Below are 277,629 nucleotides of genomic sequence, written 5' to 3' on the forward strand. Positions count from 1 at the left end.
GACGTCACTCCTTACTTCCAGCGATTTGAACCTGGAACCTGCGGACCTAACAGTCCCTGTAAACCCGGGGTGGTGGTGGAGGGGTGGGGGTTGGGGGGGCAGTAGGGATCCCCGCTCTTTCCAGGCTTCTCAAAGGGACCCTCGCTTTGGAAAAGTAGTACCTCCCCTTTCAGCCCGCCCACCCCCGGGGGAGCACTCGGAGGCTCCCTTTGGTCGGTGCGGCTGGTGGCTGGGGGCTCTGCCCACGTGGGGCGTGCGGGGCGGGAGGAGTGTCCCCGGCAGCTCACCCCGCAAGCACGACAACCACCACCGCCTGGGGCCGGGAAGCCGGGGCGTGGCCTGGAAGCCGGGGCGGGGCCGGGAAGCCGGGGGCGGGGCTGGGAGGGTGGCGTCACGGCCCCGCCCCCGGCCGGCTCCCTCCTTCCTGCGAGGCGCCGCCGCCGAGTCCTCACCTGGAGGGACAGGTGTGCTCATCTCGCGTCTCGGGAGGCCGGCCAGCGAGTGTCAGGTGAGCGTTAGCAGGAGCCCCGGCTGGGGGCTGGGAGGAGGGTCCGGGGCGGGGGGTCCTCACCGGACGCAGAGGAGAGCCTGGTCAAAGCAGGCTGGTCAGAGAGACGGAGCTGTGCGTGGGTCTGGGGAGGCGCCGGTTGCCCCCAAACTCCTGCGATGCCTCTTGGCTAGAGTCACGTTGTACTGAACATGTAGGCTTTGGAGGGATTGGAAGGAGAGGAAGTTGAAGTGGAAAACAGCAGGTTTCCAAGTATTTCAGCCACAAAGCTATCATTTTTTTGGACCTGGTATCTTTTCTTCGTTTGAAAAGTAATGCGCATGGATTGACTGTTGGGCAAATGGAGCAAAGTAGGAAAGAAATCAGCCGTGGTCCTAACACACGCACGAAACGACTGTGGATATTGCGGTGTATTTTCTTCCAGCGTCTTGTTTGTGTGCACGATCGTGTGACTATAATTTTATCATACTGTATTTACAATTTTTGTGTCTTGCTTTTCTCCTCTTTACATTGTGTCATGAGCATTTTCTCGTGTTGTTATTAGTCATCTGTGTGTGTGTAATCATTATTTTTAATGGCTGCATAATGTTACATTTGAGGGAGGGGCCGTGGCTGGGTGCTCCTCTGAACCCTTGCAGGAAGGATTTGAGGGGGAGACGGGGAAGTGTCAGAGGAAAACACAGGCTCTGGGTCAGGCCAACCTCCACCTCCAACACTGGGATCTCGAGAATGATCTTTGCATCAGTTTCCACATCAGGGAACTGGATCCATAAAGCTACTTCCCCAGAATGTTGTAAGGATTAAGTGAGCTAATTTATGTAGAAAGCCTCCCACATCATCCCCATGGTTCTGGAAGAAAAAGGGTCCACATGTTTGTGAGTTTGGAGGAGGGATTCGGGCCAGCCAGAGCTGCTGAGGGAGTAGACGAAGAGCTGAGGACAGGCTCCCCAGAATGGAGATGTCTCTGGGTCTGGGGCCGATGGGCTCATATCCGCTGTGTGGGGTCCAGGCACAGACAGGACCCTAAGGCAGGACTGTGACCTCCAGGCTCCTGGAAGGGTTCAACCCCTTGGGATAAGCTTCCGGAAGGGCTTTGAAGTGAGAGGACTGGAAGAAAAGTAGGAGGGGAGGGTGAAGGTGGAGCTTAGGAATCAACCCCTTGTACAGATAAAGGAACTGAGGTTCAGAGAACAGGGGATCTGTTCAGGATGCACACAGGAAGCAGTAACAGAGTAGGTGTAGACCCAGGGCTCCTAACCCCCACCCTCACCCCCCCACCACCCCCCACCCCCCACCCCCCCGCCCTAGGGATCTCTGCAACAGAGACTGCGGGATGCTGGGGGAAGGAGGAGGTCAGGGTTGAGTCATCACTGCACTTCGACTAGGCTAAGGTATGCCTAGAGAAAACAGAAGTCTGTTCTTTGGCCTCCGTTTCCTCATCTGTGAAATGGGATGATAACTCCCCCCCACCCCCCACCCCCTTCCTAGTACCCACTGCCAAGCTTGTCCATTGACGGGTAGCCAGGGCCTCCTTCCATTTTTAGGGCCTGTTCAATCTCTGGTCATACACCACCCCCCCATGACCCCCTCATCTTCATGGCCCCCTGGCCATCTTCAGAGAGGGATCTGGGTACCTGTCAGCTGAATCTGGTGAGTACCTGTGGCCCCATCTTGGTTAGGATGAGAAATTCCGTACCTCATCTGTTTCTAGGCCCGAGAGATTTTGCTCTGTGTTTCTAATTTGGCCTTCCTGGAATGTCCCCCTACAGCATGCGACTGCATGGTGGGAGTTTCCCAAGTGCTAAAAAAATCTTGTAGTGAGGGTCCCCGACCCTCTGAAGCCACCTCTTTCTGCCCAGCCTGTCACTCTAGGACAGTAATAAGGCTGTCAGCCTCCCCTAGCAATTTTAGCAGTCTCCGTCTTAACCCTGGTCACACTGATTTCTAATGACTTCTTCTGCGTTCTGGGTCTCCTACAATAGATGCACTTCCCTAGGGCACAGCCCACCCCAAGGCCCAGGCCAGTCCCAGCTCTGTTCCCTGTGACTGCATCAGTAATAACTGTATCTGTCATTCAGGTGCCAGACTCCGGGCTGCAGGCTTTATGTGCATCAACTCTCGTAATCCAATGGACATTCCATATCTTTCTTTTCTTTCTTTTTTTTTTTAAGTTTATTTATTTTTGAGAGACCGACGGAGCAAGTGGGGGAGGGGCAGAGAGAGAGGGAGACACAGAATCCGAAGCAGAATCCAGGCTCCGAGCCGTCAGCACGGAGCCCAAGGCGGGCCAAGCTCAAGAACTGTGAGATCATGACCTGAGCCGAAGTCAGCCGCTTAACCGACTGAGCCACTCAGGTGCCCCTCATGTGCGCATTGTAAAACACATGAAAATAGAGTATTTGGAAAGCTAAGATTGGAAACTTAAATAAGAATACAAATTCTGATCTTTCTTCCCACACCCCAGTAGATTGCCTAGGGAACTTCCTGGGCGCTGGCATCTACTTTGGAGACAGCTCCGTTAGTGGTCACCAGAATCCCCTGGATGCTTTTCAGCGTAGGTGAGCAGACTCACGGTGTCCTGAAGAGGAAGGGGACCCGTTCATCAGGGCCTCAGATCCATGCAGGTTCCTGTTGGCGTGCCCCGTGGGGAACGAAGGCTGAGTGGGGTACAGTCCCTAAGGCAGGGTGAGGCCCCGGGGTGGGTCTGAAGGGTAAATTGGAGTCCTTCCTAACCTTTGTGAATGTTAAATCATGTTCTGGTACACTCTCTCAGTCTCAGGTTTCTACCTGTAAAACAGGTGGGGTGATCTCCCGCTCATAGGCTGGCTGTGGAATTAAGCACGAGCCAATGAAAAGTGCCTGTTGTGGTGCCTCATGGTCCAGCAAATTCGAGTTCCCTCACTCTCTCCCTCTTCTTCCTTTCTGTGTGCAGAACTCCAAGCTGTTCTGAGCAAAACCGGTGGATAAATCCCATATTTAGCTGCTTGCGATTAAAGACCCTTCGTGCCTCCATCTCCCTCATCAACCTTCTCCCCCCAGGGAGGGGGATCCTGGGTGCCATTTGACTGGTCTCCCTACGGTGGGCCCCCCCAGCTTCAAATGTCTGAGATTCCTACCGTAGCGTTGGGTTGGCTCGGGCTGTTCCTCTCCACCCTCCAAATCTCCCCACCTTCGAGCCCCTCCTCCTTCTCCCTTCCCCAGGGGCAACTCCCCAATTTCTCCAGGGAAGGGGCTTGGTGGGCAATCTGGTTAGAAGAGGCCTCAGGGACTTATCTGGATGCTCATCCATGTAGCACTTCGCATAAAGTTAGAAACTCCCCCGTTGTGCATTTCACAGGATGCCCTCCCCGGGTGCAGGGTGAGAGGGGCGGCCGGCCACCCCGTGGTGCCACTCCCCCCCACTGACCCCAGGCCACGTGGACGTGACCTGTGGCGCTCACTATTTAGCAGGTCCTCTCCGGGATCCTTCATCCATCTTTTCTCCTGTGTATACCCAGCTGCCCCAGGATTGTCAATTGGAGGCGAGCAGGACTCGGTGTGGATCTCTCAGGCCCCGTGAGGAGTAGGCATCAGGAAATGTTTGTGGACAGACGTGTGACATGGTGAGATGATGAGTCGCCCCAGCTATGCTGAGTCGAGAAGTGTTGCTGTGGGAATTGGGATCATTAGCCGTGGCAATCATCGTAATTCCCGCGGCCCAGTTAATGAGTGGTTGTGCGTCCCAGAGATGGGATTCCTTGGATTCCCAGAGGATGGAAGGAACACGTTTTGGAGAGAACCGGCCGCAGTGCGAACGGGGAGGTCGCGTTGAGCCGAGGGGCAGCGAGGTGACAGACCGAGTTGAAGGAAGGATATAGACAGAGGTGGGAGAGCGGGGATGGGGAGAGGTGAAGCCGGTGGCCCTTTGGTGATGCTGGGGTGCCTGTGCCTATAGCGACCGGCGTTCCCAGCTCCTCTGGGAGTTGATTCCCCCGACAAAGACCAGCAGCACAGGGAACACTGAGAGAGGCTTTGCCCCGGCGGAGGGGGGCGGGAACAAGAGCCCACCCCCAAGAAGGGGTGGACGGGGTGGGGAGGAACCACAGGATAAGTAAGGCCTGTCCCTAAGGGAAGGCTGTCAGGCATCGGCTGGCCCAGGGATGGAAAGTGCCAGGCCCTCGCCTCCACTCCTACAATCACACACCCACAGCAGAATTTGCTCATTGTACAAGTATTTATGGGGCACCCATTACCAATTGGACACCCACAGGAGCATATAAGAGGATTTCTCTCTCCTGGAGCTTATGTGTAAGGGCATTCAAAATAAACAAGTTAATGTTTTCAGCCTGTGGTAAGTGCCATAAAGAAAATAAGATGGGGACGCCTGGGTGGCTCAGGCGGTTGAGAGTACGACTTGGGCTCAGGTCATGATCTCGCAGTTAATGAGTTCGAGGCCCGCATTGGGCTCCGAGCTGACAGCTCGGAGCCCTGGAGCCCGCTTCGGATTCTGTGTCTCCCTCTCTCCCTGCCCTCCCCCGCTCACACTCTGTGTCTGTCTCTCAAAATAAATAAATAAATAAACATAAAAAATTAATAAACAAAAAAAGAAAAGAAAGCAGGATGATCCAGTAGGAGGAGGCAGAGGGGAAGGAGGCCTGCTTAAGATTGTGTGGTCAGGGCACCTGGCTGGCTCACCCGGTAGAGCATGTGAGTCTTGATCTCGGGTTGTGAGTTCGAGCCCCTTGTTGGGTGTGGAACCTACTAAAAGACTGTGTAGTCAAAGAAGGCCCCTCCGAGGAGGTAACTTTTGAGTTGTGACTTGAACACCAGTCATTGTGTTCAAGCCATTGAAGATCTGGGGGGAGATAATTCTAGGCAGGAGGAATGGCAAATGCAAAGGCCTTGAGGCCTTTGAAATGCAAGAAGAAACGAAAAAAGATAGTTTGAGATGAGGTCCGAGAGGCAGGCCGGGGCCAGATCATAGCAGGCCTGGGAAAGAACATGGATCGCACGCTAAGGACAGAAAATACTGGTGTATTTTCGGTAGCCGAGGGGTGTGATCTCCCAGGTAACAGACCACTGTAGTATCCAAGTGAAGGATGTAGACAGTGAGAGGTGACTGGGTTCAGAGTACAGTTGGGAGGTGTTGCTGATGGGATGTGTACAATGTTTTCAATATGGGAGTGGTGGGGGGAGAAAACCCTTTCCCTCTGAGCCCACATGTGTGTGACCTCGGGATCTTTCTCAACAGCGTGCCCCAGATGTGGAATGTGTAGACCTTCCCCATCCAGTCCAGCCCTTAGTTTATAGATGGGGAGACTGAAGAAAGGGCCTTAGAGCCCTCCTTGTCCAGCCCCTCAGAGAGGGGCTGCGAATTCTCCAAATTCCTGCTGAAATCCGGTGGCTGAGCTGGGACTCAAATGTGGGCTTCCTGGCCCCTGGGCCAGGCCTCTTGCTACCGTACCCGGCTGCCTCACCACCGAAGCTGGAGGAGGAGGAGGAGGGAGGAACCACTGCCGGAGAAAGACCAGGCATGGCGATGTGGTGAGATCACCAGGAGAAGCATCTAGAGCCAGTGGAGTCTGGAGAGGCCCGGGCCAAGTCCCTTGCAGCTGCCCTGAGAGCAGTCAGAGGTGGGTGGAACATCATGGAAGAGTCTGGGGGCAAGCTGCCAAGGCCTCGCTGGCCGAGAAGAATGCACCAGGGCAGCATTTTCAGGCTGGCAAGCTGGAGGAGGACCCCTTGGAGCCTGTGGTGGGTCATCGACCCTCGAGGGTCTTGGGAGAGGCACAAGTAGCAGCTAAGAAGAGGAAGACTCAGAAAACGCCCTGCAGGGGCATCTGAGAGCCAAGGCCATAGGTGAAGACGCGGGGTGGGCAAGGCCAGTGGCTCACCTGGGCCCCCCTGCATGTGCATACCTCCGGCCCACCTCCACTCAAGGGGACGGGGAGGGCAAGGGAAGAAGAAGCCGGAGGTGATGCAGCCTGTGTGCTAGAAGTCCGAGTCAGGTGGCCTGGATTTCCCTCCCTGCCCGCTCTTCACAACATTATCAACATCTTCCTCTCCCTCAGGGCCTCTTCTGGGCTAACTTGCCTGTGCATCATCATCTGTATTATCCCCATTTTACAAACGAGACTCAGAGGTTAAGGAACTTTCCTAGGGTCACACGGTTCAAAAGGAGCGAAGTCAGCATTCGAGGCCAGCTTCTTAACCACAGTGGGCTTCCGTCTTGGGCTACCTTTGTGACTTTGAGTGAGCCTCCCCGGGGCTCATTTTCCGCCTGTAGAATGATCGAGCTGGAATCAAGGAGCCCCCTCGGGCTCCTGTGGCTCTTGGTGGGGCCCAGAATTGCTTTTCTAGGAGAGGGGCTCAAGAGTCTGATGGAGGGGCCGGGGACTCGTCTCCGCCCTGTGTTCTCCACCAGCTTGGGAGAAGTGGTTAGGGGCGCAGATTCTGTTGGTCTACTTCCTCTGCAGAGGATGGACGTGTAGGTTGGATGACTCAATGCGGGTAATGTGTCCTATAGAGTGCCTGGCACACAGTAGGTGCTCAATATGTGTAGCTCTTGTTTTGTCAGAGAGAGTGAAGGCTGTCTCTTCACGGACTATTCATTCGCTCATTCAGCAAATATTCATTCACACCTCCTGTGTGCCAGACGCTATTCTTTTTTTTTTTTAATTTTTTTTAACGTTTTATTTTATTTTTGAAAGAGACAGAGCGTGAGCCGGGGAGGGGCAGAGAGCGAGGGAGACACAGAATCGGAAGCAAGCTCCAGGCTCTGAACTGTCAGCATAGAGCCTGATGCGGGGCTTGAACTCACAAACTATCAGATCATGACCTGAGCTGAAGTCGGCCGCTTAACCGACTGAGCCACCCAGGCGCCCCACCAGAGACACTATTCTTGATACTGGTGACCAGTGGTGTCCCCAAAATAGCAATAATGCCCTGCCTTCATGTAGCTTTTATTCTAGAAGGAGACTCAGACCAAAAAAAAAAAAAAAAAAAAAAAAAAAATTCAAGTATCATGTAGAATACGTTATAGAGAGATATGTTATATAGAGAATATGTTAGAGAGAGAAATGATACATAGAGAATATATTATAGAGAGATAAGTGCCAGGAAAAAATGAAGCAGAGAAAGGGGGAAGCAAGTGCCCTAGTGGGGTCAGGATCTTCAGTTAGGAGGACTGGAAGATCTCTCTGTGAAGGGGGTGAAAGCCAAGACCTCAGGGAGGTGAGGGAATGAGCCATGTGGGTGTCTGAGGGAAAAGCATCCCAGGCAGCAGGAACAGCCAGGGCTAAGGCCTCAGCACAGATTGCATAGGGCCATTTGAAGGACCTTCCCTGATGTTTAGTAAACCCCAGGGTGCCCACAGTCAAGACTCAGATTACAGATCCCTTTGGTAAGACTGAAAACTTCCCCCCCATCTCTGGTTTCTTCTGCAATATTGTTTTGTGGTCTGGCAGTTCCAGGGCATTCCTTGAGATCCCCAGCCCGGTGCTCCAGGGTGCCAAGGAAACAGTAGGGTCAGATTGGGAGAGTGTTGGGGAGTCTCTCCTCCTGACCCCAGTGCAGAGCAGCCAGACTCCAGGGTGGGGCCCATGTGAGCTGGGACCTATTGTTCAAGGTTGATTGCATCTTCTGGGTGAGTGAGTGGGTGTGCAGGGAGCGGACTGGGGTGAACTCGAGCGGGCCACACCTTGGGTGTTACGTCCCAGGAGGAATCATGGAGAACCTAGTATGAAGACAGAAGTCAGGCCCAGAGGCTGCTAGAACTCCGTAAGCTTTCTCCCCCCCTTGGAACTGCCTCCATTCCTCCACTCAGTTTTGTGTCACATCTCAGTTTCTCCTTAGAGCTGAGCTGCAAAGCTCTTTAGAAGGACCCTGGGGGGCTAGTCTTCTAGGAGTTTAGGAAAGAGGAGAACTGGGGCCCACACACAGGTAATCAGAGTCTGGGTGTGGGCGGTGGGTGGAGACAGCAGGAGAAAGCCTTGGAGCAGGCCTTAGGGGACAAGTAGATCTTAAGACTGGGTGGCCCAGGAAACTGACCAGGATCCTTCCGTGGGGGGTGGGGATGTGACAAGATTGGACAGGGAAACTGGGACTTTGTGGTTAATGCGTGCCCTTAGGCAAGCACTGTTAAGAGCCTCAGATGCGGGCTCTGTGCTCTGTGCTGTGTAAACTCAGGGAAAGAATAGAGTAGGATTTAATCTGTTGTTGTCTGAGAGGTTAACCACCTCCCCCAGGGCCAGGTGCTTCGCGGATGCTAAAGCCGGACCAGTGCCTTCCTGGAGAGGAAGGCCATAATTGGGAAGCAGAGCCCAGGTCGGAGGGGTGGGCGGTGACACAGGGGTGCATTCCACCCTTGCTCAGTACTTCCAAGGGCCCTCTGCCTGGCGCCCCAGGCCTGGGCACCTTGTGTCACTTTAGGAGAACATGCAGCCCCATGGAGGGCTGGCATCCTTGGACACTGGAAACAGAGCCTCTGGATTCAGGGTTGGCGAGATTGAGATGAGAACAGATGACAAAGGGCATTGGTATGTATCACAGGGTGGTGGCTGGCCTCTAGGACAGGGTCACACTTGGGGACTTCTAGGGGATGAAGGAAATCATAAAAATGGATACAACAGACTCACGTGAGGAAGCGAGATGGGGGGCTGCTGCCTCGGCCAGCTGAGTGTGGTCACAGCCCGGTGTGAGTTTGGACCCAGAGTTGTCCGTTTTCCCAGGGCTTCAAGAGAAATAGGGAATATGGATCTGTAACATGAAATCGGCCTATTGACAATACTGGTTATCAATGAACAAAACAGTATAAATAACAAAGAAACACCGTGCAAGTCCAGCAAAGCCCACCACCTTCCCTGGTGACCCCCTGCTCTGGCAAAGGGTGCGTTGAGGTCAGGTCCCCAGCTGACTGCTGATCTCCCCTGGGAGAAGGTTTGTTGTCACTTTCCTGCTCTTGGAAATGACCTCATGATAGACTCAGTCTTCCAGGGACATCGGGAGAACAGAGCTATCTCTTTGGCTGTGCTGTGTGGTCCTGAGCAAACCCCTCCCCTCTCTGGGTCCCATTTCCTGCTGTGTGATAGAGAAGAACCTGGTCTGCCGGGCTCCCACCAGTTTGGACAGTGTGTGACTAAGTCCCTCAGGCTTGAGGGAAGATGCAGTTATTATAGAAGTGACTCTTCCCAGGAACCATGCTTCCGGGATTGGATACAGTGCACTCTGGCATTTTGTGTGTCCGCAATCACAGTTGTGCCTGTGAATGGATGTGTGTCATAATTTGGAGCTGTGCATGGCGCAGTGTCAATATCGTCTTAATAACTTTGCCCTAGAACCTTTCATTGGCTACCCTGGAAGCTGGTGAGAAGCCTTAATTAATTCTCCCAGTGACCCGGGGAGCAGGGTCTTCTTCCTGATTTGCAGATATGGAACCCCAAGCCCAGAGTTGGGAGGTGCCTTAGCTAACCTTGCACCACTGGCGCCCCTGACTCAAGTGTTAGTTCCGTGGCAGTGTGTGGGGTTCCTCATGAAACCAGTGAGACCAGGATTAGGGTTTGGGGGTCTGTTTTGTACCCATCACAGTTTGAGCTGCTGGAAAAGCAGGGAGGGAGACGGAAAAGGTCTTTGCCTTTGATCTTTCCATGGGTGGTGGTGGTGGTGGTGAGGATAGCTGAGCCCTGGCTACCTCCCTGGGTCTTTTGTCAACATCCCTATCTCTTGCTGTCCTGCCAAATCATTGACCCCTGAATTAACCCGGACTGTGTCCTCTGCAGTCCTCAGAGCCCCCGAAACATTCTCCTCTGGTTTGAGAGGAGAGAGAACCGAGCAGGTGGAAGAGGAGGCTCTGGGTCTAGAAAACCCCAGCTTTTCGTGCGCCCGCCTCCTCCCCACCCCCACCCAGCGTTTCCCACCTGTGCCCCAGACTGGATCAGGGTGTCGGTGTCTGTGTGTTCCCCGGCCCCACACGTAAGACCGCCTTCCCGCAACGCGCTACTCGCCAGGCTGGGGGACTGTGTTTCCCTGCCGCGCCCCCCCTCCCCCCACCAGCGTCCCCGGGAGCCGAGGGCGCGGGCCCTTTAAATCCTCCGGGGCGGCGGCGGCGGGCCGGGGATGACATCAGCGGTCGGGCCCGGGGCTCAATGGGAGCCGGCGGGCGCGCGCCGGGCGGGAGCGCGCGAGCCGGCGGCGGGGGCGGGCGGGCAGGAGGGCCCGGAGGAGGGAGGTGGCGGCGGCGGCGGCGGCGGCGAGAACCTAGAGCCAGAGCCCGGCCGGGGCCGAGCGGAGCGGAGCGCGGCGGCGGCGGCGGCGGCGGCGGCGGCTGGGCCGGGAGAGGCTGGCGCGCCGGGCGGCTCCGCGAATCCTCCGGCATCCGCCCCGGCGGGCCGCCCCCGCCCGCGGCAGCCCCCAGAGCAGCGGCCCGGTACCGGCGCCTTCCCGGCGGGGTAAATATTGGGGGGCCGCGGGCCCGCGGAGGGGCGCAAACCCGGGGGGAAACGGGGCTCCCTCCGCCTCTTTGTTTTTGCGCGAGAGGGAGGGGAGGGGAGGGCGGACACACGCGCGTTCGCACTCCGGTACGGGGAGGGGGGGGCAGCCCGGGCGCCGCCCGCTCGGCCCGGCGAGGACAAAGGCGCGGCTGGGGACGAGGAGGAGGAGGGTGACTATTATTTTGCAGGCTTAACCGGGGGAGGCCCCCCCAGTCTGGCCCGCCTCCCCCTCCCCCAGCTGGACTCTTCAAGGCCCCAGCCGGCCGAGAGGCCACCCCGGGCTGGGATTGGGGGGGACGCTGCGGGGGGGGGGGGGGGAGGGGAGGTCCGGGACTAGGGTGCTGGGGCCACCCTAGACTGTTGATACTGTTGATTCGGGCTTCTCGGCCAAACCCTGGGCTTCTGTGTGTTTCACTGGACAATCAGCAGCGCCTCCCCCCTTCTCTCCCGGCTTGGGGCTCCGGACCTGGGGGTCAGCGAGGCTGCTCCCGTGTGTTGGATGGGGGTGCTCGGGGGGCGCCTGGGGGCCCTGAGGTGATGGGGTGTGTGGTCACTCAGCCACAGATTCTGTTTTCCTTTGTGGAGAGAAAGAAAGGGGTGGGGGTTATTTATCAGATCGCATTCTCCCGTTTCTGCTGGGAGAAATCCATGTTTTGCGAGTCTCCGTGGACACAAACTATGTTTTGTCCGGGTCTCTCTAGAGAGAGGATTCCCAAGCTCCTCTTCACGCCCAAACTCAAAGCGGGGTGAGCCCCCTCCCCAACTTTTCCCTTAGTTCTCTTGCTTGTGTTCTCAGCACAACCTTCCTGGGCACAGCCTTCCGCAGGGAGAAGGATTTGGGGAGAAGGGGATCCAGAGTGTCTGAAGTTACGCCCAGCGGATGCCTGTTTGGGGGCTCCTTTGCCTTACTGTCTAGAGCGTCCCTCCAATTTTTATTTTAATGGTCCAGTGATAAGGGCTCTGGCTGGGGGTGAGGGGGTATCAGAGAGTAAGAAAACTGTCCATGTGCTCTGCTGCTTGGTAGTTTGTGTAATTTTTTTTTAACCAGCTGAAACTCCGGATTTGCGTCTGCCTTTTTTTTTTTTCTTTTTCACTTCGTTTTTTCCACCCCCATCCCACCCCCCACCCCCCCTCCCCCCCATGGGAGAATCGGCAAAGAGCTGGAAAGCTTCTCCTTTTCCTGACTCTATCCTTTCTCCTTTCCTCTGGGCGGCTTTTTAGGGGACAGTGCTGGGACAGTCTAGGCTCTCTCTGGGGCCCTGCCCCCCGCCCCGGGTCTGGGTGGCTAGCGCCCAGCCGTGGTTTCCTGCAGGGCTGTTGTTTGCACCCTCTCTTCTTCCCTTCTCTGCCCACAGCCCGGTGAGTGGGGAGGGGCTGGGGGGTCATGTGCAGTGTATTTATGTAATTTATGTAAGACACCCAGACGGAGGGCGCGGGTATTTATATAACCTGGCGTGGGTATTTATGTAATATAGGATGCGGGTATATTTATGTTTCTCTCCTAACCTGCGGCTTTCCTGGCTGCCATGTGTGGTCTCTGAATTGGCGTTGGCAGAAAACGGACTGGGGGGGCAGTGTTTGTGTATGTACACACCCGTGACCCCCCCCCCCAGTCCCCTCCCCCTCTGTGCGGCTCACGGTGTGCGTCTGCTTTTCTTTCTTCCTTTGGTGGGTACACACAGGTCGGTGTGTATGTGAAATGTGAGTTTTCTGCAAATGTGGAGAGTGTTCCCGCTGGCAGCCGCGGCACCTCAGCCGGGACTGGCCAGGCGTGTGGGCAGAGGCCCTTGGTTGAGAGCCCAGAGTTTGGCTGGCATGGGGTGGAGGCTACTTCCTTGTGGCCACCGGGGGCAGGGCCAGTGGCGGCTCCCTGGGAGTTAGGTGCCAGGGCTGGATGTGTGTCCTGGGCAGGAGCTGTTGGCTTCTGGCCTCTGCGGGGCCAGAGAGCTCCAGCCTGGCCATCTGTGAACTAGATCTCGCCCATCTCCCCTCCCAGGTGGGTCTGGCTTTGGGGATAGCGTTTGGCATAGGAAAGAGGCAGGGCTGCTGTGCCTGTCACAGCTGCTTTTCCGTCTTCCTGCTTTGCTTCCCAGGCCTGGCAGGAAATCAGTCCTGATTGTGTCAGGTGGGGCAGCGGGAACCCCGTCTGGGTCCGAGGTGAGGAGACTGCCACCAAGTTGCTGCTGGGGAGTGTGGGGCAGGTGATGTGGCCTCCCTAGTTCCCTGTCTGCAAAGGGAGACCCCCCCCCATATGAACACTCTGAGACGTTAGGGATCCCCCGTCTTTCTCCCCATTTGATAGTTCACCATCCCCACTCCCCTAACTGTAGAAACCATCTCCTGGCCTTTGAGTTTCTTCTTCTGCAGGCCAGGATCCTGGAGGGCACAGGGATCCCCACCAGGGTGGCCCCTGATGTCTCATGGGCTTGGGCACAGGATGGGGCACAGGACGGAGGGGAACTGCTCACATCAGCATCCTTCCCTCAGACCTCTCCTCCCACCCCAGAGGCCAGTGGCTAAAAACCTGGCTTTGGTTGCCTCAGTTGCTCTGTGGGGCCCTCTGGGGAGACCCTCCTTCTAGTCTTGAAGGAAGCCAACCCCAAACTGTCCATCCCCAAAAATACGTGCAGCGAGACCTGTGTGAGGTGCTTGGTGTTGTGGGAGAGGGAGGTGACTGGGTGTTCTGGCGGCCCCCTTTCCTGGCTGCCCCCTAAGTTGGGGAGGAGGCCCCTCTCCAGCAGGGCACACTGCACACTGGCAAGTTCTGGCCTCTGGAAAGACCAGGCCAGGCCGTGGAGGCCTCGTGTCCGGTTCCTGGCACTAGAAGCAGAGAAGGTTAGGGGTGGGGGCCGGGGTTAGGGTTCACCTTGTCCTTCCGTCCCTGGAGGTTGGAACCTGCCGGTGGTTGCCATGGTAGCACCCCCAGAACGAGCAGCTCCTGTGTCCCCCCTCCCCCATCACCCCCTTTGTCTTTGATTTTCCTTTCAGGGTCTTGGCCCTTTGTGACTGGCCCGCACCTGAGAGGCTCTTATTGGAGGGTCCCCAGATGCGTGTCCCCCGAGGAGATGCTTGCTTGGCTCTTTCCTCCCGGGCCTTATCTCCAATTCCGCCTTCTGCCTGGCCACCCTGACATGTGTTCTCAGCCCGCCTCCGCTATTGCTCACACGTGGAGGCCATCAGGCCACCTGACACCTGGATGCCCTCGGGCAAAGCCAGGCCAACTCTCTTCCTGTACAGTGGGAGGGAGAATGTTGGTCTCCCGAGTTCCTTGGGTCTTTCCCTGGCCTTTGGTGGGGGATGTGGTGGGGTCTAGCGGCCTAGGCTCCCTTCCCGGCTCCCCGCTTCCCTGACCCGTGTGTCTCTGCTTCCCTCTGCAGCGAGAGTGAGTCATGGAGCTGCGTGTGGGAAACAAGTACCGCCTGGGACGGAAGATCGGGAGTGGGTCCTTTGGAGACATCTACCTGGGTAAGTGTCTCTGGTTCCGGCCTAGTGGTTTTGGGGCCCTGGGGACAGCGCCGGGGACAAGCAGGAGGGAATGTGGCAGGTCTTCAGGCTCTGAAGCCAGAACTTGGCTTCAGGCCTCCCGTGGCATGTTTGGGCCATTTTGTCCCCAGGGCCATCCCAGGTAAGGAGGGAAGCAGCAGGTTGTGGGGGAGGCAGGCCAGGGGGCTCCTCACGCAGTCAGGGTGGGGTGGGGTGCCCACCTGCTGCAGGCTGGGCAGAAGAGGGTATTTTTAGCCCTGGTTTCCAGCTGCAGGTGACCTGGGTCTCCAGCTGGGCGTGGGAAAGGCCAGGCTGGGATAGCACCCCGTTTGTTGCCTCCTGGGAGAAGGATGCTAATAGGCAGAGGAGGCCTGGGCCCCCTCCCTCTGCTTGGGGGGCCCCCTGGAATTCAGCCCAGGCGGGCTTCGGAATGACAATGACGCAGGCTCTCCCAGTAACCTCTGGGTGGGGGTGGGGGGTAGGGGTCTGGCCATAGCGTTCTGGATCTTTCTCTCCGGATGTGCTTCCTGTTGAAAGTCTGAGTTTGTTCCCGTGTTGTCATTTGAAACGAATCGCTCACCCCGTTCCCTGACCTGGCAGAAAAGGGTCTGGAGGGGAGATACTGTGTGGGTAACCTTGAATGGGAGTTGTTAGAGCAGGGTGGCCAGCCCCTGGGGTTTATCCTCATTCCTGTCCCTCTTTTCCTCCTTGGAAAAGCAAGGTAAATAATTTCTGTCCCGGGCAGAGAAAAGAAAGCATCAAGGCAGTGTGCTGTGCTCATTGGTTCTGAACTTGGGGAGGAGGGGGTTTCTCTCACCCAGTGGTCTGGGTCTCTGCCCTCTTGGGGTACGGACTCCTTCTTGGTGAGCTGCTGCCTCCCGCATCGGAGGGGACAGGGAGGGGACGTTCTCTGAGCGTGTAGTTGGTTCTGGGCAGGGTCCTAGTTGAATATGGTCGCCCCGCACAGCAGCAGCCTCTAGAGCCGTGCTGTCCCTTCCACACACATCAAGAAGCAGGTGCAGTACCATCAAATTGGCCACCCAGGGTTTCTCTTGAACACTAGAAAAGGCAGTCTTTATACCCCACATGAGCGAGAGGGTGTGACAGAACATGAGGGGAAGACGTCAGACAGACCCGAGTTCCAGACCTGGCTTTGTGCAGCTGCAGGAAAGTCGTGTGGCTGCTCTGTGCCTCAGTGTCCCCATACGGGAAGTTTGTGTGATGTTGAGGCCTGGCTGACCAAGAGCAAAAGGCACGGGGAGTAGTTTTTGGCACACGTGCACATCTGCTTCTAGGAAGCATCCAATCCAGGGCCTTCTCTTTGCAGAAGGGAACGGAATGGGGAGAGGCAGGCCAAGGTCATTTCAGAAAGCTAGTGTCCCTGGTCCATGTGGTGGGACCTCCCTGGGGGCAGAACTTCCTGTTTATCTAGTTTATTTTAAAAACCAGACCCAGGTTTGCTTCTCTTTGGACAGGCCCTGATGTAAATTCTACCAGGGTGCTTCTCGTATGCCCTTGAACAGGTGATGACCTCTGCCAGCCTTGGCTCCCCTGTCAGTAAAACGGGGTCGGTCATGAGGCCCGCAGGGTGGTGAGAAGTCACGAGATCAGAGCGTGCACAACGCCCGCACGTGTCGGCCCAGCGGTAGTGTTTTTATGTTGCCCCCCCCTCCCCCCACCAGCCCTCCGTCTTTTTTGGGATTTGCTACTGTCCAAAGGATTTGGGTCCCCTTCGGCCTGAGTGGAGGTGGGGAGCCCGTTCTGCCCTGAGCAGCTGCCCTGTCCAGCCTTTGCTGGGTGCTCAGGCCGAGGGGGTCCTGGCATGACGCCGCGTCCTGCTCATTCCTGGGCTCCTGCTAGTGTGGGGACAGTGGCGATTGTAGGGCCTCCCCGGCTGGCCTCGCTGGCTCCCTTTGTTCAGAGCTCTGGCTGCATTCTTGTCGCTGGTGCCTGTGCCAGGGCCTGACTCCAGATGGCCTCTGCAGGTGGGGTTGGGTGCGGCCTCCAGGTCCTGCTTTCCAGGATCACCCGAAGGCGAGTGCTTTGTGGATATGGCTTCGAGGCCTGCAGCTTCTCTTCCGGTCCCGCCTCCAAGTATCATAAGGGGACAACCAGGAGAGTGGGACCAGCTTTGTCAGGGCCTCAGGTCAGCTACACGGGGTCCAGAAGTGGCCGAGACTGTGCCCACTCTACCACCACTGGTTGTGCGCCCTTGAGAACTCCCTATGCCTCTTAGTCTCTGCTCCTCGGTTCTCAATGGCGAGGGGACGGTGCTCCCCAACAGGTGGTTGTGGGGGTGCTTTCTTCTGCACTTCCAGTCCAGCCAGGTCCCTGATTATACATGTGAGTCTGTGCTGGGGAGAATGAGCCCCCACGTGAGGTTGGTCACCCCCTCTCCCCACCCAGGACTTCCCCAGGCCCCAGATCCTAGGGCTGGCCGGCTCCAAGCCCTTCTCCGTGTCCCAAGTTTGTTTTCCAGACTGGCCCATCCCCCAGCAGGGCCCCTGTATCCAACTGCTGGGTCACCTCCACCACCCCTGCTCTGGCACTCTTCACTTAGAATTGCCTCCACAGAAGGTGAGCGGTGTTCATCCAGGGCAGGGCTGCCTCAGTAGTCCAGGGTTCACTGTGTATGTGTCTGTCGATTGAACGACTGAGCTGCTAGACAGTTGGAGTAGAGGAAAAAAAAAAAGTCTTTGGGGACTAACATTTAAATCCTGGCTCTGCCCCCAGCTAGACCTATGACCTCGGGCCAGTTACGTCACCTTACTGAGCCTCAGTAGCAGAACGAAGGGAGCTCAGAGACAAGGCTTGCAGCTTCCTGATAGAACCCAGAGGCAGCAAAAGGGGCCTTGTGGTGGTGGGAGCCTTTGGGGGCAGGCAGCTGTGGTGGCTTTCCAGCACTCTGCAGGGACACGAAGCCTTGGCCTAGGAGCGAGGTCCGTGTCCTGGGGAAGCGAGCGTGGCATTTAGTCTTTGACCTTTGGTGTTTTAGTTTCTGTGGATGTCAAGGAGAGATACAAACAGTAGTCCTTGCGGGAGTGCAGGAGAGTTCAAAGGAATAAAGGGCTCCTTCCCCTCCCCCCCTCTCCCTGCTGCACACATCTGCTGAATCATAAGAGGCCCCACTTCCAAAGTGTCAAGGTCTCTGCCTCCTGCCTGGCTGGGACCACAGTCAGCTCTTGCCTGGACAGGTAGTCGGAGCGGCTCCTTCTGGGGCTCCCTCGCCCCTCACATGCCCTTCCAGTCCTTTCTAATATGACGGTGGGTCCGAACGAGGCCGGGAGGAGTACAGATTTATTTGTCCCACAGGAGACATTTGGCAAGATCTGGGGACATTTTTGATCATTTCAACTCGGGGAAGAGGAGGGTACCGCTGGCAGCTGGTGGGTGGAGGTCAGAGATGCTGCTGACGGCGCAGCAATGCACAGGACAGTCCCCACAGCAAAGAACTGCTGGGCCTCAGGTGTCAGTGGGAAGGCCGAGAAAGCCTGTAATAAAGGCATTCATACCTGGCCTGCAGAGTCTCAGGCTCATGGCCAGGATCTTGGCCTGGCATTTGAGACCCTTCTGATCTCTCCCTTGCTCACCTCTTCCCGTGTCTTCTTCAGCTACCTCAAGCTCTGGCTGCACCAAAAGACTCAGAGTTCGCTGCACCCCACTCCCGTCTGGTCTGGCCTTCGCAGGTGCTGTGACCTCCCTCTGGCACAGTCCCGCTCATGCATCGGGAGCCCTTGAGGCCTTTCCTCCCACTGGCCTGCGCGTGGTTAGGACCTATGTGGGCTCACCTCTGAAGCCCGGGGGCCGGTGCTTACCAAACCCAACTTTTGTTGAGCACTTACTGCGTGCCAGGCACTCAAAACACCCTCTCCCATGCCACATCCTTACTGTCCCCCAGACACGTGTGTGGCTGTCCCCAGCGATGACTGTTGCTATGCCAGAAGTGCTTTACAGTTTGCAAAGTACTTTTTCTCCCGTGGCTCCCTGGATTTGGTCCTCTGTGTTCTTTTTAATGTTAATTTCATTTTACGGGGTTCAAAAATGAAACGACACAAAACCAAAAACCAAAACACAAAAGCATGCTAAGTGAAAGAAGCCAGTCACAAAAGATCGCACGTCGTGTGATTTCACTTACACGAAACGTCCAGAATAGGCACATCCATAGACACAAAGGAGATGAGTGGTTTTGCCCAGAGCTGGGGTTTGGGGGAGATGTGGAGCGAGTACTGAGGGGCACTGGTGTTCGGGGTGAACTTGTGAATATGCTAAAAAACCACTGCATTGTATACTTCAGAAGTGATTGGAAGTGTGTGAATTCTGTTCCAGGTGTTGGGAAAAAGTGACCACGAGGAACCTGGTGTCCAGTGCGGTGTCCTTCACCCTTCCGGGGCTAGGGGTCGGCGTAGCCCTGTAGCCCTCCCGGGTCCTTACTGGTTTCTCACGCAGAATTCTTTGCAGTGTTTTCTTACGTAGATACAACCAAACACAGATAGGGACGATTTCCCCACCTTTCTTTGTTTGTTTGTTTTTAAGCTGGAAAGAGCAGAGAATACATACTATTCTGTACTTTGCTTTTTCACTTCCTGTATCTTTGAGATCTGTTGGCTTGGGCACAGAGAGAGCTTCCTCATTCTTTTTCCATTGTATTCTAGGTTATTGGTGGGCCCTTCTTTCTTTAACCCGTGGCCAGAATGATGGCCATCTGGGCTGTGTCCACGTTTTGTTGTTGGAAACAGCTCACCACGGACAGCCTCGTCCCGGGCCTCTTTTGCACTCGCCAGGGTGTGGAGTGTACTCCCGAAGCGGGAGCGGGGATGCACCTGGGGCACAGTGCCCACCGCCCCACAGCTCTGCCGGGACAGGGCACGCGTCTTACTGTGGCATTGCCACCAGTCAGAGGTGGGAGTGCTTTTTCAGGACCATGTGCATTTCTCTTATAAGGGGGCTGAGCATCTTTTCTTAAGAGTACGCCATTTTTATATGAATGGTTTCCTCTTCTCCAAGTGTGTGTTCAGATTCTTTACACTATTTCCTTTGAGCCTTGAGTCTTTTTCCTACTGATACGTAGGAGCTCGTTAACGTAGTAGGGCCACCAGCTCTTTGCCGCTGCGAAGAGTTACAAGTATGTATTTCTTAGGACTTTGTTGCTGGTATTTTTGCCACAGAAGGGATTCCCTTTCTGGATGGGACAGAGCCCCCCCCCCCTTTTTTTTAATGGCCTTCGGATTTTAAATCAGGGATTAAAAGGCTTGCCTACCCCAAAGTTAGAAGGCAGTTCTCTCTTCTATTCCTCTAACGTCTCATTGTTTTCTTTTTTTTTTTTAACTTTTTAATATTTTTTTTTGTTTTTAAGTAATCTCTACACCCGAAGTGGGGCTTGAACTTACAACCCTGAGATCAAGAGTCACATGCTCCACTGACTGAGCCAGCCAGGCGCCCCTCGATGTTTTCTTTTTATTAAGTGTCGAGTAGGCACAAAGGAATACGTACAACAGATATGCATAGTATTGGGCACCCTTCCCCTCGGGGGAGGACGCGCCTGTCATCTTGCAGGCCCCTGGCGGCCCACTGTATCCCCTCCTCTGCTTTCCCCTCACAGAGCGAACCACTGACAATTGAAATCGTTCCCTCTTGCTAAAGAGTTCTATCACGTTTGTATCCCTAGACCTGACAGTGCTCAGCGCTGCACGTTTTGAACTGTGCCTGCCTTGTTCTGTCTTCCTCTTTTTTCAGTTGAGGTGAAATGCACATAAGAAAATTAACCGTTTTTATTAAATTTTTTTTTTCAACGTTTTTTATTTATTTTTGGGACAGAGAGAGACAGAGCATGAACGGGGGAGGGGCAGAGAGAGAGGGAGACACAGAATCGGAAACAGGCTCCAGGCTCCGAGCCATCAGCCCAGAGCCTGACGCGGGGCTCGAACCCACGGACCGCGAGATCGTGACCTGGCTGAAGTCGGACGCTTAACCGACTGCGCCACCCAGGTGCCCCGAAAATTAACCGTTTTTAAAGTACACAGTTAAGTGGCCGGTGGGACGTTCCCAGTGTCGTGCCGCAACCACCATTCCCACCTAGTCCCGAAACATTTTCATCACCCCAAAAGAAAACCCTGTACCCATTAAGTAGGTACTCCCTCTTTCCCCCTCCCCCGACCCCTGGCAGGCACCAATCTACTTCCTGTCTCCGCAGATTGACCTACTCTGGACATTTCCGATAACGGAATCATGCAGTATTTACGCTTTTGCGTCTGGCCTCTTCACGTAGCGTGTTTGTAAAGTTCATTAGCGTTGCAGCATGAGTCCGTCCTTCGTCCCCTTTTGGGCGGGATAACATCCCACCGCGTGGAGAGATGCATTCAGTGTGTCCACGGGTTCGGTGCTGGGCACTGGGTTGTGTTCACGTTGGGTTCCTGTGAATGGTGCCGCCCCTTGTTCTCTTGTACTGAGTGTGAAGATGCCGGGAGCCGCCCGCCAGCCTCTCCTCTGCACTGCCCTGCGGCATTCCTCTCTCTGACTGCGTCCTGACTTGGCCGTTCTGAGGCTGGTTTGGTGGTGTGCACATTCTTGTCCTCCTGGGGGCTCACATGTTTCTGGAGGGCACACACTCAGGAGTGGGCTTGCTTGGGCGAGGGTTTGTGTGTGTTCAGCTTTACTAGATGAAGAAATGTCAACCTGGTTTTCAAAGTGGCTATGCTTGGGTGCCTGGCTGGTTGAGTCAGTAGAGCATACAGCTCTCGATCTCAGGGTCGTGAGTTCAAGCCCCACATTGGGTGTAGAGATTACTTTAAAAAAAAATGGGGGGGGGCCGCCTGGGTGGCTCAGTTGGTTAAGCGTCCGACTTTGGCTCAGGTCATGATCTCATGGTTTGTGGGTTCCAGCCCCACGTGGGCTCTGTGCTGATAGCTCAGAGCCTGGAGCCTGCTTCGGATTCTGTGTTTCCCTCTCTCTCTCTACCCCTCCCCTGCTCATGCTCTGTCTCTATCTCTCAAAAATAAATTAAAATGTTTTAAAAAATTAAAAAAAAAAAAAAGGCTGGGGCACCCTGGTGGCTCAGTCACTTGAGCATCTGGCTCTTGATTTCAGTTCAGACGGTGATCTCATGATTTGTGAGTTCAAGCCCCACTTCAGGCTCTACGCTGACAGCCAGGAGCCTGCTTGGGATTCTCTCGTTCCTCCCCTCTCAAAATAAACTTGAAAACAAAGTGGGGGGGGGGCAAAGTGGCTATGCTCACCTACAACCCCCACCTTTTTCTTTTTTCTACACACTTGCTTCACTTGGGCTTTCTCCTGGTGTGCGGTGTGAACTATGGTGACTTTTCTCAGACGGCCAGCCGGCTATTCCAAGGACGCTTATCACAGAGCCTCCTCCTTTCCCCTGACTTGAGACTCAGACCTTCCCTCACCCTAAATTCTTCTCGTGGTAGTGTTCTCCTCTGGACTTTCCGCTCTGTTTGTGTGTTAAGACTACACTGTTTCAGTGGTTGCAGCTACAGTTACAGCTGGCCCATCTCTCAAGTCTAGCCCCCAGACCTCTAGCTCAGTCCACTCAGTATTGGAGCTGGGGAAACTGAGGCAAGGCACAATTTGGATTTGGGTCTTTGTTGAGACAGAGCCTTGCCCTGCCCCCTTCTCTCCTTCCCACACTGACATCCCACTGACCTCACTCCTCTCCGGCTCAGTGGCTCCCACTCACCAGGATAAAATTCCTTTTACGTGACACGTCACCCTTTACATCTGGCCTTCCCGCTGCGCCGGCCTGTGGCTCTGTGACATGTCTGTAGTTCTTCCCATCCCTCCCCTCACACATGCTGCCTTTCTTGCTCTCTGCAGTCGCCTAAGCTGGGCTGGTTCCTGCCCCTGTGCCCACAGCCCCTCCACTTCCCTTGGATGCGGTGCTGGGCCCTTTGCCACCATTCCGGCCTCCCCCGAGGGGTGCTGAACTGCTCCGGGGCAAACACGAGTTAGCCCTGGCCCGGGGCCACCTGCCTGGCCCAGCGTCAGTGACCCGGGTCCCTTGTGCTCCTCCCCCGCCCCTGGCAGGTGCCAACATCGCCTCTGGTGAAGAAGTTGCCATCAAGCTAGAGTGTGTGAAAACGAAGCACCCGCAGCTGCACATCGAGAGCAAGTTCTACAAGATGATGCAGGGGGGAGGTGAGAGCTGGTGGGGCCTGGGGGCGGAGCGTGAGGAACTGTGCATGAATATGCGCGTGCGTTCACAGGAGGGCCTACCCTGACGCCCCCCCCCCCCCCCCCTGGCCCTCAGTGGGAATCCCGTCCATCAAGTGGTGCGGAGCCGAAGGTGACTACAACGTGATGGTCATGGAGCTGCTGGGGCCCAGCCTGGAGGACCTCTTCAACTTCTGCTCCCGCAAGTTCAGCCTCAAGACGGTGCTGCTCCTGGCCGACCAGATGGTGAGCCCCCACCTCCCCTCCCAAGCCAGGGACCGTGGGCTCTGCTGGGCTTGCAGCTGCCCTCCCAACCGCTGCGTCCCCACCGTGCCACTGGGCACAGGGTGCCGGCTCTGCCTGCTGCCTCTGGAGGCTGCCACAGCGGGAGGCAGTGACAGGGCCATAGGACAGGCTTGGTTCCTGGACCGGGACCAGGGGTCCTTGGCCATTGGCTATAGAATGGAGGAGGGGGTTAAATGTAGATTCCCGGTCCCACTCCAGAAATCCTGGGTTGGGCTCTTGGGGTAGGACTCTGCTCTCGGGTGATTCTAAAACTAGTGATCATACAGACCTGGGTCCCGCCCCGCTGTGGTGACTGTAGGAGACCGCTAAGCCTCTCGGAGCCTCAGTCGTCTCAGATGAGAGTCTCCCCTTGGCTGGGTTGTTCGTTGTGGGGTCACATGGGACTCCACACAGTGCCTGGACCAGAGCAGATGCCTACTGATGAGCTGTCCTTGGGTCCTGACGCCCTGTTAAACTCAGGGGAGGAAAACTCTTTAAAAATCTAAAAGCACAGAATTTTGGACTCTTATTTTATTTTTAAATTAGCTCTGCGCCCAACGTGGGGCTCAAACTCACGACGCTGAGATCAAGAGTCGCACACTCTGCTGAGTAAGCCAGCCAGGTGCCTCAAAAGCGTAGAATGTTGGACCCGGAATGATACACAGACCTCTTATTAGGCAGGGGTCAGGGTCTGCGGCTGACCTACAGAAAGTCTGCAGGCACCTGCAATTTTGGTCTAAATGTGTGTGTGCAGAGGAGAGTCGTCAGGTTCTCACGGGGTGTGACACTCAATAAAGGCTTAGGAAATACTCAGCCATGCCAAGGGAAGCTGTGGATTTTCAGAAGCCTGAGGTCCAGAAAGGGGACTGACTAGCCAGAGGGTGTATCGTACGCGTATAAGTCAACTTACTTTTCTGACCTGATGTTTAAAGGAAGAGAAGAGTCTGTGTGTCCGCCTGACTTGGGTGTCCTTTTTAAGTTAGGGGACAAATCCTGTCTTTTAGAATCCATCTCTGTCACCATTGTCGAGGCTTCATTGGCTCTTCTCCCTCTCCCCCCTTCCCCCGTCATTTGGTTGCCAGAACACCCTTCGAAATGCTTCTCTGACTCTGGCTTCAGGCAGCAAAGGCTTCCATGGGGGCCCAGATGCCTTTCCAGGTTTCGTTTCCTATCTTGCTGTCTTTCCCCATCTCACAACAACCTCGGTGAACTCCTCTTTCAGAATTTCTGTATCACTTCCTCCAGGAAGCCTTCTCTGACTTGCCCCTGGAAATCGTCTTACATAGTTGCAGACAGATCTTTCTCCCCTACCCGGGGCAGGGACCATGGATGTGTTTTCTGTCCCTGCCACCCCAGCCCTCCGCCCCCAATCCAGGGCCTGGCGCAGAGTGCTTGGTGAAGGCCCTTCCGTGGACCGCTTGCTGAATGATTTGCTGTCCCCTCCCCAGATCAGCCGCATCGAGTACATCCACTCCAAGAACTTCATACACCGCGACGTCAAGCCCGACAACTTCCTCATGGGGTTGGGGAAGAAGGGCAACCTGGTGTACATCATCGACTTTGGCCTGGCCAAGAAATACCGGGACGCCCGCACCCACCAGCATATCCCCTACCGGGAAAACAAGAACTTGACTGGCACTGCCCGCTATGCCTCCATCAACACCCATCTGGGCATCGGTGAGTGTCCGAGGCCCAAGAGCAGTGTGCACCCATGGGCTGCTGGCCGGGACCCTGGCTTTCTGTGGCCTGGATTTACCCCTCACCACCATCCCCTACCCACCACCCCCCCCCCCCCCGGCCTTTTTTTAAGTTTATTTATTTTGAGAGAGAAATTGAGTCCCAACTAGGCTCCGTGCCATCAGCGCAGAGCCAGATGCAGGGCTCGAACTCACAGACTGCGGGATCATGACCTGAGCTGAAATAAGAGTTGGACGCTTAACCAACTGAGCCACCCAGGCACCCAGTTCCCCCAGTTTTTGCCCCAAAGTCAGATCTTCCCCTTAAGAAGAAGAACTGTGGCGTAGCGAGCGCCCGAACGTGCCTTTTTCATCCCCACGGCAGCCTTGGAGAACGGGTGGGGACGGTCCCCTTTTACAGTGTGGGGAACGCGGGCTCACAGGTGCAGCACAGGTTGCTTTAGGCTGTGCAGCTTGGTACGAAAGCTGGATTTGACCTCAGCCCTGGGTGATGCCACGCTTGTGCCCTGCCCACAGAGTGGGCTGGCGGGGAGGTACCAGGGTACCTGTTACACATAGTTACTGATTGAATAAGTACCTGAGCTGGAGAAACTGCCCTTTTCTTTCCTTTTTTTTTTTTTTAATGTTTATTTGGGTTGGGGGGCAATGTGCATGAGTTGGGGAGGGACAGAGAGAGAGAGGGAGACAAAGGATCTGAAGCAGGCTGCGTGCCAACAGCAGAGAGCTCAGACCATGAACCGCGAGATCATGGCCCGAGCCGAAGCCAGATGCGCCCCCAAACTGCCCTTTTCTGCAGAAGCGTTAATAACCTGCACCTGTTTGTGTTGGGGTTGCAGCAAGTGCGCGTGAGGGGGTGCAGGGGCGGTGCCCCCCCGTTGAGGAGGGTGTCCTGGAGGGGAGGGGATCCCGGCCCAGGCGGACCCTGCCCCTCACCCCGTCCTCGATTCCATGCAGAGCAAAGCCGTCGAGACGACCTGGAGAGTCTGGGCTACGTGCTCATGTACTTCAACCTGGGCTCCCTGCCCTGGCAGGGCCTCAAAGCGGCCACCAAGCGCCAGAAGTACGAGCGCATCAGCGAGAAGAAGATGTCGACGCCCATCGAGGTCCTCTGCAAAGGCTACCCCTGTGAGTAGCCCAGGTGGGGAGGCGGCCAGCCTGGGGACCCCCGAAGGCTTCTCGGAGGGGAAGACAAGGCCACGCAGCCCACACCGGACCGCTGCTGCCCCCCCGCGCCAGAACCGTTAATCGCATGCGCTCTGTCGCTGCTCGGGCCTCCTCCCCGGCCTCTTCTCGCAAGGGCTGCGTGTTAGGAAAAGCTAGTTCGGCCTTACCCCGGGAGCCTCCTTGGCTACCCGCATAGAACATGTCCCTTCTGACGCTTCTCCCCAAACGTGTGGGGTGTTACCCGCCCCTCGAGCAGTTCTGTGCGACACCAGCTGGGTGTCCTCTAGTGTAGCTCCATTCGGCCGCCGTCCGCCTGGAGGTTCAGGGCTTGATCCCACGGGCTGTCCTCCTCCTCCCACCTCAGATGCCACTGACAAGTCCAGGTTGCCACCTGCGCCGTGTGTCTGAGGTTCCCACGCCCTGCTCTTCGGCTGGGATTAATTTGCTAGGGCGGCTCGTAGGAGCCCGGGAAACTTACCTCGTCTCCCACTTTATTAAAGGCTGTGCTGAAAGGTGTGGACGAACAGTCAGAGGAAGGGGTTCATAGGACGAGGTGTGGGAGGGGCCCGAGCACAGGGGCTTCTGTCCCCAGGGAGTCAACGTGTGTCACCCTCCTGTATGTGGATGCGTCCAACTGGAAGCTGCCCAGACCCCACACCGTTGGGGTTTTTACGGAGGCTTCCTCACGTAGGCATAAACAGTCCCTGACTCCGTTTCCAGCCCCCTCCCTTCTAGAGAAGCGTTTGGGGAGATGGGGCGTGAAAATTCTAAGCTTTCTAATCGTGGCTTGGTCTTCCTGGTGACCAGCTCCCATCCATCCAGGAGCCGCCGGGAGCCCGCCCAGAGTCGCCTCATCCGGAACAGAAGATTCTCCTAGTGCTCTTAGCGTTTAGGGCTTCCCCGGGGTTTTAGGAATTCTGTGCCAGGAACCGGGGGCAGAGCCCAGTGTACGTTATGTTTTCTGTTCTCTCACGAGGGGCTCTCCCCACCCCTGCTGTGGGCAGGAGGAGATGGAAGTTTTCCCCCTGTGGCTTAGCGCACGTTGGGAGTTCCCATTGATTGGGCTCTTGGCTGTCCGTTGGGCTTGACAGCTCTTGATCTGCTATCTGCAAGGCTCCCAGAATGGTCGGCAGGAGCAGGTAGAACGGTGACATAAGGCGCTGTGGGGCCTGCTCACCGCGGGGGGACGCTCGCCCCTAACACACGCCTCCTCGGTCTTCGGAGGCTCTGCCCGCGGGCAGGGACGGGTCTTAGTGCCACCCGGACGCCCGGAGTTCTGCTCTGGCGCCATCTTGTCCCCCCCCCCCCCCCCCCCCGCCTTAGGTTGAAAGTATTTGTGGGGACGGGGGGTGGGTGGGATGACACAGGCTGCTGGGCCGCCCGGGAGCCCGGGCCTCACCGTTTCTGTGCCTTGTGACCCCCGCCAGCCGAGTTCTCAACATACCTCAACTTCTGCCGCTCGCTGCGGTTCGACGACAAGCCCGACTACTCCTACCTGCGCCAGCTCTTCCGCAACCTCTTCCACAGGCAGGGCTTCTCCTACGACTACGTCTTCGACTGGAACATGCTCAAATTCGTGAGTCACGTGGAGGCCAAGGCGGGCTTGGGGGACTGGACGGGGAAGGCCCTGACTCACGAGGCCAAAGTGACCCAGTGGCGGGCGGGGCTCCCGAAAAACGGGAGCTATGAGCTGGACAGCGCAAGCGACCTCGCTGGGGTCCTGGAGTCCCCGCGGCCCCCCCGCTCCGGCCTCATCTGTGCTGACAGCACGTGCCGCTGTGGTCAGCAGGGCCCGGGCAGGGCTCCACCTCCCACCAGACCCAAGAGGACCTGGCTGGGCCTCGAGTCCCTCCTGGGTGCTCTCGGTGGGGCGTGGGTGGCGCTGGCGGGCCCCCCCGCTGTCCTCATTGTCGCCTACACCACCCTGCTCTTGTTCTGCACGTCCCAGGCGGCTGCCTTCACCGTGGCCCCTCTGGCCAGCCTGGACCCATTCATTGTGGTTTCTTTCTTCCTGGTCATGGGACCCTGGGTGTTGCTAGGCGGTTGCTCTGTCTCCCTCTCTTAAGGGTCTTGGGGGTAGGGTGGGGAGAAGCGTGCGCCAGCCATGCCCCGGAGCTCCGGAATCTGTGAAATTGTGTGTCTTGTTTCACATCTCTTCTGGAAAAGGGGGCTTCCTCGAGCCAGGCTCAGCCCCGTGACAGCGAAGCTATTGCACTGCCCTGCCCCCGCCCCTGTCCCTGTGCCGGGCCCACGTACCCACCCTCTTACTGGTAAGGACCCTCTGAGGCCTGGCCTTTCCAAGATTTACCGCTTGGCTGGGCAAGCACAAGAGGTTGAGCCTCTGCTGTGCTCTCTGTCCCTTCCAGGTGCCCGGCGCCCCTGGGCACCCAGGGCCCTCCAGATAGGCCCGTGGAGGAGGTGGAGGAGCTGCCCCCCCAAAACTACTGGCCCGTGGTCTGGACTCCGGGGCCCCAGTTCTGACGTCACCAGGTGTGTCTGAGCCCATCGGGGCCAGGCCTGAGGAGGTGTCCCTTGGCGTGGTGGGGTGCGGTGGAGAGGGGGTGGTGGAGAAGGCCCTGCCGGGAGCTTCTTGGGGATGAATCAGCAGCTGCCTGACGAACAGAGCCTGAAGGAGGGATGATGTTCACCCGCCCCGGAGGGCCTGGTGGGAACGGGCGCCGGGAGCGGCTTCAGCAAGACCCTGACGGTGGCCTCTGTATCGAACCTGAACTCATTAAACGCCCCCCACCTGTACTGCGCTCCATCCTGGTGTGCCTGTCCTTTCGTGGCGGATCCCCTCGGCTCGCTCTGCCAGACGCTCAGGACGCGAGGCCTTATTCTCTTGGACGCTGGGGTCGGCACTGGGTCTCGCGCCCCTCTTCTCTCTGGGTCTCAGGCAGTGGCCTGGCACCGTTCCCTGAGGAGTTCGACAGAGGTCGGGCAGAGAACAGCGGTCTCACAGGCCAAGGGACCCGAGGGGTAGGGGTGGGAGATGGGCAGTGGGGCACCTTACAACCCAGACCTCGCAGCCGGGAGTGTGGCCGAGGGCCGGCTCTTCTCGCCGGAGGGCGTTGCTCAAGGCATCTGGCCGCTGGGCGCTCACTCATCTTTGTGGAAAGTCATTCCTGGGTCTGGTTCGGGGATGGGCTCGGCCCTTCCTCTCCGTGCAGCTCCAAGAACGGGTTTTACGTTGTCTAGGCTTGTGCCAGGCAGTATGGTAGCCCCTGGCTCCGTGTGGCTGATTTTTAATGAATTAAAACGAAAGCTGAAAATGTAGTCCCTCAGTTGCATTTGCTACATTTCAAGCCCTCAGGAGCCACAAGCGGCTGGTCAGTGGCTACCATATCCAGCAAGGTAGACGTGAACCTTTCCGTCATCCCAGAAAGCTCTGCTCTAGATGGCTCCTCGCAGAACCTCTCGTGGGACCATCTGGCTGGCAACATCTCACGTCAAGCCAGGCCAAGAGCACCCTCCCCGCTCACTGCTGCCACTCTGAGCCCTTCCTGGGGTCCCTTTAGAGGCAAGCTCTCGAGTCGGAAGCTGAGCAGAGGTGCCAGCAGCCTTACTCTGCACCGATCTCTGACTTGGCCTGGGCTGGATCAGCGGGCGCCTTTGACCCCGTCACCGTGACCGTCTTCACCTGCCCTTTGGCGGAAGCATCTGCAGACCTGTGACGGGGACCTTCCATGCCTTCGCCTCAAGGCCAGGCCCCCCGGTGCCGTTACCAGCACCTACCTGCAGACTGGACACCGTGCTGGGCACAGAGGGCCACGGGAAGGATCTTACCCTTGACTGAGAGCTTCTCTCCCTGAAGTGGCCGCCCCGTTCAGCATCAGGGCCCTGGAGTCCCTGGATACCTGGAGCCTGGGACATTGCTCTCAGCACACAGAGCCGCTGTGTTCCAAGGTCCAACCAGCAGGCCAGGAGGATACTCCATATAGCCAAGGACAGGGGTCCACACGACAGGGCTGGATGCTTGTGTGACTTTGATGTTGACCTTTTGTGTTTTCTGTGGGCAAATAAAAGCCAAGAAACCTCCCCGGTGTGCATTTCTTGAGGCATCACTGGTTAGGTGGAAACGTGGAGAATAGCTCCTCCTGCTTCGGGCCTGGCCTTGACCCGAGACTGCTGGGGTCACAAAGGGCAGGGTCTCCAGCCCTCTGCTCAGTCGGTCGCCCCAAGGCTGTGCCCCTCTGAAGGGACCACTTGACTTCATCAGCCTCAGTTCCCCCAGGCAGGGGATGAACACATCCCTGGCCTGCCCTCAGGAGGTTTCCTGAGCGGAGCTGCGGCTCTTCTCACAGGCTTGCTCTCGTTCTGGCTGAGTTGCTCTCAGCCAGCTTGTCACTGAGTGGGCAGGAGCCCGGGAGTGGAGAGGGGGTGGAGACTGGGAGTCAGGAGGTTGAACCCTGGTGGTTCCAGGCCTGCCTGCACCGGCCTGTGGGCGGGCGGGCTGGGCATGCGCATCCCCAAAATGTCCTACAAAGTCCTCTGGGGTGCAGAGCGCAGAGCAGAGCCGGGTGGCAGAGGCCTGGATTCAGATCCCGGCTCTACCCTGAGCTGTGACCCCACGTAGGTCATGAGGACTCCTTGGGCCTCAGTTCCTCACTGGGATTCAGGGATCATTCTGATCCCTAGTCCCTACCTCTTGGAGTTGCTTCAAGGCCGCGGCCATCCCCAGCCGTCATTTCCCAAGGACAGCAGGGCCTTCTCGGCCGTTTCCCTGGGAGAGACACAGGGTTGCAGGAGCCTGCACCCCGTGGCCTGTGAGCAGGCCCCCCCACTCAGCCTGCAGCTCTCTTCTCCACAGATGCGGCCCCCCTCCTGCCAGCCCCCTGCCCTTCCCTGTGGACGACCCCAGGACCAACTAGGTAACGCGGCCGGGTGCCGCTCCCATGCCGGGCTCCTTTCTCTGGGCCTTTCTCCTTTCCTCCTGCACTGGGCGGGGGCAGCAGCTGGAGGGCAGGCCCTGGGGGCTCATGTTCCCCCTTCTGCCCCAGCCTGCCTGTTGGGCCTCTATTTCTTCTATGGGGCATCTAGCCCGTTCTTTCTCGAGCTCCCCCTGAGCTCTTGTCTTGTCCCAGGGCCGGCAGCATCTGAGTCCCTGGGCCTCCCCCACAGCACCTGCCAAAAGTCACTGCCAGGTCCAGGGACAGGGGAAGAAGAGCCTTTGACAAGATCCCCTGGCTGGCGCCCTGGTCCAAGTGCTGGCCCTGCCTTTAGCTAGCCTGTTACTCCTCCTCTGGGTCTCTGAACACCTGCTCTGCTCTGTTTGGAAACCTGGAGGGGCCAAGGGCTTCTGAACACAGTAGGGGCCCAGGTTGGGAGGGCCAAGGAGTACCCTTGGTCTTTGTGGGGCATTAGCCCTCTCGGCTCTGCTTCGGCCCCATGAGACCAGGGCAGAGTGACCTCCCTCTGCTTCTGAGACCCAGCTTCCTCCTCCTTCCGGGCGGTCGTGTGGCTTCGTTTCTCTGTACTGTGTGATCGCGGGTCATTCCCAGGCTTCTCGGGCTTCCTGCCTGGTGGGGAGGAGGTTGGACCAGAGGGTTTCTGAGCTGCGTCTCCCCCAGGTGCCCGCCTGGCCTCCTTCCCTGTGCTCTGCCCTGCGTGAGTGCCGGATCTCAGAGCACCCTGAGCTCACAGGGGCTGACCAAGTCTCATCTCCTCCCCACAGGGCGCAGCCCGGAACCCCGAGGACGTGGACCGGGAGCGGCGAGAACACGAGCGCGAGGAGAGGATGGGGCAGCTCCGGGGGTCCGCCACCCGGGCCCTGCCCCCTGGCCCGCCCACGGGGGCCACCGCCAACCGGCTCCGCCCTGCTGCCGAGCCTGTGGCTTCCACCCCAGCCTCCCGCATCCAGCAAGCTGGTGAGCGGGGACCTTGTGTGGTGGGCCGGACCCGGGGGGTGCCGGGGGCACCCAGGGACCCGGACACTGAGGGTGGCTTCTCCCCGCCTCACCCTCTAGGCAATACTTCTCCCAGAGCGATCTCACGAGTCGACCGAGAGAGGAAGGTGAGCATGAGGCTACACAGGGGTGCGCCCGCCAACGTCTCCTCCTCCGACCTCACTGGGCGGCAAGAGGTCTCCCGGATTTCAGCCTCACAGGTGAGCCGCCCTCTCTGCAGTCCTCCTGCACCTCACCACTGCGCCACAGGGCCTTGGCCTGGAGGGAGTCCGGGCTCGGGCTTCTGTTCTCCCCCCTCCGATAAACTTGGAGCAGCCCCTTTTGTTGAGCAGGGACTTGGCTTCCTTTAATCACTCTGAGGTCAGCTTAGCCCCACTGACCAAAGTAGACTGAGGCTCAGAGAAGTAGGTCGCCCCAGCAGGTGGTGGAGCTGGGATCCTGCCTTCACTACCGGGGCCCGGCCTGGGTGGGCAGCAGGGGAGCTCACAGAGCAGGGGCTCGTGGTCCCTGCCATCAGGAAGCCTCCCTCGGGTCAGGGTCAGCACAAGAGTGAGAGATGGGCAGATCCCGTCTGGTGGCCTCACTCAGGACCATGTTTGGACTGGGAAGGTTAGGAAGGGGCAGTCCGCGGTGGCCCAGGGAAGGTGTCTTGGCAGAGTGGGGCAGGATACCTGCTCTGGTCCTTTTGTCTGCCGTGGGAGAGGCTCGGTGCGCCACGAGCTGGGAGTCTGGTGCCTTGCCTCTCTAGGCAATGTTCTTGGCTACAGAGCAGCTACATCCTAAGGTTGTTGAGATCACACAGCCCTGCCCTTGGCTCCAGGGGCAGGGGCCGGGGCCGGGGGTGCATGGAACTCCACAATGGGAAGAGATTTGCCAGGTTACCATTACTAGCAGCTGATCTCCTCCCCCCGCTGTGCCTCTCCTCCCAAAGACAAGCGTGCCATTTGACCATCTCGGGAAGTGAGGAGGAACCGCCATCCGACCAGTATTTGCTTAGGTGAGTCCATATCTGCTGTGGATGCAGCCCAGCCAGGTCTAGAAACGCCCCTGGCCCCAGGAGGAGACGAGTCTATGTTGTGGGGTACGGCGGGGAGTGGCAGGGACCCCTAAAACCAAGAGCTCTCAAGAGAATTTAACACCTCGAAGCCACTTGATTCAGGCTTTCAGTAGGCCCGGCCCACACCAGCTAATTTCTGCCAGAAAACTCTTTGCCGTTAGGCCGGTCATCCATCTGCCCACCCTGCCTCCCCTGCCCGCCTCTTTGCCCTAAAGTTGTCCGGAAAGTCAGTTCCTAGCAGAGAGAGTCTCCGGATCCAAACCCTGACCTCCCCTGGGGCTTTAGTCCTGCCTGTCCCAGCCCTCGGGCTGTTTTTAAACACAAAGCACTAGAATAGGGACTTAGGAGTACTTAGGAGTCTACGTGCTGGAATAGAAGGCGCTTGGTGGCCTCCACAAGCCCTCTGGCCAGCGTGAACCTCGATGGGAGTTTATGACCATGTGTGATCTTCAGGTGGTGGACAGCAGGCCTCTGCTCTGGGGCCTGGCTTGGGGAAGGGGAGGTGGAGATTCTTTGGGGGCATGTGAGGGGAAGGTCCCAGCTCCCCGGGGAGTATGTACTTTTCAGGGGGCTCCGCCAGCTTGGCCTCACACCAGGACGCCCTGGGCACGATTTGCTTTGCGGAAATTCGTTCCAGAGACCGAGCTGGGACCTAAAACAGGGCTTACCTTCGTCGGATCTCAGGTCCAGGGACCAGTCCTTCCGTGGCAGGGTGGGGCAGATGTGTGGCCACTCAGCAAGAGAACAGAGGAGGGAGAGAGATTGTGTTCTTCCTGTGAAAATGGAGCACCCGCTGTGTGCCCCAAAGAGGGTCCCGTTCAAAGCCTCAGGTCAAGAGCGTAGAAACTGCAGGTGGTCTGGCGGATGGGTGGCCAGAGGCAGACATGCGCCTGATCTGTCTTTTCTCCTTCTTCTAGTGTCTTCACTGTATTTTCTTTTAAAAAACAACAACAACAAAAAGATGGGGGAAAAAACCACTCAAAAGAACAAAAAGGAAAAAAAAAAACTCAGCATAAAACCGACGATGGATTTTGTTCCTTTGATTTTTTTTTCTTTTCTTTTCTTTTTTCTTTTTTTTTTTTTTTTTTCCTGCCAACGGCAAGAAGATGGGAAACCTTCAGCACAGCGGATTCTTGTCCCTCCGCATTTGCCACTGTCCACAACCTTCAGGCTCCCAAATGCTCCCCCAGACACTGGGCTCCACGTGCCAGACGCCAAGGCCCCGCCCCAGCCAACACAGACACCAGCCGGGAGGGGAGATCTCTGTGTTGGAGATGCAGACGGTCCTCCGGTGCCATCAAGAGATGGCCTGAGGAGCTGGGGGAACGGTTTGGCTGGTCGGAGGCAGATCCCACTGGGTGCTCTTGAACCTCAGGACCCCAGGAGACATGCACAGCCCCTCCCGCCCTGCAATGACCGTGGCCGAGTTTCTGCGTTGGGCTTTTACCAGCGTCCCCTGAGCGTTTGGGTCCCTTCTTTGTCTCTCCAAGAAGACTTTGAGGAATGGGTCTCAAGGTGGTGGGGGCCGAGATTCCTTGTGTGCGTGTGTGTCTGTGTCTGTAGCTCCCAGGACAGCAGGTGCCCCGCCCCACCTGCCGGGCCAACGTTTTGTTCTCCTCCTAACAAGGACACAGCGACCTCCACGTCCCTCAAGAAGGCCAGCGGGTCCTTGCCACCGCCGACCCCTGAGACTGTCATCAGCCTGGGGCAGCCCCCTCCCACTTTCCTGGTCTTAGGGCAGAATCCGTGGAGACTGCTTCCAGAAAGCATCTGGCTCCTGGGTTATAAATGAATTCTCCGGTCCTGACACCCGCTGGGGTCCCACCGTCCCTGGGTCCTGCCTCTCTTGAGGAGGAGCCTGGGGTCAGGGCTGGGCGCTGGATTTATCCACTCCTGGTTAACACCTGTTTTTACTTTCTTTTTGTTTGTTTTCTCCATGTGTGTATTTCCTAATTTATTTACCTCTTTTTCCCCTTTTTTCTTTTTCTTTTTTTTTTTTAATTAAAGAGCAAAGCTTTTTATTACTTTGTAATTTAAAAAACTGAAAAAAAAATACTGAAGAACTTTGGGGGGAATTTTGTACTTTTTTCTTGTGTAAATATTGGACTTTTTTGAGCTTTATTGTGGTTGTTAATTTGAAGTAATAAAGTAGAAAAGGATAAAGTGACATGGGCAGCCCTCGGTCCACCTCTTTGCTGGGGCGGGGCGAAGGGGAGTGTGTCCCCCCGCCCTTCGGCATTCAGCAGCAGACCTGGGAGCGGGTGTGGCTGGCAGTCATAGGTGCCTCCCTGGGGATCTTTTAAATCAATCTGAAAAACCGCAGACACCCGCCAGCCTGCCAGCCTGCCCGGGGCCTCATTCAAGTGCAGATTCTGACTCCAGAGGGTTGGTGTGTGGGGACTGAGTGTCTGCCCCTCACAAGGTCCAGATGATGCCTCTGGCCCAGGACCACAACTGCAGAGGAAGGTTGAAAGCTGTCTTCACAACCTGATCTTAACCTACACTAGAATTCTGAGTGAGGTCCTATTAATCTCCCTGCCTTCAGATGGAAAAACAGAGCACAAGTAAAATAACTTGCCCAAGATCACACAGCTAGCTCTCCAGCAGCAGAAGCAGGGTTTGAACTCCACCATCCACCAGGGAGCCCTGGCAGTGGGGATCCTGGGGTCGGGTTCCAGGGCCAACGGTCGCCAGTGACCGTGGGAGGCCTGCCTGGGAGAGTCAGTGGCCCCCCAGCTCTCTGTGTGCTCCCTTCAGGACCTCTCAGGCTGCATATCTGACCTCAAACAGTAAGTGTGGTGTTCCCAACTACAGGCCCTGAGGGAAAATCTGAGGAGCTAATATTTTTTTTATAAAAAACCTATATCCTGGGGCGCCTGGGTGGCTCAGTCGGTTGAGCGTCTGGCTTCGGCTCAGGTCATGACCTCGCGGTTCGTGGGTTCAAACCCCACATCGGCCTCTGTGCTGACAGCTCGGAGCCTAGAGCCTGCTTTGGATTCTATGTCTCCCTCTCTCTGCCCCTTCCCTGGCTCACAATCTCAAAAAAAAAAAAAAAAAAAAAAAAAAAAGTTAAAAAAAAAAGAAAATATGTATCTTTTGCAGCAAAAATCCCAATACTTAGTAACACTAATGTGTTGTTGAATCCTACGATATACGTGAGTTTCAAAATTATAATGAAAATTCTTTTAGGTTTACTTACTTAGAGAGAGGGTGAGAGTGTGCACGGCAGGCAGATGGGGGGTGGGCAGAGAGAGAGAGGGAGAGAGAGAGAATCTAAGCAGTCCGCTCTGCCAGCACAGAGCCCAACATGGGACTTGAACCCATGAACCGCGAGATCATGACCAGAGCCGAAATCAAGAGTCGAACACTTAACCATCTGAGCCACCCAGGCGCCCCTCAAAATTACAATTTTAATATTACTATCAAATATATACCTGTGGAGTAAAGAGGTGTGTTTACAGTTTTCGGGGGGATTTTATTGTCCTTGGAATGCATTTCACTAAGGATGTATTGTAAGACACAGTGCGCAGAAGTAACTTGAAATTATCCTTTTCTCTGTGGTTATTGTATTGATTTAGAAAAAAAAAAAATTTATTTTTTTAAATTTGCATCCAAATTAGCATCTAGTGCAACAATGATTTCAGGAGTGGATTCCTTAGTGCCCCTTCCCCATGTAGCCCCTCCCCCCTCCCACAACCCCTCCAGGACCCCTCAGTTCTCCATATTTATGAGTCTCTTCTGTGTGGTCCCCCTCCCTGCTTTTATATATTTTTTGTTTCCCTTCCCTTATGTTCATCTGTTTTGCCTCTTAAAGTCCTCTTATGAGTGAAGTCATACGATATTTGTCTTTCTCTGACTAATTTCACTTAGCATAATATCCTCCATTTCCATCCACGTAGTCGCAAATGGCAAGATTTCATTCCTCTTGATTGCCGAGCAATACTCCATTGTATATATATATACCACATCTTCTTTATCCATTCATCCATCGATGGACATTTGGGCTCTTTCCATACTTTGGCTATTGTCGATAGTGCTGCTATAAACATGGGGGTGCATGTGTCCCTTCGAAACAGCACCCCTGTATCCCGTGGATAAATGCCTAGTAGCGTGATTGCTGGGTCATAGGGTAGTTCTATTTTTAGTTTTTTGAGGAACCTTCATACTGTTTTCCAGAGCGGCTGCACCAGCTTGCATTCCCATAGAAAAAAAAATTTTGATGTTTATCTACTTTTGAGAGAGAGAGGGAGAGGGAGACACGGAATCCAAAGCAGACTCCAGGCTCTGAGCTGTCAGCACAGAGCCCAACGCGGGGCTTGAACCCACAAACCGCGAGATCATGACCTGAGCCAAAGTCGGATGCTCAGCCAACTGAGCCACCCAGGCACCCCTGTATTGATTTTAACAATGAGTTAGCGCTCTTCCCCCATCCTCGTGTTTTCATTTTATTTTGGAGTTGTTACATAGATGAAAGTCAAGCTATATAAAAAGTGAGAATCGCTCCTGTTCCTTTCCCCTCACCCTGTTCCTACCCATGATCCTCGCTGGTTTCTGGCTCATCCTTCCCGTTTCTTATTCTGTGAGCTAATGTAAAAGGGAGCAGGTGGTGCCTGACAGTCTCTGAGGGACTGACATTTAACTGAGACCAGAGGTGACCAGGATGCGTCAACCATGCACACGGTTTATTTTTATTAAGTTCGCCAGATAATCACCCGGAAATTTTGCCCAGACTGGAGGGGGCAAACATGCCACTTGGTGAATCATTTTCATTCATGCAACAAACAAACATTGACTGGGCTTGTGTGGGAGGGAGCCAGGGAAGCCAGGTGCTGAGCTGAAGCAGAGTAGAGTGCTGGGGTGAGGGGTAGGGAGCACAGGGCTGGAGTCCCGAAGGCCAGCTTGGCCCCTCTGTGACCTTGGGCATTGTCTGGGTCCTGGTTTTTCTGTAAAATGGGGGTGATGATACCTGCTTCAGAGGGTGATAGGATTAGGTGAGATGACAGAACAACGTACGGGTTCTCCATGCCACGCCATGTTCCCAACCCTTTGCTCCTAACGATCCTATGAGGTTGGTGGGTAAGGATGCCCGTTTTGTAGATGAGGACATTGAGGCTCAGAGAAACCTGCCTGCCTCCGTAGCCCATGCCTTTAGCCTTCACTACAGCCAGGCACTTTATATGTGCTCAGTAATGGTGACTATACATCTCAAACGTGAGGTGTGACCTTGGCTTCCAGGGACTCACAGCTTAGGGGAAAGACTCAGACAGACCTAGCAAATGGTTCATCCCAATCCAGAATCCGGTGTGAGATGTTCAGTGTGAACTAGAGACAAAGGAGGGAGGGGAATGTGTCTGGTGTCCTCAAGGAAGGAGTTTCAAAGATACTTGACCTGAGCCTTGAAATGTAACAGTTTGTTGAGGGCAAGTCATTCCTGGCCGAAGAAATAGCATGTGCAAAGGCCCAGAGGTATGAACTAGCTTGATATTCTAATTCCAAGCACAGGGAGGGGCGCCTGGGTGGCTCAGTCGGTTAAGCATCCAACTCTTGTTTTAGCTCCGGTCGTGATCTCACCTTTCATGGGATCGGGTCCCAAGTTGAGCTCTGCACTTGACAGTGTAGAGCTTGCTTGGGTTTCTCTCTCTCTCTCTCTCTCTCTCTCTCTCTCTCTCTCTCTCTCCCTCGCTCTCTGCCCCTCCCCCACTCATGCTCTGCCTCTCAGTCTCTCAAAAATAAATAAATGTTAAAAAATTAAAAAAAAAAAAAAAAAGAATTCCAAGCACAGAGAGGAAGGAGAAGATCCAAAGATCCACTCCACAGCAGCTGATGCTGGAGGACACAGAGGTGATTCTGTAAAAACTTGGGGTGCAGAAAGCTGTTCTTACTTGCAAGCAACTCATTATTCTTGAGCCTTGGTTTTCTTATCTGTAAAATGGGAATGATCATGCCATACAGAAGCTGTAATTCCCCACAGGCCCGACCAATTCAGTGCTTATCTCCTGCCTGACTTTATCTGCCAGCACCTACAATGTGAGACACGCCTGATTAGGGGAGAGGATCCCCATGGATGTGAACTTGAGGGATGTGAATCTGGCAACAGTAGACAGGGAGAAGGGTTAGGGAGCCATGCCAACAACCCAGGCAGGAGGCATCCAGAAGGCAAGGATGACTGAACCGTTTCAGAACACGGTCTGTTTTTAGCTCGCTGAGAGAGACAGAGGAGTCAGGAGGCTGCGAGGTTGCCTGCTTGGACGCCTGAGAGCACAGCAGGAACACCGACAGAAAGCTTGAAAGCAGGTGGAGCTGGAGACGTGCGTTCTGAGAGTTCCAAACCCGGGGCGGGGAGGCGGCCCGCGAGGTGGGGGGAGCAGAGCTGGGGGCGGGGCATCAGAAAGGAGGGCGTGGCCAGCAGCCAGCCGCGAAAGAGCAGTTGAATGGGTGAGGCTGCCGGAAAAAGAGAACTTCTGGCTGACCATTTTGGGTTCCTTAAAAAAGGAATATAATTTAGAAAAAAAATGCACGTATCTTAAGTTTACAGCTCCATTGTTCTTCACCTGTCTCTACACACCTGTGAGATCACCACCTGATGAATTGTAGGCGACTGTCAGTACTGCAGCGGGCTCCCTCCAGCCCCTTCCCATTCCGTGTCCCCCACTCCCGTACAGACACAGGACGCCACCCTTCCGGATTCCATCAACAGGTGATCTTCTGACTCCAGGAGGTGGGAGGAGGCAGTGCGCGCGCAGGAGACCCCACGGGAGGAGGAAGGCCTGGGCCCGGCACCTCCTCCGGTGCGTTTTGAGGGTCAGAGACTTGTGCACCTGTTTGGAGGCCGAAGAACCCTTGGGCGGGGGGCGGGGGGGGGCGGTGACGGGCTGCAGAAGGTTTAGAGGAGCGGGGAGAGGAGGGGACAGAGGGAGAACCTGGTCTGGGACAAAAGGGCGGGCAGGGCCTCTACGGGACTCGGTTCGGTCACTTCCCCTGTGTGGCTGGTCACCCGCAAAAAGCACAAGCCCCTGGTGTCACTGCGCTGCTCCCTCCTAGACGGTGGCCTCCCGTCTGCATTCCTACCTACAACCCAGGGCCTCCCACGGGGAGTGGACCCGGCGGACCCCTGTGGCCAGCTCCAGGGTGGGGGGCGACTCCGGCAGGGCTTTAGCGACGGGAAGAGCCTTCTACTCCAAGATCCTCTCGCCCTCTGCCTCTCCCCCCAGCCATGCCCTAGCTGAGAAACAGATGTGGGCAGGGTTGGAGCTAAGAATGCCGAGCCCTGCGTCACATCCTCCCTCCCAGAGCGCACCACACAAGCGCCCGCAGAAACGCGCCAGTCAGTCCGAGGGATGAACACCTTCCGAGCTCCCGCCTCGCCCGGCCCGATCCCCAGCCTGTACGACTCTCTTACTCACGCCACACTTCTCTGGGGCCGTGACCCTGCCGTGGGGGAGAAGGGGTCTGGTGCGCACGATCGATGTTGCCGTGGTGACACCTGTCCCCTCCTCCTCTCCCTCCGGCCCCTCCCCTCCTCCTCTTCTTTCAGCCTCTCTCCAGCAGCTTCTGTGCCCTCCCAACTGCGTGAGGCCGCAGCCCCCACGGCCTCCTGAGATTCAGGAAGCTGCCCTTCGGGGCCTGGCTTCACCCAGGCTGTGCTGCCCCTACAGGAGAGGCTGTCGGGACAGGGGAGCAGCCCAGCCAGCTTCCCCGGGGTGAGCAGAGTGGAGGGCCCAGCCCTGGGGCACAAGGAGGCTCCCCGGGGTCCCCTGGGGGCTGTAACCTGGCCTCCTGCAGGTCCCCGGGGGAGAATAGCACCGGAGGTAATTTACACCTCCCAGCTTTTCATCTCAGCATCTTCAAAGCACCCATGATGAAGGGGCGGCCCCTTTGAAGTTGTACCCAGTCACTGTAGCTCCGAGGCTGGCACAGCCCAGCCTCTTGCTTTCTCCTCTCCTCCCTCTCATTAAAGCCTCTCTGAGGAAACCCTGGACCCTGCCTCCCTAGCTCCCCACCTGCAGTGAACCTCTCTTTCCCAATGGCAGCCCTCCAGGGTAGCTGGCCGCAGCCTGGGATTTTGTAGAGAATCTGACCCATGTTCCTAGGAACTCCAAGGAAACTGGCAGTAAATCCTTCTCTCTGGCCTGCTTTCATTTGCTTGTTTGTTCGTTCCAGCTAGGTAAATTAGAAGTGGGACTCGGCCTCACGTACATGGGAGGGACAGGTGTGTGTGTGTGTGTGTGTGTGTGTGTGCACGTATGTGTCTCCACTCAGGCTCTTTTCGCGGCAACCTGTAAATCATCACCAGCCACATCCCTGATTTATACACACACACCCCAGATGGCATCCGAGAAACGGCCTTGCTGATGGCCACTGATGCCCTGAATGTCACCACCCCTACAAGAGAGGCTGTGCGAAGTCGGAAGCATTTTCTCTTGCTGCCCGATTTTCCTAGTCCCCTTTGGGCTGGCATGGGTCCCGGGTTCATGTCACAAACATCCTGTGTGCCAGGCTGCTCTGGTGTGACCTTGGCCTCTCTGTGCCTCAGTTTCCTCATGGCAGTCACTGCTGCTTGCTGAGATGACAAAGAGGTTAGTGCATTGCTGGCTCCGAGTAAATGCTCAATAAATAGCAGTTGTGATAAAGGTGATGGAGAGCACACCCCCGTGTGTCAGGTGCTGGGAATGCAAAGATGATTACGATCCGGTCCTTTTTTGCGCTCCATTTATGGGAGCACTATTCTCCTGACTTCCAGAAATTTTCTGTGCATTTTAAATCATACACACACGCACGCATACGCCCCCCCAATACATATGCCCATATGTATTTGCATTAAATGTGACATCCAGTACTCACTGTCCTTTGTGATATTTTCTTTTTTCCACTTGATGACATAGCCAGGGGAACTGATATTTTATCAAGGACCGGAGAGGAGGGGCAGAAGGAAACGGGGCGGAGATAGGAGTCAGGAACATGTTCCCGGTGATGACAACAGCAGCCTCGAGGCCCTGACGCTGCTAGAAATAGAATCACTGATGGCAGATCAGAATCGGCCCCGTAGAGCCTGTTTTTGTTTTCAGTTCCAGACAGGAGTTTCAGGAAGGGCCTTCTTACTGTTTCTATTTGTAGCTACTAAAAACAGCACACACTGAGTGCCCGTAACATGCCAGGTCCTGTGCCAACAGCCTGACTTGTGTTATCTCATTTAATCCTCACATCAGCCCTGCAGGGATGGATGGTACGGTTAGTCGACCCATTTTACAGAGGAAGAAACTGAGGCTCGGAGAAGCTAAGTTATTTGCTCAAAGTCTCGCAACCTATCAGCGGTGGAGCTGGGATTTGAACCCAGTAGTCTGGCCACTGCACAGACCAAAGGCCTCAGAAAGAGCCACCCCCTCCCGCTGGCTCTGTCCTAGTTCCCTCCTGATGGCTCTGTCTTAGTGCCTTCGGTGTCTGCTGTTGAAGTCACACGTCCGCCCTTGTCCTTTCTGGGTGACGCTGGGAGAGCCACTTAAACGTTCTGAGCTGCTGAACATCTGAGGGTTTTCCTCCCCAGACATCCCCTTTTCCTTAACAGACCCTCCCTTCCCTCTCAGTACTTTGGGTTCCTTAGCGGCTGACTCCACCCCCTGGCTCTGGGGGAGGGCCATGATCTAGGCCTGGCCAATTGGAGCACTGCATCTCCTGGCTACAATCATTGGCTCAGAGAATGGAACATGACTCAAGATGGGCCAATCAGAGGCAGTCCTGGGATAAAACTTTTTGAGACTTCTTGAGAAAGAGGTACTCTGCCATCGTCGCTGTGGGGGGTAAGAATGCCCGAGAACGAGGTCAGCGCGTGCGCGCGAACGTACACACACAGAGACGCACACGCGACAGAGATATAGTGTCCCAATGACCCTGCGGGAAGCCTCCGGTCCGGCTCTGCCTTGCACTTCCTAATTGAGCCCATAAATTCACGTTCTTTGTGTAACTTGTTCTGGGTTTCAATCTCTTGGCAAACAAAAGGGTCTGATTCAGATAAAAAGTTAGCTGGGTCTTCAGTGTGGACGGCAGCGCGACCATCAGCGGTGCGCACAGTACTGGGCTGACATTTTCACATATATTTATCAGGACAATTCTGCCAGATGGGCTGTTCTTACATTCCACCTACTTACTGATGGGGAAACTGAGGCTCCAAGAGGCAAAGCCACATGCCTAAGGTGCTTTGCCTGCCACACCATGCTGCCTTTCCAGGGCACCAGGCCAGGTCCCCCACAGCATCCGTGGGGACAAGTTGGAGACACAGAGGCTGCAGGTAACCTGAGTGCTCTGGGCTCTGGGCCGCTCATCAGCTTGCCCTGCTGAGGCCTTCGCTCTTCCCGAATCTGCACTCCCCTGCCAAATGCTAGGAGTGGGTTTTGGATGTGGAGATAATCCAACCAGGTCCCTACCATCGAGAGGTTCTCAGCTGCACAGTGAGAAGAAAACAGAAGGAAACAGTAGATCATTTATGTAAATAACCTTTGTTCTTATTTCGGAAATATTACGTGCTTTTGCCAACAAATTTTGGAAAATACAGGGAAACAAGGTGGCTGGGGAGGGGGAAGGTAACCAAACCAATATTTATAACCCTGCCACTTAGAAGGACCCACTGTTGCCCTGCATCCAGCTCTCTGCTGCCAGCATAGAGCCTGCTTCAGATTTCAGATCATCTGTCTCCCCCCCCCCACCCCGCTCTCTCTGCACCTCCCCGCCTCGCGTTCTCTCTCTCAAAAATAAATATTTAATAAAAGGACCCACTGTTGACATTTTGTCATATTGCCTTCCAATCTTTCTTCTAATCTTTTTTTTTTTTTTTTTTTACAGAGTTCAGACCAGGTTGTCATGCAAATGTATTACTTCCTTTTTACTCATTATGATTCCTAATCATTTCCCCACGTTATTAGAAATGTGTCAAGAGGCTATTTTAATACCTACACAATATGCCAATTGTATGGATAGGCCGGAATTTACTTCACGATTCTTTGATGACTTTCAGGTTGTTTCCAAACTTTCTGTTGTGGAGAAACGAATTCAGACATGGGGGAAATAGGGGAGGGATCGAGAAGGAACCAAAAGATGACCTCTGGTACGGTCTTTGAGGGAAGAGTAGCTGTTTGCTGGAGGTGGAAAAAGGCATTCTGCCTTCAGTACCCACTGGGCAGGTATAAAGATGACTGGTGGGCAGGGAACTGTTATAATTGTCCAGAGATAAGGGGACCGGAACCAGGGCAGTGACCCCAAGCGTGGAGGGGAGAAGGGACCGACATGAGCAGCATCTTTGAGCCTCCGTGGATGGGCAATTGCATGGACTGGGGAGGAGGCAGAGGGGGTGAACACTGATCTTCATTTTGGAAAGCCTGGGAGAGAGAAGGAGGAAAAGCAGAGAGCAAACAACCAGGGTTCCCACTTCCTCCTGCGAACCTGCCGTGTTACCCAGGCCAGGTGACTTTCTGTCTTCAAGCCTAAAAATACCCATGACTTGTCTCTGACCCCACCAGCCTAGGGCCTCCGTAAGTTGAGACCCAAAAGTTAAGTAAGTACCCTTGACGAGCAGGGGCTGAGAACCCGAATTTGGGTGCGGTTTGGCCCAAACACTCTGAAGGGGTTGGCGGAGGTCGGAATGTGTCTGTTTTGCAAGGTTTCTACGCTAAGCATGAGAAATAGTGAAACCGGGACCAGAACTTTGCCCTGGAGAGCTGGAAAGTCATACACAGATGATTGTAACGCAACCAATAAGGCTTGTTCTGTGTGCTGGGATAGCCGCGAGGAACTTCTTACCTGAGGCTGGGGAAGAATTTTTTTATAGGACTCTTTCTAGAAGGTATTCATTAGTGCTACAGATACCTTTTGAGTGTGTTCTCTATGCCAACCCCAGTATTAAGTACTGGGATTAGATCAGGAAATAAAAAGAATGTATATCTTTGTCCTCATGGAGCTTTTGTGCTACTGATGGAAGACAGAGAAACAGGCAAACTATCTATTAAGATAGAAATTAAGTGATAAGGGGAAAAATAGAGCATAGTAAGAGGGAAATCAGGAGTGCATGTGAGGGACTTGGCAATTTTATTGGTGTGGTCAGGGAAGGCCTCAATGAGTGAGGAACATTTGAACAAATCCTTGAAGAAGATGAGGGAGGGACCATTTGGATATCTGAGGGAACAGTGATCCTAGCAACTGGAACAGCCAGTGCAAAGGATTTGAGGCAGAGTGTGCTTGGCTTGTCCTAGGAACAGAAAGTGGTCAGTGTGGAGAGAAAGAAGAGGTGGCAATGAGGTCGGACAAACCTTGGTGGATAGAATGTCAAATCAAGGGGCGCCTGGGTGGCGCAGTCGGTTAAGCATCCGACTTCAGCCAGGTCACGATCTCGCGGTCCGTGAGTTCGAGCCCCGCGTCGGGCTCTGGGCTGATGGCTCAGAGCCTGGAGCCTGTTTCCAGTTCTGTGTGTCTCCCTCTCTCTCTGCCCCTCGCCCGCTCATGCTCTGTCTCTCTTTGTCCCAAAAATGAATAAACGTTGAAAAAAAAAAAAAATTAGAATGTCAAATCAAGCAAGGCTTTGTGAGGATTTGTAAGGACTTTTGCTTTTACTCAGAGTACAATGGGGGAACAACGGGGGTTTTTTGAGCAAAGAACTCCCATGTTCTGACTTAGGTTTTAAAGGAATCCCTCTAGGGGTGCCTGGCTGGCTCAGTCAGTGAAAAGTGTGACTTTTTGAGTTGATTTATTTATTTTGAGAGAGAGAGTGTGTGTGCAAGACCACGTGTGTGGGGGAAGGGCAGAGAGAGGAAGAGAGAGAATCCCAAGCAGGTTCTGCTCTGTCAGTACAGAGCCCCATTTGGGGCTTGATCCCATGACCCATGAGATCATGACCTGAGCCAAAATCAAGAGTCCGACGCTGAAATGACTGAGCCACCCAAGCATCCCTAAAAATAAAATCTTAAAAAATAATAATAAAACAAAAGAATCCATCTTGCTCCTATACTGATAGAGACAGGGATGAGGTTGGAATAAGAAAACAGGTTAGGAGAACATTGTGATAATCTTGGTCAGTTTGGGCTGCTGTAACAAATTACCATAGACTGGGTGGCTTATCAACAACAGAAATTTATTTCTCATAGTTCTGGAGGCTGTAAGTCTGAGATCAGGGTGCCTGCCAGCACGATTGGGTTCTGATGAGAAGCCTCTTCTGGGCTATAGATTGCCAACCTTTCTATTCTCACGTGGCAGAAAGGCTAGAGGACTCCCTGGGATCCTTTTTATAAGGGCACTAATCCAACTCATTAGGGCTCCACCCTCGTGACCTAATGACTTCCCAAAGTCCCCACCTCCAATACCATCATACTGGGAGTTAGGATTTCAGCATATGAATTTGCGGGAGACACATTCAGTCTATAACAAGAATATTGCTGTGATCCTTGGCAGAAACTGGATGAGGGTGTTAGCAGTGGAGATGGGGTGGAAGAGATTAGAGTCTAGATATATTTTGCAGGTAGAGCCAAGAGGATTTCCCGCTCCAGTGGGTAACGGAGTAGAAGGAGGGATTCGGAGATGACTCCAGGAGTTCTGCCCTGAGCACTGGAAAGACAGAGTTGCCAACAGAGGCTGCGAGGGTGTGGGTTTGTATGTGTTTGGAAGGCACGCTTTGAGATGTCTACTGGACCTCAAGTATGAGTTTTTTTGTTTACTTATTTATTTACTTATTTTGAGAGAGAGAGAGGCAGTGTGAGTAGGGGAGGAACAGAATGGGGGGGGGGGGGAGGAGAGAGAGAATCCCAAGCAGTCTCCTCACTGCCAGGGGAAAGCCTGCGGGGGTGGGGGTTGGTGAAACTGAGCCACCCAGGCGCCCTATCAAGCATGGAAGTGTTGAGTAGACAGCTCAGGAGAGGAGTCTGGGCAGGGGATATAAATACATTTGGGGATCTGAGCACACCAACGCCAGAACTTGATTGGATTTTTTTCAGTTAAGTGGGTAAGGTGTAGACCCGGCAAACAGCAATGGGATAGGCGGCTTGAATGACCTCTGAAAAATTTTGCTGGTTAGGCTGCCTAGAGACAGGCGGGGCAAGAATGAAGCGCCTCTGTGAATTGGCACGGGAAGAAAAAGTCTCGTTCTCTGCTCTGCAATTTCATCTCGCGTGATTGCATATAGGACTTCAGTACACGTTAATTCCGCATTTCCACAAGCATCCTCCCTCGACAAATAGCCATTATATATTGTTCCATCTTCAAAACAGGCCCAAATGGAGGTAATTAGGGTTAAGAAAAGTGAAGCGCCAGACAGCCTGCGAGGGTCGGGGACAGACCTCGGAGCCCACGGCTCTGTCTGTGCACCCTAAGAAGCTCTGTGGTGGGCAGGGTTGGGGGGTCGAATTGAGGTGGGGGAGACGACTCTTGAGGGTTTGTTTGCGAGCGCCGGGAGAACCTAGGTCTGCCGCACCACCCCGCGGAGAGCTGGGGGTTCCGGGCGCGGCCCCTTTAAGGCCGGGCGGGTGATCTCAGCGGCGAGTTCGCCGCCCCGCCCTCCCCGGAGGCGTGCTCAGCGCGCAGGCGCGCCGCGGCGGCACTCCGCTGGGCCCGGGACCCGCCGGCGGCGGCGAGACACCGGGGCTGCGGCGCCGCCCGCCCGTCCCGCCAGGAGAGTCCGGCTGCCGCGCGCCGTCCGCACACGCCACCGCCACCGCAGCCATGGGCTCCTGAGGTACCCAGCCTGGCCGGCCTCGCGCCGAGGCCCCGAGGGGGGTGGCTGCGGACTCCCGGGGGCGGGGGCTGCTCGGTCTTGGAGAGGCCCGCGCGGGGAGCGCCCCACGGGTCGCCTTGGTCGCAGGTCCCGGGGGGGGGGGCGGGGAAGGCACGAAGGTGGCCGGCCCGGCCGACGAGGGAGGGGGCGTCCGCCGCCCAGCCCGTCCCGCCCTGCGCCCCCTCCCCGCCCTGCAGGGTCGCCGGGCTGCCCGTGGGTGTGCCTTGGCCCCCTCCTCGCCAACGTGGCAGGCCCTCGCCTGGAGTGTAATCGGACCTGCCTGTGGGGGTGGCGGGGGGAGAGGGAAGGCCGATGGACAGGCCCTTTGCAAGTGGGGTTTGTGTGTGCCCGGTGGGTGTGCTGGCGCCTGGCACCACCGAGCGGGGGAGGCATCCGTGCCCTGTGAGGGTGGCTGTGATCTGGGAGTATGGTTGGCCTGGCCAGGCCTTCGGGGATGCTTGCATGGAGGGTGTACACGCCTTGCATACGAGCCAGCTGCTTGGAGGGGCACCGAGGCTAACCTAGGGCTCAAAGGATATTTGTTTGGAAAGGGACGGTAGAGGCTGCTTTAGGGTGTATGTATCCATCCCATGGGTTGTACATTTCCTCTCTGGGCACACTGCTCAGGTCTAGTGCTAATTGACTCCAGGCCATGGCAAGGCAAGAGGGTTGAGGGAGGGACATGGGTATCTGTTCCCAATTCACGTTCTCCCTGGGGTTGTGCCAGGCCAGATAGCATATACACGTATGCATGGGTGTGCCCGCACGCCCAGGGCACCATGGCGCAAAGCAGGCGTTTGCACGCCTGATACCTGTGTGTGAGGTGAAGCCCATGTATTATTTATCTGACTGCCGGGTGTTTCGTGTAAGGAAAGAAGCAGCAATCTGTGCCCTGGAGGCCTGTGCGCTGCGGAGCCAGCCAGGCAAACAAGTTCACTTGCACCTGCAGAGGAGATGCAGGTCTCAGAGGTGTGACTTCCTTCACGGGAACCATGGGGTGGGAGGGTCCCAGCAGCCCGAGCCGTGTGCCCATCTGGTCAGCCCTTGGACCCAAACTATTGATGCCCTGGCCTTTCGGGAGCTCTCAGGTTGGTGGAGGGAATCAAACTTCGAAACGAGTAATCACAATGAAGTGAAAAATAGAAAACAATAGAGGGAGTGCAGTGTGGGTTCACTGCTGGAAGAGGGGGAACATGGCCAGCAGCAAAGATCCAGCACATGCGGACGGCTGAGCTGAAGCTTGAAGGATGACAAGCATGCGTCTGATGCTTTGGTGTTTACCACATATGTTTTCCCAGTTAATTTTCTCAGTGGCTGTGTGAGCACAGAGCCGTCGTCATCCCTGTGTGCACTTGAGGAAACTGAGACCCAGGGACAGCACATGACTCACTTGTCTGTGGTGCATGGCAGACCTGTGTGGAGTTGTCCTTGAGCCAGGACCTCTCTTGCTGCCAGAATTGGCTGCCTGGTAGCTGATTGAACATCTACGTGCTGGGCACCGTGCTAGGGGCGCAGGTGTCTGAACATGAATGGGGCCTGGGGCCTGGCCTCAGTCCTCCCGGTCTGCTGGGGAGATGGGCATAGACAGTGACCCCCATTCAGACACCAGGGCCCAGTAGCCCATTCGGGTGGAGAAGGCACCGAATTCCCACCCCACTGAGGACCACAGACAACCTGGGGTACCTTCGTGCACCCTTTGGGGTTCTGGGTGTGTTGTAAGTTGCTCCCACATGGTGGTGGGCTATACAGAGAGCCCCTTCTAAAGCTCTCCAAGTGGGCGGGAAGGAGACCTTGAAGGCCGAATGGGTGCGAGTGAGCTCCTTGTCCCACTTCACTCGTGTCGGCCGACTCCTGTGGAGTTTGCTCCCCGTCTGCCTTTGAGGTTTTGCTCCTGGTTTCTGGCGGGCCAGCCCAGCTCTCGCCCCAAGAGGGGCTCAGTGCTATTTCCAGTCCCTGCTGTGCTCATTTCTCCCCGTACATTCCCTGGAGTGGAAACAGCCTCAGTCGGGCAGAGTACAGCCCTTCATTGTTTTGAAACTGAGTTAACAGCGAATGCCCTTCTCGCTCCGTGGGGCATTTAGGCTGGGAAATTGGTGCGCGAGTTGTGGAAGGCCCGCAGCTGGGCCCTGGGAGAGCTCTGTGTGAGGCCTGCCGTGGGCCTTCACCGTGGCGGTGGTGGTCAGCACTTGCTGAAGTCCTACTGTGTGCGGGGCTCCTTGCTAGGCCTCAGGGGACAGAGGCCTGAATGGTGCCTTCTGAAAGGCTGTGGTTGGCTGAAGGAGTCCAATGTGTAACAAATATGCAAGACAGTGCTCTACTTGTGGTTGAAACAGAGGCCCTAAAGGGGTGCAGAGGACAATAGGAACAACAGCTTGTTTATTAAGCACTTACTGTGTGCCAGGCACAGTTCAGAGTGCTTTGATGAATTACTGTGTTTCATCCCCCCACCACCTGGTGAGGTGGGATCAGTTACCTTCCCGCTCTGCAGAGTCAGCCTAGCGGGTTCAAGCGGTGGTAACCCCACGGTGTGGGTGTGCCAGAAGTCTTCTAGAAGCCAGAAGGTTGAGGAGCCCCTGGGCAGAGTGTGGAGGCCTGGGATACCTCGCTTCCCAGACCACAGTGGCCACAGTGGGCCTGGGCATGAAGGTCTTTGGAGGCCTCCCGCTAAGGAGTTTGAATTTGACCCCCCCCCCCGTGTGGTCAGCAGGGAGCCCCCAGAGGTTGCAAAAATGAATTGAGGTCCCCAGCCGTGGGTTACACACGTGAGGGACATCTTTTCTCCTTCCCTTATTCCTGCAGAGAACTCCGAGAACACCTGACCTCCCTGTCTCCTTTTTTGCTTTTCCTCCGGACGCTTTTCCCACAGGCATCCTTTTTATTTTAGGCCCAGCTGCCTTCTCCTTTTCTTCCAGCAGCTTCTGGTTTTGACGACCCCGTGTGACCCCGGACAGGCTCTGGAGCCCACTGTTGTCTTGGTGTCTGCCCTCCAACTGGCTTCTGGGACCGGCTGTGAAGTGGCTCCACTGGACCAGAACCCGAGTTCTCCCTGGCTGTCCCGGGTCTTGTGGGTCCCCACTGACTTCTCAAGCCGTAGATCTGGAATGTGCGTGGGCAGCTCCCTTTCCCTGTGGAGAGCTATGGTGGGTGTGCCTCCTCCACAGGCCCCCACGCTCGGCAGCGCCATAAATACAAGCGGAGGGGAGTGGGGACGGAGCAGGAGCCGGAAAGCTGGGCTTAACTACGGGTCCCATGCGTGAGTTCACTGGGGAGATGCCTGCTCTCCCTGCCTGCTGTGCAGGATGTCCAGGGGCCAGCATTCACGCAGCTTCTCTAGACCCCAGGCCCCGGGGCCGAAAGATGAGGACCCATGGCGGAGGCACGCGCATCGCATCGGGCGTGGGAGCTTGGGGTATAGGACATGAAGGGAGGAGTCAGAAGATTTCTGAACTGGGTGCCTTGGGAGAGGAGGCTGAGAATTCAGTAAGGGGACCAATGGGCACTGACAGCACAGGGGAAAGAAATGCCCCTTTGGGCACAGGGGTGGGGGGTGGGGCACGGCTGAGCAGTCCTCGTGGCCTGGGAGACCTTCAAATCGGGAGACGTTCAAATCCTCACTCTGTTGTTAGCCCTGCGGGGCCTTGGGCAAGTCGCTTACCAGGTTCTAATTTCTGTCCTTTAAAAGTGGGGGGAAATGACGCAGTTTCCTACATCTGTAACGCGGGAGTAAAAATAGTGCAGCCGTCACGCAGCTGTCGTGACCTCATGTCTGCACGGAGCTCAGCACGCATGTGGCACATAGTACATGCTCAGTGAACACTGGCTTTTATTGTTACGTTACAGGCTGCTCAATTTATTTACGCAAGAAGTGTTGCTGGGGCGCCTGGCTGGTTCAGCGAGGAGGGCGTACGCCTCTTGATCTCAAGGTCCTGAGTTCAAGCCCCACCTTTGGTGTGGAGCCTATTTAAGAAAAAAAAAAAGTATCTAAAAAAACCAAAGAACTGTGTGTCAGTGTGTCAGTGCAGGGAGCTGAGTCCTGCTGGGGAGAGAGACGGCAAACAGGAGCCATGACAGTTGTCGTGAGCACTCTGAGGGAACATCAGGGCACACCTGCCTGGGCAGGCACTTTTCTGATGAGGTGCCATTTAAGCTGCTGTCTTGGGTAAGGAGAGGAGGCGGGTTCCAGGCAGAGGGAACAGCATGTGCACAGCAGAGGTCTGAGTTCCTGTCTGTAAAGTTATTTGGCATTGGGTCTTAGCACCTGGTGGACCTTCAATCAATGATCATCGAATGTGATCTTCTCAGCCTCAAAGAGGACAGGAAGGAGAAGAAGTAAAGCGGGAGGGCGCTGCGGAGAGAATTGGACGGTCTTGAAGTTTTGGGGTTACTCCTGTTCCCTCCCCTCTGCTTCCACCGGTACCTGAGTGCAGTGCCACTAAGCTACCAGCACCCTCTACGGGGACCCGTTCTCGGACCCTGCTTTGTCTCAGGCTGGGCAGGGGAGGGTGGTGGGGAAGACCTCAGGCAGAGGGAGTTGAGATGCCAGAATTAGGTTGCACACCCAGGCAGTGTTTGTTCACATTTCTGTTGCTCCTGGGCTCGGGCAGAACTTGGAAGGATGATGTGTGGCCTCGGTTGGTCGTTTCCAGTCTCGGGTGAACGATGGCTCAGTGTCTGCACAACGCCTTGCACAGAGTAGGTGCTGAATAAGTTTTCGGCTGCCCAAATGAACGACTGCGTGGGTTAATGTCATTGCCACTCAGGATAAAGCTGGAATTATTCTCGAGAGGTGACGGACACTGAGGCCAGGATTAATCAGAACAGGATTGTTGATTAGAGCCAAGCTTCCATCAGGAGCCGATGGGGCACATGGGAGGTCTCGGATCCGGGAGGTCTGGGGCCTGTGCTGAGAGGCAGGAAGCCCCGCAGTCACCTCCTTTTCCTTCTTCGCCGGGGCGGAAACCAGAGCGGGAAGATCCCACCCAGAAAACCTTTGTGCCTAACCTGCCTCACTTCCGCCTCTACTATGTTTTACAAAGTCACACGCGAGTCGTTGAGTATTTAACAGAAAGTTTGCAGGGGTGATCTCTGTCTTTCAGCCTTTGAAAACAATAGGCTTCTCTTGGTTTGGACAACAGTATACTTGTTGATTGTAGTGAACTTGGAACACAGAAGATTAGTGGGTAAGAATAAACATCACTGCCAGTTTCATAACCAAGAAATAGTCACTGTTGACATGGGGGCATATTTTCTTTCTAGGTATAATCCGGAATTATCTCGTTGTTCACATAATGCCAGCTCATAAGCATTTACCCATGAAATTAATAAGTTAGCCATAGATATAAAAAAAAGTTAGAGAAGTTAAAAAACAGAACCCCTGGGGTGCCTGGGTGACTCAGTCAGGTAAGTGTCCAACTTCGGCTCAGGTCATGATCTCAAGGTTTCGTGGGTTCGAGCCCCGCGTCGGGCTCTGGGCTGACAGCTCGGAGCCTGGAGCCTGCTTTGGATTCTGTGTCTTCCCCTCTCTCTGCCCCTCCCCCGCTCATGCTCTGTGTCTTTGTCTCTCAAAGGTAAATAAATGTTAAAAGAAAACAAAACAGAACCCCTGCTGCTGTATCTAGTATCTGTGGGAAAGATGATGTCCCCACCCTTTTTGCACTAGGATGGCACTGTGACTCTAAGTGGCAAGCAGAAAACTGCATGGAAGTCAGAGAACTGTTGACCTTGGGCAAGTCCCTTGCCCTCTGTGGGGGCTATTTGTACCTGCTCTACTCACCTGCCATGTGCCGCAAGGCTCGGGTGAGGTCTGTGGTTACAAAGCCTTGAGCTCCCCAAGGGGAGGGAGGGCCTGATTTAGAGTAAGAGCAGGTCACGTGAAGACGGGTGTGTGTGTGTGTGTGTGTGTGTGTGTGTGTGTGTGTGTGTGTGTGTGTTGTGGCTTCTTTTCCAACCTGCAGTTTGCTTGGTGATCCTTCTGAAGACTTCGGTCTCCTCGCTGGTGACCTGTGATCTGTGGAGTCTTGTGCCTGTGTCCGTGGGCGGTCCCTGGATAGCAGGGACAGCCACCCCCACCTCAGGGTGGGTGGGGTGAAACCTCTACAAGTTACTGCATCTGTCACCGCGAAGGGATTTTCAGATCAGACAGCCTCCCTGCTCTGGAGGTCATGGTGGAGTTCGGTACTTTGGTACTTGATATTTTTCTCCTGCTACAGCTTCTGTGGACGGCCTGCCCCCGGGGAGGCCCTGCCCCGCTGGCAGGTGGCCGAGAACCTGCACTCTGCTGGGCCGTGCTGTTCCCCAAAGCCCTCTGGGTCACCATTTACAGGAAGGCTCTGAGGGAAAAATAGCTAACTCCATGGCTGCTGCTGCTATAGCCACTGGCAGAGCCTCCTGGTCTTTGCCTGTAGCGCTTGGGTTTTTCATTCTAGAACAAACAGAATCTGGGATCCCATCAACAGTCATTTTGGGAGCCTGCAAAGCACAACAGTGGGTATTGGTGAAGGGATGTGTGTGAGGGTATTAAGATTAATCAATATTAACCTCCTTTAGAAAGGTTTCCTTATTTCTGAGAGCGAGAAAGAGAGAGCGTGAGCTGGGGAGGGGCAGAGAGGGAGGGAGACAGAGAATCTGAAGCAGGCTCTGTCTGGGCTGTCAGTGCAGAGCCCGACATGGGGCTCAGACTCACGAACCGTGAGATCACGACCCGAGCTGAAGTCGGACGCTTAACCAACTGAGAGCCACCTGGGAGCCCCAGCATCTTAATACCAATGTTACTAATCCTCACCAGAATTTGTGTAGGGCTTTGCAGTTTGCAAATCACATTCCACATAAATTATTTCTTTTAATCCTCCCGGTGGTCCTGGAGCCTTGGAATTATTGTGCCTATTTTGGAGCTGGATAGACTGAGGCTCAGAAGGGTGAATTTGCCTGAGATCCTGTGGAGGGAAGCTCACAGGTTTTCGATTTTAATCCTGCACCCTTGCCGCTCTGAGTGGCCCCCCAGCACAGCTGTGCTGTGAGACCCTAGATTTACCAAAACAGTACCTGTTGGCCCTACAAAGAAAGGTTGATGCGCTGTGCATTTGTTAGAAGAATTTTAGCGGCAGTAACCTCAGTGCATTTGATTTATAGGAGTTCCTGGCCCTCCGGTCCACTGGAGCGGAGCACGGGCCGGAAACAGGAAGGTTGGTGAGGGTTCTTCCTCTCGAATGCTGTCTTTGGTTTGCCAAGAGGTATCTCCTCCCGTGTTGGGGGTAAGAGACCATTTCCTTCCCACTTCTCCGTAGTTGAGCTGGATTTGTGCAGGGGGGAGGAAACCCTGCCCTGCCCGCTGTGTTTACCCAGCTGTCCTCACAGGGAGGGCACTAAGCATCCAGAGGCCGGCCTCCATCCTCCGCCGGCTGCCCACTTGAAAAGGAGGGTTTAGGCGGCCATTTTGGTCAGACACATGTCATGTCACAGGCCCGTGGTAGACACAGCAGTGAATGTCGTAGAGCATGAGCGTGTCTTGTGTGGCTGTGCCGTCCCTGCGGCCTGAACAAGGGGAGCACCAGGCGCTCGTCCCTCGTTTGGGATGGCCGGGCTGGAGACGCTTGATCCTCTCGGGCTCTCCACTCCCACCCCTTCCCACCAGGCCTGCTCTGTGGCCTGCTTCTCCCCTGGGCCCTGGCACCTATGCCCAGGCGGACCACTTAAGTCTGGGTGTTCGTGGTGACTCCGGTCGCCGTCCACCCTTCCACCTGTCCTGGGGCCAGGGCATCAGAGCCTGTCTGCGCTGGGAAGGGCCGAGGGGCTGAGCAGCTCTGGCCCTTCAACCACAGGTGAAGAAATACACAGGGAGGAGGGCGCTGGGCGAGCAGAGGCCTATGCGCTCTGTCTGCCGAATGGGGCTTTGCTCAACCGTTTCTTCGTCTGGGCACTCTTAACAACTACACGTCGTCAGTGTTTTTCCTAACAATTAGGCTTATTTCTTGATGAGGATTTAAACGGATCCCGTCTCTCTGGCAACATTTTCAAAGTCACTTGTACGCGTTCACCCAGCCGTTTGGACTTCCAGGAATTCACCCTACAGGTGTTCTAATATGGGGGCGAAGTGATCTATTGGAAGATTAGTCATTGCTGCCTATTTGCACTAGCAAAAGACTAGAAGGAGCCTAGCGTCCATCCACTGAGGGCCGGGAACAAGTTATGCTGCGTCTAAACCATGGAATACTGTGCGGCTGTGGAAGATAAGGTTGAGACTCCCTGCGTGGGTACGGAACCGTGGCCGGCATAGTCTGCTGTGAAAGAAACGGGTGCAGGGCAGCATGTCTGGTGTGCCTCCATTTGTGTAAGTAAAGTGCACTTGCTTATGTGCGTACATGAGGTCTCGGGGGGTCTGCACCGAGTCGGTGGTTATGGTGCCTCTGGGTTCGGGCTGGTGCTGGGAGGCTGTTCGCTAGAGAACCTTTGAAGCATTTGCATGCCGAATCATGGCGATAGACGATTTTTTTTCAAAAAATAAATTAAGGAAACAAGAACCGTAAGAAACGTATCCTTACATCTCGCCCGGTGCGGGAGGGTCAAGGGTCTGGCCACTCCCTCAAGGACCTGCCAGCCTCACTCAGGCTCCTACCACCATCTAATCAAAAATGCACGCTTGGAGCCCCGGGGCTGGCTCGGTCTGTAGAGCATGCGACTCTTGATCTCAGGGTCATGAGTTTGAGCCCCGTGTTCGACACAGAGTTTACTTAAAAAACAGACAGGGGCGCCTGGGTGGCTCAGTCGGTTAAGCATCTGACTTCGGCTCGGGTCTTGATCTCGTGGTTGGTGAGTTCAAGCCCCATGTCGGGCTCTGTGCGGACAGCTCAGAGCCTGGAGCCTGCTTCGGATTCTGTGTTTCCCTCTCTGACCCTCCCCCGCTCACGCTCCGTCTCTCTCTCTCTCAAGAATAAATAAACATTAAACAAACAACAACAAAACAGACAAACAAAAATGCATGCTTGGGTCTCACAGAGGGGACCAGCTGTGAAGGTTTGGATGTTTCTTGGTAAATATGACCCCAGCCCCAGCCCTGGAGAAACTAGTCACCCCCTTCCTCTGAAACACTGCTATTGTCTGGCTTCTCATTTTATTATTATTTTTTTATTTTTAATTAAAAAAAAAATGTTTATTTATTTTGGGGGGTGAGGAGCGGAGAGAGAGAGAGAATTCCAAGCAGGCTTCACGCTATCAGTGCGGAGCCCAACGTGGGGCTCGATCTCACAAACCACCAGATCACGACCTGAGCTGAAATCCAGAGTCAGATGCTTAACTAAGCCACTGGGGAACCCCTGTCTTGTCAGTTTAAATCCTTGCTCCGATAGGGTCGCTTCTTAACCTCTGAAACTGGCAGGGGCTTCCCCACTGACAGCAAAATAAAGTTGAACTCAGCCCTGGGCCTTCTAGGCCCTCTTTCCTGGGCCCCTTCTTGAGCCACACTTGACTGGTTACTTTTTCCTCTGTGCGCCTCCCTGACTTCCCACCTCCACGCCTCTGCCCATGTAGGTCCCTCTCCTTTCCTGCCCTTCCCTCCCTAGCAGTCTCCGTGTGCCCGAATCCTGTCTGCCTTTCAAGGCCTGGCTGCATTTCCACCCCTGTGGGGCCCTCTGACCTCTGTGGCTTCTTTATCTGTTCCTCTCGGCTGGCAGGTAAGCCTCTTGACATTGTGTCGTAGGTATCTGATTCCCTGCCCGGCTGTGGGCTCCTTTAAGGCGAAATCCAGGTGAGATTGGAAGCTGTTTGGGGCAGGGCCTGGTTCACCCCTGCGAACCTCAGTGCAGCCAGGCTGAGCAAAGCAGGGACATCGGTCTCATCTCGGGCCGGAGTGCCTGCATGCGAGCTTTCCTTGCATCCTCACGAGAACCCCTGGGGTGCAGCTGCCATCATGCCCCCTTACAGATGAGGAAGCAGGGCAAGCAGCAAGAAGCTGGATTTGGGCACCCATCTGGCCGCCTCCAAGTCCTACATTGCATCAAGTTTTTCTGTCTCCTCCCCCAAATCATGAGGAATACTGATACCCTGGGCTGACTCACAACCTGTCGCCCTGGCCACAGACAGCCTTGTATTATTTGACTATATTTTCTTCCCCACCAGACTATGAGCTCTTAAAGGATTACAGTCTCATCTGAGATACCCTTTGGACTTAGCATACAGAAGGTGCTCAAAGATAAATATTTTTGTACTTAAAACATTTTTTTTAATGTTTTTATTTATTTTTGAGAAAGCACAAGCAGGAGAGGGGCAGAGAGAGGGGGAAGGAGGATCTGAAGCGGGCTCTGCGCTGACAGCAGTGAGCCCGATGTGGGGCTGGAACTCACGAACCGTGAGATCATGACCTGAGTTGAAGTCAGATGCCCAACCGACTGAGCCACCCAGGTGCCCAAGTATTTTTCTACTTTTAAAGTTTTTAAGGAGGTTAACTTACTACATATAGTAAAATACATTAGTCTGGGCACCTGGGTGGCTCAGTCCGTTAAGCGACTGACTTTGGCTCAGGTCATGATCTCATGGTTTGTGAGTTCGAGCCCCACATCGGGCTCTGTGCTGACAGCATGGAGCCTGCTTTGGATCCTCTGTCTCCCTCTCTCTGCCCTTCCCCACCCCCTCTCTCAAAAATAAATAAACGTTTAAAATAAATAAAGAAAATACACTAGTCTTAGACCTGTAGCACAATGGGTTTTTACATCTGTAAGTACCCAAATAAACCATGTGCAGATCAAAGTTGCAGAACATTCCCAGAGCCCAGAAGCCTCCCAGGGCTTCCTCCCAAGGTAACCACTACTCACACCTCATCGCTAGTGACTCCCTTTGCCTGGCTTTGACCTTTCCAGAAATGGAATCTCATAGAAATACTCTGAGATTCGTCCAGATTGTGACCAGCAGTCCTTTGTTCTTTTTGCCTGCTGTGTGGGGGCCCACCGTTTGAAATTATCACCATTTAGTTATGCACTCCCCTGACGATGGGCACTGGGCTTGTGTCCCACCTCTTGCTGTGAGCACAGGGCTGCAGTGAAGGTTCTTGTTCTTGTCTGCGGGACACGTGCACTGGTCGGGTGAACCCCCGGGAGCAACGCTGGCTCCCCCAACTTGGCACGAATTTGCAGGAGTGAAATTCAGGTTGGGATTTCTCACGGAGACACCTGGGGCAGGAGCCGGGTTCCTTGCTCAAGGCACCTCCTGGGTCGGGGCAGGTTCAGGGGTCTTGCTTGGACAAGCCTGCTCACACGGGGCAGTAGGACAGTTGAGGTTCGTGTGTATGTGTGTGTGTGTGTGCGCGCGCGCGCGCGGTGCTGAATGGGGTTTAGCTGGCTGGAAAGGTGGTCACACTTAAGGGGACATAGAGTCAGGCTAAAGAGGCAGAGCTCTGGCCCATCTGTTCGCTGTTTGGGAGAAAACTAGAGTGATCCAGATCTGACCTGGTATGTATTAAACAACAATAACAACAACTTAATTACAAGGCTGAATGAAGTCAGCCCTTGCTGACGAATTTTGGATGGCCCTGTTCGCTTATATTTCTGCTCCACATGAAGGATAGCTACAGGATTGGAGGATTTTTCTCTCGTGGTTGGGGGGTTCGTGGGAGCTTGGCCCCGGGAGAAGGGGGAGAGACGAGGAGCCATTGGAGTGGCCTCGCTTGTGGGTGTTGATGAAAGGGAGTGGGGCTGAGAGGGGACCCTGCCCCCTCGTGAGGGCACGTGACCCTCTTCCCAAAGCCTGCCCAGACAGAATTGGCCAGCTCCGGCGCTCCGTTCCTCTAATCCCCTCTGGTGAAGGGCCAGGCTGCGGGCTGCTGACCTGCTCTGATGTGGGTCAGCCTCCCCCCCAGAAGGCAGCCTCCCCAACCCCCCGGAAGTTCACAGAGCCAAACAGCCCCAGGAGGCAGGAGGGCTGTTGTCACTGGCAGGTGTTAGAGTGGGGGCAGAGTGGCCAGTTCAGATTAGCAATTCCTAAGTTCTACTAGTGAGCTATGCTAAGATGGAATGTTTTATATATATATATATATGATATATGATATATATATGATTATATATACATATGATTATACATACGTTTATAAATATATAGGGGCGCTTGGGTAGCTCAGTCGGTTGAGCGTCCGACTTCAGCTCAGGTCATGATCTCACACTCCGTGAGTTCGAGCCCCACATCAGGCTCTGTGCTGACGGCTCAGAGTCTGGAGCCTGCTTCCGATTCTGTGTCTCCCCCTCTCTCTGCCCCTCCCCCGTTCATGCTCTGTCTCTCTCTGTCTCAAAAATAAATAAAAATATTTAAAAAATTAAAAAATATATATGTATTTTGTTTTTTTGTTTTTAATTTGAGAGAGGGAGACGGGCAGATGGAGAGAGAGAATCTTAAGCAGGCTCCATGCTGAGCTTCCAACATGGGGCTCAACCCCACAACCCTGGGATCATGACCTGAGCCTAAATCAAGAGTCAGACTGAGCAATGCAGGTTCCCCTACATACATACATACATACATATACATACATATACATACATACATATATATGTGTGTGTGTGTGTATAATATATATAAACATAATATATATAAACTTTATATATATATATAATATATATATATATATATATATAAAGTTTATTCTGAGCGAGAGCAAGTGTGTGCAAGGAGTGGGGAAGGAGGGACAGGGAGAGAGAGAGAGAGAGAGAGAGAGAGAGAGAGAGAGAGAGAGAAAATACCAAGCAGGCTCCGAGCCCGATGTGGGGCTCCACCTCATGAACCACGAGATCATGACCTGAGCCGAGCCAGATGCGTAACTGACTGACCCACCCAGGTGCCCCTCCATATATATTTTTTAATTTTATTTGTTTATTAAAATAATTTCTTTAATGTTTATTTTTGAGGGAGAGAGAGCAAGACAATGTGAACAGGGGAGGGGCAGAGAGAGAGGGAGACATGAATCCAAAGCAGGCTCCAGGCTCTGAGTTGTCAGTGCAGAGGCCCACACGTGGGGGCTCGAACCCACGAACCGTGAGATCACGGTGTGAGCCGAGGTCGGACGCTTAACCGACTGAGCCAGCCAGGAGCCCCACCCCTATATATTTTTAAAAATGAAATATAATCGGCAAAAATCCCTCTCCCAGGCTGTGTTAACATCCTGGGGACGAGCGTGTGGACAGGTTGCCAGCTTAGCTTGGCCTGTGGGTGTGTGTGGCAACTGCCCGGATGAGCACTTCACGGCTGCAGCTCAGAAGGGCTTGGGTCTGAACCTAACGAACGAAAATACGATCTCAGGAGGTTTAAAACAGAGCACACAATCAGAGACAGGAGGACAAGCCTGGGCGTCAGAGACTGCCGGGCATGTGAACCCCCAGCCTGACCGCAGGATAAAGCAGCTCTAAAATAGGAGAGTCGTTGTAAGAGACAACATGATACAGGGCCAGACCCAGCGCTGAGGGCTTTCCTGTATTAACCCGTTTGCTCCTCACGGCTCTCTCTGAGGCGGGGGTGACTGCAAGCCCATTTCACAGCTGAGGAAGCTGAAGCAAGGACGCAGAGCTAGTAAGTGGCAGGGCTGGGGCTCAAGTCCAAGTGGCCTGAGTGCAGAGCCCGCAGCTCACTGATGGCACTTGGAAATCTGTGGATCTGATGGTGCGGCAAGGGCAGTGTCTGCAGCCCTTTAGCCGGAAGCTGTGGGCAAACCGCCTTGCCCCACTCCCCCCACCCCACCCCGAGCCTTTGTTTCCTCATCTGTAAACCGGGTGCATTACTTTCCTAAGGCTTCTGCAAGAGAATGCCAGAAACTTAGTGACTTAAGATACGAATTTATCATCCTGCAGTTTGGAGGTCAGAAGTCCAAAATGTATTTCACTGAGCCCACATCAAGGTGCCGGCACAGCCACGTTCCTTCGGGAGACTCTGTTTCCTGCCTTCTCAAGCTTCTAGAGGTCACTTGCGTTCTTTGGCTCATGGCCCCTTCCTCCATCCTCAAAGCCAGTAGCCTGGCACCTCCCAGTCTGTCCGCTCTGCGTCCACTGTCACACTGTGTCCTTCACACCCTCAGCCTCCTGCCTCCTTCTTGTAAGGGCCCTCGTGATTATATCCCGCCTCCGCAGATAATCCAGGAGAATCTCAGTGTCCTTAATTTAGTCACACCTGCTGAGTCCCTTTTGCTGCGTGAGGCAACATATCCCCAGGCTCAGGGGTTTGAGATGTGACATCTCGGGGCGGGGACCGGGGGGGGGGGCATTATTCGGTCTTCGGCACAGGAAGTCTGGGGGTGGGGGAATAACAGCAAGGTGTCCCCTCCAACATGAAGTGAAATACTCCGAGATGGTGAGGTCTTCTCTGAAATCCCTAACTCCCAAGGCAGGTGACTGATCTCACACACAGCTTTGTAGCTTTTCTGGAAGAGGTGGGTATCTTCAGGAGGGAGTTAGCCAGAAGATGTCTTGCTCAGAGAAGGATGGGGGTAGGGGCTGTATCAGGGGAAGTGAGCATCTGTAGCACTCTGGGTGGTTTCCTAAGCAGGCTCCACGCTCAGCTCCGGGGTGGGGGTGGGGGGCTCGATCCCATGACACTGGGATCATGACCTGAGTTGAAATCAAGAGTCGGGGGACTCGGGGCACCTGGGTGGCTCAGTCGGTTAAGCCTCCGACTTCGGCTCGGGTCACGATCTCACGGTTTGTGAGTTCGAGCCCCGCGTCGGGCTCTGTGCTGACAGCTCGGAGCCTGGAGCCTGCTTCGGATTCTGTGTCTCCCTCTCTCTCTGCCCCTCCCCTGCTCACACTCTGTCTCTCTCTGTCTCTCAATAAATAAACGTTAAAAAAAAAATAAAAAGAAAAGAGTCAGGGGGCTCGATCCCATGACCCTGGGGTCACGACCTGAGTCGAAATCAAGAGTCGGACGCTTAACTAACGCCCCGAAGCCTGGCTTTCTGACCCACAAGGTGAGTTCCGTCCAGCCCTGTGTCTTGGTGACCCCCCCTCTGCGGGGCTCTGCTTTCTAGAGCCCCCTGTGGCCTCCCGGGGAACTGTACCCCCCGCCTGGATGCTCCAACTACACCTCACGCAGCTGTCAGGAAGGCCTTGTCAATCTGGAGAGCCACAGGTGGTCAGTCAGACACTGCCTGTCCCCCACCTCGCCCCCCCCTCCCATCTGTAACAGGGGCTGGATGCAGAGATTCTGCCCCGGGCGTGTTCCTGACCGAGTGCCTGCCCACAAACTGTTCCATGCCTCTGTTCATGTTGTTTCCTCTGCCCCCTAAGCAATCGGTCAGTAAGTACTCTGCCAGCATGGCACACGGTCCCTGCCCTCATGGAGCCCAACTCACAGGATGTTAAGGGAACAGATTAGAGCAAACTCTAATAGGTTGTAGAAGGCGATACCTGTCGAGGCTGGCGGGGACAAAGATCCGTGGGTGGGAGCAAGAGAATGCTCCACGCCCCAGGGCTGGGCATGGTGGTGATGGAGGGCATCACAGAGGTTCAGAGCTGGAACGAGCTGGGAAGGGCAAACACCCATTCAGCTGTTCCCTTATCCATCCCAAGCGTGGGAAGTGTGAACTACGTCCAGGCCCTGAGACCGGTGCCAGGTCACGATTACACGTAAGACATGACCTCTGAGCTCCTGGAGGTTGCAGGCCAGCTGGGGAGAAGACAGGTAAGAGTGAACCACCCAACAGAGGCTCCTCGGTCAGTATTCCTGCCCCAGGGGACTTCTAGCCTCATTTGATTGGGAGCTTCCTTTTTCTAGAAGCAACCGGAACATCGCTAGATTGTTCCAGTTGTAAAAACATCTCCATCTCAGCAGACCCATCTTTTGCTGCTGCCACCAGGTGGACTGGGGGTGTCTCCTGTTGGACCTCATCGAACACGTCCCTTTGCCCTGGTTGGCGGGGCCTCTCCACTTTGGAAGATGGGTTTGGGACAGCGTGATGTAGCCTTCATCCTCTGCCCTCACCCGGCCCCGTTCCTCTCTCCAGCCAAAGGTCCAGGTCCTTCAGCCAATGTCTGGAGAGTGTCCAAGGTGGGGAGGGGACCAAGTGATGGAAAGCCTGTGTGGTGTGCAGCAGTCAGCTGATTCATGGATTCTTGTCTTCCACATCCCTACAATGGTGTCTGACACAATGCCAGGCTAGAGACCGATGACCCAGGCGTGGGGAGACAAGAAGTGTCCCCGCTGACCTTTTAGTGCCACGGAGCGAGCGCAGTATGGCTCAGCAGGCATGGGCTGGCCCTCGGGTGAGGCCGTGATGCTTAGGATGGCTTGTGAGTGAAGAGGCAACTCTCCTTAAGAGGACCAGGGCAGAGTGGAAGGCAAGTTGGCACAGAGGCTCAGGCCATGTGTGTGCGGGGACCCTAAGGGGGGGGTGGGGGCGAGGCTGGGACTCGGCTGCCAGGGGCCCCGGGCTTCTCTGCAAAGGAGTCGGAGCTGCAGCCCGCCCACGTCACATCCCGACTCGTTCTCAAAGGACCTCAGGTCAGGAGGAGGGACACGGTCACGTTTGAAAATAAGGGAAGAAGTAGACCACGCTGATTCCTGCTTCGTCGAACGTCAGCCTCCCTGCAGCTCTGGAGGGCAGCCCAGGCCCCCACCTTTCTGGAATCCAGAACACTCAAAATCCCAAAGGTTCTTCCAAGTCTGCAGCAAACTAATTTTGTGGCAAAAATCTGACCTGAATTGATGTGAGACTAATTATGGTCTTTAAAAATATCTCCTGTTTCTCTGTGGAAATACTATGTGTTTGATTTTTGGGTGCTGCCCACACCCCTCTGGGGTGCCATTCTATGCACACCATATCCAGCACTGTAATCCTTTCTAAATCTGAAAAAACTCTGAATTCCTAAACTCTTTGGGCCCAGGGGCCCCGGCCACAGCATGGTGCACCCAGGAGACAGGTTCAGAGACACCCAGGCACTTGCCCAGTCACAGCTGGGTGGTGGCTCCGGGATTCCAGCTGTTTCCCTGACTCAGAGCCTAGGACAAAGTACAGACCGTGGCCTGGCTTCTTCACAGCCTGGGGGTTGCATGTCGGTGCGAGGACACAGGCGTGGAGCGACCTGGCCGGCAGGTGGCTGCTGGGAGAGAGGCGGCCCAAGCCTCGACTTTGCTTTGTGTCTGACTCAGCCTGGGATGGAGGGAACAGGTGCGACCCCAGGAGAGGCCTGAGGACAGGGAAGCAGAGGCATCGGGGAGGAGAGGGAGCCCTGTCGGCGACTGGCTACACTTTTCAGATTCACGCATCCCTGTCGGTAGAAAACTTTCTGGTTCTGGGTATGCACCCCCAGCGTATGCATATTGCTACGTACATGTATTGCCTCGCTGTGAGACCATGTACATCCTAAGACCTCCACCAAAAAATAAGAACCAAAGCAGGAGCTAAAGATGGGATACTTAAAAAAAAAAAAATTTTTTTTTTTTTTTGGTGGTACAAAAACCTTCTGGCTTCATGTGCTTGATTATTTCTGGAAAGTGTGCTTTAATGCTACAGTTGGAAGGTCTGGCTCTGTGTTCAGTTTGTTTAGATGTTTGGTTTTAATGGCTGCCCTCTCTGAAAAAGATCCCTGCCTGAGACGTGTAGCTGTGCACAGAGGAAACGCATCACTGGCTCTCTTTCTAAATTGGGTTACTCATTTCTCCACCCTGTCCACTGCGTATGCGGAGGATTTGTTGAGATTTGGCTGGTACATTTCCATCCTGCCTGATGCCAATCAGATGTTTTTGTAAACTAAATGGAAGGTATTTTATTTTAAAGTTCTTCATACATGAGTCCAAAACCCACTCCAGTGCTTTGGAAATTTTTAAACAGATTAGAAAATTCTGTTACGTAGGTTTTTAGGAGTTCAGGTCTGAGAGTTTTCTAAGTTACAGACTTGCATTGTTTTCAGTAACAAATCTCTATGGCAGTGGGAACATTCCCAACATCTCCGAATATCCTTTTCCAGAAGGCTCCGCCAGCCTAGGTTGCTTCCGAAAGAGTAGTTCTTCTCCCATTTGTTGTGATAACACGCCTTTCCCACAAAGGGACGTGTTAGGGGCGCCTGGGTGGCGCAGTCGGTTAAGCGTCCGACTTCATCCAGGTCACGATCTCGCGGTCCGTGAGTTCGAGCCCCGCGTCCGGCTCTGGGCTGATGGCTCGGAGCCTGGAGCCTGTTTCCGATTCTGTGTCTCCCTCTCTCTCTGCCCCTCCCCCATTCATGCTCTGTCTCTCTCTGTCCCAAAAATTAAAAAAAAAAACGTTGAAAAAGAAAAAAAGGGATGTGTTAACCATGCTTAAAGATGGTTCAGAAACTTAACTGGGAAGCATATTCCTGATAGCCCGTGGTCACAGAGAAAGAAGGACAAATATGGAAGTTTTTTTGTGAACAAAAGAGGTGTTGAAGTAGGCGGTTAGGTCTTTTTGATTGCTTTTCTACAAGATAACTAGTAAATCTCTGAAACAGATGATTTCCTGAGTCACTGCCCATCTCATTACAAATTTTGTGGAAAATTCTGTTCTACTGTCTAAAGCGTTTTATGGTGGAAAATTTCAAACACACGGAAGTAGAGCAAATGATAGAATGAATTTCTGCCTGTCAGTCCTTGTGCTTCAACAGTAAGGAATGTCCTGCCGTCTGGTTGCCTCTATCCCTCTCCCCCTTAAAAAAATTGTTTTTAATGTTTACTTATTTTTTAGAGATAGAGACAGAGCATGAGCAGGGGAGGAGCAGAGAGAGAGAGAGAGAGAGAAACAGAATCTGAAGCAGCCTCCAGGCTCTGAGCTGTCAGCACAGAGCCTGACGTGGGTCTTGAACTCACAAACCACGAGATCATGACTTGATCCGAAGTCAGAGGCTTAACCGACCGAGCCACCCAGATGCCTCTATCCCTCTCCTCCATTTAAAGAGCGAATCCCAGAAGTCCTGTCATTTTTTACCCTTTAATAAATCAGTATGTCTGTCTTCTTGATAAAGACTTTTTAAAAAGCTTGTTTTATTTTGAAATAATTATAGGCTCACAGGAAGTTGCAAAAAATAGTATTCAGAGTACCCTGTGTCCTTCTTCTCTCAGTGGTTACATCTTGAATTGCTGTAGGACGGTGTCAAAACCAGAAGTGGACATCATTACGGTACTATTAACTGTACCACAGATCTCAGTCAGTTTTCACTGTTCGTGTGTGTGTGTGTGTGTGTGTGTGTGTGTGTGTGTGTGTGTGTAGCTCTGTACAGTTTTATCACCTGCAGACTCATGTAGCCACCACCACTGTCAAGGTAGAAGGGATCTCGTCACCCGCAGGGAGGTTCCTGTGCTGCCCTCTATTTGTGCACACACCTTCCCGATCTGTTCTGCATCTTTATAGATTTGCCATTTTGAGAGTGTTCTATATAACGGATCTAGACAGGATGTGACCTTTTGCGGTTGGCTGTTTTCACGAAACAGAATGCCCTTGAGCTCCATCCAGATCTCTGCCTGTATCAGTAGTTTGTTGCTTTTTATTGCTGAGTAGTATTCCATGGTCTGGACGTACTGGAGTTTAACCTTTTGCCTGTTGAGGGGTATTTTGATTGTTTCCAGGTTTTGGCAATTACAGACACAGCTGCTGCAAACCTAAGTGTGTAGGGTTTTGTGCGAGCATATGGTTTCACTTCTGTAGGAGAAACATCTAAGAGTGATCACTGGGTTGTCTGGTAAATTGCATGTTAGTTTTATAAGAAACTAACTGGTTTCCAGAGTGGCTCTACCATTTTATGTTCCTAACAGGAACGTATGTAAGAACGAGTTTCTTCCTCATCCTTGCCAGTGTTTGATGTTGTCTCCCTTTTGTATTAATGTGTGTATAGTGATGTCTTGTGGTTTCAGTTTGCATTCCCTAATTGCTAACAATGTTGAACAGCTGTTTATGTGTTTATTGTCCATGTATCCTTTTTTAAAAAGTTTATTTATTCTGAGAGAGACAAAGACAGCACAAGTGGGGAATGGGCAGAGAGGGAGATGGGGAGAGGGAGAGGGAGAGAGAGAGAGAGAGAGAGAGAATCCCAAGCAGTCTCCTTGCTCCCAGCACAAAGCCCACAAAGCTGCAAGATCATGACCTGAGCCAAAACCGAGAGTTGGATGCTCAACTGACTGAACCACCTGGGCGCCCCTCCATGTATCCTTCTTGAGTGAAATATCCATTCATACCTTTCGCCCATTTTCTGATTTCTGTTTGTTTGTTTGTTTTACTGTTGAGCTTGAACATTCTTACTGTATTCTAGATGCTTGCCGTTTGCTAGATATGTATCTTCTAAAAATTTATAGCCTTGCATTTTAGATTTAAATCTGTGATCTATTTTGAATTAATTTTTGTATATGGTATAAAGGCTTAGGTTAGGGTTCATTCTTTTTTTTTTTTTTTTGCCTCTGGATGTCCAGTTGTTCCAGTTCTGTTTATTGAAAAGATGATTCTTCTCCCAGTGATAAGGACGTTTTTGTACCCGCCCTCCACGATCTCACCTAAGAACGATCTCACCTAAGAATTCCTGTGTGTTACCTATTTCAAAGATATCTTTTCTTCATTGGTTTGTTAGCCTCAGGACCTAACAAAGTCCACACGTTGTATTTAATTGTATCTTGAGTCTCTATTCTGTAATAGCCCCTCAAGCACCTTTGATTATAAGCCACCGATTTGTTGGCGAAACCAAATCATCTGACCTATAGACTGTCCTGTAGTCTGGATTTGCCCGCTGCTTCCTCGTGATATCATTTAGTCTGTCCCAGTACCCTCTGTATTTCCTAGATACTGGTCGTAGTTCTAGAGGCTTGTGTCAATCCCATTTCACTTTTGGGTAAGGGTTCTTCTTGGGTGGTGCTCTGTGCTCCCTGTGCGTCCCATCAGGAAGCTGGAAACTTCTCGCTGCCCCATTTTGGGGATGCTGATCTTGACTGTGGGTTCAGAGTTGGACTTCCTCCAGCTGCCTGGTGCATCCCTTATCAAGTTCTCCATCAGCCTGTTAGCCAGGGGCTTTATCATCCATTGATGACCCATGTCTACGTCTAGTATTTGTTTTCGGAGTTGCAAAATGGTCCTTTTTATTCTGTTATTCTGTCTCTCTTTATTAATGGGCCTGCTCTAGAGTAGGACACACCCTTAGCATTCATGTAGTTACCCTGAAGTATTGTGCATAGGGAAACTGAGGTTCTTAGAGATGAAGTCACTCGTCCACACTAGCCGATGGTGGAGTCTGGCAGGAATCCTGTCGGGTGACCTCAAAGCTGAAGCTTGGCTGTGCTCCTTAAACACTCTGCCCCACAGTCCCTGTCACTTTGAAGCCTTTCCTGACCCTCTCCCCCCAGCCTTGGCCGAGGCAGATGACGCTGCCCGAGTGTTTACTTCAAAGCTGCTGGGAGAAAAAACACGAGGCGATGCTTGGGAAGATGATTTGTAAACCACGAGCGCTGCCTGGCGTCAAGGAGGTGGCTGGGAAACCCAGAAGCGCGGCGAGCACGGCCGGGCCGGAGAGCCCTGCCAGCATCGGCTGCCCCTTCCTGCCAGGAGGGTCTCGGGCCTGCTGGGAAGGGGCTGTGTCCCGGAAGGAGGCTCTGGAGCCGAGGGGGCTGCTCACGCGGAGCCCCCACCTCCGAAGGTGCGGGGCCACAACGTATACATAGGACCTGGGTTTGAGTCCTGGCCCTGACGTTGGGGCGAGTCCCCCACCCTGCTGAGCGGATCTCCTCCTCCTGTGAACTGAGTGACGGACACGGACACGGGGAGCGTGAAAGAACTCAGCATGCCGTTGTCTCTCCGGGGTCGGAGAGGGGGGCGCTCGAGCGGCCCTGAGCAAAGCCCCGGGAAGAAGCTGGGCCTGGGGCCTTCGCCCGGCTTGCCCGGCTCCCGTAGCTGAGGAGCCGTCCTGGCGCGTGTCCCCACCCCATGAGCAGGGTCAGCTCAGCGGTGCCCCTATGCAGGGCCTCTCACCGCTGCCTTTGGTGGTGAACAAAACAGCCTTTGACCCACCCGCCCGCCCTTGCTTGGAAGCCGCAGGTTTAAGAGTATTTGTACTCCCTCTAGGCGCCTCCCCCCACCCAATTCCCTGTGTTTATTCATTTAATTTGGGATGACAGACAAAGACGATGATTTACAACCCAAATCTTCTTTTTTAAAGAAGTATTTCTGGCACCGGTTCCCAATTTTGCAGCCATACTTACAGGAGCTATTCTTAGACTTGTCGCTGTTTCCTTTTCAGAGCTCGCCACTGCCACCGGTCTTTATATAGACACCTTCTCCAGTTTGGAGTTTCTTTATATAGATGCCTTCTCCACTTTTGATTTTTAATCTGGATTCATCTCTTGGTCAGTGTGTTAGAGATCACTTATTTGTGCAGGAAAACAGAAACGCAAAGGGCTCTCGTAGGGTAAAAACTCACAGCTAAGAGCAGATGTGGCGTGTACGGGGGGGGGGCAGGGGTTCTGGAGACGTGGGAGAGGGGCCGGGGGCAAAGCCCGGAGCGTGCGGACACAGTAGGCAAAGAGCCTCTTCGTGCAGGGTCAGGCTGTGGGCCTGGGTGCACCCAGGGCGCCTCTGCTGCGGGCAGATGGCGGCTCCAGGGTGGCTCTGACCAGCCCGTCAGCAGCCGGCAGAACCGAAAGGGATGCCTGTCAGGGCCGCGGGGCTCCGATGCCCTTGGCCACTGCTGTGGCCAGCCTCTCGAGAGTGGCTTTACGCTTTGACAGCAGCTTTTCCTTGGGGGCACCCGGGTTAATTTTTAATGCGAAATTGTTCATTTGTTACCAGGGGTCTTAGAGTTGCCGCTGGGAAGGGCAGCGGACGGAGAGCCTGCGTGGGGTAACTGGATGGGACCCTAGAACGCCAGCCTGTGTCCCATCCGCTCCCGTCTTTATTGTCCCACCCAGAAGCTCCCGTTATGCCAATCTCCTCAGCTGTTTGCTTCTCCGTGAAAGCCTCAAAAATGTTTTTTTTTTTTTGTAATAAGGACTGAAAATCAACAGGCAATTAAGTAAATGGCTTTGGTGCTGAGCTCGGTGCTGGGGACTGAATGATGGAAATGTGGTCTTGCCTCGAAGAGTGGACAGCCCCAGGAGGAGAAGCACACGAGCAAGTGACAGGGCTGCATGTTACACAGAAGCGCAAAGGCATGGAAAAGGGATCGACGTCCCTGATGGGGGAAGGAGGGCGGGCAGGCATTTAGGAAGAGTGATCCAGAAAACTGGATTAAAAGAGCGGTTTGAAGGCCCACAAGGTGGGCCGCAGAGTTTCTAAAGCAGCACACACGGATGATGAACGGGCGTCAGCCATTAGGGAAGTTGGGGAGAAATGGCAAAGAAAAGGCACAGCCCTTTGAAGAGATAAAGAAACAAAGTGATCTTGCTAGACTGGGAAGCGTGCAGGTGTGTTTATCGAGCGCCTGCTGTATGACAGATGCTGGAGAGCCCACTGCGAGCAGAACGAGCAGAACGCAGGCCCTGCCCTCGGGGCGCTTATGTTCTGGGGAAGGAGGCAGAAAGTTAGCAAGTACATGAGCAAATGTACACTTTGTCAGAGGGCGTCAGGTGGGAGTCAGTGCTCTGGAGAGAGATCAAGCAAAGAGGTGACGAGTGCCTGGGGTCGGGGAGGCGTCACCATGTGTGAGCGGGTGGCCAGGGCAGAGACCTACAGGCAGTGCAGAAGCGAGCAGTGTGGCTGAGCAGAGACAGCCGGTGCAAAGGCCCTGCGGCAGGAGCAGGCTCGGCACAGCGGAGGAGCAGCGGGAGGCCTGTGTGGTTGGAGTGGAGGGTCAGGGTGAGAATTGTAAGGAGGGGAGATGAGCGCCTTGGGGAGCCGTCGGCAGTCTTGTGGACCATTGGACAGATGGCAGCTTCCGCTCTGAAAGAGATGGGACCTACCGGGGAGTTTTGAGCAGGGGGGGCCCAGTCTGGCTAACGGCTGAGAAGCCTCATGTGGCTGCTGTGTGTGGGGACTGGACAGTAGGGGCAAAGGCAGAAGCAGAGAGACGGCTCAGGAGTCTGTTTCATGAATCCAGGGGAGACACGGTAGGGGCTGGGACCATTGTAGTGGCCGGGTCAGGGAGACACGTGGTCAGAGTCCAGTTACATTTTGAAGGTGGACAGAAGAGACCCGGAAGATTGTTCGCGACGCTGCCACTCACCCGGGAAGGAGGCTAACAGTGCGATTTCCTCTCTTTAGGCCAGCTCCTCGCTTCCTGCAAGAGTTTCTCTCAGGGACCCCCTGCTGCCAGGCACCATGACGGTGAGGGGGGCCGCACTGGCCCCGGATCCAGTGTCGCCCACGACCGTGGCAGCCTCGCCCAGTGTCTCTGTGACCCCTGAGGGCAGCCCCACGGCCATGGAGCAGCCTGTGTTCCTGATGACAACTGCCGCGCAGGCCATCTCTGGCTTCTTCGTCTGGACGGCCCTGCTCATCACCTGCCACCAGGTACCCAGGCCGGTCAGGAGCCTTTGAGCCAGAGAGCCTCTGAAGGCCCTCTGGAAGGATCCTAAGAGGTTTTCTAGCCCAACAGAGTATGAGGCCGAGCTCTGCTGCAGTAATAAATAAGCTGAATCTGGGGGTTCCACCAGGTAGAAGTTGATTCTCGTTCATGTCCCGATCGGTGCGGCTCAGGCCCCACTGTATGGCTCCCCTGTCCTGTAGCTTCACGGTGTCATCCGTCTGACAACTGGTTGTGGCTCTTCAACTGTCTCAGTCCAGAAAGGACACGCGTCACTTCTGCTCACCTTGCGTGGGGCAGAACGTGTGCAGGTTACATGTGCAGCCTGAGCTGTGGGGGGCCCTGCGCGGACACATGGACGTCAGCGGCCCCTTTGCAGATGAAAAACTTGAGACCTCGAGATGGGAGGGGGTGCTGGCCTACTCCCGCACAAGTTGGTGGCAGCACCGGGAGAGAAGCCAGGTCTCTTGTCCCCCCATACGCACAATCCCCACAGGAGGCTGGTGTGGGCCGAGACCTGGCTCGGCCGTCCGAGGAAGGAGAAGGTTTGAAGAGGGGAGGCTGAGCCCATTCGGGTCCCCGTCCGCTCCTTACCTACTGTCCTGGGTCCCTGTCCCTCCTCGAATGCGTTGGCTTCCAAGGCAGTTGGCTCGTAGCAGATGGGGAATGTTTTGTTCTCTTCCTCCCGAGCCCAGGACTCGGCGGGGCCAAGTGTGAAGTCACGAGAGTTGGGACGGGACTCTGGCTGCTGGGACTGAGGAGGGTGGCCAGAGCAGTTGTTGGCATTTGTGTGTGGCTTCTATTTTCCCCCGCTTTCTAAAAACTGCGCTTCATTCTCCCAGCTTCCCAGTGAGGCAGGCAGCGCTGCCTCTGTGTAACAGATGGGAAAGTGAGACGCAGGATGACGTCACTGCAGCCGCTCAGCCAGAAAGCGCTTCCACCTTCCATGGAAGCGAGGGTCCCGTCTGTCCCACACACGGGGTGGACGCTGCTGCCCTGAAACCCCTGGGACCAGGCGTCAGGGAGGCCGGGGTGGAGGCGAGGAGATGTAAATATCTCCTCTGTGCCACTCGTCTGAGGTTCCCAGCCCGGCTGTGCACACGGGTCCCCAGGGAGCTTATTATGACTCTAGACTCCCCAGCCATCCTTGACTCTGATCAGTGCAGCCTTGGGCATGCTCTCACGGTCCCCGTGTCTGTGAGTCTGGCCTGGGCACCGCTGAATGCGCCCCTGCAAGCTTTATGCGCCCTCTGGTTTGATGTTCAGAACAGCCCTATGGGGAGTTTCATCATCGAGGAGGGCGCTGAGGCTCGGGGTTCAGCAATGTTCACAGAGCTGGCGAGCGGCAGAGCCGGAGGGCAGAGAGGAGGAGGAGGGTGGCGGCGGTGCTGCACCGTGACGGTCGGTGGGGGGGGGGGGGGGCCTGACTGAGCCCGCCCCCTTCCGCCCCCAGATCTACATGCACCTGCGCTGCTACAGCTGCCCCAACGAGCAGCGCTACATCGTCCGCATCCTGTTCATCGTGCCCATCTACGCCTTCGACTCCTGGCTCAGCCTTCTCTTCTTCACCAATGACCAGTACTACGTGTACTTCGGCACCGTGCGGGACTGCTACGAGGGTGAGGAGGGTGTGCGGGGCGGGGCAGGGCGGGCGGGCCGCACACCCCTCCCCCCCCCCCCCCCCCCCCCGGGCTCCCGGAAGCCCCCCTCCCCGGGTTCCTCCGGGGCCTGCCCCTCGCTTCTCTACCCACTTCAGGGCTTCCAGCCAGGCCCCAGTTGACAGGGGACAGCACACGTCGTAGCACTCTGCCACGTGGCTCCCACAGCCCCTTTACAGGTTACCTGCAAGCAGGGACCCCGCCCCTGGGTCTCCTTTCTCAGTCCCGCATCTCTGATAGGGGTGAGCGGGCAACAAGTTGTCCGTTCGTAGATAGAAACCCCAGGTACGGATGGGTCAGGGGTTTAGCCAGGGGCCCATGGCAGGGCAGTGGCAGGGGCGAGCCTCCCTCCCCCACGTGCCTTAATTCTGAGGGCTTTGTCCCGGGAGCAGGCTCTGCTGTGCCACCCAAGAAAGCGACCCGCTGCCTTTCACGGGCCTCGGGTCTCGTGTGTGGTATGGAAGCTCTGGTGCTGAGCTCCAAGCACCGGCCAGGCCCCCCTGCTGGCTGCTAGGCCGAGAGGAGGAAAGCCGGCCCCTGGGTGCCTGCCTGACCGGCCACCGGACGGGGCAGCTCTCTGCGAGGGCCTGGCCACAGGAACAGGCAGCAGAGACTCAGAGCATCCTGGGCAGACAGGACAGCTCATGCACAGGGCAAGGAGAGAATCCCTACTCTGCGGGCCGGGAGGTGCGGGGACCCGGGCTGGGAGCTGGCCACGGCCAGAAGAGATTAGATTAGATTAGATCAGATTCTCTTTTTTACCGTGGATGCACAAAACTATGACGCGACTGGAAATTGCAGGTTAGAAAATCTCTCTGTGGAGGATGGGTGAAGGAGGGAGAGGCCAGAGGCCCTGAGACAGGTCACAGGCCCATGATCCCTGGGCCGGCATAGGCCGGCAGGGGTGGCGGGAGGGGGTCCTTGAATTCAGGATCCCCCACTCTGATGCCCCCTGCCCCTCCTGTCAGGGTCGTGCATTTTTCTCTTTCCTCCCGTATCTGCGCTGTCGGTCTCAGGCAGAGTGACCAGATGTCAGGGTTCCTCATGTTGAGGCGGGGCAGCGCTGACCACGACCAGTTGTCCACGTCCCTGACTGCGCGAGGGCTTTGCCTCGGGCCCTGGGCTCCGTGGATATTGGAGTGCAGTGTGCTCACCCCCATGGAAGCGGAGTCTCCCTTCCTGTCCCACTTTGAACCTGTGTATCCCTGAGGTCTCGTGGGCCTCAGGAAATGCCTTCGGACTTGGCAAAGAAGTGCGGGCGCCTGACAGGAGCGCTTTGGGCCCCTCCTGCCCCTCCAGCCACAGACCTCGCCCTCACCTGCCCCTCCAGCCCCACCCTCGTGGCCTGACCGTGCGTGCCTGCTTTGCCCTCTTCTCCCTGAGTAGACTCCGCTCCTGCGAGAGCAGGAACGGGCAGAGAGCCCAGGTGGTAGGGCCAGGCCAGGTGCTCACTCAGTCTGTATGTTTTGAGTGAATAAGGGACTTTATCAAACACCTGCTGTGTGCCTTGCATTCGCGTGGGGTCTCACCAAATTCCCGGGCTGGGATCCCTGCCTGGCTCTTGCAGCTGAGAATACTGAGGCCGGGTGGGAACCCGCTCTGTGCATAACTGGGGCTCTAATGTCTGATGTCCCTGGAAGCAGCAGAGTCCAGGGAATCCTCTGGGTCCCCGGGGAGCTGCCAAGGCTGGTGTTGAGAATCCTTTTCTGATCACAAATGTGTGCCCGGGGGCAGCCTCTGCCCGCTGGTTCCCTCAGAAGCAAGAGGGTGCTCCCTGCTGTGGGGTTCTCCCCTGTGTGGTCCGGGGGCCGTGTAGTCTCCCTCCTCTATGGGGCCCAGAAGACTAGGCGCCTGGCAGAAGAGGAGCCTCAGTACCATCCTCAGAGACGGCGGCAGATGGTTGGCTGGGTCCCCCCACTCCAGAAGCCTCTTTGTTCAGGCCCCTCCTGTCCCAGCCTTCCTCCTGGTCCACTTAAAGGTCCTGGTAAGAAGTCTGCCTCCCTGCTAAGCATGTCTCCTAGCAACGCTATTATCCCCTCGCCTCTCCGCCTCTCCCAGGGAGTTTACAAACAGTGAGGCAGCTGTGGGGAAGTCCAGGCTGCCCCAGGGTTCACCAGCTTTAGTGTCTGGGTTGGTGGGCTTGGTCTTTTCTGCATCTCTGCTCAGCATCTGGGACCCCCTCCCCTTGTCCTTTCATCTGCAAGATCCCCTGCAGAGTTGGCGATAAGAGTAGGTCCCTAAAATTCAAAAAGAGGCCCCCCGCATTCATTCCCCTCCCACCCTTCCTTCTCAGTACCCCCCGAACCCGGGAAGGGACAGAGGGGAACAGGAGTAGGGCTCTGCCGGGCGACCCCTATTTCGGAGTCAGGCAGCCCGCACCTCACTGGGCACTGCACAGATATTGGCTTGTCTTTTCTTTTTACTTTTTTTCTGAAGTTTTTTTTTATGTTTATTTATTTTTGAGAGTGAGAGAGACAGAGTGCATGCAGGGGAGGGGCAGAGAGAGAGAAAGAGAGAGAGAGAGAGAGAGAGAGAGAGGGAGAGAGGGAGACACAGAATCCGAAGCAGGCTCCAGGCTCCGAGCTGTCAGCACAGAGCCCGATGCGGGGCTCAAACCCACAAACCGTGAGATCATGGCCTGAGCCAAAGTCGGACGCTTAACCAACTGAGCCACCCAGACACCCCGATTGTCTTTTTAACAAAATTAAAACAACTAAAATTTTAACTCTCATAGTGCACACAGTTGAAAGATAAAATCACCCTGACTCCTCCTCACTCCCAAGTTCACTGCATTTTCAACTCTGTAGACTGTTTTTTTTTGTTCCTAGAATAACCTAAAAATATGCTTATACTATTGTTTCTTGATCTTTCGGTTTTAGATAGTGCTACATGGTGACCTCCTATTGTACAAGGCTTTGATTTAGGCACCTTATCCCCCGTCCCATCCACATGCACACTCACACAGTGCTCTTTTCTTCATTGTGACTAGATCACTGTTTTTTCTAAGTCTCCATTCAGCATTTGCTTTATTACCTGTCTGTCAATATTGATCACAGCTGAGCCTGAGTTCTGAGCCTACATATCTCTGTATAACTTTTTATTTTCCTCTGGCTACTGCCTGTCTTGCTTTTTGGTTTGCTCTGCTGTGTATCTATCATTAATCTGTTCCCAAATGCTTCAGCTGAATAACAGAGAGAAACCTCTCCTCCGTGCAGACGCAGCAGTGAATCTGTTAGCTCTGGGTTTCCCTTGCTGGCACTCCCCCGGGCCTTGCTTTTCTTGCTCTGGTCTGGACTGGCTCCTGTCTGGCCTCTTAACCACTCAGCGTCTGTCCTGGGTCTCTCCATCACCATCATTCTGGAATCCTGCTTGTTTCCTCTCCTGAATCGCCTGTTCCCTGGATGCCATTTTTTCCCTTATTTGTGGTCTACCCCCCCTTTTTTGGTCAGTGCATACCTTCCCAGAGCTTCCTGGCAAAAAAAAAAAGTGCCTGAAAAGCCTAAAATCTGAAAATTATCTGTAACTATTTTTACTGTATTGTCCTATTTGGGGTTTGACGGGAATCCAGTTCTAAGTTGGAAATCATCCTCCCTCTGAATTTTGAAGACGTGTTTCCCCCTGTATTTTAGCTTTCAGTGTTGTCTGGGGAAAGTCTGCTGGATTCTGATCCTTGATGCCTGTATGTGACCTACTTTTTTAAGGCTTGCTTTTGGGACCGTGCCTTTATCCCCCGTGTTTGAGAATCTCCCAGGTAATGGGACGTTCCTCGTGCGGGGCATCTCGTGGGCCCTCTCCATGTGGAAACCCCTGTCCTGAGGTTCTGGGCAATTTTCTTGTATGTTTCTTGGTAACTTTCCCCCACCACTTTATCCTCCCTTTCTGGAATTCCTGTTTGTAGGATGTTGTGCTTCTGGATTGAACCTCAGAATTTCTTTATAATTTTCGAGCTTTTTTTTTTGTTCTGTTTTCAAGGAGCTGTTGTTTTGTTTTGTTTTGTTTTAATCTTTACCCTTGAGCTTTTCTATCAAAGGCTTTATTTATTTATTTATTATTTTCTTTAATGTTTATTCATTTTTGAGAGAGAAAGAGAGAGAGAGAGAGAGAGTGCTGAGTGTGGAACCTGCTTGAGATTCTCTCCCTCTCTCTCCTTCTCTCCCCCTCCCTCTGCCCCTCTTCCCTGCTTATGCTCACTATCTCTCTTTCTCTCTCTCTTTAAAAAAAAGAAAATGGGGCTTAAAACTGCTGGGCCTCCCAGTTGGGTAACGTGATGTGCCCTCTGCCATTTTTATGCAGGGGAGCAGTGCAGGGGGCAGGCACCAAATGAAGACTTTTTGATTCTGGGCCTGTTTCCCCAGAGAACAGTGTTCTCGCTTCCAGCCTGGGAGGCAAAAGCTGGGCAGGCTGAGTTGAGGGCGCAGATGGGGCAAGGGACCTGGCATCTCGCCCGTCGCATTCAGGCGTTGCCCACTTTCTGGCCATCTCGTTGCCCTCCGCTGAGCCATGTTCTCCGAGGACAGAACCGTCTCCACCTGCTCTGAAAGTACAAACCCAGTAGCTCCATGTGGAGACTTGTAGCTGAGTTTCCCGTTTGCACCCTCACCCACAGCCATCAGAACTGCCCAGCGTGTCCAGTTTTAGGGCTTCTCCGGGGTTCTCGTTGGCCTCCCCCCATCTCCGGGTCGGTGACCACACTGTATCTTCCAGAGCTGTGGGCAGCATCTCTGGTCGGCTGTCTCCTTGTGCGTGAAGGTTTGTACTCTCCCCTCCCCCACCCCCGGGCCTGTTCTCACTTCAGTGGCGTTTCACTGGAGGGGGGGGGGGGGGCAGCAAGTAGAACTGAACCCCGCAAATTGATGGCAGTATTGCTGTCTTCCAAGGTGGGGGTTGCATCTCCAAGAAGTAAATGGTTCACCCAGGGTCACATTTCTCCCATCTGGCAAGGGCTGTAATTCACGTGGCGCTAGGTTGTGCCATCGGGGCAGGGAGACAGAGGAGGGCAGAACTAGCCCCCTGCATGTATGTAGTGCTCATGCTCAGGGCGAGGGTAGCCCCTAATGATGACTCTGAGACCGCCCTGGGGAGCTCTGTGATCAGGGGTGCAGAGGGGCCAGAGCTCAGAGGAGGGAGACCTGACTTCTCCCATCGCTTTATGCAAGCACTGTTTTCTTTCTTTTTTTTTCCTTTACTTTTTTTTATGTTTATTTATTTTTGAGAGACAGAGAGACACAGCACAAGCAGGGGAGGAGCAGAGAGAAGGGGGACGCAAAATCTGAACCAGGCTCCAGGCTGTCCGCACAGAGTCCGACGCGGGGCTCGAACTCATGAACCATGAGTTTGTGACCTGAGCCGAAGTCGGATGCTCAACCTAAGGAGTCACCCAGGCGCCCCAAGCACTGTTTTCTTAATCCTGTTTGTGTAGCATTTCAGTTTTACCACCTGTTTTTCGGTACTGTTAGCTCATTCTCCCCTCCCAGTTACCTGGTGGATATACGATCATCCCCATTTTACACGTGCGGAGAAAAGAATTTGAGTCGGTGAAGAAACTTACGATTACCTGGAGAGTAATTGCCAGAAGCCAGACTCACCCCAGGGTCTTTGGTCCCCAGAATTGCCCTGCGTGTCAGCCTGGGTGGAGGAGTGCAAGACGGGTTTCTCTGGTGGAAAATCATGAGCTCTGGTTAGGAGAGGAGATTTTACGTGCCTGGAAAGACAGTTCGAGAATGATGCTTCATCCACCCTGTTTCAGATTTTGGACAAACGTTGCTTCCTGGAATCCAGCCCAAAGTGAAGTGTCTTCCTAGGCAGAGAGAGTACAGCAGGGTCACCCGAACCCAGCCGAGGGCCACACACTCAGGTGTCACAAGAGACTCACCGGCCAGGGTGCTGCCAGGCACTCGCTGGCTGTGGTGGACCAGGGGTGGCTGTCCAGGGTGCTGCCAGAGCCAGCAATGACAGGAGCTGTCGATCAGAATGAAGAAAGGTATTGAGAGGAAACCAGTCAGAAGAGGCATCAGAAGCAGTGATCTGGATGGCAGGAAGCAGCCGTAAGCAGAATTGAAAGGACAGAGAAGCCACAAGGGAGTTGGAGAGAGCTGCTGTTGGAGCAGCTCGGGGCAAACCCCCGGCCCACCATGGCTGCAGCGAGTGCCATCCATTCCTGTCCATGGTGATCGTTGAAAAAGAGGGGGAAGCATGTTCTGAAGCTCCTATTTCCTGAGCACAGAAGATTCTGGTCCAAAGTGGTCAGAATTAAGTTTTCCAGGGGCGCCTGGGTGGCTCAGTCGGTTGCGCATCCGACTCTTGATTTTGACTCCAGTCGTGATCCCAGGGTCTTGGGATCAAGCCCTGCATCAGGCTCCATGCTGAGCGTGGAACCTGCTTAAGATTCTCTCTTTCTCCCTCTACCCCTGTGTCCCACTTGCATTCTTTCTCTCTCTCTCTCAAATTGAAAACACATTTTTTTTTTTTTCAGTTTTTTTGTTTATTTGAGAGCGAGAGAGCGAGAACTTGTGAGCAAGTGGGGAAGAGGCAGAGAGAATCCCAGGCAGGTTCCGTACTGTCGGCGCAGAGCCCAACGTGGGGCGGTGAAGAAGGCTGGGCCACAGGGCCAGCTGTAGGTGCTGCAGGTGCATGGAGGCGGCGAGTTTGGAACAACAGTAGGTTGCCCCCAGGGTCACCGAGGTTCCGCACACGGAGCGTGGCACATCGGAGGTGTCTAGTGAGTGGTTACTGAACGAACAGACAGATGTGCCCGTTTTGACCTGTAGCGGGGAGCTTGTGAGGACTCCTGTCCAGGCAGCTGTGGGTTAGAGAAGCCTCCAGTGAGGAAAGAAGGGCCCGAGTCTCAGGGACAGAAGGGACCTGTAAAGACTAGGTCTCTTAGGAGTCCTTCATAATGTCTGCTAAGAGATTCCCCAGCCTCTGATTGCTAGCTTCCACTGGCACAGAGCTCACTACCTTTCATCTCTGAAGATGGCCTGTTGGCAGTTGTTTCTTACATGAGGCCGAAAGCCTAGGATCTGCCCCCTGTCAGACAGGCGGGTCCCGTCTGACTCTCTGGACCACGTCATGTCCTTTATATGAAGAGAGTGACCGTACTGTCTTTTCTCCGGGCCTCAAGGCTCTAGTATGATCTTGATTTCATCTCCTTCTCCATCTCCATCTCCATCTCCTTTGCTCTTGCCTGTGTACCTTTGCTCCAGTCCATTTAAGATTTCGTATCTAGAATGGAGCAGAAAGTTCCAGGTGCCTGATGGTCCAGGGCAGGACAGAGAGAAGGACCATCCCTTCCCTCATGCCGGATGCTCCCCCTCTAGACTGGAGGGCCTGGTTTGTGGGTCCCTTGGTCGCTTATGTGTCCACGGGGCCGAGCACAGAGCCTGGCACCAAGCTGTCGTTAGTATTTAGGGAGGCATAGTCACTTTGTGTCTCTGGGGCAGAACCGGAGCTGTGGTCAGAAGGGCAGGCGGGCAACAGCCTGTTGCCTAAGAAGTGCACTGCTGACCCCCAACTCAGCAGTTTTGCTCTTCTCAGGCCCAGGGCCGGCATGTTTTCACGTTTGTTCGGGGTGGGGGGCAGGCGGAGGGGGGGGGGGCGGTGGTAAAGTTGTCCACTGCAGACACCCTTGCTGGGGTGGGGGTAGTGTTTTGCCTAGCTCTGTAATTTCCTAGGAGGGGATTGATTTGTGCAGATGGTCAATGGGTGCTGATGTGGGCTGTTTGAGTCATCTCGAGGAGATTCTATCTCGTCTCCCTTCTCTAAGAGTGCATTATTGACTCACTAATGATTCTTGAAAGGAAACCGTCAGCGAATTGGCATTTTACAGACCAGCTGGCCCTAGAGCACTGGTAAAAGGTCAAGAACCTTGCACTGAGAGAGATGGATGAAATTTGATGATTCTAGCCAGTCGAACGCAGGGCTGGCTGTGGATAGACAGCTCAGCCACGTAACTCAGGAGGGTGCTGACGTGTGTTGTGACACAGGAAAGGATGTGAGCTCAGACACCAAGTTCCTCTCAGGAGTGGGTTACAAGACGGCCTGGCTTTGGAGGGTGGTTCCGGGCAAGGGGGCTGATGAGCCTCTGCCCCCGTGGCTTCTCTCGAGGGTTTTTGTCTTTGGGAACCAGCGTCTGATTGCCTGGCGAGGGCGCAGCTGCGCAGCCCAGGAAGGGTGAGCTCCGTGGGTGCAGAACGGGGTGCAGGCCATGTGCCGGCCCCGCCTGCCCGCCTCTCCGAGCTTCACCCCAAGTTAAGGCCCACGTCCGTCTGTTTCTTCTTTCTGTGCTGATTGAGTGTGAGTGCCAGGCCCTCTGGTAGTCAGGGGTAGGCCTCAGTTCCTGCCTGCAAGGACTTTACAGTCTCGAAAGAGCAGTAGGTAACACACTGTGGATTGCTCAGTGTGAGCTCAGCCTTACCAGAGGAGTCACACTCGGCCCTTTCCTCACAGCAGCCCCACAAGGAGGGAGCTGCTGTTTTCCATGGCTTACAGATGAAGAAAGCAAGGCACAGAGCACTTAAGAAACCTGCCTGAGGTCACACAGCTCATAGGTGGTGGGCCCGCCATCTGTACCCTGGTAGCCTGGCCCCAGGGTCCACGGCTGTCCTGCTTCATTATGCTGCCCCTGAACAGGAAGGATCGGACGGATCAATGGGGAGACTGTGGTGTGCGGAGTGAGCCGGGCAATGGACAGAGGGCTGCCAAGGGAGAGGTGGCACCTCAGGGCCTGCCCCTGGGAGTTAGCAGAGGCATCAGAACAGGCTGCCACAGAGGTGTGAGAGCCCATTGCACATCCTGGCAATTCCAGGAGTGGTTTTATATCACACACACACACACACACACACGTATGTACATACACACATATATAACTATATGCACACTTACATGTGTATGTACATGCATATACACATGTATGTATACACCCACACATATATGCACATGCATATAATACATATGCACACATGCACATATTGTGTGCACATACATGCACATATGTACACATGCACAAACATGTTCATGCACACACGCATGTATATGCATATGTGCCCACATTATACACACGTACGCATATACATATATGCACACACATATACATACATGCATATACACAAAAACACATGTATACACACACATACACGTAAATACACATACACATGCATATATACGTGTACACATGTATATTATATACCCCCATATACAAATATGTATACACATATATGCACACGCATTATACGCATGTATGCATATTTATACAACACACACGTATATACATATATATACACACATATATATATACACACACATATGTATATGTATACATTTACTATGGCTGCATAAATAATCACCCCAGACAGACTAGTGTAAAACAACCATTTCTTTTGTTCATGGACAGTGCAGTTCAGTAATTTGAAAAGGGCACAGTGGGGATGGTCTGTCCCTGTGCCTTGCTATCTGGGCTTCCACTGGGGGACCTTCAGCTGGGGTGGGATCCGAAGTCCGGTTCACTCATGTGTCTGGCAGTCGATGCTGGCATCGGCTGGTCCTCAGTTCCTCCTGCGTGAGCCACTCTGGGTAGTCTCACCATGTGGGCTGGCTTGGCCTTCCTTGAAACGTGGTGGCTGTGTCCAAGGGCAGGCATCTCCAGAGAAAGAGCCAGACGACAGAGGCCTCCTCTAACCCCAGCGTCAGACGTCTTGGAGTATCGCCTCTGCTGTAGGCACCGCAGTCCCCCCAGATGCAGAGAGAGGGAGGAAGACCCTGTCTCCCCACAGAAGGGTGTCAGTGTCCCAGGGTGTGGCCATCTTTGGGAAGTACCATTGGCCACAATGTAGCTGGACCCAGCTTGGAATGGACACATCCAGTCTACTTGGCCTTGTGTGGTTTTGGACATTAGCAGACTGCTGTCAGATTTGGCTTGACGCCCACCCGCTTTTAGCCCCAAAGTTCTTGTCACTGAAGAGTGCTTTGGGGCTCGGTGGAGATTTCTGCAGTCCCCACATATCCGGAGCTGCTCCCATGCCAGGCAGGCAGCTTACAGTGTCCTCCGCCCCATCCAGGGATGCTAGCCCTCATGGAAGACAAGCAGGTAAACAGTACTGGCCACCTAGTGAGCACTGCTGAGTGCCAACCCCTCTTCTGAGTCCTTGGCATACTCAGACCACCTGGCAAGGCAGGTACCTTTACTGTCCCCATTTAACAGATGGGGAGACAGAGGCACAGAGAGGCCCACAGCTAACCGGTGGCAAACCCATGTTGCAAACCCTCTGCTGTGTGTCCATAGAGGGATGGTCACAGCACAGTGTGGTGGGTGCTGTGGGTCGTGTATATTGGGTGCCACCCATCCCAGCTGTGAGCCCTTAGTAGGTTAGAGCAACTGAGTGATAGGAAGCACCTCAAAAATACTCCTTTCCCAATTGCTGGAGGCCACTGTTTGCCTATAGCTCTGTCACCAGGCTTGGATGTGCTCCAGTTCAAGGTAGTCCCGCATTAGTGCCGAGCGCGGTGTCCTGCTCTGGGGAAGAAGTGGGCCCCTTCCAGGGGCCGCAGTCCAGTGACAGCAGTCAGGGAGCACGCTCAGCCACACTGCGGGGCGGGAAGTACCGCACAGCGTCTGCGGATCAGCAGTTCCGTGGGTGAGAACACACCAGCCTCCGTGGCGAGGGGCCAGAGACTTCTCAGGGGGTCTGATAGGTTTCACGGGGACCAGGAGCACGGAGAGAAGGGCGCCCCAGGTAGGGGGATCGGCAAGGCAAAAGCATGGAGAACATCATAGCCTGCCGGGAAAGAGGGGTATCTAGTTGCTGGGAAGGGTGGGCGGGGGCCAGGTCGCTGTGGAAAAACCTTGAACGCCAAGCCAAGGGCTGCACCAGGAGCCTCAAAGCCTCTGTACTGCGGGGGGACAGCAAGGAGCAGATGAGAAGGAACCCTCTGGAGGCAGGGCCACTGGTACCCACCCTGCCCTTCCTGTCCCCTGATCCCATTTGGACCCTCAGTCCATCCTTTGCTGGATGTTCTGGAGTTTCTCCTGCTCTGCTCAATCTTCCTCCTGTGCCTTTTCCCTCCGGCGGCCTCTGCTGCGTTCCTCCTGCTCCTCTCCGCTCTCCCCGCCCTTGCCCCTGGTGCGTCCCCGGGCTCCTAGCACCTGGCAGGCTGCAGCCTTCATCTTGCTGGCCCCGCAGAAATCGTCTGACCAGGAGACCCACTCACAGCGTTTTGCTAGAATTGTAGCATGGACGACATACTTCTGTGCCGTCGGTCACTGTTGCTGAGTTGTGTCTTTGCGGTGACATTGAGCCGCATCCAGAATGAGCCGGCCCAGCTTCCCACGATGTTTGTGCACCCGCAGAGTTGATGGTGATGTGGGCACACTATCACATCACTGCAGGTTGCTGAACGGACAAAGGTGCTCCTGTCTCAATCTTGTAAAAACTTCTCCTGAGATCCCTCTAGAGAATGTTTTGTGCTTCTTGTGTTGTAAAACTGTGATCCGGCACCACACAAACGGAAAAGTGTCTGAAACTAACAAGCAGTCATGAAGCCAGTACCTGTTGAACCCCAGAATGTGCCCGTGGCTGGCTCCCACCAGCCCTGTGAGCCCGTCCTGGTCTCCCGCTCCTGCGGCGTCCCCGCGCAATCTGGAACTTTGTGCCGATTGCCTCCCTGTGTTTCTGGTACGATCAGCAGCATCATGTGCGTGGCCCGAAACAACATGACTTAGCGTTGCCTGATCTCGGTCACAAATGGAATCCCTGTGTGGGTCCTCACGTCCCTGCGGCCTTGCTGCCCCTGACTGGGGCGCTTCGTCTCCGTGGCTGTTTAGAATTCCACTATCTGTTTACCCATCCTGTTGATTTGAGTGGTTTTCTCTGGATGCTTTTCACAGCCTTGGTCATCTATAATTTCCTGAGCCTGTGCTATGAGTACCTCGGGGGAGAAAGTTCCATCATGTCAGAGATCAGAGGGAAGCCCATCGAGTGAGTATGAAGTCTCCCTGGAGCCCCCCACAGCACCCGGTTTCCTGGGCCTGTCCTGGCGTCAGCTGGACGCACGGACCGCCTCTGCCCTCGACCTGGCTTTGAGGCGCCCCGCCACACTTCCTGAGCCACACTGTTCACTGGGACTCGGGGGAGGAGGGCCTCTCTCTCTCTCTCTCTTCCCGTCCCTTCCTGTCTGCCTGTTTTTCTCTCTGGCGGTTTTTCCCTTCACTGCTTTTTACCTTGGTTTGTTGCCGCCCCGGCCAGCGTAGCCCCGCTCCCTCGAGCCCTCCCGCAGGCGCACACACCTCCCTTTGTCTCTCCGTGTGCTCGGCCTGGGCTCTGTGCCCCGTTCCCAGCCCAGTCCCCTCCACCCGGACTCGTGTGTCTGTGAGGGAGGGCGGCCTTCCCCAGCCCCACCATTCCTGAATCCTGGCTGCCTGCCCGCCAACCCCCTTCTCCACTTGTCTCTTCCAGGTCCAGCTGTGTGTATGGCACATGCTGCCTCTGGGGAAAGACTTACTCCATCGGATTCCTGCGGTTCTGCAAGCAGGTGTGTGCCCCCGCGGCCGCCCCGGGCAAGGGTTACCGGCCAGGGACCGGGAGCCCCTGGTTGTCAAGTGGCAGAGGCGGACGTAGGGCCCTGGGGACCCACTTGTGGGGCCGCCACCTCCCAGCCCCGGCACCCACTCCCCACGCTGGCAGGAATGCACGCGCGTTCGCAGGGTGTGCTCCAGGGGGCAGCGGCGGGTGTCCTGAAGATGTCTGGAACGGCCCTGGGGCGCGAAGTGGTCCCATACTTTTGCTCACTTTGACCAAGTCTCGGTGGCTGGGGGGGAATCGGAAAGCGCGTGGGGATTCTAGAATCTCAGTTGGAAACCTCTCCTCAGCTGCGGCTGGAGGCCAGGAGGGCTTCTGCATGAAAGATACATGCCAAGACAGGCCTGTGCAGTGTCTGGTCTGTTCCCCATGTCTCCGTTGGCAGACCACCAGCTTCCGGTTTCCTCGGCTGCCTTCCCTGTGGTCTCGAGTAGCCTGGGCGGAGGCAGTGTGGTGTTGTGGTTAAGTGCATGGGCCTGGGTGTCTGCCCATCTGAGTTTGATTTTCAGCTTTTCCTCTTGACTGTGTGACCTTGGCTAAGTTATGTAACCTCTCTGAGCCTTACTTAGCTAGCTTCTCCTTCTGTAAAATAGGCACAATGATACTTCTTGAGGGATGGTTGAAGGAACAGGTGCGGCGGTGGGTACAAAGCAAGCGACACAGACTGGCACGGAGCCCGCTGTCTCTTGTTCGGAGAGGTGCCACACCTCGCCAGTATGACCTCAATTTAGTCTCCCCTTTGGTGCCAAGACCTCTGCCAGCCCCTCCAGCGTCACCTAGAGAGTAGTCGCAAGGGGCGATGAAAACCACAGCTGATCACTGTGGCCACCAGAGGGCTGGCCTTTCCGCTCCCCTCTGTGCAGGGCAGGTGGGGGCGGGGGCTGCCTGCAGTGTGGACGTACCCACGAAAGCATGTACCAGGTCTTCACTGCTGCTTCCAGTTCTGCCTTCCCTTGGGTGTTCTAGATCCCCAGTCTCCCTCCTGGGCCCGGAGGGCAAGAGTTAAAACTGTCCTGGGGTCACGGTGGGTGGGGCCTTTCAGAGCCATTGTTTACCAGCCTTCCAGCCGCCCAGGGCCCAGCTGTGACTCACTGCCTTCTTTGATGAGTATATTGTGTACAAAGTTTTGATCCCATGATCGCTAGCTTGCGTAGCCTTGTTATAAATGATTCCCCAGCCCTGTGGGTTCGGACGTCCTGCTGACTTTCCTGGAGGTGGCAGGGAGAGGTCGTAAGAGGAAAGAGGATAAAAACAGCACCCCTTTCGCTTGGGAGAAAGTTTCCTCCCGAGAAACGCAGGGCCAGCGCCCAGTATCTGAATCTCCTGGAGAGCCGGTTCAGGGTAGAGACTCTCTGGCCAGCCACCCCCACCCCAGCCTGACGGAGAAGGTCTGTTAGGGAGCTCCGGGCCCGGAATGTGTTTATAGCTCCGCGGGTGGTTCTGATGTCCAGCCTGGCTGGGAACCACTGACTGATTTCGGACCCGATCCAGGGGTGTGGTTGAGCGAAGGCTCTGCGTCCTCTTCTGCCCCTTCAGCTTCTCCGTGCCTTGGTTTCCCCAGCTGACCAGGACGGCACCGGCCTGTTGGCGGGCTCTTAATTCTCCCTGGGCACAGACTGCCGCTCTTTCCTCTTCCCCGAACGTGCTGGTCCTGCTCCCTCAAGCTGTGAGGGTTGGCTGGTGGCAGCATCGCACCTCTGTCCCCGTCACACGTGCTTCCCCACAGCTCAACCCTCCCCCCTCCCCCGGGACTCCCCACAAACTGCACTCAGGTCCCCGACGGGGCAGAAACTTTGGGTTCACCAAGTTACTGTCCCTGCCCCAGGGTCCTTGCCTGGCTTCGAGCCACACTGGCTTCTCCTTTTTTTTTTTTTTTTTTAATGTTTATTTTTGGGAGAGAGAGAGCAAGCTGGGGGGGGGGGGGGGGCGGGGCAGAGAGAGGGGGGCAGGGGGCCCGAAGCAGGCTCTGCACTGACAAGCAGCGAGCCCGATGTGGGGCTCAGACTCACAAACGGTGAGATCATGACCTGAGCCAAAGGTGGACGCTTAACCACCTGAGCCACCCAGGTGCCCCTGGCTTCTCCTTGTAAAGCTGCTCCCGCCTCTACGGAAGGGGCCTTGTGGTTTGGCCTTAGGTTTATTGGTTTCAAAAGATTGGTGATTCTGGTGGTTTTCTGGGCCCCCTGGGTTGTCCTGGAGTTTACTGGAACCTCTGGTAGGGCCCTGGGAGGACCCGGTTTAGGAATTCTGCCAGTGGCCTAGCAGATCAGTGGAGGCCTTTACTGAACACAGAGAGGGGGGAGAGCTCCCAGAAGACGCCGATGTGTCCTTCAGCCCTGCGACGTGGCGCTGGTTCCATCCGTTTACCAGTGAAGTGGCCGCTCAGAGGCTAAGTGACCGCTCACTTGAGCTTCCCCAGATGGTAGTGAGGCCAGGATTCAGACTCGGATTCGGGACTCCAGACCTTGTGCTTTGGGCTGCTCCCTTTGTTGTGCTCCTGGAGGTCCCCTCCAGCCCCAGGGAGACCCCCAGCTCGGCATAAAGCAGCATGGGGCCAGGAGCCAGACCCGGGGGTGGATGAGGAGGCCTCGAGCGGGACCCTGGCCCCCTTCCTGCCCGCTGTCCATCACCAGCATCTACCTGCTTGCCTGTGTCTGTTCTCAGCCTCTCCGTCTATAGGAGCTGCGTGCTCTGCTGTCCTCGTCTCTCTGGCACGTTCCTTCTGACCCCTTTTCTGAGGAGCCCTCTCTGATGGGCTCTTCTGTGCTTCTGCGCCCCTCCAGTGGCTGTCCTCCCTTCCTTCCTTCCTTCCTTCCTTCCTTCCTTCCTTCCTTCCTTCCTTCCTTCCTTCCTTCCTTCCTAACGTCTGCTCGCACAACTGCCTTGCTGACCCCCATAGAATCTGTCTCCTCTTCCAGAAGGCAGTCCCCTCGGGGCAGGACATGGGGCCCCCCCCAGCCCGCCCCCCAGCATCCAGCACAGGCCCAGCTGGCCGGAGGAGTAGTGCTTGTCACACAGTTCCTTCACTCATCCTCAACTCTTGACCTTCTCCCCCAACAGGCCACCCTGCAGTTCTGCGTGGTGAAGCCACTCATGGCTGTCAGCACCGTGGTCCTCCAGGCCTTCGGCAAGTACCGGGATGGTGACTTTGAGTAAGCGGCGGGTCCCCCTGAGGGGCGTCGGGGGGAGGAGTGTGGGTGCAGGAGTGGGTGGGCCTGCCCAGAGGCTGATGCCCCGCCTCAGGGAAGGGAGTGGTTGTAGACTGGCTGCACGCCCATGACCTTCCTTAGAGGGGAGGCCAAGCACAGCGCGGCCCTCCTCACGCCTCCCTGCACCCCCGAGTTGCAAGGCCCAAGCCTGGCAGTGACAGCCATCACACCCGGCCCCGCCTGCAGCCCAGGAGCCAGCCCTCCGCACACATCCCCTTCACGGACGGCCTCCAGAGTGGTGCCCCAGGGGTGGGTCAACAAGGGACAGCGACCACCCCCAAGGCAGGGAGCAAGAAGGTCCGAGCCCTGAGAGGCCTGTCATGAGCCCCCGGGTAGAAGACTTCTCCCACGCGGATTTCATTCCGTTTTGCGGGTTAGTGACGGTGCCCGCGTACCCAGGCCCTGTGCTTGCAGACGCTTTGTGCAGACCCGCTGTACCCCGCGTGATGGCCCCACCGGGGCAGGTGAGCAGACTGAGGCTCAGAGGGGGACGTGACTTGGCTCAAGAGAAAAGAGCAAAGCCGAACTCCGTGTCACTCTGACGCCTGTTGCCTGACCGTCGGGATGAACCCCCGCCCCCAACCCTGGTGCTGTTGGCTTCCGTGTTGGTGTCCCCACCGGGAGCCTGGGCACCAGAGCCGCAGGCCTGCAGCCTGGACACACCTGTGAGCAAAGCAGAGGCGGCAGGGCCGGCTGCACCCCGGGTGCACACCCTTGCACGCCTCCCCTCCTCCGCCCCCTGATGTTTTGGTCGCTTTGAGCCCTTTCTCAGTGGCTCGTGGGGCACAGCTTGGGGGCCACTGCTGAGAGCCGCCGTGGGGTTTGGCATACCGGAGGGGTAGAGGAGGGAGGGAGACCCCTTGTCCCTCGGAGAGCTCTGTCCAAGCCAGAGAACACTCCGTGTTCCCCACAGTGTCACCAGCGGCTACCTCTACGTGACCATCATCTACAACATCTCCGTCAGCCTAGCTCTCTACGCCCTCTTCCTCTTCTACTTTGCCACCCGGGACCTGCTTAGCCCCTACAGCCCTGTCCTCAAGTTCTTCATGGTCAAGTCCGTCATCTTTCTCTCCTTCTGGCAAGGTGAGCCTCTTCCCAGCCCCTGTGAGGCCAGCCCATGCTGCCCTGTCCCCTAAGATATGTCCCCTCCTCCTGCTCTTTGTCCCAGTGCCCATGGGGCCTGTGCTGTCCCTGGATGATCCCAGCCTGGAGCCCAGAGGGTCTCTGTCCACTGGGCACCTCCTGGCCACGGGGGACCTTCGGTGGGGCCGCTTCATGGACGGGGGATCCAGGGAACCCCATGTAACTGGTGACATCTCAGTGTTGGTGGCCAGCAAGTAGCCAATAGAGTGGGGTTTCCTGAGGCCTCAGCTTGGTGTTGGCATCCCTGACCCAGGGGGAGAAACCGTGGACCCCGGCTGTCATCCTTCCTGGTGGGAGTGACATTCGGGCAGTGCTCCAGGGAGGAAGGGGGGACCAGAGGAGGGGTCCAGTCTAGGGCCACATGCCCATGCTTCCCCTTCCAGGCATGCTCCTGGCCATCCTAGAGAAGTGTGGGGCCATCCCCAAGATCCACTCGGCCCGCGTGTCTGTGGGCGAGGGCACCGTGGCCGCCGGCTACCAGGATTTCATCATCTGTGTGGAGATGTTCTTTGCGGCTCTCGCCCTGCGGCACGCCTTCACCTACAAGGTCTATGCTGACAAGAGGCTGGATGCGCAAGGTATGAGCCAGGGTCCTGGAGATGACTCCTCAGCGGGAGAAGCTTTCCCCGGCCCCGCCCCAGGGCCCTTCCTGCCCCCCAGTGTCTGACAGGTGGTGACAGGTCAGGCGTCTCCAGCTGACTTGTGGGAGAGGGGACACAGGTCGAGGCTCTCTCCTCCCCCCCCCCCACCCCCAACACAAGGTCGCAGGGACGTCCTGGAAGCTGGAGACCCACCTGTCTCTTGCAGCAGGCCTGGAGTATGGAGACCCCCGAGATGCTACAGCACAATATCCCCACGGGAAGGCCAGGGTGGAGACCCTAGAATAGACAAGTTCCTCGGGGTTCCTCACGCCAAACACGGCTTTGCGTTCTGTGCTGTAATTGCCTCCTCTCTAAAGTTCTTTTTAGCCCGGTTTACTTCTAAGAAACACGCTCAGGTGATAATCGATTTTAACAGCTTTCTTTTTACACCTGCCCATCTTCCTCTTTATGTTAGAAGAGGTTGGCACCCGCCGTTGTACATTAGAATGCCCCGGAGACCCTTTCAGAATCCCGTGTGTGAGCCCACCCTCCGAGATCCTGCGATAATAAGTGGTCTGGGCCTGGCGGTAGGGGGTGCTTCCCAAGCTCCCTGGGGCCTGGGGTCAGGGGACCTGCCTCTGGCTGCCGCTGGGCGGAGGGGGGATGGCCAAGGCGGGTGGGAAGAGGAGGCCGGGCTCGCCTGAAATGACTTCTGCCGGTCTGGGGAGGGGAAGCTCCTGGTCTAACACGTCCACCCGGAGGTTGGGCTGCTGGACGGCTCCCTTCCATGTGGCTGGAGGAGAGAACCCCACTTCCCCAGGCCTAGCGCCCAGGCCCACCACAGGCCCCGGGAGTGGGGGTGGGGAGGGCGGCAGCAGAGCCCCTCGGCCCCCTCCCCTTCTTCCTGGCTGGAGAGAGACCCGCTAGATGCCTGTGGACTGAACTGCACACCGGGTCGCTCAACTCTTATGCGCCCGACCGTGTTCTCCCAGCACGCTTGCCGGCCGAGGGCTGTAGGCACCCCTGCTCGGTGCCAGGCGCTGTGCTGGCCATGCCCCACTGCTGCCAGCTGGTGTCCCACCCGCTTCCCACTGGGCCCCCCACTGGAAGGACCTGGCAAACACCCTCCCAGTGTTGAGAGCGATGTCCCTTGGACTTGGTCCCGAAAGAGCCTGTGCCCTTAGGAAAGTCAGCATTGTGCCTGGACCCTGGGGCCATAGCAGAGAACCCTTTCTGGACCCTTGAGGTTTAAAAAGGCCCACGTGGTGGCTCTGCCGTGGCCCTCTTCCCACCCACTGCTCCCAGACATCCACCCCAGCGAAAAGGAGCGTGGCTAGAAATCCGGCTCTAGCAAAGACCCCAGGCCAGCCCTACCAGGGAAAGGCAGGACCCCACCTCTGTGCTGGGCCCGGGCCTGTTGCCCACACGCTAACCCCTCAGCCCTCCAATCAGACTTGGGTCCAAAGCCACCTCGACTGCGGGCTCTGCACAAGTAAGCACCCCCCCCCCCGCCACCCCCCACCGGAAGTGTGAGCCCTGTGGGAGGAGTCATCCCTGGGAGACATGCCCTGCCAGGTGCCAGGCTCCAGGGGGCAGCCGGGGCTGCCCGGGTGCTAGGTGGGGCCTGGCGGGGAGGCGGGAAGGGCGCATGGTTCGGTGTGCCGGCCTCGGTGGTGGGCAGACGGTGTGACTCAGCCGTGTCTCTTGTCTTCTCTATTTCTCTGGCTTCTCTCCCCCTCCCCTCCCCTCTCCGCCCTGCTTTTGCCCCGGGTTTGGCCGCGGGCAGTACCAACATACGGCCCTTACGGTAGGTTCTGCTCTCGGTCTACGCGTCTGTCCTGCACGTCAGTCCTGGTCACTGTCACCAGCATGCCTCTCCCCCTAGCCCCTTCTCTGTGTCCCTGTCTCCCCGACAGGCACCCCCCCCGGGCAGCATTGCTCAGAGCACCTGCCTGCCAAGGGCTGCGCTCTGTAGAGTTTGCCTGCTTCCACTCTGGTCTCTCATTGTTCCGGAATGTGCCCTGCCGGGTTCCGGGGGCTTGCGAATGGGAAATCTATGGCCGAGAACATGAAGGTGGAAAGAGCATGTCAAATTTGAATTTGGAGACCCGGGCTTATCCCTTACCTCTAGGTTTTATGGCCTGGGCCAGGGCTCCCCCCTTAACCCACGGGGACCGTTCATTAGAGAGGGAGTCGGGAGGAAGCACGTCAGGGCTGGCGGCTTCCGCCCTCTCGGAGGGGAGCCGGTGAAGACTTACGTCAGCCCCTCTGTGGGCCCGGGCCCCTGGCCGCCTGCCCTGACAGAGCTGGTCAGGCAGACTCCGGTGCCCGTCCCAGAGTGGAGCTGGGCCCCTCCCCCAGCACGCCGGCCTGCCGGGGGCACGCCAGGCTCCTCGTCTGCCGGATGCCATTCTCCACCCTGGGTCCTTTCCCGCCAGCCGGGCTCACGAGCCTCCGGTGGCCACTTAGCTCAGCGCCCACTCTGTGCCCTGGCCAGAGAGCCGTTCCTTTGCCTGTGCCTCCTTGTGTCCGGGACCCCGTTCTCTGCTGCAGGAGGGGGCGGGTTGGGTGACAGAGCCTTGGGGTGGGGGGCAGTCCCCGGACCAGGGGCCTCCTGCTGCCCCAGCCCCTCACCCCGGCCTCTGGGCTCCCACCCTGCAGGCCGCTGCGCCCCCATGAAGAGCATCTCTAGCAGCCTCAAGGAGACCATGAACCCGCACGACATCGTGCAGGACGCCATCCACAACTTCTCGCCGGCCTACCAGCAGTACACCCAGCAGTCCACCCTGGAGCCCGGGCCCGCCTGGCGCGGCGGCGCCCACGGCCTCTCCCGCTCCCACAGCCTCAGTGGCGCCCGCGACAACGAGAAGACTCTCCTGCTTAGCTCTGACGACGAGTTCTAGGCGCGGCTGCTGGTGGAGAGGACTGGCGCCTCGGCTCAGGGCAGGCTGTGCTCCCCTCCGGCCTCACGCCCGGGCGGGGAGGCAGGCTGGCACCGCTTTGGCATCGCCCGTTAATTTATTGGACCAGAAACACTCACATGTCGCTTCCAAAAGAACAGCCAGAAGCTGTCTGCCCAGGGGACAGCCCAGGCTCACGACGAGCCTTCAGGAATATTTATACAAGGCCACCCCCGCGCTGCTGGGCGAGGGACAGAGGATGCGAGGAGCGACTCCCGTGCCCCCGTGTCTCGTCCTGCCATGTGGCCGTGGTGGACCGGCGGCCGCAGCCCTCTCAGCCCCGACGCGGGTCACGCGCTCCCCCGCGAGACTTCCAGCCCTGCCCCCAACACCGTGCAATACTCTGACCTGGGCTCTTTCCTGCCTGCTCCCTCCCCTGTGCCCTCTGTCCTTGCTAGATTAGCCTCACCTCGGGCAGGAGGGGGAGGAGGGAACCCAGATGCTCCCGGTGGCCTCTCCTGACCCAAGGCCTGCCTGGCATGCTGCAAGGACCAGAGCGACACCAAGAGCCACATGGCCCACGTCAGAAGGGCGCTCAGGTGCATCTGGGCCCCTCCTCTGTTGACGAGACCTCTCCAAGCAGGGGTCTCTGGGCCCCTGGGTGTCCTCTCCGTGGCGGCCCCTCCTGCCTGCCTCGTGCCCCTTCCTCCTGGCCTGCTGAGGGCAGCCAGCAGCCCAACTGCCCTAGCGCTTGGGGTCTGTCTTTTTGAGAGCATTTTGGGCAGGGCCCTTGCTTCCCGGCTGCTCAAAGCGTCGGCGGCTCCCAACCCTCCTTCGCGGGCTGAGCAGTGAGAACCTCCACAGGGTCCTGGCCTCTCCCTAGGGCTTCTTCCCACCTCAGGGGAAGGGTCTGAGTTTCCACATCTCAGACCAGCTTCTGGAGGAACACGGTCTTGTGGGAGGGAGGACGGAAGGATGGGGCATGCAGCAGGGAGTTGGGAAGTGGGAGTGGTGACCCCAGACTCCTCTTCCTGGCGCCGTATCCACACAGGGCCTGGTGTCCTGCCTCGGCTGGCCCCTCGGCCCATCTCTTCTGTGCCTTAGTCACATACGAAAGCTCCCCCTTCCTAGGCCCTCAGTCTGTCTGGCCGCAGACAGCCCCTGGGGGCGCCCTATCAAGCTACTGGCGCTCAGGATCCTGCAGTGCTGGGCCACGCACCCTCTGACACGGGCCTTAGGGGTGGCCAGGATCACCGGTCCCCTCCCCTCGCTCACCTCTACGCCCATACACCTGGAGCCTCCTAGGGCCGGATCCCGCCCCCCCCCCCCCCCCCCCCCCCCGGCCCCGCCAGGCAGGCAGGGCTTATGCCAGCCACTGTCTTTCTTCGGAAGAGCCTCTGGACAGATAACGATGTAACGATCGTACAGGCGGAGCTTCTGTCCTTTGACACCCAGAGGGCGCTGGGTTTGGGCTGTAACAGCCTGGAGAAGGTGACAGGGTGAGGAGGGCCCTGCCCTGTGGCACCAGAACTTCACCTGGAGTCTCTTCCTTTTCGTTCATTACTGGAATGAACTGTGCCAAGGGTCTGCTGGGGTGGGGGTGGGGTCCACGACAGCCGTCTTCCCAGGCTTCCTTTGGCCCTTGTGACCCAGCCGGCCCCCAGGTCACAGAGGCCTGCGTGCAAGGGTCCCGGAGGCCAGCTCTCGGGCCCTGTCTGGTGGGCCTGGCTCGCTGGGACCAAAGTGCCCAGGAAGGCAGCGAGTGGGAGCGGGCTGAGGAGAGTCTCCTCCCCCACTCCCACCTCTGCTTTCGCGAATCTGTTTCTCTGACTCTCCCTCCAGGCCAAACTCCCTGCCGACAGGATACCCCTGCCCCCTTGGTCTCTGCCCGCGCCCTGGCACTGGCCAGCTGGCATGGTCCGTGGGGGGACACGGAGGGGGACTCAGCGGCAAGGAGCTAGTGGCCCCCCCGGGGAGATGAGGGCCTAGGAATGCGGGCCCGCCCACTCCACCCCTCCTTCCTAGGATGCATAACCTACCTGTCTTTTTTGGTTTTGTTTTTGTTTTTGTTTTTATTTTTTTCCCCCAATAGAGTAGCTCTTTGTACATAAAAGATACTTGAAAAATTAATTGTATGATGTATGAGAGGACAGAGTCCCCTAGTTTTGTATCTCGTGTATGACTGCCATGAGTTCCACCAGAAAGCCGCTCTATTTTGGTCTCTGACATTTTAAATGCGTGACAGAAGTGAGCAAATAAAGTGAGAGATCTATATATGAGATAATATAGATTGTATTGAAATCTCTTCTGCCTGTGGGTGAGGTTTTTTTTTTCCCTTCGTCTTCCCGGCCTCCGTGTTCGTGCTTGGGGGTGGGCCGAGTGGTCGTGGGCAGGGGTATCCTAGGAGACGGGATGTGACGTGTAGGTAATGGGGGGAAAAAAACCCCACATTGCCAGAGGCTGACACTGGGGTCCGGGCTCCCACCGGACCAAGTGTCTCCTCCTCCTCCAGCCGGTGGGACACGGTGGCAGCTTTGGTCCCAAGGGCCCCCCCCACCCCACCCCACAGGGCTGGTGCGTGCAGAAGCTTCCCCTTCTGTCAGCCAGCGAAGGGGGGGACCCAAACGCTGGCAGCCCCATTCCTGCAGGTTCCCCCCAGGGCTCGAAGGGATTTCCAGGGCAGCTGTTCTTCCCAGGCTATCTTCCTGCCTCCCTGAGCCCACCCTCCACCGTGGGACCCTAGGTACCTCCCCCTCGGGGTAAGGAGGCCCGGAGCAGGGCCCGCTGGGCATTGGCCTATCAGGCCAGGTGCCTAGCCTCACGGGGCACCACCGGCCTTTGGGGAGGAGGAGCTGGCCTGCTGACAGGAGCACTCAGGAATGCGGCGTGGGTGGGGGGACTTCCCAGCCAGCCACTAACCTCCACTTGTCCCAGCCCCTGGCTTCCTGCTGCCCTTTCGCAGGCCTGAGCTCGGCATCCCGGGGTCAGGGATCAGGATCGAGGGCCTCAACCTGAGAGGGGGAGAAAGGCCCGAGGTTGGAGCCAACCCATGTGGTTCGGCCCCTCCCCGACTTTCAAAGCGGGCAGCTTCCCCAGACGTGTCCTTCCCCGAGCCCAGCCCTGCCATCTGTGTGGACAGAAACCCTCCTCGCTGCAGCTGTCTGTGCCGCTGGAGACGTTTGCTCTGCATGTTCCAGCCTGCAGCCCCCTCGGGTGCCTTCGTCCTACCCGTGGGCAAACCCAGGCTGCAAGAAGCTAAGTAAGTCACCAAAGGTCACGCGGATTCAAACCCCGGTCTCCCTGACCCCTCCTTCTCAGGGTGACCCCGAAAGGCAGGTGGATTGGGTTGAAATCAATGACAGCGCGTTCGGAGCCCAAGATGAGACACAGGGTTGCCTTTTCGGCCTGCAGGCCAGGACTGAAGAAGCCACTTCTCTCTCGGCCCCCCTGTGCCTTCCGGAACATGGGGAAAATATTTTCTACTTGGCTGTAGAAAATCAGACCTCGGTGGGAAAGTGCTGGAAAGATTACTCTTAAATCCGAGAATTTTCCTCTGGGCGGGACTGTTTATTCACTGAAGGGATGCCAGGGAATTTAACCCTACATTTCATTGTCCTCCTGGTATTTTCTTCCCCTGGGAGGCTCCAGGCAACCAGACGGAAGAACCAAGGTTTTGGCATCCGCCTGCCCTCTGAGCTCCCGGTGCTAGTGAGCGAGCGAGGGCTGATGGCGCAGTTTCTTCACTTGCGAGTTGGAGCAGAGGGTCCCGGCTGGGGTTGAAAGCTGGACTCCAGCTTAGGCCCCTCGTTCGGAACCTCTCCCACCACCCCCTCCCCCAAAAGACCGTAGCCCAGAGACGTATACTTCTCCGTGGAAAAAGAGAACTCGACTTTATTCAGAAAGTCTACAAAATACAGAAGGCGGATAAGTCGCTTACTGTAAGTCAGAAAATAAATAAATTCTAGGGGCCGGGCGAATTTTTTGCGTTTGTTTTTTTTTTAACATTTTTTGGTCGTTGCCATCCGGCTCTCCCTAAATATAAGATAAAATGTGATTCATTTGCAGATATAAAATATAAAGTCCAGCGCAGGGCCACACACCGCTTTTCCCAGGGAGTGGGTGCTAGGTTTCTGGCTGGGGAGAATAACTTAGATTCGTGCAATAAATAAACAGCGGGGAGGGACAACCGTATTGTGGGGGGGGGGGGGGGGGGGGAGAGGGAGGCGCAGGGAGGGTTGGGGCTGGGGCTGGGCTTCCCAGGAGAATGGCAATCAATGACAGTGGCCAGCCCCTAAGCCACGGTGGACATTCCCAGGGGGAGGGGTGGGACCCTTCCCTTCTCAGGACCCCCACCCCTGGCTGCAGGACTTGAGCATCTATCTTCCCACCTGCCACAGTGGGTGGTCACCTCCTTGGTCCCCTTTCTCTTTGGCTGGCCAGCTCCTTCCATCTCTTCCATCTGTATCACCTTCTCTGGCCTTCTACTTCTCTTCCCCTAACTCACAGAGGCGGCTCCCGGGTCAGGGAGGCCCTTCCATCACCCTTTCCAGTCCGTGTCCACAAGCCCCCTGCCAACCCCCGGCGGGATCCCCTGGCTGGAATCTCGGGGCAGCAGTAAGAAAGCCTAGCTTTTCCAGCTCAACCACTAAGCACAGGTGGCCTTGGGCACTGGCATGTCTGCTGGAGGACGGTGTCCCCATCTGTTAACTGACCTTCCCTTCTCAGCCCCGGGAGAGGACATAGTCCTAAATCCTGGGGGGGAGGCGGGGCTGTGGCACGATCTGAGCAAACAGTTTACATAATGAGGGGTGGCCCTCTTCTCCCCGACAGCCCTTCTCTAATCTGCTCTGTATTCCATCCTCCCAGTCCAAGAAGGCAGGACTCTCCGCCAAAAGAGACCCCAGGCGCCAACCCCACCCTACCATTCTCACCAAAGGTGCCCCACCCCAGGGCCACCTATTGGGTCCCGGTTATAGGGGCTACAACGAGGAAGACAGCAGGCTCGGGAGGGAACATGTGTTCACCACAAGAGCTGGTGGCTGCAGAGAAATGGCACCAAGGGACAGAGACCACGCTTAGGCACTTTGGGAAGGAAGCGGGGGCCGGAGGGGCGTGGCCTGGAATGGGCGTGGCCGGGCGGGCACTAGGAGCAGGCGGCGGGGGCGGGGCCGGGGGCGGAGGCGGGGCCCGGGCCGGGGGCCGACTTGACGATGGTGATGACGCTGGCTGGCGCCACGAGCGCGGCCGGGCCGCGGGTGGCGGCCACCGAGCGCGCGAAGCCCTGCAGCGCCTCGCACTTGCCGCGCAGCGCGTCGAGCTCCAGGCGCATGGCCGCGTTCTCGCGCGCCAGCTTGTCCACCTCGCGCTCCAGCTCCGACTTCTGCTTCTGCAGCTCCTCCTTCTGGCACACGCGCTTCACGCGGCAGCTGGCCGCGTAGCCGCGGTTCTTGAGCGTGCGACGTCGCTGCTTGAGCCGCGTCACCTCCTCGGCCGAGAGCCCGCGCAGGTGCCGGTTCAGCTCGCGCACCGACAGCCCCATCAGGGCCTCGTCTGACAGGTGCGGCGTGTTCTCGCTCAGCTCACGCTTGATCTGGGGACAGCACGTGGAGCGCATGGGGAAACTGAGTGACCTGCTCGCCCCCTCCCCCCCCCCCCCCCCATCCACCTCCCTGGGCACACAGCCTGTGATCAGGCCTCTTGCTTTCCAGCCCACGGCCCTTCCCGGGGCCTCACGAACACCTGAAGCCTGCTGAGCCACCCTTGAGGATGCCAGTAACTGAAGAGGCAGTTGGGATGGGCCAGCCTAAGCCAGAAGCGAGGGGGAGAACAGGGACAACAGAGGCAGCATCCTCACCTTCAGGGCTTTGCTGGATAAGGGGTCCACAGACATGTTTGCAGAAGGTGCCCTCTGGGCTGAGACCTAGGAGAGAGAGAGGAGACCGAGGTTACTTTCTCCTCTACTTGGAATAAAACTCAGACTCACTGCCTCGGCATTCAAGGCCTCTGCTGTTATGGAAGTCCTGTCATACCACCTTTCTCTGTCCCAGGGGCCCATTCCAGCCTCAGGACCTTTGCACTTTCTGTTCTCTTTACTGTTCTCTTGCCTTTCATCTTCCCATACCAGCCATCCTTCCACATGGGGTCCAGATATGTCTATTTGATTGTTTTTAACTTCTCACTGAAGTATAACCTACATACCCCAAAGCACCCAAAACATGTGGGGCACCTGGCCGGCTCAGTCCGTAGAGTATGTGACTCTTGATCTCAGGGCAGTGATTTCGAGCCCCACGTTGGGTATGGAACTTACTTAAAAGATAATAATAAATAGGGGCGCCTGGGTGGCTCAGTCGGTTGAGCATCCGACTTGGGCTCAGGTCATGATCTCGCAGTTCGTGAGTTTGAGCCCCGCATCGGGCTCTGTGCTGACAGCTCGGAGCCTGGAGCCTGCTTCCGATTCTGTGTCTCCCTCTCTCTCTGCCCCTCCCCTGCTTGCACTCTGTTTCTCTCTCTCTCAAAAAGAAATAAACATTTAAAAATAATGAATAATATAAATAAAGAAACTTAAAAAAAACCCAAAACACCCAAAAAAAACATAGTCCCCTCCTCCCTCTTCCGCAGCCCAAGCCTTCCTCACCAAAGTTTGTCTTGGAGAAGCTTCCTCTGCCCGGCAGCCGCGAGCACGAATTCAGCACCACCCTGGTCAGACAGGGCAGTCATACCTCAACTGAGGAGGGGCCCAGGGGCCTTCAGTGTATCCTCCATAGGCCTGAAACCTCCATGTTCCTTCGGCAACTATTTATTGAGCATCTACGGTATGCCAAACACTGACAAGGGGGAGATATGGAGAATGCATTCCGGAGGCCAGTGCCCACGAAGGTGACGGTCTCCCCAAGCCCCCTTTTAAAACAGCAGTCCTCTCTGTCCCTGCACATCGGATCTTCTCCCCCATTCGTTGTTAGCCCGCACTTCCTCATCTGTTACCACCCACAGGGAGGCAGTGGGGGGGGGGGGTGAGGAGCACAGAGGACAGGGCGGGAAGACGCCCTGTGACCTCAGATGCAGCACCCTATCGATTCTCATTAGCAGTACCCAGTATGACCGCAGGGGCAAATGAGGGCAAGCCCTGGTTTCTCAAGCTTTCTGAGGGACACACCTCACAGCCTCAGCTCAGCCTCTGATACCTTCCCACGGGCCCCGAGAAACGCAAGTGCCGGGACCCGGGTGCCAGACACACCTGGAGCTTTTTGATGGCGGTTCCACTCACTACCTCCGATTCTGGTAGATCGGGTAACTGTTCTGTGCCTCAGTTTCCCCCACAGTGTGTTAGGTCACTCATGTTACTTCTCCCTCGGGACCCTCCCGTGGCCCCCATCTCTCTTGGGAGTCAAAGTCAAAGTTATCACGATGGCCCACAAACCACTGCATGATGTGGCCCCAGCACACGCCTCTGACTTCAGCTTCTGCTTGGCTCCCCTTCCCTGGTGCTGCTCCAGCCACACCCTCCTCCTTGCTGTTCCTCAACAAACCACGCCCACTCCTCCCCAGGGCCTTTGCACTGCCTGTACTCCTGGCCTGGCTTCCTCTACCCCTAGATGGCCACAAGGCTTGCTTCCTCACCTTCGGGGCTCTTTTCAAATCTCATGTTCTCACTCCATTTAGAATTCCCAGCCCTGGATACACACACACACACACACACACACACACACACACACACTCTCTCTCTCTCTCTCTCTCTCTCTCTCCATTTCCCTTTCCTGCCTCACGTTTCTTCATGGTACTTTCCACTACATGTAATTGTTATGACATCTATTGCACATATAGGTTCAGTGTCTGCCTCCCCATTGGAGCACGAGCTCCACGACAGCAGACATCCTGTCTTGCCCTCTGCCTGCGTGCCAGTGCCCAGGGCCTGGCACACAGCAGGTGCTCACGTATTCCTGCCGAACTACCGTTGGAACTCTCGCTGTGACTCAGGCCGACGTGCAGAGAAGCCCCAGGCTTCTCTGGAGCCCCCCAGCAGCTCCTGGGGCCCGTGTAGCCAGGGGCTCTGGCACCCCGGAGGGAAGCAAGGAGTGGGACAGGAGGGGGAAGGTGGCACTTGAAGAGATCCCCTGAGAGGGGCAGCCACCGTGGCCGTTGGGCTGGGAGGGTCCTCAGAGCCACCCAGGCTCCTTGCGGTGTAGCTGAGTCCCAGAAAGTCCCAAGTAGGACCCTGGCCTTTCACCGACACGACCCTGAGACCCTCCCAAGCCACCCTTGCCAATCCTGCCCTTCAACACGGGCCTCTTACATAGCCTTCCCGCCACACACACACCTGGGAAGGGCCTAGAATGCTTCTCTGCTGGCCTCTGCTCATCCTCTTCACAGCAACTGGAGGTTCTTTCCACCGGTGACTGTGACCACGTCACCACCCAGATGAAAACCTTCCATGGCCCCTTACTATCCCTGAACAGGGTCCAGGCCCACCTGCGTGGCACCTGAGGCCCGTCTGCCATCACTGCCCGCCCCCATCTGGCAGCTCAGCCACGCGGAGTTTCTTTCACTTCCTCCCTCCCACACCGTATGGCCCCTGGGCAACCCCACGCCCCGTGACACGTCTCCCCCTGACTTTATCTGGCAGACTCCTGCTCATCCTTCTGCCCTGGGCCCAGACAACTCCTCCTCCAGGAAGCCCTCCCTGATCCGTAGAACGTCATGGGTGCCGCCCACCCTCGCACATCTCCCCCCCCCCCCCAATCTTGTGATCGTCTATTTCCTCGTTGTCTCCCCACCTGACAGGGAGCTCTGCGGCAGAAACGGGGCCGGAGCAGTTCTGGGTGCCGAGGCCACCAGCCCCGGGCCCGGCAGGGAGCAGGCGCTGGTGAGACGTGGGTGGGTGGTCTGACACCACGACCCGGCTTGTCAGTGTCCAAAGCGAATGCCAAGCCCGAGCCTAGCTGAACACTGTCCAGGAGAAAACCTCCCTGTGCCCGTCTCCAACTCTTCCTCCGTTCTACCCGCCGCCTTCTTCTGCCTGGCAAGAACAGAACACAGAGGCTAGGGAGACGGGAAGGGAGCAGGAGGGATTCTGCCCTCACGATGCTGGGCCCCCAGGTGGGCTATGGGAAGGAAGGAGCACTGGATGGAGTCGAGCCTGGGTTTGAGTCCCATCTCTGGGTTGTGTGGCCTCGGGCAAGGCACTGCACCTCTCTGGGCCCCCACTTTTCCTACTGTGGGATCAGAACGATACCCGCCGAGCAGGGTTTTGGAGGAACCAAGTGGTATAGAACGCAGAGGTCAGTGAGCACCTGGGGGTCATTAGAATCGCTGAGTCCGTCCAGGAGGGGTCAGGCTGGTAGCCCGCACTGGGACCTTGCTTTGACTCAGGGTCCCCAGGCCGGCTGGGGTCACACGGGAAAGGCCCTGGGAGAGCATCCAGCCCTGCATCCTCACTTCACCCACAAGGAGGTGGAGACCCACGGAGGGGCATCTCTTGCCTGAAGTCACACGGCAGGTGAGTGGCTGCCTCCCCCCCAAGTTGGCGGGGGTTGGGGGGGGGTGGATTCTGAACACGTGTAAAGGACCCAGAGCTGGATCCGGACCCCTTTCATACCAGCATCAGCCTGGTCCTCCTGACGGCTCTGTGAGGTAATGCCCAGAGAGGTCAATAGGGTAGTCCAGGGTCACCCACAGAGAGACCTGATAGGAGAGGTGAAGCAGGTTAACTGAGAGCCCGTTGGGTGCTAGGTGCTGAGACCTGGGTGCTGTGGCTGATGTAGAACCTCGGAAGCACGGCCTGACCCACAGACAAGAGGGGAATCTCTGGGCCTTGGTTTCTTCACTTGTAGAGTGGGGACAATCATAACAGTCTAAGCAGGTAAGATACAAGAGACTTAGACAAGGTCAGGAGCTGCAAATGGCTGGCTTACCTCCCCATCACCCCCACCCCCTCCACTCTCTCTGCAGGCATCACTAATCAATCACAGCACTGTTCCCCCACTGAGCTTTGGGGGGGGGGGGTGCGCCTGGGTGGCTCAGTCGGTTGACCGTCTGACTTTGGCTCAGGTCATGATCTCATGGTTCGTGAGTTCGAGCCCTGCGTCGGGCTCTGTGCTCACAGCTGAGAACCTGGAGCCTGCTTCAGATTCTGTGTCTCCCTCTCTCTGACCCTCCCCTGCTTGCACTCTGTCTCTCTTTCTCTCAAAAAAAAAAAAAAAAATGATAATAATAATAACAAATAAACATTTTTAAAATTAAAAAAAAAAAAGACAGCCTCAGAATCCTTCTCAACACAGGGCGACTGGGTGGCTCAGTTGGTTAAACGACTGACTTCGGCTCAGGTCATCATCTTTCACTTTGTGAGTTCGAGCCCCACGTCGGGCTCTGTGCTGACAGCTCAAAGCCTGGAGCCTACTTCAGATTCTATGTCTCCCCCTCTGTCTACCCCTCCCCTGCTCATGCTCTGTGTCTCTCTGTCTCCCAATAATAAATAAGTGTTTAAAAATATTAAAAAAAAAAAAAAAAAAAAGAATCCTTCTCAACACAACACACGCCCAAGAGGCGGAAACTGTTGGCCATCTGCTATTCTATAGAACGGCTGAAGTTCCCATCCACTCAGCTGACTGGGATTCTAAATACTTTCAGTTTCTAGGGACCCTGTGAACCTGTTCTTCCCTCTTCTCTTCCTCCTTCTCCTGCTCTAGCCTCAGCCCCTTCAAGCAAATCCTGGATGTCAGCAGAGGCACCTTTGTTTGCCCAGGAATGTCCCGGCTCAGCAAAGTCAGGTAATCACAGAGGGAAAGTCACAAGAAGGGGGAACTGTCTGATAACCTCAGGCTTTCACTCTCCAAGCCCAGGCCAGGGGTCGCAGGGCTCTAAGCCAAGGGGCGTGGGTCCTCCCCCAGGCTGCCTCTGCCAGTCTGGGGGACCCTGGGCCAGAGACAGCAGCAGGTCCCACCAGCTCTGTAACTGAGGCAACCAAGAGACTGTTTGATGGCAGTGATGGGCTGGGACCCAGGGGTCCCGATTCCCAGGACCCCCAGCTCGGGGCCCTTTCTTCAGTGCCGGCCACCACATCTCCCCCCACCTCCTCAGTTTCTCTTCTTCTTCCCTCGGAGGCCAGCAGAGTTGACCTCCAGGGTCTGCAGGTTCCCAACATTCTTTGGGAGGCATGAGAATGAGTTTACTCTGGGATTGATTGACAGCTGCCTCGCCCAGTCAGCAGCTGCCAACCCTGCTGCACCCGCCCCCCTCCCGGGCCCCCTAGTCCACTCCGGAGACATCCTGCAGACGGCCCACCCACTGGCATGGGCTCCTCTCTGGCTGCTGAGCCATTCTGCTTCCTCTGTGAGGACAGAGGGAAAAAATGTGTTTTCCTGGGCCTTGGCCGCCAGCACTGGTTGGAGCCTCCTCCCTGCTGGAAGCCGAGCAAAGCTGGGAGAGCCCAGCACCCCATGGAAGCAGGGCCCTTGCATTCTAGCTCCGGTTCTGCCACCCCCTCACGCTCACCAATGTGACTTCAAATCCGTCCCTCCCCTCTCTCTCTGGGCCTCAGTTTCCCAACATGCCGAACTTCCCCCAAGCCCAATGTACCTCCCAGCACTGATGATTTGGGAGTCTTATAGAGTGTCAGATTCTGGTCCAGAATGGAGCTCCAAAACCACCAGCAGAGTGGACGCCCTGGGAAAGGAAATCGGTGAAGGCTCCCTGGAGGCAGGGGCATGAGAACACAAGCTCGGAGACCATCGGCCTTGACCATCCCTCTGCTCCACCTGCACAGCCAGGGACCACTTCCCCTTTCAGCTGAACCAGGACTGCAGCTGCCTCCTCGCTGGGCTTCCAGTCTGGGCTGCCTCCACAGACGGCCCTGCCATCTGTCCCGCACCGAGTGCTGCCCGAGGGTCTGCTCACTTTTGAGAGGCTGCTTCAAGAACCCTATAGCCCACTTGGGCTCCCTGCTTCACTGGAAGTTTCCCAGGCCTTGTTTTCCAAGTGCTGTGGAGTTCTTTCGGGACACGGGCCTAGTGTTCATTCCTTCATTCAATCAGCAACCATCCAAGAAGCACCTACTCTGTGCCAGGCTCGGTGCTGGGTCCCGAAGGCCCAAAGATGAATCACAGTCCCTGCCCTTAAGGGCCTCGTAGATGACCATCACGCCATCTGAGAACCCAGCTCACTGGTCACCTCCTCAGGGAAGCCTCCCTTGATTGCCCTGGCTAAGTCGGAGCCCTGTTTATATGCTTTCAAATCACAGTGGCTTCTGCCCCAGACTACCCATCTCAGCCATGGTTCTGCATCGAGTTTGGTAGCTCTTCCTTCAACTTTGGCTCCCCCTCCTCGATTGGAAGCTCCAGAGGGATCTGATTTGCTCACCATCTCATCCCCAGCATCTGGCCCATGACAGGCTCCATCGCTGGGGGGTGCCTGGTTCCTGTGCTCCGGGCTGCCGCCTCCCTCACCCAAACCCTATACTCCTGGACATCCCTGGGTCCAGCCTGGGGCTGTTGGATCTTCTTTTTCTCCCATAGGCTGCATGTGGAGGCTGCCACACCCCACCCCACCCCACCCCCTTCTACACCCATCCTGCCGCCCTGCATGTTGCCTAGTCCCTGCTGCAGATGGAGATACTGAAGTTCTGAGCTGTGGAAGCAGGGCTCACCAGGGCTCAAAGATTCAAGGTTAAAAGTTCGTCCGGTTCCTCACCCCCTCAAGCTCAATCACTGCCCCCCCCACCCCCACCCCGCGGCCGATTCTGAAGCCCTGTGGTGGGAGGGGGAGGGCAGAATAGGACCAAGGACTCCCTAGACCCCATCCCGTTCCACGAGGCTGATGCGGACGGGGGGGGGGGGGGGGGGGGGGGGGGGGGGGTTGAGTTCCGGGCCCCACCCCTCATACGTTGCTCAGGACCAAGATCACCTGTTCCACTGCCTGTTGACCATGCCTAGCCCAGGGTGAGGACTCTGGGTCCTAGGCCTGGCCCAGGCCCTCAACTAGCTCCTCAGGTCCAGCCATCCATAGGTCTGACTAATCCCACCTGGGAACTGAAACCACCAGGAGAGCAGAAACCAGCTCCACCCCATTCTCCCGGTCTCACCCTCCCCAACCCAGCAGGTACAACCTCCAGAACCAGGACCAGCCAGAGGACCCACCAAAGAGAGGAAGCCACGGATTCCTTCCTACTTCCCAGCTTTGTGGTGGGTTTTCAGGCCCTTCCTGTTCCTCCCGAGAGGGAGGGGATGAACAACCCCGGGGAGATGAAGGAGAGTCCCTAGGGTCTGCCTTCCTGGGGCAGCTGGAAAACCTGGGGACAAGGACAGAGGCATCAGGGTGCTGGGGCGGGGGAGGGGTGGCCCACTCATCTCACCCCCCAGCCCAGCCGGATGGGGCCTTTGATACTTTGCCCCACCCTAGGGCTGCAGGCGCCGGCTCTGGGCGGGGGACAAACACCGCAGTCACATGGCCGTGTCCCTGGGAAACTCCGGGGACAGCCAGGGCCTGGCGGAGGTCTGGACGAAAGGGGACAGCCGAGGGAGAATTCCCGTACCCCCGTGTGACCTTGGAACTGGCCACTTCCCTCGGTCGGGTCCTTATTCCACATTTATTCATGCGGGCGCACTCTCTCCAAGGCACACACAGGCCCCGGGGTCTTCACCCCCCTGGGAGCGCGCGCGGCGGACACACCACACACACACACACACACACACACACACGCACGCACGCACACACGCACGCACCGGGCAGGATACGCGGGACACTGGCCCGGGAACACATACGCACGCCCGCCTTCGGACGTAAACAAACCGCGCACGCACTGCTCGCGGGCACCGGTCCAGGGACTGTTCTCACCGAGTCACGTACGTGCACACACCGCCCCCGGTCCCGCCTGGGCGGACGCTGACGCTCGTCGGCCTGCGCTGCCCCTTCCTGCCCCGCTCGGCCGCCTCCCCGCGCGCTCCCCCAGAAGGGGCCCGTCACCACCGCACCCCGCCAAGCTCGCCTGGGCCCCATCTCGGAGCTCCCGGACCTCTGGCCCCCGCCCCCGCCCCCACCCGCCAGCCGTCCGGGCGAAGGACACACCAAAGCGCCGACGGAGCGGGGCCCCGGCGCCCCGCCCCGGGCACGTTCCCGGGCACGGAGACCCTGCCGCCTCGGGTTTCGCGCGCCCGTCCCCGTCTCGGACCCGCGTCCCTCACCCGCGGCCGCTTCGCCTGGCGCCCCGTGCACGCGCGGCTGCCGCTGCCGTCCCGGCGTTGCTGTCTCGGCCCGCGCCCTCCTCCTGTCCGATCCCCCTCCGGTCCCGACCGCCGGTCGCTCCGAGCCGGGCTCCCGAGAGCGCAGCGCCGAGTTTTGTTGTGGGGCGGGCGGCGCGGGGGGCGGCGCGGAGTTGTAAGGCGAGCTTCCCGGAATTACTCACTCACAGGATTCCTTTCATTCATAAAAACCCAGTCATGCGGTGACGTCACCGCCTGGCGGCCCCTACGGCCCCGGAGCGGCCTCCCGGCTCTGGGCCCCGCCCCCAGGCGGCCCCGCCCCGATCGGGCCCCGCCCACACAAGGCCTGATCTCCGGGCCTCCGCGCGGCGGGCGTGCTCAACCCCAGGCAGAGGCGGCTGGGTGCGTTCACGTGATACCTCGCGAGAGCCGCGTGGGCGGAGGTGTCATTTGTCTCGTTTTTGCAGTCGACAGCCCCGTACCTCTTCTCCTTTCACCCTACACCCTCTGCCTTGATCTCATCCAGTCCCGTGGTTTTAAATGCCATCCATATGCCCGGGATCCGCAAAGAGCTTCTCCAAAGAGTTCGAGACTGCCCACTCTGCACCTCCACCCGGGTGCCAGAGGAGGACCGCAAAAATCCAATTCCTGACCACCAACACTACGTCAGCTCCCCCACACCCCCAGACTCCCCGATTTCAGTTGTTCAAGCCCGATTCTAGGAGCTTTGCTCCATTCCTCTTTCTCCCTTCCTCCCCACCAGTCAGGCTGGCTCTCCCTCCAACGCCGCCCTGCATCTGACCACTCTACTCCATCCCCCGTCCCCCCACCTGGTCCAGGCACCCTCAGCTTACCTCGACAATGACAGCAAGCTTCCTGATGGCCTCCCCACTTTGCTCCCAACGGCTTTCTTCACGCACCAAAGTTCTTCTTAAAACAAGGATCAGATTGTTTCACACACTTCCTGCTCTCTGGCTTAATTCCCTCACCGGCTTCCGTTTGCATTTGAAATATAAACTGTACTCCTCCTTTTGGTCTATAGGGCCCTAAGCCACCTGACCTCTACCCAGTTCTGCAGCCTCCCCTCCTTCCACTCTCCCCTCACCCACTATTCTTCAGTCACACTGCCCTTCTTACTGTTTTTCAAACACGCCTAGCGCGTTCCTACCACAGGTCCTTTGCACAAGCTGTTTCCTCTTCCGTTCGCTGCCAGGCTCTTTCTCATCTCTCAGGTCGGCTTAGATGTCACTGTCTCAGAGAGGCCTTTCCTGACTGCCCTAGCTAAAAGAGCCCCCACTTCTGAAATAGGTTTTTATATTACCTTAATATCTCCTATAAGGTGTTACCTTGCTTATATAGTTGCTCACTATTTAATGTCTGTCTCCCCAACCAGAATGTAAGTTTCTTGTCTACCTTGTTCGTCACTGCATGTCCTGAGCCTAGAACAGTGCTCAGCACATAGTGAGCCCTCAACAAACATATACTGAGGACATATATGAGTGGAGGCTCAGAGAGAGAAAGTGACTTTCCAAAGTCACCTAGCTAGGAAGTACCAGAACTGGAATTTGAATCCAGACCTGATTGATTCCTGGTCCAGACGTTTGGCACTATACCCAAATGAGTGGGTCCCAGTATAAACGGGAGGGATGTATTCAGTGCCTGGAGCGCCACTCAAAAGGGGCAGTTTGGGGGGCACCTGGGTGGTTCAGTTGGTTAAGCATCCGACTCTGGATATCGGTTCAGGTCATGATCTCATGGTTCTTGGGATCAAGCCCTGCACTGGGCTCCAGAATGAGAGAGCCCTTGTTATGCCTTCCCGCCTCTGGGTCCAGGTCCATCTGGGATGGGGACAACTATCTCTCACTTCCTGAAAGCCTTGGGTTTCCTATGCAGATTGGCCCACTAGCTTCCCAAGTGACCAAATGTTGTGGCGAATTTGACTTGACGCTTAAAGAAACACACCCCCCAGCAGATTGCCCACTTGCCCTACATTTACACGGCTCACAGAGCCCCTCATGTTACCCCTGGGGTACAAAAGTTCTTGATTTTACAAACTGCGCCCTTGTGGCTGGCGGTCTTTCTCTCTCCCCACCTCCATTTTCTAAGAGCATCTCAAGAGCTGAGGCCATAGTAGTGAATGAACTAGTGAATGAATCCCCAGTGGCCTGCACGACACCCCTGGACACCATGCTCCCTGAAGCCTTTGCTCCCATCCCCAGCCTGCCCTCGTCAGGGGGTCAGCACTTCAGTGCCCACACAGCAGAGACTGCTTCCCCGAAGACATGGTTCCCTTTCTGGTCAAGGTCGAGTGACAATGCCATTTTTCATTTTTTATTATTTTTTTGCTAATTTTTTTTAATGCTTACTTGTTTTTGAGAGAAAGAACATGAGCGGGGGAGGGGCAGGAAGAGAGAGGGAGACCCAGAATCCGAAGCAGGCTCCAGGCTCCGAGAGGTCAGCCCAGAGCCCGACGCGGGGCTCGAACCCACGCACCGTGAGATCGTGACCTGAGCCAAAGTCCGAGGCTTCACCCACCGAGCCACGCGGGTGCCCCCAGCAACGTCGTTTTTAAAAGCAGCAGCTCTGCGGCTTGAAAGGGGGCTCCCACAGGACAAACCTAGGACAATTTGAACATCAAAATAAATAACAGTAATGATGATCAGAACCCATTAAATAAAAGGAGAATCGATGAGTCTATACTAATGTGAATAAATGAATGAATGGATAAATGAATGAATGAATAAATAAATAAGACAAAGCTCCTCCTTCCAGTAGAAGGAATGACAGGGTGAGAAAATGACCATTAGGCAAGCATTCTAGTAACAATGGATTCCAAGAAGAATCGTCAATGGATACGAAGATTTGATGAGCAGCGTGAAATTGTGTAGCCTCCAAGTATTGCCCTAAATACGATTTTTAATTAGAAAAGGAACGATAGTAACCCTACAGTGGAGAAACCTGGCCGATACCCCTTTCACTAAGTGATCAAAGTTCCCATCCGCAGTGAGGGGACAAATCGACACGTGCATCCCCTAAATGATGCACTGAGAAGGACGCGGCATCCAAACACTCCCGGTGAAGGTGATCGTGAGGAAAACGTGTGACCACCCTAACGCTGAGAGACCGTACGTTTGAAAGAAATGGCGAGATCACGAAAGACAAAAAGAGAGGGCAGCTGTTCCAGGCTGACAGGAGACACGGCAACCGGCAACCGAAGGCGGTGTGGGGTCCAGGATTTCCTGCTGGTATGAAGGACGTTGTGAAGAGAGCTGGTAAAACCCCAGTGAGCTCTGGAGACCAGCTAATAGAATCTCACTGGTGTTAATTTCCTGATCTGGGGTCCTTGTCCTGCCGTCAGGCAAGAGAGCGTCCTCGATTTTAGGAAACATGTGTGGGCATATTTGGAGGTGAAGGGGCTTGCAATTTACTCTCAGATGGTTCAGAACAAGACAGAAGGGAGTTAGAAAGATAATGTGATAAAACATTAACAGCTGGGGGATCTGGGTGAAGCACATACAGAAATTCTGTCATTCCTGCAATTTCTGTTTTAATACCATTTTTTCCCTTTGTTTTTCTTTTTCTTTCTTTCTTTCTTTCTTTCTTTCTTTCTTTCTTTCTTTCTTTCTTTCTTTCTTTCTTTTTTCTTTCCCTTTCTTTCTTTCTTTCTTTCTTTCTTTCTTTCTTTCTTTCTTTCTTTCTTTCTTTTTTTTAAGTAGGGGCTCTCAGGGTAGTCTGCCGGCTTCAAATCCTGGCCTCCACCCCTCCACGGGCTGAGTGACTTAACCTCTCCCTGCCTCACTCTCCTCCTTTGTAAACTGGGTTTACAAATAGTGCCGACCTCATGGGTTGAGAAACAATTTAATGTGTTCACACTTAAAAGCATGTGGCCCGGTGCCAAGTGCGGGATAAGAGACTGATAGATATTGGGTGAGAGAAAGATGAGTCCTCCGGGATCCCCTAGAGGAACCTGCTTCCTCCCTGGGCGAGTGACACAAAGACAGTGAGGACCCCGCCCCCGGGGCCAGAGACCCCACCTCCTGCCGGCCGGCGGGGCGGGGCCCTGTTGCCAGTTTCTAGGGAGGGAGCATTTCAGCCAGCTGAGTCAAGCAGAACACTGACTGCGAAGCTCCACCCCCCTGTCGCCTGGCCAAGACACCAAATAGCACCCAAGCACATCTCCGTGGGACCCCAGCCCACAGGGCGTGCCTTGCTCAATAGCAGGTGCGCGGTGACAGCTTGACCCAGGCCGGGCTCTCAGCTCACTCGCACCCCTGGCTGACCCCGGTGTGGGGCATTCCTCGCTCCCAGCCTCAGTTTCCCCATCTGCAGTGACAGCCTGGGATTAGGTCAGTGATTTTGAAACAATCTCAAACCGACTAAACTTTCTTCGAAGGAAAGTTGACTCTGCCGTGTGGGTCCCACATTGTAGAACAGCCTGGAGGCTCACTGCCAAGGGGGACCGGTGCTGGCTTTGAGACTCCCGGTTGGTTGGGCGAGTGTTCTCTGGAGGCGCTTCCTGCCCTGAGATTTGATTGCCAGGCCCCTAAGAGCTCCTGTCCCTGGACACTGGGGCCTTCCCAGACCCCCTTAAGGGGGGCAACCCTCCATCAACTGAACCAGGTGCCGCATTTCGGGTGCATTCCTCTGCTGGGTGGGAGTGATGTCACAGGGATCATTTCTGGCCCTTGTTCCCAGTTCTTCACCCGTCGCGTGCCTCTTACCACCTTATTACTGCTTAGTACTCATCACTATGTTTAGGGGACGCTTCCTATGTGCCAGGCACAGCACTAAGTGCCTCAGACCTGTTTGCACAGTGTGTATTTCCCTGGATCTTTTCTCCCACTGCTAAATCCACCAACCATCCCCCCACCCCCCCAATCACCTGTGCTTTTATCGCATTTCAGCGTCTTTATAACTTCACTTTCCTTCTCACAAAAGCCCTCCACGTGGCAGGCGGGCAGTGGGGCACAAATGACCAGCCTCATTTTAAAGGCGAGGACACGGACCAGTTTACGGGCTCGCCAGCTGCCCAGAGGGGACCCCGTTGCTGGATGTGCTGGGCCTGATTGCCACAGGTCCTCTCCACCATTTGAGCAGCTAGGTGTTATCATCACCAGATGAGAAATTGAGAAATCTGAACGCCAGGAGGGGAGGCAAGACCACCAGCCCAATATCCACGCATCCAGTCGGTGGCAGAGGACCCATCCCCACCCCCCCAGCTCCCTTCCACTCTCTCAGCACCGACATTTTCCCCAAGTGGCTGACATCACCAATCCCCACCCCGCCCCCACTTTTTACCCCCCCCATCACCCCAGCCCCCAGCCCCACCTTTTCTTCCCTTTTACAGCCAGATCTCTCTCACCCCCTCTGTGCTTTCTTGCCCCCTCGCCTCCCCAGGACCTCCTGGTTACTGAATCCAGGTTCCCTTTCCGTCCCAGTCCTGTCCTTGGACAGCATTGGACCGTGTGGCTCCCTCCTCTCCGTTCTGAAACACTCTCTTGGCTCTGCCTCTAAGGCTTGGGCTTCCCTTCCTACCTTTTCAGTCTCTATCCCTGCTTCCCCATGAGCTCAGTGATTAGTGATGCTCCGAGCTGGCCTCTGCCTGCTCTTGCTGTCCCTGGGGAATCTCATTCCCCTTCAAGATCTCAGGGGCCATCGGTGCTGATGACTCCCAGATCGTTGTTCACGACTGCGACATTCCCTAGGCTATCCCTGCCTGGTCCCGTGGAACACGATCCCTTGTCATTTTGTGATTTCGCCAGGAAAATCATATTTGCCTATAGTCCAGGGCTTTGTCACAATAAAAAATGACCTGTGTATCTGGGGCAAGTGTGCATTAAATTGTGAACTCTAAGGACAGGAACAGAAGGACCTTTCGTGTCCCCACCCCGCCAAGAGTGAGGCTGTGCACATACTAGGTGCTTTATCCGTACTGGCTGGAGAAACTGAAGTGAGGAGCCCCAGAGAAAAAAGAAAGGGAGGAGACCCCCCACGTTAGACCCCCATCCTGAGAGGCTAGACTCCGCATGATCACTGGCACGGGTCCCACATCTTTGCCCGAGATGCCCTCTGCCCAGCCTCTGCAAACCCTCACCAGCCTTCAGGATCCAGGTTCAGGCTAACTTCTTGTCAAAGCGTCCCTGGCCCTCTGGCCCTGAGGCCACGGTCTCTCCTGTGAGCCCCTGAGCTGGGCTGAGGGGCCCCTAGAGCGGGGACGTCCTGGCTTAGCTGGCCAGGACCGGCTTTCCTCCTTGGGATGGGAACACACGTAGCTGCACAGCCCAAGGTCACCTGCACTCAGTTCCTTCCAGAAGAGGGCACAAGCCCCGATGCCTCCCACCCCCCCACCCCCGGCATCAAGTCAGAAGCCATGTAATTGGTGTAATCATTACACAGCTGCCTGTGACCTCTGTGCCCTCCAGTCACCTCTCTCATGTAATCAGGGGGATTTTTTTTTTTCCCACGTCAGTTGTCTGCTTGTAACCCTTCCGGGGCTCCCACTGCCTGCAGAACAAGATCCGTATCCTCAGCCTGGCACTCGAGACCCTTCACGCGTGGCCTCTGTGGCTCACTGCCCACTCACCTGCTCACACATCAGATTCCAGGAGTGTTCAGCCTCTTGCAGTTGCCCCAAACGATCCGCACAATCTTATGATGTTGACTTTTGCTCATACGGTTCTTTCCATCTGGAATGTTGTTTGTTTGTTTGTTTCTTTCTTTCTTTCCTTTCTTTCCTTTCAACAGAGAGAGACAGAGCATGAGCAGGGGAGGGACAGAGTTCGAGGGAGACACAGAATCAGAAGCAGGCTCCAGGCTCTGAGCTGTCAGCACAGAGCCCCACGCGGGGCTCGAACTCACGGACTGTGAGATCATGACCTGAGCCCAAGTCGGTCGCTCAACCGACTGAGCCACCCAGGCGCCCCATGTTTTCACTCTCTTAACCCAGCTGGCAAACTCCTATTCAACCTTTGAAACCCCACTTAAGAACGGGGGTTAGTGGAGGCACCTGGGTGGCTTAGTTAGGTGTCTGACTCGGCTCAGGTCATGCTCTTGTGGTTCGTGGTTTGAAACCCTGCATTGGGCTCTGTGCTGACAGCTCAGAGCCTGGAGACTGCTTTGGATTCTGTATCTCCCCCTCTCTCTGCCCCTCTCCTGCTCACTGTCTGTCTCTCTCAAAAATAAATAAACATTAAAAACAAACAAACAAAAAAAAGAACAGGGGTTAGTAAATTTTTTCTGTAAAGGGCCAGGGAGAAATATTTCAGGCATTGTGGGCCCTATGGTTTCTGTCACAATTACTCAAAATTCTGCCGTTGTAGAAAGCATAGGCGTGTGAATGAATGATGTGGCTGAGTTCCAACAAAACTTTGTTTGGAGGACCAGGTGGTAGGGGGGTTATTTTGCCCGCCCCTGTTCAAGAATCATCTCACAAAGCTTCCCACTGGACAGACCTCACCAATGCCTTTTTGCAAAGCCCTCTACACCTTACGCGTTCTATCATGACACAAACCCCAACCGTAATGATTCTGCGGTCGTGGTGATTGGATGGGATAACGGGCCATACCGTCGTCTCTCACCCCAATTTCTATAACAGCCTCCTCACCGGCCTCCCAGTCTCTGCTTTGCCCCTTATGGTCTAATCTTGCCCGAACAGATAATGATCTGTTAAAATGTAAATCCAATCAGGTCACTGTGCTCAAAAAACGCTCCCGTGGCTCCCCATTTCCCGCCAAGTGAAAGCCAAAGTTTTGAAGCGGGGCTCGATCCCACGACCCTGAGACCACGACCCGAAATCAAGAGTCAGACCCTCAACTGACTGACCCACCCAGGTGCCCCTTCCCTAGCTTTTTAATTATAAAAATGTTCAAACACACAGAAAAGGGAGGGACTAACACGACGGCACTCACATACACAACCCCAGATTCAACATGCAAGGTATTTGGAAAGATGCTAATAACATCGTGACACTTCACCCGAAGACTCTAGCAAAACGCACTCCGTGTTTGGCTTTATCTTATCATCTGTCTTCCCACCACAAGACTGCAAACAGCACAAGGGCAGAGATTTTTACCTATTTTGTTCAGTGTGGTTTCCTCAGCAGCAAGAACATTACTTGGCACCCAGTGGGGACGTCTACAGAGTAGGGAAAGAAAAGAGAAGACAAGGTCCTGATTCTGCTTCTGCCTTTTATTGACCCGTGACTTGGGAGATCATTTCGCACTGCAGAACCTAGGTTTCTGCAACAACAGAGTAGGGGGCGCGCCTGGGTGGCTCAGCTGGTTAAGCTTCCTGGGTCTTAAATTCCACTCAGGTCTCCATCTCACAATTCATGGGATCCAGCCCTGTGTCAGGCTCTGTGCTGACAGCTCAGAGAGATTCTCTCTCTCCCCCTCTCTCTCCGCCCCTTCCCTGCTCATGTGTGTGCTCTCTCCCTCTCACAATAAATAAACGAACATTTAAAAAACACAATAAAGTGGAGGATAATAGTAACTACTTCTCAGCATTGTTGTGAGGATCAGACAAGGTAAGGGTGGAAAACTGCACCATTTGGTAAATTTCAGTTACATTTCCATCCCACTCCGAGGCAGAGGACTTGGTCTAGCCTGATTCTCTGGCTTCTGGGCTCCTAGAAAGCAGACCTTTTGCTCTGCGATGTTTGCAGCTGTCAGCCCCACCGAGATGTTTCTAGCACAGCCCCTCAAGAGAAGTTCTTGGACTTGAACGGCCCCAATGCAAAATCCAGCAGAAACCCAACGGAGTGCGTTCCCTTGCCTACTCATTTGCCCCCGGCCCTCCCATTGCTTGAGCATTCAGTGCTACTTAATCATCCCCTATACTTCATCTCCTGCTTTAGCCACTCCTTTAACAGTTTTCACCGGAAATACCTAGAGGAGGGGCACTCGATTTCATCAGGCCCTGAGATTCTACTTTGTGAATTTCTTTCATGGATCTCTGAGGGTTTCTAACAATTGATCCGGCCTCCCCTGGCCTTTTCTGCATTTCAGTTTCGGTTGTGCGTCTGCGTTGCCAAACTTGTCTTTCAGACCCACTTTGAATACCCGAGTGGGTGTTTGCTGAAGAATGGGACTCGTCCCGCTGAACCTACATGTTTTCTTGGGTCAGATTACTCCGCAGAGAGAGGAATGCCTGGCCTTTTGCAAGCTTCCTGATAACCATCGCCCTAATCCACTTGTGTGGGGCGTGGAGAGCAAAATATTTGCAGTGAGAAGTCTGAGTCTTCACCTGGTTCTCTAGACTCAAAGCTGAAACTCTTGAGCAAAATTCAAATTGTGGTTTAGGGACATTTTCTTCGCCTGTAAAATGCAAACCAGAGGAACTGCAGGGGCACCTGGGTGGCTCAGTCGACTGAGCGTCCAACTTGGGCTCAGGTCATGATCTCATGTTTTGTGGGTTCAAGCCCGGCGTAGGACTCACTACTGTCAGTGCAGAGGCTGCTTCGGATCCTCTGTTCCCCCCTCTCTCTGCCCTTCCCCTGCCTGCACTGTCTCTCTCAAAATGAATAAGTAAACTCAAAAACAAACAAACAAACAAACAAACAAAAAACAAAAAAGAAAAAAGAAAGAAAGAGAAAGAAAGAAAAGAAACTACAATTCAGAGATGATGGATGTGAAGTCAAATTATTTTGTAATGGGTATTAGTTCACGTGATCTGCTTGGTCACAAGCAAATCTGTCACTACAACCCAGGCTCCTCTCTTCTCTTCTGTGTCCCTTTCTCAGCATTACTAATCATAACAACGACCATTTGTTGAAATTCCACTATGTGCAGGCACAGAGATTAATTTATCTCCAGGTCACAACATCCTTATTAAGGAGGAGGAGTCCACAGAGACCAAGTCATTTGCTCAAGTTTCTACTAAAAGATATTTCCCGAGATTAGCTTGCTATAGGGCTGCCAGATAACAACGAATACACACACACACACACACACACATACATATACATGTATATATTCGTATATATATGCATATTTTTTTAGCACAAATGCACTTAGTGTTTTTTTATTTAAACTGAAAAAGTATTGGTGGTTGAGCCAAAATTCAAATTTAACTGAACGTCTCATATTTTTATTTGCTCAATCTGGGGGTCCCCCGGCAAAACCAAAGCAAGTTCCTCCCCGCGACGCCCTACGTCTCCCTGACACTAGTTTCAGACTCCAGACCTCCGGACCCTTTCCGGAGGCGGAAGGCGGAGAAGGCGGAGACTCCTGCCCCTCATCAACATGTCCACCAACGAGCCGGCGCGAGGACCTTCCGCCCCGCACAGACGTGGCCGCGCCACGCCGCGGAGGATTGGCTCCAACCCAGAGCCCGGCCTTCCTTGGCGCTGGGAGCCCCTTCCATTGGGCAGTTATAAAACATGGCGGAGCCCCGCCCCCGCCTTCCTCGCACCACCCCCTCGCGGCGCGGGGGCGGGGCCGCAGCGGCGGCCGCGTTAAGGGTTTCGGTGATTGGCGGAGGGCCGTGGCCGGACCGTCACGTGGCCTCGGGCACGTTTGTTTGCGGAAGTAGGAGGAAGTAGATGTGCTGAGTAAGCCGAGGTGAGTGACGGCCCAGGGGAGGCGGGCCTTGAGGGCCCTTCCCAAACCTCCTCCGCGCCCCAATTTCGGTGGTCTCCACCCGGACCCTCCTTCGGACCTCCTTTGTGTTCCCCGGTTTTTAGTCGTGTCCTCCATTGGCCCTCGTGTGACCCCCTGAGTGCCCGCAACTTCCGCCCTTTGATCCCTCAGCGTCCCCAACTTCCATCTGTGACAGCTCTTGTCTCATCTCGAGCTTGTGACACCCCCACCCCCTGGGTCGCCACCTTCGACCCTGGGTCCGTCATTAGTACCCCGGTCTCCTTGATGTGTCTCTCCTCTATCCTGACTTCCTTAGTGAGGCCTTCCCCGTCTCCCTCCAGCTCCGGTGCCTCTCAATGCCCTCAGCTTTCACTCTGGGCCGCGTTGATTGACCCGTTTCCTTCCTGTGCCTTTGTCAGTGCTCCCCACTTTTCTGCCTCTGTATTCCCACTTGATCCCTCATTTCACCTCTTTTCTGCCTTTCTCCATTTGTGTCTCCCTTGTCCATTTTACTCTCCCCCATTTCTGACTCGCTTCTCCTTGCTTGTTGTCTCTCATGTGTCTCCAGATTTCATCTGTCCCTGCTCCCCACCAGGTTCCCCATAGCTTCCTCACCCAGGGTCTCCCAACCCACCAATCCGTGTCCAGCTCCTGCTTCCAGAGATGCCCTGACATCTGGTGACAGGGAGTGCATGACCTGTGTGACCATGCAACTGAGATGGGCAGGCCCGTGGGTGTGGGACAAGGAGGGCACAGGGCTCAGGGATCTGTGCCATTTTTTTTTTTTTTTTTTTTTTTTTTAGTGGACTACGCATAAACAAATACCTTCCCTTCCCCTGAGCTTCTGGGTCTTTCCCTCACCTGCCCTTTCACCCACCCAACAGGATGTTAGGCAGGTTTGGGTTGGCAACACAGATGCCCCACCCTTGCGCTGAATGCAGTGTTTCTGTTATTGTCTCTGCTTTAAAATGTTCCTGGAGCGTGGAGGCTGTTTTCTGTCCCAAGTCTCAGTTTCCTTATCTGTGAAAGGGGGATTGTATTTCCTGCCCTCAGAAGGCTGCCGTGAGGTTGAAATTTTGAGAAAATGTAGCAGATGAAGCTTCGTAATCGGCACGGTCCTGTGCAAACGCATGGGTTGGCTATTGTGTCATAGGCGGGAAAGGGAAAGGGATAAAAAGACAAAAAGCAAGGAGGGAAAGGCAGGTAGGAGGAACGTTGTCTTTCATTTAGCATTTGGCCGTATTTATGGCTCATCTGCTGTGAGTTAGGCTCTTTTGTGTGTTGCTGCTTTTACCATCCGTTCATTCCTCATTTATTGAACAACTACTTATGGACTGTTTATTACGTTCTGGGCTCCTCTTGACGTAGCCAATGTCATTCCTATTTCACGTAAGGAAGAGAGGCACCACGTGTTGAGAGGAGACTGGAGTCCCACCCCGAATACCGTACTTTATAACGCCCGTGTGATTGCCCTGCTGGGCAAGGGTCACTAGTGTTGTCTCAGGGCCCAGGGCACTTTTTCTCCCTCCTGTGGATTGCTTTCTCGTTAAGGGATAGCATCCTGAAAGGAGAATTTCCTTTTCACTCAGCAGAATGACGTCACCAAGAGAGAGGAAGTGCTGTGTGTGGGTCTGCAAACATGTGCTGGGTGTGTATGAACGGGGTGAGGGGGTGTAGTGAAGGGACTGTGTTACGAGCTTCACTTCATAGAGGGTGGCTCCTGGGAGAACATTTTAATAGACCCGTGCCTTAAATGCCTCTTGTCTTTTTTGATCCGTCTTCATTTTTGCGGGCGATCTCATCCGGTCTCATCGCTTTAAGCACCATCTCTACTCTGACAACTCCCAAATTTATGTCTCCAGTCCAGTCTAGGTCTTTCCCCTGGATGATAGACTCACCTGGCTTGCTCAACACCTCAAATGGAGGCCTTTCCAAGTTAAAAGCATTCAGAATTAAGCTCCTGACATTCATCTCCCGTGTCCCCTTCGGCCCTGCCCCACCTTCCCCCAAAATCTTCCCTTCGTCCCCACCCCTTACTTTCCCATCTTTAGGAAATGGCAGTATTCTTTTTTCTTTTCTTTTCTTTTCTTTTCTTTCTTTTCTTTTCTTTTCTTTTCTTTTCTTTTCTTTTTTTAATTTAAGTTTATTTATTTATTTTGAGAGAGACAGAGACAGTGTGAGCAGGGGAGGGGCAGAGAGCGAGGAAGAGAGAGAGAATCCCGAGCAGGCTTCCACACTGTCAGCACAGAGCCCGACATGGGGCTCAAACCCACATACTGAGATCATGACCTGAGCCGAAGTCGGACGCTTAACCCACTGAGCCACCCAGGTGCCCGTTCTTTCTTTTTTAACGATATTGTTTTGTTTTGTTTTGTTTTTTGTTTTTTTCTAAATTTATTTGTGAGACCGAGAGAGACAGAGCACGAGTGGGGGAGGGACAGAGAGAGAAGGAGACACAGAATCCGAAGCAGGCTCCAGGCTCTGAGCTGTCAGCACAGAGTCTGACACGGGGCTCGAATTCACAGACCGCTAAGCCGAAGGGGGACACTGAACCAACCGAGCCACCCAGGTGCCCCAGAAAATGGCAGTATTCTTCTTCAGTTGCTTAGACCAGGGCTGTGAGGTTATCCTTGAAGCCTCTCTACACCCTGCCGTCCAGCCAGTGATCTGTTAATGTTGTTCCTTTACTCCAGGCCTTGCAATGGCTTCTCCTCTCACTTCTACATGCCTGGCGCTCCATTACCCCGCTGACCTCATTGGCTCCCTTGCTGTGCCCGGAACTCATCAGGCATGCTGCAGCCCCAGGGCCTTTGCACTCGCTCTTCCTTCTGCTTGGAAAACTCTGCACCTGGGTGTCCGTACCATTTCTGCCCTCATTTCCTTTTAGTCTTTATTCAAGGTCACGTCCTTCGTCAGGACTTCCCCGGTCACCCTGTCCAAAATTTCAGTCTCTACCTCCACACTTCCTATCCCTCTCCTTTGGTTGACTTTTCTTCTCAGCATCTAAGTAGCACCTAAAACCAACGTATCTGTGTTGCCCATTTATCTTTTTTTCTTTTTTTTTTTTATAGCTCTCTCTAAAATAGAAGTTCTAGGACGGCAGGGGTTTTTGTCTATGTTGCTCACACCAGTGGAATCTCTGCTGTTAGAACAATGCCTGCCACAGAGTAGGGCCTCGATAAATATTTATAGAGTGATTCATAAAATGGGCCACCCTGTACCTAGGCACGAGCCCAAAGATCTCTTCAGGCGATCGGTGTCTCCCGTCCTTGGGAGCCCCAGCAACACATCTGGGGCAGCCCGCTGTCAGCTGTGGTCCAGCCAAGCAGAGCAAATGAAAAAAGAAACCTTCTCCTCCCTTGAAGGGCGTTTGCCTCTGGCGCATGTGAAATGGCGCTGCGTTTTCAGACGTGAGCCTTAGCTTTCAGAGGACAAGAGGTTGACCGTCGAGCCACTCGGCCACTTTCCGTTCAGGCTTTCTCCTTGAAGGCAGTTGGAGGATGACGAGGTGGCGTGCCAGCGGCCGACCCCTTGGGTGCAGAGCCTGGCAAGTTACATAACGTCCTGTGCCTCAGTTTCCCGTGTGCAACGTGGATAGAAGTACACCTTCTCTTAGGAGAGTCGTGAAGATTAAATGCGATAATTGCCTCAGCCACATGGTGAGGTGCTGGGTGCCCCGTGGGTGCTGAGTGCACGTGGCAGTGTTGTTTCCTGAGGGACGGGAGCCAGCTCTCCTCGTTCCTCACTCACATCAGGAGTTTGGGATGCGCTGGGATCAAAGAGAACATCTGAAGGAACCTTTTGGTTTGGAGGCAGCTTTGGCGGTCCAAAGGGGGGATGGAAAGAAAGGACATTTGACCCACCCCTACTTTCATCCAGTCTTGTCTCATGCACTAATGGAGCACCGACTGTTTGCAGGCCCTGTGCGTACCGCAGTTCAGGAGTCCAAAGAAGAAGCCACCGAGGGCCACCTGCCTGGGTGGCTCAGGCGGTTAAGCTTCCGACTCTTGATCTCAGCTCGGGTGTGGATCTCAGGGTCGTGAGTTCAAGCCCCGTGTTGGGCTCCGCCTGGGGCGTGAAGCCTACTTTAAAATTTAAAAAATTAAATAAAAGGAGAAGAAGCCATGAGTCCAGCCACCAGGCAGTACCTCCCACTTCTTTTCTCTGGGCCTCGGTTTCCCTGTGTGCCAGACAGGGACAGCACCCGCACCTTCCTTCCTTCTCGGGTGTTTGTGAGCTTTGGGACAGCCAACAGAGGTGGGACGTGTTTGCCAGCCATAAAGTGGGGTGGTCTCGTGAGAGGGCCTCATGAGGCGGTGCGCTCACGTGTTGAGAGGTGCGGCCGGCGGGGCCGAAGGAAGGAAGGTGGTGCTCGGCCTGGGCTCGGTGCCCTGACCACCCTGCCCGGGCAGTGGACCGGGGGGACACATCAGCCGCACAGGAGGGATCGCTGGCCCGTGCCAATTGTTCCAATCATGGGACATCCTGTCCTAAGCAGCCGGGGCTCGGGAAGCCTGATTTACAACTCGAGCGGTCCTGTGTGTGCTCCCAGGATCCCCCACGAGGCCAGGCCTGTGAGGTCAGCTTCCTGGCCCGGCTGCCTGTGGGATCCTGTCACGCACCTCTCCCGGGCAGCTGTCCCAGGCCTCTGGCTGGGCTTCGTCCAGAAGGAAGCAGAGGGCTTAAAGAGGTCCCCTGCTTAGACTCGGAATGAGCGCAGCTTCAGGTGTATAAAGCCAGACTTTCCAGACCAAAGCTCGGTGCCACTCGGGAAGCCCAGCAGGTGCCCGTGCTCGTGACCTGAGCCGAGGTCGGACGCCCAGCCGACTGAGCCACCCAGGCGCCCCAAAACATGTATTAAAGATCCACTATTCATTGGGAGCAGCGTGCCATGTGCTTGGGTAAAAAAAGAGAGTAGCAACCCAAGCCAACAGATGCACCGTCGTCATCACGGGAGAAACGCTCCTTTGGGGGAGCCGCTGGGCTGTGTGAGGGTGTCCGCAGGGCTGAGAGTAGGGGAGGCTTAGGGTATGACTTTTAGATGCGGTGTCCTGTGAGCCGGTTCTCGAAGGACGCGGAGGGTTTTTTCGTTTGTCTGACGGTGCGAGCGTACCATGAGGCCGAGGAGGAAAGCAGGGGAACACAGTCTAGGCAGGGGTGTGTGTGCAGGTGCGGGGAGGCCTGGGGGGGGGGGGCATGTTCCAGGAGGTCTCTGGTGCAGCGTGGCTGGAGGAGGGGTGCAGGAGGTGGGCTCGGCCAGCTCCTGTGGGCGCTTGCCTCCCTGGCCCGGAGCTTGGGCTGCCTCTGGAAGGTGGTGGGAAGTCTGTGGGCAGGTGGGGGCATCCGATCTGCATCCTGCGGTAGGCACAGAGTGGCTGTAGGGCTGGACAGGCCGACCTGGCTTTCGTGTCGCACGGGCACCGAAAGGATATAGTGCAAGCTGGGGGTGTTGCAGGGGGGACCTGTGTGGCACCCTGAGTCTCCACAGGGGGCAGCTGGGCCTTGAAGGACAAGCAGAAGCTGTGACAGAGATGAGAGTGGTGGCGGGGGCAGGGAGAGGACGATCCAGGTAGGACAGGTAGACAGTTTGAAAACGCGGGGCCACCCCTGTCTCTGAAAGAGAGAACTGTCCCAAGGAGGAGGACGGGGGACGGGGCCCAGGACCTGGCGGCTTTGCACTTCCTCCCTTGCTTGACCCCTGCCTGGGGTCCCTCGGGGACTTCCCGGCAGAGGTGGAACCAGACATTTGGGGACGGAGTTCTCCACAACCACCGCTGTAACCAGCCCACGTGCTCCCTGTTCCTTATGGCACTTCTTCAGCTGTGTCGTCTGCAAGCTAATTAATTAATTTAGAGAGAAGAGAGCGAGCAGGGTAGGGGCAGAGAGAGGGAGAGAGAATCCCAAGCAGGCTCTGCGCTGACAGCGGGGGAGCCTGACGTGGGGCTCAAACTCCCAAACCGTGAGATGGTGACCCGAGTCGAAACCAAGAGTCGGAGGCTCAACCCACTGAGCCTGCCCCCCGCCCCCCCAGGCGTCCCCCGAGCACGGCTTTTTTTTTTTTTTTTTCAATGTTTATTTATTTTTGGGACAGAGAGCCACAGAGCATGAACGGGGGAGGGGCAGAGAGAGAGGGAGACACAGAATCGGAAACAGGCTCCAGGCTCTGAGCCATCAGCCCAGAGCCCGACGCGGGGCTCGAACTCACGGACCGCGAGATCGTGACCTGGCTGAAGTCGGACGCTTAACCGACTGCGCCACCCAGGCGCCCCAGCCGAGCACGGCTTTAAATTAGATGCTGGCAGAGTGGCTCCGTGGCGACCAGTCTTCATGTTGATCCAGCAGTGCCCGTGGTGCCCATCCACACCGCCCAGGCCCCGTGAAGGTGCTCGTCCCCGGACACGTCATACGGGCCGTCTCCCTATCTTCCCACAGGTTCTCTTGTGCTCCGTCTGTGGGGTGGCCTTTCACCCGGGACCCCACTGCAACGTTCAGCTCAAGAATCACGTCCTGCAGTCCTCCTTTCCTGACTCTTCCCCCCCCCCACCCCCCACCAGGGGACAGAGACTGGGCTTGGGTCCCCCCGGGGCTGCTCATTTTATGAACCCAACTGGCCGCTTCCGGGGAACTCACCAGAGACGCCACCCGTTGGTTCCAATCTGCCAGTGACCCCAGTACTGTTTCTTTTTTTGTTTTGTTTTCTTTTTTGGTGGACATCGGTATGTCCCACTTGAACTTGCCCTTCCCACACCCACAGTCTGAGGCCTCCGAGGGCCTCAGTTACTTTATCTCTAAAATGGGGACACTAGGATGCGTCCTTCCTGCCTGACAGGTCCTCTCCCCTAGGGGCGCCTCACCCAGCAGAAGAAGACTCTCTGAGTCTTCCCTGAAGAAACCAAGCAGGCAGGCTGGGCCTTTGACAGGGGATGGGTCAGCAAAAATAAGGAGAAGAGGCCAGAGAAATCCGGCCTCACTGAAGGGAAGACGTAGGTGACACCCGGAAATCGCAGGAGTGCAGAGGCGGGACTGTCAGCGTCCCCCTCACCACAAAAGCTCTTGCTTTTCTGCGTGTGGCATCTGAGAGCTGCTCAGAGCCTTAGGTGCCCAGGAGCGGACAGTCCCTGCCAGATGACCTTGGTGTCCCCTGCGCCACCACCTACGTGCAGGGAGCAAGCCCAGGTGAGGAGTCATAGAGACCGGGTGTCAGCAGATGAAAGCGAGTGTTGATGATCTGGGGAGGGAGGTCAAGGGCAAGTAGCTGTGAGAAGCCAGAGCGGGGAGGAAGGCAGGGGTGAGGGGGGTGGGGGGGGGCGCTGTTCCCGTGGCAGCCTGCTCCCCAGCCCCGCGTGCCCCCCGCTGCAGCCGCGTGCTCCCCCCTGCAGCCTCGCTGGAAACAACGTGGGCTCCAAGGTCAGGGGCAGGATGGGAGGGAGAGCGCAGAAGCGAAGCAAGAGGGAAGCACAGGCATGCGCTCTGTCTGCTTCTCACTTGCTGCTTTCCGGGCTGGTCTGTTATGATTGTTCCAGGATGTGGCCCAGGGGTTTCATTTCCTTTCTTCTACCTTGTGATAAACAATGGCCCCTGTTTGTGTGCCCACGGTCGGCCAGCGTCTGGGACGCTTTCCCTCCATTGTGTCATTTCACCCTCACGCCCACCCTGGAAGCCTCCGGGTGATGGCCAGACCTGTCCTTTCTGTGGCCAGGCTGTCGTCAGCATGTGGGAGGCAGCCCGGCCACCAGCCCCAGGACCCTGAGGAAGGCGTCTTCTCCTCTGGGGCCGGATGTCTGCTTTTCCATCCAGCTGGTTGCCCGTGGTGACTCTCCCCTCAACCTGCAGTGGGCTCATGGGCGCTGGTGCTCTGGACTGTACCCACTGCCTCTGAGCCCCTCTCCTGGTGCCACCCGCCTGCTCTCTGGGAAGCCTCTGTGCTGCTTTTCTTTTTTCTTTTTTTTTTTTTCTCTTTTTAAAAAATGTTTATTTTTGAGAGAGAGGGAGAGACAGAGCATGAGTAGGGGAGGGGCAGAGAGAGAGGGAGACACAGCATCCAAAGCAGGCTCCAGGCTCCGAGCTGTCAGCACAGAGCTCGATGCGGGGCTCGAACTCAGGAACCGCGAGATCGTGACCTGAGCTGAAATCAGAGGCTTAACTGACTGAACCACCCAGGCGCCCCTGTGTTGATTTCCTTTTTTTTAAAATTTTTTTTTTTTTTCCAACGTTTATTTATTTTTGGGACAGAGAGAGACAGAGCATGAACGGGGGAGGGGCAGAGAGAGAGGGAGACACAGAATCGGAAACAGGCTCCAGGCTCCGAGCCAACAGCCCAGAGCCCGACGCGGGGCTCGAACTCACGGACCGCGAGATCGTGACCTGGCTGACGTCGGACGCCTAACCGACTGCGCCACCCAGGCGCCCCCCCTGTGTTGATTTTCTAAGCTGGTCCTGACCCCCGTGGGTCCCCATATCCCCAGCTGTGGGCCCCAGGGGCTCAGCCTGCAATCCTACTTTCTTTAAAAAAATAGAATCATCACACACACAAAATCCTTTTCCATTCCATTTGACAAATAGGGAAAAGGGGGGAAAAATGGCCCATGAACCCAATATCCTCATCTCCCCTTAGTATTTTGGTATTTTTCTATCCCTTCCGTCGTGGTTGTTGCATAATTTTTACTCAGTTAAATTATGTTTTCACAGGCTTGCTGTGGGCCACGCCTGTGCCAGGGGTGAGTGCACGTTGGCGAAAAGACCAAGCACCTGTCCTTAAGAAGCTCAGACTCTCTCTAGAGCCAGCGTGTGTGGCTCTAACTCTTGTCCTTCACCCACTCGCTGTGTGACCTTGGGCCCATTGCTTTACCTCTCTGTTCCTTGATTTTCTCATAGGTGCAACGAGGATGATAACGGTAACAATTTCATAGGGTGGTGGTGCAGATTAAAGATGAATAGGGGCGCCTGGGTGGCGCAGTCGGTTAAGCGTCCGACTTCAGCCAGGTCACGATCTCGCGGTCCGGGAGTTCGAGCCCCGCGTCAGGCTCTGGGCTGATGGCTCGGAGCCTGGAGCCTGTTTCCGATTCTGTGTCTCCCTCTCTCTCTGCCCCTCCCCCATTCATGCTCTGTCTCTCTCTGTCCCAAAAAAATAAATAAACGTTGAAAAAAAAAATTAAAAAAAAAAAAATAAAAAAAATAAAGATGAATATATGTCAAGTTCTTGGCCCAGGGCCAGAGAGCACAGAGAGGCACGTGAGTGTTTGGTCTGGCTGGTGTGACGTCAGGCAGGAGGATCAAGGAGAGGAAGGACATAGCAGATAGACAGCTCAACAGTGGACAGGCAAGGCAGTGCGAGACAGCCCTGCTTTCTGGAACCTTGTGAGGTTTGGAGCCCAGTGGGTGGGACCGACCAGGAGAGGCGGCGCGGAGAGGCAGGGGCCTTGCGGTCAAGTTTGCAGTTCACAGACAGCTCAGGGAGCGTCGAGGACTCGACGCCACAGAGCCTGTAACACCACCGCGTGCTTCCTGAGCTGTAACGGTCACCATCACTGTCTCTCATGACTCCAGGGGCTCTCTGGAGTAAACACGGCGGAATTTACAATTCCTGTAATGTTGGGTGTAGAAGTTACTTCCCGTTTCTGGGTGAAAACAAACATTGTTGCCGCGCACACTGATGCGTGTGCCAACAAACATTGTTGCCGCGCACACTGATGCGTGTGCCACGCCTTCTGTCTCGGAGGCGTCTTTTCCAGGGACAATTTCCCATGCCGTCTTTTGGGGTCCCTCCCGTCTCCTCTGGCTATGGGGAGGGGTGCAGGCCCCCCCCCCCACAGCACCTCTGTCCTTTCCGCTCCCAAGGGCAGGAGAAAGAAGGACCTTGGCACAGGTCTAAACATTCTTAAGGAAGTTTTCATTTAACCTCAGAGCACACGAGAGGTGAGCACTGTCCTCACTTTAAAGGGGACACTGATGGGGCGCCTGGGTGGCGCAGTCGGTTAAGCGTCCGACTTCAGCCAGGTCACGATCTCGCGGTCCGTGAGTTCGAGCCCCGCGTCGGGCTCTGGGCTGATGGCTCAGAGCCTGGAGCCTGTTTCTGATTCTGTGTCTCCCTCTCTCTCTGCCCCTCCCCCGTTCATGCTCTGTCTCTCTCTGTCCCAAAAATAAATAAACGTTGAAAAAAAAATAAATAAATAAAGGGGACACTGAGGCTCACAGCCTGCTCCCGCCACATCTTATTACTGATCATAAGAGGAAGGCTGCTGCACAGCTCTAGAGCACTTTCAAAACTCTGCAAGCACGGTCTCCGAGCCTCAGTTTCCTTATCTGTCAGAGGGAGGGCGATCGGAGTAAAGAGGACTAATAATGTTTATTGAACGTTCGCTGTCTGCAGGTTCTGTTACTGGGCACCGTTACGGTTCTCACGGTGCACATAAGGACACTGAGACACAGAGAGGTTAAGTGACTTGCCCGAGGACACACAGCTGGTAAGGATTTGAACACAGTTTTGCTCCGGCACCCTGCCTCGTGTGGTTTTCTCAGAATGGAATGAGACAGTCACGTAAGATGCTTGGCTCAGGGCCTGTTGCCCAGTCAGTCAGGGCTCAGTAAACGTCCCCTGGTGTAATTATCGTCATCGACCCTTGTTCCCTTCCTAGGTGGTTCTTTGTAGGCTTCTTGTTCTTTTTATCCCCAAGCTCGATCCTCTCCTCAAGAGCTGGGCCAGAGTGTGGCCAGTGTCCGTTCACATGTCCACCCTCCCCCGGGGTGCCCACACTCCCGACCCGGAGCCAGAGGGCAGCCTATAGCTAAATGTCACCCAGCTTTGGTGGCCCTGCCCCAGGAACGCAGTATGCTTTCTGGGAGCCTAGGCAACAGTGAGACGTCTGATTCTGTCGTCCCAACTGGGAACAGTTTCCACGGCAGAAACCGTGACCCTTTGAATCTGACACGTAAATGTGTTTCCATCCAAACACACGTTTGTGGTGTGTAAGTCTTGACGTTCACGTTCATTGCTGAGGCACTTGGGAAGCCGAGGCACTTGGAGACCAACGCTTCCAGTCCCCCCACCCCCGATGGAGTGTGGGACGATCCTGGTCCCCTTGCGGCTTCTTGTAGAGACGGGACGCTGGCTTCGTTTGCAGAATTGAAATGACTCATGGCAAGCTTTCTGAATGCTAAAATCCTGACTCTGAACCTCAGGTAGCAAGAACCCCTCCATCTGGACAGAGCAGTATCGTCTATGTGTATTCATGTCTGCCATCTTCTTTTTTTTTTTTAAGTTTATTTATTTATTTTGAGAGAGAGAGAGAGAGAGAATCCCAAGCCGACTCCATGCTGTCAGTGCAGAGCCCGACATGGGGCTCGAACTCGCGAACTGTGAGATCATGACCCGAGCCGACATCAAGAGTCGGACACTTAACCGACTGAGCCACCCAGGCGCCCCTTTGTCTGCCGCCTCGTTGAGTGACACGGCTCCACACTACAGACGAGGAAACTGAGGCCTCGTTGGGGAAACTGGTCAGGAAGCAGGAGGGGTCTGGTCCCCTGGGTGTGGTGGCAGCTTCCCATCAGGCCTTCTGACCCCCTACCCAGTGTCATTTCTCTTTCTCTCCCTCCTTTCCAGGTCCCTCCAGGCCCAGAACCAGCAGCACTGGTGGGGAGCGATCTGGGAGCCTGTGCAGGAAACTGCTACCCTTGGTGAGGTGGGCATGGGAGACCGAGCCCAGCTGACCAGAGACCCCGTTTTCTTCCAGACCGAGGGGGCAGGTGGCAGGGCCTCCCCACCTGCCCCGCGGAAGATGCAGTTCTTTGGGCGCCTGGTCAACACCCTCAATAGCGTCACCAACTTGTTCTCGAACCCGTTCCGGGTGAAGGAGGTGGCTGTGGCGGACTACGTCTCGAGTGGCCGGATTCGGGAGGAAGGGCAGCTGGTTCTGTTCCAGAACTTTCCCAGCCGCACATGGGACTGCGTCCTGGTCAACCCCAGGAACTCACAGAACGGATTCCGGTGGGTGACGACGGGCTCCCACACGCACCTCTTTCCTTTGACTCCTCGCACTGGAGGTCCCTTGGGCAAAAAGCAGCTTCTTTGGGCCTAACATCTGAGGGCTCTGGAGTGGGGGGGGGGGGGGCGCACCTTCTAGTCTCTGCACCTTCTGGCCTGTCAGGAGCCCCGCAGCAGGGGCGTGGGGATAGAAGCCTAGGCTTCGTCCTGCCTCCAGGCTGGACCCATGCTGCGGGAGGGAAGGAGGAGGGACAGGAAAGCCGAGAAGGGTCAAATCGGGTCAAGTCGAGGGATCACCTGTAGCCCTGGATCTTTAAAGGCGTGACTGTCCTTGTAGGGGCCGGCCAAGGTGCGGGAGAATGTGTACGGAGTGGACAGCGCTCACTTTTCAGGGCTTGCTGGGTCTCCCGTGGGCTGGAAGGAAAGGGTGGGAAGCCAGGACAGGGCCAAGAGAACTGAGCCAGCTGCAGGGCCGAGTGGCGCAGGGGTGGAGAAGTGGCCGAGCACCCGAAACGCAGGGTCCAGAAGAGCCTGGCAGACTGGCACTGCGCTAGTGCTGATGGGCCTTTTTCCATCCGTTCATCCATCTGGCCGGCCCACCGTCCATCCCTTCACCACACACCGGGCGTCTCCGGTGGCTCGGGAGTCCCGGGCCCTGGGCCAGGCCCAGCTGGCGCTGTGAGACACGCTTCGTGTCCTTACGGAATGTGCAGTCTTCGGGGGAGGCCACGTGCACAGCCAGGCACCGTAACAGCCACGTGCGGAGAGCCGTGGCAGGGGCGGACAGTGGGGACGCGGGAGGTGATCGCTTCCCGATGGGCTACTCCGAGCCTAGAATGGGTAGGAACGTGCCCGGCAGAGGAGAGTGGATAAGGTCATTCCAGACGTGCAGAGGCGTGGAGGTGGGGGGGGGGGGGCGCCTGCAGGCTGACAGGCCGGGTCGGATCCCCGGTGCGTGCGAGGCTTTGGTGAGAAGTGAGGCCGGAGGGAGCCTCCGGGGCCGTTCCGATCGAGGAGGCGTGCCAGCAGGATCTCAGCGGCGAGCTGGGGGGTCAGTGTCCAGCCAACAGGAGGAAAGTGGAGGCCGCCTATCAGGGGAGAATCCAAGTCTGGCTCTACAGAGAAACTGAGGCAGAGGCCCCCACAGTGGGCAAAGAACACAGCTCAGCAGCCAGTGGGGACACCAGTTTTAAACAGCAGAGCTAGGGGCGCCTGGGTGGCGCAGTCGGTTGGGCGTCCGACTTCAGCCAGGTCACGATCTCGCGGTCCGTGAGTTCGAGCCCCGCGTCGGGCTCTGGGCTGATGGCTCAGAGCCTGGAGCCTGTTTCCAATTCTGTGTCTCCCTCTCTCTCTGCCCCTCCCCCGTTCATGCTCTGTCTCTCTCTGTCCCAAAAATAAATAAACGTTGAAAAAAAAAAAAAAATTTAAACAGCAGAGCTAGTCCACACGCCGGGCACAGATGGGCCTGAGCGGATGGCCATCCTGCTGGCCTTGGTCAGGACAGGGCAGGCAGGCTTCCTGTGGCTCCAGAACTCCTCCCCAGGCCCGCAGCTGAGGGCGGCCGGTGGGGAACGCACAGCTGAGCAGGCGGCGGGTCCCCTCTTTGGAGCACCACTCAGCTTTGCTTTTGGGGCACCCAGCCCCGGGAGCTCTACCAGCCTCCCCCATCACCCAGGTCCTGTCCACTACAAATGTCCTTTGACAGGGTTCCAGATCCGACTCAGCAAGCTCGAGCCCCACTTCCATCCAGGGGGTTCAGCCCTTTGCCAACAGCTTATTAACTACATGTTTATTTTTTTCATGTATTTTATTTTTAATGTTTATCTATTTGTTTAACAAATAAATAATTTATTTACAAGCAGGGGAAGGGCGGAGAGAGGGAGACACAGAATCGGAAGCAGGCTCCAGGCTCCGAGCTGTCAGCACAGAGCCCGACACGGGGCTCGAACTCATGAACTGTGAGTTCATGACCCGCGCCGAAGTCGGATGCTTAACCGACTGAGCCCCCCAGGCGCCCCAACTACGTGTTTATTTACTGCCTTTAATTAGGGGGCCACTTTATACTATTTTCACATATGGTACATGAGCACATCCTCCAGTGACCTTTAGAAGGAAGCAAGGAAAGCGGTATCCCATTTTATGGGTAGGAAAACTGAGGCTCGGGAAGATAAGGGAGTCATTCAAGGTTGCACGGGAAGCAGTGAAGAAACGGAACCTGTGTCCTCTGGTTCCTAAGCCTTTTCTCTCCCTGCGCCATTGTGTTTTTCCGAGCCTTTGGACGGAATAGGGAGCGTCGGGTGTGGTTTCGAGCCAAGCGCGCGTCTCCTCTCAGAATTCCTGACCTCCCTCACCTGGCCCTGGACTCTTTCTCCTCTTCTTCTGATCTGCTCCCACCCAAGCGTTTCTGTCTCAGCAGATGGCATCGCCATCCATCTGCGTGGTTGTGCAATCCAGAAACCCAGGAGTGATCCTTGGTTCCTCGGGTTCCGTCACCCCCAGATCCGGGTCACGACTGAGTTCTGTCGGGTGCCCCTCCCAAGCACACGTTGAGTCTGCCGCTGCTTCTCCGTCCGTCATGCTTAGGTTTGGCCTGAGTGATTTCTCCCAAGTGACAGCCACGGCAGACAGCTCTGCTCTGCAGAGACCCCAGGGGCCCGGGCTCTTGCTGTCTTGTTCTACCGTGGGTGGCCTTCATTCTCCAGGTCACCACCTGGTCCCAGGTGGGCCACGCCAGATTCAGCCATCACGGCCGTCTTCCCAGTCAGCAGAAAAGTGAAGCACAGGGTGAAAAAAGGCACCCTTCCTTCTTAGGGGCTTCCCGGAAGTTGCACAGAAGCCTTTCACCTGAATCCCTTTGGCCCGGACGTGGTGGTCACGTGGCCACAACTAACCGCAAGGGAGGCTGGGAAGCCGAGCCTTGTATTCCAGCCGCGTGCCAATCCAAAATCCGGGGCTCTGTTATTCTCCATTTTGCTGCCGCCTCTCTTTCCAGGCCGTGGTCATTGTACACACAGACTCCAGCTGCACCCCCCGCCCCCCAGCCTCTGGCTCTCCTCCCATCCTCTTCCAAGCTGCTGCCAGAGCAGAGCTTTCCAGAGCACAAATCTGATCCCTCCCTTCCCTGCTTCACTCTTCAAGAACTCCCTATTTCCTTAACTCATCAGCTGCTAGCATTGCTCCTCCCTCTGGTCTCAGCTCTTGCCACCCTGTGCTCCTGGCTTTCGCCCAGACTCCTCCGTCGGCCTAGAATGCTTTCCTTTTCTTGGCCTTCCTCACTTCTGCTTGCCCTTCCCTGACCTTCAGGCTAGAGCAGGGGCTGCCGCTGTGTGGCCCCATAGCACCCCATCCCTGCGCTCAGTAGACTGCCTTCCTGGTGGACCACAGAGCCCGTGAGGGGGAGCAGTCGTGTGTGTCTTGTTCAGCCCAGTACAGTCCCCAGCACCCGGCCTTGTGAGATGAGCACCGTGTAGTCACGCAGCTTCGGCGGTATTTACGGAGGGCTCGCTGTGCGCCATGCCTTCTGTCCGGGACTGGGGACTGTCGGATTCAAGGCAGTCGGGGAGGTGAGCTGGGAAGCAGGGTGGAGGTTATGAAGAGGTGCAGAAATGGCCATGCCGAGGCCTGGGGGGGGGGGGGGGGGGCGGCGAGGGCCAGAGCCCAGGGGTTCTCCTAAAGGTAGTCATTGCGGGGTCTCCCCCGCTGCTCCCAATCCCCTGCAGTTCGTAGAAGGAAGGTGTGGTGTTCTAGACTTCTCTGGGGTGCTGACGTCCTGCCTTTGAAAGGCCTCCCCCGCCTTTGCTCGCCCAAAGGGCTCCGAACTGCCCCACGGCACACAACCCCGTTACAGGTAGCCAGGGAGGCTGGTCAGTCGTAGAGCTGGGGTCCAGACCCAGCATTCTGGCTCCGGGACCCAGGTCTTCCTTCCCCTCCCCCCGCCGGGCCACCGTGTAGTGCGGAGAGCTGGGCGGGACTCTGCTCGCCTGGGCCCGTCCTGGGCACCCCGGGCCTGACGTATGTTCGGTCCAGAGCCCTGGCTCTTCTGGTAGTCTCTGGGAGCGTTGCGTGCGCATCCTGATAACATCCAGACTTACGTTCCTGCTGCGAATTCATCACCTACTCCTGCCCCTTGCTTGTGACGTGTGATCTTTGCTTCTTGAAAGGGGACTGATCTTCGAGGCAGCCCCCCCCCCCCAACACTGGGACCTCAGACAAGCTGAGTGGCCTGTATCCTGGCTTGCTCCCTCCCTATTCATCCAGCCCACAGCCCACCCTCTCTGAGCAAAGCTGAACACAGCACACCTTCAGGAGCTCACACAGTAGCAAGGAAAGGTAGATCCGTACCCAGCATGCGGCAGGATAAATGTTACAATAGGAACAAGGAAAGCTCTTATGTTCCCCAAACAGACCTCCCCCTTTGCCCCTTCCTTCTCTGTCCTCACTGCCGCCGCTCTTCCCCACCCCATTTGCCCGACCCTTGGTTCCCTGCTCTGTGGGCGGGTCGTCCCCCCACTCTCTTCTCCCTCGGCACTGTCCATGCTTCTGTCCACCCCTCTTGCCTTGGATCGCTATGTGTCTGTTTGCACCTGTGTCTCCCCAGCAGACCGCAGAGGTCCCGAGGGACAGCGCCTGGGTCAGAGTCATCTCCCCGAATGCCCGTGGTAGTGCCAGGCAGGCACTGAGGTGCGTGAGGAGTATTTGTCGCGAGTGTGGTTGCCCCCGCGTCCACTGAAGGTGGATGTGTCTTTAACAGGAGGGGTTAGGGGCGCCCAGGTGGCTCAGTCGGTTGAGCGTCCGACTTCAGCTCAGGTCATGATCTCGCGGTCCGTGAGTTCGAGCCCCGCGTTGGACTCTGGGCTGATGGCCCAGAGCCTGGAGCCTGCTTCTGATTCTGTGTCTCCCTCTCTCTGCCCCTCCCCTGTTCATGCTGTGTCTCTCTCTCTGTCTCAAAAATAAATAAACGTTAAAAAAAAAAATTTTAACAGGAGGGGTTGGAAAAGGCCTCTCGGGGGCAGTTGGGGGAGAGATGGGCCTAAAAGGGGGAGGAAGATTTGACCTGGAGGAGGCGCCGAGAGAGGGCTCTGCAGAGAGAGGCACGTCACGTGCAGAGAGTTTCTCCTCCGTGCCGAAGGGCTCGTGCTCAGCTTTGAAACTGGAGAGTTAGATACCACTCTAGCCTAATGGTTCTTGTTTTGGTCTAGGACGCCCTTGAAAGTCCCAGGGTACCTCTCCACCGCCCCCCCCCCCCCAAATGCACGGGATGCGATTTCCTGAAGTTCACGGAGCCCCTGAGGCACATCTACAGCTCACTCGCAGCCAAGGCTGAGGCTTCCCAGAGCTGATGCCAGGTGGTTTTTGTCTGGGGGCTCAGTTCCAGAAGAGAGGGAAAAGACAGCCCCACGAGCCCTCTCGGTGTTCAGTCTTCTCTCTGAATCTTGCACCCCTGGCCCTAACCCACGGCTGGCTCTCCCTCGAAAGCCTCAAGAGTTTTCTCTCCCGGTCTTTCCCCTACTGGGCCTGGAGGAGGGACAGGATGCCCCTTGCCCCCCAGCCTTGAAATCATCATCCTGTACTATCCACACTCTGTCCTGGGGTTCCCCACACCCTTGGGGACATGTGCCCCTGGCCCAGAGTGCCCTGTCACCATCACTACCTGTTTTGATGCTCGGTGACTGTGAAATTTGCAGGGCGCCCTCCCCCCCTTACACCCACGGCTCTTGGTGCCAGACCTCCCTCAGCCCACATGGCCATTCCCTGGATCTTGTCATCACCAGTAACCGCGGCTCTTCTGCAAATACAAGCCCCCCCCACTTGCCGCCCTTGCTCCTGTCTTTCCCGCTCCTTCTCCCTAGTCCTCTCAATGCCAAGTTCTCCCCCTGCAGACACAGACCGAGGTGTCACCCTGCTAGGGTCCCCGTCCCCTTCATGGACTTCACTTCCTGCCCTGCTGAAACTGTCATTATGATCACACCTTGCATACCCTCTCTTCTTTCTTGCTTCTCTTTCTTTGTCATATTTGCTTGGCAAAACCCTAATGCTGGTTAATTCCAGTTCTCCATGGCCCCTCCCTGCCGATTGTCCTCACCTCAAAGGGCCAGCGGTTATGTCTGACCCTGTCCTCCACCTCCTTCCCTCCCCACCCCCTTCATGCTCACCTGCAGCTGGTTGTGCCTCCACCCTGTCTGCCCACACCTGCTCCAGCATTCTGGGCCTTCCCTGTTGTCACTGCAGAGGCCAGTCCCCGTCAAGGTCAACATCCCCTCATCCACCTCAGGACATCACTTCAGCAATTCTTTCCTCTCTCCTGGGTAATTTCCCCTCTTGACCAGGTTTTTTTCCATTGCTATACAAATGTGCTGTTTCTTCTTTGTTCCTTTTTTAAAAAAAATTTCATTCTTGACTTCATTTCCCCTCAGGCACTGCCTCTATTCGGCCGTCCCCAATTCCCTCCTCCTGTTCTCTCTCTTTAAACTTGTTAAAAATAGTGAAATACACCACACACGGAAAAGTGCGTGCAGCTCAATGATCACAAATACCTCTGTAACCAGCACCCATGTCAAAAGATAGAACATTGCAGCACCCCGGAAGCACCCCTTCTGCTCCCTTGTCCCCCTAAGGGTAACCATTAACCCAACTTACTGGTTATTGCTTCTGTGCCTGCCTTGTTTGCTCAGCCTTTTGTTAGTGAGATTTCCACATGTTTTTGCACGGAACTGGGTCCGGCTTCTGTGCAGTACAATTCTGCACATCAGAGTTGTGTTAACTACATCACAGCTCACTTATTCATTTGTGTGTTGGTGGGAATTTGGGCTGCTTCTGGTTTTCTTGGTGTGTATATGTGTGTTAACTACATCACAGCTCACTTATTCATTTGCGTGTTGGTGGGAATTTGGGCTGCTTCTGGTTTTCTTGGCGTGTATATGTGTGCATTTGTGGTGGGCATCTATCGGGGAGTGGAACCAGCTCCCGAGCTGAGGCCATACACATCCTGAGCTTCAGTGGATAATGCCCATCTGGTTTCCTGTCAGCGGTGAAAGAGATTCCTGTTACTTCTGATGTATAGTGTTGACAAGTTAAAAAAAAAAAAATTATTCTGTTGGATGTGTAGTAGTGTCTCGTTGTGGCTTTCATTTGCCTTTGCCTGATTACATACGAGTTTGAGCACCTTTGGATAAGGTGATGAACCAGTTGGCACTCCCTTCAGTGAAGTACCTGCTCCATGCTCTTGAACACTTAAAAAATAAAGTTCTTTTTCTTACAGTTTTAGCATCTATATTCAAACACACACCTTTTGTTGGTTATGTGTGTTGCAGCCATCCCCTCATGGCTTACCCTTGAACTTTCTTCTTCTTTTTGTTTTTAGTGTTTATTTGTTTATTTTAGAGAGAGAGCACAACTAGGGGAGGGGCAGAGAGAGAGGGAGACACAGAATCCGAAGCAGGTTCCAGGCTCTGAGCTGTCAGCACAGAGCCCGACGCGGGGCTTGAACTCATGAACCACGAGATCATGACCTGAGCTGAAGTCGGACACTTAACCTTTTAAATTTTTAACATTTATTTGTTTTTGAGAGACAGAGAGACAGAGCATGAGTGGGGGATGGACAGAGAGAGAGGGAGACACAGAATCCGAAGCAGGCTCCAGGCTCTGAGCTGTCAGCACAGAGCCCGACATGGGGCTCGAACTCATGGACCGAGCCGTGAGTGAGATCATGACCTGAGCTGAAGTCGGACGCTTAACCGACTGAGCCGCCCAGGTGCCCCAACCCTTGCACTTTCTTAATGCTATCTGTTGACAAGAAAGAATTCTTAGTCTCAACGAAGTGAGAATCTCTGATCTCTTTTATTGTTTGCTTTCATGTACCGTATAGGAAAGTTCTTCTCTACCATGAGGAGTTGAGGATATTTTTCTGTAGTTCTGTAGTATCTTCCCGAAGCTTTATTATTTTGCCCTTTGTAACTAGATTCATTATCTACCTGGAACTGATTCCTAGGTCATAATGTCTACTCTCAGGGCGTAGAAGCTCTGAGGCCTCAGCTGAAGGCCTTGGTTTCACCAGGCTCCTTCCACCTGGTAGGCCTCGAACTTTAATCTCTGTTTTCTAACTACTGAAAAACTGCCCCAGTTTCTGCTTGGCTCTGTAACCTCTCTGCTGCTGTTTTCTGTTTGGTTTCTTTCTTCTTCCTCTTCTTTTTTTTTAAAGTTTATTTATTTTTGAGAGAGAGAGTGAGCATGAGCAGTGAAGGGGCAGAAAGAGAGGGGGACAGAGGATCCAAAGCCAGCTCTGTGCCGACAGCAGCAAGCCCTATGCGAGGGCTCGAATTCATGAACTGTGAGATTATGACCTGAGCTGAAGTTGGATCTTCAACTGACTGAGCCACCCCGGTGACACTGTGGTTTCTTGACATCTTGCTCCGTCTAGCTTAGGAGGGAAAATTGCTTGCAGAATTTTGGGCTTACTTCCCTGTAATTCCCTCAAGTTCTGGCCTTCTTGGAAAACTCTGAACACTGGCTTCTCTTTGCCCATCCTAGCGGGAATTCTGGCAGCGTCTGGCTGCCTCCCAGCCTTTGTATCCTTTATATCCTGCATCACAGGTCCCAGAGTGCCCTGAGTAAAAATGTGGGGCGTACCTCAGTGTGCTTTCCTCTTGTCTACAACCTTGGCCTGTATTCTCGTCTGCCTTGGGCTCCCTCCAACACCTTCATGTACTCGTTTGCATTAAGTCCTGGTTTTCTATTTGTTTTCAGCAGGAAGGCTAGTTTGGTATAAGCTCCTCTGTCCTATCCAGAGGTAGAGGTTCCTCCACAAATTTGATAGAGAATGTTTACATTATCACTGAGTCAGGATGTTTGCCAGATTTCCCCATGACTTCTTGTTTGAACCATAGACAGTTAAAAAAATTTTTTTAAGTTTATTTATTTATTAAAACAATTTTTTTTTTTTAATTTTTTTTTTTCAACGTTTTTTTTTTTTTATTTATTTTTGGGACAGAGAGAAACAGAGCATGAACGGGGGAGGGGCAGAGAGAGAGGGAGACACAGCATCGGAAACAGGCTCCAGGCTCCGAGCCATCAGCCCAGAGCCTGATGCGGGGCTCGAACTCACGGACCGCGAGATCGTGACCTGGCTGAAGTCGGACGCTTAACCGACTGCGCCACCCAGGCGCCCCTTAAAACAATTTTTTAATGTTTACTTATTTTTGAGAGAGAGAGAGAGACACCAAGTGTGAGTGGGGGAGGGGCAGAGAGAGAGGGAGACAGAGAATCCGAGGCAGGCTCCAGGCTCTGAGCTGTCAGCACAGAGCCCTACATGGGGCCCAGACCCTCAGACCATGAGATCATGACCTGAGCCAAAATCAGGAGCTGGATCCTCAACTGACCAAGACACCCAGGCGCCCCATTAAAAAAAAAATTTTTTTTTAGGTTTATTTGAACCATAGATAGTTTGTATGTATCTTATTTAATTTTCAAACATATGGGAGACTTTTCGTTCCCTTTTTGTTCTTGGTCTCTTGCTTAGTTTCACTGTGGTCAGAGAACATGGTCTAAATATTTTAAAGCTTTTGAGGGATACCTGGGTGGCTCAATGTGTTGAATGTCCGACTCTTGGTTTCAGCTCAGGTCACGATCTCACAGTTTGTGAGTTCAAACCCAATGTGGGGCTCTGTGAAGGTTATCATGGAGCCTGCTTGGGATTCTCTGTTTCCCTCTGTCTCTGCCCCTCCCCCACTTGTGTGCACGTGTTCTCTCTCTCTCTCTCAAAAATAAATAAATAAACATTTTTTTTTATATTATTTTTTTTTCAACATTTATTTATTTTTGGGACAGAGAGAGACAGAGCATGAATGGGGGAGGGGCAGAGAGAGAGGGAGACACAGAATTTGAAACAGGCTCCAGGCTCTGAGCCATCAGCCCAGAGCCTGACACGGGGCTCGAACTCACGGACCGCGAGATCGTGACCTGGCTGAAGTCGGACGCTTAACTGACTGCGCCACCCAGGCGCCCCTATAAACATTTAAAAAAAAAAAATATTTTAAAACCTTTGAAATTTGTTCAGATGTTCTTTACGGCCCAGCTTATGCCTAGTATTTCTAACTTTTGTTTGCACGTGCTTGGAAAGAAAAGCTTATTCTGTGGCTGATAGCGTTTCATCTATGTCGGCCAGGTCAGGTTTACTAATCATTCTAGGTCCAATAGGGATTTTTTTTTGGTTTGATTGTTTATGAGTGGTAAAAGTTACTAAAATATGGATTTGTCTCGTTTTTTCTCTTTTTTGCTGGAATTATGGATGATTTCATTGTTTTTAGAAATGTCTAGCTTTAAAAATTCTATCAAGTTTGACTTTATTCTGGAGATTTATTATGAAGTGCATATTAACTTAATTGTCATATTTTCCTGGTGGGTTGAAACTGTCATCATTATGAATTGTCCCTCTTTGTTTCCAGTAAGGCTTTTTACCTGAAACTCTATTTTGTCTCTTATCATTATAGCTTCACCAGATCTTTTAGGTTAGTATTATATTGTATAATATATAATATATAATTTATAATATAACATATAAATATAAAATAAATATAAAAATGTATAAATATTCTTATATATACATTTATATATATACATTATATATGTGTGTGTATATATATATGTGTGTGTGTATATATATATATATATATATATATATATATATATACACACACATTTTCCTTATATTTTTAATCTTGTTAAGAGTATAGAGTTGACTTTTTTCCCATATTATCTTTGTCTGTTATTCCTTACATTTATTTGGAACATTAAGTCTCTTTCTACTTCATACAATTCTGATATATTTGGGTCTAAATCTGTCATCTTGTTATTTTCTTTCTTGTTGTTCTACCTGTTTTCTTTATTCCTTTCTTTCTTGTCTTCTTACACAGTTTTATTTTTGTTTCGTTTTAGTTAGCTTTACTGAGATGCGATTTACAAAAATGAGAAATTTACCAACTGGAAGTGTAGCATTTGGTGAGTTTCGGTGACAGGGCACACCCATGTGCCATCACCACAGTTAAGATACAGAACATTTCTGTGGTCTCCAAAATTCCCTCCGTGCTCCTTTGTGGTAAGTCCCCGGCACCCACCACAGCCCCTGGCAAACACCGATACGCTTTCTGTCACTAAGGTTTTGCCTGCTAATCATACAGCATATAGTCTTAAGACTTTTTTTTCCGCTTAGCGTAATGGTTTTGCAATTCATGATCGTTTTCTTATTATTCCATTTGTCCCCTCTCTGTCAGTCCGAAAGTTATGCATTCTGTCATTCACTCTCTCTCTCTCTCTCTTTTTTTTTGTCATTCTCTTTCAGTGATAACTGTTGCGGGACAGTTCTCTGTGGGTCTCTCGTGTGTCTCGCAAGCAGAGACACTGACTTCCTCTGTTTCAGGTTATCTTTACAAGGAGGTTAATACAGCGAACAGCCTTAGAAAATAGAGATTGGGGACATTTGCTTCTTACTCTCTTGTGGAATAAAAATCATATCATCCTCCAGGGCAAAGCTGAGACAGATTTGCTTATTCACAATGGTAAAAGATTCAAGTTCCCTACACTCAGGGTCTCTCTCTTCTAATGCAACGTGAGCAGGTGTCACCTGGCCCTCTTCATGTCACCCTGTGGGAACTGGATCCCAGGGAACTGGCGCACACGCTGATACTCTGGCTACTGCTGTTGCTGGGAGTAACAATTTGGCCTTTGTCTTGGATCCAGGAATCTTGTGTCTTCTGCCAGCATCCATGAAACTATGTCAGGCTAACTTGTTAGTTTGCAAGTAGGGCAAAATCGGAAACCCTTCCCAGTTCTTGATAGAACCCTAGAGATCGGAGCACACATCCTTGGACTGACTGAAGTACAATTGATACATTAGTGTCTCCCAGAACAACAAACGTGTCCTAGAACTTTTTAACCCCATTTGTTCCTCTCTAGGCTTCTATACCATTTGTTTTTTTTTGTTTTTTTTTTTCAACGTTTATTTATTTTTGGGACAGAGCGAGACAGAGCATGAACGGGGGAGGGGCAGAGAGAGAGGGAGACACAGAATCGGAAACAGGCTCCAGGCTCTGAGCCATCAGCCCAGAGCCCGACGCGGGGCTCGAACTCACGGACCGCGAGATCGTGACCTGGCTGAAGTCAGACGCTTAACCGACTGCGCCACCCAGGCGCCCCTCCATTTGTTTTTTTAATTCTATTTTTATTTTAAACACAAGACATGATGCCACCAACACTCATTTAGTTTCACCCACAAAAATGCCATTTTCCTGGTACTTCATTCCCCCCCCCCCCCCCCCCCCCCCCCCCCGTATCTTAGGCCATCGATATGGGATCAAGTTCCTTCTATCTGGAGAAAATCCGTTTCTGTTTTCTTTTGTGTAGGTCTGCTAATGACAAAGCCTCTCTCTCTTTCTCTTTGTTTGTGTGACTAGTGAAATGTTTTAATACCAGCTTCCTACTTAAAGGGAAGCGTGCTGGTATAGAATTCTCATTGACATTTATTTTCTTTTAGCTCTTTAAGATGTCATTCCACTGTCTCTGGCTTCCACTGCTGAGAAGCCAGCCGCCAGTGTTTGAAGACAACTTTTTCCTCTGCTATTTTTAGTATTTTTCTCCACGCTTTGTTTACAGCCGTTGTAATATGGTACCTGTCAGTTGCTGCTGTGTTTCAGTATGTTGACGGATGTGCGTCGTCCTCTGTTACTGCTGTGTAACAAACTACCCCAGGACTTGCCTTAAAACAACAATCAATTGTGTAGCCCACACACATATGCAATTTGAGCCGAGCTCAGTGGGCAAAGCTCTCTTCTACTTTGCATGGTGTTAGCCAGGGTGGCTTGACTGCAGGGCCCACTTCTTTTTTTTTTTTTTTTTTTAATTTTTTTTTTCAACGTTTTTTTATTTATTTTTGGGACAGAGTGAGACAGAGCATGAACGGGGGAGGGGCAGAGAGAGAGGGGGAGACACAGAATCCGAAGCAGGTTCCAGGCTCCGAGCTGTCAGCCCAGAGCCTGATGCGGGGCTCGAACTCACGGACCGCGAGATCGTGACCTGGCTGAAGTCGGACGCTTAACCGACTGCGCCACCCAGGCGCCCCTGCAGGGTCCACTTCTAAGATGACTCACTCACAGCTGGCAGGTTGGAGCTGGCTGTTGCCTGGAAGTTCGTCCAGAGCTAAGGGTCCAAGGTCAAGAGTCATCCCTGTGGGTTGTGTCAGTTTTCCCATAGCATGATAACTGGGTCCCCAGAAAAAAGAGGTGGAAACTTCCAGTCTCTTAAGACCTTGCTCCAGAAACTAAAGTGCCATCAGCTCTGCCATATGCTATTGGCAAAACAGTTACAGAGTCAAATTAAAGGGTAAAGAGCCATAAGGCACCACTACTCAATGGGAGCAGTGTCAAAGAATTTGGGGGCCATGTTTTAAAACCCTGGACGAGGTCCCTAAGTGTGAATTTCCATTTTTGTGTTTGTGTGGGAGAGCGCATAGATATTTTCAGTCAGTCTAAAAAAAGGTTTCATCAATTTTGAAAAGTTCACAGACATGAACTCTTCAAACATGGCTTCTGTGCCGTTCTTTTTCTGTTCTGTTTCTGTAGTGCCACTTATATGTGTGGTCGATCTTTTCGTTATATATTCTGTGTCCTTTTTCTCCTGTCCTGCCTTTTCATCCTTAGGCTCTTCAGGCTTTATTCTGTTTACTCTTTTCTGGCCCATGTTCCTATTCACTGGTTTCTCTTCAGCATTTCCCAGTCTGCTTTTTTTTTTTTTAATGTTTATTTTTGAGAGAGAGAGAGAGAGAGCAAGCAGAGGAGGGGCAGAGAGAGAGGGAGACAGGGGATCTGAAGTGGGCCCTGTGCTGACAGCCATGTGCTTGATGCAGGGCTCAAACTCTCGAACCTTGAGGTCATGTCCTGAGCCAAAGTCAGACACTTAACCAACTGAGCCACTCAGGCCACATCCAGTCCGCTTTTATATTTGGCCACTGGGTTCTTACTGTTGGCAATTGGATGTATGTATTCACTTATTTATTAAGACTTTATTTTTATTGATGTATTTTTAATTTTTTTAACGTTTATTTATTTTTTGAGAGACAGAGAGAGAGAGAGCATGAGTGGGGGAGGGACAGAGAGAGAGAGGGAGCCACAGATTCCAAAGCAGGCTCCAGGCTCTGAGCTGTCAGCACAGAGCCCAACACGGGGCTCAAACCCATGAGATCATGACCTGAGCCTAAGTCAGACACCTAACCAACTGAGCCACCGAGGTGCCCCGAAGCCTGGCCTTCTGTTTCTTTTTTTTTTAATTTTCTTTTTTTTGAACGTTTATTTATTTTTGGGACAGAGAGAGACGGAGCATGAACGGGGGAGGGGCAGAGAGAGAGGGAGACACAGAATCGGAAACAGGCTCCAGGCTCTGAGCCATCAGCCCAGAGCCCGACGCGGGGCTCGAACTCCCGGACCGCGAGATCGTGACCTGGCTGAAGTCGGACGCTTAACCGACTGTGCCACCCAGGCGCCCCTGGCCTTCTGTTTCTTTTATGTTTGCTTCTCCCAGGTACCTGGTAGCATTAGCCCTTCAGGGTGCCCACCCACGTTAAGAGGTGGCCCGCCCCTGGCCTCCGGTCCCTGTCCCCCGAGCCCACGAGGTTGTCAATGCTACGGTGTATCCCTCCGGCCTGTCAAGTGACAGCAGCCTTCAACACCAGGCTCACTTCCTAGATTTCCGTAATCCGTCCAGCCTGGCACTTCATCCCAGTCTACTTAGGTATCCAGCGCCTCAAGCAGATGGCCTCTTATATTTTGTCGCGCATTTCTGGTTGTCCCGAGGAGGCGCTCCTGTTCACATGACCTAGTCTGCCGTGGGAGTGGAAGGCCTCAGAGAGATCCTGTCTTCTTTTGGGTTCTTCTCACCGGAATTCAAATGCCTGCTTCCACCTTCCCCGTTAGCTACCTCTGCTTGCTCCCCTCTACAGCAAAACCCCTCCAACATACTGTCTGTACTTCTCCAGTTTCTCCCATTCCATTCCTTCTTAAACCATTCGAGTCAGGCTCTGCTTTCCACCTAAAGTGTCTTGTCAAAGTCGTCAATAGATGCTAAGCCCAATGATCAATTTTCAGTGTCATTTCTTTTCTTTTTTTTTTTTTTAACATTTTAATTTATTTTTGAGACGGGGAGAGACAGAGCATGAACAGGGGAGGGTCAGAGAGAGGGCGACACAGAATCTGAAAGAGATCCAGGCTCTGAGCGGTCAGCACAGAGCCCGACGTGGGGCTCGAACTCACGGACCGCGAGATCATGACCTGAGCCGAAGTCGGCCGCTCAACCGACTGAGCCACCCAGGCGCCCCAATTTTCAGTGTCATTTCTAGTTGTCATTTCGTGTCATTACACCCGACAGAGCAACAGCATTTAACGTGGAGCACGCTGATGTTAACAGGTTGGCAGGATGAAACAGAGGAGCCGAGGAGAATGAGGAATAACTTCCTTCCTTGTCCTCTCTTCTTCGTTTTTTCTATAGCACTCATTCCGCGGCAGTTTGTTTAATGTACTTTCTTATTTTGATTTTTACCTTACTCATTGTGTTGATCTCGCCCACAAAAACATGGGCTCCGGGAAGGCAGGCCATGTCATCTGTTTCATTCATTAACTTACCCCTCCATTTAGAACAGTGGCAGGGGTTTGGGGCGCTTGGGTGGCTCAGTCGGGTAAGTGTCTGAATTCAGCTCAGGTCATGATCTCACGGTTTGTGAGATCGAGCCCCGTGTCGGGCTCTGTGCGGACAGTTCAGAGCCTGGAACCTGCTTTGGATTCTGTGTCTCCCTCTCTCTCTGCCCCTCCCCTGCTCATGCTCTGTCTCTCTTTGTCTCAAAAATGAATAAAACATAAGAAAGAAAGAAAGAAAGAAAGAAAGAAAGAAAGAAAGAAAGAGAGAGAGAAAGAAAAGAAAAGAAAAGAAAAGAAAAGAAAAGAAAAGAAAAGAAAAGAAAAAAGAAAAGAAAGAAAATCCTGACTCCATTTAGAGGTGTGTGCATGCATGCATGTGCACGTGTGCGTGGTGGAGAGGGGAGTCCAGCTGGAACAGGTCGGTGCACAGCCAGAGGCAGGCAGTGAGCCGTCCGTGGGGACCCAGGGCTTCTGACTCCAGTGAGGGTGTGGGCTGAGGCTGGCTCATTTCTGTGTCGTCCTCCTGTGCCCTGGCTCTACAGACTCTTCCAGCTGGAGAGGGAGACGGACGCCCTCGTGAACTTCCAGCACTATTCTATCCAGCTGCCGCCCTTCTACGAGAGCTCCAGCCAAGTCCTGCACGTCGAGGCCCTGCAACAGCTGACCGACCTCATCCGCAGCCATCCCAGCTGGTCGGCGGCCCATTTGGCGGTGGAGTTGGGCATCCGAGAGTGCTTCCATCACAGCCACATCATCAGGTGGGCCAGGAGGGCCGGACCCTCAGGAAGGTCCCCGGGTCTGTGTGTGTGGACGGGCGGGTCCGGGGAGTCTCTCAGCCCTGCCTCAGTTCCCCTCTGTGGGTCGGTGTTGCCTCTGAGTGGGGAGTATACGAACGCCGGACTGAAGCCAGAAGGAGAAACGTAGGGCCCGACGGGTGCCAGGCCCACCTGGTGTGTTATAACCACCATGAACTTGAGTCCTTCCAATACCCGCATGAAGGGTCATCATCCCCCCAAGAGACTATGTGGCCCATGCAAGGTCAGTCCGCTGGAGACGGCCGAAGAGGCCTCAGATCCTTGCATCTCCTTCCAAGGATCCGGGTGCCCTCCTGGTGGCTGGACCGCTTTCTTGCATATGGCCCCTCAGCCAACACTTCCGTCAGTGGAAATGACCCCCAAGAGGGACCATGTGGGCCCCGCCGCAGGACTCCGGCTAGCCTGCTTGCCCTGAGGTGACCGCAGCTCGTTTCAGCTCCCAGGCTCTAGGCTCAAAACTCCTCACTGCCCTTTACAGCCTACGGACCTGTTCTTGCACACCATCATGGTGTTTCACTTCCCAGTGCTTCTGTCCATTTCCTAGGGCGGGCGCAGCTGCTATTATTGTTATCTTTTCGTAGATAAGGATATTGAAGCCCCGAGAGATTAAGCCAGTTTCCCGAGGTTAATGAGATTTCTGCCTTCCGATCCTTTCTACCCCACCCTGCCTGCCTCCCACTTCAGGCTGGCGTGGGCCTAGGACGCGTGTCTCGTACGGATGTGCCACTGAACAACTGATAAGATCATGTCAGCCACAAATAAGTGGTTTGAACCAGGCAGCCTGAGCATGGCGTGAATGCCCCTGAGCTCCAAGCCCACTTCCCTCTTCTGCACTTGAGTTTCTCAGCACCCCTCCCTCCTTCCCTCCCCCCTGCCCCCCCCCAGCTGTGCCAATAGCAGGGAGAATGAGGAGGGCTGTACCCCCCTGCACCTGGCCTGCCGCAAGGGCGACGGGGAGATCCTGGCGGAGCTGGTACAGTACTGCCATGCCCAGATGGACGTCACAGACAACAACGGAGAGACTGCCTTTCATTACGCCGTCCAGGGGGACAATTCCCAGGTGCTGCAGGTGAGCAGGGGTGATCGGTGCTGGCCACGCCCCACTGTCCCCACTTGGCCCCGAGCTCCTTCCTGGAGGGTGTACCTTCTCCTCCCTTCCCTCCTCCTGCTCACCAAGGAGAGACACACCCTTGGTCACTGTGCTCTGACCGCCCTCGGGAGGTCCTCCAACCCAGGAAATGAAATCAGAGGTCCAGTCCAGCCAGTCAGTTTAGTTCAGCTTGTCCCAAGCACCCACCGAGCCTGACCCTGGGCTGGGTGAATTCATTTCAGCCTTTCCTGGAGGGGCTCATGGTCCGGTGGGACCAGATCTCCAGTGCCCATCCCTGGGAACAACCCCCTTTTAAGTTTCTTAATTCAGAAAAAATTTTTTATTTAATTTTTTTTAATGTTCATTGACTTTTGAGAGACAGAGAGAGACAGAGACAGAGTGCAAGCAGGGGAGGGGCAGAGAGAGGGGGAGACACAGAATCCAAAGCAGGCTCCAGGCTCCGAGCCGTCAGCACGGAGCCCGACGTGGGGCTCGAACCCGCGAACCGTGAGATCATGACCTGAGCCGAAGTCGGACACCCAGCCAATTGAGCCATCCAGGCACCCCCAGGAATTTTTCCCACAAGCCACAGCAATGGCGGCCCAGCCCCCCAGCCGGCTGGCACAGACAGCTTCCTGTTTGCCTCCAAACCTCCTTTCTCCGGGGCTTCCCTTAACGTTCCTACCCGGGTTATAATCCTACCCGTGTTATCTCATCGGCAGACTTCCCTTCCCCTCAAGTCTCGGCGGAGGGGGTTGGCCCGGAGGGCGTTGGGGAGGGTCACGCAGGGGGCTTGCCTCTGTCAGGCCCCAGCCCACCCCAGTGTCCCTCTGTCAGCTCCTAGGGAAGAACGCATCGGCCGGCCTGAACCGGGCGAACAACCAAGGGCAGACCCCACTGCACCTGGCCTGCCAGATGGGGAAGGAAGAGATGGTCCGAGTACTGTTACTCTGTAACGCTCGGTGCAACATCGTGGGGCCCAGTGGCTACCCCATCCACGCAGCCATGAAGTTCTCCCATAAGGGGTAAGACCGCCCCCCCCCGCCCCCCACCCCCCGCCCCGTTGGCTGGCTCTCTAGCTCTGACATCTCTTGTCCTCACGCCCAAGTGAGCAGTGGCTTCCCCAGGCTCATTAGATGTGTATCAGATGCTGGTGCCCAGGGCCGGCCTGGCACGAACAGAGTGCTCGATGAACGTGTAGCAGGTGTGAATCTCCATCCAGAAAGTCAGCTGTGCAAAGAGCAGAGCTTTCAGATGTTTTCCGTAACGCACCTTAATTTCTGGCCACGAACCTCCCTCTCCCAAACTGGAGAAGAACGATCCAAATCCTCCCCGGGGCTCCTCCCCTTTCCACCTCCCCCAGGTGGTCCTCCTGGGCTGGAGTCACACGCAGCCCCAGGGAGGGGCCCACCCGACCTGGGTCCTCTTGCACCCAAGCCCACCAGCCCGATCCGAACCCCTTCCTGGCTACAGTGCTGCCCTGTGGCTTCTGCAGCTTCCTGGCTCAAGGCCCAGGAATGCTTGGCAAGGTGGCCCAGAGCCCCATCTGCCCCATCTTTCCTGGCTGGTGGCACCGTTGGGAGGCAGGTACCAGGCGCATGCCGTGGGGAGCCCCAGACCAATCTGGGGCTTCTTCCCTTCTCCCGAGACCTGGGAAACCCTGTTCTCGGGAAGATTCTCCATGTGGAGTGTGGGTATGTGTGTATGCGTTGGGGGGGGGGGGTGAGAAAAGAGAGGAATATCTTAAAATGTGGCCCAGTGGGAACGCTGTCTGGAATGGCTGACTGAATGAATGAACGAGGCAGTCGGTCCCACAGTCTGGACACTGTGCTAGGCGCTGGCCTTAGACGGAAAAGAAAGCAGCTCTGGGACAGGAGACACAGAGGTCACCCGGTCCTTCTGGGCTGTGCTAAACAGGCAGGGGGAAGAGGAGAGAGGGCTGCACGCACATGGGGGCGGGGGCAAGCCTGGCTGTCCCTCAGGCTCTTCCTCTTCTGGAGTCTGCCCCCACCGTGCCGGCCCCTCTGGCGACGCCATCCCCTCAAAGGTCTGGTCCAAGCTTGGGCCAGCCCCCCTTGCCATGTCCTCCCCGGCACAGCCAAGATGGAGAACTTCCAGAACGACCTGACCAAACGGTTGGAGACAGTACTGACACCTCACCCCCAGGGGTCAGGTTCCCCGGGGGCAGGTTGCATCTGGAACGGGCACAGGTGGTGGGTGATGCCGTGTCATAGCTGAGACGTAGCATGGCGGCCTCCCTCTTGCTCAGCTCAGCCTCCCCAAGCCTTGCTGTCCAGGGGCCTGGAATTGCCCACGTTGTGCCTTCCTTGGACACCCCTAGCCGCATTCCTCTCTCCCCTGCCAGGCCTCCCCTGTGGGGCTGGCAGAGATCGCAAAGGGTCGTCGCACATTAGACGACGCAGGGGGCCTCACACCTCGGGCGTGCCCGACTCCTGCCACAGCCGCGTCCTCCCAGGGCCCCGGCGGGGCCATCCCTCTGCCACCGCGCGGCAGCTGGTGGCAGCGATCACAGGTGTCAGGGCCGCAGAGAGGGGTTCCGTCCCCGCTCCCATCTGGGAGCCCCTCCGCTGTTAGCGTCAACTCGGCTGACCTTCACAGAGCCAGGTTGGGGCCAGGGACTCGACTTTTCACTTTGCCAGCTGTCTTCAAGGGTCGTTAGTGTTGTAGCATGTATCAGAATTCCCTGCCCTTTTAAGGCAGAGTAATATACGGACGGACCACATTTTGTTTTCCCCTCCATCTGTTGACGGGCACTTGGGTTGTCTCCCCTTTTGGCCAGTGTTGCTAGGAATGTGGGGGAACGAATATCTGTCTGAGTCCCTGCTTTCCGTTCCTTTGGCTGTACACCCGGGAGTGGGGAGTCGCTGCAGCCTTAATTGCTGTGCCTATGCTTCCCGCAGGACGCAGGTCACTGCGCGAAACAGCAGGAGCGGAGGGAGGGCCAGGGGATGGAGGGCGACCGCGTGCCAGGTGCAGAAATGAAATGTCTTCTCTCCCTCAACCCCCACGGGTCCGGCTAGGACCGCGCCCGTGTTGCAGACGGCCTCAGCCACTTTCCAGAGATCACCAGGGAGGAGGCTGGGGCTTGACCCTAAAGCCAGCACCAGTGAGAGTGATCATGGCCGATTGCTGCTATCAGGGAAGGCTTCCTGGAGGCGGGGGCTGGAGCTGTGTATAGGGGCTCAGGATACCCTGGACATACCACAGTACACGTGCTGGTTGGTTTTGTTGCAACTTTATTTGCAGAAACTCTTCTTCCCCAGTGGTTGAACCCCCAAGTCGTGGCCTTTTCCAGCCATCCCCAGGGCACCTCCCACCATCCCCGGGCCACCTCCCACCGTCCCATGGCCTTCTATACTGCCCCTTGGCTCCTTTTCCCCCTAGGTGTGCTGAAATGATCATCAGCATGGACAGCAGCCAGATCCACAGCAAAGACCCTCGCTATGGAGCCAGCCCCCTCCACTGGGCCAAGAACGCAGAGGTAGGCAGAGTCTGAGGGTGAGTGGTGGGGGGGAGGGGGCAGGGGGCAGGGTCCCAGGGCCCCATGTTCCTCAGCTGCCTGCGGGAAGGAGGTCCCTGAGATGATTCTGGGGGGTTGATCTCATAGTGGTCCCGCAGGCTTTGCTGCTCGCAGGCTCAGGGCCCTGTCTGTGGGTTCTTTGTGTATGAATTGGGGGTCCTATGGCCTGGCTTTGGAGGCATGAAATCAGCGAGGTGACGTGTGAGAAAAGGCTTCATAAAGTGCCAAACAGAAGTTGGTGCTGGTACTGGCTGTGCCCACAGAGAGCCTGGTGGCGCAGTGATTCCACGGGCCGCCCCTAAGCCAAGCTCCATGCCCCTGGGAGGGTGGAGGCCTCTGGTCCCTCACCTCCAGGAAACACAGCTCAACAGGGCCCTGGATGCCCCAGAGATTGTGGTCCGTTGTGACGGGCCAGGAGGGAGGAGATTGCCAACTTCTGCAGGGTACCTCCTTCCTGCCCTGAGCTAGAGGCCAAGTCCGGCCTTTCGTGTTCGAGTGTACGAGTTGTCATTCGTTGTCACCCCTCTGTGAGGTAGGGACTTGCATTTCTATTGCCACAGAAAACTGAGGTCCAGAGGGTGTGACGGCCTACCCAAGCTCCCAGGGCTGGGAGGAAGTAAGGCTGAGCTGTGGGCTCAGGACTGTCCAGCTCCAAAGGCCACACCCCTCCCCAGGTCCCAGGCTCCCAAGGCCACGCCCCTCCCCGTGTCCCAGGCTCCCCAGGGCTGTGGGGCGTGCAGGGGCGGGTGTCGCCAAGGCCCAGGGAGTGGCCAGACTTTGGCAGGATCCCAGGGAAGGTCACAGGGAGCAGGGCAAGTTGTGGGACTTTGCTGAGATGTGTGGGGTCCTGTTAGTTCCAGGAAAGGACCGGGAGCTCCTTAAATCAGCCAGCACAAATCAGCTCTTTGTCCTCTAGCGTCCTGCTGATGATGTGGGAGCCAAGATGTAGGGCCACCCCCAGAACTGGGGCCTGCCACCTGAGTTCTTGTTGCTAGTGCTTTCCGGAGGCCCGATACCTGATGGCCGCTCAGGGCGGCAGTGGCAGCCCCCACGTGTCGCCGGCCCCTGCTGCCCTTAGTGACCGCCTCCTTGGGCGCGGACCCTTTCTCCCGCAGATGGCCCGCATGCTGCTGAAGCGGGGCTGCGACGTGAACGGCACCAGCAGCTCGGGGAACACAGCCCTGCATGTGGCCGTCATGCGCAACCGCTTGGACTGTGTCATGGCCTTGCTGACCTACGGGGCCAACGCCAACGCCCGCGGAGAGCACGGCAACACGCCGCTGCACTTGGCCATGTCGGTGAGCCTGCAGGGGTGGGTGGGGGGCTACCCGTTGCTCCCTCCCTTGACACCCTCTTCCTTTCCCCGCCCCTCAGAATCTTCTTACCTGCCTACACTCCATTCAGACCTGCCTTCCCCCTTAGGAACCTTCCGTGTCCCCCTTTCAGCCCAGAGTGTCGTCTCCTTCCTCTATGCCCCTGTCCCTCTGGCTCCCGCGTCCCCCATGTGACGAGTGCATGGTGCGATGGCTCTGGCTACCCGCCGTGGCCTTGGGCAAGTCACGTCATGTCTGTCAGCCTCGATTTCCTCATCCGGAAACCGGGGTGTCGGTACTGGCTGCGGAGTGAGCGGTGGATGCTCGGTAACCCCAGGAGGAATGTCCAGACGACACATGTGGTACCTAGCACCAGTGGGCAACCCTCAGATGTCACTTCTCCTCTGCTGCATCAGGGAAAAATACCCGTCTGCATACTGTTTCTATCTCCTTGGGGGGGGGCTGTAAGCTCCTGGGAGGCAGGGTCTGCTTGTACATCTCCGTGGCCCATGGTAGGTGTTGGCCGCGGCTTTTGGTTTATTATAGAGCAGAGTTCCCCCCTCCAGTCTGGATAGACAACTGGAGTATGAACATAAGGAAATCAGGGAAGGGACTCTTACTACGTTACGGATGTGTGTGTATTCCCATTCTGTACCAATACCGTGTATACATAAGTATGTTCAACAGATTTCCAAGTGATGGAGTTGGAGAGGCATCTGGGACTCTAAAAGTAGATTTGGGGCACCTGGGTGGCTCAGTTGGTAAAGCATCCGACTTCGGCTCAGGTCATGATCTCACGGTTCGTGGGTTCGAGCCCTGCGTCGGGCTCCGTGCTGACAGCTCAGAGCCTGGAGCCTGCTTCGGATTCTGTGTCTCCCTGTCTCTCTGCCCCTCCCCTGCTCATGCTCTGTCTCTCTCAGTCTCTCAAAAATAAGTAAATGTTAAAAAAAAATTTTAAAGATGTAGATTTAGGGCAAACTCAAAGACATCCTGTTTTATAGCAAAGGCCATCACTGTGGTGGAGACACTGTTACCCTGGGAGGTGGAAACTGTAAATGAAACCATGGCCATTTTCAGCACTGAATGAGCCATTAGAATGATCTAGTCCATCAGTTCTCAAAATTTTGGGTCTATGTGGTCCCTTTATAGTGTTAAAAATTAATTATTGAAGAGCCCAAAGATTTTTTTGTTTATATGGATTTTATCTATCTATATTTATTAGATTGGAGTTTAAACATAAGACATTTTCAAAATATTAATTCACTTACTAAAAAAATTTTTTTAATGTTTATTTTTGAGAGAGGGACAGAGCATGAGTGGGAGAAGGACAGAGAAAGAGGGGGAGGCACAGAATCCCAAGTAGGCTCCAGGCTCTGAGCTGTCAGCACAGGGCCCAACACAGGGTTCGAACTCACGAACTGTGAGATCATGACCTGAGCCGAAGTCAGACGCTTACCGGACTGAGCCACCCAGGTCCCCCTCAAAATATCGATTCATTTAAAAATAACAATTCACCAATCACAAGCTAGCCAAATTAAATAACATTTTTATGCAAAACAACTTTATTTTCCAAAACAAAAAACAATCCAGAAGAGTTGGCATCCTTTTAAATCTTTGTGAATCTTTTTATTGCCTGGCCTCAGAGAAGACATACTGAGCCTCCTATCTTCTGCTACATTTATTCTCTTGCAATATGTTGTTGAATATATGTTGGGGGATAAGAAGAAAATCTGGCCTCCCAATGCTATGTTGGAAAAGATACACAGTTGCACCTTTTCAGAGAGTCATGGATATTCTTTGATGTTGCACCAAAACTGGACAAGGGTAGTTTCTGACAAGTCAGTTGCAGTGGGCAGAGCAGCCATCTCCAGGAGCTTTTCACACTTTGTTACATTAAACACTTTATTCCACTGGTATCTCTTGCACTTGGCATGGATCTCTTACCCATGCGTAATTTCCTTGGAAAATACCGGTTCACCATGTATGCGTAGAAACGGCGACCCATTTCATCAGACGCTAGCAAAACCCCACATTTGTAAATATCCCCACTGATCTCATCAGAAAAACCTTTCAGTTTGGGGAAGCCGTCAAAGCTGTCAAGCCCACTTGTGGCATATACAAGTTTTCTGGAATTGCCATTTTTGTTTGCAAGCTTGAATTTTGTCGTTGGCACAAAATATCGTCAGATGTTTTTCTTGAAGTGCCAGGCTCACTGCGTTCATTTTTGAGAACACGTCTTCTGGATACCCAAGGCTGAACAATCATAGTTTGTCAGTCATGGTCTCAAATGAAAATGGTGTTCCCGGGGGAAAAAACGTGTGCTTCTGCTCACAACTCCAGCAAATTGCCGACGTGCTTTTCCTCAAGATAACAGTTGTACTCTGGTATGCCACAGAAATGCCCAGGCTTTCTCTCTATCTTACAACACAAGGACACAATGTCAAATCGTAATAAAATTCATTCTTACTGCTTCATGAAGGGCATTCCAAAGTGACACTGGCTTTTTAATTAATTGGCTGATTTTTTAAAATGTCTTTATTTATTTTTGAGAGAGAGAGAGAGACAGAGTGCAAGCAGGGGAGGGGCACAGAGAAATGGAGATACAGAATCCAAAGCAGTCTCCAGGTTCTGAGCTGTCAGCACAGAGCCCAACGCGGGGCTCGAACTCAGGGACCATGAGATCGTGACCTGAGATGCTTAACCTATTGAGCCACCCAGGCGCCTGTTAATTGGTTGATTTTTTACTGCTAGTGAGTGGCAGAGAAGAACACCACAACGGTGTCACCGTCTTGCTATGGCACTAGGAGCTTTATCCATCATTGTTTTTATGCCATCAGTGCTAAAGTCAACACAATGCAAGAAGCAAACACCATCTTGATAGTCTTATGAAAGCAGGTTTTTTTTTTTAATTTATTTTTAGTAATCTCTACGCCCAACTTGGGGCTCAAACTCACAACCCCAAGATCAAGAGCTGCACACTCTTCCAACTGAGCCAGCCAGAGGCCCCTGTGAAAACAGTGTGAACCTCACAAAACCCTCTAGAGGGTCTCACACGTTCGGTGGGGGGCGGGGGGGGGCACATGTGTCACTTTGAGGACTGCTGACATTCACTGGTTCCCATACCTCAGGAACTTGCAGACCGGCCTCACATTTTTTGGCACGTTGATGTGTCACTTGCACAATTAGTGCTTAATCATTTCTTTAAGTTGGTTTGCTTTTATTAACTTATTTTTATAAAGTTGTTATTTATTTATTTTTAGAGAGAGTGAGAGCACGTGTGTGCACCAGCCAGGAAGGGGCAGAGAGAAAGAGGGAGAGAATCCCGAGCAGGCTTCACGCTGTCGGTGCAGAGCCCAATGCTGGGCTCGATCTCACAAACCGTGAGACCATGACCTGAGCTGAAATCAAGAGTCGGCTGCTTAACCCGCTGAGCCGCCCAGGCGCCCCTAAGTTGGCCTGCTTTTAAATCTTACTTAAATTTATTTCAAAGGAGATGTTCTGTCGCCACCGTAAGGGGTAAACCAGTGACACGAAAAGAAGGAAACCAAAACAGAAATGCATAACTAATGACTCAAGCATGCATAATCACCAGTGCCCATATAAATCCTAATGTACATGAACCACTATTTGGAAAACTGCATTCTGGACACAAGTCTTCATTCTCCAGGCCAGGAGATCAGGCCCCAGGAAGAGGGAGGTGATAAGACCAGAGCGCGGTCTCCAGGCAGCCAGTTGATTGGCTTGTTCTGGGAAAGCACGCCCCACCCTGCCCCGCCCAGCCTCCGATGTTAAATGCACAATGCGCTTTGGAGGCAAGCTGCCCTTGGAGGTTGCCGTCAGGGAGGATGTGTGCCCAGTTACCTCCTCAGAAGTGGCACCCTAGACCTGATGGACAAGACAGCCTTCCCTTTCCCCGCTCACCCTTTGCTGCTGCTTCTGGAAGTGATCAGCAGCTGACCCTTCGGTGGCCCCGTGGCCCCTGGGGCGGGGGTCATAGATGCACTGCTTCCTTCCAGGAGCTGGTGGGGCTGGCACCTGGGGTGAGTCACTTCCAGCTTCTGCCTGGGTTATTAAACAGGTGGGGGACCTGAAGGGTTCTAGCACCTTCTGCCGTGCCGTGAGAGGCCCGCCGAGTCGGTAGGCAGAGCGGAAGCGGCTGGCGTCCTTTTTCTCTTCCTTTCCCTGAGCCGTTGGATTTTCCCCTCACTTCATCCCCAACAGAAAGACAACGTGGAGATGATCAAGGCCCTCATTGTGTTTGGGGCAGAGGTGGATACCCCAAATGACCTCGGAGAGACTCCTGCTTTCATAGCTTCCAAGATCAGCAAACGTAAGTGCCCTGCACTCCGGTCCCAGAGTTGGGCAGGGGTGGTGGTGGTGATGCATGCACTGGGGAGGAGGGGTGGTCCCAGCAGCCCGGCACCAGCATCCTGTCCGTACCCACCCCACTTGCTCCCTGCGTGGGGTTTCCAGGAGCACCTGGGAGGCAGAGAGGGGAAGCTTCCTGTGCCCGAGCACAAGGGCCATACCCAGTAGGTGGGACCCTCCAAGGGGCTTGCCAAGCCAGTGTCCTCTTCTGTGCCACCCTCATCCCACCTCCGGGTGCCAGGACTCGGGGGGAGGCAGGTGGGGGAGGCAGTAAGTAATTCCCGGATGGAGCCACTGGCAGGAAGAATGGTGGGTGGATGCATGCCCGCTACACGAGTGTGTGTGCACGCGGGCTTGAGGCACACACTGCATGCTCGCTTGGTGAGCCCTGGCATCAGGGCTGGAGAAAGATCATCCTCAGCAGAAGCCCGGGCCCCCTCGGGGGGTTTCAGGGAGCTGTGGAGGCTGCTGTGGGCGCGCAGGTGACTGTGTGTGCGCACTTGTGTGTGTGCTACTTCCTAAAAACATCCTTTTCAGTTACCCTGTCTGTTAGAAGAGGGTAAATGCCCACGGACTGGCTCGTCCCTTTCGAGCCCTGGGAGGGACTCGGCATTCGGCAGTTTTGAGAATTGCCGTACGTGCAGCCCTGACACGGGGCGCGATCCCACAAACCACAAGATCATGACGTGGGCCCAAATCACGAGCTGGACTCTTAACTGACTGAGCCACCCAGGCGCCCCATTGTCGTGGTTTTTTGTTTTGTTTTGTTTTTTACTGTTTTTAAATTTTTGATTTCTGACTGTTCACGGTAGTTTGTAGAGATGTGTGTATGGAGGGGGGAGTCCTGTTTTCTTGACCAGAAGTGAAGGGAAAGAGGGGGACCCCAAATACGCGGACCGGGTAACCTCAACCCCTTTCCAGATTCTGTGGTCGACCTCAGCACCTGCCCTGGGCCCCAGGAAGCTATTGGGCTACAGGCGACTGGAGTCAGCACGCCCTGTCAGGGTGGGGTCAGGCCTCCCGGGCGCCCGGTTCCCCCACATACCCAGGCCGCCTGGTAGATGAGAGAGGGGACCGTGTGTGGAAAGGAGGGGCCTCTCACTTGCTTGTTGACATCATTTGTGATCCTGTGCGATCTCCCCTCCCCCAAACCTTACTAGTTGTCACCAGGAAGACGCTCTTAACTCTGCTGAAAAACGTAGGGGCCGACCACCGCCTCCCACTCACCCAAGGGGCCCCCTCGGAGCAGTGCTCCACTGCGACACATCACTTCTTGTTCTCCCAGGAAAGATCTCAGCCCCCACCGATCAGCTTAAACAACCTAGGTAGGCCTCTTTCCTGCCACACTCCCTCCTCTCCAGCTGGTCCCCAGGCACTGGGATCGGAGCAGTCCTGATCCGAAGGAAACGGGGCCCAGGGTAGAAGTTGTTGAAAGGAACGAGGAAGGTTGGGGCAGGATTCGTCAGCCTCTGGAGGCAGCCAGCACCCATGGAGCCCAGAGGCCTGGGGGGAGGGGGGCCCCTGGCTAATGGCCCGCAGTCCATTTCTCCTGAGACGATGTCCTGAACATGGTCTCCGGTCTGGGCGTCCCCGTGGCACCTTTGGGGTGAGGACTGTCTCGGCCTCTTGTGCCCTGGGAGCTCAGGGTGGGCGGTGAGGAGTGCTGTTGGGGTCCGGCACCCCTGGCCCTCTGGCTTCAATGAGGAGTGTGTCTGCCATGCTGCTGTATCTCTGTCAGGCCTGGGGCCCGTGTGTCTGTCCCCTGCTGGCCCTTTGGTGACCTACAGGCTTTTGAACAGGGCCAGGCAACCTGCATCTGCCCCTAGGTGACCTTGGTGCCCGTGGAGATGGCCCCCAAGGAGATGGGGTCCCGTCTCTGGGCTTTCTGTGGGCTGACCCAGCCACGGCCTAGACTGTGTGAGAGCCGGGTCCCCTGGATAGGGCTGTCGGCAACCAGTCCTCGGCAAGCTGGCCTTTCTCCCCGCTTCTGTGGAAGCAGACACCAGCGCCTGTAGCCTGGATGGCCCAGCCTAGCCAGGAGTCAGGAGAGCAGAGCCCGCGGCCACAGTTTGTCCTTCTGGCTCCTCCTCTCCGCTCCCCTGCCCGTCCCCGTCTAGGACCTGCCCCCCCTCCCAACCCCATCTTTATCTCTCAATTTTACAGGCAGGCAGTCACCCACGCCAGGCTGGATGGTGGGCCTGGGGCGCAGCGTCCGATGGGTAATGCCCTGGGCCTGGAGGGGCTGCAGAGCCTGCCCAGCCCCGAGTTAGCTGTAGCTCTAGTGGCCTCTTCTCAGCTGCCTGCCCGAACACATGAGCCATTCTTGCCACCCTCCCCCTGGCACTCTGGCCACTGCCTCTCCTGGCCGGTCTCCGCTTGATTCGCCCACCCTCTGGCCACCCGCTCTGGTGAGGGTACATACACTGCCTTGCAGCCTGCCTTCCTGCTTTGCTGCTTCTAGACTCTGCACAGTGGTGGGGAGGGCAGTCAGAATCCGATGGCATGGCGGTGCTGGGCCAGGCCCCTGGGGCAGGGCTGCTGGCCAGGAGGGCAGCCAGTCCATCCGGGAGGCGGGCTCGGGCCCAGAGGAGAACATGGGCAGAGGGGTAGGTGCGGCTGGTCTGAGAGGCCGCTGAGGAAAGTTCCAGACCTGGGATCAGGACGAGCAGCCTCTGAAGAGTGGTCGGTTATCTCCCTTGGCTCATGGGTTTAAACTGAAAGCAGTGTCCTGACTCACTCCTTTTGGCTAAATGACCTTGGACGAGTTTATGTAGCCTCTTTGAGCCTCATCTGTAAATTGGAAATAAGGATTCTGGTGACGGTGGCTGTCAGCAACTCCACTTGCCCGATGCATGAGAAAGTGCTCTGTGAGCTGGAAACACCAGCCACGGAAGGGGTGCTTGTGCTCTGGGGCTTTGGGAGGAAGGCACCGCGGAGAGTCTGGGAGGTGGCCGGGCGGGGGTGAGGGATGCTTCCCAGGGCAGGGGGCCACAGCCCGTTTCACCCCAAGGGGCCCGTGGCCTCTGGCCCAGCTGTGTCTTGGGACAAAGGGCCCTTCCTGGTGGCAGGGGGCAAGGTGCGCCCCCTAGGGCCAGCAGGGTGAGGGCTCAGCTCCAGATTTGCTCAGGGCCCGTGGGATTGGGGGGGGGCGGGGCTTGGCACCTGCGTGGCCCCAGCCCACTCTGCCCTGTGCCTCGCAGAACTGCAGGACATCATGCATATCTCCCGGGCCCGGAAGCCGGCGTTCATCCTGAGCTCCATGAGGGACGAGAAGCGGACGTAAGTGGGGGAGGGAGGGAGGGGGACCGCATGCACCAGGCCTCTGTTTGGTGCCCTCCGGCAGGCTCGGGGCTGTTGTCTAGCGCATACCACAGCCCTGTGAGGTGGCTTGTGTCCTCTGTAGTTCACAGCCAACTACAACTGGGTGTTCGGAGAGCCTGGGTCTGCTCTCTCATCAGGGACCGTGCGGGCTGTGGGTTATACGATAGAGCTGGCTGCAAGCCTGTCCCGTCCCTCCTGACCTTGTGTTGGTTTGTTGGGGAAGGTCACCCAGATCCCCACTGCGATGCTGAGCCTCCTTGCCTCTGGCTCCATCCTGGCCCCTGCCCTGCTTCCCTCCACAGAGCTGGTGGGCCGGGCGGACTTCCCGAGCACCTGCTGTACGTCCAGGCCCGTTCTTGGAGGCAGGCCTGCGTGATGGGCACAAAGAGCAGAGGCCTTTGTCCTTGAGGGCGGTCCCTGGGGCCTCAGAAGCGGTGCCTGCCAGCACGGCAAGTTCCCGGCACAAACGTGCGTGCGCTCGACTGCGCTCTGTCTTCCTTTCCGTGATAGAGTTGCTTTCTTGTTCTCCGTTTGCGACTGTCCCACGTCCCTAACAGCTTTCCTAGGGAGGGATTAGGATCCTTGTTTCGTGCAGACAGAACCTGAGTCCCCGGGAGGCGAAGTGCCTTGCTCAAGCTCACACCATGAGTGTCGGAGCAAGACTCTAGTCCCCCGTCTCCTGAGTTCCTGCCCTTTCTGCTGCCGCAGGCACTCTCCCGGCTGCCTCAGTAGTGCTGGCCCCCGCAGGGCAAGCTCTCAGTCCACAGACACAGCCCCTGCTCCTAGGGCCAGGCAGTGGCAAGTGGTTCTGCCTCCCCTTGCCTGAAGGGTTGGCTTCCCCTTGGTAAGTCCTACTTATTTCCAAGGCCACCCTGTAACATGCCCCGTGGGGGTGCACCTGCTGCATCAGCATTGTAGTTCTCTGCTCCCACTGAACTTCCTGCATGTGCGCGCACATGTGCGCGCACACACACACACACACACACACACACACACACACACACCTGCACAGGGGCTGAGGAGGGTAACGTCCCGACCAGTAAGACCAGAGGAGGCAGATTCTCCAGCAGGACTCAGATGGTTTGCAGCAGCCTGAGTACTCTCCCTGGAGGTGGGACTGAGGCGACAATCAGGACACCCCCGTGGGGACCTTCCCACGAAAGGCTGCGAGCCTCGTAGCTCAGCCTTGCTTTCTGTGGGCTGACGTCTCCATTGTAAGCCCCACATCCTCCGAAGGGTCTCTTGCGTTTTTGCTCTGGCCTCCCTGGTCATGGGCCCTGCAGGCCTCCAGTGACGGCCCAGCATCCCCTGCCACACTCTGGGCTTGCTGCGGGGCTGGGCAGCTTGTCCAGAAGAAGGACCCTAGAGGTGGGCCACCCGGGCCTCCTTTGTTCACCAGCTAGTCCATCGGACGCCTCCCGAGTGCACTGGAAAGGCAGCACTGTGGGGAGCAGGGCAGTCCCTGCCCTTGGAAGCTTCTGTCCCATCCACTGGGGGAGAAAGTGAACGGAGGGAAAACCGCCTGCTTGTGGGAGGGAGAAGGGCTCTACAGCAAGAAAGTGGGTGGAGAAGGAGCCGGCTGAGCCAGAGGGTGCTAATGGCATCAGAGCAGGCTTCTCCGGGCGGTGACATTTACGCTGAGATGGAAGGATGAGGAGACCAAACGGAAGCTTCCTAGTCTGAGCACAGACAGTGGAAGCCTTAGGGCAGGGAGCTGGGCACGGCAGGACCGAGGGAGACGTGTCGGGTCGTGTTGCCCAGCAGGTGACTCAGGAGTCAGCAGACCCTCCCCTTCCCCCATCCCTGTCTGGGTCCGGCCACATCGCTTCCCCATCTCGTGACTTTGGATGGTCACCTAAGCTCTGAGCTTCACTCCTTCCCAGACGTGCACAGGGGTAGCAGGGAGCGTCTGCCTCCGAGGGGTGTGGGACATCTAAGTGAATTCATGCGGGTGAAAGCCCCTCACAGCTCCTGGCACAGAGATGGTGCTTCCTCCCTGCCCCCCTCCTCCCTCTCCACCACCGTTCCTGGCTGCAGGAGAGCCCTTCCCCCAGCCTCGTTTAATTCAGACAGACTTTTCTCAGGCACCTGCTTCCGGTCAGGCCCCCGACTGGGAATCTAGGCCCGACCAAAACCCAATGGGAGAGACAGACCCAGGTGTCTGCTGAGGTGACACCTGGCCGCTCCCTTCATTGTTCCTGCACTTTCCCCCTCCTGAAATACTATATGTTTATTTCCTTACTGACTGTGCTCCCCCTATCTGCCCCCCGCCCCCACACACACCCCTAAAAGCCCAGTAGCACGAGCTCCACAGGGCCTTGTCTCACACAGTCACAGATGCTCAGGGACACGGGCCCACGTAAGGAGCTGGGCTCTAATGGGCCCTCTTCTCTCCTGCTGCTGTCCCCACCACAGCCACGACCACCTGCTCTGCCTGGACGGAGGGGGCGTGAAGGGCCTCATCATCATCCAGCTCCTCATTGCCATCGAGAAGGCCTCGGGCGTCGCCACCAAGGATCTCTTTGACTGGGTGGCGGGGACCAGCACTGGAGGCATCCTGGCCTTGGCCATTCTGCACAGTGAGGGCGGCCCCGGGGGCGGTGGGGGCAGGGTGTTGGGGGGGCGGTTGGGATCTGCCCTCGAATTGGGCTCAGCTTCTTTTCAGAGCTTTGCAAAGAGAGTCACTGGGGACGGGGAGGCCTGTAAGCCCTTTGTGGGGCGGGTGAGGGTGTTGGGGTCTGAGGCTTGAAAGAGAAGGGCTTGGAGGCAGGCTAGGGGCATGGTGCCCTGCCCTCCACGGGGGACAGAGCTCCCCGGGACGAGGAGGATTATCAGTCAGTGAACTGCTAGCGTCAGGGGGCCCACATCCCCTCTCTGGTCTCCAGTTCTGCCTTCCATGAGAGCAAAGCTATCTCGGATCTGCCTCTGCTCGGTGGGGCAGGAGGTCCGTGGCGGAGGTTCTGGCCTCCTCCAGAAAGGGTCACTTCCTTCTTTAGACTCCCAGGGGCTATGGGAGGGATTTGAGAAGTCTCATACGGGCAGACCCCCTCCTCTCCGCAGCCCCCTCTGCGCGCACAGCCCAGGTGCGGCCTGCTCCTTCTGGCTGTCCTCAGAGGCCCGCGGGACAGGGCTGGCCCTTCTGTTCTGAGCCACATGAGGTGGTTCTAGATTCAATTTACAAGCTCTTACACTCTCGGGGCCCTCTCTAAGGAAAATAATACAAAGTTGGGAACACAGAATTAGGCCCAGAGCCGCGGGGCTGCTGAAGGAGATTTCTGCCTCTGCGGGAAGTTTCCCAGGAGAGGCCCAGGAGCCCAAGCCTGGGTAGTGCCTGAGTCAGTCCTGTCCCCTCCTGCCATCCCCTGCCGGCCACCGTGGTCCTGCGGCTGTCAGGGCGTGGCCCTCGTGTCTCCCCGATCTTGTTCTAGGCAAGTCCATGGCCTACATGCGGAGCGTGTACTTTCGCATGAAGGATGAGGTGTTCCGAGGCTCGCGGCCCTACGAGTCGGGGCCCCTGGAGGAGTTCCTGAAGCGCGAGTTTGGGGAGCACACCAAGATGACCGACGTCAAGAAACCCAAGTAAGGCTCCTCAGCGGGAGCGCTGTGGCCGTGGCCCTGGCTAGGCAGCCCTTCGGCTGTTCCCCCGCGGGGCCGAGGGCTCCCTGTCCTGGTCTGGTTAAAGCTGAGGGGCCGGGGAGGCGAGACGCTTCTTCCCAAGTGAACCGGGGGCTTCTGGAGGACATTGCGGACACCCTCACCCCAGGTCCGAGGGGGTCGCGTCTGGTCCACCATACACTCAGGACCTTTTTGCTGAGCAGGGCTCTGCCCCAGGCATCGCATGTGCGCGGTGGGGGGGTGAAAGGTGCAACCACCGGGTGGAAAGGCTGGTGCGCCATTTGCAGGCTGGTTGGGAGGTAACTGACCTGAAAAGTGACAGCCACGCAGGGCCGCCGGTGCTTGCAAATTTCCAGAAGAGCCGGCAGCACAGCTATTTCTTTGTAATACTCCCCACCCCAGGATTACTTTCTCGTCGGTTTCTTGCCTATCTCCCCAGGCTAGAGCTCCCTGAGGCAGAAAGATGGTCGTGTGTTTCTTCTGCACCCCCAGCATCTGGCACAGTGCCTGCCCCAGAGCAGGGCATTGAGAAGTGTTCATGAGCTGACTGTCAGAGAGAGAGAGAGAGAGAGAGAGAGAACGAACTGAGGGCCTGCGGGCAAGGTGGTCACGGGGGCTTCCTGGAGGAAGTAACATATCAGCAAGGCCCTAGAAATTTAGGGAGGATTTCTTTTCATAATAAAGCTTTTTTTCTTTTTTCTTTTTCTTTTTTTCCATTTAAGAATAATGCCTAGTCTTTTAACAAAATCTGGCAAATACAGAAAGTAAGAAGGAGGAAAATCTCATCCACGTAGTAAAACCCAAAAGATAACTGTTTTTGTTTTTATTTTATTTATTTATTTATTTATTTATTTATTTATTTATTTATTTATTTAAAATCTTACTTAGTTTGAGAGACAGAGCAGAGGAGGGGCAGAGAAAGAGAGGGAGAGAGAGAATCCCAGGCAGGCTCTGTGCTGTCAGCGCGGAGCCCGATGCGGGGCTCCATCTCACCAACTGTGAGATCATGACCTGAGCCAAAACCAAGAGTCAGGCAGTTAACCGACTGAGCCACCCAGGTGCCCCTTAAAGATAACTGGTTTTTAAAAAAGAATTTTTTTAATGTTTTTATTTATTTTTGAGACAGAGAGAGACAGAGCATGAGCAGGGGAGGGGCAGAGAGAGAGGGAGACACAGAATCCGAAGCAGGCTCCAGGCTCTGAGCTGTCAGTACAGAGCCGGACGCGGGGCTCGAACTCACAAACCGTGAGATCACGACCTGAGCTGAAGTCAGACGCTTAACTGACTAAGCCACTCAGGCTCCCCAAAGATAACTTTTTAAAACATTTTTATATATTTTATCCTAGACATTTTTGCTCTTTTTTCTTATGGTGAAATAGAACATTTAGAAAAGTACATAAACCAGTTCAGTGAATAATTACAAAGCAAACACCCACGTAACCACCAGCCAAGTCCAAAAGCCCTTTGAGCACGTCCCCAGCCCCATCACAACCCCTGCCCTGCCGCCTGGGGGCGCTGTCCTCTTAACTGCGGTCATGTGGATTTCCTGTACAATTTCACCGCCTGTGACTGCAGCCCTGAACAGCGTGGTTTCGGTCTTGCCTGTCTCTGGGCTTGGACGGACGCATTTTATGTTCTCGCTTCCCTCCGTCCATGCCGCATTTTGTCAGCATGGCCCCCGCTACTGGGCGAAGCTGTGTTGCATTCATTTCCATTGCCGTGGGGGACTCCCCTGGATGGCGATGCCCAGTTTGCTTCTCCCAGTACCTTCCATCAACATTTCGGTTGTTTCCACTTTGGACCTCTGGGGAGGAGGTCTGCAGTGAACACCTCCGGACCTGATTTCTGACCCACGACTGTACATGTCTCCACCTGTCAGAAAATGCATGGCTTCAGCTCATAGATTTGGACCAACTCTTTTTTTCAAAGTGCGGTTTCTGTTTTCTCTCTCATTAAGCCATGTTTGGGAGTTTCTGTTGCTCTGCATTCTTGTTTATGTTTGGTTGTTATCAAACGTTTTTATCTTTACAAATGGGGGGGTGGTGAAAGGTGGTGTCTCCATGTGGCCTGAATTTTCATTTTCCTGATTTACTGCGGAGATTGAACACGTTTGTATATGTTTAGAGGTTGTTTGCGTTCCTCTTTTGTAAAGTTCCTGTTCAGATGTTTTGCCTATTTTTGGTAAAATGGTGTTGTGGGATTTGGGGGTTAAGAGGCTTCTATGTATGTATGTATCTATCTACCTATTTTTAAGTAATCTCTACTCCCAATGTGGGACTCAAACCCACATCCCTGAGGGGTTAAGAAGCTTCTTAATGATTTATTTTAGAGAGAGAACATGAGCAGGGGAGACGGGCAAAAGGAAAGAGAAAGAATTGCAGGCTCCACACTCAGTGGAGCCTGATGGCGGGGCTCGATCCCATGACCCTGGGATCATGACCTGAGCCAAAATCAAGAGTGGGACACTCAACCGACTGAGCCACCTAGGTGTCCCAGTGATATTTATATCCTAAAAACTAGTCCTTTGATGGGGATATAGATGTGAAATCTTGTATATAGATTTGAAATCTTTTCTCCCACTCTGTGGCTTGACCTTTCGTTCTCTTTACAGCGTTTTGTTGATGAATGGATTTTTTTTTAAGTTTATTTGTTTATTTTGAGAGAGAGAGGGAGAGCATGAGCAGGGGAGGGGCTGAGAGAGAGAGAGAGAGAATTTTTTTTTTTTTAATTTTTTTTTTCAACATTTATTTATTTTTGGGACAGAGAGAGACAGAGCATGAACGGGGGAGGGGCAGAGAGAGAGGGAGACACAGAATCGGAAACAGGCTCCAGGCTCTGAGCCATCAGCCCAGAGCCTGACGCGGGGCTCGAACTCACGGACCGCGAGATCGTGACCTGGCTGAAGTCGGACGCTTAACCGACTGCGCCACCCAGGCGCCCCTAGAGAGAGAGAATTTCAAGCAGAATCTGAGCAGCCAGGGCTGAGCCCGATGCAGGACTCAAACTCACAAACCACGAGATCATGACCTGAGCCCAAATCAAGAGTTGGACGCTTAACTGAGCCACCCTGGTGCCCCTGATGAATGGATGTTCGTAATGTGGTAGAATTTATAAATGTTTTTCTTTTTATGGCTAGTGCTTTTTATGTCTGTTCAAGAACCCTTCCTTGGGGCGCCTGGGTGGCTCAGTCGGTTGAGCGTCCGACTTCGGCTCAGGTCACGATCTCGCGGTCCGTGGGTTCGAGCCCCGCGTCCGGCTCTGTGCTGACAGCTCAGAGCCTGGAGCCTGTTTCGGATTCTGTGTCTCCCTCTTTCTCTGACCCTGCCCTGTTCATGCTCTCTCTCTGTCTCAAAAATAAATAAATGTTAAAGAAAATTAAAAAAAAAAAAAAAAAAAGAACCCTTCCTTGACCTTGAGGCAGGGAGCGATTTTCTTGTCAGCTCAGAGATCTCTCAAGATCTGCCTTTCACGTTTAGGGCTTTATCAACCTGGAACTGGGTTTTGTATCAGGGGAGACCCAATTTCATGTTTCCCACATGAACAACCAGTTTCCCCAGCCTCACCTGTGAAGAAGCCCGTCTTTCCCTCCATTTCTGCAGGCATGCTTCCACAGAGGTGGCTCGGAGGTCCTTGCTGGGTTGTTTCTGTGTTCTGTTCCGTGGGCTGGGTCCCTGTGCCCATGCCCTGACTTTCCCGTTGTTCAACTTTCCCGGTATCTGGGAGAGCAAGGCCTCCCACCTTGTCCGTCCCCAAGGGTATCATGACTGTTCTTAGAGACACCATAGAGAAGTAGTTAAGAGCGCGTGCTTTGAGCTCCTGGGTGGCTCAGTTGGTTAAGCATCTGACTCTTGATTTCAGCTCAGGTCATGATCTCACGTACGTGAGATCGAGCCCCACGTCGGGTTCTTTGCTGACAGCGCGGAGCCTGCTTGGGATTCTTTCTCTCCCTCTCTCTCTCTGCCCTTTCCCCACTCTCTCTCCCTCAAAATAAATAAATAAAACTAAAGAAGAAGAAGAAGAAGAAGAAGAAGAAGAAGATGATGAAGATGATGATGAAGGGCAGCAAATGCCCTGAAGTTTCTTCTCGAAAATAGAAATAATGTAGACCAGCCTCGTGGGGTTTCCAGGAGGAGGAAAAAAGTTACTATGTAAAAAGCACGCGGCACACAATGTGCGGTTCAAGGGTTGCTTTGTGCTTTCGGAAATGGTAGCATCCGATCGTCAAATTCTACAGAATATCAACTCCTACTGGGATTTTGATTACAAGCACATTGAATCAGTACGTTTATCTGGGGTGGGGGGAGAAATGACATCTGAAAATGCGGCGCCTTCCAATCAGAGGATATAGGAAAGCATTCCGCTTGTTTGAAGTTTCTCCACGTGGTTTTATAATTTTCTCTGTCGAGATCTAGCACGTGGGGTGTTTGTATCTGTTTCAGGTACTTCATGTGTTTTGTGCTACTGTAAATTACCCATTTTTAGGGATTCCGCGTATTTATTTTACAGTGTTGAATTGTGGTAAAATATACATATCATAAAACGTGTCATCTGAACCGTCTGAGGTACAGTTGACTAAGTGTCCAGCAGACTCACACTGGTATGCAGCTGGCCTCCCAGACTTTTTAATCCCGCAAAACTGAAACTCTGTTCCTGTTAAACACCTCTCCATTGGCCTCTCCCCCAATCCGTGGCAACCGCCGTTCAACTTTCTGCCTCTATGATTTTGATGACTCTAGGGATCTCCTGTAAGGGGACCATACAATATTTGTCCTTTTGGAGCTGACCCCTTCCACGGAGCATAACATCCTGGAGTTTCATCCGTGTTGTAGCACGTGTCAGAGTTTCCTTCCTTTTTAAGACCGAATAACACGCCGCTGTCTGGATACACCACACTGTGTTTATCCATTCATCTGTCGATGGCCTTTTGGGTTGTTTGCATCTTTTGAGCATTGTGGATAACGCTGCTATCCACAGGGGTGTACAGGTACCTTTCCTAGATCCTGCTCTCAATGCCTGGTGCCTTGGACAGAGAGAATTCTGGGGGGCTCCGTTGGCTAATAATATTTTGTTTAGATTTTGCATCCCATGTTCATGAGTGAGCGGGACGTGTGTTTTCCCATTTGGGGGCTGCTGGGTTTTGGTTTTGAGAGAGTGTTTCTCATTTTCTATTTTCTGGAAAAGTTGGTCTAAGAAAGACTTAATTCTTCCTTGAGTATTTGGTAGACTTTGCCAGGGAAGTCACCAAGGCCTGGAGTTTGCTTCGGGGAAGATATTTGATGATGGGATTAATTCCTTTAGTGGTAGAATTTCTAAATGTTTTCTTGAGTTGGTTTTGGTTATGTTTTTCTAGGAATATGTCCATTTCATCAGATCTTCAAATTCATTGGCCTAGAGTTGTTTAGAATATTCTCTTATTATCTTTTTAATGTCTGCAGCATCTGCTGTGATGGGCCCTTCAGTCCCAATTATGTACACCTTCTCTCGTCTTTACCAGTTCTGTCACAGGCTTTTCCATTGGACTGGTCCTTCAGAAAACCAATTCTTGGATATTTATTGGTTCTCCCTTGTGTGTGCTTTTTGGTTTCATTTATTTCTGCTTTTGTTTTTATTCCTTGCACTCTCTTTGGTTTTATTTCAGTGTTATTTTTTAACTCCTTGATTTTTAACCTTCTGTTCTTAAAACTACATTTCTCAATTTCTAAACTTAGGGAATTCTCCAGTTGTATTTTTGTTATTACTTGCTTTGTGGACTTACTTGTACAGTCAATTCTTATAAATGTCCCACATCTAATTTGAAAGAATATGGATTCTGCATTGGGCACCAAATACTGCACAAATCGATCAAGTCATATTGGCTAGAAATGTTGCTGAAAATTTCCAGGGGCGTCTGGGTAGCTCAGTCGATTGAGTGTCTGACTCTTGATTTTGGCTCAGGTCATGATCCCAGGGTTGTGGGATCACTCCCTGTGTCAGACTCCACATTGAGCATGGAGCCTCTTTAAGATTCTCTCTCTTGGGGCGCCTGGGTGGCTCAGTCGGTTGAGCGTCCGACTTCGGCTCAGGTCATGATCTTGTGGTCTGTGAGTTTGAGCCCCGCATCGGGCTCTGTGCTGACAGCTCAGAGCCTGGAGCCTGCTTCGGATTCTGTGTCTCCCTCTTTCTCTGACTCTCACCTGTTCATGCTCTGTCTCTCTCTGTCTCAAAAATAAATAAACATTAAAAAAAAAAGATTCTCTTTCTCTCTCCCTCTGCCCCTCTTTCCCACTCACATGTGCACTCTCTCTCTAAAATAAAAAAAAAATAATAATAAAATGAAATAAGTGTCCAAATCTGCCATATCCTTAAGAATTCTTTGTCCACTTCTTTTATTGATTATTGAGAGAGACATGTTGAAATCTCCTACTCTGGGAACTTGCCCTTTTGCCCTTTAGTGCTGTCAATTTTTCTTTTAATATTTTGACACAATGCTATTAAGTGCATGTATATTTAAATTTTTGTGTATTTTTCTAGTGACTGGGATCTTTTTTTTTTTTTTTTTTTTTAAATTTTTTTTTTCCAACGTTTATTTATTTTTGGGACAGAGAGAGACAGAGCATGAACGGGGGAGGGGCAGAGAGAGAGGGAGACACAGAATCGGAAACAGGCTCCAGGCTCTGAGCCATCAGCCCAGAGCCCGACGCGGGGCTCGAACTCATGGACCGCGAGATCGTGACCTGGCTGGGTCGGACGCTTAACCGACTGCGCCACCCAGGCACCCCAGGGATCTTTTATTATTATGGAGCAGCTCTCTTTACCTCTAGGAATGCTTTTTGCTTTAAAGCCTGTTTTGTCCTGATACTAATACAGTGACATCAGCTTTCTTTGGTTATATTTGTGTGGTAGATCTGTACTCACCCTCTAATTCAAATTTCTTTGAATCCTTCTGTTTTAGAGATATCTTTTGTACTTTTACTTGTACTCTTTTACTCTTTGTTCTTATCTAGAGCATTTAGTCCATTTATAGGCTTTAAATGCATAGTAATATATTGATTTAAGTCAACTAGTTAAGTCTGATTTAGTTGATTGATTTGACTATCAGAAAGTTCATGTGGTTAATCTAATAGTTTATATGGCTGGTCCATTTTTATTTATATGATTACTGATATATTTGGGATGATATGTGCCATCCTATTTTGTTCTCCATTTCTTTTCTCTTTCTTACCTTCTTTTAGAATTGCTGAATAATTTTGATCTTTATATTCCTCCCCCCCATAGTTTCAAGTTTGTGAACTCATTTCTTTTTTTGTTAGTGAATACTTTACTTATGAAAGCCTAAATTTAATTGATACCATTACCCTCCCCTCAGATAATCAAGGATTTTAAAATAATTTAATTCCATCTTGTTTTTTTTAAGCATCACAAGACATTATTATTAGCCTTTGAAGTTGGTTTTCATTTATATTTACCCTTTAGACTTACCCAGTAGTGTGCTGGTGAACCAGATCTCGGGGGGGGGGGGGGGGGAACGTCCTGATTTATAGTGTTTGCTAATTCCCATGGCATGAACACTCCCACCATGGCCAATTTCAAGTTACCAACCATTTAATAACTACCTTGTGGGATTTAGCAATAGGTTCTTATAAGCCAGTATGAGCTGGCTTCTGCACACCATTGGCTGTGTGTGTGTGTGTGTGTGTGTGTGTGTGTATGCATATGTGTGTGTATTACATCTTTGCTCTACAGTGTTTCTTGCATCTCAAACTTCCATCTGTGACCACTTTCCTTCTGCCTGATATGAATTACTTCCAGTTTAACCTGCATGGTATTTATTAGGCTTGAATCTTTGGATTGTTTCCTTTCTTCAGTTCTGGAATCCTGAGTTGTTATCTCTTCAACCCTTGCCTCTTCCTAATTTTCTCTCTCCTCTCCTTGTGGAACTACAATTAAACATGTGCTAGACCTTTTCTGTCTTCTGTTTCTATTAATTTCTCCTGTATATTCTGTCATTCTGTCTCTCTGTGTTACATCCCAATTTCTTCTTACCTGTTTTCCAATTCACTAATTCTCTCTGTAGCTTTATCTAATTTTCCATTTAACCTATCCATTGATTTTTTAAAATTCTATTGCTTTTTTATTTTTTAATTCTAGAAGTTCTCTTTGGTTCTTCTTCAGTTCTTCTGGGTCATTACTGATAGTTTCCTATTCCTTGGTGATTTTATCACACTTGCCTTTGATGTCTTTAAATATTGTAGGCATAGCTGTTTTATAATCTGTGTTCAAGGACTCAAATATCTGCAGTCTTTATAGGTATATTTTACTGTTTATGTTGGTTTATACTGGTTTTCATTTATGATATTTTATTTCATTGTGTGTCCTCCCCTCCCTTTTTTACTGTGTGGTGTTCCTTAGTGTTGAAATATAATATGACTAGATTCTATGAGGCCTAGAATGCAAGTATCTCCCTCCAGATTGTTTTGTGTTGTCTCTTCCAGGTACTAGGTACCCTACCATCTAATGCCACTATAACTAAATTCTTGACATAAAGTTTGGGGACTTCCCCGAGGTGATATGAATTTAGACCACAAATCTGCAGGAGGGTTAGCTTGTGGTTATACATTTTCAGGAATTTTCTCTCTCTCTCTCTCTCTCTCTCTCTCTCTCTCTCTTTTATCCAATGCCAAAGCAACTTTCTTCACAGGCTCTGGGGTGGGAAAGGAGCAGATTTATTTCTGGCTCACCCCTACCCACGAGTGTAGTCCTTTGGGGTCCCAGCCTAATGTGGGGGTCTCCCATTAGACCCTGAAATTTTGGTGGGCCCTGGGCTTTGACTTTTGTCTCCCAAGTCCCATGAAGCCATCAAAACTGAAACTCAAATGTACTGAGTTTGGTATCTGCCTCAGGTCAAACCTAGGTCTATGCTTCACTTACCTCTCTGGATTTTTGCTTATCCTCAGAGCTTACCCTGGTATTTCCTTTCTGTCTTGTCAGATCTCCTGTGTTTTATTTTTACTCTTTTTTTTTAATGTTTATTTTTGAGAGAGAGGGCATGGGGAGGGACAGAGAGGCAGGGACAGAGGATCTAAAGTGGGCTCCGTGCTGACAACAGACAGCCCAATGCAGGGCTTGAACCTGGGAGCGGCAAGATCATGACCTGAGTCGAAGTCAGATGCTCAGCTGACTGAGCCACCCAGGAACCCCTAAGGGGATTTTTAAAAGTAATTTTTCCAGCATTTCACTTTTTGTTCAGTGGGGAGGTTGTTCAAATAAGCTTTCCACAGTATTCCCAGAAATGAAAAACTAGTATATTTTTCCTATGCAGAGGCAGAGTTTTTGTTCCCTTTCCTGTGTGTTGTTGTGGTTGTTTTTACAGCATAACAAACGTATTTCTTTGTTAGTCGGCTGGCACGATTTGGAGTGGGTGCAAAACATTTACTTACCCCTTCTCTTGCTACTGTTTATTTTTTTTAAGTTTATTTTTTTTTAATTTTTTTTCTTAATGTTTTCATTTATTTTTGAGACAGAGAGAGACAGAGCATGAGCAGGGAAGGGGCAGAGAGAGAGGGAGACACAGAATCGGAAGCAGGCTCCAGGCTCCGAGCCATCAGCACAGAGCCCGATACGGGGCTCGAACTCACTGACTGTGAGATTATGACCTGAGCCGAAGTCGGACGCTCAACCGACTGAGCCACCCAGGCACCCAAGTTTATTTTTTTTTTTTAGTAATCACTATGCCCAACATGGGGCTCGAACTCATGACCCTGAGATCAAAAGCTGCACGGTCCTCCGGCTGAGCCAGCCAGGTGCCTCAGACCGGGCCATTTTTTACTGTAATAATTACACTACAACCAGTAGCTTTTTTGCAAGAAGCTCTTACTGTAGCTCAGATTATTCCTTTGGGATAGATTTTCCAAAATGGAATTCTCAGATCAAAGAGCCAGGATGTTTGTAAGATCTTAGTACACATTAGCTTCCCAGGGGGCTATGCCAGTCCGCACTCCCTGCACTATTTAAGGATGCTTGTCTTGTCTGAGACAAGTAAGAGTCTTTAATAGATTATAGACTCACACAGTGGAACGTTGAAGAGGTTATCAAAGGTGATACGGTGAGAAGTCTCCTCCCACTGCTGTCTGTGAGCTGTAGCCACCGAGCTGTCCCCTGCCCTAGAGGCAGCTCATCACTCCTAGGTTCCACTCATGGGTCCTTCTGACCAAGCCAATAGGCACATCAATTTTGGGGGTTTTGTTTTCAAATAAATGGTGGCATAGGACGCGCACTGGTCTAACCCTTACTTTTCGCACTTAACTGTCAACCTTGATGCTCACGGCCTATCAGTGCATCAAGTGCTTCCTCAGTCGTTCTGCAGTGACACAGACCCCACGGAGTAGGGGAGCCGCGATGCATCAGCCCATCCCGTTGGTGGACCTTTCAGCTGCTTCCAGTGGTTTACTCTGTCCACCGATGCCGCTGTTGACAGCTTTGCGTGTGTCCGTGAGAATGTCTTAGGATGAACTCCCAGAACTAGGACCGATGGGTCCAAGGATAAGGCCTTCAGTGATTCAGATGCAGACGGCCAATGTGGGTTTTCAGGGGTGGGTAAGTCAGGGACTTCAGCCGTCTTGCCCTTCGTGTCTCTCCAGGGTGATGCTGACAGGGACGCTGTCTGACCGGCAGCCTGCTGAGCTTCACCTCTTCCGGAATTACGAGGCTCCGGAGTGTGTACGGGAACCTCGTTTCAGCCAGAATATTAACCTGAAGCCTCCGACTCAGCCCTCAGGTGAAAACCATGTTGGCTGCATCCGTGGGAAACAGTCGGCCCGAGAGGCCGCGGGGTGGTGGGTGGGAGTCGTAGGCTTGCTGCTGGGCACCCCCAGCCCACCACCATCCCTCACACTGCCCTGAGTCTTTATCGGCTGAGGCCAGGCCGCACCGGGGCGCTCTCCAGTCTCAGGCTGGAGGAGGCCCCTGGAGGTCCTCAGCTGCACCCTGCCTTCCACCAGGACGGCGGGGCCAGAGAGCATGGCCTGTGGGTCCTGCTTCAGAAGAGTCCCCAGCCTCTCCACCTCTCCCTACAGACCCGCACACGCACAGGCACGTGCACCCTGGGACTGCATGGGTTTGTACCGGTCCCTCGTGCCACTGGGCCACCCTCTTCCCTCACCCCCAGAGCAGCTGGTGTGGCGAGCTGCCCGGAGCAGTGGGGCGGCCCCCACCTACTTCCGGCCCAACGGGCGCTTCCTGGACGGCGGGCTGCTGGCCAACAATCCCACGCTGGACGCCATGACGGAGATCCATGAGTACAACCAGGACATGATCCGCAAGGTGAGAGCGCCGTGGGTCAGAGGGGCTGGACGTGACCGTCCACCGTAGCCACCCCTGTTTCAGCAAATCTTACTAAGGACGGACTCCTAGGAGACCAGATGGCACTTATTTTCGTGCTCATTTGTGGGTGCCCTGGGCAGCAGCTTTATCTCACGCTCAAACTTGCTTGATGGGCCGTGTCTGCCCAGAGCTCTGTGCTAATCAGAGGGATTCTGAGGCCGAATCTGCACCGAATGGTGAAGGGCGGCTAGTGGGCAGCAGGCAGAGTGGTCCATGCCTGCTGTGGTGCTGGCTACCCTGCCCAGCCTGGGGACACGCGCTTGCCCTGTGGAAGCAGGGCTATCTATAAACAAGGATACGCCCCTCCAGGGGTTTGGGGTGCTGAGATAGCGGACCACGCAGGAGCCCAGGAGGAGGATAGCCTGTGCTGGGAGACCTGGGGGCTTGCAAAGGGCCCGTGGAGGAGACCTCTAGGGAGGAGACCGTGCAGAGTCCGTGACCCAGAGGAACAGAAGTGGGCCTTAGCCCTTAGCGCAGAGGCGGGGCTAGGCCCGTGTGTTACCACACTTGATCTTAGCCAAAAGGCCGAGAAGCGATAGGCCCGTGTGTTACCAGCAGAGGTGCTGAGACGTGGGCTCAGGCCTCGGAGCCAGATGGCCTCAGGGTCTGGGCGCTGGCTCTGCCTGTGCTTCGCTCCAGCCACTGCACGGGGGATGGGTGGTACCGCCATGGGGACTGTCATGAGGCGTCCGTGTGCTTTTGTGTAAAATGTTTAGGACGGTGCCTGACCCCTAGTGTGCCATATCCTTGCCGGCTGTGGTTCTCACTGTGGTCATCAGGAAGCCCAGGGCGCAGACCCTGGATGACACAACAGGGGTGGCGGTCCGAGAGGCAGGCGCCCTCTAGCGGCCAGACCGGGCAGGGCAGGCTTCCTTGGAGGAGGAAGGGCTCAAAGATTTGGATGGGGAGGGTCATGGGTCATCCTCTGTCTGAGTCGCCTCCTACTGCAGATGAGGACCTTGGACGGCGGGGAGACTTGTCAAGGTTGCCCAGCATGTTGGAAGCGGAGCTTGTTGGGGAGCAGAAGAGAGGACAGCACAGGCTCTGGTTCTGCCACCTGGGGAAGGGTCCGCCGGTGGGCAGATCCCCTCCAACTACCCCTGTCCTGTCCCCAACAGGGCCAGGAAGGCAAGGTGAAGAAGCTCTCCATCGTGGTCTCTCTGGGGACAGGGAGGTCCCCACAGGTGCCCGTGACCTGTGTGGACGTATTCCGTCCCAGCAACCCCTGGGAACTGGCCAAGACTGTTTTTGGGGCCAAGGAACTGGGCAAGATGGTGGTGGACTGTGTGAGTATGGGCCCCTCCCCATGTCCTCTCCCCTCTGGATCTCAGCCCCCTGGGACCCGGGGCGTCAGGGAGGCTCCATTGAACCTCTTTAGCCGGCCCAGGGGAGGGGGTTCCTGATTCATTCTCAGTGCTGGCAGGGACCCTTAGTGGCCACCTACACCTGGGGCTTTCAAACACAGCCCTCCTTCAAACACAGCCCCGTGCGGAAGCCCAGGATATCAGACGGACAAAAGCCTGTCCCCCTGAACCCGGTCAGGGGCTGCTGAACCACCTGAGAAAACCTCAGACCGCGCCCCTGTGTGACACAGCTGGGACAGTCACTGCGGCCCAGGCAGGGGGACTCTGCCGAGGAGCGGCTAAGCCAGACTAGAACCTGGGGGTCCCTGGGCAGACGCTGTGGGTACAGCTTGTGTAGGACGCTCACACAGACTGCTTCTTGCCAGTGCACGGATCCGGATGGGCGGGCTGTGGACCGGGCCCGGGCCTGGTGTGAGATGGTCGGCATCCAGTACTTCAGGTGAGGCCTCAGCTTTGGCTCCTGACCCTAGGCCCAGCCCTGTGTCCCTGCCTGGCCAGACCCAGTGAACTAACCCGCCCAGCCCTTGGTGTGGATGTCCCCTCTCCCCACGCGGCCACTCCGTGCCCCAAGCCCTCCCCAGTCCTAGCTCTCATCCCCAACCCAAGCCGAGCCTCGTGGGGTGACCCCCTCCTCCTTGACCCGGACAGATTGAACCCCCAGCTGGGGACTGACATCATGCTGGATGAGGTCAGCGACACAGTGCTGGTTAATGCCCTGTGGGAGACTGAGGTCTATATTTATGAGCACCGAGAACAGTTCCAGAAGCTCATTCAGCTGCTGCTGTCACCGTGAGGCCACTGGGCACCCCCCGCCACCCCATCCCACCCACCCAGCCCTTGATGGAGAGGCCAGGTGACATCTCACCAGCGCGCCACTGGGCAGAGCTGGGCCTCGGCGGCTCTGCATCTCCAGACCAGACAGACCAGGCCTCAGAGGGCACTGGGCTTCCTGCCTGAGGCTGGTCCTGAGTCCTGCCCACACTGTCCCCGCCTTCTGGCACTTTTTGTCATTCCACGCTTAGAAATCCTAGAGCCTCACTGGGGCCCTCTCCCTGATGGCCAAGGACAACTGACGCTTGGGCCCCCAGCCCTGTTAGCTCAGACACCAGGCATTCTCCCAGGTCCCCTGGCGGAGGGGGGATGCCAAAACCCCTTCCACTCTCTGTCCTCTTCCCTGGGGTGGGGGGCTTGGGGAAACAGGCCTTTGCCCACCCATCAGCAGGGGAAACCCAAGCCCCGCCGACTCTGCCCTCAACACACATGCAGCCGCCTGCACCCCTCGGAACTGCCCCACCCTGCGAGCTCCCCTCAGCTCTCAAAGGTCACTTCTGTGACTTCGGTTATTCCTCCCGACCCGAGGTGGTTGATGGGTGGGGCGGGGATCCAGAGCCTGCCCTTAACTGAAATAAACGGTTTGATTCAAGCTCACCTGTGTTGTGTGCACTGTGCTCAGAGTCCCCCAGGGCCCCGCACCCACCAGCTCCCTTCAGCCTTGACTGTCCTCTTCCTGTGCCCCCTTGGATGAATGCTGTTTCCCGGGCTCCCCTGGGGATACTACTTCTCTGCTCCAGGCGCCCCCAAATCAGGCCGTGAGGGTAGTTCAGAGGCGGCAGCTAAGTCCACTTGCCCACGGTGGGGGGTGAGGACGAGCCCCAGTTGCCGGGGCAGGCAGGGGATGAGACCCAGAAAGGGCAGGGGGCTTGGGCACGGTCACACGGCCAGTGCGGAGGGACAAGGTCTGGCCCGGGTCTGTGTGGCTCTGGGGCTTGTGGTACCGCCTCTCCAGCATGAGAGGGTCTGGGCAGGCTTTGGCAGATGTGGGATCCTCAGCCCTTGAAGTGCGGGTGTGAGCGGCTTGGGGTAGAGAAGAGGCCAGAGAACGGCGATGCCCAGTGGTACGTTTGGCCTCAGGGGCTGGGTCTGTCGGGGAGGGTTCTGGGGGAGGGCACCCCCGCAGCTCCGGCCCCTCTAACTTGGACAGGGCCCAGTGTGGGCAGGCGGGAGGGCGGGGGTCCCCCCATAGCCAGGGGTCCCTGCGGGGCCTGGGGAAAGCTCGGCCTGGAGGAGGAGGTGACCTAAGAGAACGGCCCATCCACGCGTGCCCACCAGCCCACGGCTCACAGGGGTAAATAATTGAAGGGCAGGTCACACGAACCTGCCCGCGTCACAGGATGCCTTCCCCCCGGGTCTGGTTACGCCCCAGATCACATTCTGACATCCCTGGCTGGTGAATAATTAAGCTGCCACCTCCCCGGCCACCGCCGGCAGGCCCTCACCTCCGTGCTACTCTGCAGGATTCTTCACTCCCTTAGAGCAGTGGGCACTGGAGGGGACTGACCCTCGGCGCTCCCGACCCTGCCAGCACCCCCAGCCTCCTGCTCAGCACCTGGGTCGAAGCCCACTCCATGGCCCCCGAGATGGACCAGTTCTACAGGTCCACCATGGCCATCTACAAGGTGAGCGTGTGTGTGTGTGTGGCTGGGGGCCCGGGGCCCGAACATCCGTTCCCAGGGCTGGAGGGTGGAGGGTGTGCGTGGGCGCAGCATGGTCTGTGAACCAGTCTGGCTTGTGGGCATGACATGGGGATCCCTGGGCGCAGCCAGCCTTCTCACCTCTTCCCCAGACGCGGCCCACCGGCCATCAGGGTCTGGGCACATGCAGACCAAAGGCCCCCACCCCAGCCCCAACCTGAGGCTCGCGGGGCGGGGGTTTGTCCACACAGTTACCCAGGGAGCAACAGGCCTGCTGAGACAGCACTCCTAGATGCCGGACAAGGCAGGACAGAGGACCCAGGGTGGCCAGAGGTGGGATAGGGGGGCCGGAGAGCCACCTGGCCCACGACTGGAGAGTCCCTCTCTGTCTGTCTCTATCTTCCCGTCTCTGTCTGTCTCTCCTTTCTGAACCCCTCACTCAAATTTTCTGCTTCACTCCAGAGAGGTTACTGTAGTCTGCATAGACTTTTATTGAGCACCTACTGTGTACAAGACCCTTTCACAGATAAGCCTCATGGCACCCTGCCTGTAGGATAGAAAATAATCACCCCAAATGATAGATGAGAAAACCGAGGCCAGCAGGGTTAAACAGCTTGTTCAAGGTCACCAGAGATCCCAAAGAGGCTGCTGGGATTTGAACCAAGACCCAAGTCTTAAGTCCATGCCCAGCGTCCTTTCCACCATGGAGGGTACTCTCCTGCCGGCCATGGCCTGAGGTGGCCTATGACCCAGCCACAGCCTTGCTCCCGAGGGGCTCTTCTTTGGGAAGGGCAAGATCTGCCCTTGCCTCTGAGGTGACTGTCGGCCGCCTGTGTGTTCAGCCCAGCGGGGCCTGGACCCAGGGCAGGGTTGAGCCACACCCAGCTGGGGGCCCACAATGGACCACAGCCTTCAACCCAGTGGGAGGAGGAGAACCTTCCAGGCGCGTTGTCCTGGGAACAAGTTCCTGCCAGGGCAGGCGTGTGAGCCCAAGAGATGGCCTCCAAGGCCCCTGCAGCAGAGTCAGGATCCTGGGTGACTCCGCATTTCTAGATGGGTTCCCCTAGGGTCGGGCTTCTCTCTGGGTCCGGGGGTGCCCTGCTTCTGAGGCCCAGTGACTTGCCTCCCTGCCCATCAACGTTTCTTCCTCTTCCAATCTATCCCCCATCACCCCTTGCCCTCCGGCTCCAGAGTATCATGGAGCAGTTTAACCCTGCCCTGGAGAACCTGGTGTACCTCGGGAACAACTACCTCCGGGCCTTCCACGGTAAGTGCCCAGCCCAGGGCACCCAGCCCCTCGGCCGTCACTGCCCGCACCCACCCGGTCCCTCCGTGCACTGGTGTCCCCACCCATATTCTCTGCACCCCACAGCACACACTCAGCTCAGGCTCAGCCCTACACACTCCTGTCCACCACCCTCACCCACACACCCCCACACCCTCCTCTGCTCACTTCTTAAGTGCCCTCAGGATGCTCCCAGAGACGCAGAGCCAGGCCCTGGTGGCCGACACAGCCCCAGCCACACACACAGTGATGCTATAGGTCGCCTTGATGCTATCCATGGAGCCCGCTGCTACACCCAAGCCCTCCCTGCCCTTTCGGACCTCAGAGTCAAAGCCTGCTCCCCCCCCCCCCCCCCCACCCAGCAACCTCAGCCCACCCCTACCCTGCGCATCAGAACTCATCTTCCACACGGGTACACGCAGGTGCCTACGCCCCTGCCCATGACAAACCCCCGGATGTCCGGCTCAGCACCGATCCCTGTGCTCGGTGCATCCACCCTGGGCCCTGCCTCCGCGGGAGGTGGGGGGGAAGCCCACCCCCCACTCCACACCCGCTTTCTCCCCTGGCCGACGCCACCTGTCCTCACGCACCACCCAGGACACCCCTCCCTGTCACGGACGCCTGTGGCAGACCCCACAGTGTCCCCTCCACGTGCCCTGTCAGGAGAGGTCTCCAGAGGATGGAGATCGGGGGGCGGGGGGGGGGGGGGCCTGGATCCGGACCCATCCCCCATCCCCACGCAGCTCTCTCCGAGGCGGCTGAGGTATACTTCAACGCCATCCAGAAGATCGGGGAGCAGGCCTTGCAGAGCTCCACCTCGCAGATTCTGGGTGAGGCGCTCCCCCTCCCACTACACCCCCCACTCTCGCTTGGGCCTGGGGGTGCTCTCCTCCTAGCCCTGCCTCCACCCCAGGCCTCCTCCTGCCGTCCAGGCCCCTCTGTCTCCCTCCTGCCATCCCTCAGGCCCGAGGCCTGCCTCGCCCACCGTCCTGAGATCGCGGAGAGCGTGCCCGCTATGTTCTTGCCCTTCCAGGAAATCTCCCCAAGACGCCGGCCTTGCGGCCACGGCCCAGACTCCTTGGAGCCCAAGCCCCTCCCCACCACTCCCTGCAGGGCTGTTCCGGGGCTGGGACAGGCACTGCCACCCTCCCAGAGCCATCTGGGAACTCCCTGGACTTTGGTCCCCAAATCCAGCCTCTGGCAGCCCCCTGTAGCAGCTTCTAGCAGGAGGAGGGGTGGGCGGGGCCGGCCGCCCCACTGAAGCTGCGGCTCCCCCTGCCTCCAGGGGAGATCCTGGTGCAGATGTCAGATACCCAGCGGCACTTGAACTCCGACCTGGAGGTGGTGGTGAGTATCAGGCTGCTCGGCCTGGAGGAGACTGGGCTGTGTTCCAAGGAAGACCGGGGTCCCGACCTCCCACATCCTTTCTCAGGGAGGACTCCCTGGGACCCTTAGTGACACACGAGCACTGCCCTTCTGGGCACCCGCCAACGCCAGGCTGTGCTGGGCGTGTTTATCTGCCATATGTTGTGCAAGCCTCCAGCAACCCTGGGAGGCAGGAACTGCTTCCATCTCTATTTTACAAAGGAGGAAACTGAGTCTCGGAGATCCAGTCCCTTGCCCCAAATTCCAGAGTGAGTGGAGGAGCTGGGGAGAGAAAGGACCACTGCCCGGGTGCATCCGGCCAGGCCCTGCCCCCTCCCTGGCTCCGCGGCCCCTCCCTCCACGCCCCCAAGAGAGTAGCCAGGCACTTGACCTTGTCATGCCCATGAGGACAGCCCTTCCACCCCCGGCTACCCACAGAACCAAACCCAGTCTTCTCGGTGGGGGATTCCAGGCCCTGCTGAGCCAGCAGTCTCCCCGTGGCGCCCCCCCCATCACAGCCCAGCACCCCAAAGAGCTGCCCTCTGCAGACGCGGCCTGGTGCCCTCACCGCTGGGCTATCTTCATGCTGTTCTGTCAGCCTAGAACCACCCCTACCCTTGCCAGCCGGCACCTTCCTGAGCCTCCCTTGACCCCTGGGCACGTTCATCACTTCCCCCTCTGGACTCCCAACGCTGCTTCTATCCGTTCTTAGCACATGGTGGTTAAGAAAGCGAGCTCTGTAGCCGGAGCACCTGGGTTCAAAGCCCAGCGCCACCCATCATTGGCTCGTGACCTTGGACAAGACTCTCTGCACTTGGGCTTATCTGTGTGTGAAACGAAAACGACCGTAAAAACCGCTGGCAGGATTCTTGTGAGGCCTAAGCGACTTCCTATGGCCCGGCACCCACCTGTAGCCCTCCGTGCGTCTCCGCTGTGACGATTAGGGGCAGAATCTATCACCCCATCTCTATCTCTGCGGGGACTCGGATCCCTGCAAGGGCTGGGCCGGAGCGTGGCACCAAGCAGGGCTTTGCCCAGTCTGGACAGAAAGAGCGAGCTTTGAAAAGGGGGTGAGGCCTGGCCACAGGGAGAGGAGGCAAGAGGGCATTCCCAGAGGGGGCCGGCGGGCTAGGCGCGTGTGTGGTGGGCAGAAGTGAGCCAACGATGGGGAGCCGGGGCGGAGCAAGAGAGGACCTGATGGTGAGGGGTCTCGGAAAGCTCGGGAGGAAATGTCAGCTCATTGCCACAGCACGTGGCTCTCAAATGTGGGGTGGGGGCCGGGAACCGCTGGAAGTCAGGGTGCTCTTTGGGGGAACGCCGTAAAAACACTCAGCAGTTTGGTCACTATGTCAAAATGGGGAATGACGTCACGAGCAGAGAACACGCATCCTGCACAGGAGGAAACCCTGGTCCTGGGCGCCCGTCTGGCGGCCACCCGCAGGCTGGGAGCCCAGCCGTGCCCCTTCCTGGGGCTCAGGACGGGAGTTACAGAGCACACCTCGTGCGGGGAGCCGGTGACTTCCGATTCTCGGGTTTGATGGCTCTCCGTGTCACTTGTGGCACATCTGGGCTGGCTAGGGACAAGTGTCATCCAGGGCCTCTCTGTAAGGAGAGCTGCCCTCTCTGGGTACCAGTGTCTTGGCTGTGACAGCCAGGCAGGGCCTTCGGCCAGAACCGTACCAGACCCAGGACGCCAGAGGCCGCCTCCCCCTCGGGCTCATTCACTCGACAGCCATTTGCTGCCGGGTGCCAGGCACTGTTCAGGCACTGGGGAGACCCTTGCCTTCCCCAAGAGAGGAGACGGACAAAACCCTAGACTAGCAAGTGACAGCTTGGATGCAAAATGTGCTCTGGAGGAAAGAGCGGGGAAGGCGGATAGCAAGTGTTGGAGGGCTCCAATTAAAAAAAAAATTTTTTTTTTAATGTTTATGACAGAGAGAGAGAGAGAGAGAGAGAGAGAGAGAGAGCATGAGTGGGGGAAGGGCAGAGAGGGAGAGGGAGACACAGAATCACAGAATCAGAAGCAGGCTCCAGACTCTGAGTTGTCAGCAGAGAGCCTGACACAGGGCTCGAACCCACGAACCTTGAGATCATGACCTGAGCCGAAGTCAGACGCTCAACTGACTGAGCCCCCCAGGCGTCCCCAGTATCATAGACTTCAACACATTTGATGTATTTTAGTCCTCTGTGATTATTGTCTTTGGCAAAGTTGAAAATGTCCCCTCTTTGGCCAGTAGAAGCTTCTTCAGTCTGGCTCCTGACTCTTTTGGGCACAACCCTACTGGTTTTGATAGCTTGCTGGGTGTCTTGCTTTGCTCAGCCTCTGCTGGTATCACACCAGCATCTCCTTTGTTCCTGGTCTTCATCAAGAATCCTGATTCTCGGGGCGCCTGGCTGGCTCGGTCGGTTGAGCGTCCTACTGTGGCTCAGGTCATGATCTCACGGTTTGTGAGTTCGAGCCCCGCGTCGGGCTCTCTGCTGTCAGCTCGGAGCCCACTTCTGATCCTCTGTCTATCTGTCGGTCTGCCTCTCTCTCTTTCAAAAATTAACATTAAAAAAAAAATCCTGATTCTCAAGGATACAGAGAAGGAAAGCATTCAAATATCCCAGTTGCCTTCTGGCATGGAATGTTGAGTGTTGGTGTTGAAAGGTCTGATCGTCTATTTTTTTCCCATCGTAAATCACTTACTTTTTTAACCTAGATGCCCGAAAGATTTCTTTTCTGTTTCTTAAGTTCAGTAATTTGTCTAGATGTGTCTTGATGTTGATCAGTCTGGGTCAATATGATCAGTTATATGATATACTTTTTCAATATGTAGTTTTAAATATATATTTTTTTAATTTTAGGCATCGTTTTTTTAAATTTTAGGCACTTGTCTTGAATCCCGGTTTTTAGAATATTTTTGTTCTCTGTCTTTGCCTTTCTTCTTCAGGGACTCCTATTATCTGTATGTTGGATCTCCATAGCTTATCTTCAATATCTGTTTCTTCCTCTTAGCTATTTTTACTTCTTTCTTCATTTCTTTTTTTTCTCCTCCACTTCCAGATATTATGATTTAATACCCAGACCCCGAATGGAGTCCGTAATAGAAGTCCTATCATAGTTGTATATGTATACACAATAATATATATTATCATATATAATATAATATATATTATATGTTATTGTACATATAAATATAAATATATTATATATGATATATGATATGTTAAATATATAATATCAGCTTGAAATTCACCTTTTTTTAAAGTTTATTTAGGGGCGCCTGGGTGGCGCAGTCGGTTAACCGTCCGACTTCAGCCAGGTCACGATCTCGTGGTCCGTGAGTTAGAGCCCCGCGTCAGGCTCTGGGCTGATGGCTCGGAGCTTGGAGCCTGTTTCCGATTCTGTGTCTCCCTCTCTCTCTGCCCCTCCCCCGTTCATGCTCTGTCTCTCTCTGTCCCAAAAATAAATTAAAAAAAAAAAAAACGTTGAAAAAAAATTTAAAGTTTATTTATATATTTTGAGAGAGAGAGAACGAGGAGGGGAGGGGCAGAGAGGGAGAGAGAGAGAAAATCCCAAGCAGGCTCTGCACTGTCAGCACAGAGCCCCATGCTGGGCTTGAACTGATGAACCATGAGATAATGACCTGAGCCGAAGCCAAGAATCAGACACTTAACCAACTGACCCACCTAGGCACCCCAAAATTCACCCCCTTAAAGTGCACGATTTAGAAATTTTTAATGTACTCACGGAGTTTTGAAACCATCCCCACTACCTAATTTTAGGACATTTTTGTCACCCCCTTCCCCAAAACACCATTCCCATTGGCAGTCACTCTCATTCTTCACTTTTCCTTAAAAAAAAAAAAAAAAAAAAAAAAAAAGGTTTCTGGATGGCTCCATCGGTTAAGCATCTGACTCTTGATTTCAGCTCAGGTCATGATCTCACGGGTTTGTGAGATCGAGTCCTGAGGCGTCAGCCTCCACGCTTCAATGTGAAGCCTGCTTAGGATTCTCCCTTTCTCCCTCTTTCTCTGCCTCTCTCTCTCAAAATAAAGAAATAAGCTTTTTTAAAGAATTTTAAAAAGTCTTCCTCCTCTTTGGCAACCACTTTCTGATTTCTATCTCTAGAGATTCATTTTGCCTGTTGTTGGACTTCATACGAAGGGAATCGTACATGAGTATCCCTCTGCGTCCCACCTTGTTCCCTCGGTGAACTTCACAGGCATCGCTGCTTTGTTGTTTGATTGCTTAGTATTCCACTGAACGAATATACCACAATGTGTTTATCTGGTTTTTCCGTTGATGGTTGTTGGGGTTGTTTCCAGTTTGCGATTATTGTGAAGAAGGCTGCTGTGAACACTCTTATACAAGTCTTTTGTGGATATACATTTTCATTCCTCTTGGGAAAATACCTGGGGGCAAAATCTGTGGGTTTCAGGGTTGACATATATTTAGCTCTAATAAGAAATCGTCAAAGAGCTCTCCCAAGCTCTTGTGCTAAGCCGCACCCCTGCCAGCAATGTTTGAAAGCTGCTGCTGTTCTATGCACTTGCTATGTTCTTGCACTTGGATGTTGTCAGCCTTTTTCATTTTAGCCATTCTAGACGGTATGGAATGGTACTTTATTGTGGTTTCATTTTGCATTTGCCAGTGACTGAAGACTTGTAACAGGCTTACCAGATATTTGCATATCTTGTCTCATGAAGTGTTTGATTAGTACTTTGCCCATTTATCAGGTAATACTTACTGTTGACTTATAGGAGTTCTTTATATAGTCAAGATATGAGTCCTTTGTCAGGTATATGCATGGTGCATAGTTTTTTGCCCAACCTATAGCTTGTCTATTCATTTTCTAAATAGTGTCTTTGATGAACAGAAAGTTAGATTTTGGGGAAGCCCAGTTTGGCTATTTTATGGTTTTCATTTTACAAAAGGTGGAATCTGTTTAAACTCAGTAAACTACCTTACAGTTCATGAGTCAATGCTATGGCAACAGCAAACACCAAAAAGAACACCTGTCTCTACTAACTTGACAATTTTAAGAAATGGCTTGTGCTCATATCTTATTTAAGAAATCGTTGCCTACCCCTTTGGCAAAGATATTCTAAGTATTCTTGTAGAAGCTGTATGTTCTGGGCTTTATGTTTATTTCTATGACCCACCCTAAATTTACTTTTGTGTATGAAGTGACATAGAGTCAGGGTTCTTTTTCCCCCTGTATAGACATTCGATTGTTCCAGCACCGTTTCAAAAAGACTTTGCTTTCCCATTGAAGTCACTTGGTGTCTTAGTCAAAAAAATTTTGTTGTATATGTGTGGGTGTATTTCTGAGCTCTCTACTCTGTTCCACTGATATATATTTGTCTATCCTTACAACCATACCACACTGTACTAATTGTTATTGCTTTATAGTGCGTCTTAAAAATCAAGTAGTCTAAGAATTTTGTTCTTCTTTCTCAAAATTATTTTGGACATTCAACAATGTTTGCATTTACATATTGAGAATCAGCTTGTCAATTCAAGAAAGTCTGCTGGAATTTTGAGAGGGATTGCATTAATCCATAAATTAATGGTCATCTTAACAATATTCAGACTTCTGATCCATGAATATGGTATACTTCTCCATTTATTCATTTCTCATAGTAACACCCTGTCATTTTCAGGGTAGCAGTCTTGCACATCTTTTGATAGATTTATTCCTACGTGTTTGACTTTTTAGCCATTATAATTGGAATTTTTAATGTTTACTTATTTATTTTGAGGGGGCAAGAGCATGTGCATGCATACACACCAGTGGGGGAGGGGCAGAAAGAGGGGAGGGAGAATCCAAAATAGGCCCCTCACTGTCAGCACAGAGCCTGATGTGGGGCTCGATCTCATGAACCTTGAGATCATGACCTGAGCTGAAAGCAAGAGTCAGACATTTAACTGACTGAGCCACCCAGGCATTCCCACAGTTGGAATTTTTCAATTTCAGTCTCCAATTGTTCATTGTTTGACATTATTTTAGTAGGATCACTCTGGCTCCTATACTAAGAATAAAATATTGGGGCGCCTGGATGGCTCAGTCGGTTAAGTGACCGACTTCGGCTCAGGTCACGATCTCACGGTCCGTGGGTTCGAGCCCCGCGTCGGGCTCTGTGCCGACAGCTCCGAGCCTGGCGCCTGCTTCGGATTCTGTGCCTCCCCCTCTCTCTGCCCCTCCCCCGCTCATGCTCTGTCTTTCTCTGCCTTCCTCTGTCCCAAAAAATAAAATAAAAACATTAAAAAAAAATTATCAGCAGTGGAGGGCAAAAGCAAAAGCAGGAAGACCAGTTTGGAGGCTGTTGCAATCATCTAGGGGGGGACTGAAATAACTTGGGAAAGTGGCAGCATTGGTAGTGTTGAGAAGAAATCAGATTGAATGTAGAGCTAATAAGACTTTCTGATGGAGTAGACGTCAGCTGTAAAAGAAAAGGGAACGTCAGAGTAACTTCAAGGTGTTGTCCTGATCAACTGGAAAGTGGAGTTGCCATTAGCCGATGTGGGAAACATCGAGTGTGGAGCAAGCAGTTTGGGGGGAGGGGAGAGATCAGGGACTCGGCCTTAGATATGATAAGTTTGCGATGCTTATCAGAAAACCAAATGGAGATGTGGACATCAGTTGTAGGTATGAGTTTGGGGTCAAGGTCTAGGTTCGGTTGTTCGTCTGGGAGTCGTGAGCGCGTGGACAGATGAGCTCATGGAGGTAGTGGGTGTAGGAAGGGAAGGGAAGAGGCCCTGGGAGATCAGGAGATGAGGGGGAATCAGCGGGACAGACAAGAGGCAGTGAGGGTGGCGAGTGGGAGTGGAGGTTAGGGAGTGTGAGGAAAACCAGGAGAGGGTGGTGGGCCGGAAGCCAAGGAAGGAAGGTGTTTCGGGAGGAGGGAATGGTCAACTGTGTCAGACGATGACCACAGGACGAGGCAGATGAGTCCTGACAGCTGGCTTTGCACTGTGGAGTGTCAGTGATTTCAACAAGGACATTCTTGTTGGCATGGTGGGGCACAGACTGACTGAAGGGGCTTCCCGAGCAAACGAGAGGGCAGGAGTGGGATCAGCTCACAGGGACAATTCTTTCAGGGGGTTTTCCTGTGTAGGCGACAAAAAGATCTCTTGTGAGTTACTGAAAGAAGTCAATACATAGAGCTTACAGTGCGTGTTTTCTACCGTGGGTCTGCTCTCAGCTTCTGTACTGAGGTGCTCACAGGACCCGGTAACGAAGGATATGCCGGGAGAGGAAACTCTGGGAAGGGCAGTCTCTTTTCTGACCTGCTGGGAATCTGACCTGCCCGGGGTTGATGACTTCCTTGTTTCAGAAGCCACCTGCTAATAGTCCTATGGTTTCCCCATAACAAGAGCTCAAAGTTCACATCAGTTATCAACCTCTTAATAGATTCGTTTCTTCTGGAGCCTGACAAAGACTTTCCATTAACCCATTGGTGCTCGGGCCCCATCTTAATGGGACATCCTGGGTCTGTGCCCTCTACCCCTTTGGCGATCACAGCCAAACTGTGGCAATGGGAAGAATTACAATCCAGCCGCCCTGTTCTAGCACACATATCCACGGTGTGACTCCGTTCATACGTGGCAGGAGTGACATCTGATCACATGCAAGGTTAGCTTATTCACAGCGACATCTCCCAGGTGAGAGTGGGAAGAGGCAAACAGAATTAGGAGGCGGGGAAAGGCCCCCAACTTGTCTCCTGCGCTGACAGCAAGAGCCCTTTGATCTGTATTTTAAGAACATTTTAGAAGAGCTCCTGCACTCAGGCCTCCTTGGGGAGACCGCTCCCAGCCACCCAGGGCCCTCAGCTGGAGGCAGGCTGCACAGCCTCCCTTGCCTACCTTTGTGACAGTCCTACTTCCCCCCATCCCCTACCCCCCTGCACGGCTCAGCCTGCCAGCGCTGAGGTAATTCAGGCGGAGCTGCCGCGTCCATTCTGTCGGGTTTGCGCATTGCAGATATTTTCTGTGGCCTTCGGCGTGGTTCAAGTTCGTCTCCAGGTACCACTCATCCACTTTATTAGTGCTCTGGTTACAAAGTTGCCGGGCTTTTTGAAGGTCTGCTCCAACCCCTCATCTCCCCCAAGCCCCGTTGTTTATTTTGGGCGATTTGTGCAGATTTTCAAGAACATACGCTCGGAGTTCAAGCACAAGTCTTAGACTGCCCGGTCAGGGGGAAGCAGAGCCCGGGGAGGGGCAAGTGAGGCGCCCCGAGGGCTCCACTGGGAGGTCCCGCAGTGCAGGTTGAGGTGGCTCACTTCCTTACTTCCTGGGTCCAGCAGATAAGGGCAGAAACGTGGACTTGGTGCCACTCATAACACTGACCCCCTCCCCCCGTCACACACACTCACCAGCAGCCACAACTCAGGGTTCAAGGCGTGGCCAGTCCCGAGGGGGCCACACTCAAGCTCCCCTACACACCAGCCGTTACCAGGGTTTCAGAAACAATTATGGGAGGGAAAAAAATGTAAATTTTGCAACTTGAAAAAAAAAGTTGGTTTATCTATTTATTTTGAGAGAGAGCGAGCGAGAGCGGGGGAGGGGCAGAGAGCGAGGGAGAGAGAGAGAGAGAATCCCAAGCAGGCTCCGCACTGTCAGCGCAGAGCCCGACGCAGGGCTCGAACTCACGAACCACGAAATCATGAGTCAGACATTTAAACGACTGAGCCACCCAGGGGCCCGTAAAATTTGCAACTTTTATACTTGGCTGGTTTTCCCCGCATACGAGGAGAAGATTACCAGCATTCTCTTTCTGGGCAGTGCCCTGCCCCAAGGGACAGAGCGCCCACAGCACAGCGTGGGGACCCCTGTGGCAGCAGGCGGCATCCACTGAGGTTCTTGAGCAGGTGCTGCTGAGGGGAGAGGGTGTGCAGACAAGGCTGAGCAGAGACGGGAGTGGCCGCAGGGTGGGGGAATGTGCCGGATGACTACCAAGGCCCATAGCATAAAAGCTCTTCAGGTTCATAAAGCTCAACCTTCAAGAGCGTCCGGCCGAAACTTCCCTGTTATAGATAGGGAAACAGGCCCAGAGAGGGGCAGCATCTTGTCCAAAGTTACAGAGCAAACTACTCTGTACTACTGAGCTCTGTACTGAGCTCTATACTCAGTAGCTTTCCTGGCCATGCAGGCGGTCAGCCGCCTCCGTCCCACCTGTCACGCGAACCGGCCACCCCTCAGTGAAGACCTCTCAACAGCTGTGAGCGCTTTCCCTGGGTCGGGCCCTGCCCACGGTGCTGGGGACACGGAGATGGGTCAGCCGACGTTCGTGCCCACAGCGGCTCGCTGCATCTCCAAAGGGGCTGCGACCAGGGGCGCAGGAAGAAATCTGGCCTATGGCTCGAAGAATGAAAAGTAAACGAACAAACGTATACACGTTCCAGAAAGAAAACAGGAGAGCGGTGGATTCCGCTGGGGAAGTCGGGAAGGCCTCCTGGCAGAGGGGGCAGGGAAGCTGGTATTTCAAGTTGGATAGCACATTCCAGACAGAGGGTACCGCATGACCAAAGCACAGACTGAGTCTAAGAACCAGAAGACGTTGCTACTCGTATCGGACCGTGTGTTGCGACCCAGTTACCGCACTAAGTGTTTCACATTTTTAACCACTTAATCCTCCCTCCCTCTGGGTGCTTTTATTATGACCGTGTCTCTGACGATTGGGCAGGTGCCTGGGGTGTGAGGAACGCGGTGGGCTGTATTAGACTGGGCGGTGCGAGGGATGCTGGGGTCTGGAAGGATCGGGGCCACCCTGCCCACCCCCACCCTGTACTCCACACAGGTGCAGACGTTCCACGGAGATCTGCTGCAACACATGGAAAAGAACACGAAGCTGGACGTGCAGTTCATCAAAGTAAGTCTGGCCACCCACCTTGGCCCCCCCCAGCCCATCACAGGCAAGACCGCCCCTCCCCATTTGATGGATGAGCACACCGAGGCCTGCGCTGGGTATCGACTGGCCCCAGGCTGTACGTGTTCCCAGCTGAGCCCCCGCCCCCCCCCCCCTCTCCACGCCACCCCAAGGACAGCCGCCAGCACTATGAGATCGAATACCGCCACCGAGCCGCCAACCTGGAGAAGTACATGTCTGAGCTGTGGCGCATGGAGCGCAAGAGGGACAAGAATGCGCGGGAGATGAAGGTGCGTGGGCTGGGGGGCTAAGCCGGGCTCTGGGGGGGGGACGCCCTGACAATCCCCCTTGCCCCCTGCCACCCAGGTCCCCCGCCCAGCATCAGCCCAACTCTAGGAGGGCCACTTGCCATGCGCTCTGCCGTGAGCAAAGCCAGAGCGCTCAGCCAGCGCCTGGCGGCTGGGCACCACCGGCCCTCCGGGGCCACCCTCAGCGCTGCTCACTGTGCTGTCACTTCCTGGCCCTCCCCAGGCCTCCCGCCTTCCACTTCACTGAGAAAACCGAAGGCCCTCAACCATGCTGCTCCTTGATCACAGTGGCGCAGGTCCCCGCCATCCCCCGCTCCCTCCTGCCCCCCGCTAGGCCCGGCCCTCCTCCCCAGCTCGCGGGGGGGCCCTGGCCCTGTCCCTCTGTCTCCAAGACCTCTATCTCCTTTCCTGTCTCCTCTTCTATCTCCTTTATTTTTTCTTGCAATGTTTATTTATTTATGTTTCGAGAGAGACACAGAGCAAGCAGGGGAGGGGCAGAGAGAAAGGGAGAGCGAGAATCTCAAGCAGGCTCCGCAAAGTCAGCACAGAGTCCGGGGCGGGGCTCGATCCCACGACCCCGGGATCATGACCTGAGGGGAATCAAGAGCTGGACGCTTAACCCACTGAGCCACCCAGGCGCCCCCAGTCTTCTGGCTCCTTCAATAGGCTCTTACCTCTCCTCTTCAGAATCTTCCCTCCCAAGTAAGGGCTTATGAATCAACTCATTCACATTTTCTTAAACCAACCTCCCCGGGCCCCACTCCATGCTTGGCCCCGTGCCTGGAGCTAGGGAAAGAGGCATGGCCGTGAGGAGTTCCCCGGGCCGGGCGGACACAGAGCATGAGGATGCCCATGAGAGGTGGGCCTGGGAGCCAGGATGGGCTGGGCGCTCCAGGGAGGGCCTCCAGGAGGAGGTGGTTCAGGAAGGACAGGAGGGCTTCGGACAGCTGGCACTGGGGGGGAGGTGGGATGTGGCAGACACCCACCCGCTGCCTCCTGCTAGAACCCGCTTCTCCCCCAGGAGAGCGTGAACCGGCTGCACGCACAGATGCAGGCCTTCATGTCCGAGAGCCAGCGGGCAGCTGAGCTGGAAGAGAAGCGGCGTTATCGTTTCCTGGCCGAGAAGCACCTGCTGCTTTCCAACACCTTCCTGCATTTTTTTGGCCGGGTGAGCAGGGGCCGGGGCCGGGCTTAATGGGGGGCCTTCCTCGGGTCTGTGCTCTCTGTGAGCTGGCTACCCCCAGAGAGTCCCCTGCCTTTGCCTGCCTGCCTGCCTTCCTTCCCCTCTGTAGATATTTATTTTATTCGTTTACTCTCCCCATCTATTTCTTTTTTTCTATGTTGATTTGTGTCATCGGCTATTCATTCATTGATTCCTTCGTTCATGACTTTGCTTATTCTCACACTCATTCACTAACTCACGCCTTTCTTCGTTCACGTAGGAACCGTTTACTTTCTCATTCCTGCTTGCAGATACTATTTGCAAATTCATTAATTCATGGGCGTATTGAGTTATTGCCTATAATTTTATCGTATTATTTAAATGCTCTGTGCTCTTGCTCTCTTCTGTCTGCTAGACCGATCAGAGAGTCGTTCATTTTTCACCGGATTTCTTTTTTAAAAAATATTTACTTATTTATTTTAATGTTTATTTCTTCTTTTTAAAAAAAAAATTTTTTTTTAATGTTTATTTATGTCTGAGACAGAGACAGACAGAGTGTGAGCAGGGGAGGGGCAGAGAGAGAGGGAGACACAGAGTCCGAAGCAGGCTCCAGGCTCTAAGCTGTCAGCACCGAGCCCGCTGCGGGGCTTGAACTCACAAACTGTAAGGTCACGACCTGAGCGGGAGTCAGACGCTTAACCGACCGACCGAGCCACCCAGGCGCCCCTTTCATTGGATTTCTAATGGATTTTGCTTTCCATATTCAGCTGCCCTGTTGATAAGTGCTGTTGGGTTTATAACTATCTAATCTTCTCTGTAAATATTACCAGTTATGTATTTAAGGCCTCTCAGAATCCAGTCTGATGCTTTCCATTTCACTTTGCCTGAGATTAAAATTACCCTCCTTTCTCTTCTGTTCTCTTTAAGTGTGTTTTCTGTTACTAACATACAGCTCAGTTTGATTTTTTTACCAGTGACAGTCCACGTCTTCCAATAGCAGAATTCAGTTCGTTCCCCTTGAACCCAAGTGATACACCTGTTTTATTCTTTCTGTATAACTTGAGTCAAGTGCATTTCCTTTTTATGGTAGTTGCCTCGTTTTCTTCCATGCTCGTTCTCGCCGCTGTGGCTGTGTCACTATACATTTCCTTTTCCCCTTTATTTTTTTTTTTAAATTTTTTTAACATTTATTTATTTTTGGGACAGAGAGAGACAGAGCATGAACGGGGGAGGGGCAGAGAGAGAGGGAGACACAGAATCGGAAACAGGCTCCAGGCTCTGAGCCGTCAGCCCAGAGCCCGACGCGGGGCTCGAACTCACGGACCGCGAGATCATGACCGGAGCCGAAGTCGGCCGCTTAGCCGACTGAGCCACCCAGGCGCCCCACCTTTCCCCCTTTATTAGTTTGCAAATCCTAGTGTCCTTTTCATCTCTACTCACGATGACCTCACTTTGTGACCCTCATGGTAATCGATATTCATCTATTATCTTTTCCAAAATATACGGACACCCCCCCCCCGACACTACTCTGTCCATCGAGCACCCTCCCCAGCCCTTAAGATAAAGGCCTTGGGAATGGGGCGCCTGGGTGGCGCAGTCGGTTGAGCGTCCGGCTTCAGCCAGGTCACGATCTCGCGGTCCGGGAGTTCGAGCCCCGCGTCGGGCTCTGGGCTGATGGCTCGGAGCCTGGAGCCTGTTTCCGATTCTGTGTCTCCCTCTCTCTCTGCCCCTCCCCCGTTCATGCTCTGTCTCTCTCTGTCCCAAAGATAAATAAACGTTGAAAAAAAAAAAAGTTAAAAAAAAAAAAAAAAGATAAGGCCTTGGGAAGAATTTTCCTGCCCTCCCCGGCACTCTAAGCTGTGGCCTGACACCTCCCTTCATCCTTCCCAGCTCCGGCTCTTGGTTCTGCCAAAAAACTTCGGGACTTTTAGTTCCAGGCTCTCACTCCCCATTTCTTTGCATCATGACCCACGTGACCAGATACGCCGCTCGCCACTGTTTTCATTCCTTTTCGTTGCCACGGTCTTGAGGTTTCTGTCCCGATTAACTGAACACGTTCTGCAGACACATCGTCCGAATCCGTGCACAGCTGCAAATGTCCCACTTTTACCCTGACTGCCGGGTGGCACGTTAGCTGCTTACAGGACTCCAGAGCTGTGGCCCTTTTCTCCTGTGGCCCAAGATGATGTTCCTCCGGCTTCTAGCGCTCCGTGCTGCGGATGCTAAGTCGGGTGCTGGTCTGTGTCCTGTTATTAGTTATGCAACTGGCTCTTATGCAACTGGCTCTTTCTCTGGATGCTTGGAGATTTGCTTGGTGTCCTTGGGACTCAGAAACTTGTCTGGTTACCCATAGACGAGGGCCTATCCGTGTCCCTCCCTCTGCGGGCTCAGGCCTATATTCAGGTCAGGGTAGCTATTTGCTCTTCTGGTTCCTAAATTATTAGCTCTCTGCCGTCATTCCTTTTCCTCCTTCTGGAACTCCACATCTACGACCCCTCCCCACCCCCCACCCCCTGCCATGTGTTCGTCTCTTCTTGGTCTGTATTTTGAGATCTCTCTCCCCTTGACTTGTCAGGCAACTGATGGTGTCCTCAACAGGACTACTCTCTCTTAGAGTTCATCTGTTCACTGTGTTATTTTTTTTAGGTTTATTCGTTTATTGAGGGAGAGAGAGTGAGGATGAATGAGCGGGGGAGGGGCAGAGAGAGAAGGAGAGGAAGAGAATTCCAAGCAGGCGCCACGCTCCGAGCTGAGCCTGACGCGGGGCTTGATCTCACAACCGTGAGCTCGTGACCTGAGCCGAAGTCAAGAGTCGGACGCTTCACCGACTGAGCCCCCCAGGCGCCCCCGTTCATCCGTTGAATTTTAAAGCTTACAGTCCTCACCTTTGTCTGGGTAGGAAGGTGTCTGCTCTGCAGCAAAGGCTCCGGTCAAGACCTTGTTAAGCTTGTCACCCCTTCTTTCAGCTGCCTGGGTGGTCTGCTGCGTTCTCCTCCCTGACCACTGGGTCCTCTTAGGTACCTTGTTTCTTTCCTTTGCCTCCTCATGGTCCTCTTCCCATTCTGAGGTGAGCTGCAAGGGCTCAGGCAGAGGTACTGACAAATGTGGGGGGAGGAGGCAGTGGAGCCATCTCGGCCCCAGTGGGACCCCATCTCTAACTCAGGTCTTCCTGTTGCAAATCAGCTCTCACTCAGCCTCAGGAATAGGGATTAATGTAGCCTACCCATGTGGAGAACCCCCGCAGACAGGGCTGCCGGGGAAGGTTGCACAGGTCGTGCACTGCACAAGGGTACCTGGTTGAGAGTAGGAGCTATGCTCTACCCTCAAAACTCAACACACTCGTGCAGACTGTGTTTCCCTGGAGAAAGGAGCACTTCTTTCTTTCTTTCTTTCTTTCTTTCTTTCTTTCTTTCTTTCTTGACATTTTTATTTTATTTTTATTTTGTATTTAATTTTATTTTTTTTAACTTACATCCAAATTGGTCAGCAACAATGATTTCAGGAGTAGATTCCTTAATTCCCCTTACTCATTTAGCACTGCCCCCCCCCCACAACCCCTCCAGTAACCCTCTGTTTGTTCTCCATATTTAAGAGCCTCTTGTGTTTTGTCCGGGAGCACTTCAGGCCCCTGCCAGCCCAGCACTGGTCAAAATTCTGTCCTGCTGTCTTCTCTAGGTCCAACAGGGGCTGAGGCCTCACAGTTCCTTCCCACCTGGCCTGGTCTAGCTATTGACCCCTCTGGGGGGCGGGAGGTGGCTGGTGGGATGTACAGAAGGAGGTGCCAAGGACACTGGGACATGATCTTTCCACCATGCCTTCATAAATTGATGACTTTGTCCCTGCATTTTCCAATATCGTTTGTTCTTTCATTTATGTATTTGTTTTTTTTAAGTGGGGAAGGAGCAGAGAGAGAGAGAGAGAGAGGGAGAGAGAGAGAATCCCAAGAAGGCTCTGAGCCGCCAGTGCGGAGCCTGACGCAGGGCTCGAACTCACAAACCGCGAGATCATGACCTGAGCTGAAGCCGGACGCTTAACCGACTGAGCCACCCGGGTGCCCCTCATTCACGTATTTAATAAATATTTTTAAAGCCCCGCTGTGTCTATGAAATAGAGGCTCTGTCTCTATTTCCATCTGGGTCCCTGACCCACCCACCCAGGCAGCTTCTCTATTCCTGATGCCCCCAACAGGGCTCCTCCCCCCGCACCCCCCGCCCCCCCCCCCAGCCTCTTCCCTCTGTCCAATGCTTCCGATTTCTGTGCATTCTTATTTCGTTTCTATTTCTCTTTCTTCGTAGTCTTGTTCAGTTTCCCAGCCTCTGCGCCCCGGCTGCAGACCTAGCAACTGATTTCACTTCTCTGAGTCTCATTTCTTCTCTGGCAAAAGAAGGAAATAATCCCCTCTTCACAAGGTTGATGTAATGATGTAAGTTTCATGCGAAGGAGCCCAGTGGAATTAGGTTCTCCCGGCCCCTGCTCTCTTCCCCCTCCAAAGATGAAAACAAAAGCTGCCCTTCAGGAGATCTGTCTGCTTGCAGTCGGCTGCCCCCCACAGCCAGCAGCAGACTCCCGCCTCCCCGCCTCAGCCAAGTCCCTTCCCCAGTCTCTGAACCCAGGGACCCCCTGGTGCTGAGCAGAGGTGGGAGACGCTGTCCCCACGGCCAGCCCCAAGCTCAGGACTCAGCCTTCTCCCCCTGCCCCTCCGGTCTCCCACGGACTGGGGCTCCATTCCAGAACTGTTTTACCTTCTTTTAAATGGTCTTCTTGAGACCTAACCCACACAGCACGTAATTCATGAATCATGCGATACGTGGTCCCCTGTGACGGGCTCCTCTCACGAAGCTTCGCGCTTTTGAGATTCATCAAGGTTGTGGCAGGAATCAGTACATCATTCCTCTTTTACGATTTTTTTTTTTAAAGTTCATCTATTTATTTTGAGAGAGAAAGAAAGAGAGAGAGAGAGAGAAAACACGAACAGGGAAGCGCAGAGAGAGAGAAGGAAAGAAAGAATCCCGAGCAGGCTCCGCGCTGTCCGCACGGAGCCCCACACGGGGGCTCGAACTCACAAACCGTGAGATCGTGACCTGAGCCGAAATCAAGAGTCGGGCGCTCAGCCGACGGAGCCACCCAGGCGCCCCGGTACGTCATTCCTCTTTATTGCCAAATAACATTTCACGGTCTGGATAGACCACATTTTATTTATCCATTCATCCGTGGATGGATATCTGGGTCGTTTCTACTTTGCGGCTATTAGAAACAATGCCAGCGGGGATATAAGTGAAAGTTTTTGCGTGGACACGTTTTCACTCCTCGTGGCTCTAGGGGATAGATCTGCTAAGGATGTGGGGTAGGTATCGTGTTGCTCTATCCAGCTGGTTTTTAGGACACACAAGATCTAACTCCCGAAGATAGTCAAACATACGTGTTTACCTGTCACTCTGTCTATAAACAGAACGCACAAGATTTGGAACAAGATTGGAAGAATGATGAGGGGCGCCCGGGTGGCTCAGTCGGTTGAGCATCAGGCTTTGGCTCAGGTCACGATCTCACCGGTCGCGGGTTCGAGCCCCGCGTGGGGCTCTGTGCTGACAGCTCGGAGCCTGGAGCCTGCTTCGGATTCTGCGTCCCCTCCCTCTCTCTCCGCCCCACCCCTGCTTCTGCTCTGTCTCTCTCTGTCTTCCAAAAATGAATACACATAAAAAAAAAAAATTTTTTTTTTTTTAAAAGAAAGAATGATGAGGGCCTGAGCTCAGCAAGCGGTCATTCTCACGCGGCTCCCGTGACCAACCCTGGCTGAGTCTGCGTCTGGTCAATAGCATGCCTCTCGGCCCACCTCGCCCTCAGCTTCTCTGGGCTCGTCGCAGTTGTGCGAGCGTATCTCCAGGATACGTTCCTAGGAATGGAATTGGCGAGCCCAGGGATGCAGGCATTCGTTGTGCCAGTTTACCCTTCTGCCAGCAAAATCGGAGATCCTCTTTTCCTCGATGACAGCGTGGCAGCAAACTTGTCCCTCTTTGCCAGCCAGCGAGGTAAAAATGGTCTCTCCAGACGTGGCTTCATTTTATCCTCGTCTTACAAGCGAGACTGATACCTTTTCATGTTTCAGAGCCATCGGACGCCCTTCACTGTGCTATCAGCATCGTTTCCTCCATTTTTTTTATTAGTTTCTCGGAGCTCTTTATATGTTACTGAGATTAGAGCTTCCTTGGTGATGAGAGGCACATATCTTCCCAGTGTGTCATTTATCGCTTGACTTTGCTTATTGTAGGTTTTGCCGTGCTTAAAAAAATTATCTTGACTTAACCAAATGTATCCGCCTTTTCTAGCATAGGGGGGGGTCCGTATCATACTTAGACTGGCTCTCCCACTCCATCCCTGTTTGGGAAATCCCCCCACGGTCTCTTTATGGTTTTGAAAGCCTGTGCGGTGTTTCTTCCCGACCCCTGGCTACACCGCCCGGAGGCAGGGCTGACGAAAGCCAGTAAAATTCTGCGCTGTCCAGGCTGGGACTTGGTGCCGGGGCCTTTCCTCCCAGAACGCCCTAGCACCATGACAAGACAACGGAGGGGCTGTCCACCTAGTGACCCGCTGGCCACTTGCTCCTGTGACGGAGTCGCTGCTGTTTGGCTGCCCGAGATCCCCGTGAGGTTTTCAGCCGCTGGCCCAGACTGAAGGGAGGAAGCATCCAAAGGTGCTGTCCCAGGAAGTTGTCTCAAGCTGGACTAGTGCAGGCCACGCCGAGGCTCACTGGCTGTGAGACCTGGGGCCAGTCATTAACTGCTCTGACCCTCAGTATCTTCTTCGATAAGACGGTGGTAATAGTGACATCTAATTCCCAGGGCGATTGCGAGAATCAAATAAGACAATACGGGTGAAGCTTGAACACTGGGCCTGGCGCAGAGTAAATGTTCGACAAAGGGAAGCTTTGCTTATTCCTAAGGTGACGGTCTTGAGCTTGGCCTTGGGGGAGGAGATGCTTGACTGGAAAAGGGAGAGGCCTTTGTTTATTTATTTCTTAATGTTTGTTTACTTATGTATTTAGTTTTTAAATTTACATCCGAGTTAGTTAGCATCTACTGCAACAATGATTTCAGGAGTGGATTCCTTAGTGCCCCTTCCCCATGGAGCCCCTCCCCCCACCCACGACCCCTCCAGGAACCCTCAGTTTGTTCTCCATATTTAAGAGTCTCTTCTGTTTTGTCCCCCTCCGTGTTTTTATATTATTTTTGTTTCCCTTCCCTTATGTTCATCTGTTTGGTCTCTTAAAGCCCTCATAGGAGTGAAGTCATAGGATTTTTGTCTTTCTCTGACTAATTTCACTTCGCATAATACCCTCCAGTTCCATCCACGTAGTTGCAAATGGCAAGATTTCATTCTTTTTGATTGCTGAGTAATACTCCATTGTGTGTGTGTGTGTGTGTGTGTGTGTGTGTGTGTGTGTGTGTATACACCACATCTTCTTTATCCATTCATCCATCGATGGACATTTGGGCTCTTTCCATACTTTGGCTATTGTCGATAGTGCTGCTATAAACATGGGGGTGCATGTGTCTCTTCGAAACAGTCCCCCTGTATCCCGTGGATAAATGCCTAGTAGTGCAATTGCTGGGTCGCAGGGTAGTTCTATTTTTAGTTTTTTGAGGAAACTCCATACTGTTTTCCAGAGCGGCTGCACCAGCTTGCATTCCCAGGGGGAGACCTTTGTAACAGAAGAGAGCACGGTGTTTTGATCATACCTGGGATTTAATTTATAGAAGTGACTGAGTGACAGCACAGAGAGGTCAAGGCCATTGAAAGACGGGATGGTTTGAGTAATTTCACTGAGCTCTGGGCTCTAGGGGTTGCATCTAACTGTCTGGCACCTGCTTTGGGGTGACTGAGGTCAGGGTAAATACTGGCTTGGTGTGTGTTAGATAAGGGAGGTGGTTAGGGATGTGGGTTTTGGACCGGTTGTTTTGCATACGTGCTTCCTGGCAAGTTGCTTACTATCTCTAGGAATTATCGGGCCCCGGGAGGGACAATCTGGGCAGGATTAACAAAGCCCCGGGGATGTCAACCCATAAAATACAGAAAATTAACAAAATGATGTTTTTTTAATGTTTACTTATTTCTGAGACAGAGACAGAGCACGAGTGGGGGAGGGGCAGAGAGAGAGGGAGACACCGAATCCTACGTAGGCTCCAGGCTCCGAGCTGTCAGCACAGAGCCCGACGCGGGGCTCAAACTCACCAACCGTGAGATCATGACCTGAGCTGAAGTCGGTCGCTCAACCAACTGAGCCACCCAAGCGCCCCCTAAAAAAATGATTAATGCATACAGCAGGTCTGACATTTAAAGTCCTCTCACCCCAGGTTGTTATGAATTGCGGGGTCAACTGCTGAGTTTCCTGTCCTTGAAAGTATTCAAACAGTTAGATGCCTACGTACCAGGGGCACTAGGGGTGCTTACGTAGACTAAAAGGAATAGACTGGAAAAACTGTATTTGAAGGGCCTCTTTTTAGAAAACCACTCAAACTGGCTTACCCAGGAGAGGCATTTATCCCTTTGGTTAGTTTATCCTTTTCGTTCAAGGGGTTCAGGTATGGCTGGATCTAGGAGCCCAAGTGTGATTGGAAATTTGCCACGTTTCCTTGGCTGTAGTTTCCTGGGTCGGCTTCACTCTATTTAGCGAACCCTATGAGGTGACCCCGCCGCCATCTCTGGCTCCTTCCGGCTTGACGATCCCGTCATCCACCGCTTGCAGGGCCCGAGTTCCCAGGCCTAGGGTGTCACTTTTGAGTCCCCAGCTCCGATCTGGCTGACCCCGGTGTGTCTCCCCCCCCCCCCCCCCCCCCCCCCGCACGCGGCCAGGCCCGGAGCACGCTCCAGAACCGCGTGCTGCTGTGGAAGGAGCAGTCGGAGGCCAGCCGCAGCCCGTCGCGCGCCCACTCCCCCGGCCTGCTGGGCCCCGTGCTGGGGCCGCCCTACCCCTCGGGCCGCCTGACGCCCACCCGCCTGGACATGGTGAGGCCCTGGGCGCCCCCGCCGCTGTTCGCGCCCCCGCCGATCCCCGCACCCGCCACGGCGCCCTGGGGCCCGAGGCCCCCCCCATGGAGCCTCCTGCCCCCCAGGCTCCCCGTCTACGCAGCGCCCCTGGGCCGGCCTTCCCTCCCGGGCGCGGCCTCGGCGCCCCCGTGGTGGCTGGGCCGCAGGCCCCAGAACCCCTACGCCGACGTCTGGGACTGGGGGTGGGGGCTGGACTAGGGCGCCGCGGCCCACCCCTCCCCTCCCCGCCCCACCCTCCCCTGCCCGTCTCCCCTCGCAGCCCCAGCGGCCGCTCGCGGAGTTCAGCTCCCCGCGCAGCCGGCACGGCTCCGGCTCCTACGGCCCCGGCCCCGAGCCCGCCGCCGAGGCGAGGTCCGCGTCCCAGCTGGAGCCAGACCGCCGGTCGCTGCCCCGGACGCCGTCCGCCTGTGAGTGGCCCCGGAGCGCAGAGGGAGGGCCGGGGACGCGGGGGCCGGGAAGGGGCCCAGATCGCTGGGGAGAACCCGCCACCCACGCGCCGCCGCGCTCTCCCCGCCCCCGGCAGCCTCGCTCTACGCCGGCAGCACCCAGCGCTCGCGCTCCAACTCCTTCGGCGAGCGCCCGGGCGGCGGGGGCGGGGGCGGCGGCGGGGGCGCCCGGAGAGTCCGCGCCCTCGTCTCCCACTCGGAGGGCGCCAACCACACGCTGCTGCGCTTCTCGGCCGGAGACGTCGTGGAGGTGTTAGTGCCAGAGGCCCAGAACGGCTGGCTCTACGGCAAGCTGGAGGGCTCGTCCACGTGAGTGGGCGCCGCCGGGGCGCAGGGGAGGGGGGTGGAAGGAGCCCCCCCCCCCCCACCGCCCCGCCGGCTTCCTCGCCCCCCATCCTCCAGCCCCAGGGCGGTAGACGGCTCTCCCCTTCTCCCGCGCGGCGATCCGTGTCCTCATCCAGTCCAAGGGGTAGGAAGAGCCTCCCTGCCGAGTACAGGGCGGTAGCCCTCGAGAGGAGAGGAACGGACGGGAAGGTTCTCTCTTGCGCTGCAGAAGGCTGCAGCAACCCCACTGCTTGAGCACTTACTGTGGGGGCAACAGGGCGGCCCCTCTTTACCCGGAGAGCGGCAGCAGAGCGCAGCAGGCTGTGGCCCCCCGGGGCCAGGCCCAGAGGCCAAGCTGGGACCGAGCAGGCCGACAGGCCCAGTGGGGCGGTCGCGTGCGGTGCAGATCCTTAAAGAAGGCAAATTGGGGGTCCGTTTCGACGCCCGTGAATGGAAGCGGGGAGGTGGGAAAGTGCTCTGTGGTCGCCGAGAGAGAGTGTGCAAGGATTACTCTTTCTACCAAAGAAAAAGGGAAGGTGGGGGCTTGCTGGAGCCAGGCAGTGACCCCCCCACGGGGCCTTACGGGCCGGAGACGGTGTTGTGCCCACTCGCACTCATGCGAGAGAGAGAAGGGAGGAAGGAGGGCAAGAATAGTGGCCTGAGTGAATGAATGGAGGCTTAGAGGGAGGAGTCAGCAGGTGCACGTCAAGGTGCTTGCAAGAGGATGCACGGATGTGGGGTGCCTACGTAGACTGAGGGGTGAGTGGGGAAGCATGTGAACGGGCTGGCAGAAAGGCAGGCAGGTGGAGACGGATTAGGGACTGGCGGTCCGTGGGTGGCTGCCCACGTGGATCCTGGATGCGGGAGGCAGGGTGGGATGATGGACGGATGGAGGGGTGGAGGCCCGGGGACTACTGGATCAAGAACGGAAGGCTGTGCTGGCGACGTAGGGAGATGGCTACAACCACCAGGGTTGGAAACACCTGCTTCGTGGACCCGCACAAGTCCCCACAACAGGCGTGTAGCAGACTGTCCCCCGGGGACCTGAGCGTCAAACCACCGGGGGCCGGTGCTCTCCACCCACGTTCCCGGGACATTTTGCCGTTCCCTCTGTGCCTCACAGGTCAGGGAAGAAGGTGGCAAGTTTTATCCGTAGGCACTTTACGGTGAAGGCAGAAGCAAAACGCGTGGAAAATGCTTCTGGTCTGTCAGTTTGAGGTGAAATAGCTCCTAGTCACCTTCAGGCGAGAGCGCTGTTGGTTGGGTCTGGAGGTCTAAGGTGGCTTTTTGCGGAGAACGCTTTCCAGAGTGCTTGCAAGAATCCGCGGGGTCTGAAAGAGCTAAGGAACGTCGCGCGAAGTGCCTCTCCCCGAACCCTGGCTGTTCGGGAGGGGCGGTGATGAGCCTCCAGCCAGGCACGGACTCTAAGGGCAGGGTCCCCGGGGTCCCCGGAACCAGGGTTCTAGGGTGGAGGGAAGGGGCAGGGCTGAGGAGGAAAGGGCACTGGCTGGTATTAGGCACCTTAGGCTCGAGTGCCCTTTCCCCTGGCTGGTACAGTTGCCCGTGATCCCCGGGCCCCCCACCCTGTCCCCTGTCCCCTGTCCCCTGTCCCCTGGTAATCATCCGTCTGTGGGCCTGTCGGCCAGGCCGGGGGCCTCCGGGGAGCAGGAAGTGTGTCGGGCTCTCTGTGGGCCCTCACGTGGTGGGTACTCTCGGCGAGTAGCGAATGAAGCCGGTCACCACATGTCCTGGGACATGTCGCTCTCCTTCTTGGACTTGCAGCTCCCCCCAAGGTGACATAGCCCCTGGCGGGACATGAAGCTGGACAGCTGGGCTTGAAGGTGGAGAAAGGTCTCCTGGAGGGGATTCAATGAGTTACTCTGGGCACAGCCTTTCGAGCAAGGCCTGGCACACAGCGCTGCCCAGTAACTGCCCTCAGAAGCGTTCTTTTGGGCACGGTTGTTGGGCCTTCTGCCCATGGGACCCTCTGCCTCCACCCCGCAGGAGCGGCTGGTTCCCCGAGGCCTATGTGAAGCCTTTGGAGGAGGTGCCTGTGAACCCCACGAACCCCTTGACCCCAGTGACCTCCATGAACCTGATGAACCCTATGAATGAGCTACCTTCCAGGTACCTGGGTGGTGGGAGGCGGGGCGGGGGTGGGGACTTCAGGGGGAGCGGCCCCACCCCCCCAGGGGGACATCTGTGAGTGGCAGTCCTGAGTGCACCCAGCCTCCTTCGGTCCCCGGAGGAAGGGGACCCCCACCTCTCCGCATGCCAGGGTCACTGCGTCTGTCCCTCTGCCTCCTCGGAGGACTGCCTCCAAGCCCTGTGGCCTTCCCCCCACCCCCTGCAAGGGAAGAAGCTGTAGGATGCTGAGGGGCCCAGCAAGATCGGGGGTGGGGGAAGCAGCAGGGGCCTGACGCCTGACCCCCTGCCCGTCCCTCCTTGCTCTGGACTCAGATCCTACCCCCTCCGGGGCAGCCACAGCCTTGATGACCTCCTGGGCCGGCCGGGCAACTCTACAGCACCCCCGGAGTACTGGGACGGCCAATCCCGCTCCCGAACCCCGAGCCGGATACCGAGCCGCGCCCCCAGCCCTGCCCCTCCGCCCTTGCCTAGTGGCCGCCGAAGCAGCGTGGGCAGCATGGGGGTGGCGAGTGACGTCAAGGTGAGCCCCCTCCCCCCTCCCCCCCCAGCCAGTCCCCAGCCCTGGGCTCATCCAGCAGGCTGGGAGACCGGAGACCGGGTGGCCCTCCCTGCTTTGCCACTGGCTGGCTGGAGGGGGGGCCCTCCCTCCCCAGCCTCAGTTTGCCTGATCTGCAGGGAGGTGTGGGATGGACTTCTGAGCCTGGGGCAGAGGGTGGGGGGGAAACATTCCTCTCAGGGACTGGAGCCCCCGTGGTCCTGCTGGGAGCACTGGAAGAGGCCCGTCCTTCCCACCTCCCGGGAGAGGCAAGACCAGCGTCCTGGGTCGGACGGAGCCTGGGCTGGGGCTGGCTGGGCAGGACCGGGGGTGGGGGGCGGGTGGCCCAGAGGCTTCTCAAGTCTGAAACCCACAGAATTCTGAGCTTCGGAATGCCCGGGCCTGATTTCCCCGAAGCCTGGCCTGCAGGGGCCTCTGGTCTAGTCGTCTGCCTTCCTGGAATGGGGAGTTGCAGGGGTGGGGGCTCACTTGCCCCTTTCCCCCCCTAAACCTGGCCTTTCCTCCACCCTCACTGCAGAAACTTATGTCCTCGGAACAGCACCCTCCAGAGCTCTTCCCTCGGTGAGTCCTAGGACAGGAGTTGGGGGCGGCGTGGGGGTGGGGGCTGGGCAGGGGTTCTGGGGAGGGGGGAGATGAGGCAGGGGTGAGAGGTGACCAGTGGGGGCAGGAGGTCGGGGCGGACATGGCTCAGGCACCTGGCGACCTTCCTTGGAGCCAGAGCCAGCTGGGCGGCGGGGGTGGGGGGGTGGGGAGGGAACCTGGGCCCCTCTCACCCCGACCTCTCCCCTCGCAGGGGCACAAACCCCTTTGCCACCGTAAAGCTGCGGCCCACAGTCACCAACGACCGCTCAGCGCCCCTCATCCGCTGAGGCGCCCTCCTCCATCCGGGGTCTGAGCTCGTCCCCACACCTGCCCAGGGGCTGTCGGGAGCTGGGGGCAGCAGCAGAAGCAGCAGCGGTGGACCCAAGAAGCCGGGGCTCTGGAACTGGGAGTGGCTGCCCCTCCCGGGGGACTGACCTGGGGTCTGGGACCTTCAAAGTAAAGCAGGCAGAATGGGGGACAGGACAGTCCCTTCCCCCTCCAAGGGCCCCAGGACTCTCCCTGGGGGCCTGCCTCGTGCACCCCACCCCCTTTCCCCTTCTCTGCCCCAGGAGGGAGGAGCCCCGCACACCCCCTTCCCCACCCCCCCATACGTCCTCTTGTTTAACTTTTGTAAACGGGGAGAAATAAAGCAAGGAGACACAGCAGCAGGACTGGCGGTGTCGAACTGGGGGGACAGGTGGGGGGTGGGGCATGGAAGCCTCCCACTGGAGGACGGTGTCCAGGAGGTCCTGAAGGTCACTAGGAGTTCCCCGAGAGGACTCGCTCACTCACAGCCCTTTACATCCCTCTTTTTTTTTTTTTAAGTTTGTTTATTTTGCGAGAGAGCGAGTGAGGGAGGGGCAAAGAGAGAGGGAGACAGAGAATCCCAGCGCAGAGCCCGATGCGGGGCTTGAACCCACGAGACGTGAGACCGTGACCTGAACCGACAAGAATCGGCCGCTCAGCAGACTGAGCCCCCGCCCCGGGCACCTGTCACATCCCTCATTTTAAGCAAATCTTTAGGTCTGCCCTGAAGCCCTCAGGGTCTATCCACCCAGCTCTGGCCCAGTCCCTTTGCTGCTGTGGCGGCCTCTCCAGAGGCGGAGGGGTGGCAGTGGCCAAGGTCCAGGACCACCAGCAGTCACCCTGCCACAGCCTGGGACACAGCGCCCTTTGTTCTGGCCCCTCCGCACCCCCCCCCCCCCCCCCCCCCGCCCCTTGGTCCCAGGCTCTCTGACCTGGATTAGCCTGATCCAGGGGAAAGCCTCGGAGGCCCCTCCTGGAATGTGGTCTGGGAGTGGGGGGGCAGGCGAGGCGCTGAGGTGAGTAGGGCTGGTGGGGTCTCTCCAGGGCAGGGCTGCGCCCCCAGCACCAGTAGGATCCTCCTCTCCCATCACCACCAGAGCAGGGCTCTGTGTGTCCTCTGCCCAGTGGAGGGGCCTCGTTATCTCTCTAGCTCTGCTGGGAGGGCCTGAGACAGGGACCCCCACCGTGGGGTCCAGCCTGGCCCTGTGCTGCGGTCACTGCCCCGTCCCTTCTCCCGTTCCAGGCAAAAGCCTCTTAGCGGGGTGGGGGTGGGGAACACTCTGAGCTCCGGGCCTGAGGGAGTGAGCCGTGGGTGAGTCTGGCCAGCGGCTGATCTGTAGACAAGCCTGGGGGGGGTCTTCGGCTGTGCGCCCCCCTCAGGCTAGGCTTCAAGGGGGAACCGGGGTGGGGGGGGGCAACCCCTCCCGGAAGGCCTCGGGAGATGTGAGGCTGGACGCCCAAACCCACAGGACGGCTCAGGTGAGTGTGGGGCGAGGGCTGCCAGGACCACCCCCCTTGTCCTGGCCTCCAAGTGGCTGCGGCCACGGTGAGGGGACAACAAGCAGGAAAAGCCAGGACCCCGTCCTGGTGAGAGAGGGTCAGAGTCGCAGATTCCCACGGGTATCTTGGTGTTCCCCAGTGCCAGGAAGGAGACCCCACGTGCAGAGGGGCGGTGGGAGGGAAGGAGGCTTCTGCCCAGCTGTGGGCTGGTCCCCCCTACTGGGGAGGCCTACCAGCCTCGTCTGTTACCGGGGTGCATGAGGCTGCTGTGTGGACCCCTGGGTGGAGAGCCAAGAGTGTGAGAGGCCTTAGAGCTGTTTTCTGCTTGTGTAGGGTTGGGGGGGGGGGGGCGGGGGGGCAGGCTGCTAGGGATTTGGAGAGAAGCTTTCTTTCTTGGTGCCCCCTCAGAGGTCCCTATCTGCCCAGTGGAACCAGAGATCTGATCACCGCCCCCCCCCCCCCCCCCCCCCCGCCGCCGGTACCAAGACTCCTGGTTGGCCTGGGACAATCCGTCACCCATCTTACAGGTGGCAAAACTGAGGCTCAGTGAGGGAAGGGGAACTGCCCAAGTCACAGAGCAAATCCATGGCTAAGCCGGGGTGAACCGGAACTCAGCTCCCTTGCTCCTGAAGCAAGGCTGATGTTCTTACATGTTCTCGGGTTTTCCTTTTCTTCTTTTTTTCCCCTAAATGACAATAGTCATTTCTGATCATTGAGAAGAATTAGGAACATACCGCAAAGGCAAGGAAGAAAATAAGCCCCACCCATTTTGCAGCTGGCACCTGCCTCTCTGTCCCACACGTGGGGTCAGTCCCTCTGTGCTGAGACCCTCACACCTGCACACTGGGGACACTGGGGATTCCCAAGCACATGGGGCACACGCTGGCCGCCCAGCTCTCCCATTCACCAGCATCCCCTCTCCTGCCACCACCAGGTCCCTGGGCAAGGAGTCTTCCAGAGGGAGTCTTCCTGAAGTTCAGGCTCAGGTGGGAGCGATTCCATTACCGCCCCCCCCCCCCCACCTTCATCTTTCATGGGCCCCTCGGAGGAGGGGAGACTTGGGGCGAGGTTTTGCCTGGGTTTCCCTTCTTGGCTCATTCCCTGAGCAGGGGTAGCCCCGTGCCTCGGTTTCCCCCACGCTGGGTCTCCATCCCCCTTTCTGGCCTGGGCTACAGACCTTCGCTGCTCCCTCTCGTCCCCCTCCGCCAGCAGAGGCAGCCGCGATGGGCGCTGGCGGCCCCCGGCGGGGAGCGGGCCCCCCAGACGGCGGCTGGGGCTGGGCGGTGCTGGGCGCCTGCTTCGTGATCACCGGTTTCGCCTACGGCTTCCCCAAGGCGGTGAGCGTCTTCTTCCGCGCCCTTATGCGCGACTTCGGCGCGGGCTACAGCGACACGGCCTGGGTGTCCTCCATCATGCTCGCCATGCTCTACGGCACGGGTCAGCGCCCCCTCGCGGATCCCTCCCCCAACCCCGGGCCCAGGCTTGAGAGCAGGGATCAGGGACTAGGAGACACGGACCCCGTGAGCCTTCCCCAGACCCCTCGGGGGAGGGCGCGGGAACCACTTTCTTCCTGTGAACAATGGCACCAGAGAGAGGGGACGAAAGGGCAGGAAAGGAACAGTGGCTCGAGGAAGAGCCCACACACCTGGCAAGCTTGGCCAGCCGGCAGGACCTCTCCAGTTCTGCCAAAAGGCCCGCCTATGTTACAGGTGGGGAAATCGTTCTAAATAAGATTCCGGCTCCCCGCTCCCCTGAGCCCTAACCACCTGTTGCGGTGGGGGAAATGCTGGCGTTATCCTGACCAAGCCTCGCGGAAAAGAGGAGGCTTTCCTCTTTCTTCTGGAAAGAGCCTGGGCAGCCCAAGGGGCGATTCCAGCTGTGCAGATAAAAAAAAAAAAAGGGAGTGGGGTCCACCTCTTCTGCTTGGGGTTCCCTGTTCTCAGGAGGACTGGGGATGGATGGGGGCTCTGGACCAAGACGGGTCCCTCCCGTGAGTCCTCGGCCTGCCTTGGTCTGGCGCAGCCAAGCAGTGTGACCTTGGCCAGACGCTGCCCTCTCTGAACCGCTGGTGACCTTATCCCTTTGAGCCATTTTCTGGGGCCGGGAGGTGCAAAGCCCAGAGTGTCCATGGGGAAAGGAGGTTAGTCCAACCGGAGCGGTGACCGTGCCCGGCCCACAGGTCCGGTCTCCAGCATCCTCGTGACCCGCTTTGGCTGTCGCCCGGTGATGCTGGTGGGTGGGCTATTGGCCTCGGCGGGCATGGTGCTAGCATCCTTCGCCACGCGCCTCCTGGAGCTATACCTGACGGCTGGGGTGCTCACAGGTGAGGGCGGCCACTGCTCACCTCCCCTACGCGGACGGGGCCCGGCCGTGAGGTGGGGGGGGGGGGGTGGTCGGGAGTCCTTGTGGCAACGCCTTCTGTCCTCAGTTTCCCCGCAAGGCCTTCTGTCCTCAGTTTCCCCTCCAAAGGCGGTCCTCGACATCCCTCGGCTCAGTTTTCCCCGGGGGTCTGCCTGCCCCGTCGGGGCCTCCCCCTACCCCCTCCCTCCTGCCCGGGGCTGGGGTGGGGGCGCCCTCGGGGACCCCGGCACAGCGCCGCCTCGTCCCGCAGGCCTGGGCCTGGCCCTCAACTTCCAGCCGTCGCTCATCATGCTGGGGCTGTACTTCGAGCGGCGGCGGCCCCTAGCCAACGGGCTGGCGGCGGCGGGCAGCCCCGTGTTCCTGTCGGCGCTGTCGCCGCTCGGCCAACAGCTGCTCGAGCACTTCGGCTGGCGCGGCGGATTCTTGCTGCTCGGCGGCCTCCTGCTGCACTGCTGCGCTTGCGGCGCCGTCATGCGGCCGCCGCCGGGACCCGGCCCGCGGCCGCGCGGGGACAGCGCGGACGACGCTCCCGGGGAGGCGGAAGCGGACCGCGCCGGGCTGCGCCTGCGCGAGGCGCCCCCTGGCGGCCGGACCCGCCGCCGCCTGTTGGACGTGGCCGTGTGCGCCGACCGCGCCTTCGGGGTGTACGCCGTCACCAAGTTCCTGATGGCCCTCGGCCTCTTCGTGCCCGCCATCCTGTTGGTGAACTACGCCAAGGACGCGGGCGTGCCGGACGCCGACGCCGCCTTCCTGCTGTCCATCGTGGGCTTCGTAGACATCGTGGCGCGGCCAGCGTGCGGCGCCCTGGCGGGCCTGGCGCGCTTACGACCTCACGTCGCCTACCTCTTCAGCCTGGCCCTGATGGCCAATGGCCTCACGGACCTGAGCAGCGCGCGCGCGCGCTCCTACGGCGCCCTTGTCGCCTTCTGCGTCGCCTTCGGCCTCTCGTACGGCATGGTGGGAGCGCTGCAGTTCGAGGTGCTCATGGCAGCCGTGGGGTCGCACCGCTTTCCCAGTGCTCTGGGCCTGGTGCTGCTCGTCGAGGCCGTGGCTGTGCTCATTGGACCCCCCTCTGCCGGTGCGCCCCTCGGGAGGAGGGGGTGACGGGCTAATGTCTCTAGATGGAAGAAAGCGCCCTCTCTGTCCCAGATGGAGCTTCCAGGGATGAAAGGAAGAGACCCATTGGCCGAGACAGCCTGGGGGTGGGGTCGGGGGTGGGGCTGCCCGTGGCCAATTAACCCCTCCTCCAAGCCAGCACTACCAGCCCTGGGTGGGGACGGAGAGGCCAAGAAGGCCCAGGAAGAGCCCCCCATCGACGGCTGCTGACCCGCTGGGTCATCTCAAGCGTTGGCACAAAGACCTGGTGAAGTGCAAATGCTTATTCTCCTTTCGCAGATGGGGGGAACTGAGGCACAGAGGTCTAGTACAGGTGCAGTCCCCAAACTGAGCAGAGCCCTGCCCAGTGCTAGACGCCCTTAGTTTGGAACACTGCCTCCGAGTGCTTTAGCGTCCCCAGCCTCTAAGGGTGACCAGGATAGGGACATAGGGACGGTGTGTTTGAGGAACCAGCCGTGAGACCGGGAGCAGAGTGGGGGTGCTCAGTGTGCACATGGGGTGGTGACCCAGGGGCCCAGGGAGGGGTTCCCTCCTCATCTGTCCAGCGGGCCACGGCCAGGCCCTGCCCTCGCTTGGTGCAGCTGCTGTGCCCCGACACGATCTGGGCCTTCCACTGTGCGTGCCCCCTGGGCACTCTGCAGACATTGCCTCTTGGAAATTGCCATGATGAGAGGCCAGGAAAGGATTCTTGCAGAGGCTGGCATGAAGACAGCCTCACAGAGCAGGGTAGACCCCACAGGAGAGGACACGGGACAGCACAGGGCACGTTTAGGGGACAGGTTCCTAAACTGTGAGGCAGTTCTCAAGTGAGGCAGGAATTGAGCTTGGGAAGGGGCGGGGCGGTGGCTATTAGGGTTCTCCAGGGTTGGCAGGTCTTCCCTGAGACAGCAGGGGGCCTGCCTGCGAGCAGCACTGAGGTCAGGCTGCAGGACGGAGGGGAGCCACCTTTGCTGGGACCCAGGCTGCCCCTGAGGTGGAGTGAGCTGCCCCCCCCTTCCAGGGCTGGGCTGGCCGAGTGGCCTCATCCAGCCCTGTCATCTAACCTGGGTGAGGGTGGCCTCCAAGCCCCCCACCCACAGCCACAACCCCCACCCCCACCCACCACCTGCAGAGGCTCAGGGAGCCCTCTTCCATTTTCTCATGTGACCTGGGTTGGGGGGTAGATCTGATAGGGAGTGAGACTGAAGTGTGGGAGGGGCAGGGACAAGACTGGCAGCTGGCTGCGCAGGGCAGGAAGGCAAGTTTGGGAGTGGTGCTCAAAGGGACTCAGGTAGGCAGCCGGCCTGGGCGGGGGGGGGGGGGGGGGGGGGGGGGGGGGAGACACACAAGGAAGCCTCCCTGAGGCCACAGAGCTGTAGACCAAGAGGTCACAGCCTGGGGCGGTCAGCCACAAAAATGCCGAGAGAGGACGGAGCCCACAGAGTCTAGGGAAGCTCAGTCGAGGGAACCGGGGCCTCCTGGCAGAAGCAGGAGGGGGCTCGGGAGGGAGCTGGAGGGAAAGCTGGGCCAGGCCCCTGAAGACTGGGGGGGGTGGGGGGTGCGTGGAAAGAGCAAGAATTGGGGACCCCCAGGAGGGCAAGGCTAAGCGCAGTGTCCCCTCCCTACTCCTTAGCTGGGCAAGTCACAGGGAACGTGTGGGGCTTGGATCTGGGGGTGGAGGGGGTGCCCTGTAAACTGAAAGGTGCTGCCTCCCCAAAGAGTCCACACGACTTAAGAAATTGAGGGAGGCCCCAGGAGGTGGTGACATTTTTAAGGTCTCAGATGGCAAAACCCGGGTGGTGTTTTGCGTCTGTAAAACGGGAACAAAGACCGGGGTGGGTGTCTGCGTCCCTCAGATGTAAACCCACCAACTCCAGGGAGGGCACTGCCCTTTATCTGAGGTTGTAGGGAAGGGCAGTGGGTGGAGTCCCCCCCCTTCCCCCCTCCGGCAGACCCTTACCTCCCCTTCCCTGCCCCCCAGGCCGCCTGGTGGACGCCCTGAAGAACTACGAGATCATCTTCTACCTGGCCGGCTCTGAGGTGGCCCTGGCTGGGATCTTCATGGCTGTGGCCACCAAGTGTTGCCTGCGCCGCTCTAAGGACACCCCGCCCAGCCAAGGCGCCCAGGGCGGGGCCAGCGACACTGAGGACGCTGAGGCCCAAGAGGACGCTGAGGCCCTGCCCGCCGGCGCTGAGGAGCCCGGCAGCCTCCAGGCCCTGGAGACGCCAAGACCCGGGGCTGGGCCGGGGGAACCAAAGGCGGAGGCAGAGCCGGGCGTGGACCCTGAGTCTGTATAGCTGGGGGGGCACTAGGCGAGGTGGCTGGTGACTTTGGGAACGGGCCGACCCTCTCAGAGCCCTGGCTGTCCCGAGGGGGCCTGGAGCACTGCAGGCTGCTCTGCAGAGGTCGCCCCTGGGGTCCTGGGTGGGCCGCCTCCCTCGTCTGCCCAGCAGGCCGCGGCCAGGCCCTGCCCTCGCTCGGTGGAGCAGCTGTGCACCGCCAGGGGCCGGGCCTGCGTGAAACTCAAGTGCATAAAGCTCCGCTGCGAGACCGAGTCCTGTTCCTGCGTCTTGGCGGCTCTGGCTGCCCCCTCCCACCCCCCCCCACCCCCCCCCCACCAGGGGTCGGGGGTCGGAAGGAGCACGGGAGGCTCTGCTCAGGGCCCTCTGACCTGGAAGCTGTTGGGGGAGGAAGTGGCAGAGAGGGGGAAGGGTGGGGCGTGGAGGGGGAGATGTTCTCAGACTTCGGGGCACTAGAGGTCTCTCTTGCACTTTGACTTTTGACCTCTTGCGCTTCGATCCAAATGCGGGGAGCCCTCCCACAAACTTGACACCACTTTCTCCGCTTCTCTCCCTCCCAATCGTGGGTGTGGGGACCAGGCCCAAGCGTGGGAAGGAAGAGCCTTCCCACCACAGACCCGGACTATCCAGCCATGGGCTCCCGAGAGCCCATCCTCCCAGTGACCCCCCCCCCCCCCCGACCTCCCTGTTGGTCTCATTTTCCATCCAGGCCCTACACAGGATGTGGGGCGCCCTCCAGGTGCCTGGCTGGCTCACACAGGTCTGAGGTTCCCCGTGTCACTGGAGCAGTGACTACGTTTGATCTAACACTCACGGCGCCCAGACTGCGCCAGGCACTAAGTCCTTTCCAGGCGTCACCTCCTCGGATGCTCAAAATAGCCCACTAAGGCAGGGACCGTTATTGGCCACAATCACAGACGGGGAAACCGAGGCACAGAGAGGTCAGGGAGGAGCTCAGGGTTAGAGAGGCTGTGACTGGAAGCCAGGTGGTTGGTTGCAGTCTGTGCCCTTGGCCTCCACACTGGCTGTTCCTTCAGAGAGGCGGTCTGGTCTGGCAGCTCCGGGGGACCTGCGTGGACTCCTAGCGACAGCCCGTCCCTCCCTCCATGCTTGACAGTCCCATTCGGGCTGTTGCCCGTGACCCGTGAACTCACAGCTAATAAGCAGAAAGCCATTCTCCCCCCCCCGCCCCATGTTAGCCTCTGCCCACCCCCCCGAGACTCTTCCCTCGTCGGGATGACCGTATAATTCAGTGGCCAAACAGGGACACTATTAATTACACGGGACCGCAGGTACAGACTGACGCGCGGCTCACGGGACACACGGCCACCCTGCAAAGACACGGGGTACGAAGGTGGCTTTCTCCACTGCCCTTCTCCCACCGCCCTGGCAGAACAGGCACGGCCGGAGGGTGGGGGCACCCTACGTTCTCTCCCCGACGTGGGGCCTGGGGGCCTCCTGACTCAGTGTCTGTCCTGCCCTTCCCCAAATAAAGGCTGGGCTGCTGGCCGGAAGCACTGACAGATCAAAGATACGGGAGGACAGGAAGGGCTCCCCAGAGCCTCGGGCACCCGACAGATTGAAGTCCAAAGCCCACCCTGTCCTTGTACGCTGGGTGGCCCTGAGCAAGACACGTCTCTAGCCTCGGTTTCCCGTCTGTCAACGGGGACGGTAGTGCCAGTCACAGAGCTAGTGCGAAGAGTAAGTGACATATTGGAAGGGAACGTCCATAAATCCTGTCGCCCACCCTCCCCGGAGACCGGGGAGGCAGCAGGGGGGGCACTGTGGGGAGGGTCTGAGGTCTGAGGCCACTGCGAAGAGCCCAGCTCCGTCTGGGTTCGTGTTTATTCGATATAGGCCCGGCGCCCAGCCCCTCCCCGGGGAAGCGGCTGAGCCGGGGGCACGAAATAAATAAAGGCCGCCGAGGTGTGAGTGTGGGCTGCGGTGGGGCCGCCCCGGGCGAGGTGCGGGTGTACGTGAGACGCTGGCCTCAACCTCGGCCGTCCACCCGCGGCCCCCCAGCTCCGGCAGGCTCCAGGTGGGGACAGCGGCACCGCCCAGGGGGGACGGGTCCTGGACTTCCTTTCTGCCCCCTCTCTCCTTCCTAAGGCAGTTCCAGAGGCCAAGCTCTCCATCTGGCTGGGGAGGGAGGGGGGAGGGGGCCGGTGTCCGGGGCCCGGGCCTTTTCCCGGACGGGGGCCCGGGCTCGCTGAGCTAGGACAGAGGAGCAGGGAGGCAGGCGCCCCAAGCCGGCAGGGCCTTTAGGCTCCGCCCTGTCGTGCGGCGGCCCCGCCCCCGCTTCCAGGCGCTGGCCTCCCGCTCACCCTGCCCCCCCAGCTCCGCACCCCACGGGGGCAACTCAGGAGCCACACCAGCTCCCGCTCTGGTCCAGGGGCCCGGCGGCCCCTCGCGCATCCCTGGACGGCTCCCCAGCTGCCGTGTCCTCGTCGTCTTCGTCCTCCTCGTCCTCCCCGTCGGTGAACTCATCCTGGCTGAGGCCGTAGGCCAGCGTGGTGTGGGCCAGGTCCACCTCGATGGGGAAGACGTCGGCGTCGCGCAGCACCGCGTAGCAGTCGTTGTAGTACTGGGACATGGTGGATACGAAGCGCTGCAGCTGGAACACGATGTCCTGGACTGCGGAGGGAGGGCAGGCGGACGGGCGCCGGTGGAGAAGCCCCTCCAAGCCTGCCCGGGCACCCCCCCGCCCCTCCCCCCGGGCTTCCCGTCCGCGCCTCGCGGAGGCCTCGCGCCCTGGGAGCGGGCGAGGCCGGGTCTCCCAGCTCCCGCGTCAGGGAAAGGGGGAGCCGGGCCCGCACCCCCACTGCGCCCACAGGGCGTGGACCAGCCCCGCTCAGGCCAGACCCCAGGAAGGGGGCTGCGTTTCTGCCAGGACTGTCCCTCTTGGGTCGGACTCAAAGCTCCGCCATGGCCTGGCCGTGGGACCTCACGTAAGTGCCTACCTGTCCAGGCCGCGGTCTTCCCAGCTCTGAGACGGGGAGAAGCCGGTAGCCCCGCCCCCCGCCCCCACCCCGGAGGGCGGTACAGGGCTGGGGCGGGGCGGGGCATGCCCCCGAGGCCCCCAGCGCCCACCTCCGCCCCTCACCGTGCTTCTGGTCCAGCAACTCCACCTTCTCCAGCACATCTTTGCGCATCTGGGAGAAGCGGGCACGGGCCTCCTGGCGACAACGCAGGATCAGGCGATACTCGTAGTTGCCAGTGCTCACGCGGTACAGGGGCTCCCCCAGGGCCTGGGGCAGGGAGGTGACCGTCAGGGACCTGGCAGGGGGCGGGGGGAGCCTGCTCTGGGACAGATGGGGGCAGGGGGCAGGAAGGCTGCAGAGCCCAGCCGCCAGCTCACTCCCCCGCACCACAGGGCACTCGTCAAAGCTACCACTTCTGAGGACGCCAGGGATGGCCAGAAGCACCTGCTCATACCTTTGGCGGGGGGGGGGGGGGGGGGGGGGACAAAAAACCAAACCCTCGCCACATTAAATAACGAACATCTAGTCCTAGGGTGGATCCTGCCATCAAAAATATGAAAAATTTAGGGGCGCCTGGGTGGCTCAGTCGGTTAGGCAGCCGACTTCGGCTCAGGTCAGGATCTCGTGGTCCGTGAGTTCGAGCCCCGCGTCCGGCTCTGTGCTGACAGCTCAGGGCCTGGAGCCTGTTTCGGATTCTGTGTCTTCCTCTCTCTCTGACCCTCCCCTGTTCATGCTCTGTCTCTCCCTGTCTCAAAAATAAATTTAAAAAAAAAAGTTAAAAAAAATATGAAAAATTTAGATCAAAAACGCCTCTTGGGAGGGAGGAGTCAGTTTTTCCCCGCAAGAGCCTCACAGGGCCCAGAGGGGCTGGTTTCGGGGGGGGGGGGGGGTCCTACGGCAAGCTGGCCAGGGTTGGGGCGCAGAGCCCCACAGCTCCAGAAACAAAAGCCCGGCCAGACCCCAAGCCTCTCCCAGATAGGCCTGACCCCGCCCCCCCCCCGGTGCCCCTGGCAGACCCAGGACATTCCCGGGCCTGGGAGACAAGCAGGGGTGCGTACAGCCCCCTTTCCCACACCAGGGCCGCCCGACAGCCCCTGAGGACTCACGATGCAGCTGTACTCCTCGTCGTCCATCTCCTTCACCTTCAGGCAGTAGGACTGTGTGGGACGGGCGAGGCCACGATGTCAGGGCGGCGGCACCTTCGGGCTGGCCACCCTGTGCCCCACTTCCTCCCACGCCACAGAACCCCTACACCCCCCCGCCAAGGAGCAGCCACGCCAGGCCTCCTGGGCCCTGCGCATCCTCAACAAGGATAGGCTGAGACATGTCGGGGGCAGACTGGCACCTCACTCAGACTGGCCCTTGCTTGGGGAGGCCCGGGGCGAGGTGCACGCGGGAGCATGTGGGAGCAAGCACGCATCCGGGAGGCTGGCAAGGGCCTGAGAAAACAGCCCAGCATTTACTAAACTCAAGATGCTCTGGGAAAAAAGGGATTCCGTGGTCAAAAGAGCGTGGGAAGGCCCTTGAAGACTCATGCTACACATAGGCCTGTCAAAGGCTCTGAGAAGTCCTGCAGCAAAGGAACCTTGGCTTGCTTCACGGAGCATTTTCCATCAACTCCTTTGACCATGAGAATTATTACGTAAACATAAAACTCAATAATGTCCTTTGGCACCTACTTTATAACCACTGACCCACTGGTAAAAGTGACCCCAAAATCCCAAGAGGTCAGAGTGGTCCAGAATAAGCCCTCTGCCTACCCCAGGCTCCCAGCCTCCCAGAGTCTCCTCTCAGCAGTTGGGGCCAGTGTCCAGGCTGCTGCCCAATTCCAGTACCTCCCAGGTCCCTGGTCCCCACCCTCAATCAGACATGACCGAGGCTGGCCCCATCTGGCTTGCCACCCTGTAGCCCACTAAGGGGCAAACCTCCTGGGGGGCTCTCTCCCCGTGGTGCCAGACCCTTCCCTCCCCAGAGACTGGAGACTCCACTCACCAGATACTCAAACTTGACGTCCAGGTACTTCTTGATGGTGAGGCGAGTGTCTGGGATGGCTTTGTTGAGATAGGTGTTCAGGTCTGTCAGCATCTGGAAGGGATGGAGGGGGCGGATGCTCAGTCCCCCAGGGGCAGGGGGCAGGCTGGCCAGCTGACAAAGCATGACACCGACCCGTCAATCCTTCTAGTGGACTCAGGCGTCAGAGCCAAAGGGCGCTCCCAGATGGCTCTGTCCACTGAAGGGCAAGAGGCCAGGCCAGGCCAAGGGCAGACTTAACGAGTGAGTCGGTCAATGCCGAGTGAGGCCGGGGAGAGTGACTTACCCCCAGTCGGCCACGTCGGTGACCAAGCCGGCCCCGCACCCCAGGGTTCCAACTCCGCTACGGGACCCTTTCTGCGTGCCGCGCTGCCCCCTCTCTACCTCACAGGCTGACACACGCGTGCTCGACGTGACCTACCGGCTTGATGGTTTTCAGCAGCCGGATGCCGAACTTCTCGATGCTGCGGTGGGCGTCGGCAAACTTCACAAAAGCCTCGCTCGCAGCTGGCTGGGGCTCCCGCACCCCAATCACAGAGAACACGTCCCCAAAGGCTGCAGGACAAGTCTGCCCTGAAGGCTGCCCCTACTTGACCCCTTCGTGGAGGAGCCCGGGATTTGGTGGGGAGAAGAAGCAGGGCAGGGGAGCCCGGCAGGCTGAAGGCCAAGGTCCGCATGAAGTCTACAAACCCAGGTAGGTGGTTCTACGCCCGAAGCGAGTTGGGTCTGTATCCCCTAAGGGAGCCGGGGCTGTACCTGACGGGAGTGGCCCTCGTTCCCCAGAGTGACCAGCGCATGGGGGAAGAAGGCTCGGTCAAGGTTGGAGAAGCCAGCGTTGCCTGACAGCGGAGAACCGGTCTGGGAGTCTGGATGCCTGGGTCCTAAGGCCAGCTCTGCCCTAAGGAGCTGCGTGACTATTTCCTCTGTCTGGCCTTCATTTTCCCAACCGGGAACGGGGCTTAACTGCAGCTGCCCTGCCCTGCCCAGCTAACAGCCTTGTAGGAAATGAGACCACAAGTAAAAAAGGCCCCGTACACAGTAAGGCAGTACAGGTAAGACTGGGCAGGGCCCAGACGAAAGACTGGGCAGGGCCCAGACGAGAGCCTGGGCCCCCACAGAAGACCGGCTGGTCCACACGTTCCCGACTGGCCTCCGTTATTGCTATATCCCAGCATCTAGGCAAGGCCCGGCCCGGAAAGGGCCCGAGGTCAGGTGCTGTGGGGTCCGCCCGAGTGGGGGCGTGAGGAAGGTCCCGGGGAGGGGATCAGCCACACCCTCACCGTACGGGGAAGGACTGAGCTGACGAGGGAGTGAGGGTCTTCCCAGGGCCACTTGGCAGGTTTGGGGGTGCCCTTACCCCGGTGGGTCTGTGACAGCTCATAAAAGGCCCGCAGGAGATTCTTGGCGTGTTCTGTCATTCCTGCGGGAGAAACCCAACCAGAGGGGAACGGGGGCACGTGGTGAGACCACAAGGCCCCCCCGGGACACGGCCTCCAACCCCCACCCCCAGGCCCTCGCTGTTCCTGAGTCCGCTGGCTTTTCCCACAGTCACACTAGGGCCTGTGGTCAAAGGCTTAGCCCCCAGCGCCACCCGAGAGGAGCCGCCGTCAGACAGGGGAGCCAGGACTTGGCGGGGGCAGAAGGTAAACGAGGCCTTCTATGGGCTTCATCTCGGGAGACGGCGGGGCTCTGAGAGACTCTCGCCTTGTCTACGCGTGCCACCGCTCGACTTTTTGTGGATGCGTGTTACTTCCGTAGTCAGAAACAGGAAGTGATGAGAGGCTTCTTTTTCTGAAGAGTTCCTAACGGCCGCAGGACCCTAAAGCTCTACCCCAGGGCGGAGCTATGCTGGGCACTTACCGCCCGGCCGGGCACACCTCCCTCCGGGCACGCGGCCGGCGGCCAGAGTGTGCGCCCGCTCACCTTTATACAGCTCGGCGGTCCGTTCCAGCTCCTCCAGCCTCTTGACAAGCCCGTCTGCGGGGGTCAGAGGAGAAGGTGAGGCCAGTGAGTCTCGGCGAGCGTGGGGCGAGGAGAGAGCCAGGGGCGGCCTGAGCCAGGCTGGGGAGGGGAGAGGCAGCGCCCAGAGGAGAAGCAGGACTGGCACGGGCCGGGGTCCCAGGGGCGGGGGGGTCTGGCATCTCAGCCGGTCCCGGAAGTGTTTCGTAGCGACCCGGGCCACCCAAACCACGGGCGAGCAGGGCACAGGCAGGGCCGCCCCCGGGGCGGCTCCCGAGACGAGCTGTCCCCCGACGCCCCACACAGGACGGGCACATCAGAGGGCCAGAAAGGCGATGGCCACGGAGGCACCAGCGCGAGTCACCAGCGAAAACCGGCTGGGCCCTCCCCGAGGCCCAACCCGTGGGTGGCTCCCCACCGCCAGCCAAAGGCGGGCCCTCTCGAGCAGTCAAGGCTCCCGTACGTCTAACACAAACCCTGCCGACAGCCAAGGAGGAAGGCAGGAGCCAGAGAGGAGCTGTTTTGACAACTCTCACGCAGGCACGGCGCAGCCCCTCCCGCAGAAGCCATCGCCATCACCGTCGTGACGGCTCAGAAGGTTCGGGCTCAGAAGGGAGAACCATGTGGGGCAGGAAGGCCAATTTGGGAGGGGCCTGGAGGCAGACCTGGCACCGGACCTGGGTGGACATCTCCACCCACTTAACGGCCGTGTTTCTCAAGCACCTTCCGTGTGCCGGAGTCATGAGCTCCAAGTCATGCCCTCGAGGCTCACGGTCCAGCAGAGGGGGCAGGAGGGGGGGGCAACAAATGACCAGAGTAACCTTGAGGGCTGTCGAGTGACAGGAGGGGAGCAGAAGCGGAGTCCGGGCAGAGACAGTGGCTGCGTGTCAGGGGGCGGGGAGGAGGGTGGGCTCTGGGGGAGGAGGGCATCTGGTTGGGGGCATTCGGGAGCTTGGCCACCGGCCGGCCCCCAGGCGCTGGCTCCCCGGAGCCCTGGCACCTGGCCAGCCTGGCAGGAAAGGAGCCACGTAAGGGCCGCGCTGTTGTTTTTAGCTGGGTCATGGGACATCATGACAGCTTCAATTTTAGAAACCCTATTTAAGGCTGGGGAAATTGCAAGGTTTGGGGGGAAAAACACAACAACCAGCTCTAATTTCGTCTCAACGCATGGTAACTACAGTAACCGGGATTTATAGACACCAAGAAGCTGAAAATAGCAGCTGCCACTTTTGTAGCCGTTTGGAACGGGCTCAGACCCCACCCCCACGTCCCAGCCAATGAGGCCCAGCTGAGCCTACCATATATATATAGGCATTTATATCCGCCCCCACATATATATACGGCAGAACTGCTATTTATAAATCCGGGCTGGGGCCGGTCGGAGCAGGACCAAGTGTTTTGCTGGCCACACACATGCGTGGGTGTGAACGTGCGTGTCCGTGGCTCCCCGCCCCCACCCCCAGTCCCGGGCAGAAACCACCAAGACGAGGGCAGCAGCGCCACCTTCTGGAGAAAGGTAGGCGCGAGGCGGGCGGTCCAGGAGCAGGGAGCTGGGGCCACCCACACTGGAGAAGAGGGCACGCGGTGGCTGCGGCCAACGCTGTGACAGCAGCCGGGGGCAGTGGCGAAGGCGCCAGCTCGGGCTGCTGGAAAAGCACCTCCATACTGTGTGTTGCTCTCATCTGTGACCCGGGCCCGGGATCCCCACCGGGGTGTGGGGGCCATGGCAGCCTGGGCTGACGGCTGCGGGCACTCTTGGGGAGGCAGAGAGGCCCATGGGCAAGTGGATGGTGACCGTCAGCCCCAGAGGCAGGACCCACATCAGCAACGTGGGCAGCCAAGGCGCCCCTCTCTCCAGAAGCCTGGGCCTGAGACCTCGTCCCCGGGGCAGCTGGGCGGGAGGACAGGACTCACCATTGCACAGGATGGCCCGGCTCAGGCCCAGGGCGTCCGCGGTCCCCGAACTCATGTTCTCTACCAGCCGATGCTTTACCTTCTTCAACACTGGGACCAGGCGAGAAAGGGTCTCAGTGGACTCAGTGACAGGTAATCTACAGCAGGGCCCTCAGGCCATCCCTGCCCCAGCTCATCTCCCACTGCAAGCGACGGCAGGGGCTGAGGGGCCGCGCTGATGTTTAGTGCAGGGGTGAATGTGGAGTGGGGGGAGCCCCAGGAGGGCGTGCTGGGCCCCCTGCCCTATTCACTCCACACGAGGGCAGTGTCGGGAGCTGGAAGGAGGTAAATGCATGTAATGCCAAGAGGCAAACCAGGGAGAGCCTCTTGTCCCTTCCGCATCTGGGAGCAGAGGTGCCCTCAACCACGAGTGGCCTCAGACCCCGGACTCAAGTATCGTGTATGTGTTCGTATACTTAGTCCCTGGAAGGGGACCGGGATGGCACCGCAGGGCTTTTCTAGGGAGAACCTTCAGGACAGACTTGACCTGCTCTTAGCCTCTTTCCTTTAAAAACAACAGGAGGTGGCTGCGGCCCTAGGGTGGAGGAAGAGCGTGCCGGGCTCCAGAGCCCAGAGATCTGCGTGTGCATTCACCCAGGGGACGCAGAGCCCTCTCTGGGCCTCAGGCCTTGATGAGGGATGAGGCGGCTGGTCCAGAGGACTTCAAAGCTGCTGTCCAGCCTGGAGTTTTGAAGTTACTACAGAGCCAAACCCAGCCCCCCTTGCAGGAGGCAACCTGTCCCAGGGAATGCCGTGGGAGGAAGGGCTGGCCTGCGACCCTCGGCCCGAGGCCTGAGGTCCAGTTCAGACCTCGAGCCCTCCTGGGAGTAGGGAGGCGGAAGAGGAGGCCAGGGCCGAGCAGGGGCGTGCGGGTGGTCATGGGGCACCACGCCTCATTGTGAGCCGCCCTCCCTTTTGGAAGGGTGAGGGGCTGGCCTCTAAGGGGCCACCCTACGGCAGCAAGGTCCCAGAGGAGGTGGCCAGGGGAGAGGGCTGAAACACGGGCAGAGCAAAATCAAGGACTGATTCTTGGGAGCCAGTGGCAGGCAGGAGAGCATCGTGGGTCCTCCCAGGCCCTCTGCACTGGCTTGGTCAAAAGCCACGTAGCTCCTGACACACTGTCATAAAGAGGCAGAGGAGGGGCCGGGTGCCTGTGGGGCCCCTGCTCTGGTCCAGCTTACCAATGTCCAGGGACATGCCCTGCTTGGGGTCCGCCTGCAGCTTGTTGTAGTGAATAGTCACCTCCCCCTGGAAAAGCAGGATAGGCGGAGTTCAGATGGAGTCTCCTGGGTCCCAGGCCCCTTCCCTGGGGAAGGCCTGTCCGCCCCCAAATCTGCGGTCACGAGAGAAATCCTGAGCCCTGGGAAGGACCCAGACCAACTATGGATTCTGCCATGCCAGGCCAAGGGCTGTGACACGGCCCTGCCTTAACCGGTTTGTTTCCAGTCCCTCCTTGTCCTGCTATGTGCCAGGCCCCGGGGAACCAGCGGGGACAAGGGCAGACACAGTCCCTGCTGCCACAGAGCTCACGGCGTGGCAGTCCCTGATGTCCCGTGCTCCAGCTGGATCAGGTGCCCCGCCTCCCCGACGCACGCCATGCTCCAAGCCTTCGCTACGCCATTTGCCCCACGTGGAGTGTCTTCTGCGCTCGAAGCCACCCCACCCTCCATTCACTCAGCTAGTATGTCTGCATACTTTCTCTGTGCCCGGTATTGGGGCTCTAAGGAGCAGGTGCAGGGCGGCCCCAACCTCCCAGGGACCGAGGCAGCAGGGAGGCTGACGCACGTCGCATTCTACATCTGGAAGAGAAGTGCCCGGCTTCTCCTGAGAAGCCTTCCCTAACCACCACGGGCACTCTCATCCACGCAATCCTAAGACCCTTGAACTTGGGGCAGGGTCCATTCAAATGCAAAACAGAATTTCAAAAATGAGTCCTGAAGGGGAACCAAACTGGCCTGACGCCGTCAGAGTCGCGAGGATGCACGAGGCTCTCTCGGGCTGCGGCAGAGCATGCCGGGGCCCCAGGACCGACAGCGGCTGGAGCAGCGGGAGTCAGACCCGGGCTGTGGTCCCGCCGTGTGACCAAAGCCAATCCCTTCCTCTCTCTGGGCACCAGTGAAATGGGGACGGTAGTCCCTGCCAGCACCCAAACACGGGAGCCGGGAGATCCTTGTGTTGATGTCAAGGCTGTGCACACACAACAGCTCTCGTCCTCGTGGGCACCATGGGGGGCTCAGAGGATGGGGGGGCGGGGGGGGGAGTCTGTGAGCCCAGGAGGACCCAGGGGACTGAAAGTCCCTACAGGGATGGGGGGGGGGGCTTCTCTTTCCTCCTTCCCCTCCCAGGCCCAGCATGGCCCAACTGACATTTATCGAGGGTCTACTGACCGCGGCGGGATCACCTTGGACTTCCAGCTCCAGCTGCAGCCCTGAGAGGGGGACACGCTGGCTTTCCCTGAGGCCCGGTTCGAGGGACCGAAAGGTGCCCACTCTCCCGCCAAGGCAGCGCCAGTCCTCGAGTAGGAGCGGTATTTACTGACCACATGCGGGGGCCACCGAGGGAGGCTGGAGTGTGGCCCGGACCCCGGCGCACCAAGGAGGTAGCCGAGAGAGGGCCCGTCTCCTTGCAGGCCCGCCGGGGCCTCTGGGAGGCTGGGCGTCCCAGAAGGGTGCCTGTGTCCCCACCCCCGCAGCAGGCTTACCTTCACCTCCTGAATCATCTTCGCCACCTCCACCTTCGTTTTGCCTTTGATTGACCTGCCGTTGACGCCGGTGATCTCGTCGCCAGCCGCCACAGTGCCGTCCAGGGCTGCCGGGGTGTTGTCAAACACCTGTGGGGGCAGGGTGGGGGAGGTGGGCAGAGCATCACGCTAAGAACACGGGGATTATTTCTTTTTCAATTTTTTTTAGCGTTTATTTATTTTTGAGACAGAGAAAGAGAGCGTGAATGGGGGAGGGGCAGAGAGAGAGGGAGACACAGAATCAGAAACGGGCTCCGGGCTCCGAGCGGTCAGCACAGAGCCCGACGCGGGGCTCGAACTCACGGACCGCGAGATCATGCCCTGAGCCGAAATCGGACGCTTAACCGACGGAGCCACCCAGGCGCCCCGGGGATTATTTTTTAAAAACTGATAAGGGAGACCGCACCAGCGAGAGGATCCACCTGTCCTTGGAAGCTGGACAGTGGGAAGCCAAGGGCCCGCAGAGGGGCTTTAGTAAGAGAGATCTAATCTTTGCTGGAAATTGCCAGAGGGTCGGGAAGCGGACCTCTGGAAACAGCCACAGGTGGGTAGAAGGCAAGGTGTAGAAAGTAGGGAACCGACTCAACTCTGGGCTCCCTCCCTGTCCACACAGCTGCCCACTCCCCCTTCTCTGGGCGAGATGGAGATGGGCTTCCCCGGAGAAGCTCCCGACTCAGGCCCAGGGACCGAGGGAGGTGGGAGTGAGGCACGAGTCTAGACGGATTCAGGTTTAGCGAGTCCCAAAGCCCTCTAACCCCACTGGGGCCCCAGAATGCCAGCAGCCAGGCTTACTGCCCTTCCCCGAGGGAGACTGGAGGCCCCTGCCCCGAGCGGCCCGTCGATGTAGACACCGGGAGATCCCCCCACAGCTTGCCTGATGCCCGACCGCCCCACGGGAAGCCCACCCGACACGGCCTGCACACGCATCTTCATGGTAGTAGGTGCCTGTGATGGTTCACTCCTAATGTAAGGACGGGCACTTGAGAAAGGTGCCCCACATGAAAAATACTTAAACAGAAGAAAAGGAGCCATAGGAAGCAGCGACAAAGCAGAGGGAACAGAAAAACAAAAGGAAAGCCATAATTAACATCTTCAAGGTGATTAGAGAAAGGAAACCAGGATGACGTAAAAGGATCGACTCGGAAATAGGAAAGCTCTCTTAGCAATGCAAAATCTAATTGAAATGTACAATGTCAAAGAAGCTACGGAAACCAAGCCGAGGAAACTGACAAACTGCACAGCCAGAAGAAGAGAGAAAGAAAAATAGAAGAAGGTCCATTCAGGAAGCCCAACACCAACCAAGAGGGGTCCCACAAGAGGGAACAGAAACCACAGGGCGGGATCTCATCAAAGAGCTAATACTCAAGACTCCCAGGGCAGAGAAAGACACGAGGCTCCCTGAGGAACACACCCTCTGAGGCTCCAGCACAACAGACAGAAAAAGGCCTGTGCCGAGAGCCATCGTCATGGCCCTTCAAGTTGCCAAGGACAAGAAGAAGTTCCCAAGAGTCTTGACATTTCAAGGACAGAATGCATTACAGATAAAGAGTCACAGATAAGAAAAGCATCAGATGGGGCGCCTGGGTGGCTCAGTCGGTTGGGCGTCCGACTTCGGCTCAGGTCACGATCTCGCGGTCCGTGAGTTCGAGCCCCGCGTCGGGCTCTGGGCTGATGGCTCAGAGCCTGGAGCCTGCTTCCGATTCTGTGTCTCCCTCTCTCTCTGCCCCTCCCCTGTTCATGCTCTGTCTCTCTCTGTCTCAAAAATAAATAAACGTTAAACAAAAATTAAAAAAAAAGCAAAGCATCAGACATAACAACAGTGCTCGTGTCTAAAGATAATAAAATGCCATCGAATCTCTAAGTGAAAAATTATTTTCAAACTTGTCATTCTTTTTTTTTTTTTTTTTAACATTTATTTGTTATCGAGAGACAGAGAGAGACAGAGCGTGAGCAGGGGAGGGGCAGAGAGAGGGGGAGACACAGAATCCGAAGCAGGCTCCAGGCTCCGAGCTGTCAGCACAGAGCCGGACACGGGGCTCGAACTCACAAACCGCGAGATCATGACCTGAGCCGAAGTCGGTCGCTTAACCGACTGAGCCACTCAGGCGCCCCTCAAACTTGTCCATTCTTGAATTTGATCTGGCCAAGCGTCAGATGGAAAGAAAATGAAAATCACAACAAAGACAGGATAATGGCATTTTCAGAGACACAAGCTCTCAAAATATTCACCTCCCCGGCAGCCTTTCTCAGAAAGCTACAGGAGGATGTGTTCCACCACGATCAGGAAGTAAGCCGAGGAAGGCGGCTCCTGTCCTGGGCAGCAAAGGAAAAAAATCAACAAAACTCAAAGGCAACCGACGGAATGGGAGAAGATATTTGCAAGTGACCGATCTGATAAAGGGCTAGTATCCAAAATATATAACGAACTTACAAAACTCAATACCCCAAAATCAAATAACCCAATTACCAAATTGGCAAAAGACATGAACAGACCTTTCTCCAAAGAAGACATCCAGAGGACCACCAGGCAGATGAAAAGATGCTCAACATCACTCACCGTCAGAGAAATTCAAATCAAAACCACAATGAGATACCACCTCACGCCTGTCAGAACGGCTAAAATCAACAACACGAGAAACAACAGGGGTTGGCGAGGACGTGGAGAAAAAGGTATCCTCTGGCACCGTTGGTGGGGATGCAAACTGGTGCAGCTGCTCTGCAAAACAGTGTGGAGGTTCCTCAAAAAGTTAAAAATAGAACCATCTGATGATCCAGCAATCGCACTACTGAGTATTTACACAAAGAAAACAAAAACACTAACTCTTTTCTTTTTCATGTTTATTTATTTTTTTGAGAGAGAGAGAGAGAGAGAGAGAGAGTGTGTGTGTGAACGAGGAAGAGGGGCAGAGAGAGGAGAGAGAATCCCAAGCAGGCTCCACGCACAGCACAGAGCCCGATGTGGGGCTCGATCTCACGAAACGCGAGATCACGAGCTGAGCTGATATCAAGAGTTGAACGCTGAACTGACTGAGTTACCCACTCACCCCACAAAAACACTAATTCACAGGGATACGTGCACCCCTATGTTTAGAGCAACATTATTTACAGTAGCCAAGATATGGAAGCAGCCCAACTGTCCATCGGCCAATAAATGGATAAAGAAGATGTGGTGTATAGAGACACAATATGCAAAGCCATAAAAAAGAAGGAAATCTTGCCATCTGCAAAGACATAGATGGATCTAGAGAGTATGAGGCTGAGCGAAATAAGTCAGAGAAAGACAAATACCATATGCTTTCACTCATATGTGGAATTTAAGAAAAAAACAAAAGTACAAATGGGAAAAAAGAGAGAGAGAGAGACAAAACAAGAAAAAGACTCTTACCCCACTAAAAAGGAGAACTACAGACCAATTTCCCTGATGAACACGGATGCAAAAATCCTCAACAAGATTATTAGCCAACCGGATCCAACAATACATTAAAAAAATTATTCACCACGACCAAGTGGGATTTAAACCTGGGATGCAGGGCTGGTTCAATTTCCACAAAACAATTAACGTGATTCATCATATCAATAAAAGAAAGGACAAGAACCATATGATCCTCTCAATAGGTGCAGAGAAAGCATTTGACAAAATACAGCATCGTTTCTTGATAAAAACACTCAAGAAAGTAGGGATAGAAGGATCATACCTCGAGATCATAAAAGCCATATATGAACGACCCAACGCTAATATCATCCTCAAAGGGGAAAAACTGAGGGCTTCCTCCTAAGGCCAGGAATAAGACAGGGACGTCCACTCTTGCCACTGTTATTCAACATAGTCCTGGAAATCTTAGCTTCTGTAATCAGAAAACACAAAGAAATAAAAGGCATCCAAATCGGCCAGGAGGAGGTCAAACTTTCACTCTTTGCAGCAACATGATACTCTATATGGAAAACCCAGAAGATTCTACCAAAAAACTGCTAGAACTGATTCATGAATTCAGCAAAGTTGCAGGATATACAATCAATGCACAGAAATCGGTTGCATTCCTAGACCCCAATAATGAAGCAACAGAAAGAGAAATCAAGGAATCGATCCCATTTACAGTTGCACCAAAACCCATAAAATACCTAGGAATAAATCTAACCAAAGAGGTGAAAAATCTATACACTGAAAACTATAGAAAGCTTATGAAAGAAACTGAAGACACAAAAAAATGGAAAAAGATTCCATGCTCCCGGATAGGAAGAACAAATATTGTTAGAATGTCGATACTACCCAAAGCAATCTACGTGTTCAATGCATTCCCTATCAAAATGACACCAGCATTCTTCACAGAGCCAGAACAAACAATCCTAAAATTTGTATGGCACCAGAAAAGACCCCGAATAGCCAAAGCAATCTCAAAAAAGAAAACCAAAGCAGGAGGCATCACAATCCCGGACTTCAAGCTATACTACAAAGCTGTAATCATCAAGACAGTATGGTCCTGACACAAGAACAGACACTCAGATCGATGGAACAGAACAGAGAACCCAGAAATGGACCCACAAACGTTTGGCCAGCTAATCTTTGACAAAGCAGGAAAGAATATCCAATGGAATAAAGACAGTCTCTTCAGCAAGTGGTGCTGGGAAAACTGGACAGCGACATGCAGAAGAATGAACCTGGACCACTTTCTTACACCACACACACACAAAAAAACTCAAAATGGATGAAAGACCTAAATGTAAGACAGGAAACCATCAGAATCCTCGAGGAGAAAGCAGGCAAAAACCTCTTCGATCTTGGCCGCAGCAACTTCTTACTCAACACGTCTCCCGAGGCAAGGGAAACAAAAGCAAAAATAAACTACTGGGACCTCATCAAAATAAAAAGCTTCTGCACAGCGAAGGAAACAATCAGCAAAACTAAAAGGCAACCGACAGAATGGGAGTAGATACTTGCAAATGACATATCGGATAAAGGGTTAGTATCCAAAATCTATAAAGAACTTATCAAACTCAACACCCAAAACCCAAATAATCCAGTGAAGACATGGGCAAAAGACACGAATAGACACTTCTCCAAAGAAGGCATCCAGATGGCCAACCGGCACATGAAAAAATGCTCCACATCACTCATCATCAGGGAAACACAAATCAAAACAATGGATACCACCTCACACCCGTCAGAACGGCTAACATCAACAACTCAGGCAACAACAGACGTTGGCGAGGATGCGGAGAAAGAGGATCTCTTTTGCATTGTTGGTGGCAATGCAAACTGGTGCAGCCACTCTGGAAAACAGTATGGAGGTTCCTCAAAAAATTAAAAATAGAACTACCCTACGACCCAGCAATCGCACTACTAGGCATTTATCCACGGGATATAGGGGTGCTGTTTCGAAGGGACACATGCACCCCCATGTCTACAGCAGCCCTATCAACAATAGCCAAAGTATGGAAAGAGCCCAAAAGTCCATCGACGGACGAATGGATAAAGATGTGGTATATCTAGACAATGGGGTATTACTGGGCAATCAAAAAGAATGAAATCTTGCCATTCGCAACTACGTGGCTGGAAGCGGAGGGTATTATGCGAAGCGAAATTGGTCAGAGAAAGACAAACATCCTATGACTTCACTCCTATGAGGACTTTAAGAGACAAAACAGACGCACATAAGGGAAGGGAAGCAAAAATAATACAAAAACAGGGAGGGGGACAACGCAGAAGAGACTCTTAAATATGGAGAACAGACTGAGGGTTGTGGGAGGGGCTGTGGGAGGGGGGAGGGGCTAACTGGGAAGGGGCACTAAGGAATCTGCTCCTGAAATCACTGTTGCCATACGCTAACGAACATATAGCCACTAATATGTTCGGATGTAAATTCATTTGGATGTAAATGTTTTTTTTAAATTATAAAAAAAAAAAGAGAGATGTTCAACCGACCGAGCCAAAAAAAAAAAAAAAAAAAAGAAAAGAGGAAGAAACAGACTCTTAACTACAGAGAACACACTGATGGTCACTGGTGGGGCATGTGGGTCAAACAGACGTGGGGACGAGGGAGGGCACTTGCCGGTTTGAGCACTGGGTGAGGCGTGGAGGTGCCGTGTCACCACATTGCACGCCTGCACCAAGCACTACACCGCATGTTAACTAACTGCAATTAAAATAAACACTTTAGGGGGCGCCCGGGTGGCGCAGTCGGTTGAGCGGCCGACTTCCGCTCAGGTCACGATCTCGCGGTCCGTGAGTTCGCGCCCCGCGTCGGGCTCTGGGCTGACGGCTCGGAGCCCGGGGCCTGCTTCCGATTCTGTGTCTCCCTCTCTCTCTCTGCCCCTCCCCCGTTCATGCTCTGTCTCTCTGTCTCAAAAATAAATAAACATTAAAAAAATAAATAAACAAACACTTTCGGGGCGCCTGGCTGGCTCTGTCGGAGGAACAAACAACTCTCGATCTCGCGGTTGCGCGTTTGGCCCCATGCCGGGTGTAGAGACTGCTTAAATAAATGAACTTCAAAATAAACACATAAAATAAAATAAAGACTTTAGAAAAGAACGGGGGCTCCTGGAGGCGGGGGAGTCCAACACAGGGGAGGGAAGGGGAGGGTCAGCGAGGACGGGCTGCAGCGCAGGTGGGGGGAACAGAAAGACGATGGGGCAAAGTCCGCCTGAGGAAAGGGCCCTGAATGTGCGAGGAGAGTGCGAAGGGAGAAAACCCAGGAAATGACTTCATTTTTTAATTTCTTTTAAGTTCATTTATTTTGAGACGGAGAGAGCATGAGCGGGGGAGGGGCGGAGGGAGAGGGAGAGAGAGAATCCCAAGCTGGCTCTGAGCTGTCAGCACGAGGGCTCCAACTCACAAGCCATGAGATCCCAACCCGAGCTGAAATCAGGAGTCGGGCGCTGAACCGACCGAGCCACCCAGGTGCCCCCCAAGAAACGACTTCAAAAAAGAAAACTGAGTTAAGAATGGAGACAGAGGTTCCTCAAAAAGTTAAACACAGAGGCACCGGGGGGCCCAGCAATGCTGCTGTGACTCCCAGGTACGCACCCCCTACAAAGGAAAGCGCGTGTCCCCACAGAAACTGCGCGCGCATGTTTGCGGTGGTGTCGTTCGTAACAGCCGGAAGGTGCAGACAACCCAAATGTCCGCCAAACGGGTAAACAAATTGCGGGGTATCCACAAAATGGAAGATTAGCCGTGAAAAGAATGGATTACTGAAATATGCCACAGCTTGACTGAAATTCAAAAACATCATGCTACGTGAAAGAAGCAAGATACGAAAGGTGACATGTGCAGATTCTTTTTATATAAAATATCCAGAAAAAAACAACCTCTATAATAACCAGATGACCAACCAATCGAAAATAACCGGCACGCGGGGTGTCTGGGTAGCTCAGCTGGTTAAGCGTCAGCCTCCTGATTTCAGCTCGGGTCACGATCTCATGGTTCGTGAGATCCAGCCCCGCGTCGGGCTCTGCACTGACAGCCCAGGGCCTATTTGGGATTCCCTCTCTCCCCCTCTCTCTGCCCCCCCCCCCACCCCACTAATGCTTGCTCTCTCTCAAAATAAATAAATAAACTGTAAAAAATTAAATAAAATAAAATAACCAGCACAGACGCTAATTTGTGCGTCTGCGTCTGGGCAGAGCCCAGTGTAGGGCTTGAACTCGTGAACCGTGAGATCGTGACCTGAGCCGAAATCAAGAGCTGGCCGCTGAACTGACTGAGCCATCCAGACGCCCCCTAAATAATCTTTTTAAAAAGCACAACCACGGAGGATCCCTAAGCTCAGTATGCAGAACAGCGCGTTACTGCCCTCCTACAACACGAGCTAGGGAGGACGGGCTCTTTATTTTCTTCACGTCCCGATCCCTAGCGCCCACCCTGGAGCCAGGCCTGCCGCGCTGACGGTGGTGACAGTGGGTTCGCAGGAACTGCAAAATCACTATGCTGGGGGGCTGGGGTGAGAGAAAGCAGAGTGGTTCTGGAAGACAGCTAACGTGCCCGTCCACCGGACTGGGAAAAGGTGACAGATATTTACAAGGGACAGACCAAGAAGTTACAAGATAAGCATCTAAGTGAGAAAAATGGAAACGCGCCGGAAGAAACAGCTACAAGGGGAGAAAAGCAGTGCTGCTGCCGGATGGGGTGGGGGAAGGGCGGGTGGGGGTGGGGAAGGGTGGTAAGAAGGGGTGGAACAGGTGGGCTGTTATTTGACACAGGCCTTCTGGGGCTCTTGACTTGTCCAGAGCAAATCGGATAAGCTTTGATAAAAATACAATTCAATTTCTGTTGAGAGTGGGGGGCGGGGGCACAAGTGAGCAAGGGGCAGAGAGAGAGAGAGAGAGAGAGAGAGAGACAGACAGACAGAGAAGCAGGTCTCACCCAAAGTGGGGTTTGCGTTTTTGTTTTCGTTTTTGTTGTTGTTTTGTTTTTTTTTTTTAACTGCAGCGGGGGCTCACGTTCGCCCGATGTAGGACTCGAACTCACAAACCGTGAGATCATGACCTGAGCCGAAGTCAGACGCTCAACGACTGAGCCACGCGGGCACCCAACACAATTCGATTTTTAAAAAACCAAAGTCTATGAGTATATAATCCCAGTTTCTTTTAAGCAAACCTGACTCCAAACAGGTGAGGAGGGGGAGGGGGCAGGGGCCCAAAAGGCACATAGCAAGGAGGCCAGGCCTGGGCCAGGCCTCCCTAACACCTCCTGGGTCACAGGAGACCAAACTGCTCGTGAAGGCAGCACCCTGAGCCTGAGCAGGCCGGGCCAGATCCCAGGAATCTCGGTCTCCAAGGCCCAGAAGCGACTCTTGCGAGATCCTGGGAGACTACGGCCTCCCATCTGCCATCAATGACTACCTAGCTGAGAAAGTTAGATCAGGGTAGAAGCCAGGTCAAGTTTACGTCTGAGGTGGCAAGTTTCCTTCCGAGGCTACCGAGAAACCAGTCACTCCTGACCAGCCACGGGGTAAAGAAAACTGTCCCCACTCCTGAGTCACGGCTGACTGAGTATCACCAGGGCAGTCTCTTTGACAAGAACCACGAAATCGTTCAGCACCTCCGGGAGATCGGCTGGGAAAACGAACGGCCACCATAAACATAGTAACAGGTACTACTTCATGAGTGTTTACTGGATGCCAGGCACTGTTTGGGGCATTCTGTTTAACCGCCACCGTGACCTTCACATTTTACACCATCACCTTCCAGGTGAGGAAACTGAGGCCCAGAGAGCTTAAGTAACTGGCTGCTAAGCAGGGAAGGTGACACTTGAACTCAGACTGTTATTACTTCACGGACTTGCACACTCCCCCCTACACTCGACTTGCACCAGGACTCGGGGCGGACTCGGTTCGTGGATTCATGAGAGGCATTTTTACCGAAGGTCGACCCCGCACCAGGAACGCCACTGGGTGCTGACTGAGGTAACAAAGCAAACTCGGCTCCCATCCTCACCGCGCAGAGTCTGGGAAGCGGCTAGATAGAGAACAACTAGCGGGCAAACCCGTGATTAGAGACAGTGACAAGGGCTGAGAAGGAAAAGAACACGCTGAAATGACAAGAAAACCAGGGCACGCCGGCTGGAGGGGGAGGGGTCAGGAAGGCCTCTCTGAGGAGGTCAGACCTCAGCGACGGGGAGCCAACAGCTCTGCAGAGTGGAGGATGAACCTGCCCTGGTCATGCCCAAGTAGGGAGGTGGCTCGCCCCTTCCAGGACCTCACCCCCACCTGCAAGGCAGCCAGTACCTGGACGATGTAGAGGCAGGGACAGTACTGGGCCCCTCCTCCTATGCTGATCCCGATCAGGTTCTGAGCATCCTTCTGGAGGGTCACCTTCCCAGGCACAGTAGGGATTCCGCTAGAAAGAAAAGACATGAGACTGCTTCCCCGGAGGAGGGATGACCGAGGGCACAGGGAAGGCTCCTGTTAAACTATCCGTCACCCATCTCTCAATCGCTCTGCTCAATTACCTCTCAGCTTTCACTACAAGGTTGGGCTTATTTATGTTTTGTGGAAAAATATTTGCCTTCGCTCACTTCCTCGTTCAGCAAACGTTGGCTAACAACCTATTGACGTCGAACACCGTACGAAGCACTAAGGACACGGGCAGCGGAGTGATGGGGAATACATTTTGGTAAGGAGGCGAACAATTTTTAAAAATCTGTCCCACTCATCATCTGTGCCGGGGAGCAAGCTACATTTACGAGATTCCTGTTCACCTTCAAAACCTGGCTCAGTGGCCACCTCTTTTCGAAGTCTTCCCTGAACATCCCAGCAAAAGCCCTGGCCCATCTGATCTCTCCTTGTCGCCAGGCCATTCTCCATTAGTGCCCATGTGGCCCTGGAATATCACCTGCTAATGTGTCCACAGCCCCCTACAGAGGGTGAGCTCCTGTTAGGGCAGGGTCCATTTCTGCTACAGGACAAGACCCAATCCCCCCCCCACCCCCACCCCCGGGCTGAGAGGCAAGGGTCTCTGGACCTGGGACGTCTGGGGATCTGGAGGCCCTTGGGGCTCGTGCATCCCTGGGACTTGAAGGGAACAAAATACTCACAGTTTGTCCTCCTCGATGTCATAATCCAAGTCTGCAAACATGGTTCCGAGAGTTGAGGGGGGCTGGGTAACTGCCCAGCTCGGCAGAGGAATGGGGAACTGGATCAGGGAGAGAAAAGAGCGTAGGGTTTAGGGACCCGCAGTGCCCAGATGTCAACCTCCACCGCGGCGATCCGGGAGAGCCGGACCCTCCCCCTTCCCTCTGGCGGGTGGGGGAAGTCCCCGGGGTTTGCGGGCGGGAAGGTAAAGGGTTCTTACTAGGTACAGGGGGGAAGTCCAGGCCAGGGCGGTGGACTCAGACCCCAGAGGCCGCCCCACGGGTCTCCAGGCCCTTGGGAACTACCGCGGTCGCTCACCGGAAGCGTCAGTCCCTCCGCCGGGTCCAGGCCAGGCTGGCACCTGAACCCACCTGCTGTTCCACCTGTCTGCGGCCGCGACTGTCGCGTCACTTCCGGCGAGACGCGGAAGTCCCGCCTTCTCCACCACCCGGGTATCTGCCCCGATCCCTGCAGACAAGCCTTCCTCCCTGGCTCCCTGGGCTCCGAGAACCAGAAAAGAGAACAAGTATTGGCGGAAGCTCGCCCTTAGCATGAAACAGCGGAAACAGAGGAAAGGTCTGGACAGGCCGACAGCGCCCGACCCCGCCCCCCGCCCTGTGGCCGCCGCCATCTTGATAAGGGTAGGGTTCTTCCCGGCTTCCTCAGCGGGACGCGGGGGACCACGCCGGCCGGGCGGTTGCCTGGCAACGGAAGCATCCTTGGGCGCGGAGGCTTCCGGCGAAGTTCAGTGGAATACAAACCCTCTCAGATTTTCAGCACCCCGTCTTAGGGTGCTGTTTGTTTCTCCTGTGCTAGAATGACAGTCTCCGAGCTTTTAGGACCCCTGGAGCCTAATCCCAGTTCTGCGACCAGGAAACTCAATGCCAGAGAAGGCAAGGGATTTTTGGTCCGGAGCCACCCCCCCAGGTGGTATTAAGATCTAGATCTTGACCCTGAGATTCCTGCCACCGGGTTCAGCGTCCTTTTAAGGCTTGCACACCTGTATTCAGTGGCTCAGTTATTGACCACAGATTGGACAAGTTACCTTCCTTTGCTTTTGTGTGCCCCCTTTCCCCATATGCAAACTAAGAGCATTGAGGCACATGCTTCTGCGGTATTTGGCGAAAGGCTCCTCACCCTTCACCTCCCTCTTTAGTCCTGGGGAGCAGCCCCGCTGGGGCCCCACGGAGGGTCACAGCTTCCTCCCAGGGGCAGCGGAGGAAGGAGAGCCACAGAAGGATGATTATCCGAATATCCCACCATCCGATGGGATCCCCACGCCACCCCCTCCTTAGGAAGATAATCTGAGCCTCAGCAAATGTGCAGAATGCCACACGGGGCGACCTCCCCGTGTTCCCACTGCTCTGCAGTTCAGGTTACTCACGGGATTTCCAAGTTCAGCACGACCCTGTGAGAAGAGGACAAGGATTGTCAGCCACAACTGTGCAAGTAAGGAAACTGAGGCTCAGAGAAGCAGCTTCCCTCGGCCTCACAGATGGTCGGTGGCGGATCTAGGGCCGGAACTTCCAAGCCCTGTTCAGGCCAGGATTTAATTTTAAAAAGCAGCAGCAGCCCCATGGGGCGCCTGGGTGGCTCAGTCAGTCATGGGCTCGAACCCATGAACCCATGAACCATGAGATCGTGACCTGAGCCGAAGTCGGACGCTTAACCGGCTGAGCCACCCAGGTGCCCCCCAATTTTTTTTTTTAAAGCAACAGCCTTCAGGAGCACCTGGGTGGCTCAGTGGGTTAAGCGTCTGACTTTGGGTCAGTTCGTGATCTCTCAGTTTGTGAGTTTGAGCCCCACTCTGGGCTCTCTCCTCTCAGCACCGAGCTGGCTTCAGATCGTGCTGGTGCTTTGTCTGAGGAAGTTTTTCCTCCTTTAAAATTGGGGCTTCAGGGCTCATATCTTGATAAATTGCAAACTGCCTCTCCCTGATTTCCTTTTCTGTACCAACGTTATAATCCTTGGCATTCCCACCTTCCAGAGGATGCTTGGAATCCATCGATGGGTGGTATTACCGTGACAAACAAGAAAAAGAAAATCGGATTGCTCTGTAATGCCTAGTAGTGTGAAAATACCATGAACCACTTTATCAGTGAGGGGGGTCTCCTGGGTCAGCCCACGCAGCAGGGAAACCTGTTCCAGTAAGGGAGTAAGGTTGGGACCATGAATTTGAAGGGGAAAAAAAGTTCAAGTAACTTGTTCCATCACCAAAGTAACCACCTCTTGTCTTCCCAGCCAGACGGAAAGCCCCTGGGGGCAGATCTTGTCCTCTGCACAGGCATAACTCGGAGATATTGCTGGCTCAATTCTGGACCACAACAAAGCAAATACAGCAATAAGGCAAGTCAAATGAACTTTCTGATTTCCTAGTGCCTATAAAAGTTATGTTTATATGACTTCGCTCCTATGAGGACTTTAAGAGGCAAAACAGATGAACGTAAGGGAAGGGAAGCAAAAATAACATAAAAACAGGGAGGGGGACAAAACATAAGACTCTTAAATATGGAAAACAAACAGAGGGTCCCTGGAAGGGTTGTGGGAGGGGGGAATGGGCTAACTGGGCATTAAGGGGTATTAAGGAATCTACTCCTGAAATCATTGTTGCACTAGATGCTAACTAACTTGGATGTAAATTTAAAAAATAAATTAAATTAAAAAAATGTTTCAAGTTATGGGGGGGCGCCTGCGTGGCTCAGTCGGTGAAGCGTCCGACTTCGGCTCAGGTCACGATCTCACGGTGGGTGGCTTTGAGCCCCACGGTGGGTGGGTGGGTGGGTGGGTTCGAGCGTCAGGCTCTGGGCTGACAGCTCAGAGCCTGGAGTCTGCTTCCGATTCTGTCTCCATCTCTCTGCCTCTCCCCTGCTCGTGTTCCGTCTCTCTGTTTCTCCCTCTCAAATATAAAATAAAAAACAAAACAAAAAATAGATACCTTAAAAAGAAAGTTATGTTTACACGGCAGTGTAGTCTAGTAAGTGTGCAATAGCATACATCTGAAAAAGCAAAGTAAATACCGTAATTAAAACGTACGTTATTGCTAAAAAAAAAAATGCTGACCATTATCCGAGCTTTCACTGAGACATCATCCTTCATCACAGATCGCTGCAAAAAATATAATAAGAATCAAAAATTCTGAAATATTGTGAAAATTGCCAACACGTGACCCAGAGACACGAAGTCAGCCAATGCTGTTGGAAAAATGGCGCCGACAGACTCAACTGCCATTGACCTTCGATTTGTAAGAGACGCGGGTATCTACAAAGTGCAGTTAAGGTGGGGGGGGGGGGGGTTGCCCGCATCTCCCACAGAGCCGGGCGTGGTACCCGGCTGCGGATGAAGTGCCCTAGAAATGGCTGTGACTTTTTCTGAGATGGGGCATTTTCTGGGCCCTGGAGGAGAGGATGCGGATAGGCGGAGAGAAGCGATGATGAGGGCCTGAACCTGAACCTGAACAGTGGCAGTGGCCCCGAGCTTCCTCCACGGGGCTGGGATCATCACAGCAAGTTGTAAGTCCTCAAGTTTGGAATTTTGGTCTTTAGCAAAAACGAGCACGTTCGGAGCAACCTCCAAACCCAGAGGTTTGATCATTAGACTGCCGACTCCCACCGGAGGACGGTCCCAGCTCCGATCTGAGCTCAGCCCTGCTGTTTGTAGGGGGGGAGGGGATCCTGGCCACGTCACCCTTTGCCTCTGAGCCTCGGGTGTCTGTAGAACTGGGGATGATGATCCCTCCCAAGAGAGTAGTTAAAAAGATGAAGATTAAAAGGAGAAGCAGGGCGGGGTGGGGTGGGGGGGGGGGGCGTGCGTGGGTGGCTCAGTCCATTTCGGCTCTGGTTCCTGAGTTGGAGCCCTGAGGTCAGGCTCTCTGCTGTCGGCACAGAATCCACTTTGGATCCTCTGTCCCCTTCTCTCTGCCCCTCCCCCACTCATTCCCTCTCTCTCAAAATCAATAAGCTTAAAAGAATTATTAAAAACTAAATAAATAAAAGGCGAAGCCGGTGTGCAAGTACCTCGCAAGTGACTCAGATGTCAGGGGTTTTTATTGCGCCTCATTGCAATGATTTTGCCCAATTGCCTCAGCGGGCAGAGCCAAGGGCACACCAAAGGGCCTTAGGATGCTCCGGCCTCATCTGGGAAGTGTCTTACATGCAGATTCCGGGGCCCCGTCTCAGACCTATTCAATCAGAGTCTCCGAGGGAGGGCGGGTCTTGGAGGCTACGCTTCGGCAAAGCTCCGCCCATCCCTTCGAAGCCTACTGCAGTTTGAGGACCACCGGGCCACAGGCTCAGGATGTACAGTGTCTGTGCGGGCTGGCCCTCACTCTCCCAGCTTCCTCCTCCTCCTTTTCCTTCCCTCTGCTTCCTCCAGGCAGGCGGGTGACCCCTCACCTGGCCAGGCCCTGCCCCTGAATGCTGTGTGACCCTGCGAAAGTCCCAACTCCTCTCTGGGCCTGGGTCCCCTCCAAGATTCCCGCCCTGTGTTCCCAACGCTTAGGAAAAGCGCCTCTCTTGCCCCCATATTCCTGGGGAAGTGCTGCCACCCAGTGGCCATGGGGAAAAAACACCTCCTGGGGCGCCAGGGCCCTAGCGGGAGTCCCCACCTCTCCGATCCAGTCGCTGCCACCACCCGCCGCCGGGCTCTGGTCTGGCTGGGGAGACCAGGAGTCCCTGTACCCTGTGGGCCCTGAGTGAGAAGGGTCATACGCCGGGCTGTGACCAAGGTGCCCGCCCCTCAGCACCGCTGTGGCCCCAGCACAAGGCCTGACGCCTCACCGACCGCTGGCTTCAAAGACCCTGGTGGAGGCCAAGAAACTGGGGGTGAGGGGATGAACTTTGGTTCAGTTGAGCAGCAGCACAGAGATTTGGAGCGTGGGTTGGAGAATCGAACATAATAACAGTAGTCCTGGCAGCTGACACTCATTGGGCCTTTGCGTCGGGCCCTGTGCCAAACAGTCCCCGTACGTTAGCCCAGGTAAGGTCACTACAGTCCTCGGAGGTGGCCGGAAACGCCCGAGAGGGAGCCGAGGGGCAGGATGTTCCTGTGGCGGATGTGAGCGGACATCTTCGAGGAACAGAAAGGCCAGCGTGGCTGGAAGGGGTAGGGCGGAGCGCAGGAATCGGTCAGTGAGGTCAGCGGGGGTCAGAGCCAATGTTATTGGCACCCCTGTTTCCCGGACGAGGCTCTGAAGGGTTAGACACCTCTCAGGTCATCGCGGGTAAGGCCGGGGTTTGAAGCCTGATGCGTCTGACCCGGAGCGGCTCTGTGATCAGGCTGTGCGGGTGTGGACGGGTGACCTGGCTTCTCCGAACTCAGCCTCCTCAGCTGCACAAGGAGGGTAACACCTCCGACTTCGGGGCGTCGAGCGAGGCCCCGAGTCAAAAGGGGAGCCCAGTGGGAAGGGGCGTGATTGTAGATTTGTAGGGAGCTGGTGAGCGGGGCTGGACAGACCATTGGCTCAGTGGTGGCCATGTGACCCTGGAAACCTCACTTGACCTCTCTGAGCCCTGGTCTCCGTGGGTAAATGGGTACCATGAGAACTTGAGTGTTGGTTCTAAGTCAGACCATGACAATCCCCTGCTCGAACCCCTCCGCCATCTTTCCAACACACGCGGTCTTCTCCCAGATCGGGGCCTGCCTGCTTCTCTGGCACATGGCCCAGCTTTCCTCTCCGTCCGCATTCTGTTCCAGCGCCTTTTGCTGTTCCTGGAACGTGCTGGAATGTTTCCACCTCAGGGCCTTTGCCCTTACAGCTCCCTCTGTCTGGAGCATTCTTCCCCGGGTACACTCACCCCCTCACTTCATCCGTGTCTCTACTCACAGGTTACGACCTCAGGCAAGCCCTCCCGGCTCGCCAGCTCAAGCACAGCCCTCGGCTGGTCTCTCTGAACACGCACTCATTCCCCAGGACCACAAGTTGCCCGCTGGCAGGAGCCTGGCCTGTCCTGGTCACGCCTTTCGCCAACACTTAGCACAGTGCCCAGCACGTATAACATTTAATGCACATCTATTGAATGAATGAATGACTGTATCATCGAGACCGCCGCTCGGAGGCTGGGGAGTGGCCAGAGACGGCGGAGGGCTCAAAACCCTCAGAATCAGGGCCCCAGACTCCATCTGCCTGGGCAGTCGCAGGTGCCTAGCAGAAGAGCAGAACAGTCAGATCTGTAGGTGGCTGGACCCCACTGGCTACTGCAGCAGGTCGGTGGGGGTGGGGGGAATCTCCCCTCCCCTAATCTGAGCAAAGTGGGGGAGCAGGGCCCAGGAACTGCACGGCAGACCCACAGACCGGAAGCTACGATGCAAGGCAGAAGGGGGCCACTTACCCAGTGGGTCAGCCTGGGGGCGATGGGTCTGTGGAGGCCAGATCGCCAGATCCTCCTGGGGACAGGAACGTCCCTCCCACTAGTGGCCGAGGAGGAGAATTAGCATTGCTCAGAGGCATTTGCATCCTTCCAGAAGCCCCTTAGCGGCTTGGATGGAGCCGTGGACCTCCCTGCCCTCCTCTCTTCTCAGTGGCGTCCTCCACTAGTGGGCTGTGGGCTCCCGTGGGGCCCTGAGTCCCCCCAGCTGTCCCCAAACCGGCTCTATTCCTGGCTCGGCTTGGCATGCAGTGGGCTGACCCCTGACCTCCCCCCCCCCCACACACACACACACACACACTGCTAGTGCTCTGCCCCCAGAGTTAGGTCAGTGATGGAAGCCTAAGGGGGTGGAAGGAGAGGGACAGTGCCTGATTGTTCCCCACCCCTGGCAGCGAGGCCCCGCGGGCCTCAGTGTGACTGGCTGTGCGCGCTCTTGCGTTCGCCCGCCGCCCTCACCCATCGTTCTCTTTCCCTTTCTCTAGTTCATGAGGTCTCGGGCTCAAGTGGGAAGTTAGCAGTCATGTGGATGCGGGGACATCCCCAGAGATTATGAATCAGTAGGTTCGGGAGGGGAGGGCCCATGGTTCAGACACAGGGCAGGGACCCCTGGGAGGACCCCCACTTTGGAAAGAGCCTAGGACCAGAGCCAGAAGACCTCGGGCACCACTGGCCTCCTCCGAGCCTCCGCCGAGTGTGCAATGGGACCTTGGGATGCTTAGGAGAGATCCGGCCCCACAGGAACGCTGTGAGGGTGACGTGTGACACCGATGTGAACGTGTCTGCTCCCCCTTCCCCTCTGATCTGCCACGGCCCCGCCTGCGTGTCAGTCTCTCTGTCTTGCCCCATCCGCCGAGCGGTCCAGCTCTGTTCCAGCTGGCCTGATCGCTATAGCTTTATAATAAGCCTTGATGTTTGCAGGGTAAGCGCCCTACCTCCTTCTTCCGTGAGAGTGTCTCAGCTACTCTTGGTGCTTTTAGAATCCGCTTGACAAGCTCCACCGAAACCCTGTGGGGGTTTGATCAGGACTGAATTGAATCTGGACATTGATTTGGGAAGAAATCTGTGATATTCAGTCTCCCTGTGCAGGTTAATGGCTATCTCTCTGCATTTGCTTAGAGTTCTTTCTTTTACTGAAAAAAAAAATTTTTTTTAACGTTTATTTGTTTTTGAGAGACAGAGAGACAGAGCACGAGCCGGGGAGGGGCAGAGAGAGAGGGAGACACAGAATCTGAAGCAGGTTCCAGGCTCCGAGCTGTCAGCACAGAGCCCGACGCGGGCCTCGAACTCACAGACCGTGAGATCATGACGTGAGCTGAAGTCGGACGCTTAACTGAGCCACCCAGGCGCCCCTCTTTTACTTTTTATTAAGAAAAATGTCAAGTGTACAAAAAGACAGAGAGGAGGGTAACAGAGAACTTTCTACCCCTTACCCTTCGTGACCGCTCTCTGTTCAGCCATAACCCTGTCCCTTCCTGCCCCTTCTCCCTTCCCAGCATTCCTTACTTTCAAGCAAGTCTCTAGGGTCTCCTTTAAAGTCTTCTAATAGTGTTTTTGATTTTTTTTTTTTTTTTTTTTTTGGTCTTACTTTTTGTTTTCAAACAGTTCTAGATTGACAGGAAGTTGCAAAAACACTATAGAGAGTTCCTGGGTACCCGTCACCCGGCTTCCCCTAGTGGTGACATCTCACTTTAGCCAAACTGGGAAACTGACATTGGCCCCACCCACAGACCTCGTTCAGCTTCCATTCGTTTTACGTGCATTCGTGAGCGTGCGCACACGAGTGCGTGCGTGCGTGCGTGCGTGTGGGGTTCCATGCAGTTTCCTCCCTTGTGTGGACTCGTGTAATCACCACCACGAGCCAGACACAGAGCTGTCCCACCAGCTACCGTCTCCCTTCCCTCCCTTCTCCCCAACCCCTCCAACCACTAATCAATTCTCCCATTCTCCCTCTCTCTCCTTTCGTCATGTTGAGAACGTGTCACATTCGGGAACCACACAGCATGAAATCTTTCAAGATAGGCTTTTTTCATTTCCCATAATTCCCTCGAGTCCATCCAGGTAGTTGCGTCTGTCAATCGTTAGTTCCTTTCCTATTGGCAAGTGATATTCCACGGTCTGGATGCACTAATTTTTTCAACCATTCACTCACTGAAGGGCATGTAGATACATTGAGATTTTTTTTTTTTTTTAGTGAGTTCTATGCCCAACGTGGGGCTCGAACTTGCCACCCCAAGATCAAGAGTCACCTGCTCTATAGACCGAGCCAGCCAGGAGCCCCTGTTTCTTATTTTTGACTATTACAAATAAAGCCGCCGTGCAAAATTGTGTAGGTATTTTCATGTGGATATTAGTTTTCTTTCTCTATAACAAGGACCTAGATGTGTGGTCTTTGCGTCAAACGCTAAGGGTGTGTTTCGCTTTTTCAGAAACTGCCAAAGTATTTTCCGGGCGGGCTGTACCTGAGTAGCGTTTTGTGCTTTTCTCTGTAGGTATTTTGTCAGATTTAAGTTTTGTTATTATTGCAAATGGAGGATTTTTAAGAATTACACTTTGCTCTCGTGCTTATAAACGTGACTGCTCTTTATTGAGATCTAATGTACACAATATAAAGTAATCATTTTATTTTATTATTTTTTTTTCTTAATGTTTATTCCTTTTTGAGAGACAGAGACAGAGTGCGAGCAGGGGAAGGGGAGAGAGAGAGAGAGAGGGAGACGCAGAATGCAAAGCAGGCTCCAGGCTCCAAGCTGCCAGCACAGTGCCCAACACAGGGCTCGAACCCACGGACCGTGAGATCGTGTGACCCGAGCTGAAGTCGGACGCTTCACCGACTGAGCCACGCAGGAGCCCCATAAAAGTAATCATTTTAAAGTGTACAAGTCAGTGGGTTTTTAGTATATTCCTATTGATTGGATATTGGAATATTCTATATATCTGTTACATTTGATTCGTGGTTCTAATAATTTGCCTGTAGATTATTTGGGGTTTTCTATGTAGACAATCCTAGCATCTGCAAATGATGCTTTCCAATCCTTACACCTTGTTGTTTTGTTTTATTATTTTTTTTACTCTCTTATTGCCCTATCTAGGACCTCAGTTACAATATTAAATAGACGCATGGATGCAGGCAAAATTGCCTTGCCCTGGATTTTAAGGAATTTTGTCTACTGTCCCGTAAAGAACCGTATTTGTGCTGGGTTTTGTCAATAATCTTTATCAACTGAAGGAAGTTCCTTTCGATCCCCAGTTGGCTAAAACATGTTTATCATAAGCAGAGGTTGAAATTTATCGCCAGTGCCGAGAGGATCATATGACTTCTCTCCCTTAATTTATTACCGTGATGGAAGCCATTAATAGATCTTTCGAATGTTGAACCACCTTTGCATTTCTGGGGTAAACCCGATCAGTCCTGATGTATGTATCCTTTTGATTTTTTTTTTTTTCAACGTTTATTTATTTTTGGGACAGAGAGAGACAGAGCATGAACGGGGGAGGGGCAGAGAGAGAGGGAGACACAGAATCAGAAACAGGCTCCAGGCTCTGAGCCATCAGGCCAGAGCCCGACGCGGGGCTCGAACTCGCGGACCGCGAGATCGTGACCTGGCTGAAGTCGGACGCTTAACCGACTGCGCCACCCAGGCGCCCCAAGTATCCTTTTGATTCATTGCTGGGTTTGTTCTGCTACTGTTTTATTTAGGGTCCTTGCATTGACTTTTTCGCAAGTGGGACTGGTCTGGAAGGTCCCTTTGAATATAGTATGCAAATGGCAAAGAGCCGTCTCTGAGCTCAAGTGTCTCTCTCAGGAGGCCTGTGTCTCTTCTGTCGCTCTCAGGGTCCCTCTCTGTCCCGCCCCGTACACACTGCTCCTGCGGCTGACCGAGGGTGGGAGCCACGACCAGATCCCCGAAGCAGCTGCAGAGGATGGGAGCTAGAGAATCGGGACCTTGAGCTTTGGAAGAATCTGCAAGGCTGCGACTCCCGAGACCAGCCAAGGGGCCCCTGGGCCTCTCATTGAAGACGGAGGCTTAAGAGCAATCCCCCCCTCCCTTCTTCTTCTGGTGGGGAGAGCCCTCCAGAGGAAGTGGCTAAGAAGGGCCCAGGGTCAGGGGTTAATGACCCCATTGTGCTCAAGGCTGACGGATGGCCCAGCGTGTCACCAGGGAGACCCCTTCCCCCTCCCAGCCATCATCTGAGGGAGGCATCCCTGCTGGCCTTTGATAACCGCTGAGGGCCACCCCCCTGCCGTGGGGGAATGCCAGGCCAGCCTCTTTGGCAGGGTCTGGTGTGCTGGGGCCCCAGAACGTAGGTCTCTAACCCCTCTGCTTCGCACCCACCCCTATTCCCCACCACCAGACACTCTAAGTAGTGGGGGTGCTGACCAAAGGCGCTGGCCATGACCCTCCCCCCACGTCTGGGGCACCCAGTACAGCTGGTCCTGTGCCAGCCCCGCCCCTCTCGTAAATGACCACATCCTCAGAAGTGACCCGATGTGGCCCAACATTTTGGATGGGACCCGGGGACACCTTGGTCCAGGCTGTCCTCAGGACCAGGGGTACACAGCCAGGTCCCCTGACTTCCTGCTCAAACGTGCCCCTTCTGAGGCGAGGGCTGGATGCTGAGGTGAATCAGATATGTCTTCCCTCGAGGGGCTCACAGGCCAGCAGGGAACGGCTGGGGGCGGCGGGGGGGGGGGGGGGAGGCGGTCGGAACATGAACATCAAAGTTGAAATGTGGTAAGTTCGGTAAGCACAGAGTACTCTGGGGTGTCAGAAGAGGAACCCCTAGCCCAGCCAGGAGGTCAGGGAGGCTTCCAGAAAGAGATGATGCTGGGCTGACTCTAAAAGGGTGAACAGAAGTTAGACCAAAGGGCGTGGCGGCGGCAGCAGCAGTAAAGAAAGGCATCCCAGGCAGAGGGAACAGCATATGCGAAGGCACAGAGTAAACCCGGCGTGGTGGGTGTGTGAGCCACAGCAGTTCAGTGGTGAGACGTGAGGCTAAACGGGTCGGCAGGGCCAGGGCTTCCAGGCACTGATAGGCCATGCTAGATGTTGAGACTTGGCGGTTTGTCGCTCTGGCGGGGAAAAGAGCTGAGAGCTGGGTTCTAACTGTGCCCCCATCCATCCATTTAGTCTTTATTCATCCGGCTCCCTGAGCAGCAGCGTGACTGGGGCAGGTCACTTCCTCATGAACAGCCCCCCATGAGCCGGCCCCCTCTGAGCCGCCTGGTCCCAGCCCCCAAGTGGAACCTGGAAGACACAGCCGGATGATGAACGCAGACATACCGCCAGGGAGTGCCGTGTGCAGCGGCTGGTCTCAGTCCCAGAACTGCCATAGGGTGTGGGGGACAGAAGCTTGGAAGAGATGGTTTCAGGGTGAAAACAGGTCTTAACAACAGCCTCTCGGAGCCACAGCAGCCCCGGATGTGAAGGGGGACTTCTTGTTAGAGGGGAAATATACAACCCTCCCCCCCCCGCCGCCCATGTCACTGGATTTTCTGTTATTTGCAGTCAAAACGCATTCCTAACTGACCCAAGCTCCTTACCTCAAGCTGAAAAATGTATAAATACACTCCAAGATCTCGTATAGTCACATAAATAGATCTTCCAGAGAAACGGGACTCCTTCTTAAAGACAGGATACACACCATGCCTTCATTTCAAATAACTTTATTTTTTTTAACCAATTTTATTATTTTGAGACAGAGAGAGACAGAGCACGAGCAGGGGAGGGGCAGAGAGAGAGGGAGACCCAGAGTCCGAAGCAGGCTCCAGGCTCCGAGCTGTCAGCACAGAGCCCAACGCGGGCCTCGAACCCACAAACCACGAGATCACGACCTGGGCCGAAATCGGACGCTCAACCGACGGAGCCACCCAGGCGCCCCTACATCTTGGTTTTCACTTAAGATTACACGGAAGACATTTCCTCTGTCGTTAAAAATTCGTCGTAAACATCACTTTCAATGGCTGCGTCACGCTCTGTCCCCGGACCGTGACCCTCCCCTACTGCTGAGCGTCAAGGTGGTGGCCAGTCGGCAGTTGGTCATATTCTACACGAGGCAACAGACCTCTTTGCGCGTAACTACTGATTCATACCTGGTTTGCTCCTACGTGTCCTCCCTTGAAATTAGGCGGCAGATGCTGTTATCTACGAGGCCAACTCAGCAACTCTGTGTTTTGTTTGTTTCTTTTGTGATAACATCAGATCGACCCTCTTAGTGAATGTTTAAGTTCAAGCAACAGTTTCTGCCTGCCTGCGCGGTCCCTCTGTCCACACCCTTTCTGATGACCTTCCTCTTATCCTGTCCTGGCTGGGCTCAGAAATCAGAGCGCCGAGGTGTTGAAAGTGTGTCAGATTGCGGGGGCGGGGGAGACCTGGACTCTGGGTGCGGGGCTCCCTCGGGAGAAGGGCCGATGGGTGGGGGGAGGGGGGCCAGAGCGAGGCCTGCCCTGGGAGTCTGGTCCACTCTGCGCCCTCCAGGGAGGGAGCGAGGGGAGCTCGGAAACGTGGGGGGTCATGTAAGCACCCTGGCCCGACTGTGTGGCCAACTGGGGCCTGGCAGCCGGTGGGGGAGGAGGGAGGTGCAGCCCGCGCCTGGGGGAAGGGGGCTGGTGGCCGTGGGAAGCATCTGGGAGCCGCTCTGCCCCCTGCCCTGGTGACAGGCTGCCCAGGACCAGGGCAGGAACACGTCCAGAGAAACTGCAGCTGAGCCCCTGGAGGACAGACCCGCAGCTCCTCGGGACACGAGCACCTGGCCAGCGCTCAGAACACCCAGAGGAGAAGGGACATTGCCATTTTGGACCCCGGTCCCCCCTCAGGCAAGAGGCTGCCTGTGCTGGGTCCTCTTCCGGCTCCACCCACCCTCTCTGATCCCCTAGGCTTCCTTCTTCCAGGGCTTTCTGTGGAGACACAAACCTCAGGACCCTCTTGCCTCCCCAGCCCCCCTCCTCCATCGCAGAGAAGAGAGGCCCCTTGACCTCGCCTCCTTCAGCCTGCAAATGACTTTATAGACCCCGTCTCATGCCCTTCCCTCCCTCAAGCCAGGGTTCCCCCGCTCCATCCAGCTCAGGACCGCCCCGCCCCCACTCCAGGATCCCCTCCCCCCACTTAGCCCACCTCGGTGCCACACCCTCGTCATCTCTTCTAAGAACGACCCACCATCCCTCGGGTCCCCTTCAGCTACTGCCCTCTATCTCCCCTTGCGTTCGGCTTCCCTGAAGCCCTGTCTACACCTGCTGTCTACACTTCTTCCCTGGCCGTATGCTCCTCCGTTCTCCCCCCAGTCCCCGATCCTGCTCTGGCGAAGGCTCCGTGGCACGGGACCCCCTCCCCCAACTCCCTCCCTGTCTGTCTGGGTTACCTCGCTGGCCACCCGCCCTCTGTGACAGTGTGTCTCCTTCTCTGACCCCCTCCGCCCGCTCCCAGCTGGGTGCCCGCTCTCCCCAGGGCTTCATGACGGAATCGGCTCCTCTGACCACCCCCCCCCCCCCCCCCGCCAGACCCCAGGGTCCAGACCCACGAAACCAACTGTCTCCACCTGGGGGGCCCTCGGGACCTCCAGCTCCACCTGCCCACCGCCGACCGACCTCAACATCTGCCCCTACCTGACACCCCACCTGTCAAGCCACACCCAACAGCCACCAGTGTCCCCAGTCATGCTGCCGCCCCCCACCGTGTCGTCTGTCCAGCCCGTCTACGCCTCTCCAGTCAGTCAGAGCCAAGCTCATCGTCCCTGACTGCTCTCCAGGCCTCGGCGGCCTCTCTCCCAGCCCTTGCATCTTCCTTGGGTCCCACTGCCCGCAAGAGAGAGCCCCGTCACAGCAACAAGGCCGGGGGCCCGTGGGTGGCAGAGGTGTGGGGGAGGGGAGCCAACCGAACCACACACGGAAGGGGCAATGAGGCAGGCCACGCACCCTCCTCCTCTCTTCTTCAGATGCCCCCACGTCGGCTCGTACCCAGGCTGCCCTCGGAGCCTCTCCACGCGTCCCCACCCCGGGCCCGGGGCCCTGGTCCGTCACAGCCCTGGGCCCCAGGGCAGTTAGGACGTCTCACTCTCGGCTGGGGCGTGAGGCGAGGGTGGTAAGGGTGCCCCTCACAGGGTTCATTGGGAGGATTTAAATAAGGTGATACGAGGGGCGCCTGGGTGGCGCAGTCGGTTGAGCGTCCGACTTCAGCCAGGTCACGATCTCGCGGTCCGTGAGTTCAAGCCCCGCGTTGGGCTCTGGGCTGATGGCTCAGAGCCTGGAGCCTGTTTCCGATTCTGTGTCTCCCTCTCTCTCTGCCCCTCCCCCGTTCATGCTCTGTCTCTCTCTGTCCCAAAAATAAATAAATGTTGAAAAAAAAAATTTAAATAAGGTGATACGAGGGCTTAGGAGAACGTCTGGCACCGAGCACACGCTATAGAACGTCTGCTGTCACCGCTCTCATGTGCCACCACCTCCGGGCGCTGGGGCTCCTCCGCTCCCCGCCCCCCCATGCCTCCCACCTGCCCCAGGAGCTCCCTTCACCCTCGCCCAGACCCCCAGCCCAGACCTCCCCGGGCATCTGCCCCCAGACTCGGCGCGTCCTCCCTCCCCGAGCCAGCCCGTCCCGCTGTGTCCCTCGCTCGGGAAATGGAGTGACCTCCCACCTAAGCAGTCTCCGTCACCAGCTCAGTGGTCACAGGCTGGGCGCTGGCGTCTGGCCTCCGTCCACGGCTCGCCAGCCTCAGGGTCTCGGGCGGATCACGTCGCCTCGCTGCACCTCGGGGTCCTGGACAACAAGACAGGGGTGACCATAATGCCTTCTCCATTAGCTTGTTTTCGGGATTATGAGAGAATGTATGGACAGCGTAAGCCCTTGGTGGACGTGGCCATTGGCGCATCCTCTCGCACCTGGACAACTCGGCCGCTTCTAACCCGGTCCTTGCCCCTGTCTTGCCCACAGCACGTCTGCACACGTGTCGTAAAGGCCCCAGTCATGGAGCGTGACCCCATGCAGGACACTGAGCAAAGTCCTGCCACGAGCTCCATCCCTCAACCGTTTCGGCACCCCCAGAGACAGGGGCTGTTACCCTTGTTTTACAAACGAGGGAGCTGAGGCCCGAGACGCCGCGACTGGAGTTAACCACTACCTCAGGGTATACCGGCGGCATTCATGCATTGATCCCAAACATTTATTGAGCGCCTGCTGTATGCCGGGCACTGAGCCGGGCGCTGGGAAAACAGTAATAAACCAGACTGGCACAGACCCAGCCCTGACCCCTTTAAAATCCTTCAGCGACCACCCCACTATCCCTCGAGACCTCGTCCGTGTACCTTATCGGGGCATCCACAGCAGGAACCCCCCTGACTACCCTCGGCAGCCCACGTGGTTCCTCCCCCTACCCACCTCTCCCACCTTCCCCGTCCCCACTCTGCTCTGGCACACGGGTGGCCTCTTTACCCCTTCGCACACCATTCACCTTCTTCTCAGCCCCAGCCCCACCCCCTCTGCCAGCTCCTCTCCTACCTTCCGTCTCAATTTCGTTGCCTGGTTAACTTATCCTCGTCTTTTCAGGCTCTGTCCTTGGTCCCCTGCTCCAAGAAGCCTTCCTGCCTCAACCTCCCAGCCAGCGGTGAGCTCCCAGGCCCCCTCTCTGACAGCCCACTGGCTCTCTACGGATGTAGCTCTCCTCCTGTACTGTGGCTCCTTGAGGGCAGGCCCAGGGGGGTGTATTCAGCTCTGGATAAATCTTCGTGCCCTCTCTGTTCCCCCCAGCTGCCCATCCACCCATCCCCAATTTACCCATTTTACTTCTCGCAGTGGCCCGAAGGCCCCAGACCCAGCTCAGTGGTCACAGGGGAATATACATCACGGCCACACGCGGGTGCTCTGTTTCACATCTCTGTAGACACAGGAACGGAGTGTGATGGGGGAATCGATGGATGTTTGAGGCACCTGAATACAACATCCTCAGGGCTCTGGCTCCTGTGGTTGCAGATGGGGTGGCTGGGGCTGCTGTGACCCACCTAAGTCCCCTCCCCGAGTCCCTGGGCCTCTCGAGGGGTGGGGAGCGGCCCCGGAAAGAGACAACAACCAGAGCTGGAATCTAACCGGGTGAGCGCCGAGTCCTGGCCCTGGATCCTCTCTGGGCCTGTTTCCTCATCTGAAAAATGTTGTCGTCAGCCTGTCCCTGCCTGCCTTGCAGGCCTGTTGTGAGGAGGCAAGGGAGGGGACAGTGGACAGAGACCGTCTTCCCTTGAGAGCAGACACTTCAGTATCTGACTGGCTTCCTGACACTCCCATCTCGGGCACAATCTGTTCCGTTTGCAAAAAAGACTCCAGTAAATTTGGTTTTAGGCTTCCTCTGGTGGCCCAGATCCAGCTCGGCGTGTCCCATGGGTCAGGGCACATTCTGAGGGCTCTTTCCTGGAGAGGTTTCAGGGGAGGAGCACGCAGCTCCGTCTAGCTGCAGCACCTGCTCACTGAGCCCCTGGTGGGGAAGGACACTCACCCCGCTGAGCTTCAGTCTCCACCTGTGGAAGACGGGGTGTCACTCCCGCCCCTTGGGCTGCTGTGCGGGTCAAGCGAGATGGTGGATGGGAAGGTGTCTTGTCTCAGTGCAAGGAGGCAGCCCGGGTCAGGGTGGTGGGTGGGAGGGTCCCTCCCCCCACTCCCTGGAGGACAGGAGGTGCACCACAAGACCTCCTGCTGAGCCCCAGCCACCCCACTGTGGCCTCCCCAACCCCGCAAGCCTCACGGAAGCCCGGGACCGCCTGGAATGGCCGCTCTCAAAATGGCCGCCGCGGCCACAGGCCCCTTCTCCTCCCTGGGCGCCTTGAGAGAGGGAGGGCACCACGGCCAGACCAGGGTCACTCCTCACAGCCCAGGGGTGCAGTGTGGGGCGGGAGGCGGGGAGGAGGGAGTTGGGGTGGGTGGGGGGCCGGGGAAGAGCCAGAGAGAGGGGCAGGGAGAGGAACAAAAGGTCCCTTTGTGGAGCGGAGCAGGGAGAAGAGGGAGCGCATTACCCAATGCCCAGAAGCCATGTTGGTAACAAGAGAACCATTCTCTGCTTCACTTGGAAAACAACTTGGAGCAGAGAGAGACAGGGAGAGATTTAACCCCATGGGCGCGGGGCGCAGGGGCCTGAGGCCACTGTGGGAGGCGGGGAGGGAGTGAGGGTATGCTAAGGGGGCTTTTGGGCCCTAGGCAGGGCCATTTCCTGTCTCCCAGGCCTAGTCTGTGGTTCATAGGTCCAGAGGCCCAATATGGCTGCTTGGCCAAGTCCCAGAAGCCTTTGGACCCAGGGACTGGAGCCATGGCTTCTGTTGCCTGGGTCTGGTCAGACGGGTGACCCATGCCTACTCCAAGTTCCAGGGCCTGGCCCACCCCAACCCTGGGGAGGACTCCCCTGAATCTTTACATCTTCTGGCTTCGGGTCCTAGGGCCGATTGCTTCGGGTTCCAGAGCCACCCAGCCTCCACTTGCCTCCTTTTGCTGACAGGGAGCATATTTCCTCCTCGGGAAGTCCCTTCCATTGGTGCACAGTTTTGCCTATTAGAAAATTTTTCCTAAAATGTAACTAAATCTCTTTCATCCCTACCCAGCTTTCTCCCCTTCCCCCACTTGCCACCCACCAGCCCTGGTTCTCAGGCTCCTAGAGACTCCATCAGTTAATAACACACATAAGAAGAGATATTGCTCCGGGCACTTAGTATGTATTCACTAAATGACCATTGCTACCTTGGGGTCAGCTGGGCTCAAGGGAGCTGCTGTCCCCTCTGCTGATGCTCTCATTCTAAAAACACCTAACAGAGGGCCACAACATGGGAGGCATTCCATGGATATGCAGAAGAAAGAGGTCCTTCCCTCCCTCCCTCCTCCCTCCCTCCTCCCTCCCTCCTCCCTCCCTCCTTCCTTCCTCCCTCTCTCCCTTCTTCCCTTCCCTCCTTCCCTCCTCCTACAAATATGAGTTGGGCACCAGCCATGTACCCAGCACTGTCCCAGCTCTGGGGTTACAGCAGTGGACAAAACAGACACCCCTGCCCTCGCAGAGAGGATGTTCTTGTCAGGATCGACGATAAACAAGTGAATATACAAGCTACTGTCAGGTGGCCACGGGCTCTAGGATGACAAACAAAGCCGGGTCAGGGGAGGGAGGGACAGGAAGGGCATACATTAGACACGGTGGTCAGGGGAGGCCCCTGGAAGGGTGTGTGCCATTTGACAAAGATCTGAATGTAGAGAGCAAGAGTATCTGGGAGCGGAATGTTCCAGGCATTGGGAGCAGCACGTGGGAAGGCCTTGAGAGGGAACGTGCTGGGGATTCTAGGAGCCGAGAGGAGGCCAGAGTGAGGGGAGCGGAGGGACCAGGGGAGATGAGGGAAAGGGGGTCAGATCACGGAGGAATATAGAGGAGCCTAGACGTGAGGGTCCCACAGGAGCTTGGGGCAGGGGCGGGGGTGTGGTCTGAGTTCCATTTGGACAAGGACATTCTGGCTGCCATGCAAGAAATAAACTGTAGGTCAAGGGTGAGGGCTAGAGACCTGCCAGGGCTTTTGCCACAGCCCCCCCAAGCCCTATGTGCTCCCATCCCTGGTGGCTTGGGATGGGATGGCTTGCCCACCCTCTCATAAGTATGGTCCAGTCATTCTTTGAATTAGTGTTGACCTAGCGCCTGCTATATGTTAAGGCTGGGAATAGGCAGGTTCCTAAAGAGAACAAGGTTGCCCCCAGGGGTGGTTCATAATGGTGGGGTTCCAGGCCCCTGCAGTGGAACCATTGGGAGGGTGAACTTGGCCATGGACACCCTGGTTTAAGAACAAAGCCCCTTCGGGGCGCCTGGGTGGCTCAGTCGGTTAAGCGGCTGACTTTGGCTCAGGTCATGATCTCTCGGCCCGTGAGTTCGAGCCCCGCATCGGGCTCTGTGCTGACAGCTTGGAGCCTGGAGCCTGTTTTCAGATTCTGTGTCTCCCTCTCTCTGACCCTCCCCTGTTCATGCTCTGTCTCTCACTGTCTCAAAAATAAATAAAACGTTAAAAAAAAATTAAAAAAAAAAAAAAAGAACAAAGCCTCTTCTTCGGGGAGTTTTTAAAGCTTCACCAAGAACTCTCAGGACATTGCCCCCCTGAGCCCCACACGGTGCTGTGATATTGCAAATGGCCCAGCAAAGCAGGGGCTTGGTGGCCTACCTCCCGCCTCCCACCTCAGGCAGGTCCCTGGCTTCCCAGAGCCTCAGTTTCCTCATCTGTAAGACCACACACACCTTGCAGGTTTGATGCGTGCATAAAAAGGCGGCAGTTCAGGGCGCCTGGGTGGCTCAGTCGGTTGGGCATCTGACTCCAGCTCAGGTCACGAAGTTGCTTCCGTGAGTTCGAGCCCCACGTCAGGCTCTGTGCTGACAGCTCAGAGCCCGGACCCTGCTTTGGATTCTGTGTCCCCTCTCTCTCTCTACCCCTCCCCTGCTTGCCCTCTCTCTCTCTCTCTCTCTCTCAAAAATAAATAAAGATTAAAAAAAAAAAAACTTTTTTTTTTTAAAGCAGCAGTTCATTCTTCTGGGGGCAGAAACTGGGGCTTGAAGAGGTAAGTGATGGCTGACGGTCGCCACCAGGTCACCACCTGGGGAGGGGCGGCGCCTCCCTACCCCCAATGCCAGGGCTTTCCCTGCACCCTCTGTGTGCTCCCAGTACGACTGTGGGTACCTCGGCTCAGCCCCAGTCAAGTGCCTGGAGTGATGTGGGCCGGAGAGGGACAGTGGCTTCTGAAACTGGCGACAATATCAGGGGACCCTCCGACAGCAGACAGGCCGGCGGGTGGGGAAGGAAGGCTGCATGGCCCAGGGGGACAGAAGCAGGACGGACTTTGGAGTTCCAGGTGAAGAGAAAGGAAATATGCCCCTACTAGGCCCCAGCCTGGATCTCGGCACTTGGGGGGAGGGGGGGTGCAGGTGGCAGAGACAGAGCGAGGGAGAGACAGAGAGAGAAAGTGCAAGTGAGTGCCGTGTCCCTGTCTGCTCCCCCACCAACTTGCTGTGGGTCCCTTGGCCTCTGGGACCTCTGCATCAACTGCCTGGCCTCATCCCTTCTGGCCCCTTAGAACCTTCTGGCCCCTTAGAACCCTAGCGAAGGTTCGGGCATATGGGAGGCTGCTATGGGTGGTTCCAGGCCCCGGGCACCATTTACAAGATAATCCCTCACCATGGTTGGTACGACAGGCAGGGAAGGCTTCCCAGTTGTAGTTGATATTTCCAGGGATGGGCAGGGCTTGTACGCAGAAGGAACCACCCGAGTTAAAGGCACAGAGCAGGGAACCAGGTTGCAGAGCAGGAAGTGAGAGGCTGGAGAGGCAAGATAGCCCCCCAGGCCAGGCCAGGACCCCAAGTCTCACCTCCACCCCTCCCAGCCTCGGCTTAGAGCTCCTGGTCTCCACCACGTGTCTCTGCTGGCCAGTCGCTGGCCAGAGCCACGCATTGCGGCCCCTCTGAGAAGCCCTCCCTCACCCCGGGCCAGGTAGAGAATCACTCCCTTGGGAGTAGTTCATTCAGTCCCAGGAGGAAGGAACTATGATCATACTCATCTTGCAGAGGAGGAAAGTGAGCCTCAGGGAGACGGCAGTATGGTCCAGGCCGGGCTTCGGGCTCGCGGACCAGGGTGCGGGCAGTTCTGGAAGGCAGGAAAGGCAGCCAGTGGGGACAGCGAGCCCAGCGTGGCCAGGCCCGGGGAAGTCGAGAGACGGACGGCCTGTGGCAAGGCAGCAGGCCCGAAATGGTGTTGGGGGCGGGGATCGCAGGAGGAAGGGGAACCGGCTGTGGACCACAGACCCAGCCGCGAAGGGGCATCTGGAGAGGTCGGAGGGGCTGGGAGAGCCGGGGAGTCACCGCACAGAGCCCCGGGCGTTCAGCGCTCACCTCCCAACCGCCCCCCCCCCCCCCCCCCCCCCGCGCCCTGTCCGGGTTTGGCCCTAGGTGCCTGCCCCTGGGGCTTGTGCTGGGAGTGGGGGGTCAGGCGACGGTCACGGGTCTCTCTCACCCCACAGCCAAAGGGGTCAGCCCCCGATGGAAAGTGCGCCGGAGTCAGTGCGGGTCACGCGGGAAGTCACCCAGTGTGGGCCCAGTGCCCTGGCCCACGTCACACATTCGTCCTGCCAGCGCAGGACGGAAGCCTCGAGGCCCTTCCATGTGGCGCTGTCGTCAGTCAGAGGAGTCACATGGGGGGCGGGCAGCGGGGGCCACGGCGCCTTCCTGAGGTCTCCCCGCCTCCGCCCCGCCCCTCGGGATCCTGCCACGGCTCTCGGAAAAACAACCGGGGAAATCGAGTGGAAACACAAATCCGCCACCCGGTCCCTCCTGCTCCCTCGGGTCCGACCCCCACCCCGTGCACCCAGGGAGGGGCTCTACCCCAGAGGCTAGGCCAGCCCGGCAGGGCTTGCCTGGGTCCCAGGATGCCAGCAGCTGGGCCTGTCCCCCGATCCGGGTCGCACAGAGCCAGCCCCTCCCCGGGAGGACGTGGGCCCTGGGGCTTGAAACCTTCCCTCCTTCCCTTCAACCTCCAGGGTCGGGCATCCGGGGCCAGGGAAATTCCAGGCCTCGCTCTACCGAGGACTAGCTGGTCACCCTGGGCAAGCCCCTCCCTCTCTATGAGCCTCAGCTTCCTCATCTGTAAAATGGGATTGCGAAGTCCCACCTCACAGGGCTGATAAAGAAAGACGAGGAACTGGGGAAGGACAGCACCGTGTAAACTGTAGAGGGCAGTGCCACGGACTGTCCCTTTGATTTTCACAGAGAGGAGTTGCCTCCCAGGGGGAAGAGTCTATTCAGGGGACGTGAATTACAGATGGGAGTAAGGGGTCCCTGCGGTTGCTTCCCTCTGACCAGCAAGGACCCCTCCGCGGCCCACCCAGCCCTGCTCAGCCTCCCTGCCTCCCACCTCCGGCAGCCTCACCCCTCCCGGCACCGGCCACCCGAAACACCTCTCCTTCCAGAGCCCTCTTATAGCTCCTACACGGACAGGCTGCTTCCGGGCCTGAAACACCATTCTGGACAGTTTCTCCGTCTTCAAGAGTCAGACCAACTGTCTCTCCCCCGTGAAGCTTCCCGATTCAGGGGCCGAGGGAGCAGCCCCCACCACCCCCTCCTACACCCCACGGTAGGCGCCAGGGCTCTGGCTAACCCCTCCGGAGTTCCCGGCCCACACTCAGCGCCGGGCCCAACAGGTGTGTGAGCAGGTGCAACCTGGGAAGCGGACCCCCAGACTCCACTCAGGGCCCCTCCCCCTGCCTCTCCTGGACCCACCCGGCCTCCCCCGCTGACAGATTCAAGGCCTGCTAATCCCCTGCCAGGTGACAGGTGTGCCTTTCCTGGAGGGGACATAACAGCTCTGCTGGGAAGACGGCTGGGACGGGAGGGGAGGGGAGGGGAGGGGAGGCCGGCCGGTTAGAAAGTGGGCAACAGCATCCCAGGGGACCGCGCTACCAGAGAGGGGACAACGGATGTGAGCAACATTTTGAGGGAAAAACTGTCGTGGCTGATGATTAGCCGTGAGGGGATGAAAGGGCGGATGAGTCAAAAATGACTCCGAAGTTTCACGCCTGGGTCACTGGAGAACAGTGGGGCCATTGATGGAGCAGGGCAGTGGGGGGGGGTGGGGGGGAGAGGGGGGGCTGGGGGGGGCAGGATGGTGACTTGGGCTTGGGACATGGGCTCAGCTTTTGGGGGAAGAAGTAACCCCAGAGGTCATCCAGTTCACACATGAGGAAACCCAGGCTCAGAGGGGAGGGGGGGCGTGGCCACTTGGCCAGGACACCAAGCTGGTCGGTGTCGGGGCCGAGGCCAGGGACCCAGCCAGGGTCAGTCCCTCACCTAACACATAGTGTGAGGCCGGGGCCGGGCTGGGGCCGGGCTGCGCTTGGGAGCCCCGCAGGCAAATCAGACCCAACCCCCCACCTTCAGGGGTTCCCTATCCGGTGGAAGGGACACGGCCATGATTACCACCTGATCGACGGGGTCCCCACAGGGCATGGTGGGGACTCAGAGGCCAGGCTTCCCTGGGAGGGACATGGGGGAAGGAGGGAAGGGGGCGTAACTAAGGAGGGATGGCAACACCACGATTCTCAGAAGCGGGGGGTATGTGCCAAGTGCATCTCGTGGCGCCACCCAACAAGCTACGAGGTATCGTTGTTCCCATTTTACAGATGAGGTTGAGAAAGACTGAGCAGATTACCCAGGGCCACACAGGTTCCCGTGCTCTTAATCCCTGCTTCCTGGAAAAGGGGCGCTGGAGCTGAGGCCTGATGGACGAGTAGGACTTTTCCAAGAGACAGGGAGGGAGAGGGAGGCACCAGGAGGAGGAACCGACACGTCTCAAGGCCCAGAGGCGCTGGTGGTCTGTAGTCCGGGGCCACCCATGTGGCTCTCCCTGTCCCGCGCCCCGTCCCCGGTCCCCTCACCGCACAGGCTCCCGAGGCCTTCCCAGCGCAGTGCTCTCCCACCCACACGTCCCCCTGCACCCTCACTCCAGCCCACGACGACCCTGCGTGGCCACCCTGTCCCGCAACAAAGCTGGCTGTTAAGCACACCGCTGTCTAGGGGGGGGGCCCTTTCCTGGTTCCCCCGGAGGCTTCTGGGTTCTCTTAAGGTCCCGGCCCAGACTTGGGCTCTTGAGGGACTTGCTCTCGCACAGAATCCATTAGCATTTTCTGGTCGCCCCGGATTAAGACCCAAACTTCTCCCTAAGAGCCCTTCCAGCTCCATCACCAGCCAATCTTTCCAGCTGCGCCTTCAACTGCTCCCTCCGCGCCCCCCCTGCTCCAGCCGCACAAAGTAAGACGCTACGTGTTGAATAGGCCCTCGCTTTCCAGAAGCCACACCTTTGCTTGTGCCGTTGGCTCCCCCTGGAACGCCTTTGCCTCCTGAAATCCTAACCGCTGGGTAAGGTTTATTCACAAGTGGCGCTCCATAAATGTTCTTTGAGTGGCTCACCCTGCAACCAGGCTGATCCTGGGGCCCCGGGAGACCCTGACTCCTGTCGCCTGGCTCAGGACAGAAGGCCACCAGAACCCCCTCGCCATCCCAGTCGGCTTGTAGTCTCCCGGAGAATGGGGCCCTCGTGGAGGACAGACGGCCCTCAGGTTCATCCTTCAAAGCCCAACTCGGATGCCACCTCGGTCAAGCGGTCTTGCCTAGATAATAGTCCTCCATTAGCGCTCACCCTGCTGCCTTGCACGTGCCCCGATGGTCACACTCATGGCACTGGGCGGTGCTTGTCTGTCTGTGCGTCCATTGCCCCACCAGACCACAGCCAACTGAGGCAAGACAGGCCCTTCTTTAAGGCGGAGCTCTCCGCCTGGTGCCCCACGGGCTTGAATTGACTCCGTCGCGGTCTTGGGCAAATCATCCCTTGGCCCCGGGCCTCAGTTTCCCCCTCCTTACAAACTAGACTTCGGTGGGGTAACCTCCAAAGACCTTCTGCCCTTCACATTCTAGGATTCTGAGAATATGGGCCCTCCCTCTCCCCATCGTCTCTAACCTTCAAGTCTCCTTCTGGAACCTCCCAGCCCTCCCTGGCAGCCTTCACCCCTCCCCCCCCACACACACACACACAACAGACCACACCGCTCATGCCTCAGGTGCCTGAACTCCAGGTTCCTGGGCGCTCTTTTCTCTCAGGCTCTGGGTTCCTGAAAGGGCAGAGGCCTTGCCCGCCCACCCCTGGCCCTGCCCAGTCGGCACCCTTAAGTGCCCGTCAATGGGTTGCGACGGAGTGAGCAGCCGGGGCCTGCGGGGCCTTTTGTGAACCTGGGAGTCCCTGTTCAGACAGGCCCAGAGTCGCCTGCCCATCACAGTGGGGCTCCCCCTCGACCCCCCTGGGCCAACAGCCACATCTCGCTTTCTGCCTGTTTTGCTCCAACCTCGGATGCATATGTTCGGGAGTGTGTGGGGTTAGACGGCTGCCCATCCTACACAGAGAATTCCAGGGGACCTTGTGGCCACTGTCCTCTCTCAATCTCCGCCTTCTCCTTCATCTCCGGAGCACCCCCTGAGACAGATGTGCACAGGCCAACCCACACACGGGCCCACCCAGAGACTGACGCGTGTGCGTGCATAAGCGTGCACACACACCCGCACACGGAGGGTCGTGAAGCCCCCACCAGTCACCCGGTACCGACACTTGGGGCACCGGGAGGGGTCACTCGTGCCATCGGGTCTGTTGACTGCCGGGGAACCATGTGAGGTTGCTAGAAGGGGCTCTGAACCCCTTGCTGGTCCTGAAATCCGAGTGCCAAACGCTTCCCACCCCGGCCCTGCCTCCCTAAGTAACCGGAGCCCCTCAGGGCTCTCGTGGGGACGACCCCCTTCAATCCGACCTCCTCTCAGCAGCTCTCACACGCCCCTGGGCAGAGGCAGGGCTCAGGATGGGAACAAGCTACAGGACGGCAGGACAAGCTCCCAGTCCATCCCGGAAGGCTCCAGGGAGCGGGCGGCCTCTTGGGTGATGCGGGTAGAATGGTTTAGAGCGAGGACTCTGACGCCTCCTCCCCGGGGGGCCAGGTGACCGTCAGCCAAAGCCCAACCTCTCTGGATCTCAGTGGCCCCGTCTGTAGGACAGTGGTAGGTAAGAGCGCCTACCTCGTGCAGCTGTCATGCCTGGGCGAGCGAGCGGACGTCGCCCGCAGGGCCTGGCACCCAGCAAGTGTTCACTGAACCTTAGCCGCTGCCGTTAGGAGGTTAGACGAGCGGTGTCCAGCCCTCCGTGCTCCCTTCCGGCGCACGGAGGGCTGTGCACTCGCCCTGGGCTGGGTGCTGGGGAAAGCACCCAAGGCCCCTGCCCTCAGTGAGCTCGCGAAGATGGGAGGGGAGGTGCAGACCGGGGGAGAGCGGTGCCCCGTGCAGGTGCGTGGATGCGGGCGCGCACACGTGCGCTCTCTGCAGGTGCTGCGGGACACCCACAGGACGGTTGAGGGGCCAGGCCCTGATGGCCATGCCCTGAGCGACAAGGGACCCCCCCCCACAAAAGAGAAGAGGTGTGGCCCCAGAACAGCCATATGCTGAATCCGCCAGTTTCAGGACCCTCGCCACCAGCAAGGGAAGCTGCTACCAAGCCCTTTCCCCCCTCATTATGCACCAGGCCCCCAGCCCCACGCAGGGCGATGCACCTGCTTCTCGCACCTCCGCACCCGCAGCCTTGTCCGTTCAGCCACTCCCATAGGCGCCACCTCCCCTAAGAGGTACGTGACCCTCGGGGGCTTTGCTGTAATCATTAGCGCCTGTCTGTCCTTGACCACTAGTTGAGTGAATGAATGAATGAACGCGCACGCGCGCGCAGCACGCAGGCACGCACGCAGGAAGGAATGGAGTCACTGCCACATGCCCCCTAGACACTGGTGATTCACCTGATGACCGACACCATCCCGCACCCCGTGACTGCACCACACACGCCACGGGAGCTCTGGCTCACATCCAGCCGGGCCATCACCACCCTGGCGAGCCTCGTGGAAAGCCGCTGTCTCCGGGCGGGCATGCCCCCTCCCCATCCATCCACCCCCCCCCCACCCACCCACGCACACTTTCCCTCTCGCCCGGGGCAGCTGGTGGGAGGGTGGGGGCTGGGGTGGGGCAGGACCAGAGGGGCCTCAGAGGCAGCAGGGCAGGGGGCTGGGGGAGGCTGGGAAAGTCCAGGCTGTCTCTCCTGGGGGGCGGTGGGCGGCGTGGCGGGGCGCTCACAGGGATGAGGGAGGGAGGAGGGTCGCCGGCCCGGTACAGCTGCGGTCCCCTCCCCAGCAGCCTGCCCGGGTGCAGAAAGGCCTCTTTGTTCTCCGCCTTTAAAGGGTAAGAGAAACACTTATGCATGGCAAATTAGCCCAAAAATGTATTTCTCTAAAACACCCAATTGTCTCACCAGGCCTGCAGCTGCGGGGAAGTTCCAGGGAGCCGGGGGAGGGGGAGGCTTTGGGGTGACCCTGGGGGACAGGGAGAGGCGGCGGAGAAAGAGGGGCCATCTCGCCTTCCCGCCTCTGCTATCAGAATCTCACAGGTGCAGGAGGGCACAGCTGGGGAGGGCCCTGGGGTCAGGGAGACAACCCCTGGTGTTACAGAGAGGGAAACTGAGGCCCAGAGAGGTGGCGTCACTGCGGCAGAGTGAGTGCTGGCCCTAGGGAAAGGGTGGCTCCCGGGTCTCTTGGACTCTCTCAGCTGTACACACCGCCTTGTCCTTGCTGAAGGGGAAGGGACCCTGCTGTCCCAGGGTCATCCAAGCCAGCCGCCCTGGGTGGCTCTGCTCACAAGCTGCTCGCCCGGCTTCAGCGCCCAGGAAGATGGGCAACTAAGCCCCGCCTCATCTCCAACCGGATACTTCCGAAGGCCAGCATGCCTGGGGGCCGTGGGGGACGCAGGCAGAGGCGCCCGATGGGATCCTCCACGAAAGTCTTCTCCCAGGAGCAGGCAGGGGAGCCCCCTTAGTCAGGGAATTGAGCCCAACACATGTGCGTGCATGGTGCTCCCACGCCAGGCACTCTCTCCAGGAGCCAGCGCTGGGTGGGGTCTCAGGAGCATCTCTGGGCTCCCAAAGGCGAATCAGAGACAGCCCTGTCCCCACGGAGCTCCTAGTCCCACAGCGGAGACAGAAGAGTAAATAATAACTACCTATCATGACCGTCCCACGGAGAGGTGAGCTCCAACAGAGAGCCGCAAGCAAGGAGGACAGGGTGTGCGGGGTGGTCCTGAGAAGAGCCCCCAGGCTGGGCCTCAAAGGGCACGTCTGAGAGTGAGAGGGGTGCCTCCAGGCAGCAGAACGGCACAAGGACACAAGGGGGGGGCTCCTGAGACCACTCCTCTGACATCAGAACTCAGAGGCGCTGATTTAAGAGCATTCGTTGAGCACACTCCTCTGACATCAGAACTCAGAGGCGCTGATTTAAAAGCATTCGTTGAGCATCGTCCGAGTTCCAGCCCGAGTGGGAGACGCAGGAGAAGAAGGAAAAGTGGTCCTGACCCCGGGGTGGGGGTGGGGGGGGTCTTGCCAACTTGACGTAGCGAGCTTATGACACGCACACAAAAACCACTGCGCTGTCGTGAAAAGTGCCACTGTGCAGAGTCGGGGCCCCCGGACCCTCAGCTCCTGTGAGACCCTCAGCAACCCGGGCTCCGTCTGTGCATCTGTACAACGGGGTGATGACATCCACTCAGGAAGACGGTCATGAGGCATGAAAAGAGCCAAAGCCATTGTCTCAGCCCCTCCAGAGATCCTCAGTAAACGTTAGCTCTGGTCCCCAGAGAAGTCTGGAAATGAGAGACATGGGCAAACGGGGGGAGAAGGGGGACTATGTGTGTGTGGGGGGGGGGCGGCGGTGAGCGTTGTGTGCCGTGATTGCACGCAGAGGTGTGGGTCTGAGTGCGGGCGTCGTGAGCGTGTGCGTGCGTGAGTGGGTGAGTTGTGCCTGCGTGTGAGTGTGGGTTGTGCGCGAGCACACGCGCGTGTGAACGAGCGTGCGTGTGCGTCGTGCTTGTGTGCGAGCACACGCGCGGGGGCACGGATGCGTGCGCGCGGGGGCACGTGGGGGTGAGCCCAGGAGGGAGCGTGTGAACACGGGAGTCCGGGTGCACGTGGGGTCTGCCGCGAAGGGATCGCTTCTGGAATGTTTTCCGGGAAAGGGGGCTGAGCCAAACCTCAAAATGTCCAGAAGCCCGGCGCCCTGGAGAGCGTGCTCTCAGGTGGCTGGAGAGGCCAGAAAGGAGACCAGGGGCCTCCAAGGGGCCAGGAAACACCAAGAAGGGGGACACGTGCCGTGAGGTGGAGGCCTCCTCTCTACCCGGCCTCCCCGAGTTCAAGGTGGCCCCAGCACTGGAGCCAGACCCCCCGGGGAGGAGCAAGTCTTACCTAGTGTCCCCTCCCCTCCCCCCGACCCCCATGCTTATCAGAGGATCTCTGAGCCTTCGTCCTCCCTCCAGGACAGACCCAGGTTCCCCGGCTGGGTCAGCCACACCCTGTCCCTGCCCCCCCCCCACTCTCCCTGCTCCCCTCCTGCCGCCCAGTCTCCTCGACGCACCCCCCCCCACACACACCCAGTCTGTGCAGGGACTTCGGAGACAGCCTTCCCGCGGCCCTGTAACGTCTCGTGCTCTCACCTGTACGCGTCGATGACGGTGCTCGTGGCACGCGGTAATCCACAAACCCGTGATTCCCAAACCATGGGAAAAACTTGTCCAAACGCTCGCTCTCTCTCTCTCTCTCTCTAGAAGGCACCAGGAATGGGAAGCAGGGACTCGAAGGGATATTTGCGCACCCGTGTTCCCAGCAGATGACTCGCAGTGGCTGACGGGTGAAGAGAACCCGGGTGCCCGTCACCAGGCGAATGGACGACCAAACGTGGTGCGTGCAGGCAACGGGCTGCCACTCGGCCACAACACGGACCAACCTTGAAGACATCACGCTCGGTGAAAGAGCCAGACGTCAGAAGCCGGATACCGTCTGACTGCACCCACGTGAGGTACCTAGAGCGCTTAAACTCACAGCGACAAAAGACGGCAGTGACTGCCAGGGCTGCGGCGGTGGGGGGCAGGGGGGGCGCAGAACGGGGAGTTCGTGTCCCGGGCCCAGCGCGGGGTGTGAGTGGGACAAAGGGACAGTAACAAATGGCTTTTCTCGGACGAGGTTCCCTCGGGCCCTCCTGCGCTCTGGGGTCACCTGTCACCACCTCCGACCTCAGACCCGGAACGTCCCGAGAAGGGGTGGGACATCCCAGGGGAAACACGGAGTCACCCTGCGGGGTGCAAAAGAAAGTGTCAGAATCTCTTTCCGTGTTTATTCTTTCCCTCGTTACTTTTTTTTTTTAACGTTTATTTATTTTTGAGACAGAGAGAGACAGAGCATGAGTGGGGGAGGGGCAGAGAGAGAGGGAGACACAGAATCGGAAGCAGGCTCCAGGCTCTGAGCCGTCAGCCCAGAGCCCGACGCGGGGCTCGAACCCACGGACCGTGAGATCGTGACCTGAGCTGAAGTCGGACGCTTAACCGACGGAGCCACCCAGGCGCCCCTTCCCTCGTTATTTTGAAACTTCTACCGTGTGTGTATTTAATACAATAGTACTTGTGAATGACCTGCGAATAGATAGGCCTTGAGAGCTCACTTCGGAACTAACTAGATCCTGAGAAATTCCTTTTTCCAGCCTTCACTTTCCGAAACTCAGGAACCACACGTATTTCAGTGATGGCCTCAGGACTCACACCCCGGCGTCTGATTCTTGCCCTCCAGATTCAGGAGCCAAACCACCTCCGATGTGAGGAATATTTGTACGTGTGCCGGGACTTTGCGCCCACATGTTTTCACGGAGGAAGCACCATGAAAAACGGCCAAGTCAACCACGTAGACCAGGGGGGTGGTGAAGCCTCGTGGCCCCACTTAGCAGCCGGGAGAAGCGAGACCGTCGTTCCCGCGCGGCCAGGAGACAGAGGCCACCAGCCCGCTTTTGTAGGTGACGAAAGCAAGGCTCCGGGGGTTCGTGAGCTTCTCCGGGTTACGGGGCTGGAAGGTGTCAGAGCCGAGACTCAAACCCCCCGGGTCTCACCCCCAAACCACGCTGTTCCTGGCGGAGGTCCTCCCTCACCAGACCATGAGGAAGAGCTTGGCAAAGGCAGCCCCCGTGGCCACGTTCCCTTTTGGCCAGCAAGTTCAAGGCTGCCCCCCACAACACACACGCACGCACGCACATGCCCTGCCTGGCCAGTTCTTCCTTGTCTACACACCTTAGTTCAAGGTTACCCTTCCGTAGCCGGGGCTCCCCTAGCCTGGCTTTCCCGTGTTGCCCATTCCCCCCCGGGCGGCAGAGGGCTCCCTGAGGCCTCTCCTCTGTGGTCTGGCGCACAGTAGGGCTCAGCGCATGGTCGTGAGTGGGGGGCAGGCGCGACGCACACACAGAGGAGCCCTCCCTTGGCCGTACGCGTGCGCGCGGGACTGAGGCCCCTTCTGGCGCCGACATCCCACAGCGACCCTGACTCCGAGGTCCGCGAACATGCAGCCAACCATCAGACCAGAAAGAACCCGGGGTAGGAGATGCTGAGAAGGGGAGGAGAAGGAGAACAGAGAGACACAGGGGACGGGGGCAGAGACTTCAAAGGGGCACCTTCCCCCTCTTCAGCCCCTGGAAGGTGACAGCAGAAAAGAACCAAGAAACAGATCAGTGTCAACGGGCCTGCAGGGAGGGGGTAGCAGGAATCCTGCAGGTCCGGCCCCGACCTTCTTAAAAGGCCGCTGCAGACCTCGGCGGCAGGGGCCCCACTCACACGACGGGGGCACGCCACCCTCCCCCCGCCAGTGGCCTGACTTCAGCTGGTGCCCCAACTCCGCGCCCACCGCTGCCCTCCCACGGGGACCCCTCTCTGCTTGCCTGGGGCGGCCCTCCGTTCCTGGGCAGGTGCCGTGCCCGAGCCATCTGGGAGGAAGGCTGTGTGGTCCACGGGGGGTCATAACCAGGACCCCCAACCTGAGAGTCTCCCGTCAGCAGGCAGCGGGTCACAGGCCCTCAGCTGATGTGTCGTCCAGGGCTCAGATGCCGGTCACGTGGGACGGCCAGGACCCTCAGGGGACGCAGCGGCTGGTGGCTGGAGAAGGCGCAGCGGCAGCTCGGGGCTGGAGGGACCGAGAGGACGAAACCTGGCGTCATCCTCCCCCCCCCCCCGCTCATCCTGACCCTGCCCACAGCCACACACGTGCCCCTAGACACATGTGCCGTCATCAGCACACCCCCAGACACAAGTACGCCCCCACTGACACCCTCCCAGCACACGCGAACGCACACAAGTCCACTTGTACATTCACATGTCACCATGCAAAGCGCATCTGCCCGCGTGCACAGGAGGAAGGGCCAGATGCCCCCGAGACTGCCCTTTCTCTCCTGTTCGACCCTCTTCCACCCCTTCCCGCCCCTTCCCACCCCTAACAATCTGTTGGCAATCCCCAGGCCAGGGGGCTGGCTCTCGGGCCCCTGAAGAGTCAGGATTTCACGTGCCCAGGCCATCCTGGTCCTCCAGAGGCCAACCCCTCCCCCGCGTCTAACCCCCAGCACCTCATCACACACAGCACGCCCTGGCCTCCTCCATGGGCTGCCTGGAGCCAGGACCTTCCTCCTTGCCCTGCTGTGCTCTCCTGGCACACCCGGGTGCTGCCGGGTCCGCTGAAGGCTTCCAGAGATCGGAGTCTGCCAGGAAAACCTTGGTGGACGGAGCTACTAGGGAACAAGACGCAAAAAAGCGCATCTGTTCGGGAGGTCAGCCCCAACACAGGTCAACTAACACTCAAAGACAGAGCCTCAGAGGGAGCCCCGACCCTAGCTAGGGAGCGTCAGTCAAACCTGGGTGATAGCCTCAGCCCTGACCCCAGCCTGAGCCTAAGGCCTGACCCTGACCCTGGCCCCGGCCTGTAGCCTGAACCTAAACCCAAAATGAATGCGTATAAGCCTCGAACTTGGCCACAGACTGGACCCTGATCCTGACCCCCAAAATAGGCCCTTATCCTGGTCACAGCCTGAGCCTTGACTCCAGAATGAGCCGTCTGTGACACTGTCTATAAACTGAGCCCTGTTGCAAACCCTCATCCTGACCCCAGACTGAATGCTTATCCCGGCCTGAGCTTGAACCCTGATCTTGACCCCACACTGAGCCCTTGCCCTCTTCCAAAATGAACCTTTGCCAGAGCTACAGCCGGAGCCCTGACACTGGCCCCAGGTCGAGCCCTGGTCCTGCCCCCAGCTGAGTGCTAACTCGGACTGCAGTCTGGGTTCTGAGCCCATACACAACCTGAGCCCTGGTCCTGCCCCCTGCTGAGTATTAACCCTGATCACAGCCTGAACCTGAGCCTTAAGCCAATCTTCTCGAAATACTCTGCCTTTATTCATATGAGGAATGGTCCTCACCGCTTTCTCAAGCACAGAAAGTCCTAGCTACAGTCTGAGAAGATCTGGAGAACTTTCTACAGAACCCACACGACAGCCATTGCCATGTGGCAGGACGGGGCCTATCATTCCCATTTTACAGGTTCTCAGGGAGGCTAAACTTGTTCCATGTGGTTCCGATGAATAGCACTGGAACCAAAAAGCAGAAGCTATAAGGAGACAGATTTAAAAAGAACTTTCCCGGGGCACCTGGGTGGCTCAGTCGGTTAAGTCTCTGACTTGGGCTCAGGTCATGATCTCGCGGTTCGTGAGTTCCAGCCCCGCATCGGGCTCTGGGCTGACAGCTCGGAGCCTGGAGCCTGCTTCGGATTCTGTGTCTTCCCTCTCTCTCTCTACCCCTCCCCCGTTTGTGCTGTCTCGCTCTCTCTCAAAAATAAATAAACACTAAAAAAAAAAAAAAAAAAAAAAAAAAGAATTTCCCAAAAGTCTGGGCTGGGCCAGGACCAAAGGAGCCGCGTGTAGACTGTGGATCGCTGGAGATGTGCCAGCAGAGGTGGGTGATTTGCTGCCGGTGCTACAGAGAGGCCCAGGAAGTGGCAGGGACAGGTCCACAGCCTCCGAGGGCTCCGCCAGCCCCGAGATGCCGAGGGGGCGTCACGTCTCATTCAGGTGCCCTGTACTCTCTCCCCTGTCAGCCCAGCAGCCAGACCTGGAAGGGCCTCAGGGTCCTGCCAACTGATGAGGGAGAGACCCAAGCCAGACAGGTGGGACCGGAGTTCCATCCTCCCCTGTTCAGGCTCCTCTCCCTACGCCCCCGCCCCCCCCCCCCCCCCCCCCCCCGTCAAGGCCCGGACTAGGCCTAAATGGGAGACGAGGCCCACCTTGCCAAGTTGGCTCTGGGCCCCATCACTCTGGGAGCAGTGCTGGGCCATCTGTCCCGTGGACCTCTGCCCCAGGCTCAGAGGTACAGACCCAGAAGTGGGGAGGAGACGCCACCGTTTCCAAAATGCCAGGGTAGCCCTTCTCCCCCAACATCCCCATCGCGGACCCTGGACATCGAGACCCAGAGGGGTTTAGTGACCCGCCTCGGGTGGCACAGCCAGGCAGGGGCACCTCGGGAGGCGGACCCCAGACCCCGGCACCTGCCCCACTCTGGCACGGCCCCACAGATGCCCACGGAGGGCTGGAGGGCGGTGGGGGCGCCTGGTGCCAGGCGGCAGAGGCCGGGGCGGGGGGCTGCCGGCCCCTCGCACCGCCGCCCCCCTTCCCCCTCCGCCCGCACCCCGGCCTGGCTCCATCCACCCGAGTGCCCAGCTGCCGGCACATCCGCCCAGGCCCAGACATCAATCCACACCAGGGCCCTTGCTCCCTTTCTTTTCTGCCCTCCTCTTCCCTCCCCAACTCACGTCTTTTTTTTTTTTTTTTTTTTTCTCCTCTCTCTCTTCCAACATGTCATTACAGTAGAAACAAAAAGCGCGGGAACAATGCGGGCATTGACGGCGGCCCCCTCTCGGCCCCCTCCCCCCGCGGTGCGTGCCAGCACTCTTTCCACTCGCCCAGGGCTGGAGCCTCTGCCAAAGGAGCCCTGCTAATAAACAAGAGGAACCAGATAAACCAGGAACACAATAGAGGGATTTGTTGCACTTAGAATGGTGGGAACAATGTCAACGTCGCGCGCAGCTGCTTCTAAGCCCCCACCCCACCAAGTCCTGCCAAGCAGCCCCCTCGCCCCCAGCCCCTCTGATTTATGAAAGGTCAGAGGGCATCATGGCTAAAGGGCCCCTTCCTCGCATCCCTCATCCCTTGTTAACCCTTGGGACACAATGGTCCCTTCTCTGGGAGGTGGCGGTGGGGGCGGGTGTCATGCGCAGCACTTCCTGGAGCATCCTGGGGCCGGCTGGTGGTGGCGCAGAGGGAGGAGCCGGCTCCAAGATGCCTTGGGGCCTGGGGCTTCGTCCAGAGTGAAGGCCCCACGGCAGGAGGCCGTCTTAGTGACCCCCGAGGGTGTGGCCAGAGCCCACAATTAAGTCTACAATCTGGCAACGCAGGCTGCTGCCCGAGCTGTGTGTTCAGGGCCAGAGATCCGCTGATGCCCTTGCCGAGTCTGAGTCCCTCTCTAGAGGCTGGGTTGTGGGGATGAGTGAGACACGATCCCTGATTGGGGGGAGCACAGGGGATGGGTGAGTGGGAGCCCAGGCTGTGGGCCTGATGTTGCTGGTGCTGGGCAGGTGGACGGAAGGATGATGGGGACAGTTCTGGGGGGGGGGGGGAGGTGATGCTCCAGCGAAGGGGGCAGCACCAGCAGAGGCAGGACAGATGGTTCCCGCAGAAGTGGGAATCCGACCCCGCCTCTGCCCCTTCACCACCAATTCCTCCTTACTAAAATGAGGTTAATAGTAATTTCTACGTCACAGGTACTTGGGAAGATCAAACGCTGCACGTAAGATACGTAGCACAGAGCCTGGCACATGGTTGGGGTCAATAGCGTGGCCCCTATTATTACTGTGGTGGTGGTCGTGGTCATGGTGGATGTTCACAACCACGCTGAGGCCCGCCTGGGGCAGGGTCTCCTCTCTGGCCACACAGCTGGCATTTACAGAGGCAGGATTCCAACCCAGCCTCCATACTCCCAATCCAGGAATCTTTCTTGCCTACTCGACTGCCCTGGGATGGACACACCCAATACTAGGAATCTGGGATTGAGCGACAGAGGAATGCTAACCCACCTATTTGGGAGCTGATCCCCAAATTGGCTTTAGCCTGTCTTCCCTCCTTAAAAAAAAAAAAAAAAAAAAAAAAAAAATCACATGAAATCCTTCACATTGAAGCCCAAACTGGAAGAAGGAGGACACGGAGGAAAACCTCCCGTCACCCACCTCTCACCTCTGCTGAGCAGGGGCCTCCTGACAACAGTCTGACTCTCACCCCCTGCAAACCACCCCCACCATTCCTCCTGAGGCCCCAGGCATCCTGTGTGGGCACCAGCGCTCTCTCCAACAGGGGAAAGTCAGTGTTCATACTAACCACTAAACTCCAATCCTTTAGAAAATCCTGTTAGATTTATTTTCAAAACACATCCAGGATGCCCAACCTTACCTGTTTCTACACTGTACTAGAAATCCTAGCCAGTGCGATAAGGCAAGAAAATGAAATAAAAGGCATACAGATCAGAAAGGAAGAAGCAACGCGTTGGGCATGGAACCTAGTCACAGATAAGTCATGGGGACAGGCTAGAATAGACACTGGGGAGCTAGAAATGGAACTTCATTGCCCTCTCCTTGACTGTGAGCCGGCCTCCATGACTCACTTCCAACAGAGTATGAGAAGGGAATATGGTGTCTTTGCGGTGGAGGAATCTGGCAAACACCATCTTCACCAAGTTGAGGTTGATGTCACCGTGAAGGTGTACCCGTGTCCTGTGTACCCCCTAATATGATGCAGCGAGAAGGGCACATCCTCCGCGCCCACATGGTGTTCTCCCCCCAGATCCATCCTTTCAGTCGAATGATGAGAAAACACTAGAAAAGCTCAAATTGAGGGGCATTCTAAAAAAATGCCTGACCAGTAAGTACTGCTCAAAAATGTCAAGGTCATGAAACACAAGGAAAGATGACTAAAGAACTGTCACAGATGGGAGGAGACTAAGGATGACAAATTAATGCAATGTGGGAGCCTGGCTTGGCTCCTGGGACAAAAACAGAACATTGGAGGAAGCTGGGTGAAGGGTATACAGGGACTCTTTGTACTGTCTTTACAACTCTTCTGTCAGTCTAAAATTATGTCAAACTAAAAAGTAAAAAAAAAAAAAAAAAGCCTATCACTTAATATAGCATAAAAATACAAATGCTTAGGGATAAATTGGACAAAAGATGAAACCCATAAAACATTTTGCTGAGAGAAATGAAGAAAGGCATCAATCAATGGAGAGATGAAACCCGTTCATTGATGAAAAGACTCAATGTTGTTAAGATATCAGTCCCCCCCCCCCACCAAATTGTTTTATAGATTGCATCGTATCCCAATAGGAATCCCAGCAAGCTATTTTGGAAAAACTGACAGCTGATTTTATTTCTTTTCTTTTCAATACTTATTTTTTTGATAAGCACAAGTGGAGGAGGGGCGGAGAGAGGGGGACAGAGGATCTGAAGCGGGCTCTGCACTGACAGGCTGACAAGCAGCAAGCTGACGTGGGGCTCAAACTCGTGAACCGTGAGATCATGACCTGAGCCGAAGTCAGACGCTCAACTGGCTGAGCCACCCAGGCGCCCCTGACAAGCTGATTTTAAAACTGACATGGATGGTGAGTGAGCACTGAATAAAGCATGGAATTATATCACGTTGGCCACCTAAGACTAATAGAACATTGTATGTCAACTATGCTTCCATAATAAATTTAAAAATAAAAATGAATAGGGGCGCCTGGGTGGCTCAGTCAGTTAAGCATCTGCCGTCAGCTCAGGTCATGATCTCGTGGTTCATGAGTTCAAGACCCACACTGGGCTCTGTGCCGACAGGGCAGAGCCTGCTTCGCATCCTCTGTCCCCCTCGCTCTGCCCCTCCCCTGCACGGGCACATGGGTGCACTCTCTCTCTCAAAAATAATAAACGAACATTAAAAAAAATTAAAAATTAATAAAAATCACAGGGAAATGCAAAGGATCAAGACTAGTCAAAGTCAGAAGAACTATACGACCTGATCTCAAGACTTACTCTAAAGCTATAATAATCAAGACAGTGTGGTATTAGCATACAGACAGACATACAGATCAATGGAAAAATAGAGAGTTCAAGAAGTGACCCACACAGGGGTGTCTGGGTGGCCCAGTCAGTTGAGCGTCCAACTTCAGCTCAAGCCATGATCTTGCGGTTCGTGGGTTCGAGCCCCGCGTCGGGCTCTGTGCTGATGATGACTCAGAGCCTGGAGCCCGCTTCGGATTCTGTGTCTCCTTCTCTCTGCCCCTCCCCCGCTCATGCTCTGTCTCTGTCTCTCTCTCAAAAAGAAACATTAAAAAAATAAAAAACAAAAAAAATAAGAATACACCACACATGTGATCGACTGATTTTCCACAAAGGTACAAAAGACAAGTCAACGGGGTAAGGAGAGTGTTTCCAACAAATGGGCCTCAAATAACTGAATGGCCACTTGCAAGCGAAAACTAAACCAAAACAAAACAAAATGCAGTGTAACCTTTATCTCATGTAATATACCAAAAAAACAAAAAACAAAAAAAAAAACACCCTCAAAACAGATCACAGACCTAATAGTAAAACCTAAAACTATAAAAGCTCCAGGGGACCCCGGCTGGCTCGATCAGAAGAGCATACAACTCTCAATCTGGGGTCGTGAGTTCGAGCCTCACGTTGGGTGTAGAGATTACTTAAATAAAACTTAAAAAAATGAAATAAAATAAATTAACAATTAAAAATGCATAAACCTCTAGAAGTAAATAGAGGAGAAAATCTTGGGGACCCTAGTTAGGCAAGGATTCTCTAGATACAATTTAAAAAAAAATTTTTTTTAATGTTTATTCATTTTTGAGAGATTGATCAGGAGCGGGGGAGGGGCAGAGAGAGAAGGAGACACAGAATCTGAAGTAGGCTCCAGGCTCTGAGCTGTCAGCACGGAGCCTGACGTGGGGTTCGAAGCCATGAACCTTGAGATCAAGACCTGAGCAGAAGTCGGACGTTTAACCGACCGAGCCACCCAGGCACCCCTCCCTAGATACAATATTAAAGGCACAACCCATAAAAGAACAGATTGATAAGTAGGACTTCATGAGAATTGCAAAAATCTGCACCTCAAAAGACCCAAGTAAGGGTGCCTGGGTGGCTTAGTCAGTTAAAAGTCCCACTCATGATTTCTGCCCAGGTCATGATCTCACGGTTTGTAGGATCGAGACTCGCATCGGGCCCCGTGCTGACAGCATGGAGCCTGCTTGGGATTCTTTCTCTCCTCTCTCTGCCCCTCCCCTGCTCGGGCTCTCACTCACCCTCTCTCTCAAAATAAATAAGTAAACATTAAAAAAAAAAAAGACACACGTCAGAGAATGAAAAGACAAGCCAAAGGCCAGGAGAAAATATCTGCCGGCTGTATATTTAATAAAGGACTGTAGTCGGAATACATGAAGTCTCCATACTCAGCAAGAAAACAATCCAGTTTTTTAAATGGGCAACACATTTGAAGAGGCACTTCGCCAAAGAAGATACGCAGGTGGCTAAGAAGGCCGTGAAAGGATACTCATGGTGGCCGGTCATCAGGGAAATGTCAACTGACCCTACCAAGGGCTGTCCGGTCTCAGGCGCTGCTGGTGGGAATGCCAAATGGCACAACCCCTTCGGAAAAGAGCCGGATGGTTCCTTGAAAAGTGAAACACACGCCTACCGCGCAGCACAGCCGTTTCGCACCTTAAGCATCGACCTGCTCAAATGAAAGCACCCGTCCGCACAACGGCAGGCGCACAAATGCTCACGGCCGCTTTGTGTAGAATCGTCAAAGTCCGGAAAAAGCCCACCTGTCCATCAACAGGTGAACGGAGAAGCAAATCGTGGTCGATCCGTCCAACGGAATATTCTTTGGTAGGAAGAAGGATACACTGTCGATACACACATGAACATGGATGAATCTCAAAACAACTATTGTGAACGAAAGAAGACAAACCAAAAAAGACTCTCTACTGTATGATTCCATCTAGCGACAATTCTAGAAAATGTGACTGAATCTATAGTGACTGAAGGCAGATCCATGGCGGTCTGGGGAAGGCGGCAGGAGCGGGGGGGGGTCACAGGGAGAGACGACCAAGGGGCAGGAGGGATGTTTTGGGGTGACTGCTTCTGTCCCAACTTAGGGCCTATGCCGTGGCTGCTCCCTCTGTCTGGAATGTTCTTTCCCAGGTACCCACACGCTTAATTACCTGAGCACCCTTCACCCCATGCCGCCTTCTTAGCGAGGCCTGCCTTAATCACCGCGCTTGAAACTGCGAGCCATGGGGCGCCTGGGTGGCTCAGTTGGTTAGGCATCTGATTCTTGATTTCGGCTCAGGTTGTGATCTCGAGGTTCGTGAGTTCGAGCCCCGCCTCGGGCTCTTCTGACAGCATGGAGCCTGCTCCAGATTCTGTGCCCCCCTCTCTCTCTGCCCTTACCCCACTCACACTCTGTCTCTCTCAAAAATAAGTAAACATTAAAAAAAAAAAATGTAAAAACAAAACCAAAAAACCCTGTGAGCCATGCTTCTCTCTACTCTAGACACCCTCTTCCTGCTCAACCTCCTTCCCACCCCATATCATACCATATAAAATTAACTTACTTCGGGTTTGGTTTGTTTCCCTCAACCGGAATTTGTATTTTTGTTATATAAGTCAGTGTTGTAGTCTAGGGGCCCCAGGTAGGTGTTCATAAATGTTTGTTAAAGGAATGTTGTTTTTTTTTTTTTTTACTTGTTTTATTTTTTATTTTTTTGGATTTACATCCAAATTAGTTAGCATCTAGGGCAACAATGATTTCAGGAGCAGATTCCTTAGTGCCCCTTCCCCATGGAGCCCCTCCCCCCTCCCACGACCCCTCCAGGAACCCTCAGTTTGTTCTCCGTATTTAGGAGTCTCTTCTGTTTCGTCTCCCCTGTTTTTATATTATTTTTGTTTCCCTTCCCTTATGTGCATCTGTTTTGTCTCTTAATGTCCTCATAGGAGTGAAGTCATAGGATTTTTGTCTTTCTCTGACTAATTTCACTTTGCATAATACCCTCCCGTTCCATCCACGTAGTTGCAAACGGCAAGATTTCATTCTTTTTGATTGCCGAGTAATACTCCATTGTCTAGATATGCCACATTTTCTTTATCCATTCATCCATCGATGGACATTTGGGCTCTTTCCATACTTTGGCTATTGTCGATAGTGCTGCTATAAACATGGGGGTGCATGTGTCTCTTCGAAACAGCCCCCCTGTATCCCACGGA

At 55.6% G+C, this 277,629-nt stretch overlaps 7 protein-coding genes across 29 annotated transcripts; 5 read left to right on the forward strand and 2 right to left on the reverse strand.

Annotated features, from left to right (window-relative positions):
• The first annotated feature begins 400 nt into the window (after positions 1-400).
• CSNK1E (casein kinase 1 epsilon) lies at positions 401-34,899 on the forward strand. Of its 8 annotated transcripts, none has more exons than XM_086712276.1 (12): positions 10,674-10,932; positions 14,352-14,439; positions 22,498-22,608; positions 22,721-22,869; positions 24,357-24,585; positions 25,560-25,730; positions 27,197-27,345; positions 30,580-30,640; positions 31,444-31,636; positions 31,736-31,875; positions 32,607-32,672; positions 33,650-34,899. In XM_086712276.1, the coding sequence occupies exons 2-11, from the start codon at positions 14,364-14,366 to the stop codon at positions 32,621-32,623; spliced, it is 1,296 nt and encodes a 431-aa protein (XP_086568402.1). In that variant the 5' UTR covers positions 10,674-10,932; positions 14,352-14,363; the 3' UTR covers positions 32,624-32,672; positions 33,650-34,899. The 8 variants fall into 8 exon arrangements, with proteins under 8 accessions (XP_086568400.1, XP_086568399.1, XP_086568401.1 ...); XM_086712277.1 differs by having other exon boundaries at positions 33,839-34,899; XM_086712279.1 differs by lacking the exon at positions 30,580-30,640 and having other exon boundaries at positions 10,675-10,932; positions 33,839-34,899.
• A 12,385-nt stretch (positions 34,900-47,284) lies between these two features.
• Positions 47,285-96,238, forward strand: TMEM184B (transmembrane protein 184B). 2 transcript variants are annotated; one of them, XM_086712293.1, is made up of 10 exons: positions 47,285-47,436; positions 71,612-71,860; positions 73,327-73,492; positions 85,410-85,500; positions 85,978-86,053; positions 89,161-89,252; positions 90,223-90,392; positions 90,836-91,030; positions 92,820-92,840; positions 93,695-96,238. In XM_086712293.1, exons 2-10 carry the CDS (start codon positions 71,669-71,671, stop codon positions 93,934-93,936), a joined length of 1,245 nt encoding a protein of 414 aa, XP_086568419.1. In that variant the 5' UTR covers positions 47,285-47,436; positions 71,612-71,668; the 3' UTR covers positions 93,937-96,238. The 2 variants fall into 2 exon arrangements, with proteins under 2 accessions (XP_086568419.1, XP_086568420.1); XM_086712294.1 differs by lacking the exon at positions 92,820-92,840 and having other exon boundaries at positions 47,286-47,436.
• A 1,559-nt stretch (positions 96,239-97,797) lies between these two features.
• MAFF (MAF bZIP transcription factor F) lies at positions 97,798-109,107 on the reverse strand. 4 transcript variants are annotated; one of them, XM_086712298.1, is made up of 4 exons: positions 108,105-108,319; positions 102,705-102,946; positions 99,788-99,853; positions 97,798-99,523 (listed from the first exon to the last, which is right to left on the reverse strand). In XM_086712298.1, exons 3-4 carry the CDS (start codon positions 99,821-99,823, stop codon positions 99,077-99,079), a joined length of 483 nt encoding a protein of 160 aa, XP_086568424.1. In that variant the 5' UTR covers positions 99,824-99,853; positions 102,705-102,946; positions 108,105-108,319; the 3' UTR covers positions 97,798-99,076. The 4 variants fall into 4 exon arrangements, with proteins under 4 accessions (XP_086568424.1, XP_086568422.1, XP_086568421.1 ...); XM_086712296.1 differs by lacking the exons at positions 102,705-102,946; positions 108,105-108,319 and adding an exon at positions 108,977-109,107; XM_086712295.1 differs by lacking the exon at positions 102,705-102,946 and having other exon boundaries at positions 108,105-108,385.
• Positions 109,108-118,593: 9,486 nt separating this feature from the next.
• On the forward strand, positions 118,594-178,566 carry PLA2G6 (phospholipase A2 group VI). 8 transcript variants are annotated; one of them, XM_086712282.1, is made up of 17 exons: positions 118,594-118,681; positions 130,432-130,685; positions 146,896-147,111; positions 148,054-148,237; positions 149,096-149,283; positions 151,664-151,760; positions 152,915-153,097; positions 157,334-157,442; positions 158,641-158,805; positions 160,681-160,759; positions 163,217-163,380; positions 164,230-164,380; positions 175,033-175,169; positions 175,560-175,714; positions 176,893-177,060; positions 177,504-177,577; positions 177,787-178,566. In XM_086712282.1, the coding sequence occupies exons 2-17, from the start codon at positions 130,477-130,479 to the stop codon at positions 177,929-177,931; spliced, it is 2,424 nt and encodes an 807-aa protein (XP_086568408.1). In that variant the 5' UTR covers positions 118,594-118,681; positions 130,432-130,476; the 3' UTR covers positions 177,932-178,566. The 8 variants fall into 8 exon arrangements, with proteins under 8 accessions (XP_086568408.1, XP_086568412.1, XP_086568413.1 ...); XM_086712281.1 differs by lacking the exon at positions 118,594-118,681 and adding an exon at positions 125,566-125,875; XM_086712284.1 differs by lacking the exon at positions 118,594-118,681 and adding an exon at positions 128,897-129,162.
• Positions 178,567-178,668: 102 nt separating this feature from the next.
• Positions 178,669-207,121, forward strand: BAIAP2L2 (BAR/IMD domain containing adaptor protein 2 like 2). The gene is made up of 14 exons (XM_086712299.1): positions 178,669-179,594; positions 180,801-180,876; positions 181,638-181,724; positions 182,180-182,241; positions 192,044-192,115; positions 192,286-192,402; positions 193,442-193,588; positions 202,430-202,582; positions 202,884-203,031; positions 203,148-203,379; positions 205,399-205,521; positions 205,855-206,062; positions 206,616-206,659; positions 206,892-207,121. Exons 1-14 carry the CDS (start codon positions 179,544-179,546, stop codon positions 206,965-206,967), a joined length of 1,596 nt encoding a protein of 531 aa, XP_086568425.1. The 5' UTR covers positions 178,669-179,543; the 3' UTR covers positions 206,968-207,121.
• A 1,171-nt stretch (positions 207,122-208,292) lies between these two features.
• SLC16A8 (solute carrier family 16 member 8) lies at positions 208,293-214,497 on the forward strand. 3 transcript variants are annotated; one of them, XM_086712289.1, is made up of 6 exons: positions 208,293-208,465; positions 209,421-209,472; positions 209,696-209,923; positions 210,666-210,809; positions 211,098-211,925; positions 213,924-214,497. In XM_086712289.1, exons 3-6 carry the CDS (start codon positions 209,710-209,712, stop codon positions 214,238-214,240), a joined length of 1,503 nt encoding a protein of 500 aa, XP_086568415.1. In that variant the 5' UTR covers positions 208,293-208,465; positions 209,421-209,472; positions 209,696-209,709; the 3' UTR covers positions 214,241-214,497. The 3 variants fall into 3 exon arrangements, with proteins under 3 accessions (XP_086568415.1, XP_086568416.1, XP_086568417.1); XM_086712290.1 differs by having other exon boundaries at positions 209,421-209,923; XM_086712291.1 differs by lacking the exon at positions 208,293-208,465 and having other exon boundaries at positions 209,016-209,923.
• A 1,573-nt stretch (positions 214,498-216,070) lies between these two features.
• Positions 216,071-237,044, reverse strand: PICK1 (protein interacting with PRKCA 1). Of its 3 annotated transcripts, none has more exons than XM_086712303.1 (13): positions 236,850-237,044; positions 236,442-236,539; positions 235,633-235,744; positions 225,869-225,997; positions 224,349-224,415; positions 223,129-223,218; positions 221,179-221,232; positions 220,613-220,675; positions 219,677-219,810; positions 219,217-219,309; positions 218,331-218,381; positions 217,347-217,491; positions 216,071-216,877 (listed from the first exon to the last, which is right to left on the reverse strand). In XM_086712303.1, exons 2-13 carry the CDS (start codon positions 236,480-236,482, stop codon positions 216,603-216,605), a joined length of 1,254 nt encoding a protein of 417 aa, XP_086568429.1. In that variant the 5' UTR covers positions 236,483-236,539; positions 236,850-237,044; the 3' UTR covers positions 216,071-216,602. The 3 variants fall into 3 exon arrangements, with proteins under 3 accessions (XP_086568429.1, XP_086568428.1, XP_086568426.1); XM_086712302.1 differs by having other exon boundaries at positions 236,699-237,044; XM_086712300.1 differs by having other exon boundaries at positions 236,797-237,043.
• Positions 237,045-277,629: the final 40,585 nt, after the last annotated feature.

The sequence above is a fragment of the Puma concolor genome, chromosome B4 (genome assembly GCF_028749965.1).
Source record: "Puma concolor isolate L17-30 chromosome B4, mPumCon1.1.hap2, whole genome shotgun sequence".
NCBI classification, from domain to species: Eukaryota; Metazoa; Chordata; class Mammalia; order Carnivora; family Felidae; genus Puma; species Puma concolor.

Coding starts and splice junctions, on each gene's coding strand:
- PLA2G6 (XM_086712281.1), top strand. CDS start 125,825: ATGACCTTGGTGTCCCCTGCGCCACCACCTACGTGCAGGGAGCAAGCC. Junction 148,238..149,095: donor ACAATTCCCAGGTGCTGCAG/GTGAGCAGGGGT, acceptor TCCCTCTGTCAG/CTCCTAGGGAAGAACGCATC. Junction 158,806..160,680: donor GATCAGCTTAAACAACCTAG/GTAGGCCTCTTT, acceptor TGTGCCTCGCAG/AACTGCAGGACATCATGCAT.
- PICK1 (XM_086712303.1), bottom strand. CDS start 236,482: ATGTTTGCAGACTTGGATTATGACATCGAGGAGGACAAACT. Junction 235,745..236,441: donor GACATCGAGGAGGACAAACT/GTGAGTATTTTG, acceptor TTTTCTTTCTAG/CGGAATCCCTACTGTGCCTG. Junction 221,233..223,128: donor CCGGGCCATCCTGTGCAATG/GTGAGTCCTGTC, acceptor TGACCCCCGCAG/ACGGGCTTGTCAAGAGGCTG.
- TMEM184B (XM_086712293.1), top strand. CDS start 71,669: ATGACGGTGAGGGGGGCCGCACTGGCCCCGGATCCAGTGTCGCCCACG. Junction 91,031..92,819: donor CAAGAGGCTGGATGCGCAAG/GTATGAGCCAGG, acceptor GGCCGCGGGCAG/TACCAACATACGGCCCTTAC. Junction 92,841..93,694: donor ACCAACATACGGCCCTTACG/GTAGGTTCTGCT, acceptor CCCACCCTGCAG/GCCGCTGCGCCCCCATGAAG.
- MAFF (XM_086712296.1), bottom strand. CDS start 99,823: ATGTCTGTGGACCCCTTATCCAGCAAAGCCCTGAAG. Junction 99,524..99,787: donor TATCCAGCAAAGCCCTGAAG/GTGAGGATGCTG, acceptor TGCTGTCCCCAG/ATCAAGCGTGAGCTGAGCGA.
- SLC16A8 (XM_086712290.1), top strand. CDS start 209,710: ATGGGCGCTGGCGGCCCCCGGCGGGGAGCGGGCCCCCCAGACGGCGGC. Junction 209,924..210,665: donor CGCCATGCTCTACGGCACGG/GTCAGCGCCCCC, acceptor CCCGGCCCACAG/GTCCGGTCTCCAGCATCCTC. Junction 211,926..213,923: donor CATTGGACCCCCCTCTGCCG/GTGCGCCCCTCG, acceptor CCTGCCCCCCAG/GCCGCCTGGTGGACGCCCTG.
- CSNK1E (XM_086712274.1), top strand. CDS start 14,364: ATGGAGCTGCGTGTGGGAAACAAGTACCGCCTGGGACGGAAGATCGGG. Junction 22,609..22,720: donor CAAGATGATGCAGGGGGGAG/GTGAGAGCTGGT, acceptor CCTGGCCCTCAG/TGGGAATCCCGTCCATCAAG. Junction 24,586..25,559: donor CAACACCCATCTGGGCATCG/GTGAGTGTCCGA, acceptor GATTCCATGCAG/AGCAAAGCCGTCGAGACGAC.
- BAIAP2L2 (XM_086712299.1), top strand. CDS start 179,544: ATGGCCCCCGAGATGGACCAGTTCTACAGGTCCACCATGGCCATCTAC. Junction 193,589..202,429: donor TCCTGCATTTTTTTGGCCGG/GTGAGCAGGGGC, acceptor GCACGCGGCCAG/GCCCGGAGCACGCTCCAGAA. Junction 203,380..205,398: donor AAGCTGGAGGGCTCGTCCAC/GTGAGTGGGCGC, acceptor TCCACCCCGCAG/GAGCGGCTGGTTCCCCGAGG.